Here is a 235,762-nt window from a genome sequence, read left to right on the forward strand (position 1 = left end):
GTTTTCCCATATTTTAGTACATTATGTCATAAAATTTCTGCTGTCACTGCGCTTATTTTTTTGTGAACCAACTTCATATGGTGACATTTGTTCTGTAATGACAAATGTGAGGTTGGTTCACATGAAAATAAGCCGCAGAGAATGAAGTACTATCAAAAAAATGTGGTGGTCAAAACCTGAAAACATGTACTTTCCCTATGGAAATCTCTAAAGGCCCGTGTAGCGTACAGTTGATAAAACAAGTAAAAACTTAACTATTTCGGTGAACTTCTAGCAGTCCCTTTCCATCCGAAACACAACGAACACATAGAAACTGTCTTTCCTGATCGCGACTGGTCTCAGCTTTGCAATGACACCAAACATGCCATTGAAGTGTAAATTTGAAACTCAGTTCCTCTACTCGAATAAGTCCGTGCACAGGAAAGATTTTATCAAAGACCCATGCCTGTTCAGTGTCATTGCAAAAGGGAAATGATGTTTGGAAACTAAAGCTCAAATGTAAAAGATTTTCGTAAATTTCTATTATATTTCTAGTACATTTACACTAATGTCAGCGATCTATTTTTTTGTGAACTAACTTCACTGCTATGACATTTCATGTATATTTATACCGAAGTGAAGTTATTTCACATGAAAATAGAGTGCAAAGAATGAAGTATTGAAAAAAATTGTGGCCAACCGACTTTTCCTATATTCAATCAAGCAATAAATCGTATTTTGTATGTAGGTAAATTCATTTGTCTTGTCATGTCACATCAACTGTTACGTCATATGACTTTTTATGTCATATGACTTGTTTCGTTGTTACTAGTTATTGTTTTGGATTCGGGCTACCTTCAAGCCGATAATATTTTACTGTTAATCTTTTACAAAGGACAACGACGTCACCGGTATATCATCTAATCTGTAACACACTGAGATGTTTCATATTTGAGCCTCGATTTGAGCGAGGTCTATCTTTCGGAGCTTAATTCTTAAAAATTTCATTAAGGATTTTTTTAGGAATTTCTAAGACTCTAAATTCCTAGATATTGGCCCCGATCACGTGATTCATTACGGATCAGGCATGAGCGCCGACGGAGAAACCTCGGCGGCGGCTAGCCGAAAAAAATTTCTCGGCGGCGGCGAAAAAGTCGGCTTGAGCCGGCTTAAAACGGCTCGGCTGGAGGTTCCTTTTAACTTTTTTTCAAAATAAAAACGCTTAGATAAATTCATGGAAAATGAACTAGTAAGCATGAAAATGAAATTGTACGGCAAGCGAAAATGTAGGTAGATTAGGTTGTTCAAAGTGCAAGTGGAACTGGTCTTGTTACAAGCAAGTCTCTAAGTCTAAGGTTCACTAACACGTCAAGTTTTATTGCCTCAAAACTTGAACTAAACTGCTCCAGTACACTCATTTAACTCATTAAGAACATGATTTTCGAGAAGAAATCGAAAGCTCACGAAAATCAAGTAAAAATTGAAAAGAAAAAAAATCGAGAAAATTCGCAAAGATCGATAAAGTTTTCTCAAATTTGTGAATTAACTGATTGTGCGCCTTCGGCTCGTTCCGCAAAGGTCATACTTGCCAAAACAACAAACTTAGAAGCGAGGACGTAATATACCATTCTGGAAAATTCATGAAAATTCAAGAAAATTTTCAAAATTTTCTTAATTTTGAAAAAAAAATATTCAAAATGTACTTGAGCTGCTTAGGATCAACAGGAATCTCGGTTTTCAAAATTATTTCACCCATTCACCTTTCGAAATCTGCGGCGCGGCTTGCTCAAAAATGGCCGGCGGCGGCTTCATCGGCGGCGGCTTCATCGGCGGCGGCTTCATCGGCGGCGGCTTCATCGGCGGCGGCTTCATCGGCGGCATGCCTGTTACGGATCTTGTAATTTTTCAGTCAATCTTAAAATCGGAATCGTAATCCCAATTAGAACTTTGTATGGAAAATTAGGAATCCGTAATAAACCTCCCTCTATGTTAGTCCGGTTGATCAAACAATTTTATGCTCGAAACCAAATCTATTACTTCATTAGACTTAAGATGGATTACATCACATCGACATCTTATCAATCTTTTAATAGACGTGCCTCATCGTCTATGCTGAGTTCGTTGCCGATAACTCAGATATAATTAGAAGTTTCGGCTTTATTCCATTTATTTGACCATTAATAATTAGGCTTAAACATTCTAACAGCCGTAACGTATATATACATGCACCTCATACCTCAAGCTGTTAGCAAAAGATATAATACACAAAACATTGACAAATCAATTTAAATGGTCCGAGAGGCTGTCACTTTTTTTTCGTCTTCTTCTTTATTCAACATACAAAATATCTATTCAGCAACCATCTACCAAAACAAGATAGTAATTTAAAACATCGTCTCCTTATTTCGGTACCAAACAACAACAACAAAAAACACAGAGAGAAGACAAGACAGAAACGAAGAAAAAGATTGGGGGCGTTCAGAGGTGATTATTAAAGGCAATGATTCTTTTTTTATTGTATCTACGGTGCGGTGTTCGTCTCTTCGAAAAATGATTTTTGTGTAATACGACCGATGATGACCACACACACCTGAAAATCTATGATGAGACCATTGAAGAAGGAAGAGAAAAAAAAAGTTGTTGATAAAAAGGCGGCATTGAAATAGTTATATTTAACCGAAAAAAAAATTTGACGAAGCGGAGAATTATATTTCTGGTTGTTGGTCCGTTTTTACCTATAATTCGGCTCGGCTTATTAAGATTGTTAAAACAAATATTTTCGCATCTTTCTCATTTTGTTTGATTATTTTTCTGACAGATAAGGTGGGCTGGGCGGCCAAACCGAGAACGACCGACGGCTATTAAACACATCATAAAAACAGCGCTGGGTATTTACCGAAATTATGTTTGTTCTTGCGGCAATTCGATTTTCGATGAAAATTACAGAGGGTTGTTTAAAGTGGGTGGAGAATTTATGCAATTCTCAGGCATTTTAATGATTCGGAAGATCTGAAGTCCTTTGCCATACGAGAATAATTTCGTTTCTACTTTTACAATGTCATTGCTTTCTCCGAACATATGAAGTAGTAGAGTAGGATCTATGCTATTAAATGTTTAGTGAAAAAGCACATAGTTGTTGAATATTGATTGCTTTCTATAACAGCATTCAACCACTTAATGAAAGAGGATTCAATTCCTTCGATGCACATAGAACCCATGAATCTTTTCACGAATGTGTTGGTGTTTTGCGTGAAAAAACATCCTAGATTCTGATATAGTCATTTACGTCACAAGGACATAGCATTTTCGTGTGACATATTGAGTTTTGAGACCCACGACCTGAGATTTTTGATACTTTTCCTTCCACAAACAAAATTAGTTCAGTTTTAAACGAATAAAATTCCTACAAAGCGGTCATTTGAAAGTGACCTGACTGGCAACACCGAAGTTGTACGAGGCCAAAAGTCGATAAATGGGATTTTGTAGTCCGGATTTCATTTCCGTAAGGTGGGGAGGACACGGGCGTGTATGGGTTCGTTCGAACTGCTAAATATGCCCATCGCTGTAAAGCTAAGGTCGTCCAAATTCATAATAAGTAATAATTTAATCAAATAAATGCATTAGTGAGGTCACAGCACTCATCAAAGTTCATCGAGGTTACATCGACTTTGAGAAATTTTCTGGAAGTCATATTTTCGGCCGTTTATCATCAAATTTTATGAAGGTAATATTTGCCCCAGGAGTACTCGACATCAGCTTTCGAACGAACACATACACGCCCGTGTCCTCCCCACCTTACGAAAATGAAATCCGGACTACAAAACCCCATTTTTCGACTTCTGGCCACTTACAACCAGCCAGGTATGGAAGATCAAAAATATCTGAGACTGGTTTTATAACTAGGCATATATAAAAAGGTCCCAGAATAAATAGTGCCGATTTCGGTCAGTCGAAATTCAAAAGAATCCCTCTAACCGATTGTGTTTGATGTTGCTTCTTCAGAAATTCCAACATTATGACGGAATCACTTCCCAAAAACAACAACATATTGTCTGACCATAAAGCAATAACAGTTTTGCACGAAAATTAACTAGCTAAATTATTGTACATTCGGTGCGAATATTTGAATGTATAAATTTGAGAGTTGCGTTGTTGTTGTTTTACTTGCGTGGGACCATTCAAAAGTTCGTATGATGTAATTTTGACCGTTTTAGGATTTTCATTAGTCTGCTATTGACAAAGTAGATATGAGTGTATACAAGGCAGCTCTGCCTTGGTGTATAAGGTCTAACGTTTGGGACTTTAAATTGGTGTGACCTTGATGTCTATTGTGAAATATTTATTTCGAAAAAAAAATGGTTGACACGAACACCATCTCCAGTCATGTTTTTACAATCCTTTGCAGTTAGGAATCTTAAATACACATTTCGGATAAATTCTTGGTTGCGTGACGAAATGAGCAAGACACCTGATGATTATCGTCTCGTAAAACCTACAGCCATAGAATAAGCAACATTTTGAACATTTTACATGTCGAACATCGTCTCAATAAATTCTTTAAATTTCTTTAAATTCCAAGCGCACTTAGTTGGTCCTGTTTCGGAAATACTGTTCTGAGATCACAAGATACATATTTCACACAAGAATTTCTGTGTAAATTTACCGGTAATAATATTGGGATTTACCGGTAAAGAATATTTGTTTTCAATCTTACTGAAGCAACATACCTGAAGCAAGCGAAAATTTTGCTTCGATAACTATCACAGTTCAATGACAAAGTTTTTCCTACAAAAGATGTCGGTTCGCTTCCCGTCGTATATTCCCCTGTTATCATCTAAACATTTTAATTACTGATTCCTGTTCGTTTCCCACTAATCTCGCTATGTTTACGATTTTATCGTTTTTCAACCAATTGTCCATCTCATTGAGAAAGGACAGATTTCTAGTTTTTTGGTGATTTCCCGATTTCTAGTCATTTCTGGAGTTCTGGTCATTTCAAAATTTTCGATTTCTGGGCACTTTCGAATATCTAGTTACTTTTTGGCTGTCAAGGAGTCCCTCTTATTCGTCAATTGAAACATGCCATCGACATAATTTTTCTCTGGCTTCTAACCACTCTGATTTGATGCAGTTGGACCATCCACATCCAGTAGTTCAACTTCAGTTTCGATTTTAGTTACATTCTCCTCATATGGGATTCCTTAACTAAATTTTCGTTGTTAGTTGAAACCTCACCTCAATGGGTACTTTTAAGTGTTCATCACTGTAGATGGAAGCGGAAGCGGAATGGGTAATTTATCACAATGTTCAACAGAAGTAACGTTCAATAAAAGTTAGAAGTTTGAAAAACATTTATTTAATGACAAACGAAAAATGGGAAACTTTAGAATTATCAATATTTTTACGTTGTAGAAAGAGCAGGGCAGTGTTTGTTGATATAATTAATTATTGGCTCCATTTGCACCAGCACATATTACCATATGTGTAGTGTTCATATCCATTATAGTGGGAACATCCTCCAAAAAGTGTAAGACATTTTTCAGCACAGTTACCAAGGCCAACATCTCCAACTGGGAGCAATTGAAAACGTTAATTTTTACGTACAGTTACCATAACAAATATGAATTATACGTACTTTTGATCCAGCAAAAACCTCCATCCATGCTTGTTCTTCCATCAATTCCAGAAATTGACTTGGCACACTGATCACACGTTTCTGATGATGTTGGATGTTCACAGTAACTGTTCCAACATTTGCACGAACATGCTCCGAATGTCTTAGTAGTACCTGAAATTTTAAGACAGGAAAATGAATTACTTCATCACTCACTGCCGATAGTATAGGGTTCGATCCAAAGAGAAACCGCTTAAAGTGGAAGTGACGCAAGTCTTTCCACTTATAAAATAATTCGTATCAGATAAAGATGACGCTCAAAGCGCTTTTACGCAAACGTTTAAGCTTCCACTAGGTTGGTTCCTAAATTTTGGGATGACAGATGATTCCTCTGTCACTTTCCACTTCCATCGGATTTTTTGTTGGATTTGAGTTGTTGTCGACATAGTAATGTCGAAATAGTTGAAATAGGGAAAAATATGTTCTAAATCATCTGCCACTTGTGTCGTAATTTTTTTTACTAAAATATTCTTTGTTAAATTTTTTAGGTCAATTTTTTGTAGATAGAACTTTTGCGTTGAGGCGTAGAATGCGTCACCCTCAGCGATATCAGTTATTTTGTAAGTAGAAACAAGGACAAATCGAAGAAACCATGAAAAAACTCTAAAATTCCTCAAACTACCTCAATTCTCGACCTCGGAAAATGGTGGACAATGAAGGAACGAACCTTTAGTTATCTGAAGAAGCGGCTCAGACGTTCAGAAGAGAAGCAAAAAACCTGATAAAACTACAGAAGATCCCGAAATTCTAGAGCTGAGCTCTTTCACATTTTCCGTGAGTGCAGCTTCTTGAAAGAAATCACAGAAAAAGAACCGGAATTGACTATTTCTGTCAGTGGCTCCTCAGGATGAACAAATTTTGAAAAAGCCTGAAACCCGTGTCCACTAAAACTCCAAAACTTTTCCTTGTAACCCAACTTTGTATCTACCATATATCTACTTTAATAATTGAATTTTTGCGATGTCATTTTTTCGGTTTTATCTACGAATAATATACTCTATAACCTCTTAGCAACTGAATCAACTGTGTTTGTTTGTTCAAAATACAAACATTAAGGGTATTCCAAGTCTCGAGTTTATATTCGAGCACATCCAGTATATCAACAATGGGTATGTTCCAAGGCTATACGAATTGTCAAATTTCATCCATATAGACATAAACTCTTCAATATTTATAAGTAAACCGACCTCTGTGGATGAAATCGTGTTCGTTCCAGTGAAAATTCGTCTTTAAATCTTATAAATGACGAGATAAATGACAAATGGCAGCAGAAAAATAAATAAATTTTGACTCGACGGAGATTAGTCAAACAAAAGGCGCACGATCTCAGAACTCTCCTAAAGTAATTAGTTTTTAATCGGACCAACTATATTCTGAGCAATAAGACTTCGGAAAAAAGTTTTTTTTACATGTCGCCCACTTCGTGTTTTCAAAGTCTTGTCACTCTGTAGATATTTAGTCCGATTGAAAAACTAAATATATTATCGGACTGATATCATACGCTACATAATGGCATTTTGTTTGACGAAAATCAGTCGAGTTCAAATTTATTTATTTTTCTGTTGACAATTGTCATGATTGTCATTTATACAAATTATACCCGATATACTGGATAGTCAATATTCTCGAACATAAACTCGGGATCTGGAATACCCTTATTGTCATATTATGTTTGACATGCGAAATAAAGTGAGACGCAAGAATTGCAATAATAAAACCTATCAATTTTGCCCAATTATTTGCAACGTTGAGTCATTAAAATAATATTTTTTTCATCTGGTCATGACGTATAGTAGCATTTAAATATGAAAAACAGAAATAAAACGAGCGGGTTTAATACGTATAAAACGTGGAATTTTGCATGGATCACGTACAATTTGCGGATGAGTCGTATAGTCGTTGATGAAGCAAAAATTAGACTATGATAGGGTAAAATAGACCAGTCAGGAGTCGTAACGAAAAATACTATTTATGTCTTACCTGAAGCAAATGCAACGAAAATGACTAGAACACACGCAATAAGAATAAATTTGGAATTCATGATAATGTTTTCTTCTAGCAACTCCTTACGCTCAGAATAAATTCGAATTATCGACTGTATTGATGGAGCCTTCAATCATGCCTTTTATCCTCTTAAGGAAATTGCATTTCGAAAAGAAAGTAAATATCTGATTGACACAGATTAATTAATTACGATTTGAACAAGTGTTGTTTCTTTTAAATAAGAACTAGGGTAGCATTTTCAGATCGTCCTACAATGTAGCTTAAGTGGAATGATCCCTTGGCTAATAGTCCGCTAGCATTGCTACTTTCGATTTTTTTTTGATATCGCATGTTGTTTGTGGTGAGAAAGTATAAAACTAATTTTTTTTCCGGAAAATGGAAAATCGATTTTCTGGCCGGAAAAACCATTTGTATGAAAAACTTCAAATTTAAGTATCTCCCTCCCGAAGGAGTGAATCATTTTCTACATTTTTAGGTCTTTTTTCTTTTAGAAAAAAACCCTATTGTAAACACTTCATCTGTCCGTCTGTCTGTCTGTCCGTCTGTCTGTCTGTCTGTCCGTCCATGTGTCTGTGTCACAAATAAAAAATGAGACGATAACAGCCTTGATTCAAAATTGCAATGCTACTATGAGCAAATCAACACCAGGCAAATAATAATTATTTGTTATCTGATAACCGATCGCTCATAGTTAGCATTGCAATTAGAAAATTTGGTAGTTGGTATCTGACAACCGAACGTAATTTTCGGCAGAGATGTTTACTATTCGAGAGCTGCGCACCGACTGACAGAATTATTCTGCCTGCTTGCCTATTTAAAGCTTGAATTTTTGGTAGTTGACTACCAAACTGGTAGTTGAATACCAAAATGGTTGTTGAATAGTTGAGTTTGGTAGTTGAATACAAAATTGGTAGTTGACTAGGAAACTGATAGAACGATGGTGGCGATGTTTACTGTTCAACAGCTGGATATCGACTGAAGAAACTATTCTTCCTGCTTGCCTATTTGTAACTCACGTATTTGGTAGTTGGTATTTCGAGAAGTGAGAAAATTGAGAGAAAGAAAAAAGACCTCACTAGGCTTAAAGCCGGTCTATTCTTGTTTTTTCTGTAGCGGGTGATCCAATACCGACATTTCGTGGAACAACTTTTTGGGTGAGTCGAAATGGCTTTGGATATTTTAATTGAAATTAAGGCAAAATTAAAGCGAAAAGACAAATTTTTTCGGAGCAAAAATTTACACGTTCATTCATTTTTACACAGCCTACTATAGTTGATCAAATTCAACTAATCAATTGTAAAGTGATTTGGAAAGGTAAAAGTAAACTCTGTCGAAATCTGCCCGGCGGAGCTTGCATCGCTTAGTGGTTTCCCAGATATGAACCAGAATTTCCACCTACCTCAAAAGTAAACTTTTCTTTAAATTTTTCATATTTCTCCTCGGTATTATTGAGAGAATTTAAAAAAATTTAAAGATCAATTACGTAGGCAAATATTCTCAAACCGCCAATTCATAACTATCTATCTCTCCCCTGTCCTAGATCCCGAAGATTTAACGAATTTTTCCTGACTTTTTAGCCCCGTACGAAGTACTGGGGGCTTATAAGATTAATATGCCGTTTGTAACACGTCGAATTGGAAGCAGACAGTAAGGGCAAAGCATTTGGTTATGTTCATAGATGACGAATCCGCAATAAAAAAAATGTCCGTCCGTCCGTCCGTCCGTCTGTGACCCCTCTAGCTTGAGCAAATCACAACCTTTTTTCAAAATTCTTTTTTTCCCCGATTGGTATCGACAAAAGTAAGGTCAAGTTCGAAAATGGGCATGGTAGGGTCGGCCCTTCCAGAGCTAGGGCCCTATAGGTGTTTTTCAGTCTTTCGACGATATCTACCGAAATACGCACGCAATAGCTGCTTGTGATATATCAAATGAAAGGTATTGACGAGTAGAACAAAGTTGCTGAACATTGTTTTTGGGTAAGATGCAACGAGGGCTTGTTGGGAGGGCTCAAAGGTCGTTACTCGGCCCTAAGTGTTTTTTGCACATAAATCGAGTAAATCTCATCCGATTTTGCTAGTTTTTGTTTCATTTGAGAGATAATTGAATGCCGAATAGAATGATGGCAAAAAAAGTTTCAAATTTGGGCCCTTGGACTAAGGCCGCTACTAGGCCCTAAGTGTTTTTTCCACATAAATCGAATAAATCTCATCCGATTTTGCTAGATTTAGTTTTTTATGGAAGGTAATTGAATACCGAAAAGAACGTGGCGAAAAATTTTTCAAATTTGGGCCCTTGGACTAAGGCCGCTACTCGGCCCTAAGTGTTTTTTGCACATAAATCGAGTAAATCTCATCCGATTTTGCTAGTTTTTGTTTCATTTGAGAGATAATTGAATGCCGAATAGAAAGTTGGCAAAAAATTTTGGGTTTCTAAAATAATATCGTAAATTGTTGGTTTTATTTGAGAGGTACTTCGTACGGGCTTTCGTAATTGCGCTATGCGCAATTTTAAAAATAAACACTTTTAGTAAATTTGACCATGCCCAACTTGACTTGCATTTTGGTAACAGACGCATTAGAAGGTTGTAGACGTATTAGGGTTACGGGCGTATTACGGCTACGGACGTATTATGGTTACGGACGAAATAGGATTACGGGTCGTACGGGGCTAAGTCGCAGCAAACGCTCCGACTGTTCTGATGCATTGTTTTATTTTCGTTTCATCTCATTAATTGATAGTTCATCTTCTCAGTTCCAGAAACTAGATAGAGAGAGAGGAGAATAATGGTGTATTATGGAACGCATTCGACAAATGTCTCGCTCCTCATGCCTAAATTATTTTTTTAAATACTAAAAAAATACGGGTCCAATAACGGAAAAACACTTATTTAGCCCACATGCCTCGGAATCGGGGATGGCCTACTATCCAAAGGACTCTTTCCTAACTTTTTAACAATTCTCATTCCGGTAATTCTCTCCATTTTGGCGATTTGCGTTGACTTCTTTCAATCGCCATAAAATCAGAAGATTCGTCAAAAAGCTTGACTCTTTTAAAATTTAGTTTTTATTGATTTCTTGTCGATTCTTCCCATTTTGGTGAAATTTTTATGGAAATTCTTCCAATTTTAACGAGCTGATGTTTTGGTTTTCGAATAAATTTGTGGAAAGAGGTATTTTATTCGTAGTTGTGTCGGTCCGAGTATACACTGTATATGGATAGCTCGTTGCCAAATTGCAACGTAAAAAATTTAACCTTCATGTGTATCTATTGGTCCGTTGCCAATTCGCAACGTTACAAATATCCTGTTCCCAATCGTCAAAGTGAGAAACACAAAAAAAAATTATCGCCAAAACGAGAAGAATCGCCAATATTTCTTTGGCGATACTTCTAGGGTATGAATTTTCTGTTGTGTCACTGTTATGATTAAGGAACAAGGAAATAACGATGTATAACTGATTCACAAAATTGACGCTATAGCAAAATACGGTTCAACCTGTGTCCTTTTTGTGTGAAAATGTTTTTTTTAGAGTTGAAATTTCATTGGAATTCCTTCGTAATGTTGAAAATATTTCCTAATTCTCACGTTTCGTAATTTATCTTTTTCCCGAAACTGAAGCTCTTTCTTGTTGTATTATATGACTGACTCCAAATATGTAGATATGTACACATCGCATAAATATTCCACTGAATGGTAGAATAGTGCAACAGAAAAAAAATTAAAAAATAAATTCTATTGTTACAGACACGTACGGATCCTGGTACGTACATATCCGTAATACCTACCTTGAAGCGTAAATTCAAGAAAGAAAAAATGTCAAAATTTCGTTAAATATATTTTCACAAATTTTGATCGAATTTTTAACAATTACACAGAGAAGAATATGTCACTTACGCTCGCAGGCTAGCCGCTTGTGCTAGGCATTATTTGAAAACAAAACTGAACCCAACTACCACACACGGTTTGATGCGCATTATCGATGGAGAACATTTTTAGTGTTTTCATTGTAGGACGACAACGAAAACCATTTTTTCCTCCTTTTTTTACATAAACCCGAGAAGAAGCCTTTCCAACGTCTGAATTTCATTTATTGTCCACAACAGCAGCAACAACAACAGAAAACTCTGTTATGACAAATATATAAAAATTGAGTTGCGTGCGTTCAATAAATAGATCGGTTTTGAATGGAAAGGTAACAGAACATTGTTCATAAAAGAAATGTTGCCGACAATGGGCAATTGACAATAGAAATTCCTATCTCTTTACCAATTTTTTTTCTTTCTATATCTCTCTCTCTGTTATTACAAATAAAAATCATGCACAGAACACAGCACCAAATGAATTGGGAAGAAAAGCATCGACAAATGTGCGTATCTGGATAAACAAAACGGTCAATGAAAATCTTTTTTTTTTAAATTTATTTATAGGGATGCAGTAGTGCATGTGGGGTGGTAGAGTGATTTCGATTCTTTTTTAACGTTGGTTGTAACAGGAAAAGGGACAGTAAAATAAATTCATCATGCAGGTACCGGCGCACTGATATTTTGAAGAATAATCAGTTCCGTACGGTGTGTTTGTACATTTTAGTGTATAGGACCTATTAAGGAAGTTGAATTCTCGGGCCACAAGATAGATATTTTTGCGCTTAAATTTCAGTTTTTCGACGGATTTTGAAAAGTTTGATTTTTGTTGTACCTCTCAGAGAGAGGTATTTGCAGCCAAGAAAGTACTTTCTCGGCCTCGGCTCTCTTCGACCGAAATAGGATTTTCATTTATATTTTTCCGGCCGCGATCAAGTGTGCATGTTTTGTGGTTTCGTCTCATTCAGTTTTCATGCGCAAAAATCGTCGTTTGTGACTCGTGATGAAAGCTGAATTTTTCGGTACACTTTGTAAGCTTGTCCTACTCGGCTCCGCCTCGTTAGGACGAGCTAGTTCCGAAAAAATCAACTTTTCAACACTCGTAACAAAATCTACCATTATGACAATGAGTTCAAAGGACTTTATTAGACTCTAGATGTGTGTACCGCAGGCCGTGTGTCATAACACATGGAGAGCCTAATGGGGCCATCCATAAAGGACGACCGCACTATGGGGGTGAGGGGGGTTCGCCAAAGTGTGACCGCCATACATTTGTGTAGTGGAAAAGTGCGGACAAGGGGGGAGGGGGGGGGGTCTAAAATTCCAGAAAAATCGCGGACGTCCTTTATGGACGGCCCCTAATAAAGTACTTTGGTCCGAGATTGAAATTACGATTTATGCATCAGCTGCATCTTAAGTTTGCTTTTGCATATTATGATGCTGAGTGGCATAAGGCTGCCAGCGGACTTACACAGTTTAGCTCTCCGTTTACGTTCTAACAACGGAAAGTGGTAGGAGCTTCAATTGTTCCCTCGTAAACGGAGTGCTAAACGACGTAAGTCCGCTGACAGCTTAAATATCTATTATCACATACGCGCGGTGTTCGGCTGTCAAAATTACTTAACTAGAAGTTTAATTCAAAAATTACACTTCAGTTCTATGTTGTTGTCTCGTTTTCGCTTATGTGATAAATTAGAGTACACACTTGTCACTATCAGTCTCGGCAAGCCTCGACTTCCTCGTGACAAGTGTGTAATATATATTACGTGCTGACTTCGTTCGGGCTACAACTCGCGAAATTGCCTAAAATCAATTGTCCAAAACAATAACTATTACCAAGGGCCCTATCAATAGAACATACTGACAAATCAAAATGAAAAATCATATATTTAAATGTATGTGTGACGGCTCCGTTTACAGACAGTTAAAAGGGACCTTTAATGTCAAAAGTAAAGGGACTCATAACGTCAAAAGCAAAGCAAAGTTGACGTTTACAGTTAGTGGTGTGTGTGATATAATTTTTCAATGAATTTCCTGTCATAATTCCTCTGGGTAGTCTACATCTATGACTATTACAGTCGACGCCAGTGAAATTTAAACATGAATTTTTGTTTCTATGACTAGACTAGACCAGCTGAAGCAAATTCAATGAAATGAACTTTGTGTCTTTGGCGCAATGAATTGTTACACAAATGTCTTTGGCAGTGACCATACCTTGTAAAGTTCTTCATTTCGTTCGATATAGTTCATTGCTGTCTTTATGGTACATTTTTTGCTGAGGCGTGACTTTCCCCATTCTTCTTTACACTCGACTCAGTCGAGTCGACTGCCATCAATGGCTAACTCCTAGGAAATGATTAATCATCTGATATCGACAATAGCTATGTAGCTTTAGACTATCGCTTAATTTCTTCTTTTTTTAATTTTACGAAATCTCTGTGCAGCTAACTCAACAGTTAAAAGAAATATTTGAAATATACGCGCGTGGTCTTCGTGCCTTTGTTTATTCCCCATTTCCATTTTCACCACTTTTCGCCATCTCAAAATATTTTCTCTCTTCCATTCATAACGAATTTCTCTCTCATAAGATTTCATTCATTCAGCAGTTGTCATTGTATTCCGCAGTTGATTGTTTGTGCGAAGAAGAAAATTTTGTTGTTTTCCTTTCTGGTGACTGCAATTTTGCTTTTCGGAATTGAAATGACTGACATAAGTCCAGCAAATAATGTTGCCGACAAATTGGCCAGTCTGCAGAAGGAGGCAGAATATCTAAAATCCAGATTGGAAGAGGAACGACAAAAACTGAACGACGTTACGCGTACGAGCCATTTCATTGATTTTTTGTTTTGTTTTTTCCTTTGCTTCCATTCATCAGTCTATTGATTCTTCTGTTTGCACTTTATTCATGATACCACTATTCGGTCAATTCATCATTTGAAAATAAGAAAAACAATTTTCCATTGACTGAAATGCACCGCCAATCAGCCTACCTTCCGAGGCGTTTCTTAACATTCAATGGAAAATGGATTTTTTTCAGTATTTCAATCAATAATTACTCAAGATGCCTCTATTCGTTACAGTCTCAGCAGCGGCTGATCGCATCGAAATGATTACATTCATTAACATCAAACCTCGACGTGTGCTAAAGGGACACACAGCCAAGGTTCTATGCTCCGACTGGTCTCCCGACAAACGGCACATCGTCTCGTCCAGTCAGGATGGCAAATTGATCATCTGGGATGCATTCACCACCAACAAAGAGCATACGGTTACAATGCCAACCACTTGGATAATGGCATGCAGCTATGCACCGTCGGGAAATTTGGTTGCTTGTGGTGGTCTGGACAACAAGGTTACTGTGTATCCGTCGATCTGTGCGGATGAAGAGATGGCGTTGAAGAAGAAAACGGTCGGCACGCACACTAGCTACATGTCGTGCTGTACGTTCCCGAATTCGGATCAACAAATTCTGACCGGAAGTGGTGACGCTACCTGTGCGCTGTGGGACGTTGAGTCCGGTCAATTGTTGCAAAGCTTTCACGGTCATGTCGGAGACGTGATGTCAATTGACCTGGCACCGAATGAAACGGGCAACACTTTTGTGTCTGGGGTAAGCCAACCGAACCGACTCGAAATCGATTTTCCGTTTTCTCACTTTTCGATTGGTCCATTTAGAGCTGCGATAAGATGGCATTCATTTGGGATATGCGTTCGGGCAATGTGGTTCAGTCGTTCGAGGGCAATCTTTCGGACGTGAACAGCGTTAAATTTCATCCGAGCGGTGATGCCATCGCAACTGGATCGGACGATAGCACAGTAATTTTCGTTGATCGGATTGGGTTGATACAAAAAAACATTTTTTTTTTGAACTTACAGTGCCGACTCTTTGATGTTCGGGCTGACAAAGAAGTGGCTGTTTATGCTAAGGACAGTATCATATTCGGTGTGAATTCGGTTGACTTTTCGGTCAGTGGACGATTACTATTCGCTGGCTACAATGACTATACGGTAAACATTTGGGATTCGTTGAAGCAGCAACGGATCTGTTTGTTGTACGGCCATGAGAACAAGGTGTCATGTGTTCAGGTTGGTTTCCTTGCTCCACTTTCGTCCACATTCGAACGATGTTGACGAATTGTTATTTCTCTGACAGGTCTCTCCTGATGGTACTGCTCTGTCTACCGGCAGTTGGGACTGCACTTTAAGAGTATGGGCTTAAAGCACATCACCATTCATCCCGTATGGAATTAGGATTTTAGGGAAAAATATTTGATCACCCAACAGACCGTTGTTGTTGGTGGTTTTAAATGAATTTATTTATTCGGGTGCGTGTAATTGAAAGGTAAACCAGACGAGGTGTAAGGAGATGCAGAATGAAAACCAAAGTTTTATCCAAACAATAATAATTTAGCTTGTAAACTGTTCGACAAATGAGAGAATTACCAAAGATTTTATTTAATTGTTGCCAGATAATATTTTATTGACGGGAGTGCACACACTCCCGTGTCTAGATCTATAAATCGATGTTTCCAAACCAATAAAACTACGAAAAAGTATTACTGAAATAAATGTCTAAATCACACTGAGATAAATGTTACAAATTTTCCCCTGGGGCCGCGTCGACCCTACAACGCATAAAAAAACTTAGTGCAAAAGAGATGAAAGTTTTTGAGGGGTGGAAGTATGAAATTGTCTCACACAATCGTGCATCTCTTTCGCACTAAGTTTTTTATGTGCTTTTTACTGCCGATGCACATATAATAGCAACGCTAGTTTGACGTAAAATTTCTTATGTTTGTGCGCCTTTTCCAAATGTTTCGAAACTTCAAACTTGCGAAATGAATCAATCATCAAAATTGCGTAGCTTTCGCAAGTTTGACATTTCAAAACAAATGGAAAAGGCCCACAAACAAAAGAAATTTTACGTCAAACTCGCGCTGCTATGTGTATATCTACAGTTAGAGTTAAAATTCTACCAACCCCATTTAGTGGTGCAAAAAGAGCATTCTTGTCGAGTTATTAGTGCATGTATTCTGATGACAGCATTGATAAAGTGTGGCGTCATTTTTGTACGACCCCTAAACAATGACGTGGCTCATTATCAATAGACTGTTTCGATGAGAGAGAAGGATATATAATAGTGAATCCTAAAGTGTGATTTCTACCCAGTCTATTCGTCGCAGTCTCAAATTCATCCTTCGGTTTTGCCAAACGGTCTGCGATCCAGCTTAAAGAGACGGTGCGAAACGTCAAATTTCTTACTAAGCCATCGATTATCTACATGACCGTCCTGCCTGATGTTTTCGAAGTCAAATAAAATTTCTAAAAGCTGACCTTTTGATCGTCAACCCCAATCCCTTTATTACACAAAGAAAACTCTGTTTGAGCCAATAAATAGCATAAGGACAAGTTCCTCGTTCCTGGACCTCAATTCTCATACAGTCGTAACTTGACAGTTCTTAATCGATTTTATACATGCAACTGTCAAGTTAGGAATATTTGGTGTTAGGAAAATACGAGAATCGTCCCCCTGGTATAGTAACTAAAGTGAATGGCGGCGGTGGTCTACGAAAAACTAGCATTTTTTAAAATTTCTGTATTTGCTGCCACTCGTGAACTGCCAAAGCTATCCACCCTCATCCATTCAAACATTGAATGAGTATGAACACGTATTACACGGTGCGCCTTAACCAACTTTAAATGAAAGTTCCGCATAACATTTTGTTTTTAATATAAATTGAAAAGAAGGAGGTCCACTGATTATAAAACCAGTAATATTATCGAAAACGGCTGGGAGAATTTTTAGTTGGTCGACATGAGTCGAGCTTCCTATGAGGGATTTTATAAACGCGAAATTGCAACTATTTTTGAACTTCCATATATTATTTTTTTCTTTAAATTTGTACTTTACATTAATACTTTACGTCATACATAAGCTGTAAAACGCCACCAAAAATATTTAAAATAAATCGAGCAAATTTAGGGTTGCAGCAATGATTTGGAGTTGATGTCACGCTACTCGAATATTCTGCGAAATCGAATTATTTGGGCTCTTCCAACACGAATTACTCTTAAAAAGCAATGTAAATTCATTTTTAAATATAATAGAATTTATTTCAGATGATCAAATTAACTTAAACAATTTTCCAATAACAGAAATAACAGAAGAAATCTTAAGCACTTATTCAAATATTAAATCTATATACAAAATATATAAATTCATATTTTATTGTTTAAACGTGGCTACTATTATAATCACAAACAGCTTTGAGTAACCTTTCAGGGTACTGGGGGTGACCCAAAGATACCTCATACTTTTTCCAAGTTTCATTAAAATAGTGATGAGCGGACTCTACCGATTGTTCGCTGAAGAAACCCAATCCTTTGGCTGATTTAGAACAAAAATGACAGATATGGAAGAACACGGTGTGTACACATAAACTTATTGTTATCTCGGAGCTATTAAAAATCCAGTGAAATAAAAGGACCAAAGTTTACAAACACAGACACATAAAAAGCATTGCTTTTTAATAATTCGATTTCGCAGAATATTCGAGTAGCGTGACATCAACTCCAAATCATTGCTGTAATCCTAAATTTGCTCGATTAATTTTAAATATTTTTGGTGGCGTTTTACAGCTTATGTATGACGTAAAGTATTAATGTAAAGTACAAATTTAAAGAAAAAAATAATATATGGAAGTTCAAAAATAGTTGCAATTTCGCGTTTATAAAATCCCTCATAGGAAAATTCGACTCATGTCGACCAACTAAAAATTCTCCCAGCCGTTTTCGATAGTATGACTGGTTTTATAATCAGTGGACCTCCTTCTTTTTAATTTATATTAAAAACAAAATGTTATGCGGAACTTTCATTTAAATTTGGTTAAGGCGCACCGTGTATTACCGTGTGTGACGTAAAAATGAAAAATTCGTCACGAGAAACAGTTATGTCAACACGAATATCACGTAAGAAAATCCTTGAAAAATGTTTTCATTTTTCTGTTAAAATTTACGTCATTCCATGTTGTCATTTTCAAGTTGATTTTAACCTGTTACACACGGCTGTCATCTGTTATCGACAACGACAGCAATAATAAACGACAAGCTCTGAATTATTAGGTCTTATATAGCAAAACGCATGTTCAAAACAAATGAAGTAAAAGATTTTTGAAATCAATCTCTGAAAATCTTTGATCAAATGAAGTAATAGATCAAATAGTAAAACTTGTAATAGATTGCCGTCTGTGATAGGTTAAGCCAGAGACGCCAGAGACTTACCTGAATTTGTGACGCGTATGAATCGTATGAATGCTAAAAATATTTACAAAAAAGAAGCTGGCACGAAATGTGAAGCTTTATTGTCCACACGTACTTTTCATACATAGAACAAAAGCATCAAAAGTTGTTACACATCATGACACGAATTGTGTTCCGTACTTACCAACACATACCGGAAAAAATGTTCTTATGCTCACTTCAGCAATCGATCACTACACACAAACGTGTCATAGCCTTCTTGTGCTTTCCGTTAAAATATAACGAAAAAGTTTCATTTCAAAAATTTAGTCGTCGATGCAATTTCAAACTCGAAACATACAACGGTCAACCAAAGCACAATATTGAATGGATGCGGGAAAAATAACGGAGTCCAAGACGAATTTAAAGCAATTTTCGGATATTTCGTGATTTTCAAAACCCAAATTTTGGCTCGCTCTCATCGAATAAGATAAAACTTTGGTAAAATGAACGGCGATAAAGTGGATGATGTGCCGGTTATAAAATTCAGTGGCGATAAGTTGAATGGAAATTCGAATGAGGATGGTGATAGTGATGTGATATCAACGTATATCGGGCATTACGGCTGGTGGCAATTTTTCTGGACCGCTCTGTTGGGATTGTGCCAGTGTCCGTCAACATTTCAAATTTATGCGTTCGTTTTCCAGGTGAGTCGTTTTCGAATTACATACAGATTGTTCCGAAGCTGCTGTGGAATTTTTGGGACAAAACGATGGAGATTTTGGAAATAAGAAGTGGAACCTTTGGAATTAAATTGGAATTATAGTGGACAATAAATGTTTCGGGGTGACTTGCTTGTCTTCAAAAAGAGTCCGTTTCCAGTTGAATTTCTTTTTGAAGAAAAATTTGAATTATTTGATTACTTATGCGGTTATGCCGGACTCGTAGTTGGAACGAAAGGTTTTCATTGGGGTTCTTTAACGTCAATTTCATTTCTGTAAGAAACGATTGCCTCTTCCGTTGCAAATATTTATTGGGAAAATGAAACTAATTTTTCTCTTCACGGTCAGTAAACCAAATTGAATAATTAAAAGTGAGTTTCAGCAATGCCGCCGACATTCAATTTGAATTTCATTTTTTCTGTAAAAATTGTGGCATTTTGTAAGAACAAACAGTTCGCTACATTTATTCACACCTGGCCACGGTGTAGAAATCTATGGTTTCACTTTTGTTGGTAGAGCAAAATTGTTCAAGTTTCTTCAATGATTTTGCAATGTTCGCTGTTTTATTACTACAATGTCCATGTTAGTCGGTAAGAGATTTGTTGTATTGAGAGAGATGTCCAAGACTAAAATCCGTTTCAAAACAATATTCGCATTCTTATTCGTAATTCACTTGACTGAAAGTGAAAGTCACTCGAAAATGTTCGTTTACTATAGTGGGCTTACCAGGGCTTACTATTCGAAATTTTTAAATTATGAAAATTCTTAAAAATTCTAAAAATTTCAGAAAGTTCCTAAAGATTCCTAAAACTTCTTAAAAATTTCCAATAATTCTTAAATTGATTTAAGGAATATTTAGGTACATTTCAGAAATCAAAGTTCACCGAGAGTAACTGTTGTTACAAAATCCGACTTTTCTCAAAATTCTGCCGCGCTTTCCATTTTCATTTTATGTGATTTTTAATCTGCCCTCTACTAAAATCAAAACGAAAATTTCATGAAACAAGTAGTATGCATAATGACTGAGATACACATTGTGCTCGTCCTCCTGGCTCTGAACAACAAAGTATGGTAGCACGGTGAGCTTGGACATAGTCATGACTACGACCGTGCTATCATACTTTGTTGTTCAGAGCCAGAGGAGGACGATGTATATCTCAGTCAGTTTATATAGCAGAAAAATCAATTTTGATGAGAAAATTTGATGGTCAATTAGGAAATAAATTTGAAAAAGAAAATCTGGGTGCAGTGTAGATGAGGTCGGAACCCGCATGCATATGAGAAACGGATACGTACGTTTACTCTGGTCCCATTAATGTTGGCAAAGAAAATGGTCCGGTCGAAACTTCAATTCAATCTACTTTGAGTAGAACGCAAAAACATTAAACAAATCTTAAGTTGAAGGTCGAAAGAGGTGTTGCATATCAAGTATTTCTCTGGAAATAACATAAAAACCCGAACTTATCAACCTTGCTTCTATTCGGGTGTCATATGCCAATAAATCAAAACAAATCATCATCAACGTATACGCCGATTAAAAAGAAACACCAAAAACCAGCAAAGAAAAAACTTCATTGCATTTTGGCAAGCAAGCACCAACACTTTTTTTTTCGCTGGCCATGTAATTAAACCCACTCATCGATCTCTAAACCAAACAATTTACCTATAAAATTTCGATCAACCATCACACGAAAGTTCAATGAAACTTGAATGAAACTTTGCTATGTTTTCAATCGATTACTCTACACATTTACCTAGTAAACCACTGATCTTTCGCTGCATGCATAATAACGTGAACGACTTGAATGGGGAGATATTAGCTTTTGTGTGGCTTTTGCTGTTGTTGTTCTTATTATTGTTTGTTATGATCAATGATCTTGACGAGGATCACGGTCAATCGAAAGCGTAATTATTTTAATTTTATGTAATTAAATCAATTTTTTTTTGTGTGGTATGTTAAGCAGGTAGCCGTTCATGTGTACGAGTACGAGAATTTGTCTTAATAAATTGAAACTTATATTCACATAAACTGTGCACGTAATTAATTACTTCAATAAATCCGATTACAATGCCACAATTACGACAATATTGTAACGTGGAAGTGATTTGTGGATATGAGGTAGCAATAACCGTCTAGAAAATTTCTATCCGCCAGTACTTTTTTGATCAGGGGCTCGGACGTAAAAAAAGAATTGCATTGGTTGATGTTAAGAGCACCGACCTTTTATTACCTTACAACGCATAAAAACCTGTCGAGAGAAGCGAATTTGTGAGAGAATTTCATATATCTTCTCTCACAAATGTCTCCTCTAAGGTTTCTATGCAGTGTACGGTAGTTTAGGACGAACTTATGGACTCTGTGGACCATGACGTAAATTCTCGTAGCATTCGTAACACTAAGAATTCGTAATTTGACAGTTGCATGTTTAAAATCCCATAAGAACTGTTAAGCTACTCATTCTCAGTGTTACAGAGCTTGCAGAGTAAATGTCGTAATGGTGAAGTTGGTTCACATGGAAACAAGCGGCATGACATTAGTAATTTTATGACAGAATGTACAGAGAAAACTCTATCACATTTTCCGTTAGTTTCCAAACATCAATTTCCTAATCAAATCTACTACTTCTTTTGTTTCGCCCATTTTCTACAAATTAATTTTGTACTTCATTTAACAAAGGTAGGCAAAAGAACAGTAGCCAGAGCTTACGGATATTTGTCGATATTTCGGCTGTTTTTGTTGTAAGCAAAATGAATTTTGTTAATTGGACGACGGAAGAGTAGAGTGACATCTGTCGTTATATGAAAAAGATAAGCAATGAGGGATGTGACCTACCCCTAACTAAAGGTGTTATCGTAAAGTTCCTCAAAAGTGATTGTTTTCGCACTAATTTATTTTACCGGAAACGTATACACATTTAAACTAAAGCGTTTCCGCTAAAACGTAATTTTTAAGATTACCGCCGACATTTTATTTCTACTGGGTCATCTCTTTTGATCTTCACATCACACCAAACGACAATATTGTTGTTTGTTTACATGATTGGTTAATGTAAATTTTTCGTAATTTCGGTGGTTTTGACGAATATTTTAAGTCAACCGTTGATTGCACTGTTAAAAAAACACAAGAAGCACATTTTCTCACAAAATCTGAATCACATCGAAATCACCGAAATTATTACAATTTTCACAGTCGTCACTAAATTTTTGTGTTGGTGGATTTGACGTTTCAAAATTAATACTCATGTTAAGAGTAACGACTTTGACGACGATTTTCTTCGTTAAGCCATATTTGACTAAGTTCAGAGTGGATGTGATTTGGGTGTGAAATTGAGTGGGAAGTGCTATTTTCATCGATTTTCTTTTTGTAAAATCTTTTAAATGAGACAATATTTTGAGAATGCCCGATGTACCAGTTTCTTATTTTTCGTGTTTCTACTGATATGTGACAAAAAATCGCGAAAAAAATCGATCCGTCCCTCCCTTATTGGTATCTTTTGCATTGAGACTCAGCTCTATGCTTTACATTACACTCATGCTTTTCCGAACTTATTTCCATTCCTTTGTTTGCATTACTTTCGCCGAAGAGAGTTTGGTTCAGCCAATTTTAACATTGAAAACATAGCAATACCATCGTGCCGGTTCCCCGTCAAGCCGTTACAATTCATTTCAACTTATTAAATCATTATTCTGTATATTGACTTTTGACTGTTTATTCGTAACGATGAACTTGATATTGATACTCAATTGTGAAGGTTATGCAATTTGTGAAGGCGATGTAAATAAGTAAATGAAAAAAATTCTGCTAATTTTGAATGCGAAAGAAGATTTTTATGGCGATAACTGTGTCATTTAGTCGTACGTTGTTTATGCTTAATAGCAGGAAATAAAAAAAATGAATTTTTCGGAGTAATTTTTTCAGTTTTTTTTTCAGACGTTTTTGTCTAAGAAATTAATCTACCGAAAAAGCGGTGTGATTGGGCAATAACCATTATATCTCAAGTGCAAACATTTAAATGCAATGTTGCTTCATTATACGAACGATTTAATCTTTACGTGTGAAGAGTCGTTCTAATTTACTTATTTCTGCAACGGCGAAAAGTGAACTTATTCATGCGCCGTTTGGGTCACGTATGAAGGGTCTTTTTATCGCTGATGCTTTTCGTCACTAGTGACAAAAAGTGAAAGCAGTAATGACAAAAGAAAATTCAAAACGTTTTGATGAATAAGATTTTTATAGAATTATATGTTAAGCAATGAAGCAATTATTGAAGTTGTTAATTGATGATAACTGATGGAATTGATTGAAAAATCACAATGCGAAAAAATGCAGCCACGTCTGCGGGAACATTAGCACCATTTTATGAATTTCGATACAACCGAACCGACATCCTAAATGGCACAAGCTGAAAAACGGCTACCATGTATTTGACTAATTAAATTGTTTGAAAAAAGATAAAAACTAATTGACAACGAAATTGTGTGAATTATCACAGTTCCGATGCAAAACTTAATTTTTCAATCGACATTGTGGCGGTTCTATTCATAGACTTCGAAAAAGCTTTCGATTCAGTGGAAACATGGTCGATATTGGACGCATTAGACGAATGTAGAGTAGACTCAAGGTACTCCAACACAATTCGATATGTGTACAAAAATGCTACTTCATGTATAAAACTTCATAAGAGCACGGAACAATTCAGAATTGGCCGAGGTGTAAGGCAGGGTGACACCATTTCACCGAAATTATTCACGGCGATTCTGCAGAGTATTTTTAGGAAGTTAAACTGGAGTAAAATGGGAATAAAGATAAATGGAGAGTACCTGAGCAATCTCCGCTTCGCTGATGACATTGTACCGATAGCAGCGAATCTAGGTCAGGCTCAGCTTATGCTACAACAGTTAAGTGAAGAGGCGAGCAAAGTTGGCCTCAAGATGAACTTATCGAAAACAAAAGTCATGACCAACATCGGGGACGATAGAGAAATCAAAATTGGTGACACTGTCATTGAACGAGTCGACAGCTATGTATATCTAGGACATAAACTGAAGTTAGGTCTGGACAACCAAACTGCAGAAATAAGACGTAGGATTGGTCTTGCATGGGCAGCGTTCGGAAAACTCAGACTAATTTTCAAAAGCAAAATGAATAATAGTCTAAAACGCAAAGTTTTCGACACTTGTGTCCTTCCAGTGCTCACTTATGGAGCGGAAACGTTAACTTTAACAAAAGCATCCGAAGATAAATTGAGAGTGACACAAAGAGCCATGGAACGGAGTATGCTTGGAATAACACTCAGAGACAGAATGACGAATCAATGGATTCGACAACAAACCAGGGTCGTTGATGTCATGGAAAGAATAGCATCTCTGAAATGGAGCTGGGCGGGACATATTGCAAGAAGGACAGACGAACGTTGGACCAAAAAGATCATGAACTGGCGACCATATAAAAGACGAGCTATAGGTAGACCACCAGAGAGATGGACAAACGGAATTAAGAATATTGCAGGTACAAACTGGCAGCAAATGGCAATGGATCGTACGAAATGGAAAGAAGTCGGAGAGGCCTACATCCAGCAGTGGATAGAAACAGGCTGAAAAAGAAGAAGAAGAAGATTGTGGCGGTGATTGGTTACTTGATTTCTTTTAGAGACGAAATTGATAGATCTGCGCTTACCACAACGATCAAAATTACGGTTAAAATTAAATCAATTTCTTGAAACTTTGAAACTTGTTGCATAAATAACTATTACTACCCGCCCCATGCGAAAGTTGACCATTACATAGCAATATACCCCCTGCTAAAATGATCCATTATATGTGGACCATTTTCAGTTCATCCTTTTTCATTTTCTTGCACTATAGCCGATAAAACATATGAAAACATATGTTAATGTTCAACATGAAAAAAAGCCCTGTAGAAACGGAGGCTGAAATGAAAATTACCGAAAATGTCATCAGGTAATGAATCATTTCCGTTATACCGTTACGTGGGGTGATGTGAGTGAAAGGAGCTATAACCGTGGAATCAAAAGAGTCCTTCACTCCAAGTTTATTCTACCGAATTCCACGCATCAGATCAGATCAGTATTTTAACGTCTATCACAACAAAATTCTCCGATTTCAGGGCTACAAACATGAATTCCATTGTGCCCGGCCCGTAGGCATGGGAAGCGTAAACATTACACTGTGGCAAAGCTTAACAAAACCATGCGAGCCGATAGATTTGAGAAGTATACTCGCGGCTACCGGACAAACATTCGACACAACGGAAGACTTCCATTCGTACGAGTGTGAAGCGTACGAATTCGATGGACACGAGAACGTAATCAGCGAATGGGATTTGGTATGCGATCGGGAATATTTGGTAAATGTTGTGGAAATGTGTTTCCTTGCCGGGGCTGCTGTTGGAAGTATTTGCAGCGGATGGGTGTCTGACCGTTACGGTCGGCGGCACACGTTAATGGTATTAATTTTAATGCAAGCCGTTTTCGGTAAGTTGAATGTGTAAATGGGTTCGTGTGAAACTTGGACATGATTCTTTGTTTGTCGTTCATATCGATTAAATCGCTAATCGCTTTTTGCGTGCTGAAATACAGGGACAATTTGACTCGGTTGGTAAACACACCTCGAATGAAATGAATGACTTTGGTCAACTTTGTTTGCTTTGAAGTGGAACTTAGATTGTTCCGCTCACTGATTAATAAATTCTGATCTACAAGCAGTGTCCTTGCAAGGACCTCATCCAAGTAGAAGAATTATTTCTCATTTTGCGCTCGATCCTTACCTCGAAACTTTAGACATCAGAGGTGTTCCATTCTAAGGTGAAAAATGTTGAGAATCGCTCACATACTTTTCTGACACAGAAAACTGTTGAACGAACAACTCGTTCATCCGTTGTTGTTATATTTGAAGCATTCAGCATGTCAACTAATTTTTTATCTTTCACCTCCAACTGACACTTTACAGTACGGAGTAAACGTTAGTTATTTACGTACCTGTATCGGACGATTAATTTTAGGTAGTTTTGCTTGTTGTAGACCGAGCGGAGCGAGTACTAAATGCAGAGAGAAACTCTTGCACACACTGAATTTTCTTACTTTCACTCGTTGTCGTGCAAATTACTGTTACAGTTCTAGCAGCATAAGTACCTCATACATCAGGATTGAAAACTAACGTTTCAACTTTCTGTCTCTTGTGCGTAAAAAACGTGTTTTTTTCTGTAGGCACTGCGGTTGCCTTCTCAACATCATTGTCCATGTTTATGGCACTACGAACAGTACTGGGCTTTGCATCGATGGGCGTCACCATGGTTAGTTTCGTGTTAGTCGTCGAACTGGTCAGTGGTAAATGGCGTACAATAATTGGAGTGTTGGACATATTACCGGTGGCTGTTTCGTACATTTTAATTGCTGGTATAGCGTATGTTGTCCCTCAGTGGAGAGAACTGCAATTGGTTATTACCGTACCGTGGATTGGCTTTTTATTTGCATGGTAAATACAGTTTTTATCGCTCGCAAATTCATGAGCTCCCGAGTGCAGCGAGAGAGTTTTACCTTTAATTTTTGTCCGAATGGGCTACGATCCATTCCTGCCTCTCACTCTATGTTTCTAATACTTAAAATCATTTCCGCAATCATTCAATTGCCCTCGCAGGTATCATATGCCAGAATCACCTCGTTGGCTGTTGGAGAACGGTAAAATCGACGAATTGGTCAAAGTGATTAACGTAGCGGCAAAGTGGAACAAAATGGAATTGCCGTCTGGATTCGAGAAAACACTACATCAACCGGAACGAACAGTGACCGCATCGTTCCTGCAGTTATTCAAGGGACAGTATTGTCGGACAACGCTTTTGATGATTGTAATTTGGTATTCGTTGGTTTTGATTTATTTCGGACTCACTTTGCATTTGGCGCATCTGGGCGGTGATATCTACGTTACAACGGTGAGTTATGTGGGTATATGCTAGGGATACCTTCTGCGTCTTTGGAAAACCAAGCGACTATTTACTAAAATTGACGATCTAATCACTTAACTATCCACAAACGCAGATAATGGCTGGTTTACTGGAAGCGGTGTCCATTTTACTTTGCATTTTTGTGGTACTAAAACTGGGACTCAAAACTAATTTGGTCGTTTACATGGTGGTCGCTGGTGCAGGCTGCCTGGCAGTTTATTTTCTTCCAGACGGAAATTATCTCGGTGTGATTACTTTTGCCATGATAGGTAAGTGTTTCGCCATCGTGAGTACTTTCGGTGTGCTACGACTACGACGTCCGTTTTTCGTTTTGTGTTTCAGTAAAATGTTCGATTGGGGCTACCAATGCACTCGTTCCGACATTTACAGCGGTTCTGTATCCGACCTCAATGCGTACCTTATCGGTTGGAATTGGAAATTTTGCCGCTGGTCTTGGCTTAATCACCGTGCCGTATCTATGGCTTCTGGTTTGTATTTGCATTTTCTAGGCACGGTAAAGGTTGTATTTTTGTGCGCGGGATCCTTCAATGATTTGTTAAGCGATTCTCAATGGCAACGACGAGTCTGACGACTCCTTTACGACAATTATACATCCTTCCACAAGTCCTTTTTTCCCAGCAGTTGTAATAAAATCCGATTTTCTCCACACACATTTTTACAAACAGGAGCATGTACAGAAAGATCTGCCCATGATATTGATGGGATGTTTCGGTTTAATAGGAGCTGGCGCATTAATTTTGACGAAAGACAATAAATTGATCTTACCGACCGAGGATGAAATAAAAAATGTGAAAGAGTGAGTGCAGGGGACTTCAAGAACAGTTGGACTAAGAATTGAAAATATTTTTTTTTTGTCAAAATAAAATAGGCACAACGTTAAGCCAGTGAACGAGATACCAGATGTTTAAAGAGGTTTGTGTGCAATGCATGCCCCCATCTTCGGAATTAAAAGATTCGAACTTGCAATCCGAAAGATCCTGATTCGATGAAGATTTATGTGATATTTTATATGTTCTACACCTACTCAACTATGACGAATTATATTTATTTTCAGTTTTATTTTTATACTTTATTTAAAACTTATTTAAGATAGATCGCATTATCATTTTAAGAAAATAAATTAGAATTCGACGGAAACACGATTTTGTTTTAATACGAAGGCTTGTTGTTATCAGTCAAAAACACTCAAAAGAGTAAAAGTGACGCAAGTCCTTCCAAAACAACTGATATCGCTGGAGGTGACGCATTCTGCGCTTGTACGCAAAAACTGTAACAGCAAAAATTTGACCAAAGAAATTCTAGAAACAAACTTTTACCAAAAAAATTTTGCGTCACAAAGTGGCAGATGGTTCGGACGTATTAGGACATATTCTTGCCTATTTTAAAAAATTTCTTAAAAGTACTTGTATACAACATATGCCACTTGTGACGCAAAATTTTTTTGGTAAAATTTTGTTTCTAGAATTTCTTTGGTCAAATTTTTGCTGTTACAGTTTTTGCGTACAAGCGCAGAATGCGTCACCTCCAGCGATATCAGTTGTTTTGGAAGTATGCACAGGGACTTGCGTCACTTTTACTCTTTTGAGTGTTTTTGACTGATATCAGTTCTTTTGAAAGAATTAGTAGATTGAAAAAATTTCAAAAATTTCAAAAATTTAAAAAATTTGAAAAATTTTTGAAAAATTTTTGAAAAATTTAAAAATTTTTGAAAAATTTCAAAAATTTAAAAATTTAAAAAATTTGAAAAATTTAAAAAATTTAAAAAATTTGAAAAATTTAAAAAATTTAAAAAATGTGAAAATTTTTCTAATTTAGGAAAAAAAATTGCGGCGAGCAGAGCTTACCAAATACCAAAAGCGAACAAATTTGTTCTACCATACCCATCCACACACACACACTTAAAGGTGTTCTTATATGGGGCCTATATGGAAACTTCGAGGAGCCCTAGCTCCGAAACGAGGACGGTTCCCCCCAAATTTTTTTTTCTGGAATGTCTTAGAATGACGACTAGAATCTACTCCCAAAATTTCAACAAAATCTTTAAGAAGACTTTAGAAGATAGGAAACACGGACGGACGGACGGACGGACTAACAAAGTAACGTAGGATTTTTTCATTTCGTTTAAAGTACTGAAATTGACCAAAATGTATGGAAATGGGGCTTCTTGGAAGATTTTTTGCGTGGCCAAATTTTAAGCTGCAAGAACGTGTGATAGCTCGTTGAACTCGTACGGACGCCTAGTTTTTTTTAATGGTAATTTGGAGTCATTTGTCTTTGAATTGTAGAACTTCAATATTTGCTGTATATATGGTTCTGCAGTCTACGACAAAAAAAAATTTTTTGAAATTTTTTCTAGTAATAGGACTTGCGTCACGGGCGCTATGCTAACGCGCGCCCATGATTCGTAACATTCGAAGGCGTAATCGCGTAATAGAAAACCAGGAAGTGATATGAAAAGTTGCTTTCGAGTCAGATTTGAAAGAACTAAGGAGTAGGGCTGAAGAAAATTGCTGGAGAATATCGCTTTTAGCTTCTAAACTTAGGAAGTAGCGACACACAAATAACAGATGAATATGAAGATCTCGTTCTCAAATAAATTGTCTTTGGTGAACCAAGTACACTTTCGCTAAAACCTCAAAATGAAACAGTTTACCTAACTAGTCTACCTACTGAACTTCGATGCAAGAAAATTTCACTAGACTGAGTTTCCTCCATTTTTTTAATATAAATTTTGTGCAATGGTTTCACTTAAAACAACTAATCCTGCAACTGACAATTTACCCGAACTCTATACATGCTTGTGAAGCGCCGTGGTAGCAAGTTGCTCACGTGTTAACTTAACCGAAACCATTGAAAGTTGCCTAAGCATTGGCCTATAAATACGGTGTATTTTACCGAAATAAAATCAGAACAAATACAGAGCTTGAACGGGCTACATGCCCTAAATAAGGTGTTTGTTTCTCAAAATAGTCCTACTGCCGCTTTCGAGCTTGGGAGAATATCCCACCAGTATAGTTATAGAATTAGTAGTATGACCAGAGCAGAATTTTTGCAATCGGCTGGTAGCCTTTTGCCTCTGGATTCAACAATGACATCAGTTCACTTACGTCGAAAACAACTCGAATTTTTTTAAGACGTATATAATGATTATGCTTAAATCTCTCCGCTTTATCTGCAATAGACCCTGCTTTCTTAGAGGATTCACTGATGTATGAAGGAGCCAAAGTATCACGTATTGTTACATCCCATAAAAGTGATTTTCCATGACTCCACGGAACTACTGTCATACCATCAGGTCTTTTACCGTCGTCTCTAGAAATACCAGGTGGTTGCAAAATATTGGGAAATCCTGCAGAGGAAAATGCATGACCAAAAATATTATTGACAGAATCGTGTTTAGCAATAATCCCTATCTTTAATTTGCACGATAAACCATGCAAACCGTCCTTCTTAACCACAGCACCACAATTACACTTGTACTCTTCACATAACTGGGATCCTAAACGAAGACCAACAGCAATTCTCGCTGCATTGTTATCTAATAGTAAACCTAGTTGACTCGATGGGACAACCTGCAGCCACTTTGAAGATTCTTTTGTAGATGACGCAAGTAGTCTAGCACGAGTAACAGGTTCACTAGAATCTAACATCTCGCTAAAACTGCTCCTAATCACCAGTAGGTCCCAGTTTCGTTGCACCTTTCTCATTTCATCATTATCTGGAATAAAATCGTTAGGAATGGTATCTACTATGCTTGAAATGTCATCATCAATTATTCGCAAATTAAATTTACTCAAAATTTCATTCGACAAATCAGATGATGAATACACAGATGACAGATAGGCAGGCATTGCCAAGTCTTCAACTTTCCGAATCCCCAATCCACCAAAAACTAAAGGAAGAGAAGCTTGATCCCAAGCAAAATCTGACAACCTAACATTCGTAATCGCCTCAAGCGTAGAACGGAAAATCTCGTCAACACTTTTCAAACGATCGCGCAGCGAAAAAGTCCTGCAAGTACGCAACAAATAACTAAACCTACAGCTCCCTAAAGACTTCCTAAAAATGCACAAAGCCGGATGAACATCCATTAATTTCAAACGGTCGCACATTATTCTCAACGATTCAACCTTGGAAGAAAAAACCCTCTCTAAACCTGACTCAAAAATCGGAGACCCTAATATCTCAAGAAAAGACTCATCAACTCTCCTGATACCTGGCAACAATGCTGATATATCAGCATACATCCTAGCTTCGTCTTCAGTCGAAGCATTAACAAAAAAAACCTCACATTTCTTTGTATTCAGCGGTAAACCAGACAAAACACAAAAATCTAAAACTCTCCTAATATCGGCAAGTATCACTGATAATTTATCAGCAATCGTTCCGTCATCTAAATACCAACCATTAAGCCTAGAAGAAAGAGAGTGCGTCATTCTCATAATACCAATACAAAAACCAGGGGGACCCATTGGATCACCTTGTTGGTATCCTCTTCTTGACAGCAAAACCTCATCAAGATAATAGAGATTAGAGAAATGACTATAAGCCTGCTGCAACAAAGGAAGCAATTCTGGGCACACATCCCTAACTTCACCTAACATAAACTTCCTAAACAACATATTAAAAGCATTCCCAAAATCAAACTTAACCAACGCCATAGGTTCTTCATGTTCAGCTGTACAGAAACTATGTACTGCATGAACCAGAGCCTCAGCACCCCCTTTTACACCAAACCCAAACTGAAAAGGCTTCAGTTTTTCAACTAAACTATCTCTAACATTAAAACACGCAACTTTACCTGTCAAACGCCTCCAAACGATTCCAACCGCTATAGGTCTCACATCGTCCTCGCCTTTCATAAGCGAAGCTCCAAAAAACACCTTAGTTATATCCCTCTGAACCTTACCATACTTAACAACATCAATCAATGAAGCTGTCGCCCTCAACAAACGGTTCGCAGAATCACCACAAGTAAAAGAAGTTAAATCTTTTAAATGTCGTGGTCGTAAACCACCTATCCCCCCTGAAGAACTCAACGGAAAGCTTCTAATAGCCTTCACGACATCCTCAACAGAAGTCGGAGTTAAAGAACTCCTCAAATCCGCTTCACCTACTTCCTCAAAAACCTCCCCATCACCATCAGGATGCTTATCCCTCAGTTTGGAAACTGTTTCCAATGTCTGAGGCGCAACTGAATCAGCCGAACACAGAACCCTAACCGCGCCCCTGATATCACCCTCACCAACCTTCCTAGTTGCAACCTTTATAGCGACACTATCATCACTAGAAGATTTACCTACAGTGAACGGAACACTTGCATCTCGCAACACGTTAGACAATGCCTCATTCACGTCAGTACAATTTCGAAAAACATTCAAATTAGACCTGATAACATTCATGCCACCTTTTCCTTTCGACTTACTATTCAAAACAACATAAGGAAATGCAAGCAATCTCATCCACGAACCCACATCATTCTTACCCAGCAAACACTCTATCTCTCTACAAAGTTCCTGACATACAGCAATCCTCACAGATTTCTGTATAATCCGAGTCAACGGAACCGAAACTCTACACATATTAAGAAGCAATCCGAAATCATTAAGCATTTCTGATACATCTTCTACTATAGCTGACCCACCACTAAGGCCACCCCCACTTTTAGGTGCTACATCATCTACTCTCCTATGTTTACGCTCATGAATACTCAACCCGTGTGCATTCTTAGCCAAAAAACCACACATACTACAAGTCACCCTCCCAAAACTAGCCTCACCTCCCAAACCGAAAGACTCTGAAGCAGATCGCACAGCCTTTTTTCCCTTACACTTCCTAACTAATCTCTCGCGAACATTACGCTCCCCACCGTCATTATTCCTATCCTTCAAAAGAGAAAATACCTTCTGGCACTTGAAAGCTGAGCAATACCAATCCTCTCCGTCGCTGCACCCACCATCACCAAACGAATGACATTTTTTATGATATCAATTTTCACATCCTTTACAAATAATCCAGTTTTCGACGTTATCATCTTCATCGTTGGCCACCAAACAAAAACAAATAAAGTCAGAACTGCGAGGTGAGCCATCAGACGCTTGACCCATAATTCAACTAAATTTCAATGGCCAGCACCAAAATTTCGTGGAAAATGCAGTTATTGCTTTATTCCTAAAAAAAATTCAAAGCGTAAAATAGCAAAAACTAGAACTATTGCGAAATTTCTTAGCGGAGCAAAAATTTGTTTGTCTTTTCAGTTGCACAGCCTCCTTATCGTATAGAGAGCATCAGGGGAGCCACGTTCCAAAGATTATCTGTTGCAGAAAATTTCTATTGCTATACAAAGAGGCAATGCGGCATGTATTCTTGGAACTTTAGGAAGTAATAGAGCGGATGATTTTTATTTATTGTAATATTTGTTGATTGAAAAGATCGTTTTTTTATTGACTGCGCCGTATGTGAGCAGTCTTTTTTTTCGCTTTGAATAAATAAATTATAGTATACGAAATACGTATACACTCGAATTTTGATGAGAGAAAATCCGGATAGAAGTTAAAAGATCCTAAAAAAATGAACAAGAATTCCAAAATCTTGGAACAGCCAAGGGACTTCATTATGTCTAAATTGTCAGCCTCTGAAATACCGCTATTTCAGCAAACTTTGGTCCAGTATGAAATTCAAACGTCGACAATTTTTATTCCTAATATAATTCTATCTGATAGCCCTACCCTTCCCCATTACAACGAGACCCCACACGATATATTTCGTAAAGAGTTGTCAGCTGCGGAATTTTCTTTGTTCCGAGGTGTCTTTCGGAAACATAATGTGGTGTCATAAGCAAGTCAGTGCTGATTTCTGAACGATAACGTAGTTTTAAGAGTTTAAGGGTACAAGGTCCGTTAAATCACGTACAAATCACGTTAAAAAACAATCTTATAAAAATGAGTGAATGAACTGTTGGAATATGCACTTGATATAATTCTATCTAGTGATAGACAAGCAGTCCAAACGGATCACAAGGTCTAAATAGCCCTGTTAAGAGCCAAATATTGTGAGTCACTTTTCAATAAACAACCGAAAGGAAAAGCCGTGTTTTATTAAAAGTCCAGATAAAGGTCTTATCCGAAATATCCTGCAGCTAGTTCTCCACTTCCAACAGGTTATGGGCCCAGGATGTACTGTTCGTACTAAAGTATTCGCGGTAACGGTAGTAGTATCAGTTACATTGGTTTCGCTGTAACGGCAGTCTCAGTTACATAAATGCACTGGTGTGTGCAAAGTGGTTTTCGCGGTAACGGCAGAATCAGTTACAATAGTGGATTCAAATGATGTTAATGGTCAAGCTGAAAGTCGGTAGGCAATCATTTGAATGGTCAAGTCGATAGTCGATAGACAATAGTTTCCACGGTCAAGCCAAAAATCGGTATACACTGTTCAATGGTAAAGTTAAGGTGGAAGACTGGTACAATTGCGGTGAAGAACGTGCCGATCCAGTCAGAGGGCATTGTGGTCGGTAGTTCAATAAATGCATTTGGTACAATGGTCCGAGAATGGTTTACTCGATGAACATGGCGGGAAAATCAATCGACGCGACGGTATGGTCGATGATTCATTCAACGGTTAAAATCGATTACTTACATTGGTCTGCTACATTCAATCAAAATTCAATCGTCAAAATGCAAACTTACAGAATTATATCAATTGAGTGGGAGTGTTGGAATATGCACTTGATATAATTCTATCTAGTGATAGATAAGCAGTCCAAATGGATCACAAGGTCAAAGTGGCCTTAGTTAAGAGCCAAATGTTGTGAGTTACTTTTCAATAAACAGCCGAAAGGCAAAGTCCTGTTTTAATAGAAGTCCGGATAAAAGTCTTATCCGAAATATCCTGCAGCCAGTCCTCCATTTCCAACATGAACGAACCATTTTAACGAAACTAGAGTGAGGTTATGTGTGGTACTGTATCTTGAAGATGACCTTCGCATACAAAGTTCTCAACAAAGGCTACGAAAGTTTTACTTTATGTGAACGAATTGAAGAATTTCTCATTTTTTTTGGTTTTCTGTCTTTATTTTTAATGTTTAAATAACATTACATACTTTTTATAATTACATAATGGCCACAAAAAAATAATATTATTAAACGAATATATATATTTTGTTGTTGTTGTTGTTTGAATTTCATTAATTTTACAGAATATTTTTGTTATCTTTAATTTTCTTGAATTTTATAATCATTTTTTTAGCGTTTTCATTGAATGTTTTCCATTGAAAATGTAATGAGATTTCATTTTGTTTGCTCATTTTGTTTTTTTAAATTTTTACCAGAAGCAAATTTTAACAAATAAAAATTCGCAGTTTTTTTTAAGGTTTTTAGTTTTATTGATTTTATATATTTTGGTAAAAATCGGCTGTCTAATTTACAATTTTTATTAATCTACTGTCTAAGCTTGTCATTTTTTTTGTCATTTTAAATAATTTTATTGTTTGGTTGTGTTCATTATTTTTTACTTGCTTTACCTTTTAGATTTAGTTTTTTATCTTAAATTTTTGTTGTTAAATGTGTTACCGCATGAAATATCTCGGGTTGGAAAATATAAGTCATTGTCATGATGTTCCATTTGTTTAATATTTTATTAGCAACAAACGTAAGAAAAAAGAAAACAAAAAATATTTGCAATTATATGTGGTGGTGGGGAGGAGTATAGGTGGTGAAAAAGGTGTCGTAAAAGTAAAATTAATTTGTAAACAAATTGATGATCATCTAGCTTCGTGTAGGCAAATACAATAAGAATAAATTTTTTTCATTTTTACCAAAAATATATCTCATTTTTGTTGTTTTTTTATTATTATTTTATTTTTCTTATATTTTCTTTTACTTTATTTTCATTTATTCTTTTTCTTTCGATTTCTTTTACTTTTATATTGGGTCTTTGCTTGATGCCTTGGGTTTTCTTTTTGTCGTATAATATATAGCAAACGTCTAAAATAGGGTTCTGTTTTCTCACTAAATGAGTGGATTAATTAAGTCGAAGTTATAACTTTGTTTCATTTATTGTTATTACAAACATCCAATCGCTAAAATATACTTTTTCGAGTTTTGACTTTTTTGAGTAAATATATTGTGTATATTGGCTGCTAAATATCTGATTTTTATCTAAACGAAAATTTGTTGCATTGATCGCAGATCCGGGCTGACTATATAAGAGGGCGCATCGGTCGTATTGTCTGAGTTTCTTTGAAATAACTTTTTTTTTTGGTATGGGGGCACCAGAGTAATTTTGCTTTGGATGCTAAATAAATCGTGAGACGTGTCAATCCGATCGCCAAGTCCGAATCTGCGATTATTTTTTTCTGTTATAAATATGACTTTCGCGATAATTTTCATTTTCTGTTCGTTTAAAATGGATTTGTTTTTCTTTTTAAATTCGGTATGAAACAAATGCTTTCGTATCTTTCTTATGACTAACAAAAATATATTATAGAGAGAGTGAAACAGCTGATGGAGTATTTATAAGCTGAAGCATTTTTTTTATTGTATTATAAAGAGTGTTCACATAGTTAATAGAGTTTTTTTTTTAAATATATTGTTCTTTCTTTCTATTCGACTTATTACATTTCGAGAAAAAATTTGATTAAAAATTAAAATACGCAACGCAAATAAGCAATCACTGTTTAGTAATACTGGGAATGGAGGACGACACTAAAAAAAAAAATTCCGAAAAAAAAGCTTCTTGAGTATTTGTTTCAATGAGTTCAAAAAATATCTCAAAAAAAAGTTCGGGCGATAAACGACATCGGGAGAATCCTAATTAATGCTGAGCTTCTATTTATACACAGAGAAAAGAATACGAGGCCGGTTACCATCGCTATAGACATTGAGACTATACTTTGTGGCCATATGAACACTTTGGGCAAATGACCGTGGCGCCGGGTCTACGAAAATCACGTTTTTGAGTCACCTAAGTCAAGAACATTTGGCGCCCAAAGTCAATGTTGCCCTCGGTACCAAGAAGTTAAAGACGGCTCTGCTTTGTTACAGTCGACAGTTTTATATGTCATTTGAAACGATCTATTGCCCACTACAAAAACTCATAGGACAATTATTTCTTGTTGTTTATCTACAAGAAATCTGTTACCATCCTTTTGCTAAATATAGTTGCTTGTTCGTTATGGACCGATTTAGAATGAGATTAACATTTAACATTGGGCTCCGATTCATCACGGAGCCCGTGGAAGTAGTCGCGGTGACGCCAGTCCGAAAATAGAAACGGACAAACATACTATAAAGTGAAATTTTGCAACTTTGCAAAGGATATGAGTATGCAAGGCTTATTATTCGAAAAAAAAAATGGAAATTTTTAAGACATTCTTTTTAGAATTTTTAAGCGACCATATGGCCTTAAGGAATTTAAAGAATGAAATTCTTAAAATTTTTGAAAATTTATAAATTTAACAATTTTTGCGGATTTTTAAGAAATTTTTCACAAATCTTTAGCAATTGTCATAAAGTTTGTTAATTTATAAGAATTTATGAGTTAATCCTTGATAGTTCTTAAAATTCCTAAAATTATCAATTTTTTTAAGAATCTAACAATTGTAATTCCCTGCTCCGATGTTAAGGGAGCAAAGAACATTTCCAGATAAAATCCTCAATTTTTTTTTCAGTGTTAAATTATCGCCAAGAATCTTCCCAATCTGTAAACGCCCCTTTGATAAAGTCAACCATGGTGTTGGGATACGATAAAGTGGATATTCTGTAAACAAGTTTCGGGCCAACAACAAAAAAAAAACGTTTTATTGAAAGCACATAAAAAGCTTGCACATCACTTCAAAACTTCTATTTTATATTATCTAGGAATTTCAATTGAAAAACAAATATTTTTTCTTCTTAAAAATATAAACACCGATCATATGTTTGATAATTTTATATGTTTTTTGCGTCCAATTTTTTATCATTTTTATGCTTAAACCTTATCTTACGATTTTCTTTTAATTTTAAATTTCCCATTTCCTCTTTTGTCAACTTGTTTTTGTTTCTATACTTGTTTTTAGCAAATGAATTTTTCTTTCTTGTTTAACTTGTTTAAAAATTTAATTTCTTTTTTGTTTGTTTTTAGAAAACACATCAAATTCTAATAATAATTCTATCAACTATCCATAACTGGTTGTGTTTACTTTTTTAGAGATGAAAAGAACTTGAAGAAGTTTTTTTTTTGCTTACGTTTATCGGTTGACTAAGTTTAATGTTACATTAAAAAACAAAACAAAAAATGGTTTATCGCTAAAAAATGTACACGGCGCTGCACTAAACGTGAGTGACTTGATTTCCACAATTTTCTTTTTATTTGCTCAAATTCATCTTGACTAATTCCTTAATTAATTTTCTTTTATTTCTCGATTTACAATAAATTCTAAAAGTTTTTTTACTTTTCTTTTTTTGTTAAATTTAAAGTGAATTTTTACTTAATTTTTCTTTCATAAATTTAAGTACAAAAAACGATTATGTTGTGCTCGTAAAAAAGTATTCATCTTCAACTTCTTCATTTTTCTTTTAAATATTTTTTTATGAAAAGGACGTATTTCTGGTTAACACACATTTTATAACATTTTTCTTGGTTTTTAATTAGCAAAAATTTCTAAATTGTTGTTTCCGATTCATCCCGAAAACTGAAATAAATTGATTGCAAAAATCAATGTTTCATCAATGCCAATGAATGAGCGGAAGCTACAGTTATTTTCTATCGAAAAATGAATTTTCTCGTCGAAATGTGAATTAGAAGACAGAGTTGCTGATGCGAAGCTGGTTGTACGAAATTGTCCTTACCACATTGTTTTTACTTTCAAATAATAATCGGATAGGCGGCGACTATATTGCACACCAGTGGTAAACTTGCAGCACAAAATGGAGTGTCTGTCCCGAAAAGACCTAAGTGATTACGCAGCACCTCCCCGAGTTTAGCTAGAATCGCAGTTACTCGGTTTTATTCTACGTGTTTTCGGAGCTGACTCGGACTGGCCCTGTGAGAATTCGGGTGATGTGGGAGATGCTTTTCAATTCTTTTTATGAACGATGGACATTTTATAAAATTTCGTTATTCAACGCCAGTCCCGGATCTGTCCCGGAGGAAACAGTCGCCATCTCTCAGTCCGCCTTTAAAGTACACTAAATATCAGAATAGGAGTCTAAAGCTGGTTAAACCAGGTTAAATAATCACTGTCATGGAACTCACTGGCCAATAACGCACAGTAATGACGTGGGTTGCAATGGTATATTTTGCAGATGCAGACTCAGCAGAAAATATGCATTTTCTTAAACGTCGCTAAATGTGCACATGTTGCGGGAGTGTGCGATTGACTTTTTTTAAATTTAATTTTAGTGTCGACGGACATCCAGACGTGCAACCAGACACAGGGAAGTTTTTCCCATTTTAGATATATTTTTTTAAGTGTTTTTGATAAAAAAAAGAACATGGAGCCACACACCCGAGTGTGCAAAGATTTTTTATATTTTTTTGTCGTCACGAAACTAAGTTTTGCGAGAGCCGAGAGCATTGGATATTTTATAGCAGATACGTATTCAATGTGTGCAAGAAATTAACTTTGAATGTTCGAAGTGTTTACAGTTTAAAAAAAAAATGGAACAAAAGCTCTACACTTTGAGTGAAATACTGAAACGTTAATTAAGTGAATAAGTGTGACCGTTTACGTATACAAAAAATAATAACCAAAAATACTGAAGACAACTTAAGTAAACGAACCGAAAATAAATTAATTCTTAATTGTACAAGAGAACTTAAGTTTTTGCCTTGTAATGTTACGACATTCAATTTTTTTTTTTTTTTAATTTCACCTTCTTTTTACTTTACTACCTAATTCAGGAGGAGGGAATTCCAGATATAAATGAAATTTTTTTTGAAAGAAATAAAAAAAATTTTGAATTCAAATTTATCTTTAAAAAAAGTTTTTTTTTGTTGATTTTTCTTTGTAATTTTATTATTTCTTCTCATCATCTACAGATAACCATTGACCAAATTTATAAGTTATGAACATGTACACAAATATGCTACAGGTTTTTTTTTGTTTGTGATTCAATTAGTTTTAGTTTGTCATTTTCTTAAAAACCAGCAATTCTTTCCATTTATTTGCAATTTTTGCACTTTTTGTTTAATGATTTTGCAGATTTTCTTTAAATATAAATCGAAATTCACAGCAAAGATTTCCTAACCTAAAAAATTATTTTGTGATTTAACTGTTCCTTTCTCTAAATTCAATAAAAGCAATAGTAGAATACTATACCAAGGAAGTTATTTGATATATCGTATCCAGATGAGTAAAAGTATCAGAGGGATTCAGCCCGAGGTACTTTTACTCATCGTGATACGAGACATCAAATTATTTCCCGTGTGCAGTATGCTACTTTACTTTACGAGCGAGGTAAAGGCTTTTCCCTAGGGAGGAAATGGCCCTGTTACCTTCATAGTAAAGTCAAAATTTTTAAACGTAAATACAGAGACAATGAAAATTTCTGTTATTAATCGAAAGAAAATTGTAATTCTAACCATAAGAGCGCAGTACAACCTTACAAGTCTAGAGAATAGTATGTCCTTTTAACGCACAATTTATTAATAGTTCTTTCATTATAAATGGTACGACCGCTTTATGTGACGTTTGCGCATTGTTTTTAAATTTTTGTGAAGACAACACACTCACCGTCAACTGATTGAATGGCAATACAAACGATACACAAGACATATAACACTGGGTACAACGGGAGAACGAGAGATGTCATAGATACTATTTCTATCTCTAGCCGCAACATAATGAACCGGATCAATCAGATGTTGTTAATGTGGACAAATCTAATTGAAGGAATCATATTGTTGAAGTTCGAACCTACGAACTGACAGCTCAATAATTCAATGCGAGTCATCGAGTCAACATACTACTATATTGAGTTTTATATGACGTTTTGCGTTACATATGACGTTTCGCAGTTCTTTCATTAAATGGTAGGCCAGCTTAATATGACGTTAGCACAATTTTTTTAAATTTTTGATTGACAATACAAGCGATGTATACATATAAATCTTAGTTCAACATGAGAACGATGTAACTTGTAGCTCATTGATTCAATGAGATGTTGTCACAGAATGAGATTCGAGGCAACGAAGTGGCAATGCGAGTCATCGGTCAACACATTATTGAGTTGTAGTGTTATATGACGTTTTGTGTTAAATTTGACGTTTTGCGCAATTAAATGTGACGTTTTGCAGAATATGATGTTTGCATGTTTGCGGCTTATGACATCAGTGTTGTAAAAATATTTGAATTATTTGCGCCCTTACGTCGTGAATTATCAATTGAAATTTGGTGTAAAATCGTAGAAATGATAAACTTTGACTGCGTTTTCGGTGAAATTTTCAAAATAATTAATTTTCCATTCAACTTATATATTCTCAAACCACACACTCGTCCGATTAATAAATTTATTTTTAAGAAATATATATATTTATACGTGGGTGTTTTATCAACAATACAAAGCTGCATTTAAGATTATTCATAAATTTTTTTCCTTTTTTTTAATTTTTTTTTCCGTTTTCCATCTTTCAAATTGCTGTCCGTCGAATGATCGAATAAATTGTTTGTTTTATTGTTTTCTCTGTAATACTAAGTTTTTTTATTTTCTTTATTATATCCTGGACTATATATAATAACTGTATCTCTGTCGTGTCTCGTCTTAACCCCACATCTCTTCCATTTGATTTAAACCTTACTTACCGCACATTCTCGTAACATTGGTTCTTATTCTTTGACCTCGAAGTATTTGTACGTCGGATTCTCGTAGCCATTAATTTGCATGTTGGCAACGTGTCGTTCTTCAGGTGTAACAGGTCCCGGGGCGCCAATGGTCTGAAAGGTATTTGATTTAAAGGCAAATTCGGAAAATCGGAAAATTTCGAAACAATGTTCAGTCAGGCACCGACAGCAGGAGAAGCCGTTTATCGGAGTCTATTGTCTGTACAAAACATTTTGTTTTCTCTACCAACCTGATCAACTTCAACGAAACCTTGGGCATGTGGATGCCTTGATGCTCGCCATTTAGAAACAGCTACACCAACAAATACTGCCGCCATCAACGCAATTCCAGCGAATGCTAATGTAAAGTAAACATTTCTGCCATCATGACCAGACGATCCGTAGACTTCCCGTCGGACTGAGTAACCCTAAAATTAGGTTTAAAAAGGAAAATTAGACGACAGCCATCGTCAGTACTCCAGTTATTTCCCACTTGGATCAAAATGCTTTCAAACCATTTCTCCAGTGACAAACACTCTTACCATTGATTCGTGTCCCAGATCATGTGCCATGACATGCTGTACTCGAGGTTCGGCTTCTTGATGGGCCACAGCAGCAGCCACTTCTTCCACTGCTCTCTGAACGGCTGCGTCATCTACAGTTGGCAATGCGGTTGGTGATGGGCGTGCAGATGTTTCCGATTCGAATTGTTCCTTGGTCGTTTCGACGTCTCGTTCGGTTTGCTTTTCGGTCTCTTCCTTAACCATGATTTCCACTTTCTTCGCTTCGAGTCGCAGTTTTTCTTCTCGTAATTTCTCCCGCTCTTGGGCTCGCTGTTCCTTTCGTTGCTTTTCGGCGATTCTTTGCCTTTCTTTCTCGCTCACTTTGCGCTCCACCTCAACGCGGTATTTATCCAAAATGGCTGCTTCAGCATCTTCAGTCATTCCGAGCATGGAACCAGGAGTATCGTCTTTCGAGCGCAGCGCTTGAATGTAGTCATCCATCAACTGAGAGAGTTTAGCTGAAAGTTCTGGGTAACGTTTAAGCATTGCCATCGACTGATTGACAGCGCGATCGATGTCCACTAAACGTTCCAATGTTCGTGGTCGTTCAGAAGCGGCTGCTTCTAGTCCACCAGATCCACCGGAACTCAATAAATGTCTGTAATGAGCAAGAGCATGTGCACGATCCTTATGTAGAGCACGTAGAAGTTTTTGCAGACACTTTTCCACCCGATGAGCCTGGACACAATTATCAGTCGTTGCAGTCAATGTTAATGAATCGTTCGATGGTAATCTGACGGGCGATGTACTTACATTTGGTGGTTGTTCAGTTAGAGCTTGGGTGTAGCACGTCATAGCTTCTCGTTTGCGTTGATTGATATGAGCCAAAACTCGTTGCTGATGCATGGCAGCCATTTGATGTTTCTCAGCGTTGCCTTCCTCCTCAAGTGCCTGTACAGAAGTCTAAAATATACATTTCATAAACAATGGGAAATCTGCAAAGTCATGTCATCTCTAAGAGCGTGCAAAATTGCTTTTTTCGTGTCTGTCTACAATATGACATGAGACTACCTACTTGGAAACGAGCAGTCATTCGCTGCTTAAAGGTTTGAGCTGATTTTGGGTCGGCCAAACGCATGTCTTGATACTTCTCCTCCAAGTCAGACCAGTCTTTCATCACTCGGGTAACTTTTTCCCGGTGTGTTTCTTCCAATCGCTGCTGAGCATCCTGTTCAAAAACAATCCATTTGTACAGCTCGGACAACTACACTCAGTTAAATTCTTACTTTTACCTTGTAGCTCTGATGCTCGGCTCGTGGATCAAAGTGAGTGAAATATGGGTCCGGTGAAGCACTGGATGATGAAGCCGGCATTTCAGTCACCTTCTGTGTGGTAATTGGTGCACCTGTAGTAGTTGTCGACTCTTTTGGAACTGATTTAGCTTGCGGTGTACTCAAACTGTCCCAACTATCGTCGTCGTCCTGGTCTCGGTCGTCCAAATCCTCGTCGGATTCATAATCGTCGTCATCATCGCTTTCAGCTGCTTCATCGGCCATCATATCCTCATCTTCGTCGTTATCGTCTTCATCATCTTCATCAACTTCGTCAGCTTCATCGTCAAGAGATGGCAAGATTTCCTGTTCCGATGGTATGACTGGCAGATCGGTCTTCTTTACTTTCATCGAATCTGCAAGATATTTGGGAGAAAATATTTTGTGAGTTGTTGTGACAAGGTAGCGCTTCGGTTTTTCAATTATTCTAAAATCTTCATCTTCTCCGAAAGGTCGTTAAACCTAGCTTCCCAAGGAATTACGATTATAAGGAAATCCCATTCTCTAGAAATTCCGATTCGCTAATAATTCCCATTTCACAGGGGTACGATTCCACAAGGATTACGAAAAAGGCATGAGCCCGAACAGTTCAGCACTGAATGCACGGAGCTGAGAGACTTTTTAATTTACGCAGAAATGTTTACCTCTTAATTTTCCGTGTTATTTGCTTAAATTTAGCCATCAAAAAAGGAAGCAGTAAACGTAATGAACTGGTGGTTGTTTTCCATTAAAAACGTAATTATCTTTTTTTTAGAGCCGTGTGGGCCCACCAAACATTTTTCAATTAAAATCGTTGGCAAGGAAAACGTTTCAATATAACAAAAATAAAATATGAACGGGGTATGGGGATTGTTAAATTTGCACAAACAAATTTGCAAATCATTGAAAATGAATGGTAAGAAACAGTGTATAAAGGCGAACGATTTTTTGCGAGATGTTTACCACTTTAAAAAATTTGGTTAATTTGTCTTAACCTCTGTCCTAACCCTAAGTTAAAAAATAAAATTAAAAAAAAAACTTTTGCAGAGACACCTTTGACCGACAGAATCAACAACAACAGTTTCATTGCTTCTACCATGTACCATGTGTAGTTATAACCCTGTTTACAATAAACTTACTGCAATATATCAGGCCGAGCTTCAAACAGAATAAATTTATTTTCTGTGTCGCAAAACATGCAATCACACTGTGGCAACATATTACACCTTATGTACCCCGCCCCCCTTTTTTTCAAACACGAACAAAACGAAAACAGTCCATTGAGTCCTTGATTGTTAAATACCGAACATATAAAATGTGGGAGTTAGCGGATGTGAGCTGGGTGAAAATGACTGGATGAGCACACAGTTTATATCTATCTAGTTTGTATGTAGCATAATCATCATTCCCGTGTTGTATATCCACCATACTCCGGCTCCAAAACAAGCTCGAAAATTTTCCAACCATATTTCCATTTCTGTGTGTGTCTGCCCGGTATCAGGAATGACACAAATCACAATGAATAAAGTGACAAAAACAGATAAAACCAGAACTCGCCACTCGAATAAATTTTCAAGTGCTTAGTTGTTCCATGGTCATTACGAATTCGTATTTTATATTTGAATTTAAGTGTTCGGGAGGGGAAAGGATGAGTGATTCATTATTATCAGAATAGTTTCAGCGTACATACGGATGGGAGAGAGAGAACGACCGTTCAAAATTGTTATTAAATATTGTCAGAATGAAGAGTCATTAAATGAGGCTTAACAATTTGAAAAGCTTTGCGGGAAAACTATTTGCAGACAAAATTATTTTAACGAGAAGTGGACAAGCAGATTTTCTCTATTCACGTCATTATTTGGATTTTTGGCTAATCCATGCGGACAACATAGATGCTCCATTGGTAATAGAGCATGGCCTCTGTTTATTACTTATAGTCACCATTTAAAGCAGCGCTGTCTCCGAGTCCGATCTGTTAAAGCATAAAATTCACAAGTTGACCGTTTGCGGGGTTTGTGGACCTGTTCAGGCCAAAAAATTGTGCATCGATCTAATCTAATCGATCTAAAATGATTACCGTTTGTTCTATATCACGGCAGAGTAAAAGTAAACCTGGCAGGAGCGGTTCATTATGGAAACGTCAAATGAGGGACCTAATCCTTTGTATGAAAATGAACTCAAATGAACACTGACATAAGTTGAAAAATTTAATTCGCAAAAAACATAGGCCTACTAGATTATTCAGGTCCCTAGTCAAACAAGCGCTCCTGCCTGGGTTACTTTTACTCTGCGGTGTCTGTATCGATTATAAATTGGTGTCAATCGTTCACCCGTGAGCGGCCGTTATGTCACGCTATCTTCTGATATTTCATTCGTAAACGAGGAGAGATATCGATCTACACTTAACAAAATTAACGAATTATCACATTTTCGTTTTCAACAGATTCTACGTAATTTCTAGATCCACAAATTGGACAGTCTTGATATTGAATGGTTTTTTGGTTTTTATCCCAGTAAACTCACATGCGACGAAAATTTCGACTGAGAAAAAAATTCGAAAAATTGCATTCAATATAACGGCTGTCAGAATCTGTGGGACTAGTAATATCAGATCCCACATAAAACAAAAGCGTTATTTTTCATAATTGTACTTCTAAATTATAGAAAAAAGTCAAAAGTTTTTGACATTTGAATCCAAAATGGCGGAAAGGAAAAGCCATGAAACCGATAGAAAGCTCGTAAATTCGAAAAACTTCCTTCAGAAGATAATTTTAGTAGGAGCTACATTTTAGTTATTAATTTACTTAAATCGGTGAGGTCGTTCTGGCGATATGTCAGTAATGTTAAGTCGACACATGTTCTTCCAATTTTCGTCATGTAATAATTCGTCGAATTTATTATTCGTTTAGAATACTTTATTAGTTCGAATAATTTTCATGACTTAAAGTTATCAAATTTCAGTAACTCAAGGCGTAGCAGAATTTAATAATTGCCCAAAAACATGGTCCCAGTTCTAGAACTGAAGGAGTTCTGAATTTTTTGGATCTTCTGGACTTATTGAATTACTGAGGTGGTAGTTAGGTCGGTTCCTAAAATTTTGTGACTGCACTACGCGTGGTTACCATGCTTCCAACTCTACAACTTAAGTGTTCTGGAGGATTAACGAACTTTTATTTGGTTCCGTTCTCTACTTTTGGGATTATTGAGTTGGTCAATTCCCAAAATTCAACCACCATGGCACACCATCTTCATATTTCTAGAACTATAGAATTTTAAAGGATTCTGTGGTGCTTCTGGACTTTCAGGATAATTGAGAGGTTATTAAGCTAGTTCCTAAAATTCCACCACTCCACATGATATACCATGCAGCAGGGCCAACGGAGGCCTTGGTGTAAAAGAATTCCTAACTTACTCTGAACTAATTCTTTTTCATTCTTTTTCGTTCAACCGAAGCGCATCATTGACCATTGCTACGAAGAGAAAGACACTTTTTGGAAACTGTGTGATAAGGACATTGCATCTTGCTGGCTTCGGATCACCTTCTCCTTGTTAGGCTCGTTTATTTTCCCCTTCTCGTTGGTTTGTTTCTCCAACACGCACTTTCTGAAGCTACTTTTCAAACAATTTTTCATTCCGATTTCTAAGATTATTCTGTTTATTGAATGAAAGCTCTTGGGATGATCACAGTTGAGATGGTTGACATGGTCAAGACTAATCTTAAATTTCCCCTTTTTCATTCGCAACGATGGCTGCTGATTCATGTAGCGAAATCTGAAACCTCTTTCAGAATTGGAAAAAAAGAGGGTAATTTGTACGGCTTAGCGTAATCCCCACATGGAATGTATGGAGACATTCAAATCGTAACAATGTTAAATGATATAACTAAATCAGTGTGCAGTGCATACGTTCGTTCGTATAATCTTTAATTACTCTCAAACGTAACCGACCACAAAATATTCCTTTTCGTACCATCAAAACGAAAATTTTCCATTCCACTTTCATAATGTAAGCCCGGAAAAACTGTAACAACTTCATTTGCATAACAATAACAATTATTCGTCTGTTACTGGACCAAGTGCCAAGTGAAATGCAGATTAAACATTTGGATCGTTTTATAAAATGGCAACGACTTTTTGTGGGTGTGGGAGTATGTGTGTAAAAACAACCGGTAATTTCTATTCTCACCACTGACTTACGATGATAAACATGTTAACAATTTAAGTGATGATGAAATCGGAGGACAACGGAAAGGTAAGATAGGGTGGATTATCATTTTATGGTTGATATGCTATCTATTTAGTCTAAGGTGACAACTGTGATGTTATGAATTCTTAAATTCACGAAAATCGGCACCCTGCTATGCGAAAAGTGAAGACAACCTGTCAGATTGTGTTTAGCTTTAGTAAGCTTTTGAAATCCTTTGAAAGCTCTTCAATTGGAAGATTTCATTGGAATGCAAAGCGCTCTAACGACAGTACTAAATGTAATGCGAACAGCTCTTCGAAAGCTCCAGTCGAAAGTCGACACATGCTCTACCATTCAAAAGTATTCGATCATTGAGTGTTTTCAGTGTAAATTGACAAACTTTGAGAGGGCGCCAAAAATCGAAATGGTACAGGATTTTCTCGAAAGATGGCGCATTCGATAGCTTAAATTGAAAATTCTCCAAATTCATTTGTCTGCCTCAAACTTTTCAAGTTTTACAAGTTAGATCCTCAACCAAACTCTGCTATCAAATTTAAGATCACACAGTCCTTGCGAGTACTTAAAACGCTTTCCTTTCAAACGACATTAACGAAAAACTTTCGCAAATATACGACAAGAGTTCCACTTGCGGATGGTATAATTCAATAAATGATGTACTGCACAGCACATGATGTCCTTCTACGGGTTTTTAACTACTATAGAAAGTACCTCACGGATAGAAAGAAACAAAAAAATTTCACCCAAAAATTCTTTGTACAAGTACAGTAAATTACGGAGCATTATAGCTGAATCTACACGAAAAATAATTTGGAAATGTGGGTTACGTACGATATCGGTGTAGCATATAGCTAACTTATAAGGAGTCTATATTTGTGCAAAATATAAAAGTTTGTCGTTAAAATTTTGTTGGAGAAACAAAAAAGACGGGAAAAAAATTGGAAGAAATGTATTTCAGTTGTAAGCACTTTTATAATCTTGTATAACTACCACAAATACAAGAAAAAAACGGGAATGGGTTTCAACCAAACCGGCCCACACACTTCTCGGGTACCCACTCACAAGTGCACACAAATGCTACTTTGTGTTGTCAAAAAATTTTACGAAAAGCACTTTGCAGTTTCGTCTGTAGTTTTTGCACAACTTTTTATGTTCAAATCTATAAAATGTGTAGCAATTGGTGAGAAACCATAAATTCGTCCACTGTTCCATTTGGATGTATAAAAAAAATAGTTTGTATGATTCAGACGAGAGTGATGTTGTAAGTTGAGACCAACTACGTTCATACTGTTCGCAAAATTAGTCTCATTTTTTGCATCTTCCTCGAGCAGTCTTTTTTTCGCTAAAACTAACCACTAACCAAGTTAGTGAAAGGGTCAAAGGTATCATCAAATGGGTTACGAGATATGTGTTTCTTGAGAAATTTTTTTCTTATTCGTTAAACACACAGGACAAATTTTCAAACGAGTCTTGCCCAAATTGCAATTTTCCGTACGACAAGATTGTTAACATCATTCATCTTTCATGCAGAATTCGAATGGAATTTAACAGACCTTAATTGACTTTGGATATTATTAATCAACTCGAAGCCCCGAGCAAGAAGTCACAAAAAATGTTAATTTTCAAATAAATTGCAGTGGGACCCATGGCATCCAAGGATGCAGAGAACGTGTTGAAATAGTGTCAATCGATAGAGGCGGCAATTTTGCCTGCAATAGAAACATTTGTGTCATGGGTGCAAGAGAAGTGGGGTGGGCATACACTGAAGTCGAAGTTTAAATGTTACGATTTTCGAAAAGTCGTATACACCAGAAGTCGAGCGAAAAACATTTTCGAATGAGTCGTACAGGTAGATTTCTGGTGTTAGGGAATCTCGCGCCGCGTCATTTACAATAACTCACAAAGTGACATCTTCCTTATACAAAATGTGTCAAAATGTGAATTATTTTGAATGACGCGGCGCGAGATTCCTAGCAACCAGATTTCTACGTCGGATACTAATAAAAAAAATATCAAAACCTTCCGCTCGAGCTCGTACAACGGTTCCAATAAGTACAACTACATTGTATAGAAATACAAATTAATGCTAAATCTGCTGTAACCTTTTAACCGTTGTACGAGATCGAGCTGAAGATTTTCAAAAATTTCTTTTCTTGTCATTAGTATGACCAATTAGAAAATTCTTTTCACGAACACCAGCCTTCCGAAAATTGTAATTTTTAATCTTCAAAGAGTGTCTGCCCTGTAAGGGAAGCGTTACAACCAATGGGATTTTATGTAAAATTCCTGCCTCTATCGATTAACACCCAATCACTTTTCCAGCAAACCCACTGCATCCTTGGATGCCAAGGGACCGGCTGCACCAAATGGTACGATTGAAAATTTAAAAAAAAATAATTCATGATCGGCGCTCTGAGCTGATTAAAAGTATCCAAAAATATCAAAAGTGCATTCCAAATTCAATTTAACTTCATTCAAAAGCACCGTAAAAATTGAACCGTTCGGTTACAGTTTCGCTAAGCGTGGCATTGGCTCGACAACGATTTTTATTTCCATTAAATCGGTTAAAATATTAACGCGAATTAAATTGACTTGCCTGGAAGAAAAACATCCCACCTTTCCAACGAAAAAGAATATTTTACTAATAGATTGGTGACAACGTCAAATAATAATCGTGTGGACTTAATGAGTTGTTTTTCTAATAAATGTACTTGGGAGTATGCTTCATTTTCAGAGCAGAAAAATGGCAATCTAAAATAATTTATGGAGGTTTCAGTACATTACTTGCCTTTATTACTCCATTATTATGCAAGCTCTTTGGGTACAGGAGAAGCTTGTTATTTCAATTTTTTTTTTGTTCTTCATTCATTTCGAAATAAATTTACAAAGTCAGAAACTGTTTAATTTGAAAAGCGAAAGACGACAAGGGAAAAAAAGCCGAAGAAACTAATTAGAATGGAATGGTATTGACTTTACGATGACAACAGAGAAAAGTGGAAAATTCAAATTTGAAGCAGTAGGTTCTTGTGTTTTTAACTTTCTATTTACCTTATTAGCAAAAACCCAAGTACAACTTTAATTACATTCAATTTATCAAGAGTGGGTTCGATAATGAAATTGTTTAGCTAGAAACGCAACGCGACAATTGCAAAATGTTAGCCGAATCGATAGCCGACTGTTCACGAAGCAAAAAATGGAATAACTATGCGGCCGCGTGTGCGAATAGTACATACTCCTAGGGTAAGTTCTATTCGCACATTGTGTGAATCGTCGCTTTATAATGACAAATAGCCAAAGTGACTATTTACAGTGGGAATAGCCAAAGTATTATAGAGAGCCTAGTCACACAATGTGCAAATAGTATTTTAGCAAGGTCGGACCAAACGCTTAGGGAGTGTTCATAAACCATGCTCACTTTTTCATTTTTAAATCTTTGATAACTCGAGAGCACGGATTTTTATGAAGTGAAATGTATGACTAACCAATAGACCCAATAGACCAATAAAATGGGAGTTGAACACACACTTCTGTGTTTTTCGAGAATTGATGGTTTAAATGTGCTGGCAGGGCCGAAAAAAGCGTACGTTGTTTATGGATAGTCCCTTGTCAAAATCTCAATAGGATCAAACCAAACACCTTACTAATGCAATTAGTATAATGATGAGTAAAGTAGTATCAACATCCACCTTCCCTACTTGAATAAGGATGATATCAATAGGATCATACCAAAGCCCTTTCTCACACAATTTAATGATACCTAAAATCAACCAATTTCTCCTACCGTGTGCGAATACATCATTTTCTTTATACGGTACCCGTCAACGTAACCCGACGTTTCATCTGTTATCGACAACGGCAGCAAGAATAAACGACGAGCTCTAACTCATTAGGTGCGAAAATTATGTTCAAAACAAACGAAGTAAAAGATTTCTGAAATCAATTTCTGAAAATCTTCGATCAAATGAAGTAGTGTATTTGAGGGTTGCAACACTTAAGAGGCACCGACACTTAGCTAAAATTGTAGCCTACATTTGCGAATTTCGTATGTCATTTTTGTTAATATCTTTTCATCAGAATCCTTTTTGAAAAATGTACAACCGCAATTCCAACCAAGAATCTGTTAGCTTTAAATAAAAATTAGTTTTGGTTGTAGTCGTTTGATCAGCTTTGAGAAAAGTGAGCAGTTTAATGAAATTTTCATAAACTGCTCATTGTTCTCAGAGCTGGTCAAATTGCTGCAACCAAATCTATTTTCTGTTGAAAGCTAACACATTCGTGGTCGGAATTGCGGTCGCACATTTTTGAAAAAGAATTCTGATGGAAAGATATCATCAAAAGTAAACTAAAATCCAGTATTTAAAAATCGCCCTAATGTATGCTTTTCGGCAAAGTACCGGTGCCTCTTAATGACTCGCATGACCTAGCCCAGATTCGATGAATTTGTGTTCATATGTCTAGCCTACATTTAGGAGAGATATCAATGAAGCACCTTACTTTCCTCAGACAGTATTTGCATACTTCGAGGCGTGGTTCGGAAGTTACGTTAAGCCGGTGGCCCAGTAAAACTGTTAATATGCTTGTCGTCTGTGACAGATTTACTTGTCATTAACCTCAATCAATTGTGTGCAAATCGCTCGATCAATTCATTTTACATATTCGACAGCTCGGATCGTGTCTGACGTTTACAAGGTAATGAAAATGATGTATAGCAAAGAGTGAATAGTCACTTAGTGCGAATGGACACATTGTGCGAATAGTCACAAAGTGATGTATTTTCTTTGTGTTATTCAAACCACATTTTTCATCTAGATCGATTTCTAAGCCACGTCTAACTCCTCTTGATGGTAAACCACTGATCAACACCATATTACAGAGACAACAAAAAATTTGGCTGGCCAGGATAGCGACGGTATTCTAAACATTGCAACTAGCGTCGTTGGTAGTAACGTTCTTAGCATAGCTGGCAGCGTTGTTCAAAGCTTAGTACTTATCCCAACAAAAAAAACATGTGGCAGATAAATTTTCTTGCTGGTCTGTTCCTGAACATTTGCCACTTTGCGACGCAGATTTTTTTGGTAAAATTTTGGTTGTTTCCAGTCAAATTTTTTTTGGTAAAAATTATTTGGCAGATGATGAGAAAAACTAAGCCAGCTTGTTTGAACTAATTGGGTGAAAAATTTAATTTTTGCGTAACGAAGCTGAAAGCGTCAACTCTAGCGATATCATTCATTTTAGAAATTGTACTTCAAAGACTGCGTCACACTTTTCTCGAAGAGATTTTTGTTGGGATATCAGTCGTTTTAGAACACTGCTTTTTATAACAGTTTATAACAGAAATTCGGAAATTTGGCGAAATTTGAAAATTTGACAAAAATCGAAAATTTGACGAAAATCGAAAATTTGACGAAATTCGAAAATTTGACGAAATTTGAAAATTTGACGAAATTCGAAAATTTTACGAAATTCGAAAAATGGACGAAATTCGAAAATTGGACGAAATTCGAAAATTTGTCGAAATTTAACAAAAATCGAAAATTTGCCGAAGAAAGTAATTCTCTATCTGCCACCATTCAAGAAATATCTCCAAAACCCCAATTGACCCACCCATTTCCAACTTTCGACATTTTTCACAAATGCCCTTCTTTTCTACTCGTAAAACTCTGAGACTTTGCCGAAGAAAGTAACTCTCTATCTCTCATAACCCAAAAAAATATTAGTCCTTTCATCCTACGCTCGAGTAGCTCAAAATTTGGTCACTCTAACCACTCTAGCTCAAACGAATCTGACCCGATTTTTTTGTTCGAATCGTGTTACGAATACCTTTCATTTGATGGGTCGCACGCCTCTGTAGGTTTCAATACAGCTAAGCTACAGCCGAAAACGCGTTCCCGACCCTCGAAAACCACACTCAGAAACCACTTCGAGGCCAATAAAACAAAATTCTGGTTTTTCCTGGGGTAATGGCGTATCACATTTTCATTTTTATGCCCACCCTGAGGTTCCTGCAAAATTTCATGGAGATTGGCTGACTAGTTTGCGAGATCGACCGTCGATAGATAGGCAGACAGATAAATAGATAGATACAGAGTAAGTTGAAAGGTTTTGATTGTTTGGAAAAAGTCAATTTGGTGCATTTTGTATGAAAAGTGACCAATTTCAAAACGATTTATCTCCGGTAATTTTAAACCTACATAGTCGAGTGATAGCTCGTTTTGCTCGTATTTGAAGCGCGAATAAGATAGAATAGGATTTGTGGTGATACAGGCCAAAGGAAAGAAACTTAAATTCTCGCCTATATATGTCTCAAAAAATTTTCTTCGTTCTTTTTTTGGAAGTTAGACTGCGTCAAGTCCTCCGCTAACGCTCCGGACATGATCTTAGTTGTTCTTTGGAACTTTGCAATTAATATTTAACGCGAAACAGATGAATCATTTTCCGAATATGTCTTTAGTTGGAAACCTTTCCTTAAAGTCGTTATTAAGACTACAGACTATGTTGCATCAACCATAATACCATTCCATGTGTAGTGTATTATAACGATGTTAATGCCATGGAGCTTATCTTCCGTTTTTTCCCCATTTTCGTGTATTATACACAAGACTCTATGAATAATGAATCGCTGCTGGTTAATTATACGTAGCGTTACAATCAACTAATCTATCATCCCTAAACACAGAAATCGGATCGTCGAAAATAATGTGGTGCGAGAAATGAGATTAATAAAGGCCTCCACTGGAATGACTGATGGCTTCGGGTATAATTTATATAGTTTGAATTTCTTCTTTTTTGCCACATTCGTTTCGGTGGAAACATCAGTTTCAGTCATTATCAGCCCCCAACCCCTCTTCTCGTTAAGATTTAGGAAAGTTTTCCTTTTAAAGAAAAATTACGTTTTAGATGTAATTAAGATGGACACACCACATCGTGCTGTTTAATTTCTTTTCTTTCATCCAGAATGAATCTAATTTTTTAATGCCGTTCCAAATGACGAATTCAATTTGATGGAGTCAATCAATTTTATGTATTATATATACGTTTCTACGACAGTCAATGTTACGATTGTTTTATTGATAAAACTTTTCATTTCTGTTTTACGTTGAACTTTGCAAATGTTTGTCTCCATGCAGAGCGGAGCCAATTTTCAGAAGATCGATTACAAAATGTAGACAGAATTTGATGACGTCAAGGGAAATTGAAATTCATTCCGAAAAGAGAAGGGTAAAAAATATTTCCATGTTACTGAATTGTGGCCCCGTGAACCTAGAATGTGATCAACCACAGTTCAAATTTGTTCTCTTTGAGTTCGAAATTGATTTGATTTGTTTAGATACCTTACTAAGAACTTTTTACGGTCAATAAGTCTGGACCACCGGCTTAACATGACTTCCGAACCACGCCTCGAAGTATGCAAATACTGTCTGAGGAAAGTAAGGATCTTCATTGATATCTCTCCTAAATGTAGGCTAGACATATGAACACAAATCCATCGAATCTGGGCTAGGTCATACGAGTCATTAAGTGTTGCAACCCCCAAACACGCTGCAACTGTGCTAATTATGAAGCTTGAGGGAACTCCAGAACGTTACCAATGTGGAGAAAATCATTTATTTACCAAAAAAACATTAAAATAGTTCCTGCTCTCATATTGAAGGTTGCTTTGTTACACAGCGTAACGATCTATCCCAAGACATTCTTCATGCTAACATCGCTAATAGCTAGAAAAATTCCATGTGGAATTGTATGACACGGGAATCGAACCCGAATCATTTTGGTGAAAGGCTTGTACACAACCACTGAGCTATCCCGTCCGAATTTGCGGTACTTTGTCATATGCGTGGTATTATCATGGCGATATGAAGCGATTGATTCGAAACTCCGCTTTATCTTGGTTACGAATCATTACAGCTGTAGGTCAAGATTTCCATGCAACTTTGTAATTGTTGTCGTTTGCAATTGTGACAGTTGGGATCAAAAGTCTGTCTATCACATCTGTCAAAGTGACGTTTTAAACGTCAAAACAAAAAATTTTAGCCAAATAATTACAAAATCGTTTATTATTGATAGTCAATTCGAAAGTTCAACGACTACGTTCATTGACTGATTAACTTATCAAAAAGACATTCTTTTATTTTACAACTCTATTCTCTAAATTGAGATAAGACAGAAGCCCAAATGCAAGCCCATTGAACGACTATAAAAATAGAAATAAAATCAAAAGCATGGGCTAAGAGATAAAACAAGAAAATCGGGCAAACATCCAAAAATAGACCCAAGAATCAAGGCCTAATCATATAAGTCTGTGAGTGAAGTTTGGAACAAAAATGCCTGTTGCAATCGGAATATTGTATTCGTCGTCGATTAAAACCAAAATCGGTTCAAAATTACTCAACTTATTGTGTCATCAAGCCCTACAGACATTTCTGTAATTTCTGTTTTTTGTTAACTTTTCACAAAATCGATCATAGTGAAGGTAAGACGTATTTTCTAACGTAAGACCATCGGTTTAACTGTCAAGGAACCTTACGATTTCCCGCAACTCTCAGTGTGCGCTAACACGAAACGTTAACAATCTGTTGTACTAATGCTTCTTATGGAAATCCGCAAAGAACATGACTTCTTGTCGAACAAAACCTCACTAATGTATTCAAAGTGGTATTCTAACTAACTGGCAACAAAACTAGCCAACTCAAACAGAACCGAATCAATTGGAAAATTTAATCATTTTTTTCGCTTTAAGAATCCACCTGAATATGGTTTTCAATCGACAAGAGTTGCATTTATCTATAATGCTTCCTGCCCTGCATACAAATCGACTTCTCGTCGATGATATGAGTATTCTTTCAAAATGTTTTCCATTTTTCGTTTCGAATATTCCGAATATAAAATTTAATTACATTTGCTGAATGTATCGTATGTATTCGGATAATATTTGCGGCACGGTGAATGAATGATATTTACATTTCAAAATTTTGCATAAATGCATCGTCTTCTAAAAGAATTTTTAATAAAATTATATCGAATCAACTATCGGAATGCAGTCTCTATATGCTAGCGCCATACTACATTAAAGGCATTAAAGGATGATGGAAATTTTGAACTTTGGAATTTAGCTCTTTTAAACCAAATAGTACTCAATACATTGTATCAAGTGGAAGACGTAGCAGACAGTGCGGATTTTAGTCCCTTCCGATATCGTGTATTCCTACTGCGTGATTGACCCTGTGGCTAATGGAAAATTTAACCTTTGGTAGATTTAACGACAAGGAGACTTAAATACCCAACTTGGCGATCGAATCTCTGTGGTAAAGACTTGTTCAAGCTGTGTTAAGTATGGTTTCCACTCAACAAAATGTACTTCGTGAGAGAGCAAGCTGTCAAAAAACAACGCAAAAATTGAAAAAAACGAGCCATCAGAACAGTCGGAGCGTTTGCTGCGACTGAGCCCCGTACAAACCCGTATATCTATTGCGTACGTGACCCTAGTGCGTCTGTCACCCTACTTTGACCGTAAGCCTATTGCGCCGGTTAATGTAGTTAAAGTAAAATTATTATGTATAATGTGTACATCTTACAAATTGCGCATAGCGCAATTACGAAGCCCCGTACGACGTTCCTTTCAAATTGAACAAAAATTTCAAATCGCCGTAAAAAATTTTTTTTTTTGAGTATAAATACACAAAGGGCCTAGTATCGGCCTCAGTCCGAGGATCCAATTTTTTTTTTCAACTACATTCTATTCGGCCTTTGATTACCTTCCAAATGAAACAAAAAATACGGAAAACGGATGAAATTTGCTCGAGTTATATGTAAAATACACATAGGGCCCTAGTAGCGGCCTCAGTCCAAGGACCCAAATTTAATTTTTTTTTCAACTACATTCTATTCGGCCTTTGATTACCTTCCAAATGAAACAAAAATTACGAAAGACGGATGAAATTTACTCGAGTTATATGTAAAATACACATAGGGCCCTAGTACCGGCCTTAGGCCAAGGACCCAAATTTATTTTTTTTTTTTCAACAACATTCTATTCGGTGTTCGATTATCTTTCAAATGAAACAAAAATTACGAAAAACGGATGAAATTTACTCGAGTTGTATGTAAAATACACATAGGGCCCTAGTACCGGCCTTAGGCCAAGGACCCAAATTTAATTTTTTTTCAACAACATTCTATTCAGCCCTCGATTACCTTCCAAATCAAACGAAAATTACGAACATAGCTAACGCCGACCCGTACGAAACACCTATTCGTATCAAAAGCCTTTACTGTGAAACTCTTCATTTCTTTTACTTCATTCTCTACTGAAAAGCTATTCGCCTTTTAAAATCACTTACATTATCTTTCTTTGCCTTGTTAGCATATACAAATAAATTGCCGGAGGCAATATAGACAGCCCCGTACGAGGTCAACTTTCATAAATTCCTATTTAAACAGCTATATACCGCTATATTTACCTATATTTTCCTATAAATAAACATTTCACAGATGAATATGCTATTATATAGCTCTATATGCCTGTATATAGCTCAATATAGCTGTATATAGGTATATATAGATGTCCATATATGGAATCCCTGAAACCCCTCACACTTAACACATTATTTCCATGTTAACAGAAACTCTCTAAGTACCATTTTTCCCGAGATATGTCATTTTTATTAAAATCCAATATGGCCACCGGCAGCCATTTTGTTAGGAGACCGGAAATTTTACCGACGCTTTACATTCGTTAATACCTTTCAAACAAAAAAAAATCATGAAATTCGGTCAAAATTTACTCGAGATATTGACAAAATACTCCACGTTCACTGTACGGCCGAGTAGCCAGATAAGAGCTCACTCCAAGAGACCTAGCTCACGCTCCGGAGAACATAATTTCAAAAACGCTTTTTTCCCTGATTGGTACGGTCAATACCTATCTAATAAAGCTAAAACAGACGAAATATGTTCAAATGCGGCCGACCTACAAGCAAAAACTGCTTGCCGCCCTGTGCCTGTTTCACACCAAGGGGTCTAACTCACGAGTCGGTCATCCGATTTCCATAAACTTTTTTTTTGTCGATCGGTATTGTAAATACCTTTTATTTGACGTATCAGTCACAAGTGTAACGGTTGAATGTCCGGAGATATCTTCAAAAAACCGTAAAGCACTTATTGGGCCACAGCTCGGGAGGGGTCGATCCAAAATCACTCATCTTCGAACTTAGCCTGTCTTTTGACATTACCAAACGGGAAAAAAAAGAATTTTCAAAATCGGATGCGTTTTACTCAAGTTATCGTGCAGACGGACATTTTTTTTCACTGATTTGGCATCTCTAGACAACCACAATAGGTTTCCCCTTACTCAGGGAGTCCAATTCGACGTGTTACGGATGTATGCGTAAACGCATAAGACCCCAGTACTTCGTACGGATCTAAAAAACGAATGAAATTTACTCGAGTTCTATGTAAAATACACATAGGGCCCTAGTAGCATTTCACTTCTAAGGCCCTAACTCACGGTCCACTCTTCTTTCTTCTTCTTTTTCAGCCTGTTTCTATCCACTGCTGGATGTAGGCCTCTCCAACTTCTTTCCATTTCGTACGATCCATTGCCATTTGCTGCCAGTTTGTACCTGCAATATTCTTAATTCCGTTTGTCCATCTCTCTGGTGGTCTACCTATAGCTCGTCTTTTATATGGTCGCCAGTTCATGATCTTTTTGGTCCAACGTTCGTCTGTCCTTCTTGCAATATGTCCCGCCCAGCTCCATTTCAGAGATGCTATTCTTTCCATGACATCAACGACCCTGGTTTGTTGTCGAATCCATTGATTCGTCATTCTGTCTCTGAGTGTTATTCCAAGCATACTCCGTTCCATGGCTCTTTGTGTCACTCTCAATTTATCTTCGGATGCTTTTGTTAAAGTTAACGTTTCCGCTCCATAAGTGAGCACTGGAAGGACACAAGTGTCGAAAACTTTGCGTTTCAGACTATTATTCATTTTGCTTTTGAAAATTAGTCTGAGTTTTCCGAACGCTGCCCATGCAAGACCAATCCTACGTCTTATTTCTGCAGTTTGGTTGTCCAGACCTAACTTCAGTTTATGTCCTAGATATACATAGCTGTCGACTCGTTCAATGACAGTGTCACCAATTTTGATTTCTCTATCGTCCCCGATGTTGGTCATGACATTTGTTTTCGATAAGTTCATCTTGAGGCCAACTTTGCTCGCCTCTTCACTTAACTGTTGTAGCATAAGCTGAGCCTGACCTAGATTCGCTGCTATCGGTACAATGTCATCAGCGAAGCGGAGATTGCTCAGGTACTCTCCATTTATCTTTAATCCCATTTTACTCCAGTTTAACTTCCTAAAAATACTCTGCAGAATCCACTCACCCGATTTTAAAATACTGGATTTCCTGGATTGGTATTGACAATACCTATCATTTGCCATGTCATTTACATTTCCATCGTTTGTTTTGCCATAAATATCACCAAAAGACCTTAAATCACTTAGGTGGCCCTAACTCACGAAGGGCCGACCCAAATATGCCCATCTTCGAACTTAGCCTCACTATTTCGACTATCTTTCAGGAAAAAAAAATTTTTGAAATCGGATTTGATTTACTCAAGATATCGACGTGACGGACAGACGGACAGACAAAAATTTTATTGCGGATTCGTCATCTATTTTGCCCTTACCGTCTGCTTCGAATTCCATCAATTACACACGGCATCGTAATCCTATAAGCCCCTTTGTACTTCGTACGGGGCTAAAAATAATTTTGTCTCTCACACGGAGTACCTTTTTGGTAAGTGGAAATCAAGAGTTGAGGCAAAATAACGTATCTCATTGGATGTATGTTTTGTAGAGCTTTCGCGAACTTCGAGCTTCTTTTGGAGATCATTGGAAAGTGTAAAATTTTTTTGGTGATTTCGGACAAAAGAAGCTTAAAGCTGGCGAAAGCTATTCAAAATAACTTCCATCTCATAATTTTGGCTGTAACAGTGTAACACTGAATGGCTCGTATGACGTAAACCCAAATACGATGAATTTGTGTTCATATATGTCTAGCCTACATTTAGGCGAGATATCAATTAAGTGCTTAGCTTTCCACAGAAAGTATTTACATACTTTCAGGCGTGGTTCACGTTAAACCAGTAGTCCAGGCGTTATTGGCCGTTGGAGGCTGTTAGTGATGTCCAAAATCAAGAATCTCCATTGAATCAAACATAAAAATTTGAGAAATTCGTCGGTCAGTTTTCGAAAAGATTCCTAATTAAAACAATCGAAGAAATCATTCGACATAATTGGTAAAGCTCACTAAATCCTTCGAGTGGCCTTCCTTGTTTTTTTTTTCCTTCTATCTATTGCCAAATATCCAGCACGCTTCCATTCCATTTACAAACACCAGAAAAAAGGTGATAAATAATGGAAATGACTTGTCAAATTTGCTTGTCAAAAGTAAAATCATATGAATAATGAATGCATGAGACACCACCCCGCCCAAATGGTGTTCCGTATTTCGATAGTATATTTCGTATGATTTAGACGGCGATAATTTTATACACAAAAATAGACAATGAACGGTTAAAAGAACCGAACAATGTCTGAACTTAAACTCTTGTCATTTTTGTTGTGTTATATACAACGCACTCCAACATCATTTTCGTTCGTCTGTATCAAACTCACAAAGAGATGAGGAAGAATAAAAAAAGTCCTTTGTGCTGACGGAGAATTCACACAATTTCGCTAGAACTTCGAAGAAAAAACGGCGAAAGTTATTTCACCGTACTTGGGGGTATTTTCATATCGCAAAACATTCCGATGGGAATATCACCATCAACCATGGGTGTTGCAGAAACAATTTTCCCTCATTCGCCACGTAGTACACACACACACACGACGACGCCTTTAATAATTTTGAGCAAATTGAATTTTCTGATGATTTGTTGGAATATTTTATGATAAAATTATTTTATTTATTTTAACTACATTTGAGGGAAAGCTATTTACATAATAAATTAATGCAGTACGGTAAGGAGAGGCTGGCGATGTAGGCAAGCTATTACGGGCTGTGTTGTGTCTATAGTAACTAGAATGGGAGGCAGAGAGCACAGAAAATGGATTGTACATCGTAAATAAAGTGGTTGAAGTTGTGCCTAAGTGGTACAATTTATTCAGTCGGTAGTGGAAGGAAATTTGATTAAACATCAAACGTGAAATTGTAATTAAATTTTCGATAAAAATCTCTCTCGAATGAAATTCATATTTTTCCGATTTTAATGGGAAATTGTGTTGAAGCAGATTCGATTGAAAACATAATAATAGAGCTTCGTGCAACTACTGCACCAATTGCTTATGGTAACCGATAAATGTATTATTTCCAGTGGGAGGGTGAAGAGCCAATTTTTCCAGAGGCCGAGTGTTAAAAATCAATTGCCAATACTGCGCCACTTGACAGCAGACTGCCTTCTTGGGCTTCACAAATTTTTAACGAAAGAACGCAGTCTGGTGACAAAAAATTAATTTCGCCGAAGTGGATCCTATAGCTAATACTTAACGTTACACTAACTTACAACTTGACACCAGTCTGCTGTTCTTACGTTTTTTAAGATATCTCTCAAAGGAGCAGACTGACGTTAAGTGAGAAACTATCTTCTACTGATTCGGAAGTGGCTATCCTGTTTGTACAATCACAGTGTCCCTCATTCGAACGAAATTTTTAATGATCTGACCGGATTCAGTTGACTGTGCTCAACCTCCTTGTGAATCCCTCATTTCATTTCTGTAATAATTTTGTCATTCAATAATATGTGCAGTCTGGACCACCGGCCTCAAAATATAGAAACACTGAATGTAATGCAAACTCTCAGCGAATCAGACAAATTACGGATCCCGACTTTTACGTGACTAATGTTGTTGCACCTGCTAAGTTTGTATGGATTCGAATTAATCTCACCGATAGCTGCAACTTGACGCAAACGAATTCAATATGGGTGTAACCAAGGTAATGAGGAGGTAATGCCATATATAACCGAATCAGATGTGCGGTGGCACGAAAGCTCGATACAAACGCCATCTCATCCCTTCCTTGAAAGCAAAAAAATGGAATAGAAAGTCTGGCCATCTGTTGTGAGATAGCGAAAATATTTTTGTGAAATACAAGTAAATCCTAGTCAACCATTTAAAAAAAAGTCATTGGCTTAGGTGCTAGGGCATTACCTCCTCACTATATTTACCTTGGGTGTAACATAACGAAACTAAATTCACCTGAAAGTAGGGATCCGTGCGTAACTAGGCATTTACATTACCTTCAGTGTTTTGCCTAAACTCACACAAATTCATCGTATTTGTGTTACGGCATACGAGTCATTTAGTATGTAATGGTCAGCTCTTTAACCCCAGGATGACTTTGAATTACCAGTTCTAGAAAAATGGGGAGCCGACTGGGCTCCAAGTTAGTAGTGGAAATTAATCTATTTACGCAACACTTTTACGTAAACTGATTTTTTACACTTGATGTAACTAACTAAAATGTCGCTGGTTGCAACTTGTGATCACAAGGACCATTTGTGAAACATTGACGTTGGCCCAATATTCCGACCAATCAGAAATGGACAAAAAAACAACGAAAAACGGATGAGGTGAGATCGAGTTTACATTTGCTACGTTTCTGCTTAGTAGTGGGGGGAAAAACGGAGAAACGGTTTTTTTTAAAGTATGATGCGTCACATTTAGACACTAGTGATAATAAGGGACTGTCAAACAACACGTCAATTAATGGTATTAGTAGTAAATAATAGTGGGGCTAATGTATTTGTACTTTCGTCTTTTATGGACGACGATCCACAAATACTACCCACATTGAAAAACGTTCTAAATCTGACGTCGGTGTATGACCATTACCCCGTTGAGTGATCCCTCACTTTTTCCAACCATAATTCCACATGAAAACAATTCTTTTATCGCGTTATCATGATAATTGTTCCCATTTAACAGAATTTAAATTCTAAAAAAAACGTAAAATTCTCCTTTAAATCGAATAAACTTTTCACATTTCCACACATATCTCGTGTATCTTGTGTTCCGCTAAATACTATTCATGTTCCCTTTCCACATCTCAGAGCAAAAAAAAACCCTGCCGAGCACATAACCTATAAATGTAATATGGCAACACAAGCGTGTAATGGAATAACGAATATTTATATCAAAGGAAGAGCAAAAAAAAGATGGGACTTGGCATACGGATATGTAGGGAAAACGAAAAGTGGAACACACAAAACATACAGACACAAAGCGAAGCGACGACGAGAAGAAAAGAGCTTTTTTTTGTAACGAATTCAATTTTTATGTATACGCGTACCGTACACACTATGGTCGTAGCATGTAAGGTAACTGATTGAAAGTTGACCCAGTGGAAAAGTGATCTTAAGTTGTCCGTGTAAATTTGTATGGAGAAAAAATTATCGGTCAACTCAACATTCAATAAATCGTGATATGTCCTATGACTTTTGTATAGATAGGACAACTCACGATTCAATGTGTTTAAATGTGAAATAGGACCACTCACGATTCATATAGGTCAACTCTGCATTTTTATTAATTCATTAACTTTGTTAGACGAAATCGGCAATAATTAATAAAAATTTATATTAATTAAGTAAACAAAAGATAAATCTTTAAAAGAAAAGTGGTTCCATGTAACATAGTTCCAAAATCGCTGAGAAATTCAAGTTCAAAGTTGAGATTTGTCAAATTAGGTCAACTTTCAATCAGTTACCTTACACGATAAAAATCCATATTTATTTACGTATAGCAGCCAGAAGAAGTAGAAAAAAAAGAGAAGATGAAAATGGAAAAGTTCAGCGAAAATGTATAAACCAAAAATTGGGCAATTTATATTTTGAATAAATCTTAAATTTTGGTGGTATTTTGTTGGTTTGGATGACAAAGACTTAATATAATAGCTTTGGTGGAGCGGTTACAATGCCTATCGGTCGATATATGACTAACAAAATCTTTCGTTGTGCGAAAAATGTTTATAAAAAAAAAAATAAAAAAAAACTTCTTCAACACCGCCGACGATGGGACCGTTTTACCTTTTAAATTCGCTTGTCATATTTTTTTATTAAATCCAAAATTTATGAATCATTTTCTTTATTGTCTTACTGCTGATGTGGCGAGCGAAAATGTGTGTAGGAGGGTGGAAAAGGTATTGTGCGACTCACCTTTAAAATGTTTCGGGCAACACACGAATTCAACGCCGGAAAATAGTGAAATGCCACATGGTAATAGCATGGCAAAGCTTCGCATTTGCATTCCACGATCTTGACAGGCGGCCGCTCCGGTCTGATTCCATCGAACAAATGGCCAGCATCGTGATGCATTGTGAATGTGATCGAATAGGCAGCCTTCCGGAACGAGTAAAGCGTCCGATTGGAATGTTCCTTCTGAAAAAAATGGAAGAATTTATCACTTTTCTAAGTATTGACTCTATGCCCACTGTTCCTAGCATGAACATAGAAAATATTCGGAAGTTGATGAAATCACAACGCAAGCAAATCTTAGGCGGTGGCTCTTATCACTAAAGCCTCCAAATTTGACACTGTACCATTAGGTGTTCATGCTAGGAGCAGTTCTGTGCTATGACTATTATGAGAAAGTGTTCAAGTCTTAACTTATGGCTCTGAGTTTATGAAGTTATTTCGACCGTTGAAGTTCGAATCTGAAGAATATTGTAGATTCTGGAAAACTCTTCCTAGTAGTGGAATTAGGGTCGGAACAGGTCAGGTTTATCTGAAACCTGTCGCTCAGATTATCTGAGTCTGACTAGAATTGAACCTGAATTTGACATTTTTACCTGACCAGAATTAGCCCAAAATCTGAATATCGAAACAGTGTCAGCTAAATCAGATTAGATTTCAGGAAATCTGAATTTTTTCAGACATACTTGAAATCTGATCGGATTAACCTTATTTCGATTCTCCGATTTTATGTAAATTCAAGTCAGTTCGGAATCTTCCGAGTATTAAGTGGACTTTGGAAGAGTTGTACTTTTGGAGAGCTGTGACTCTTGGAAAGCAATAACTTGTGTATAATTTTGGCCTCGGAGAGTTTTAGCTTATGGATTGACATTGGGCAACTAAATTTACGCTATTCAGATATATTTTTTCTCGAAGTGTCTAGAGGTGACTTTTGGAGAGTTTTGGCCTCTAGTGTATTCTATACTTTGGAGAGTTTTGGTTTTTTCGGAGAGTTTTGGTTTTTTCGGAGAGTTTTGATTTTTTCGGAGAGTTTTGGTTTTTTCGGAGAGTTTTGGTTTTTTCGGAGAGTATTGGTTTTTCGGAGAGTTTTGGTTTTTTTTGGATACTTTTGACTTGTAAAGCCTATTTTGAAGAACTCTGGTTTTTGGAGAGTTGTTCCATTTAAAAAGTTGCGACCCCGGTTGTGACTGCGATGTTTGGTTCATCAAGTCACGTGAACTATTTACTAAATACGAAGAAGTCATTTATTTCACCACTATCTTAACTTAGTTAATGAACTTTCATCGCAAATTGCATCCAATGAACGACGAAGGAAATTCGCGTCATGATCTATTTATCTGCATTTGTGTGTCGTTAATTCCCAAAAGTTTACTTATAATATCTACATCGCATCATCAATTGAAAACAGAATTTCAAGTTGCAAGTAAAGTTTGTTACGAAAATTGTGATATGGCTTGACGTTACATTTATATTATACACACAGCCGTGTATACATGCATGCATAGATAGGTAGCGAGCGGATGTTGTATTGCATTCGAAAATTCAATTTCAAGGAATAACCACAAGTTTTTGAATTAAATTACATTGCTGTGTACGTACACAGCTAAAGGTAATTTCATCTAATTCACTTACCAAGGCATCTAAAAGGTTTTATCCATCTCTGAGCGCCTTTACATTTAGCTGCATTCAATGCACCCTGACGGCACCATCCTCCAATTTTCTGATAATGCGAAGATTCGACGATGTTGGTTATATCACGTCCAGGATATACCTGAAATTGTGAAGGGAAAATAAATGTAATTTTGAGTGAAAAATGTGAGGATTTTTTTATGTGCAATTTTGTTTGGCTGCATTTTATCTTGTATTTTTTTGCCATAAAATGAATAATCCCCTCGGTTGGTTGGTAATATTTTTGTGTGGTTCGTGTGAAATAAATTTTGATCGTAAACAAGCCGATGGTAACGAACTAAGGGACATTGTTCCTTGATTCCGAAGTTTCGAAAATTGTCTGTCGACAAACAATAAATTGTACGGAAACGAGCCATTTTTTCGAATTTGACAAATGATTTAATGGAATGTGGAATGTAAATCCTGATTGCTTTCAACGATGTGGATTGCAAAATCAATGAGCTAGTAGCAGATAGTCATTTTTCTCGTCTTGATGGTTCTATAGCTTGTGTCAAAAACAAGTATTTTCTCAAAGCACTTCAAGCTAGAGTAGTACTCTAAATATAGTTCTGAAATGGGTTTTGAAATGGTTCAGGCACAGGAGAACAGAAACATTTGAATCAGATCTCCTTCCGCGCCGCTCATAGCCACCCTAAACATACACCACAGCGTTTTACATTTTTTTTTCATGCAAATAATTCTGTTGAAAAATCATTTATAATTTCGAATGTGAGAAATTCCTGACATTTAATCCAATCCTCAGTCTCTATTTTACAAACGCAAATTATTAAAATCCTTTGCACGTGATATTTATTTACTATGGATGGCACAAATTGGTAAATTGGATTGGATTGGATTGGTAAATATTTTAATTCTACTTTCGTGAGAACACGGAAAATCCGTATTCCGATATCATATTTCGAGCATTTCATATAAAGAATGAACGATTAAAGAGCAGCGAGAATATTTTCCAATTTGTGATGTTCTGGCGCAAATTGGAAAACTTTCTGACAGATTCAAATTTTGCGCCAAAATATCACAAACTGAGAATCCCTCCCTTCAGGAATAAGTGAACACAATAGTAGCGAGATCGCTACGATTTCACTACGAGTCATACAAAGAAAACCATTGAAATTGACTGTGAACATCGGTGACTTGTAAAACCCTGATAAATATGAAATTTTGTTTGCTTGAAGTGAACAAACTGCAGGTAGAAAAGCTATTAATTTGGGTAATTAGGCAATAAAAGTAGTCCATTGAAGAACATTGGTGCCAGAGAAATCATAGGTTGGTATGCCTGTGACAATTCTCTTCCTAAGGTGCCAGCTGCAGAGAAATGATAGGTGTCTACGCCTGTGGCCGGGAAGAAAGCGCGTGTAAATGACAGTTGGAGCTAATGGGAGAGAATGGACCCGATTCTGTATGAAATTCTCTTGCATTTTCTCCCATAGACGCCAACTGTCATTACCATACATATTCTACCCAGCCACAGGCGTACCAACTTATCATTTCTCAGGCAAGCTGTTATTCACAAATTCCCTCTATCTCGCTACAGGCGTACCAACCTTTCATTTCTCGGTTTAGTACGAAAAAGGTGGACTTGTAGAAGGATTCTGGAGAGATGCTAATATGACGCCTGGGTCGTTTCGACGGATAGAGGGAAAATGTGGAATATTTTATTCTTTCTAAAAAAACCAGCTGTCATTCGACATATTCCGTCTATCAGTCGAAACGACGTGCCAGTCGTCATATTAGCATCTTTCTGGGAATACCAAAAATTAAAATTTAAAGTTCCCGCTGGAGTACACATGGGGCAAAGTAAACAGGATACAGAATGGTTAGTACAGTTTATGACAAAAATATCCAAACCACACAAGAACACTATACAGATCGGCCATCCCCTATTCCCATCAATGATCGGCCATGGTGCTAAGCGCATCATATTATACCGTTGGTACATAGCGCAAAACCACATGAACTAAATTGACTCTGATATCTGAATTTAATATCAACGACATCAAAATGAAAAACTATTAGAAAATCATAAAATATTTTCAATTTTCCATACCTACTCGAATGATAGCCTTTCAATCATTACAGAAAAAAAAATCTAGCAACAACAAACCTTCACCATCTATTCAGGTCACTTAAGTTTGAATTGCTTCGTCATGGCTGTCGCTAAGCAAAGCGACTTTTTTCCATATTTTTTCACATCCGATTGTCGAAGAATTTTAAATGAAATTGAAGTACATTTTCCGGTTCATTAGCTTGAAATGAAATAGTTTTAACATTTCAACCGGTGCGGTGTATGTATAGGATGTAAACGTCACATCGATTAAAGTCTTGTACAAGGAAACATTTATTGGAAATCGTTGCACATATTTCTCGCTCAACTTTTTTTTATCGAGAAAATTGCTTCGATACACAGTTCTTTCTTGCATCGTGTAGACATCTGATATATATATCGAAGTGGAAGCGGTGATATGTGCTGAATTTCTAAGTTAAACATGAACGCAAATAAAAATTGACTATGTCATTGCGAAGGGTACACAATGTGTCAATTGTAGTTTATTGGAGATGTAAATCAGAACATTTTAAATAACACATGACTCCGCCGTTTGCAGTTGCTGGTAAAATCGTTTTAGAAGAAATATTTGTTGTCCACCAGAGCGGAGCGAGAGTCGCGATCTCTCGAGTTGAAACACAACGCTTTTCATATGTGCGAGGTGTAATTGACAATTTTTCTCCACGAAAAAAATACAATTTTTCAAAACCAAAACAAAGGTGACAGTTCCGGGTAGAAACTTTCTATTTTATACCCTGTCAAAACAAGAGGCGAGAAAATAGAGATCGAAAATAGACATCGGAAAGGCGTCAACAAAACGTCATTTTCTCACAACTTTTTGTTGTTAAAATAACAATTATAAACCCTGGTACTATGCAAAATTCAAGCAACTCCCCATTCGGAACGGAGGGTGAGACGCGCAAATAAATCTAAATCTAACAAGAAGCACGAACAGTAAGAATAGCAAAAAATCCGCGTATCATGACATATCCGACCTTCATGGTCACTGGAAGCGTCAACTGCCACTTCTCATCAACTAAAAATTTAAAGAATTCAATAATCTCACTATAAGATGAGCTGTTGAAATTGTTGAAATACGCACCTACTACAATTGATCCCTACTTTAAATATGTGAAACCATTCGAATGCATTCCTATAACAAACTATCCTTAAATGAGCCGAGCAGTCATTACATAATTACGTACATATAATGGCTGACCCAGGCCACTGGATTATAAGTTCGAAAAGCTGTGGAAATCACCACGTTTTACATTAAATAATTTGTCATGAACGATCCATTAACTTCAACAAACATATATCGTTCACTTCTTCTTCTTCTTCTTCTTCTTTTTCAGCCTGTTTCTATCCACTGCTGGATGTAGGCCTCTCCAACTTCTTTCCATTTCGTACGATCCATTGCCATTTGCTGCCAGTTTGTACCTGCAATATTCTTAATTCCGTTTGTCCATCTCTCTGGTGGTCTACCTATAGCTCGTCTTTTATATGGTCGCCAGTTCATGATCTTTTTGGTCCAACGTTCGTCTGTCCTTCTTGCAATATGTCCCGCCCAGCTCCATTTCAGAGATGCTATTCTTTCCATGACATCAACGACCCTGGTTTGTTGTCGAATCCATTGATTCGTCATTCTGTCTCTGAGTGTTATTCCAAGCATACTCCGTTCCATGGCTCTTTGTGTCACTCTCAATTTATCTTCGGATGCTTTTGTTAAAGTTAACGTTTCCGCTCCATAAGTGAGCACTGGAAGGACACAAGTGTCGAAAACTTTGCGTTTTAGACTATTATTCATTTTGCTTTTGAAAATTAGTCTGAGTTTTCCGAACGCTGCCCATGCAAGACCAATCCTACGTCTTATTTCTGCAGTTTGGTTGTCCAGACCTAACTTCAGTTTATGTCCTAGATATACATAGCTGTCGACTCGTTCAATGACAGTGTCACCAATTTTGATTTCTCTATCGTCCCCGATGTTGGTCATGACTTTTGTTTTCGATAAGTTCATCTTGAGGCCAACTTTGCTCGCCTCTTCACTTAACTGTTGTAGCATAAGCTGAGCCTGACCTAGATTCGCTGCTATCGGTACAATGTCATCAGCGAAGCGGAGATATCGTTCACGTTCCAGTTAAAATCAAATGACAAGAAGTATAATTAATGGATGGAAACGCCTTGCCGTGAATAATAAGTTAGTGTTATACGAACGATATTTTGGTTTTTTTGTTGTTTTTTTTTCTTCTAATTATAGTTGTGAATATGAAAAGACACATAAAGAACGATACATTAAGGGAGGCAGACTCGCAGAATCCAAAGTTTGATACCAGCGCCAACTTTGTAATTTGTTTCCCAAGCAAAATTCTTAAAATTCTCAAAAATATTTAAGAAAGAACCTTCCGAATAATAATCACTGTCAGACAGCTCAAAGATATCATTTCTCCATACCAATACACTATACCAATTTGCTCACGAACAGGTCTAGTGAATCATAGCTGAAATGAAATTTCAACTCATCACACCTAATTCTTGCTAATTCGTTGCCACCACACGCGGTTGAAGATTGTTGGCAGTGGTTGATTCCAATTTAATATTCTCGTATGGAAACGATAGTAAGGTCTGACTGACTTAAACCATTGGTCCATTGAAATTGAGATGTTTATTGCGAATAAAATCTACTATCACCCGCCTATATGACTAAATCTAAATCCAATGAATCATTGATCCCAACAAAGATCCAGCAACCTCCAATTCCGAAAATTCTCAAACTTTAAACATTCGAAATTTGCCTGTTTCACTAGTGGTTTTACCGTTGATGATACTCGAAATGCGTTGCTCGATCACCAGTCTAATTTATGTAAGTTCACAAAAATTACCTCCAGTTCCATAAATGCGTGTAATATTTTCTCCATACCGTTCGGAAAATAGATACCATAAAAGAGAAAGACATCAAAAAAGCCTTAAGTGCCGGAAGAAGAAAGTAGAATTAACCAACCCATCAAATTTAATTTACTTCCATTTTGTGTCATCAATCACGAATTCTCGCCTTTTGCGCATACTGGCAAACATAAAAATCAACTTTACAGCATAGAAACGACGATGACACAACAACAACAACGGCTCACTCATAACATACATAAAAATCCGACAACTTCTGTTAGAATTTTCGATTTCAGCATTCACAATGTGAATTTCACATCCACAAAACAATTTTCCTTTGCCAAATATTTTTTTCCCCTTTGCATTTTTATGGTTTTGCTATTTTCTAGTACGTGGTGGGACCCTTCACGTTTATATGGCCACTGTTGGGAAAATGTGTACACATTGTCAACGGCCATTTGAAATGGGAAATTATTATCACCTCTTACTACGTGAGTGTGCCACTTTCACCACACCACCACCGCTCCTTCAAATATCTAATTCGACGGAATGGTTAACGATTCGACGTAATAAATATAACATCGAAACACTCAGCCACAGGGGTGTAACTTAGAACAATTTTTGATTTTTGTACCAGCCCTGTTGAATGTCGTTCAAAAACATCGAATCGTTTTTTAATTTTCTGAATGTTTTCGGCAACAACGATTTTCTGTTATAGTAACTTTTAATTGTCTTCGGCAATTGCCTAAAATCGATGGCATTTTACGACAATTTTTATGGTAAAGTGGTACACCCTGTGCACTCAGCCGTACATAAATATGTTTAATGAGTTTTTTTTTCTCTCGTGCTCTCTGTGGGTAAAGCCCATATATATTATGAGAAGGTTATCAGAAACGGAACGGGCATAAATATCCGACGAAAAACATAACTATAAAGATCAAGTTGGAAAAATCAATTTTCTATTTAAGCTGTTCGGTTTTCAAATTGAACCATTTATTATTATGAGCTATTTTGGCAGGATTTACGGAAAATTTAGTTTTTCGTTATGTTTTTCATAGGTAGGCAAAGGCAACCGTCAGCAATAAATAATCGTCGAAAATGTAGGATCGATAGGGTTGGATAAATAGAACCGAGTCAAATAGTGACTGTGCGAAATAGCTATTTTCATAGCTAGGTAGTAAATGGGGATGTTTTGAACACCAGATGTGAGGTTGCCGATACGAGCCAAGCGAGCTCGGTGACTCGTCGAGAGCGTAAAGCCCGATTTACTACTGTCACTATGAAAATACAAATTGAAAAATTACTCAAACTCATCAACACGCCCATGACACAGTTATAGAGTGTTATGATCAGAGCGAGAGAACCGAAGACTAGTTAATTATAACTTGCCTTAGGGTACTTATCAAAATATTGCTTTCTCTTTCAACATGTTACGTTGAGAGCCAGAGGACAAAAGACCAGTCTATTTTAAGTTGTCTAGGGGTACTTGTCAAAATAATTCTTTCTCTTTCATCATAACACTCTATAGTCTGTACGTATGGTCCATGCTTGGGTTCATGACACATTTTAATTACCGAAAATACCGGTATCTGTGCAGAAAATACCGACCGGTATTGCAACGGTATTGCATTCACTTGTCACAGAGCTTTTTCCCAATAAGACAACCTAACTGTCATTGCGCAAATTCACAAATATCGAAATTTTCCGTGCGTAAATTGACAGTTCATAAATACCGCATTCTCACAAGATACTGAAAGATGGTAACCAATTATGAATATTTTGACATTACAGAAGAGAAATGAGCTATACCTTCCATTCTTCAGTGATAAAAGACGGTATAACATAGATATAGTTGTTTATATGGCTAAAGTTTTATGGCAGCACCAGCACTCAAACAAAATCATTTAATTATTATAAAGAGCACAATGTCCCGGCCATAAAAGGAATAAATAAAAGTAAATTGGAGATGGAAATCTTGTTTCATAACTCTCTAGAGCAAGAGCCACGGTCAAATCAATACCTCATTGATTTAACAACGCCATTGTTAGACCAGCTATGCCCAAGTGAACAGATGTTTGTCCGAAATTTTTGTTTTAGAGCGTTACAGGGGAAGTTAGTGAAATTCAGACATGATTTCTTCCTCCAAACTGGCTATCAAACGGCCATTCTGTAACACAGCTCATGAAATTGTTTTTTCAAATTTCAAAATTTTGACGACGTCCGATCTCCCAGTATGGCCAGTCCAGGCCTGATAGAACCAAATATTTCTCGTTATCGCTAGTTTGACAAAACAATTATTCCGTGTCCTTACGCGGGACTGATATGCACTTGGGGCTCTTGACCTATAAAATAAAATTTCCAACCAAATCGTAAATTGAAGATGGAAATTCGGTTTCATAAAGTCTAAGATGCGGTGACATTTCGACTAGGTATACGTTTGTTTTTGTTCGAAATGTAACGCTTGCGTTTCGTTATTCCCGAGGTGGTGATTTCTTATAAACGAATCTTTGAATTGAATGCGCGGTTGTGACCTTTGAAAATGTTTGTCATTTTACCTCGCATTTTATCACTGTTATGAATTGAGCATGGGATTTGACTTGGATCAAAATGTCAATGTTACGAAAACAATGAGCCAAATATTTTACGCAGCTAGAGCGTTGACTTGTCATACAGCACTACATTATGTATAAATCCTATAGACTGTTACTGTAGCTACACATAGCGACGCGAAGGAGACCTAATCCAAATTTACCATTTGTTCTTATATCAAGTTAAGATTTTGTCCTAAATTTTACACTTCACACAATTTGAACTTGCGGGAAGGAGGAAAAAGTGTTTTGACAGTTCTTGCAAGTTCATTGTTCAATGCAATTTCCCTTTCGAAACATTTCCCCATCATAACAATACATTCTATGTATTGGAGCTTTAGGTGTGTGCTGGCAAAGATACGTCAAAAATATATGAAAAAATGAGATGACAGCTCGTGATCTTTGCTGTTTCCGAGGCTGTTTCATCGAATGAAATAAACTATCGGGTAAGGTCTAATGTCACCGCAGGATATAACGATTTTGAAAATGGATTTAAACACACTCATTTTCTCAATATTTTGTCATGAATAATAAATGCATTCCAGATAAATCCACCGATTTTGAAGAATCGGCCATACCTGGTATTCATTGATCTACAGTGTATCGGTAGTGTCAATCCACAAAGAAAAATTTTAAATTTCTATTGGCCCTCTGTCGACTCAATAGCGCAGTGTGTAAGTCGTTAGCCTCACACTGAATTATTGTGCTGAAAGTTCGTAAGTTCGAAATCGCTGACACATTAATAAAAAAATTATTAATGCTATGTGATATACGAATCCAACGAGCGAATACATCAGACACCAATCGCCATCTATCAGCAAATGGTGGGAACAAAAAGCTCTTCAGTCAGCAGTCAGCAAGCGATTTAGTAAGGTGCTTGGCTACGTCGTAGAAGACATTCTCATAGAATTTCTGGTCGGTATTATCATGGGAAAAGCTCTTCAATCAGCAATCAAGCAAGCGATATAGTAAGGTGCTTGGCTATGTCGTTGAAGAGAATGTTCTCAAGGTCTGGGTTGCTGAAATACAGATGTCGCAGTGAACGATGCTACCATCATCAAAATGAGATCCAATCAATGGAATGGAAAAACTCACACACGTTCGGCTGGTTGTCTCTAACAGAGAGACAGTTGGTAACATTTGTCATCAATAGTAATAAATTAACATATAAGTTAAGATTGTACTATAGCATACCAATAAAGGTGTCAAAACATGGTTTCATGCCATGTTTTTTTAAAAAAAAAAAAAAAAAAAAAAAAAATTGGCCCTCTGCCTGTTCAATCAGCATTTCGTCACCTATCCCCATTTCTCTGCATGTAGCCATAATAACAGTCAAAGTATGTAAACACTAACGGTAATTCAAACCGGCACTATACAGGGCCTTACTTCTAAGGGATTTTATCATATAACTAATCCATATTCACAGCAAATACTGGTCTCATAAAGCCTGTAATCAACTGAGTGTTTGCTCTACCTGTACTGTGTACTTTGAAGAACAGTAGCTTAGAGAAAGAGCTTCATCATTTTGCATGCTATTGGGGACAAAGAGTACTTTGACGTAGTAACGAATACGGATACAAAGTTGTCTGTAATCAATTTCTCAATTTAACTTCTTGTCTTCGTATCCACCTCTGCCTTCGTCCGTATACGTCTCATGTTTGCAAATTTTAATTACCTTTCCTCAACTCTATCTCGGCTGGTCAAGCAAATTAATTACATTGAGGACATATTCGGAATTGCAAAAACACACGACATTCGGTTGTTGTATACCGGTCTGGTATAAAGACTTCTACGGCCGTAAACTTAATCCAATTAAATTGTGGATGTAGACCGTTCAACAGAATTTCGTAGTTGTTGTATTGTAAAAGAAAGCAAACGACGACGGTTTGGTGGCATGGGTAGAGTGTGTGTTGTGTGTGTATATACACAGAAGGAAGCTTACGCAATACCTACCAATTAGGCAACAAACAGAAAGTATCTTACGTAAGTTGACGAACATTTTATATATTTTCGAGGATTCATTTGCAATGGCTTTGTGCTTTGTCTAGTTATTTACTATCTGGCTGTGCACGAGCTTCAATTACTCTGCTAAACGACACATACATCGACATGTTACCAAGGTGGAAAACTATAATATTTGAAGCAGTGATGTCAAGACGGTGTACAAATAATGAGTAGAACAAGACTGATTGCAAAAGGTCGGGTCTTTGTGTTGAATGTGTAAGAGTTGAAAATTTCAAGCACAAAATAAAATCCGACAAACTAACAACGGCGGCATTGCGTGTTATATAACTGGGGGTTGCTATAATGATAACGAGGGAGAGAGTCAAGGTAGAATTTTAAAGAAGTCGCAAAATGAAAAACTACGCCACACTGCTATGTGTGTGTGTACGTACATGGTTGTTTGTGTATTGTATTGAATGTTAACGTGGGCTCAATAGCTTAAACCGTTGATTCGAAAACGGTATAAAATGCCTTGCATGTAAACAATGGATTCGGTCTACCATTTTGGATATAGAGTGTAGCAGAGAGGGTATGGTTGTTTACATTCACCTGTATTTGTATTCAACTCATAGATTGTATTTGTGCGCTCAAGGTAGTTTCTGTCGCATTTTCTATTTTTCGCAGGGCCTCCCATACAATTGGTGCATTTGGGGCAGCTGCCTGTAGTGTCTTATGTGGAATAGAACCATTTTAAATTTTCAATAGAGATAGAGAGAGAAGATATTCCAAGAATTGCGTTCTGTTGGGTGGCGTGGCATTTCTACATGGTTATATCGTCAGAAACGATATTATATCGTCCAAAAAACGATATCATCGTCCAAAAAACGATTTTTTTGAACGATAATATCGTTCCTGACGATATTGACTGTGTAGAAATGTCGCCTCTCCTTTCAATGTAAATTCGGAAAAACTGGTGTTCATCATTCCAAAGTTACATACGCATTCCGATTTGTATACGACCCATGTCTAATTTCAATATGCCCTCTTCGCCCAAAGGTCAAACACGACACTGACTTTAACCAACGAAAATAAACTAGCTATGTTACTACCGAAATACCCATTCGTATATTTAAACTACGGAGAAAATCGATTTTCCAAATGTTCTATAATATATTTGCGTTGTTTAATGTTCGGTTGAAAACGTATACAATAAAATGACACGGGGGGACAAGTTTGTTATCGTGTGTTTGGACTTCAAGTTTACAATATTAAGTTACCTCCAGTATGGGCAATAAATTGATATTGTTTACAGGTTCAACGAATATTGGATTATTTGTAGGTTGTGCATGGTGTGTATGCTGTGTATGTACTACACAGATACGGTTGATGAGACAAAAAAAGCTTTTTATTAAATTTGCAGTTTAAACTGATTTTGAGCGGAACAGTTTCCAGTTTTCGAAATGAAAATTGAATTAAAGGAGCAAAAGTTGTTGGCAGTTTTTCAATTTAATTTCATGTTTGTGAAATGCATTAATTTCCCGTATAACATGAGGAAGTGACGACACTAAAGCCGAGAAATGTCGTGACCTTTTATATTGTGAAGCAAATGGCTTGCGTGGAATTTTTAATCGAAATCGAAGTTCCACCCCTTGTCATTGGCCAATTTTTTTTTTCTGTATTTAAGGATTTATGTCTCGACTTGGATTGACGTAGCCATCAATTTTGAAAAACTTTAGGAAATAATTTTAAGCTGGCGCACGCGAAGAACCTTAATTACAGCTTATAAAATAATTGTTTTTCGCTATTACCTTTCAAAAAGTTACATAAACTGTCAAATGATTCACCAGAGTGAATGTTAAAGAACAATTGTGACAGTTGGGATCTAAAGTGAAGTTATAAACGTCAAAGGAAAATGAATATTCCAAGTTCTCACAAAATAGTTGATTATTCTTTAAAGTCATTTAAAAAGAGCACTCCGTTTGCGTGACAGTTCTTTTGTTCTATTTTACAACTGTCATATAGATCGAGGCTAAACGGAGTGCTCTTTTTAAGTGGAAACTATACTTAAATCGTCAAATAATAGACTCATTGGTATCAAAAGTAGGTCTATTTCTTCTGTCAAAGTGACGTTTTAAACGTCAAATATAAAATAATATGTAAAGTGGTCGCGAAATCTTTGATTTTTCTTAATTTAATTGTTAGTGAAAAAGCATTAAAAAAACAGCGAAATGACGACCACTTCGAAATTATTTTGTGTTTGACGTTTAAAACATCACTATGACAGATAGAATAGACCTACTTTTGATCCCAAAAGACTATATTTTATATGCTGCCTACCGCGGGACGAAAGTTGAAAAATGTAAGCCCAAGGGCCGAAAGTTCGCCCCTTTGGCTTACGCTTTTCTGTCACTTTCGCCCCTTGGGCTTACATTTTTCAACTTTCGTCCCGTAGTAGGCAGCATATAAAACTTAATACGTAACTCTTTCGGACTCCTCAATCGATACGTAAAAAAATATACTTTCGTTTGACGTTTAAAAGTGATTTTGACAGATACACTGACTTTTGACGCCATATAACACAACTTCTGTTGGCGCTTCAGTTGAAGAATCTCGTCAATTTTATGACAATGACTTGCAGAAACTGGAGAATCTTCATTGAATGTCATCATACAAACAGCAATCGTACTGAACTGACTTGATATTAACGAAAGAAAAGCCGACAAAATTGAAAGAAAATTTCCGTTTGATAAGCAGTAGACATAATGACGATGGTGATGGTAATGATGATGATTACGATGCCACTGACATAAATCGATTATTACCAGTACGCTCAATACATTTATGATGATTATACCAAAGTGGAAAATACGGGGGGTAGTTTGAAGATATAACTCGTTTAGGTTGTGGGTAGCATTTTGGTGCTACGGCACTACCACTTTGAAAAAAATGTTTCAAGTTCCTATTTAATTCTAAGAACAATACTACTTTTCCTAATGCGTTTTTAAGGGCCTTTTTACCTAATGAGAGAAACATGAAAGTAATGGAAGGCATAGACGATAATAGCGAAAAATCTGCAAAATCAGAATCATAAAAATAAGTTGGAACTTTCTGAGCCTGATCATGGCTAAAATTTATGACCTACATGATAAAAGATGTGCTCCATATAACATGTACCATGTACCATACACAGTAAGTTAAAATTAAAATGGTGAAAAGAATTCCAAACTTGTACGAGATTGTGAAGCCCGTATACTTCGGGAGTGATCCGACCATCTCCAACAACATAATCAAATACCAAAACATATACGAGACATCTGCACACGAACTAACATATATGGCATCCAGTTTGGAAGCAAAGAAAATGTGAAAAATGTTTTTCGACAAGAGAAAGTTTTATTCAAATTTTCCATTAAAGTTTTTAGTCCAAATATCGAACTAAACTTCTTCTCGTCTACTTTCCCAACAATGTTACAATGGAAAGTTTGGTTCGAGTGAAGATGTCACAGTGATTAGGTCATTAAGCTACTGAGAAGAGGAATTCTATGTGAAGTACGTACAGCATTTTGAATAGATCGGATAATTACAAAATGATTCAATTGACGGTTTTAATGTCGCATGCAATGTTGTGTCAACATGGTCCTTTCATCTGTTCTAAGTAAACTATTAATTTGATTAAGATACCATACCTGGTTCGCTATAGTGTGCAGAGATAGCTGACGCTTTCAAATTTATGTAGTATCTGAGAGTGCAACATACATCCAACACATGTTATAACGATCTTATACGAGCAGAGCTTAATATTCGGATTTTTTCGGAAATTCTTAAGAATTTTATGAATTTCTTGGAATTATTAGAGTGATTCTTTTGAAAAACAGCCTATCGGACGCATTTTCCAGTGGACTTTTCTATATGTGCCAAGAAAGGTATTCGACCATAGATGCCAAAACAACTTTCAAAAAAAACTTTGAAGCTTGTGTGGCTGGTGAAAGGTGATCAAAAACCGAAAACTTGTTTTTTTCTTACAAAAATTTCTCCAGTTACACGAGCCCTACAGTTTCGTGTGGGGTGTCATTAGAAAGGTAATCACATGTACTTCCGGGTTTTATGGGGTTTGGATATGCGATGAAATACGGGCACACAACCTGTCACAGACGGCAAGCATATCAACAGCTTTACTATCTGATCTATTACTTCATTTGGTCATAGATTTTCAGAGAATAATTTCAGAAATCTTTTACTTCATTTGTTTTGACCATGCTTTTTGCTATATAAGACTTTATCAGTCAGAGCTTGTCGATTGTTCTTGCTGTCGTTGTCGATAACAGATGACAGCCGTCTGTAACAGGTTAACAAATTCTAATTCATCGTAGATGCATCCAAATCACATAAGACCTTATTTGGGTCCAAAGTACATGAAGTTACCTTTCAAATGATGACCATGTAAGTTTTGTGTACCTCGAGAATTTTCTGTAAGAAGAGTGTGAGCCTTCAGTTGAAAGTGCAAGTTTCTGGTTTTTGATGACCTCTCACTAGCCACAATAATAATTCGAATAATTTTTTTGAAAGTAGTTTTGGTTTCTAGGGTAGATATCCTTTCTAGGCACATATAAAAAAGTCAACTGGAAAATGCGTCCGATTTCGGTAGGCTGCTTTTCAAAAGAATCCCTCACAACGATTTTAAGAATTAGATTCTTAAAATTCCCAAAAAATTTTAAAAATTCTCAAAGTTCAAAATTTTCATGAATTATTCTTAGGAATTTTTATGCATTTTTAGGAACTTCTAAGCTGCATAAGTCCCTATCCGCTCCAACAGATCTTAGTGTGGATGAGTTTTAAACCTAATAAAACCCTATTTGCCTCTTAAGTACATCAATGACATCAAACACGACTCTGTACGTTTCGTGCAATAGGACAAATTTCGAAAGAAAATTTCATATTTTCGGGTTTTGATCACTTCCTGTAACCTCACAAGCTTCAACGAACTTTTTTGAGAGTCGGTGTGGCTTCTAGGGTTGAATACCTTCTTAGGCAAGAAAAAATTCCACTGGCAAATGCGTCCGACTTCGGCAGGCTGTTTTTCAAAGGCAAATGGCTGGAAAATCTGACTCTTGTTAGCTGTATATTGAAATTCAATAACAGATACATGCCACTCGCCCGACCTATCTCGTATAGTTACGCAGAAGTATTATTGAAAAATTAGAGTTACGAACAGTGCAACAAAATTATTCTTTCATTTAAGTGGAAATAATGGAAAATGCAATTAATATAACAAAACAATGAAACACACGGGGCTGCTCTACCAGAATATAATTTCAATAATTCAAAATCATTACTTTCCATAAAATGAGATGCATTCAAATTGCATTGCAAATTTGTTCCGCCATCCAGAAAGTACTATACGTGTAGATATATATGCACGTTCAAGCCCGTTCAAAGTATGAACACAATGTGCACATTGTGTGGATTTTCATTCGTAGCCGACACAATAGTTTTCTTCTCATTTCTTATATCTATCCCCTCTGACGCGTTTCCTTTATCCAGAATTTTCATTTACTTTTCGTCGTCATCGAAGTTCCTTTTTTTTATTCTCTGTGCTGTTCAAAAAGATTCTTTTAATGCTACACATCCACAGTCCATCCAGACATCTAATACATATTAATACCATATCCTTTCAAATAACTGTCGTCCATTGCCTTTGGAAATTATGTTATGGATGCACCTTTGTCGCTTAATGAAAAATGTGTCATGATGGTAAGACATGAAATGACCCTCTCACAACAACGCTGCTTACAGCACGTTTAAGATCAAATTATCGTCAGCCATATTGGATGTTTTCTTCGGTGGAAATAATGTCGATGTCGGTACACATAATAACAGATGCTATGGGTAGTTTATGCGGAGCGTTGTGATTTTGTACGAAAGCAATTGGGTATATGTGCAAGTACTCTAAACAATCATTTTATGTGTCCCAAATGGTCGATTATAAAAATTGATCTTTCGTATATATGCTTTTGGTATACTTGACGCAAGAGGAAAATTTACGGGGATATTCTTCATGCAATTTTGTTAGCTTCTTGAATTGAGTATAAAGGGGGTTGTCAGCAGACAAAAGACAAATTTATGTAGAGAAGAAGGTGTGCTCACAGTTACCACAGGTCAAACGAAACGATTGCATCAATCGGATATAGGCAATTCACCTGCAGTTGGTGTGGCGGACAAATACGAATGAAATCAGTGGGACAAGCCAATTAAATTTTAGTAATTCTAGTGTAATCTTTGGAATGTATATGTGGAATTTGTGGGACATATTTAGTGGTTCAATATTAACTCTCTATGCTCTTCAACAAGGTACCGTTTATCTTTCATATATTGCACACGCAATGTCAATTATCTCGCTTACAATCTCGGTTTACCTAAAATACCCGCAGTGGGTTCTTCTGAGCTGAATATAGCTTAATTGCTGCATTTAAATCTCTATTCAGAGCGATTCAACGAACACACACATCAAGACATGTTCTTTGTTTTAATAGGAAGCCTAATCTTAATATTTCCATTCATATCTACCGTTATGTTTAAAGCAAATAGAACCGGCTCGTGCATACACACACACATCTGCAATTTAGGAAACTAAAACTTTAATAAAATCCTGTACAACATCTCGCATTGTGTTACAGTTTTGTTGGAAAATATTTACACAAAAGCTGAACAATATTCCTAACGACTTTCGAGTAGGAAGGAAATACATTTTCTCCATATTCTTGTTTACCATTCAATGTTCTTCAAAAATCTTTACCCACAGAGTAACGTTCCGGAGGGAATATTTTCTTGACGTTTCTATTGATAAATGTAGGGAATTTTGCATATATCGTCATATCACAATGCATCTCGTCAGTTAAGTAATTTCATCAAATTATATTAAAGGCAACCCACTATTGTCATACGGAGGGATAGACTAACTTGAACATTGCAAGTCACGAATACAGGAAAGGGCAATGAAATTCAGTCTAAGTATGTTTCAGCTGATTTTGAGATTGTTTGTTGAAAAAAATTTCTCGGCGGCGGCGAAAAAGTCGGCTTGAGCCGGCTTAAAACGGCTCGGCTGGAGGTTCCTTTTAACTTATTTTTAAAATAAAAACGTTTAGATAAATTCATGGAGAATGAACTAGTAAGCATGAAAATGAAATTGTACGGAAAGCGAAAATGTAGGTAGATTAGAGGTTGTTCAAAGTGCAAGTGGAACTGGTCTTGTTACAAGCAAGTCTCTAAGTCTAAGGTTCACTAACGCGTCAAGTTTTATTGCCTCAAAACTTGAACTAAATGGAAAATCATGCTCCGGTACACTCATTTAACTCATTAAGAAAATGGTTTTCGAGAAGAAATCGAAAGCTCACGAAAATCAAGTAAAAATTGAAAAGAAAAAAAATCGAGAAAATTCGCAAGGATTCGATAAAGTTTTCTCAAATTTGTGAATTAACTGATTGTGCGCCTTCGGCTCGTTCCGCAAAGGTCATACTTGCCAAAACAACAAACTTAGAAGCGAGGACGTAATATACCATTCTGGAAAATTCATGAAAATTCAAGAAAATTTTCAAAATTTTCTTAATTTTGAAAAAAAAAATCAAAAAGTACTTGAGCTGCTTAGGATCAACAGGAATCTCGGTTTTCAAAATTATTTCACCCATTCACCTTTCGAAATCTTTATTTCATTTTCCAGCCGTTTCAAGCCGGCTTGAGCCGTGTTTTTGGCACCGGCTCGGCTTGCTCAAAAATGGCCGGCGGCGGCTTGATTGGCGGCTTATTTTCGGCGGCGCTCATGCCTGATAAGATGGGCAGGAAAGCTGATGTTTTCCAACCAAGCACCTAAGTTGCAAATGGATCTGATGTACATACCCACATTTTAGAGAGACGTTGCAATTGTGAGTTGTAAATCGTATCATCGATCTATTAGAACATAGGTGTCGCTAATAGTTTTGTTATTTTAGAATCACGATTTTGCATTTTGTTCGTATGGGAACTGTGTACAGAATCTGGGTTTTTCTTATAGACGGTCGATAGAGCTGACGAGTGTTAACTAATAGAGAAGAGTCGAACCCGTGACATATAAGCTGTGAGTCCAGCGCTCTATCTATTAAGCTATTTGCCTGATATACAAACAAAACTAATTATAAGTGTTTATATGGACCTAATAGTACCTGCATGCGAGTGGACTTGGTACAACTGTATATAAACATGCAGTTTCGTTTGAACGAATGAATCAGCTCAAACTTTCGGCTGAAATTTGATTGCCCTTCACTGTAAAATTTTCGACGAACTGAGATTTATCAATTCAAAAATAGTGGAACCGTCCATCAATATGCGTTCATGTCAATAGTCTTACTTACACAAACCATTGAATCGTTTCATCGGAAATTATCTTTCAAAAATAATAATGGCAAAATCCCATTAGGTCAATCCAATATCATCATGCTGCACTGTGGCCTCGGTTACTATATGTGTATAAAATATGCAACTGCATTCACCTCGAAATGATAAACGTATAACCGCTTTCAAGTGATACGTATTTTATGGCATTCTAACCTGTGTCAACTGCTGCTAGTCCATCCCACCGAACCATCTACCAAACACTCGATATATATATATATATATTATGGGGTGAACTCAGGCACGATGATAAAATCATTTAATTTTTTATACGTGAAAACCGTAGTCGGGTTCGGATTTTAACGCTGATGCATAATGTAGCACCAGTCTCTGGACCCGGTGTATGTAACATTATCTCTATGTGTATATGTAGTGTACATGGGGCTAGGTGACGCGAATAACGATAGAACATTTTGTGAAAATGGAGTTTCTGTTCCGAGTGGCTGTATTATACAGAATGGTGTCAGAATGATAAATGTTTACTGTTTTTTTTGTGTGTGCTTTTTTGTTATGGACAGCGGGGACGACGGTTGTGCAGAAATGTCGGTGTGAGAAATGGCTCAAAATTAAATAATCGGTTTATTATGCGTTTTTAGTGAACCCAACCAGATGGTTGCCAGAATAATATTGCTGCGGGTGTTACCTCTGTTTTACCGACTTCGACAACAGACTCTCATATTACCCCCTTTGTGTTCGTTGTTGCCTTGGCAGATTAAAAACTTTTTAATTGCAACACAAAATTTATGTATCCAGAGAATTGGAAATTTCGTTGCATATTATTGGCATATTTTAAGTGTATCGTGTTGGAATTGATGGAGAGTTACACGGATGGGTGTGTAACCCTCCATAGTATAGCTGTTGAGAAATTAGTTTGGCAAAAGTTTAGCTGATGTGTGCGGTGTTGGATGAAAACGAATACCAAATTGATCATTTCAACAACAAATAATTTTGGTCTGGAAATGAGAATCTAGTTTTGTCACTTCAGCATGAAGTCTCGCCGCCAAACCATTTCAAATTAAAATGTACAGTGAATGTCAAACATGGTTTAAATGATCAGATCTGAATGTTACGATGGAAACAATTTAGGAAATGGGGTCAACTTGCTTCAACTGATTCGTATCCTCGAATTAGCATTCTTTTGTGAACGGTTGTACGAGTCATATGGAAGGTAGAGCAAAGATAAAAGTTGGTACGCCTGTGGTGAGATAGAATGAATGTGTGAATGGTACCTATGGGAGAGAATGCGAGCGAATTGAATAGAAAATTGGTTCCATTCTCTGATGAGACGACATAACTACACGGTCAATATCGTTAGGAACGCTAGGAACGTTAGGGCTCGCATTGCGGCCCTCCGCTTCGCTCCGGGGCAATGGGCTGGATCGCTCGGCGTGTTAAAACGCTTTTTATGTACAATCAAAGTTGGTATTCATTTCGTAAAAAGATGAATTATTTAGGGACGAACTAAACGCCTTTACGTTTCATTTCGTAAAAGTGTGAATTCCCTAGGAAGGAACGATCAAAACGTCTTTACGTTACATTTTGTAAAAGGATGAATCCCCTGGGATCAACGAGGTCGACTCGTGCGACTGTAACATGTAAAACTGCAGTTTTTAAACACTGATGTGTATGGACCAATGTATGTAGTGAGCACAACCGATTTTACGATGATTTACTTTCTATCAATAAATACTTTGTAAACTCTTCCTTTCACTTAATGTATCGAAACTATGCTTTCCCTGAAGGTTCTGCTAATTTTGAGGTAATCTTGAGATCTCAATCTCAACTCAACTTGAGATTCTGGTAATCTTGAGTTGAAATTAAGATCTCAAGAAAATCTTGAGTTGAGTTGAGATCTTAACTCAACTTAATCTCAAGATTGTCTTGAGTTGACCTAAGATATTCCACATTGAGGAAAGACGTTGACTTGATAAATAGCTGCAATAAAAAATATGATTTTTAATGGAGGAAGTTACCGACTTTGTGTGAGTTAATTGTCCTTCTTTTATTTTTTGGTAGGTGATTTCCTCTGACAATTGTTTTTCGATATTTTGGAAGAGAATTCGGTTCTTGCTGCACCTCTGAGTAAAATTGAGTCCTGGACAATATTACCACCCAAAACTAAACGATAATCTCGTCCTGGGCGATATTATAGTTTTTTTAAACGATAGTATCGTCCTGGACGATAATATCATTTAAGAAAGCGATAATGTCGCCCAGGACGATATTATCATTTTGGACGATATTATCGTACAGAAAACGAAAATATCCATTAGATTTTCTAGAACGGTAATATCGTCCAGAAAACGATACTATCGTTTTTAGAACGATAATATCGTCCAGAAAACGATACTATCGTCCAGACAATATTTTAGAATTTTTTCAATTTAGACGATATTATCGTCCTGGATGAAAATTTTTTGGGCGAAAATATCGTTTTTTTGGACGATACTATCGTCTAAAAAACGATATTGACGGTGTGGAAATGTCCCGCCACCCCATTCTCTCCCAGGTGTCAGTTGTCATTCACAGGTTCATTGTATCTCGCTACAGGCTAACCAACATATCAGTGCTCTGACGACAGAGCAAAATATTTAAACAATGAAGGTAATGCAAATATTTAGCGGTTCAGAGAAGTTACAGATGCCGACTTTCAGGTAAATTCATCTTTGTAATGTTGTCATCATCGCATTTTCTTGTGCCTAATGTTGTTCCACCTGCTACGTTTGTATGGAATCGAACTCACCACACCACTAACTACCAAGGTTCTGAAAGGACAGGTTAAGACACCCACGAAGGCGGGTGACACCGAAATCGATAAACGCACTCAGTACAGATTGTGTGTGAAATCAACTTGAAGAAAATGTGTTTTTAGGAAAATTCGGGATTTTGTTTTTGTTACGTTGCCTTTTTCATATAAAGAGTTGTCAGACAACTGGTTCTTTCAGAACCTTGCTAAATACAGCATGACGCAAACGAATTTAAGATATGAAACGATATCAACGAAATTAAAATACGAAACGCACAAAGGCTACAATTTCAACGAAGCATCGGTGACTTTTAACCGAGTTTGATGACTGCGTTTTAATTGTCGACGACAACTGGTAAAAACAGCTCAATTAAGTTTAAAACCGTACTCACCAGTGTTCGACTGTTATTATGATTATTGAATGAAACGAAATAAAAATTTAATCGATAAGCCAAAAAAATCAATTTAATAATTAAAAAATAATTCAGAAATAACTGCAAGGAGCCACAATATTGAATGCATCAACCGATAGAGCAGACAGTTTTTTGTTTTGTTATAAATTCCGTAAATTTTCATTCGCATCGAATTACATCAATTAAAAACGAAATTGGTTTTCTGATTGAGTCGATCAGTGTTAATGGACATGTGTTCGACAATGGAGCCGGATTTTAAATTATGCGTGGAATGGGCGAATGCTGGTGGTGTACACGTTCATAGAATGTAACCTCTATGGTTGCATTTATAATTGTTTAGCGTAAAATAAATGAATTTTTCGACCCTCTCGATTTGACCACTTTGTAAATATTATACGAAATTATTGGATGCCATATCGCGAATGCTTCATTACAATCAATGTGAGGTGTTCATATGTAAATTTGAAATTAAGCCGTTGCTTCAGTTATTTACGAAAACGAAAGTTTACGAAGACATATCAAAACATTTTACTCATTAAGCACCTGGGAAATGAGTCATTACTTCATTGGCATGAGCGGCAAAACGCATTTCCTGGTGGAGGACTTAGAGAGTAAAATAACCCACTTCTTTGTTTGGAACTTTGGACTGACGTTGTTTTTCGGATTTAAGGCAGTATACTATGCAAATATCCTTCCTGACTGCATGCAGAATTTTTGTGCCATAAGTGAACTTCGCTCTTGGAATTTCCTATTTTCTCCCTGAAGGTAAACATAGCGCTTTTCACAACGCAGGTAAGAAAATAGTCACCTTATCATCTCAGCTGAAACTTCGGGAGCTTTGTTGTGAAAAACGTTGTGTATTTCCTAGTGACAAAGCAGGAAACATCATTTTCTAACTCTTGTTTTGACAGGTAAGAAAATGAACCATTTCTACCCAGATCTGTCACCTTTTTTTCTCCCCTCAATGATCATGAGAAAATTGCAACACTTACTCTGCCGTGAAGAGAAAAAAGAACTTTTCTTACTTGAACTGTCACTTTCTTTATGTTTTCTAAAAATGGTATGGCGAGTCAATGTTTTTTGTTTCGAGGAGAAAAGCGGGACAAATGGGAAATTCCAACTCGGGCGAAATTGTTCTTCTTGAAATTTCTAATTTTCTCCTATTTTCCGTTTATTACGCCCCTAGCGCTAATGTTTCATAAGATTCGTACGCCTGTACGGAAGACGAATCGGATTAATTTTTCAAACGAGAAATTAACAATTTCACTTTGACTTGCATTCATGCATAACATGCATCTTGTATCCAAAATAGTCTGAAATCGTTTACCAATTTCAATATTGCATTTTATGTACGTTACCAGAGAAAATATGATCGAGTTCAGCTTTTAGTTGTCATATTGATTTTCTTATATCCTCCAACCAATGCTGGTATACGGTACAAAGTAAACGCTATGTGCGCCTTTGAGTGATTTGAATTTAAATTCGAATTGATTTATTTTGGATATATATGCAGTTCGCCATGGCTTATTGCCGATTTAATACCGTAGTTCGAGGGTGCTGGTTGTACACGAAATATGAATACAATTTCGATCGAAAAATCTATTTTTTTGCCAGAAACAAGCGATTATTTTCTGTTTTTGTGTCTAGTCACTTCTTCTCTTTTGGTTTTATTTCTGCGTTATTTTACCATTCGTTTTGAGTTTCTTTTTTCGTTTTTCTTTCATTTATACTCTTTACCGCTTTACCATTGCACTCAACCATAATTTTCAATTGAAATTTCTGTTGGCATTAACGAGATAGCAAAAAATAAAATTTTACACAAAGTGCACTTCATATCACAAAAGTTTATTCTCGATTTTGTTGTTGCATAAAAAACACACACACAACAACTTTCTATTAGATTTATACAGGGTCGATAAGATGGGCTGAATCAACCTGCTCGTTACGAATGAAACTCCAAAGCTCGAACGATTTCGAGTCCTCCGAGTGAACATTTTGAAGTAAGTGGTCAGATGCTGAAATAGACACTACCGCTCAGGGTTAGTGTTGCCATAAATGTTTAAAATCATTGATAACTCAATTAGTATGAATTTCTGAGGAGTATAATGTAGGACCGGCAACGGAAAAACCATCCATAAATGAGAGCATGAATTTAACGTCCAAAAATGCGAACTTATCGAGTTATAATTCTGTCTGTCAACACTGAATTACGAACGTCCTTTATGGATGTCCCCTAAAAATATGCTTAAAAAAATATTTTCCTAACTTGTTCCAACCTAAAAGGTTCTTTTATGGTAAATTCCAAGGTAAATATAGTGAGGAGGTAATGTCATTTAGACGTGCGGCCTAGCACATAAGTTCGATGCCAGTGACATCTTTTTTTTAAATGGTTGACTATGATTTTCTTGTATTTCACAAAAATATTTTCACTATCTCACAACAGATGGCCCGACTTTCTATTCCATTTTTTGCTTTCAACGAAGGGATGAGATGGCGTTTATATCGAACTTTCGTGCCACCGCACATCTGAGTTGAAAGATTTTGATTGTTTCGAGAATGCCATTTTTCATGTATTTGTACTGAAAATGACGACTTGGAAAACGCAATATCTCCGGTTCCCGAGTGGTTTGGTAGGCGTGTGATAGCTGCTTTTCTTTGTATTTCAAGTGAGAATATTTAAAAAATAAGTTACGATATTGGACATTTTAGCGAAAGCAGAATTCTTGGCTTTACATAGTTGCCGCGTCTCAAAAAATATTCTTCGTTCTTTGTTTGGGGATTAGACTGCGTCGAGTCCTCCGCTATCGCTCCGGACATGATGCCTGTGCCAAAATAGATCATTTTCCTTTTGCAACCCAATTTGAGGTCTTATTTCCAAAACAAAAATTACCACAATCCAGGGCTTATTTTGGAAATTTCAATTCTGAAACATTTTTCGGAATTTTTTTCTGGAAAATAAAATGTCTAAAAATAGGCCCTGCAACGAACTATCAACACTAAAACTATCAAATGGAGAGCAACAGAACATCACTTTCAAGAAAAAAAAAATACAAAAGCCCTGTACTGATCGTTACTGATTGCCTGACTGCCGCATCTATATTTATAGCTGCTCCCTGTATATATTGTGGACTATGCAACTATAATTATAGATCATGTGGCTGTAAGTTGAAGCATAAAACTATAAAGATCAATCGAGTACTTAATCTATACTCTTGAATCTAATTTGAAAATTTAATACAATTATTTCGAGTTCGCAGTCGTTTGTTGACAAAACAATATCAAAGTTAAGTTCTTCCTCCATCTATTCTTCCATAAACTTTTAAAATGTTCATATTTGAGCAGCGAAATTTCAATAAACGTTACTCTTGCATGACCATACCCGATACGAAATGGAATTGCAAAATTCGACAATTTTCTAATTATAAAACTTTGCATTAATAAGCGATGCATAGCGAGAATTCACATTGAACATAACCTATTGATCTTCCATATCAAGTAAATTGGCAAACTATTTCAAACATAAAAGTTATTCTAACGATAAAGTTTAGCAGAAAGCCTTCCTTCGACATAAATTTTGAGTTGGAATTCAATTTTGAGAAATTCAATAACAGTAACAGACAATTGAGACCGAAAATATTAAATTTGCTACAGTAGGTACGGAACAATTCAATAACGGAAACCATTTTCAGAGCGTTATGTCATCAATTATCGACGGATATGGCAAAACTAAGTGGTAAATTAACAATTTATTGTTAGGTTTTTATGCGGTTTTACCAACACCGAAATGTATGCCAAAACGAATGAAGTGAAAGATTTTGTATCGGATCTGTTGATGAATGTTTACACTACGTCAGAGGCTATAGGCCCTACTGAAAGAAATATTGAACCTCACAACATATTTACCAACGCGTGACTTAAGTTGCCCATGAATTGATGCTCAGTGCGGTATATCAACGTGCTACGTGACTTAAGTTCACCAAGAATTAATTCTTAGTGCGGTGTACTAAGCACTAGTTGTACTAAGAAATAGTTGTACTAAGCACTAATAGCTGTACAAAATATTTGATCAGATTAAATATTTTCCATTTAAATGTAAAATTTCTGTTGATGAACAATATTTGATCTACCACAATCAGTCCACACACACAAAAAAACGGAATGTGTGTAGCCATTGGTCTTTGACCTTTTCAGTGTATCAAAGGTAAATGGCGCACTATGTCAGTTTGCTATATTTGAAATTGTAATCGTAAACATACATATAATGGGTCTATAGGGCTGATATTACATTTTGAAGGTTTCGTTGGCGTAGAGAAGAAAAAAATTGAAAATATAAAATGAATGACAAAAGAAAACGAGCTTCAATTTAAAAGTCCAATTTTGAAAATGTCAAAGTTTAACAACATTTTCTGTATTCCAGACAACCAAGAAAAAATTATCGATTTTTTCCGGCTTATAAGAGGCTCGTACGTATGCAATGTAAAGATTGTAAGTGGTGTGAAATAGACGGTATGGCTAAGCTCGTATACCATACCGAATTCGAAAATGGTTACTTGTTTAACGAGCGGAGAAAATAAGAAATGCGAGTTGGAATTTCATTTTTCTACCCGATTATAACACATAATTGTGACTGGTGGTATCAATATTCGGTCTTTTCCGTCTGTCAAAGTGACGTGTTAAACGTCAAACAAAAGTATGTAGTTTATCTACTACTTCGTAAATTTACTTTCATTTGACGTTTAAAACGTCACTGTGACAGATGGAAAAAACTGTCTTAACTGTCACAATTTTTCATCCGTGTGTGATGTGAATAACTATTTTTGTCCAAGAAACAAAGTGATCATTGGATTAACAAGAGTTGAGAAATAAAAATTTTCTAATCTGAGCTGCCACCACCGCGAGCGTCAACAAAACGCTATCTTCTCGCAGCATTTGAGTTAAGAAAAAATAAGTTTATTCACGTCACACGGATGAAAATTCCTTTTAATGCGTGCGGTGTGATTTACCTTATTTCCTCCACTCAAAAGGCCGTAAGAAAATAACGTTCTGTTGACGTTTTGTCTAATGACAGTTCGGAAGTTCGATATTTTCTCTCCTATTATTTGAAAAATTAATGTACGCACAACTGTCCCTTCAATGAACCATCTTTATCAACGTATTTACGATTACCATTCACATAACAAATTGAACCATACATCAAACCTGGCAATAAATACTCCAAACCAGCCTCAACTAGATTCAACCACATATACATCTCCGTCTAAAAGTGATCTGAAAATAAACCAAACCGATACATCGTAATCCGTTGCCGTTCGACTTTCATTTTGCTGATGAAAATTCTCATCATCGATTTCACAGTGAAATTACTTCCGCATGGCCATCTCCTTTCAGTCTATTTAGTCTATTAAGTTATTCATTCGACATCCCATTATGTAGTCATAATTGCTTCGGAAATTAGGAAATTGCTCCCACCTACGAAATAAATTGCAATGGCCATCCAGTTATTTACTTATAACGTTTGGGTAATGACTCGTTGGTTGTTCCCATATGAGTTATACGGAATTGTTCAAATAAATGTCGAACTATAGAGCATATCATTCTATCTCCCTCTCCCTAGCCTCATTTCCTTAAATAAATTGTGTCCATATTTTCGAAGTGTGGAGGTAAACTCATTGTAACGTGTACGATGAGATAAAATTACGTGTCGTTTTTATATGTATAACACAGAATTTTGCACGTTGTTTATCAGAACCTATTTTGATGTTATTGTGTGTATAATATGTGGTATAAGGTGCATCGTCCCACATGTATACCATGAGACTGTATCTGGATGAAAACATACACCAAACTTTCATGGTAAAGTTCAGAACAATCACATAATATTTACCAGGGGTATGGTGGGTGCTGTGAAGGATTTTGATTTAACTTTATGTGTTACAAAACTTCGGGTATAATAAAGTCACAGGGTACACGTTTGGCACAAATTCCTGTGTTTTAATTAGTCTCTAAAGTCTCCAACCCTCGATCCAACCCCACCGGAAAGTCTTAAAACTAATGTCGGTTATATGTATCCGAAAACATCATGTACATTATGTAACACCCGAAGACGTCGCTCGAACGATATCTTAACATACTCCTAATGTCTGGTTTGGTTCCAGCAGATAGAGTGATTTTTGCCGTTGCTGATGAGTTTTGTTACATTGCGATGATGCACAATATACAACACAGCTTTACACTTATCATCATTACACAATTTGTGTGTCATTCATTCAAACATATAACATGATAGGACTGGTGTCTCTACATGTATGTGCGCAACATAAACGTTACATTGTAATGCGCTATGTGTGTCAGTTTAATCATGAATTTTACATATTCTATTGTCGGTGGTAATAAATTCGGAAAACATAAAACGTTTCAAGATAATTAGTTGAAATTTGATTTTAAATAATTTATGAACATTCGTTTAGGTGGAGGTTAAACAATTTCCCCGTAATTTACGGGGCAATTACTATTTGCAGTGAGAATATAATTGAGCTACGTATTGAGAATGGCGCACAGTACGGTAAATGTATGTCTTCAGCATGTTCAACAGTAATTCATAATCACTCTGGGGGTGAAAACCTCAAATGCTAAGAATTCGTGTGACTCATCAGAGGCCGACGGTTTTTCAAACACACGAAAACTGTAATCGTTTACATATCAAGGGACAAACAAATTGAAAATTAGAGTTTTCGTGCTGATCCGAGGCGAATCAGAGGTCAATAAACACACGAAAACGAGTTTTTAAATTTTTATCCCTAGGTCTGTAGCAGATAGCAGATTTATGCTCAAAACAGATGTCATTATTACACATCTGGGGCCTAATACTTTGTATTGGATGTCATGAATAACCATTACGTCACTAGGACAGAAAAGTTGAAAAATCGAGTTGTCGCGTGAATTTTGTTGATTTGAGGCGAAGCCAAGGTCCGAGTAACTTCACAAGAAAAGCTTTTCAGCTGAGGTGGGAAAATGTCTTTTATAGCTAATTTCATAATAAGGTAGTAAGTGGGAGTGTTTTGCGCATGCATTAGATGTGAGATACGAGCGAAGCGAGTTCGGCAACACATCGTGTGCGCAAAACCCCCCCATTTACTACCGTGTTACGAACAAGGTTTTATCTAATGTAATGTCATATAATAACAATTAAAAACTAATTTAAAAAATCGAACTGAAACATCACGCCATGACACTGTCAAATATTCATATTCCCAACAAACAAATCTCATATTTAGTACACCGTCAAGAATCTGCCAATTTTCAGTGAATAAATGTAAAATTATCCAATGACTGTACAAACCAGGTATGGTCTGTTCATACAAACCGGAGGACTCATGAGAGGTGAGTTTGTTTATGTGAAATCGCTATGTCCTCCGCTACATACAAAGTTTGACATTCGACCATACCTTGTGCTGACGTTCATTGAAATTATCGACGTTCGCCGTGAATAAATGAGAAATTATTATCGAAGTTAGCCGTGCGCAAATGAACCATTATTGAAATTTTCAGTTCATAAATTGACGTTCAAAGAATGACGTGTTTAAATCTAGCTCATTTTGATTCTAAAACTGTCACCAAATTGTGAATATTACAGTAGATAAACGTCTATTGTACTCAATGTTTGTGCGATTGTCTTGTCGATCTACTCGGTCAAATAGTATGGTCACATATTTTTCGTTTCTAACTTTTGTTTCGACTAAAGCCAAGTATACAACCAGCCGGTGAAATGAAATCTTGACACAAAATGTATGGGCCATCAGTCAAAATATTTAAAAAATGTATGAGAATTTCAGTTCACCGACTGTGTTCGAACATCGCACTCGTGCGTTCGAATATCAACGGCCTTTAATTTAAAACGAAACGTTTATTTGCTCACTCCGCTCCAATAACTCTAACACTAAAGTTCTGTCAACAATTTTCAGATCACAAAAGCGTCATTCCAACATTTATTTAATTTCTATGCATGCGCTTGTTAAAACCATATTTTGATTACATGTTTGCTGTTGACATAAAAACGGCCTTCCCAGTAAATAATGCAGTTTTTTTCCGTCATACTGCCATGGTATAATACACAGCCATATCCCCTTTGGTGAAGTTGACACTTTAATTACAAGTTTAAAAGGATGCTCAAAATGCGATGCTTTATTTTGTGTGTAATATAATAGACAATGCGGAGTATCATGTTAAAGCGTAGGAATTTCCAGCAATAAAAACAAAATTCTCTTTGCGAAATACTTTTTTCAAAGTTTTCTACTTAAGCGCCAACAAAACTTTAAAAGTCGATGATGTTTACTTATCATTACAAGAGGAAACAGAACACCGAAATGTAAGAAACACAGATGCCCTTAAGGGTCGACTGTGTTTCTTGTGGTAAACCTTGGATGAATCATTCAGAAAGAGGACGTATCGAATTATAAATATTTGAACGTCGCGCGGTATACTCATCGAAAACTATATACATGTGATTGATGGGAAGAAAAACTTGCCCTGTTCGTCTTTTAAGAATATCTTCTCGGTGGGAAGTTCTCACAGACAGTTGACGTTGATTGACTTGTGGTAAGATGTTTTAGGCTTTTATTGAAGGTTGAAATAAACCTTGCATTATGACGATCTTATTAGGTGGGAATCGATGACACCTTCGATAACATTTCATGAACAAAACTGAATGTAATGTGTGAGAGGCTAAAATCTACACGCATCACTGATAAAAATCGGACAGCCCGTGTAAACCTCACCCCTATCAAGTAATGTTATCCCATTTTCATTAGGTAGATGTTTCCTAAACAGATCCGGACTAAAAATCATTTACAAATATTCTTGTTGCATGAAATTGAATTACTGTCCCATAAAGAGAAAAGTTCGCAGAAAGGTAAGAAAAACAATTCGATTCCAAAATAAAAGAACAAGAAAAACAAATTGAATTATGAAATCAACAAAAATTAATGCCGTCGCGACATTAAAAAAAATCAAAGACTGCCGTCAAAAGTTCACAAAAACTTAACTAACTGAAAGGAATGTCAGTTCAATATAAATTCGCAAATTCAGCATCAGCGCGAACAACAGAAAAACCACCCCCAAAAAATCATCTCCCTTTCTCGCTAGAGACATCGATTCAATTGAATCCAATAAACGACAAATGGAGCTTTCTGCAAAAGAGCATTAATTTCATTGTCACCCTTTTATCATTTTCTTACTTTACTTTCTTTTTTGATGAATGGAATTATATATTTTCGGTGTCTGGGGCGTGAATTGAGAATCTGACAATTCATTTAATCGCAGCATCATTTTTCTTTGTAATCAATACCTACCACCCGTATTTATATGCCTAAAATGGCTTAAACTTCTCCGTTCCATCCATACGAAACAGTTCACCTACTTCGACAACATACTATATTAAATGATAGTTTTCAGTCGTGCCTAACCGGTAGTGTACACGTAGCCATCAGGGCCAATTATTTGTGAAATTTGCGAGAATTATGAAACTAGGTTTTCGCCAAATTTAGTTATATTCGATAACCAGGTGTCCAGGTAGAGCGATGGAATCACGCCCTATATGTCACGGGTTCGACTCCCGTGTCAGACATAGTTCATAGGGTTTTTCCTAATCGTAAATGATTAGTCTCTGCTGTTAGTTAGGCGTGAGGTAATTTGGCACACAGTGCTAAAACAACGCATTTTTCAACTACGTAAAAGGTGAACTCGCACACGATTTTTCGATACCAAAATTTTGTAAAATGAGTCATTAAGTCGATGACATAGCTAAAAAGCATTTGAAGCAATAAACTTGCAGGTGCGAGTTCACCTTTTACGTCAGTTAGTTAAAAAAGCGTTCTTTTGGCACCGTGCGCCAGATTCCACGATACCGTTAGTTATCGTAATAGGTCTCTAAGAAAACACAAAAAAAATGCTGAGCACAGTTCTTGTACGTCATGCGTAAGTCACAATCGTGATGCTAAAATGTCAACTACTAGAGACACCTATGTTCTAATAGATGAATCATACGATTTATAATTCACAACTGTAAAATCTCTCGAAAATATGGGTAATGCAACTCAGGCCTATCCCATCTTATCGATAAATTTCACAAAGTTTCGTTCAATTTCGTTAAATTTGGAAAGATGTCGTTATAATTAGCAACATTTCTCAAAATGCACAAAGTTTCGTTAAATTCGAAAAGCTTCGTTCAATTTAAAAGATTTCGTTAAATTTACAAAAGTTCGTTAAGCTTCGTTAAATGTTACAAATTACGTTAAATTTCACAAATTTCGACAAATTTCACAAAAAAATAAGACCCTGGTAGTCATACTAGTTGGCATACTCCACACATTACAATATATACGAAATTGGAGTTCGGTCGTTTTAAAAGAGATAAATTGTGTCTTCTATGTTTCCTGGATAAATGTGATTTGCTCTAATTTATGAGTTAACCGGAAAAAAAATAGGAAGAAATCGTTTGTGTTGCGCACAACGTTTGTTGCTACAATGTCGAGTGTTTGTATATATTCACCCCGAAATTTCATTATCATGTTGATAGGTTGGCAAAATATATGGTCGGTATTTTCCAGGCCTGCTCGCAATGCCTGTGTGTATAAATGATACTTTGGTTGATAATCCTAAATGCGTTTGTTCTGTTCGAATGTTGTATTTAAGAGGAAAATGTTTTGTTTTTTCTTCATACAAAACGAGTGGCAATGACACTGAGACAGAAGAGGGGTGGTATTTTTGTGTATAACTCATTGGTAATTAAGTCTAGCATTGAGAATTTATAAAACCATTTCTATCCATTCATTGAATTTATGTGAGAAACCTTTTTCGCAGAACAAATGGGATTGTCGACTGTTGAGTTGTTGTTTATTATTTGTATGCTTTCTGGCAAAAGTTTAAGATTTTTAGGCGGTGCTTTCATTGCCTTACAATTAATTATTTTCTGACGGCTTTATTACCCTTACAATTTGGTTTGGAAAAATGTATTTCTAACCCAAGTCGATCAGTTGACCTTCAATTGTCTTATATTTCGCTAGACTTTTTCATACAGACTACTTCATTATGTAGAAATTGACATATCGCATGAGTGAATTATAAGAAAAATGAAAATTGTAACAAAGTGCAGAAAAGGTAGGGTTGACGTCAGTGAACGTTGGGCAGGAATTTGATCTAACTGTTTTTCAGCTCGTACATCTTTGTACGGTTTCACCACTACAACGTGCGTGGACGCAACTATTTCACCCGTATAAAGACGAATGAGCAGTTTTGTATGTATGAGTCGACCAGCTGAAAAACAGCTTAATCGAATTACTGCCTAACTTTCACTGACGTCAACCCTACGTTTTTTGCACTTTGTTACAATTAACCTGCTGCGTCTGCCACGTCTGCATGATAATTTAAAACAAAAACTAACCAATGGCATTGCAAGGTGTTGAAATTGATTTTGCATTTAGTCAATTTGCATAATTTTGTAACGAAAAACAGAGCGAATGTTTTTGTGAAAAAAAGAGGGAAGCAAAATTATAATTTCCTGGTCCGTTGCTCAAACTTTCCCATATCTAAATTAAATTCAAAACTAAAAAAAAACGAAAACATTTTTCACCAACAACACAAGTGAAAAACAGAAGACATTCTTACGTAACGAAATATGAAATTTGTCGCAAAAAGTTTTGTCCCTTTTCGCCTGTGTGTAGCAAATCTTCCAGACACTAAAGTATTTTGTTGTATTTTAACTATTTATATGCCAAGCATTATGCACAATATAATATTGTTTACGAGTATACCATATTAAGACGAAGAATATCACAGTTTCGTAGCACAAATGAAACTGGAGATCTCTGCAGCAAACCGAGAGAAGTGTAACGAAAACATGTTTTTGAAATTTTCCAGATGCAAAATTATTGTATTTTATATCTCCAGCTACATTTACACTGAAATGTATACCGTACTTGAGCTTTAAAGCATACTGGAATATTATTATGATAAGTAAATATATGCGAGATAGGGAGGAGGATACATTATTTACCAGCGAAGGAACAAAGTTTTCAGTTTTGTGCATTAATTAATTGCCGAAAAAGGAAACTTTTTTCCATGAATAATTAGTTTAGAATTAAAGAAGATTTGTGCACATAGCACCATTCATCCAACGGAATGAATAAGAGCTTTTCGGAGTAAATCAGTATACCGTGTTGTTTGTGCAAAGCTACATAATATAATGAGATCGACGGCTGCTATTTCTGTTGAATTTCATTCGGACGTCACCATCTGATTCACCCTATTTATGCTAAGCCAGTTGTTGCCTTTTGCATTCCCAGTTCTGGGATTCAAACGAGAGGGATTCTTTTGAAATAGACGTATTTATCAGCGGATGTTTTGATCTTGTAAGGTCCTTAGGAGCCAAAACTACTATCAATCAAATTCGTTGATGCTTCCACTAGCCACGGGAGACGATCAAAAACCGAAGATATGCACTTTTCTTAGAGAGTTCTTACCAGATACATGAACGCTACGTGATCGTGCGGGGTGTCGTTGTAAAGGTAATTTAGAGGCAGATGGGCTTAAAATTCACCTACACTGAGATATGAGCAGTTGAAAGTTGTGGTAAGAAATTGACTAGTTCGGCGAACTTGTAATCGAAAAGCAACAGAAGCATTGTGGAGTAGAAGTGACCTATGACCACGTACCTGAGTCACAAGATGTACTTACTTAACGCTATAAACAGAATAGTATCTTGAACGGGAACTATACATCTTGCTGCCCTTGCAAGAGAAAAACAAAATGATAGGACCGCCGGCCGTCGGGAATTATACACAAAACAAAATCCGTAATATCCCCGATAAACTAGTAGTGCCACACAAGATAGGCGAATTTAAACAAATCCGAACGGACAATCATTTAACCCCTGGTAGATTGCTTAATGGCTGGGAAGATTTTCTTGACCGTGATGGAACATAGCATTAACATTACACACGAATAAATCTCTTCAGGCCATTCAGTATACATACGGTACGGCTACGCCACGTAAATACGCGTGGTTTAGATGTACAACAACAGCACTAAATCATTCATTATGTGCGGTGTGTGTCTCTGTATATAAACGGAGTACATAAATCCAATTCAATAATCTCATATAGCCATAAAACGATGAGACTACAGACTAGTTGTGTGTACACGGTAATCAATATAAACTTCCAAATCAGGCAATTGCTCTTCATAACAATTGTGCATTATAGACATAATTCCTCTCGTACACACAACGACATTTGCATGAAGTGTCCTGTTTCCGAAAGCATATGTTTGTCCATTAATGTCCTCCGATTAAATTATGGACATCAATTTCAATTGGGTTATTGAGAGCGATTATTAACGCACCAATATGTTTGCCTAAAATTTTGAAGTGTGCATTGCAGTGAGCAATTCGAAAATCGGATGAATTCCGATCGAATGTCGACAAGGGCTGATAAGCATTTTTTTAAATTTGAAATCCATTTAGTCAACGTCATTCGTAATAAGTTCGGAATGTGGATGAAAATGCCGGAAGTTAGAAGGGTAATTTCCCATGAAAATGGAGTTGTTGTAAGCCCACGAACTGAAATTTTATTGGTTATTGAAAAAAAACAGGCATGCCACAACGTAGAGGGTCATTAACGCCATTCGAAACTTAAGTGTCCATTCCACTCAACAAAAAGTACTCCGTGAGAGAGCCGTAAGAGAGCGAGCTGTCAAATAAACAAAGGAAAAATTGAAAAAATTCAATTTTGTCTCTCACACGGAGTACTTTTTTGGTAAGCATTATTACAACTGTTCGCCCACTAGTGGCTTATTATTCGAAATTTAAATTCTTAAAAATTCTGAAAATTCCTAAAAATTCCAAATAATGAACCCTGTGATACACTAATCCACCACACAGGACCTTGCAAAAGGTTATCAGCATGATTAGGTGTGTCACAGTGATAAGAAGTGTTTATTGTGACAAGGAATGTCAATTGTGACAAGGAGTGTCCATTGTGACAAAGAGTGACAATTATTGTGACAAGGAGTGTCAATTGTGGCAAGGAGTGACAATTGTGACAAGAGTGACAATTGTGGCAAGGAGTGACAATTGTGACAAGGAGTGGCAATTGTGGCAAGGAGTGACAATTGTGACAAGGAGTGTTAAAAATTGTGACAAGGAGTGACAATAATTGTGACAAGGAGTGTCAATTGTGACAAGGAGTATCAATTGTGACAAGGAGTGTCAATTGTGGCAAGGAGTGTCAATTGTGACAAGAAGTGTCAATTGTGACAAGAAGTGACAATAATTGTGACAAGCAGTGTCCATTGTGACAAGGAGTGACAATAATTGTGACAAGGAGTGACAATTGTGACAAGGAGTGTCCATTGTGACAAGGAGTGACAATTGTGACAAGGAGTGTACATTGTGACAAGGAGTGTCAATTGTGACAAGAAGTGTCAATTGTGACAAGAAGTGACAATAATTGTGACAAGGAGTGTCAATTGTGACAAGGAGTGTCAATTGTGACAAGGAGTGTCAATTGTGACAAGGAGTGTCAATTGTGACAAGGAGTGTCAATTGTGACAAGGAGTGTCAATTGTGACAAGGAGTGTCAAATACTTTTCAAAGATTCCAAGAACAATTCCACTTCGCTGATATGTTACACCGTGAATCAATACGTCAAAATGGAAAGAATTTTTTCCCATTCAATAGCACAAGATGAGCTGCGCAATATACAGCGATGTGTCCTCGGAAATAGCGCATTAGCATTTCTCTGCTACGCAGTTATTAACCACTATGGTCTATACAGTGGCCTAATAATGAATTCAAGGGTTTTCGGTGATTTCCATAATTTCTATGGGCGGGCGTGAGTTTTCTATTGTATAAATCCATGTAATAAAGAACCAGCACACGATCCGACTAGAATAGCAAAATTTCCGAATTCTAAAATTGAATTTTTTCTCATTTTTTTTTCAAATGTGAAATTGATCGTCGATTCACGAATACCAATCGTATTGCAAAACTTAAATAACGATAAAAAAGCTGAAACGTGAAACGAAATGCAGATATAACCCCCAGCCGTATCATATTCATATTTTATTTACTTTTGCTACCACAACGCGGCTCTAACCACACTGCACACTTAAATACTTTTTCTACTTCAGTAATAAAATATTCATCACCCCATGGCGCATAAACACACGTCAAACAATAAATTTTCCCATAAAAAAAAACTTTGTTTTAAAGCTTTTCACAACTTATGCATCGTACACATACAACACCCGATGAGTAAGAATGCGCCACCATCAATATTTTTTTAATACCATGAAAACAACACCTAGGAAAAATAATCCCAACTTATGAGCAATGATTTATTTTATGACTCAGAAGGAGATATTGTTTATGGGTCGTGAAATGGGGAAAAAAATAAATCCATTAGGGCGATGTGACGATAGCAGAAGTAAATTAAATATCCAGCCGATAATGCTGGTTATTATTGTTTGAGCTTTTTTCGAAGCTTTTTTTTATTGTTGATGGAATATTCGATTACAGTTGGGAATATCCACTGTGCTGTTTGTAAGTTTTGCATGTAAATGTATCATTCAGCACTATCAAGGGAAATTATTATGCGTCACATTAGCTACAGTTGCCGCGTACGGCTTTATTAAAAATGTAAGAATTTCCACCTGAGATCATGGAAAAGAATCGGCTTTAAAAACCCAGTGTAAATGATATCTTCAATTCGTCGAAATAAACAGTTTCACGCCTCAAAAGCAGGGCTTATTATTCGGAATTTATCCGGGAATGCTCAAGAATTTTTAGGAATTTGTTCTTCAAAATTTTAAAAATTGCTCAAAAGATTGTGTTTAAATTTCCAAGGTCAAACAATTCAAATCGCACACTGAAAATGTTTTTTGCGTTTCTTGATTGAAGTTCTTGGCCTCTCTCTTCTTTTGTTTGTATGAGTGAACCAGATAAAATTCAACGAAATTTTGTAAAACTTACCGAAATTAGGCATGGGCGATAATGATAATGATTATCGATAATTATCGATTATCAATAATCGATAATTATCGACTTTTTTTAGCGAAAATTATCAAAACAATATCGATAATCGATAATTATTGATATTTTGATAATTATCAAGATATCGATAATTCGATATATCGATATTTTGGTCCGAAATTCCGATATTTATCGGTATATTCCTATATATCGGTATATTATCATGAATTTTCAGATAAATATCAAAATATCGATATTTTATAATTATCGAATTTCGATATTTTGATAATTATCGATAATTATCAAATTATCGATAACGATATGATTAATCGATTATCGATAATTTCTTTCGATTGATATTATCGATAATTTTGAACGTCTCCCATCCCTAACCGAAATTTAACGAGACATTTTGAGACATTTTCCGAAGTTTGAGAAACTCTACGAAATTTCACGAAACTTAGGAAACCTAACGAAAATTTGTGAAACTCCGCGAAATTTGCGAAATTGTGCGAAAATTTACAAAATCCTACTGTCAACATTTTCGCAAAGAATAGCCCTTTGTGAAAACAACAGTTGTTTCTTTTGTGTCTCGCTGACAATCAAATACAAAAAAAAATACCAGAAAAATGACATGAGAATCTTTTACCATGATTCAAAAAGCAATCCAGCATGACAACTACAAGTACACCAATCGCCAGATTACTGGCTCGGTATACGAGTATATGCCTAAAGGAATCAAACACACAACTACCCTCTGGCTTTGCACAGAAAGAAAGAAAAAAACCTTAACAGAAGGGTAAATAATTTTATTGACCCTTTTTCTGAGACTTTGAACTCGCAACACTTATCACTCTGCCACGTTTTCTATTTTTCTATACCGTACCGTTCTACCATATAACCCCGAATCCAAATTTTCTTCATTACAAGAACTTGTTTTTTGTCGGTTTCGGTATATACATAAAGCAATTGAAAGGGATTTACAAGGTAAAATAAATGTTTCTTCTTCTTCTTTTTTTGCCCCTTTCGTCATTTCGAATATATAAACATCGTAACACGAAGAATGTACCAATGTCTATAGGGCATCTCGAATTGTACGAATTCGTGCACAAAATACACAACCATTCCCTCAGAAAACGTACACGTATGTACCACTCCGTGTGTGGTAGTGTATTCCATGTGACACACGAATAAATCCTTTCACAAGTTAAATCAAGAGTAACTACGGAAATCTACATACCTTTTTGCAATGTTCCAGTAAATCCATTTTATCCCTTAGGCACGTTGTGCCAGGTGTCTTTATGTTCAAATCCGTTGTCCATCGTCCCTCTTCGGATAAATGTTGTGGGTGATATGATTGGCCGGCTTCGCACAGTACAGCTATTTGTGGTTCCCATCGAGGAGACGCTGCCTGTTTGTCGAAAGAAAAATTGAGAGAAAATGTTTAGACGGGTTTACTGGAAAGGTTTATGGTAAGCTGTAAAGTTGTAGACAATTAAAAAAAAAAAAGAATAATTTTCGCTCATTTGATAGAGTGGAAGGAATGGTTCATTTGAATGGTTAATGAGTTTCGTCAGTTGGTTTTCAATTAATCAAAAAGTCGGACCAAACTTTCATATGAAACATGACAGGGTGTACAGACTTTACTCGCCCACACAATACTTACAGAAGAAAGGTCATTTTAAATCTACTTTGATGGTCCTAATCTCAACAATTTAATCCGAGAAAATGTTTAATAAGGGATAGAGAAGCAATTAGACAAAATGGTATTCTGATCAGAGTCGTGTTTATTTCCTTCGCAGTTCCTTGTTTGTAATTTGGTTTCAAACAGTCAGCTAAAGGTCTACATACACTTACGCCATTTAGTTCTTCACTTACGATCACGAAGCTCCTCCCACTTTCTATTGTTTTTAAGTAAGCGAAGTGGCTGCCATTGCAGCTTAAATATCAAAATCAGAGCCAATTATTTGTGATATTTTTGAAAATTTCGTTAAGTTTCGCAAAGTTTCGTTAAGTTTCACAAATGAAAGGCGCTAATTGAAATGAAACCCTTTTCGACACTAGTGCTCGTTTAGACATTTGTTTCCAAAACTTTAACCCAAATTTACTTGCGTTTCTAAGACGTTGAAGTCTAGTACTTTGGGGCCGTCACATTTCGTTGGTTGAAGGAAAAAGAATCAAATCAGATAAATGTTTTAGCCAGCTTTGTCGGCTGTTTACGACTTCCTCATCAAATTTTTCATTTATGTATGTGATAAAGACTCTGATTAATTCGTTCTTTACGTCCGATGTTCTTTGATTTTTTTTTTTTCAAACAAAAAACTTTCGATTCCAAAAATGAATGCATTATCTCTCGCAAAAGTTTCACTTAATTTTATCTGCGGCATTCACAAAAAAACATGAAATTTTTTTCGGAACAAGTTTTTTAAAACTCTGCAGATTCATTTCGAATATGGATAAAGTTTGCGAACAACACTTTTAGTTAAAAAAAGAACGATTTTCTACAAACTTTTGTACAGCGCTAGTTTCTCTCTGAAAGACTTTCAACAAGAGAATTATGAAAATCATCATCTGTTATCGACAACAACAACAGCAATGATTGCTTTATTTAAGTATAAAACATTGAAGATTTTGTATTAAATACAAGAAATTGTTTGAAACAAGTGATGCAATAGATTTAGTTCTTGAACTGGCGTTTTTAGAGCTTTTTGTTGGAAAGTGTGTTTTCAGGCGGTAGAAAACTCCATTCCGCTGCTAACCTGTCACATATGCCTGTTCATCTGTTATTGATAACGACGACAAAAATAATGACAAGCTCTGGGTAATATATCATCTTCAATTACTGTACTTTCAAACGTAACCTCACTTAAGTTTCGTTAAATGACATTTGTACGGATCGATCGTGTGCTGTTGTTCTCTTGAAAATCTTAAGTTTTTGTCAATTGCTCTCGTTTTTCATTATTCGAGTCATTTGTTTTGTGACTAAAGAGTCGATTTGCTGCCGATTTAAGTGGTGATTTGTCGTAGTTCATCGAATTTACGTGAAATTTGGTTTAAATTGCAATTTGAAAGAAGTCATTGTCTGCATTGACACAACGAAACGATATTCTATTGTACTGAACGTGACAAATTGAACAATATTGTAAGGATGGCGTCCAAGTGTAAGAGCTGTAACAACACTATATCGAATTGTGATTTCATAACTTGTGCCGGTGTTTGCGGCGAACATTTTCACATTAAGTGTGTTTCTGTCACGAAATCCATGCTGACTGCTGTGACGAACTCCCCAAACATCCATTGGTATTTCATCATTGTAATGATAGCAATAGAAACATTTCTGCTGTGGTAAATGGCATAAACGAGTCAATCGAACGTCTATCGAGCTCGCTGTCCAGTAACTTGCTCCAATTCTTGGATGGCTTCAGGATCCTGATGGGCAAACTTTTTGAAACCATCGGTACCGTAAACATTGCTCAAAATTTGTCTAACGCTGCTGATGTACATGAGCAAGATATAGAACATCGTAAAAAAAATTTCACTGAACATCGTCGTATGGAATGTGATCAGCTCGACGATATTGATCTTAAAGGAAACGAAACCGATCTTATAACTAACGAAAAGTGTCTCAACGGTTCAAATTTCGGTACGCCCGCTGCTACTTCTATCCATAATCGTACGAAAAGTGTGGTCATTTCGAATATCGGTAAAGGCATCTCAACTGATTACCTGGAAAATTACTTGGTGGACGAACTGAAAATCGATAGAAATAAGATCCGTGTCTCGCTATTATTGCCGGCCGGTAGAACTGTGAACGACATGATATTTCTACAGTTTAAAGTGACCGTTCCAGATGACATGTATGCGTCAATAATGGATTCAAATACGTGGCCTAGTAATGTATGCATTCGTGATTTTGTCGACAAGCCGAGACGAAGCGTAGGAGTGACGTTGGAAAATTTTATGAAAAAGACGGGATGTAAATCGATTAATTGTTAAACGATCGTCTTCTTATTTGTTCTCATGTTGTGTAAACTTTAGTTCTCTTCTTTGTCAGTTGATTTTGATTTGTGATCTCCCAAGCTGCGCTTGGCTTCGGTTTAAATTGGAATTTTGATCTTTAAATTGTTGAAATTGTTCTGTATGTTAATGAATCGTCGTTTTTGTAAATACGCCAGTAAGGTTTAACCCGTTGGTGGAAGAAAAATAAAAAAATAAATGTTTCGTTCATTCATTCATTTGTATGAGATTTTTTTAACGTTGATGGCATCTCTTGACGTGGATGGCATTTCAAACGGCCTTGAAGATGATCTATAGTAAAATGCATGTTAAAAAAATTGAAATGCATGATTTGAAATCAAGCGATTAAAGATTTGATCGAGGGAAGTAATAGACCCGATAATAATACTGGTCATATGCTCGCCGTATGTAACAGGCTAAAGCCTGCTAAATTTGATTATATATGTCACAGCCAATGGGATTATTCATTGCATTTTGTGTTAATGAACTAGTATAGCAGCTGAGTAGTATCTGGGAACCTACAACAAAACCGCCACCAATGCAATAAACAATTTGATTTCGTTTCATTGACGATTGGTCGAATGACATTTCTAGTGAGAAAAGTGCCGAACTTTCTCTACCGAGACGAGAAAATACAACTTTTCTCACTCGAACTGTCACTTTGTTTATGTCGAAAATGGTATAGTGAATGGATGAGTTTTGTTTCGTGGAGAAAAACGGTAAGTAACACCTCGCACACATGAAAAACGTTGTGCTTACCTCTGGGAGAAAAGGGAAATTTCAACTCGCTTCGCTCTGGTCGTAAATATCTTTATATAACTATTGAACAGAGGTGCAAATTAAGGATTGAATTACGATTAATCTCATAGATTTTTCCTGCTACCGGACGGAAATCACTTGAGACGATTGTTCATCTTTACATTGAACCACTTTCCAACAATAGCCAACAACTACATTACAATCAAGTATAATGTTGGACACTAAGACTAAGAGGACAATACAAAATTGGATAGAGTGTGCAAAAAAGGAAAGAAATTGTCCTTTACTTTATTGGATGCCAGAGAGAGAGAGATATATATAGAGCAGACCAGAGTATCTTATTCCAATTTTTAAGAACTTTATTATATTTTTCATTTCATGTTCAAGTATCACATAAAATGGGTAAATAAAAAGAGACGAAAATTGAAGATTTACCCATGAAAGTATCAAAATATGCAAAGAGATAGCTGGGTTGTTGGGAAAATAACAAGATAAAGTTTAAACAACGAAACTGTGTAGCATCATACTATCTGAGCCGTTATTATACATAGCGAAGATCATACATCGTCATCCAAATATTTAAGTATAACAATATTGCACAACATAGCAGAGAATAAGCATACAGAGTAGTATCATCACCATCATCATCATAGAGTAGGGTGGTTATTATTAGAAATTTGGATGCTAATGGCTGTCATTCATTGATAAATCCAGTTATTTTTCGACATTTGGTGCAACAGCTCAAGTCATTCACGTCAAAATTTTCAACTGCCCAATTCAGAGCGACTAGGAGTTTTGAGAGGATTCTTCCATTGAGCCTACTTCTATCAGGTAAATTTCACTGTTTTCGATAAGAAGTCGTTGAGAAGGTGGGAATCCTGAGATTAGCGTTAAGCAGACAATCCCTAAAGATATATACACGAATAGGTGCCATAGATGATAAGCTTGCGGTGGTTTGGGATCGCACCAACTACTCGCCGTATTTCCGATCTTGTAAATTTGAGGAGCTCATTACTACAAGACTTCGTCACAACTGATCGGAATAGCTCAATATGAATACCTCCTTGGTAGGAATTCCATAGTTGTTAATGCACTTGTTGCAGCCATTACGCAACCAAAGTTTTCCTAGCTTCCTGGTTTTGACTCTTATTCTATAAAACCACTGTCCGATACTAGATTGGCGAGTTTCATTCCCAAGAACCTTACTATGCCATGGTACCCAGACTACGTTCAAACGGTTACACTCGCCAAGTTCGCTCAGCATGTGTTTTTTCACAAAATTTTCGGAGTGACATTTCTCGGCTTGACAGATAGCTCATACATTTTCTGTCAACATTGTGCCTGCAAGCATTTTACATTTTTTCTAAAAGAAACATCGAAGAACATCGAAACGAATAATGCGATACTCGTATCACCCTATAACAATGTTGTGTACATATTCCGCAATAGTAAAACTCCGAAAGTAAGGGCGAACACATAAAATTGCAAATAGAAAAATAAATTTATTTTTCATATTTATTCGGAGCGCATCACTTACGATACAGTAATATTATACGTTATATCGTATACGTCGTATTATGCTGTATACACAATTTTTTGTAGAAATGTTTCTATGATATATATTCCACCCCCGAATACCAGGAAAAATCATAATTTTTACTGTCGCTTCTTATAAACCTGAATAAATATTACTTTCTTAGTCATATATTTGTACCTTGGCATTAGAAAATTTTTTCAACTGAATACCATCCCACACCGCTATTATACATACACACACCATCCGTATACATATTATATATGACAAATTCCAGGCGTTCAGACGAAATTTTCAACATTTTTTTACGGTACTAGCGAAAATACAATGCATCCTGTTCAAGGCTGTTTGAAACGTCAGACATCACGAAAGCTATCAAGCATGTTTGCTTTGAAAGAATAAATTTACTTGCAATTGAGTCTAAAAGATTGAGCTTAAACAGAACCTAACGAAAAATTATTTGAGGTTACGTTTGTACGTCCATGATGTATACTGTACAATAAAATTCAATAACGTCCTCAGGAACAAACGTAACCTCAACAGAAACTGATTTCCTGTTTTTCGTTTACGACAATTCTTAAAGTTAGGTTGACAATTGGCATGGTGATGTTTATCACTTCAAAATGATCTTGGCACAGATTTATCGAATGCAAATGAAACGGTTCCAAGGTCATTTTGAAATGGTGACCGTCATTTTTTCGTTAAAGTTTTCGGTAACTTTTAAAGTGAGGTTACGTCCAATTCTGTGGATGACGTTTGCCATTTCGAAATGATCCGGGAACACACCTACTTTGTGCACACATGTGGTTTTGATATTTGATATTTACGGTGAGGTCAGGTCCTATTTTTTAGGAATTTAATTTAATTTTAAAATTATGCCCTGGTTGCGGTTATGTTTACCCATACGGTGGATGACATCAGCAATTTTTGAATTTTTAAAGTTCGCTTTTGCTGTGCGATGGAATAGTTAGTACAACAATTTTATGTATAATCAATACACTTCGAGCAAAAGTGATCGTAGTGACAGCTGTATGAAATGGTATTTTATAGTGTTTTATGTATGACACACTGTCAAGATTCAGTACCATATGAAGAATACCACTCATGCTTGAAGTGCGTTAGTATAATAGATCATCTTCAAGGCCGTTTGAAATTCCATCCACGTCAAGAGATGCCATCCACGTTAAAAAAATCTCATACAAATGAATGAATGAACGAAACATTAAACGATGAGGTTACGTCTGAAAGTCTCGCATCTTGAAGATGATATATAAATCCGAATTCCCCTCATTCATGGACTCGGTCATATGTTTATTTGCCGTTACGGTAAGAAACGTTTAAAATATTTTGTTAGCATAAAAAAGTGCTTTACATGGATGGGCTTTGAGATACACACACACACACACACACCACAGCTCGCAGCAACTCTTCATGGTTTATGGTGGAAGCATCATTTTCGCAGAAATATTATAAGTTAAAAATGTGGAGTAAAGTCGAACTGTTGTAAAAGCTTGGCAGTTAAACACAGATTGTGGGCGACTGGTTCACCGCGACTGGTTAAGTAAAATTTTGTCTAACGTAATTGGTATGAAAAGTATTTCCGAGGGCATCTAATGTTATTCTTTTGTAAAATGATTGGTGCCAGGAGGTTTTGGATTTTTTTCTAATTAAAGTGAACTAAAAAAAAGATAAAGTTTCATTGAAAACACTCATGTGAGTTCATCAATTTGTATACATTCAGGATATTATTCAAGTTTACAGAAATTCTGATTTTCCGACACTACGACTCTGTACACTGGAGCTAATAATGCAAAAATGTCGATGGGTTTTGACAGAATACGTGTCATTTCTACAGTAGGATTATCGTCCCTTACGATATGTTATTATGATATTGACGAAAAAGCGATATTATCGCCGAGAAGATGATAATGTCGTCCACAAAATTGTGTGTGATAATATCACCCATTGTGGTATTACTATCCAGTGTAATAATTTCAGGGCAACATATCGCCTAGAGTGTGCTATTAGCTCTTTCTGTGAGATATTATAGTGTTCTATGCGAAAATGGCAGCTTTTTCGATCAATAATATACTCTCTGAGCGATAATATTGCACGGAATTGCAAAATTTCATCTCTGGGCGATATTATCGTCCGGGGAGATATTATCGTATGGGACGATAATCACACGGTAGAAATGAGATGTCACCTTTTTGACATTGCATTCTAAAATAATGGTACAAAAGGTTCATAGTCAAGCTAAGGGGCGAAGATAGTTCGAAATAAGTATTGTCTCCTTGCTAGGGAGTGTTACACACAAAAAGTTTAATTCAAATATTGAGACGCTTTTGAGACAGAATTGAAAAAAATTTGCAAAAACCGTTAAAACTCATCGAAACTCTCGGTAGAAAAAGAAAACTTTTCTTTAAGTGACTCGCTTCGCTCGTGATACAACACATCAAAATACAGAAAATCGACCGTCCAGCACACATGAAAATATTTAAAAATCCACATTTATACGTCTCTCGCAGCGACGTTATCTTAGAAGGCTCTTACAAGGCTGAACAAATCAATGAATTCGAATGCAATAATTTCAAATCGGAACGATTAACTGAATATGACAATTCATAGCATTATCCAGTTCAGTTCAAACTGTCATTACGACCTAGATAGTATCTGGTTGTTCACATTTTGTTTCTCTCCGTTTTTTTTAATCAATAATTTGCACCAAACATGAATTTCAAAATGAATATTTTCAAATCGATACTTATGCATGGAATGCATGGTATGGTATGTCCTTCTTCTTCTTCTTCTTCTTTTTCAGCCTGTTTCTATCCACTGCTGGATGTAGGCCTCTCCAACTTCTTTCCATTTCGTACGATCCATTGCCATTTGCTGCCAGTTTGTACCTGCAATATTCTTAATTCCGTTTGTCCATCTCTCTGGTGGTCTACCTATAGCTCGTCTTTTATATGGTCGCCAGTTCATGATCTTTTTGGTCCAACGTTCGTCTGTCCTTCTTGCAATATGTCCCGCCCAGCTCCATTTCAGAGATGCTATTCTTTCCATGACATCAACGACCCTGGTTTGTTGTCGAATCCATTGATTCGTCATTCTGTCTCTGAGTGTTATTCCAAGCATACTCCGTTCCATGGCTCTTTGTGTCACTCTCAATTTATCTTCGGATGCTTTTGTTAAAGTTAACGTTTCCGCTCCATAAGTGAGCACTGGAAGGACACAAGTGTCGAAAACTTTGCGTTTCAGACTATTATTCATTTTGCTTTTGAAAATTAGTCTGAGTTTTCCGAACGCTGCCCATGCAAGACCAATCCTACGTCTTATTTCTGCAGTTTGGTTGTCCAGACCTAACTTCAGTTTATGTCCTAGATATACATAGCTGTCGACTCGTTCAATGACAGTGTCACCAATTTTGATTTCTCTATCGTCCCCGATGTTGGTCATGACTTTTGTTTTCGATAAGTTCATCTTGAGGCCAACTTTGCTCGCCTCTTCACTTAACTGTTGTAGCATAAGCTGAGCCTGACCTAGATTCGCTGCTATCGGTACAATGTCATCAGCGAAGCGGAGATTGCTCAGGTACTCTCCATTTATCTTTAATCCCATTTTACTCCAGTTTAACTTCCTAAAAATACTCTGCAGAATCGCCGTGAATAATTTCGGTGAAATGGTGTCACCCTGCCTTACACCTCGGCCAATTCTGAATTTCTCCGTGCTCTTATGAAGTTTTATACATGAAGTAGCATTTTTGTACACATATCGAATTGTGTTGGAGTACCTTGAGTCTACTCTACATTCGTCTAATGCGTCCAATATCGACCATGTTTCCACTGAATCGAAAGCTTTTTCGAAGTCTATGAATAGCAAGACTATGTCGATGTTGTATTCACGACACTTCTCAATAAGCGTTCTCATCACCTGCAAATGGTCGTTTGTGCTGAAACCAGATCTGAAAGCAGCTTGTTCAACAGGTTGGTAGAAGTCGAACTTGTTAGTGTTCCTCTTCGTAATGATTTTCATAAACAACTTGTAGAGTGTTGACAATAGGCTTATGGGTCGGTAATTTTCCAGCTTTGTTATGTCTCCTTTTTTATGCAGCAATGTAATTACCGCATTTTCCCAGGCTTCTGGTACTTCTTCCCATTGGAGACATTGATTAAACAAAGCCGTGATTGCCTTTAATAATGAGTCTCCACCTAGTTTAATGGCTTCCACTGGAACACCATCTTCTCCGGGAGACTTTTTGTTTTTCATCTCGGCTACTGCAGCTTTGACTTCATCAACAGTTATGTCGGGCATATCCTCCGATCCCACGTTTCTTATTATTGGTCTATCTTCGGTTTCTTCCGTTGGGCTCTGTCTTGCTGAAGAAAACAAATTCTCATAAAATTCTGTTGCAATGTTTAATATCGCATTTCGATCCGTTTGGATCGTTCCTGTTTTGTCTCGTAATTTGAAGATTTCTTTTTTGGCGTTTGTCATTTTTCTTCGTAGGACTTTCATATTGCAGTTAGCTTCAATTATGTTTTGAGCCAATTGGACATTATATTTTCTTTCATCTGATCTCCTTGCTTTGTTGATACTTTTAGACAGGTTCCGGTATTCCACCGAATCTCGTCCTCCGTTTTTTACCAACTCTGCTCTGCTTGCGATCAGGTCTAATGTTTCTCTGCTGAGTTTTGATTCTTTCCCTTGGACGGATTTGCATTTGGATTTCATGAAACCCATTATTGTATCGACGATTTTGGTATTCAATTCGTCCAATGTTTCACATTGATTGTTGACGTTATCTAATTCGGCAGTCATTTTCGTAGCAAATTCTTCATTTTGTGTGTAAAGCCGTTGTACGTCAATCCTTTCACTTTTCTGAACTAGTTGTGATCTTTGAAATCTGGTATTTAACGTGACTCTTGCACGAACCATTCGGTGATCACTACCGGTTGAAAAATTGTTTAGGACCGTAACGTTCTTAACGGTTGACTTACAGCCAGTTATGATGTAATCGATCTCATTTTTCGTTACACCATCTGCACTAGCCCAAGTCCATTTCCGTTGAGGCTTTCCTGCAAAAAATGAATTCATTGCGTACAAATTGTGTTGCTGTAAGAAGTTGAGTAAAGTATTTCCACGCTCATTTCTTTGGTCGTTGCTAAAACTACCAACAGAAACTTCGGAGTCTTCTTCTCGTTTTCCCAGCTTCGCATTGAAATCACCGATTAGATATTGGTAATGTGAAGGGTTTTCGTCCAGAGCTTTCTCGACATCTTCATAGAATCTTTCTACTTCTTCGTCATCATGGGTGGACGTGGGTGCGTAAACCTGAATTAATTTGACACTGTATCTGTTATTTATCTTCAGGCTTACGTATATCACTCGATCGGATATGCTTTTCGTGTGAATTATGCGATCCGACCACCGCTTGTTTATGAACAATCCGACACCGTGCATCAGCATCTGACTGTCACTTCCTCGGTAGAAGAATGTATGCCCTGATTGTAATTTCAGGCATTCCTCTCCAGGTTTTCTCACTTCGCTCACTCCCACAACATCCCATTTTATCTTTTCTAGCTCTTCTTCCATTTCTTGCATTTTTTGTCTTGACGACAATGTTCTGGCATTATATGTGGCAATGTATAATTCGTTATGGCTTCGTTTGAAGGTTTTTAGCATTAAAACACCACGCTTGCTACTGCGGGTTGGTGAGTATGAAAGCTTTACTTTGCTCGCCCCCGGTAATCCTCGAGCTCTGACCCGCACATTTCTGCACGTTCCGGGACCACCGTGCCTATCAAAGTGCACAGTGCCCGACGGGGTAGTGTTACTCTTTTTGAACATTCTTTTCCATAAAGCTTTGCCCATTCTTTTGAACCTATCTGAGCAAAAGGTTATTCGTCCTTTAAAAGCTTAACCTAGTAGCTAATAAGAATTCTGGGATCGTTCTATCCTTTGGCTTCCTGATCGTGTTGTTTCACCTCAACGTTGGTCCCTTAACCCCAATTCTTTCGGCTTCCAGCTCACGATTCATTCAACCTTAAGATTGATCTATCTAATCCTATCTTATCTACTGCTACGTCCTCGTTAAACTTCATTCCCTCCACTCTTTTTCAAACTGGCTTGGGACAGTCTTTGGCGGTGTTTATGGTATGTCCAATCACATATAAATATTGTAAATACAACTTGCATTTGAATTATACCGAGCTCAATGTTGTGTATTCTGTTTGAGTGTCGCCTCTGTTATGTTTTAATGCGATTAATGGATTAACAGTTGCGAGTGTTATCTATTTACCAGTCTCCAATGAATTTCTATTTTATTATTCATTGGAAATGTTGAAAGATAAATTTATTATCGGAGAGGAGAACAGTCGAGAACCTGACACTAATGTGACATTGAAAGAAAAACGATTCCAAGGAAGAACACTCGGATCTAAATGCACTAATTGATTCGTATATCGAAACAACAACGATATAATGTTGTTATTTACAGTGCATCAGAGATGGAAACGATGTAATGACTGGAAAAAACACAACTGTGACGTCACTTTACAAAGATCATTTACAAAGAAGTGCAAATATTTTTGTCCATTTGCGTGTAAGAAAATTTAGATTTGGGAAAACTTGGACAAGCCTAATCAGTGCTTGTTATTAGAAAAAAAATCCGAATATTGGGAAATTAGTGAAATTTAGAGAAATTTAAGAGAAATCTACAAAATGTAGGGAAATTTAGGAAAATTGCGAAACATTTCCAAATATTGGGCACTGAAAATGATGTAGCGAATTATGTGTTCCAAACTACAGGCCTTGCTTCTGATTTATAGGAGTTTAATGACATTTTCGAAGTGTAATTTTAGGATTTTTAGGAATTTTAGAATATTTTGGAGTTTTAGGAGATTTTCGGAGAATATTCGAAATTTTGGGAGTTTTAGGAGGTTTTAAGATATGTGGGAGGCCTGAAATTATAGCACTCAGCTAAATTATCGAAAGCGAAGCTATCAAATAACCATGTCAGCGTCCACTAGTTCACCAGTCAGGCATGAGCGCCGACGGAGAAACCTCGGCGGCGGCTAGCCGAAAAAAATTTCTCGGCGGCGGCGAAAAAGTCGGCTTGAGCCGGCTTAAAACGGCTCGGCTGGAGGTTCCTTTTAACTTTTTTTTTAAAATAAAATCGTTTAGATAAATTCATGGAAAATGAACTAGTAAGCATGAAAATGAAATTGTACGGAAAGCGAAAATGTAAGTAGATTAGGTTGTTCAAAGTGCAAGTGGAACTGGTCTTGTTACAAGCAAGTCTCTAAGTCTAAGGTTCACTAACACGTCAAGTTTTATTGCCTCAAAACTTGAACTAAATGGAAAATCATGCTCCAGTACACTCATTTAACTCATTAAGAAAATGGTTTTCGAGAAGAAATCGAAAGCTCACGAAAATCAAGTAAAAATTGAAAAGAAAAAAAATCGAGAAAATTCGCAAAGATCGATAAAGTTTTCTCAAATTTGTGAATTAACTGATTGTGCGCCTTCGGCTCGTTCCGCAAAGGTCACACTTGCCAAAACAACAAACTTAGAAGCGAGGACGTAATATACCATTCTGGAAAATTCATGAAAATTCAAGAAAATTTTCAAAATTTTCTTAATTTTGAAAAAAAAATTCAAAAAGTACTTGAGCTGCTTAGGATCAACAGGAATCTCGGTTTTCAAAATTATTTCACCCATTCACCTTTCGAAATCTTTATTTCATTTTCCAGCCGTTTCAAGCCGGCTTGAGCCGTGTTTTTGGCACCGGCTCGGCTGCGGCGCGGCTTGCTCAAAAATGGCCGGCGGCGGCTTGATCTGCGGCTTATTTTCGGCGGCGCTCATGCCTGGCACCAGTGCAATGGGAAAAACTTTATTGTCAGAAAAATATGGCAGAAACATGCTTTCATTTTATAAATTGATAAAACAGCAAAAATGCAATCCAATTTTACCTCAATGGATGTCTAGACAAAATTTCTGAACTCGACATCAAAATCTTGACATGACCGTACAACCCATACCACTTAATGTAACACATAGCGAATTGTGTATGTACCAACCAACATCAATTTATAAAAATTTCGGAGTGTTGTATACCGTCTCACATGAGTGGCAACACTCCCATTTTTCATACATTAATTCAAGAATCGAAAATTAAAAATTTTGTAAATGAAATGTGTGCTGGTAAAGTTTTGTCTGTATCGGGTTTATGTAGCTCGGATTTGAATTCATTGCACATTTTGGTAGGTTCGATGGAAATCATCGATTTCAGCAATTAAAAATACAAAACACCAACTTCACTCCTCACTCGTATCAATCACGTGATTGCAATTTAAATCGAAATTCAATAAAATCGCAAAATAGATTTGGGCTTTCAAGCAACAATTTATTATTTCTGCTGAGTTCACTGGCGTCAAAGTGTCTCTGTAAAATTTTTAATTTCTCCCCATTGTTCACACAATGTCCTACAAAACGGCATTGTTTAACAGTTGTATGACAAATGATAATGCTCCAACCATTGTGCTTTATAGTGTATCATGATGATTCATTGGTGTAACCGATTTACATTGTTGGTGCGAGTTACATCCAAAGAAGTCAGCCTAGAGAGTGAATTTAAGATGGCCTTTAGTAGAGTTTGGATTGAATCCAATTTTCCTTCCACATCAAGTTCCACTCATCGAAAGCAGTAATGAAAACATGGGAATGTTACTAGAAAGACACTGCTCGTGGCTTGTCTTTGAATTGTTTACTATGCAGAGAGTGTGGGTACGTGAACTTACTGCTCAATCCTTTGGCAGATGTAAATTTTATCGATTTGTTATACGCACAGGCTCTGGCGAGTACCGCTGTCTAGATTTTTAAGCGTTGGCATAACAATTATTATTGACAAAATCCACACGAAAAGCGAAAATCAATTTGGAATTTATGCCATTTCATCGCAAAAATCAAACAATCTCCATCCTACCCGTTGTTACGATATGTACTGATGAAATGGTGGCAATGACAATGCTTAACGCAACCGAAATTTCATACGAATAAGAAGATGTTCAATGAGAAATCGTTAGCTGAAATTATAGCTTGCACCCACTCTGAACTTTTTCTCTTTTTTCGTTTCTTTTATAACAAAGATTCAAAAGTTTTAATTGAAGCCTAGCCAATAATTAGCCAAGAGGGATATTTTCTTACGAAGTACTGGCACTTGTTCATTACTTGCGCGATATGATAAAAAGAAGATTTTTCTCTTTGTTTAAGATAATTTTCCATACGACTGCATGTACTGCATTGCATAGATTCATGAAATTGTGGCAAACAAAATTAACTCGAAAGCCTATTTTAAATCAATCCAAAGGATTATTTAACTTATATTAGGCATTTAGAGAATGACAAATCTTGCGAAAATCAATTATTTCCAGTAGGAGACCACTCGTTGAAATAACTGCTAATAATCTTATCACAGGACAGTGGGTAGTCATACCTTTATGCATAGTAATATCTAGTGAATTATAAGTGGAATGAAAGTAGGAACAGATTCAATCAGACTGGATTGTGGCAGAATACATCATGTGACTGCATAACACTAATGCACCAACAAGTTTCTACATTCGGATCAGCCAACGAAACTACTGTCGCGTCGGCCAAGTCGAATTGATCAACAACCAGAGTAGGGTTTCGCAACTATTTGAATATTACTTCTCTTACCGCGCAACTCTTTTACGTCGTTTCCCGAATCTTTCATTTCAATAGATTGATTTTATCAAAAAAAGGTAATTAATTATTCGCTGTCGCAACTGACGGTACATCGAACCAATCAAAATATTTTTTTCAGCGGAACTAAGAGCTGGCACGTACCGACTTTGTATTCCAATTCGAATGAATTTTGGTTCTATCAAAAACAACCACCGAAATGAATATAAATGTTTACCGACTGCCCCATGCGAAAGTAAAACATTACACAGCAATTTGCCCCCTCCGAAAATGATCCATCACATGTGGCCTGTTTTCGCTTCATTTTACGTGAATTTTTATGTGAAATTCAACTTTTACATGAGGTAGTCGGTGCTACGTAATGGTGCTTCGCCATGTAATGAGTAACAGTTTTGAGATAGCTACTCGCAAACTCTGTCGTGTATTTTTGAACAACTTGATTCGGTAACGGTTTTTTGACAAGAGTAGTGGTCAGTGCCTATTTTTCGTGAAATTTTAATGAAATTTAATGAAATTTCGTGAAATTCATGAAATTTTGTGAAATTCATGAAATTTTGTGAAATTCGTGAAATAAATTTTCAAAACAGGCCCTGGTAGTGGTATAACTCTACACTCGCCAATAAAGCAGTTGCTGAAGCTTGTTGCTCAAAAACACACTTGGGAGTTGGGTTTTATCACAAAATTGTTAACTCACGTAATGAATTACTTTCGCAGCATCCAATGTAAACTACTGTTTCCAGTTGTACTTTCAGCTACACAGACGGAATCAGCCAAGTCAATATTGATTTTGGTTTATTTATGAAAACTTTTGTACCGAACTGTGTACCCGAGTAATGAACATGCAGTTGTTGAGCTGAACACGTAGTGTCGAATCCTTACGATGCCATTTCATATTTAACTTTTCTGTATATTGTCAATAAATAAGTGATTTTAATGGCGATGTCTCTTTCTGGAGGGACTATTTTCATCTCTGGCAAGTGCGATATCAATGACTTTTCAAAACATAGTGCAGTGACATTACCAGAATCTTTTTTTAGCCATCAAAGCTACTTAAGCAGATCGAAACAAACGACAAAGTTCCATTTCAAAATTCATGATTCAGTGTAGTATATGACCGAAAATCTAACCGACAAATCTTTCAACAGAAATGGAGAGAGAGTTAGAAGCAGGTCAACTATTCTATCTCAAGTATTTAAGTAATTTATTAAAAAGGAGAATGTGCCACGACATAACCAACTTACTTAAAACGATACTATCATTTCCATATCCTGGTCCCACACCATTTCAACTTGAACGAACGAACCGAAAAACTAAAGTCCATTAATCATCAACCAACCGGACTCAGTCACATTACATGTCCGCCATTTACATCCTTTTGTGTATATATAATATACGGAAAAATGTCATTTTATCACGTAGAGAGGAGCCTCCATTTACAATAATGTTACAGCCAACGATATGGATGTTTCACACACACACACACATAACGCTTTTAATGTCATAAAATGCGGAAGATATTTGCCTATCTCCGTGTCATTATAAACGAGCTTTTTGGCGTTGAATGTTTTCCGTTATTCGAGCACATATTTTTATGTTCAACTTTTGGTAAACTAAGAGCACCATTATGGTATGTGAGGTAATGCACCGAGAAAAATTTGGTGTCCGTTACGGGCTCTTTAATTAATGAGGAATGTAGTTGAGTTTAATAATCGAAAAACCTGAATTAGGTCCCTTTCGTGACTCTGTGTGTAGCTCCCGGTACTGTTGGCTCTTTCACATTGCTTTGTGTAGCTCGTGTAGCTACAGTTACTGTTGGTACAAATAGAGACGCGAAACAGACCTAATTCAAATTTTGTTCTCCTGTCAAGCTTGACAATAGCAACGCGTAAGAAGGCTAATAGGTTTCTTCTAAGGCCGTTCAAAATGTCAATTGTCATACACAGAGAAGCCAACACAACCTCACTTTGAAGTTTTAACGAACAAATTGGTTTAAGTTGCGGTTAGGTGTGCTTCTGTGGATGACGGTCAGTTGTTTTCGGCCTGTCAAAATTCGTGCTTACCGTACGATGTGAAATCTATTCATATTTGTCTTCTGTTCTCCTGTCAAGCTTGACAGTATATCGAGTCAAACTTGAATGAAGAACCCAAAAAAACAAGGCATCAGAACAGTCGGAGCGTTTGCTGTGACTTAGCCCCGTACGACCCGGGCTTTAGCCCAAGGGCCCAAATTTGAAACTTTTTTCGCCACGTTCTTTTCGGTATTCAATTACCTTCCATAAAAAACGAAAACTAACAAATTCGGATGAGATTTACTCGATTTATGTGCAAAAAACACTTTGGGCCGAGTAGCGGCCTTAGTCCAAGGGCCCAAATTTGAAACTTTTTTCGTCACGTTCTTTTCGGTATTCAATTACCTTCCATAAAAAACTAAATCTAGCAAAATCGGATGAGATTTACTCGATTTATGTGCAAAAAACACTTAGGGCCGAGTAGCGGCCTTAGTCCAAGGGCCCAAATTTGAAACTTTTTTTGCCATCATTCTATTCGGCATTCAGTTATCTCTCAAATGAAACAAAAACTAGCAAATTCGGATGAGATTTACTCGATTTATGTGCAAAAAACACTTAGGGCCGAGTAGCGGCCTTAGTCCAAGGGCCCAAATTTGAAACTTTTTTTGCCATCATTCTATTCGGCATTCAATTATCTCTCAAATGAAACAAAAACTAGCAAATTCGGATGAGATTTACTCGATTTATGTGCAAAAAACACTTAGGGCCGAGTAGCGGCCTTAGTCCAAGGGCCCAAATTTGAAACTTTTTTTGCCATCATTCTATTCGGCATTCAATTATCTCTCAAATGAAACAAAAACTAGCAAATTCGGATGAGATTTACTCGATTTATGTGCAAAAAACACTTAGGGCCGAGTAGCGGCCTTAGTCCAAGGGCCCTAATTTGAAACTTTTTTCGCCACGTTCTTTTCGGTATTCAATTACCTTCTCGATTTACTCGATTTATGTGCAAAAAACACTTAGGGCCGAGTAACAACCTTTGAGCCCTCCCAACAAGCCCGAGTTGCATCTTACCCAAAAACAATGTTCAGCAACTTTGTTCTACTCGTCAATACCTTTCATTTGATATATCACAAGCAGCTATTGTGTGCGTATTTCGGTAGATATCGTCGAAAGACTGAAAAACACCTATCGGGCCCTAGCTCTGGAAGGGCCGACCCTACCATGCCCATTTTCGAACTTGACCTTACTTTTGTCGATACCAATCGGCGAAAAAAAGAATTTTGAAAAAAGGTTGTGATTTACTCAAGCTAGAGGGGTCACAGACGGACGGACGGACGGACGGACATTTTTTTTATTGCGGATTCATCATCTATGAACATAACCAAATGCTTTGCCCTTACTGTCTGCTTCCAATTCCACGTGTTACAAACGTCATATTAATCTTATAAGCCCCCAGTACTTCGTACGGGGCTAAAAATTAATGAGGCCTCTTTCGCGTTGCTACCATCGTTATGTGTAGCTGTAGAAAGTTCCTACATTAATACATAAAGTATTAGAACCCAGGCCGATGTTTAGTTCTCTGTGTATGCGCCCTAGATTTCCCTCTGTGTAAATGTGCTAACATATAATACGGAAAAGACATAACAGTTTGAGTATGTTCAGTCAGATATCTGCTCAATTTTTATGAACAAGAAAGCACATCAGAAAACCCCTTCAACGTTAGAACCAAAAAGCCATCATATTCGAGGCAAAGTTTGATTATAATGTAGTGTCAAAGTCGTAATAAATGGCGGATATGAACGATGATGATTATATAACGTGAGCTCTGGCAAATGTACAAAATATGTATTCGTTCCAATGCTGAAAAGAGTTTTATTTCGCCATATGCACCATAAATGTTAAGTCAATAACATATCGTGAAATTCAGCCATAAAAGAAGAACAAAATTTGTTCCATTAAAGTGGCGACGAGGCAACTTACTTCAATTGGTTACTACGCGAACATTTTAATGTTTTGCACGAAGACAATGGGGCAAAACATTAAAACCGATTTTTTCATTTTCCTCATATTCCCGGACCCATGTCTCACTATTCCGTAATCACTATATCAGACATATCCGAAAATCGTCTCTGTTGTTCATATTTGAATTGGATTAACATTTAATTAAATGAATATTTGCTTTGTACCGACGACACAAGATGAATATTTTGCAGAACATAGCGAACCTTTGTGCAACTCATCTCTATCATTTCATTCTCATCCGTAGCAAATTTTAAAACCTTCGCGCATAATTTAGGGTTACTTGAAGTATGTCAATATATATCAGTATCTCATATAAATATTTATGACGTTCGTTGCTGCGATTTCTTTTTCTTTTTCTTGGGTTAACTAAAAGTCATTTATTATTCATAGCAAGCTCCTCGTCGCAGCCAATCAATTACACGCAATAAAATGGGTAAGTTTTTGCAAAACATTAAAACAATTGGTCGTTTTTTTCTGTCAACAAAAGTTTTTACAGAAATTATCGTTCAAATCTTTTCTTAAAAACACTCCAGAAATGTATTCGTTCGAAAATCTGAATGCGCTGAAACCAAGCGAAGTGTCTCAAATACTGATACAAAAGGGACTGAAGCCGTATGGCAGTAAATATACGCAAATACGGAGACTGCTCCATAAGATGGCTCCACCAAAGAAGCCACCAACGTTCCGGGAATTGCGGAGTATAATTATTGAACACGATTTGGAACGGGCCGCTACGAAAGAAGATATGCTCAGAATTGTCAGAAGGTAATGATGCTACGATAAAGTGTACACAAATTTATTCTCTTCTTTGAATATTTGAGCAGTTATGCCGAAGGTCGCAGCAAAGCATCAGCTGGTGTGCCTATAGTATCGCAATCGATATGGAACTTGAACGGCAATTAGCCAACGATCAGGGCATTGGACCACAAACGAGCATCAATCCGGAAATCGGACTGGATGCGTGCGACGATATGGAACTTGAACGGCAATTAGCCAACGATCAGGGCATTGGACCACAAACGAGCATCAATCCGGAAATCGGACTGGATGCGTGCGACGATATGGAACTTGAACGGCAATTAGCCAACGATCAGGGCATTGGACCACAAACGAGCATCAATCCGGAAATCGGACTGGATGCGTGCAACGATCCAAAAAGGAACAAAAAACGTCAAATTATCTACACAAGTAGTTCCTATTTGAAAAAATTCTATGAAGCACAAATTAGAGCTGGTGTACCTGTACGGTTCAAAGCGCGCAACGATATGGACACCGAAGAACAGTCGGTCAACGATCCGGACATTAGACTGCAAACACACAACGAGCCAAAAAGCAACAATTGTCCAATTCTATATCAACCAATTGCTCACTACGTTATGCCAGTGGGATCGTTTCGGTGCATCCAATACAATTCAAGAGACGGGCTGTGCAATGTCGTTACCATCTGCGATGAATCCGTTGACGTTCAAGCCAAAGACATTTTCCAAGTCGTATTCATTCCTTGGTACGATACAAACGGTGTTTTTGTAAATGTGTCGGTTGGGATTAGCTGTCAGTTGGACATCAGCGATTATGCCCGTAAAATTTGGAGCAAAGTCCAGCGATCTATCGAAAAAAAATCTGTATACTTGGAAGGATGTGGTAGTGCCATTGCTGCCGATTTATATTTATCCTGGCGAATGGAAAGCGACATGTCATTTGGAAGTGGCATTTATGCTCACCGGAAAGTTGTAGCGGAGAAAGCTAAGGGGCTGATAAGGGATGCACTTGACAGTTTGCGATTTTCAAGCCCATCCGATTTCGATACAATACTCGCTCCATGTCTATGTTTCATTAAGACTGCTCTACATAATTTAGCCCCCAAGTTGGCGGAACATAATCAATTAGCTTTAGACAAGCTATTAACAAGTGGAACAATAAATCGAAAACCGCGCTTCACATTCAATTTCGGTAGTGCGAATGAGCTATCAGATCTGCAATCAATAATGTAGGTGTAACCAGTAAAAGTGAAACGGAGCAATATGTACATATAACTTGTTATTGGATAAGTCGACCGAATTTTATGAAATATATTTACTTTGTTATCGGCGCTAAATTAATTTGTTTGCTCTGTTCAATGAAACGGATTCTAGACAAAAGAAATTGTTTTACATAAGACAAAAACTGAATCCTGTCACCAGCTTTCGATAATATTTACTTACAAATTTTCGGTAATGGAGGATTTAATACGACCCAAAAATTCAATTTTGATGACAGAAAAAAAACCGCAAAGATGTTTACCGTAATTTTTTTTTAATGTTTTGCACGAAGACAATGGTGCAAAACATTAAAATTAAAAAATCGGTTTTAATATTTAATATTTTGCCCCATTGTCTTCGTGCAAAACATTAAAATGTTCGCGTAGTAACCAAAACGATGACACATTTTACAATTTAATCAAAAAATGTCGCTGAGTGTGTGTGCGGAGCTTATTGTGAATTTTTGATGCTGTTATGTCACATAATTTAACGCTTTTCCATGCCCTCGTTTATGCTTTTTACGCGATAGACGGTAAATGGTTGACAATTTACAGTCATCGAGGCGGTACATAATCGTTATATAGAAGGTGCTTAACAAAGTATATTACAGAAGAATGGTAGTGTGTGTAATACCGTAACCGTACACCCAGTGTACGTTTTAACTTTGTCGGAAAATTGGATACAATGATGCCGAGTCTAATGATTTAATTTCGTCTAATTGCATTGACACCCTAAACTCCTCTCGGTATTTTTCTCTTCTTTTTTTCCAACGTAAATCCGGCTTCGGATCAATTTTCGCTTACATGGAAAATGTTGGTTGTCGTTGCGGTTGTGAGATAATAATAAAAAAAAGAAAAAACTCGGGATGGATATTACATCGCCGTTGTGTTATTATTTACGGAGATATGTGCCCAGGAGGTGTTTAGCATTCACTTGCCGCCATTTGACTAGCCGTGGCGTGCATTTATACGGATTATACGTAACCGCACAACGAGATTAAGTTTGGCTGGATACCGATTTTCGGTGTATGTGTGTGTGGGTGATGTGTAGGTGGAATTAACGGTTCGGTTTCGTTGCGAAATTTTCAAACGGTGAAATAATTAAAAAATAAAATTGTTAAACAAAAACAGAAGCCTGCGGGTGGATTACCGGAAAACAAAATATCTGAAGGGATAGGGCGGAACACGGAATAAGTAAATTTGAAATCATCTGTTCGGAACTGATGGTAAAATTTGTCTAATTTAATTCTTAAATGCACCACAAAGCGAACCGCAAAGCTTAAAGCGATTTTAATATTAGCTTTGTGCTAATACCTTTAGCTACAACACTGACGTCATTTGGAAACTTACAACAACGCCCTTCATACCATAAAGACATCATCTCCTCTGGTATTTTCTCTTCCTCCTTTTAAAGTTGAAGAAACATTTCTTTAATGCGGATTACGCGGTACACGAAATTTATGTGTACGTCTGATGTGTATTACGGCAGAAACGTGACTGAGGAGATTATAAACAAATTTTGATATGCAAATATTCGTCTTCACATCCGAAGACTTTGTTCTCCGACTTTATTATAATGGAAATGGTGAAATAATGACATTGATAGATGTTCCAATGGATGGATGAATGGAACGGGGTTATAGAGTTTTAACTGGAGCGTAAATTGATTGGCTGACAAACTGATGTTTAGGACATAATGGGGCTACGCATACCATTCCGGTGAAATTTGCCTGGGAAATAGAAAGTTCGCAGAAAATTCAATTTCAAAAATCACTAATTGAAATCGATTAGAATGTCGAAATTGTCCTATTTCGAGAGCGTACGCATTCTACTTGCTTTCCTTATATTAGGTCTAACCACGAGCTGTCTAATCAAAAATAAAATTGTCTAAAAGTCGACTGGAACTGTGCTGTAAAAGTTCTTTATGTAACAAGAACCGTTTGGTATGGAGGGCAACGTGATCACACTAAATCGCGAAGGTAAAGTGGAGGAGACAACAAGAGCGATAAAAGTTCTTTTCGCACTCTAAAGTTATGCCATGAACTTGGTTCACAAAAAATAGAGTGCTGACATAGAGTAGCCTTATAACGAAATGTAATAGAATTAAATAGGAAAATCTATTACATTCGAACTGTAGTTTCCAAACAGCATTTCCCTATACATAAGAAGACACTAGTTAATCGCTCATTTTTATCGTCAATAGATGACTCCACAGCTGTACAAGCTATACGTATTCGCACAGTGTTTAAGCTATTAGTTTATCTAAAGCATTTCATTTTCCCTTCGTGTTGCATTGCTATATCACATTCAACTACAGTCATTTAACGTCGGTGGTGGTGGTGGTGATGTTGATAACAACTGGATTTATGTAAATGTGTATTTATACCGACCACATTTTTAACTGCGTTTTTTTTGCCCCTGTTGTTGACTCAGAGCTCGTGGGGTTGAACGTAAAGCGTAGAAATACAATTCAATGGAATATTTGTATAAGAAAATGGTTGAATAAAAATGTATAACTTAATTACGTGCAAGGATAAAAACGAGCTGTATCGCACGTTGGCGTTGTTGGGTATAATAAATAACTTCAACACACGTCAAGTAATTCAAGCTATTAATTTATTCATTGGTAGAAATTGACTTAATTTTATTACGAAAATACCTGGAGCTTTTTTCCAAGTGTTACATTCAAACGAAACTTTTCGGCAATGAAATATCTTTTTACTTTACTAGTGAGGTAAAGTGGCTATTCCCTCACTAGTGAAAACCTTTTCCCTCGCTCGTAAAGTAAAACTATTTCATAACATTTGCTTAAATCGAAATTTTGTGTCGGCGAAACCGAGGCTAACAACACATCGTAAGCGCAAAATTTCAGTTTAGTCACAAGGTTTTATGAACAAGATTGGCATCCTCATTTTTAGAAATTTACACTTGATCGCACTGCTGTACACAATATTCAATTTTTCTACCAAGGTAGCATGCCAGTATTTTTCGCACTAGATGTCGTTTGTCAATTCTAGGCGAATCCGAGGATGACAAGACCGTGGTAGATATCACGTTTTTTGCCAATCGAATTACTGTTACTGGAATATTGGATAATGAATTACCATACGAGGTTAGGAAATGCCAAAATGTACGTCGCGACGTAACTGGATGTTAACGATCACTGTTTGAGCAGTGCGCATTTTTGGGAATTTTAATTCGGAAAATTCCTAAAACTTGCAAAATTCAAAAAACAAAAACATTTTCACAATTTTCTCAGGAATTTTTCGGAATTTTCAGAATTAAAATTCTCCAAAATAGGTCCATGTGTCAAACTCATCCTCGGCTCTTATTGGCAATGTCACATACAGTGCAAAACAAAAGCACCCTTATTCCATCACATGTACCGAAAGTAGCTATTTTTCTGTTTATTTACCGATTAGACTGAAACTTAAGAGGAATCACCACTTGGCTAAATTGTAGCCTACATTTCTGCGTTTTTTATTATTTGATCGGCGATATCTTTAAAAAGAAAAAGTTTTTCAAAAATGTGGAACCATTATTTTCTGTAAAAGTATGTTAGCTTTAAATGAAAAATATTTTTTTTAGCTATAGTTTTATGTGCTCCGAGAAAATCGTGCAGATTATGCAAATTTGGGTAATCTGCACGATTTTCTCGGTGCACATAAAACCTATGGCTAAAAAAATATTTTTCATTTAAAGCTAACATACTTTTACAGAAAATAATGGTTCCACATTTTTGAAAAACTTTTTCTTTTTAAAGATATCGCCGATCAAATAATAAAAAACGCAGAAATGTAGGCTACAATTTAGCCAAGTGGTGATTCCTCTTAAACATTTTATTTACCAACAAATGTTGTAATACAGAAAATATTGAACCTTAATGTAGACGTTCGAATGTGCTTTCCCTCGATCGTAATTGAACAAAAATATTAAAACAATAGTATAGAAAGTGGTAGAAATCACGCGATTTCATTTGTTCCGAAATGAAAAATCGAAATAAATGATGAAATGACGCTAAGCTTTTCTGGTTGGTGCGAACGGTCGCTAGTGAAAGAATATTCTAGGAAATCTCGATTGGCCTGAAGGGGCGCCACAGGTTTTTTTTTCAGTACTCCATTTTTTACGCTTTATTTTCAAGTGATATAGCTTCACTCCGACTGGTCATGGTACAGGGCCCAGCAAAGTCACTACACAAATACACGGTAAAGTCAAAGTCATTGACTCAGCTTGACTCTCATACAAAGTCCACCAAGTCATGGTACAGCATTTTTCGAAGTAGTTTCCCCCTAGCAATTTTATTGCAATGTGTACAAGAAATGTAATAGAATTCTGCATAAATCTATTACATTCGAGCTTTAGTTTCCAAACATCTCTACCCTTTTTTATGCGCCAAGAATATCAGGTCCAAAATGGATGAATTTATCCCTTCTGTTAATCAAAGTACTTCGAATGATACGAAATCTGAAATGGTTCTTGAATGAATTTAAGACCATTTTGGTTAGATCCAACAAAACTATCTAATCCACTCAACTGTGTTGGACTGTAAAGCCTCAATGTGTGTGTTGTTCCAAGTATAAATGAAAGATCTAGTACTTCAGTGTCTAACAAACATAGATAAAAGTAAGTGGAACTTGTTACAGCGACACGTTTTTCTCTCCCTCCCACCTAACACGACTCTCCCAATTACGCTCAGTTACTGCATGGTCACCAGTCAATGCAATCATCCAAAGTTTCTTCTGACATTTTAATTTTGTCCGTATTACTTACCTCGTAAAAAAAAAAGATGAATCGAGATTTATCTCAGTAAACCCTTTTGAAATACGTTCCGATTCCGATCAATAGACTTCTCAGAGATAAGCAAAAGTTTTTTTTTCCTTCCTCCCATCAAGAATTAAACCTTTTCATAACCATTGAATAACAAAATGTTTTTTTAAAAAAAATGTTTTCTTCTCTTGCCTTTCTTTTCTTTAACAAAAATGATATCTCCCAAGTTTATGATGTACCCAATACTGAACATTTTGATTCATGGAAAACTTTGTTCGCTTCCAGAAAGATATTTAATTCCACTTTTTGAGTGGTTTTCTGTACCAATCGAAAAGTTTTTTTTTATGTCGATTTTCAGAAGAGGGTAACTTTTCCTTGTATTAGCCGGGGTATTATTATATATGACTGTCTGTGTAATATAGAACGTCGTTGCTTCAAAGTCTATGTATCTACGTTTATACACGTCCATAAATATTTCGATTTTATGTGATATACGAAAAATGTCTAAGGTTTTTATTCGGGTATTAGGAAGGGTTTAACCAAGTTGATTATTGGAACTTTGCAGTATATTCCATTTTGTCGTTCGTTGCCTTCACTAAAAAACACTAACAATATAACACACAGAGAGGCCACGGCACAGGTACGTTATGTTTGTTTGGTTGTGTGTTTATTGATCGACCGCTTGAATTTTATCATTTCAATTGGTCCGATGCGCAAGGGGAAATTAATTATCAAAGGAATTTTCATATGAATTTCGGATATATGTTGTGAAGCATCTCGCTATACTCTTTGTGGCATCGTTAGATGTTAGACAAATAGAACGTGACGATTAGCAATGAATCGATAATTCACTCGAATGGTTAGGTGATTTTTTTTAGCGAAATTAATTCGAATCATTCATAATCAGCCATAAACAAGCCGTCAGTGATCCTAGTACGTCTGCAGCCCTAATGCGTCTACAACCAAATTACGTCCTTTTCCTTATTGCGTCCGTAATCCTAGGACATGCTAAACCCTATTAAGTCACATTTTTACACAAATTCTTTCAAATAGATGAAAAATTAACAAAAAAAATCACTTGGGGCTCTAAATTTAATATTGAATATTAGGAACGAGCCTACTATCACCACCATAATACCAGGAGGGAACCCTAAAAAATCTGAAAAATTCTTCAAAGTCCTGAAGATATCGAACTGGGAAGATGGTGGACCATGTGGAGTGGTGGAATCTTAGGAACCAACATACCTTAATGATACCTTAATATGCAGAAAAAAACTCCGAAATCTTTTAAAATCCTAAAGTTCTAGAACTGGGAAGATGGTGGACCATGTGGAGTGGTGGAATTATAGGAACTGACCTACTGCCTTAATGATTCTAAACGTCCAAAAAAAACTGAGATATTCTTCAAAATCCCTAAGTTTCAGAACTGGGAAGATGGTGGAGTGATGTAACTTTGTGAACCAAAATATTACCTCAATAATTCTAAAAGCTGAAAAATATTATGAAAATTGGTTCTTGCTTCAGTTACATGCAAAAACCGTGACCGTACTTCGAACGGGTCTAACAACAAACTCAAATTATCCAAGGAAAACCAGTCAAAAGTTCGGCTAATTTATTACATGATACTTCCCGAAATGTACTCTCTCTTCTGGTTTTCATCGTCTTGTTGTAACGAAGAAAAGAAATTGACATTAAGAGTAAATTTATCATCGGAACGTGATTGTGCAATGGCAGCATATGGGACCACGTTCAACCTTTATCCACCATTTGGAATATGTAAGTCCTTAGCGCAATGCAGTTTTTGTTCAGCAGAATATTGCTGACTAATTGAAATGAAAAAGGAATCGGCGATTTAATTCTGGAAAGTCACACATCCACACACTCACACAAAAATAAATGGTGTATCGGTACGTGGTGGCGGTAAAATAAGAAAAATCGCCATGTCATTTAGTGGACAAAATCTCATTTCATTCAACATCACGTTGGGATGGAACGGTGGTGGATAATAAATCAATATTGGATGACACAGAGCTCATTGACGACAATTTAATGAAACAAAAAAAAACGAAAAGTTTTACAATGTGAATGGCGTCAGGACAAGAACGCCCGTATTAATGTTAAACAAAGATTAGTTTTGCTCTCAGGCGGGCGAACACAGACATTAGATACGCCCGCTTAATCCTACACCATGCATATCATGCATGTCACCGTACGAAAAATTGGGTAAAGGCAAGACTCAGTTCATCAGTGGCCTAGTTTAATACAAAAGATATTGAGAAAGAGTGAATATGATTAGGGGTCATTTAAATAGTGCATACGATAAAAAAGACCATTTTTAGACTCCCCCTGCCTCCGTGGACGCTGAAATACAAAGGAAAAAAATTAAAAATTTACCTAGCACACGCTTATATTTGATCCATTGATCCATCTCTCAAAGACAGTATGTGCACTATTTGAAGCCTAAGTTGTTGACTATATAACAAATGATGGAAATTTGGTGGTAGAACGAACATTTAACTTCGTAAATGCATTTTTCCCGAGTTATTGATAATTTTAGTCTACTAGCACCACTGAAAAATACGGACGTCATTGCGGCATGACCCCTTAGAGCACCTGTAACTCTCGAGAATAGCGGTTTCTTCAGCCATGAAAGTTTGCAACTGCCGAAAAATTGTATCTATTTCTCACCTCCTCAAAGACCAGTAAATCCACGGTCGGTATAGCTCAGTGGTAATGTCCCTACAGTTCACTCAAGCTTCATAATTTAGGTAGTTGCAGTGTGTTTTGTGGCTGCAACGATGTACACTCTGAATGACTCGTATGACGTAACCCAAATACGATGAATTTTGTATATGTCAAGCCTACATTTAGGCGAGACATCAATTAGCATCTAACTTTCCTTAAATAGTATTTGCATACTTTGAGGTGTGGTGCGAAAGTCCAGATTGTTCTTGTTATTGGCCATGACTTTGTGACTTTGTATGAAACAGAGGGTCAACCTGAGCCTTTTGAAGAGATTTCGCGGGCTTTGAGCTTGTATTCCATGAAATTTTACTTTTTTCCAATGGAATCCAAAAAAAAGCTCAAAGCTTTCGAAAGCTCTACAAAGCTCTTCCAAATTCCAAATACGTTGTGTTGTCTCTCGTACGAAAGCATCGATAACAGTGCCGACTATCATCTGAGTTTTATAGCTCAGCAATTCGGTATTGTTTTACACATTCCTTCCAAGTTGCATCAAACATTTTCGAATCATATGCAAGGCAGTAAATATACATATAATCCATGTTGTGTGTGCACTGCACGTATACCTTCCGTATTATATCTATTATGCAGCTTAATGCAACTATATACCGAATACAGATCTTCTCTCATACAAAGGGAATCCTAATGCAAACTGTATAAAAGATGGTTCGTCTACATAATTTATGTTGAATTCAATGTCTCGCTTCTAACCCGTTGTTATCTGCCTCTTTTCTGCTTATATTATAATACACACCGGCTATATGTGGATGTGTAATAACATACACCATCCCATGTGTGTATCAAAACGTATAACAACTTTTTATCTCAGGTCTTTTTCGAGTGGCTGTATAGCATCTCGTATAGAATGTAGCCCAGTACGAGTTGTCGCTCATTTGATTTTCCATATAAAATGCTAAACCACAGCGCACATTTAGGTAATAAAGTATGGAGTACCAATGGGATACAAATAGGTCACTAATCCCATTATTATCGTCGGGGATGCCTGTGTCATATGAGAGTGTATAAAGAAGGGATAATTTCGCCAGAGGCTTTGTTTGTTTGCAATAAACTCTTTTTTTTTGTTCTTATTATTGCTTTTAGTGGACCTTGCATGAATTATGATCATATTGATAAAAGCGATTAAAATACGGTTGTGTCTGTTTCAATTCCAACAATATGTTGGGGGATAATGTGGCGTTTTATATTGCCATTCAGAAATGTTTTTTTTTTTTCAATTGGATTTACATTGAGTCAGGTCAAGTTTGCATAATTAATCCATTTTAAAGTGCCAAATGGTTTTGTTGTCCACGCGATGGAACATTGAAATAGTTATGGAAATGATGAGGGTATTCGGTAAAATATTCATCAAGTCAATCGGTTACCAGTGGTAACTTACCACCGTCGTCAAAGTGAGTTGATTTTTTTTTAGATTTGTGCCAATACGAAGACAGTCAAACTAATGACAAACACGCTTAAGTGTATTGATTGAACATTATATGAAGTAATAGAAGATTGATGTGAATCATCCAAAATGACGTCCGAAAAAACGCCTCGATGTATGCAAATACTTTCTGAGAGAAAGATAGGCGCTTAATTGATATCTCGCCTAAATGTAGACATTTTGCCATCCTTCTGTGTTTGTTCCCAGTGAAGATATTGATTGAATAATTTCGTTATTGTACAAAGTAATGCAGGCTAGACAGTATCCCAACAAAAATCTCTTCGAGAAAAGTGTGACGCAGTCTTTGAAATACAATTTCTAAAATGAATGATATCGCTAGAGTTGACGCTTTCAGCTTCGTTACGCAAAAATTAAATTTTACACCCAATTTTAGTTCAAACAAGCTGGCTTAGGTTTTCTCATCATCTGCCAAATAATTTTTACAAAAAAAATTTAGACTGGAAACAACCAAAATTTTACCAAAAAAATCTGCGTCGCAAAGTTTCAGATGTTCAGGAACAGACCAGCAAGAAAATTTATCTGCCACATGCGACGCACTTTTCTCGAAGAGATTTTTGTTGGGATATCAGTCGTTTTAGAAGTGTACTCAACACTGCTTTTTATAACAGTTTACAGTTTTAATACAAAAATTTTACGAAAATCGAAAATTTTACGAAATTTCAAAATTTGACGAAATTCGAAAATTTGACGAAATTTGACGAAATTCGAAAATTTGACGAAATTCGACGAAATTCGAAAATTTGACGAAATTTGACGAAATTCGAAAATTTGACAAAATTTGACGAAATTCTAAAATTGGTCTAAATTTGTCGAAATTCGAAAATTTGACGAAATTTGAAAATTTGACGAAATTCGAAAATTTGACGAAATTTGAAAATTTGATGAATATATAGTTGTCGCGTCTCAAAAAATTTTCTTCGTTCTTTTTTTGGAAGTTAGACTGCGTCAACACAAATTCATCATATTAGTTTACGTCAGATGATACATATGGGTCCGATCTACATATCAAATGTTAGGTCATATGCTTAAATTAAGCACCTCCCAGTGCAGTTGGCTTTACGTTCATAATTTCACCTTTATGTTTATCAATATCACAGTTTCGTAAGCTTTTGACATTTCTCTCATATATTTTATGTCAAAAGTCTACTCACCAACTTTACTACTTATAATGGTTTACCCCCATTCAGTGTGTGCATCGTTGCAGCCACCAAACATACTGCAACTACCCAATTTATGAAGGTTTAGTGAACCCTAACACGCTACCAATTGCGAGAATCGCTAGAAAAATTCCATGTGGGAATCGAACCCGGGTAATTTGAAAAGTCATCTACTATACTACGATTCGCAGATGATATTGTTTTGATAGCAATGGATCTGGACCAAGCACAAGTCATGTTACAACAGCTGAACGAAGAATCAAGCAAAGTCGGTCTCAAAATGAACAAACACACAAGTTAAGACTAGGTCTAGACAATCAGTCAGCAAAGGTCAAAAGAATAATTGGTCTTGGATGGGCAGCGTTCGGAAAACTAAGGATGATTTTTAAAAGCAAAATGAACAACAGACTGAAAAGAAAAGTGTTTGATTCGTGTGTCCTACCGGTGCTGACGTATGGAGCAGATACGTTAACACAAACGAAAGCATCCGAGAACAAGCTCAGAGTAGCACAAAGAGCAATGGATGCTTGGGATTTCGCTTAGAGATAAAATGACGAATCAGTGGATGCGGCAACAAACGAAAGTCGTAGACCTGATGGAAAGGATAGCATCACTGAAGTGAAATTGGGCAGGACACATTGCGAGAATGACAGACGAGCGTTGGACCATAATGAAACGTAAACGTAAAGCCATAATGAATTGGAGACCACCAATGACACGACCACCAGAAAGATGGACGAATTCGATCAAGCGAATGGTGGGGACAAACTGGCAGCAAATGGCAATGGATCATTCAGAATGGAAGACAAAAGGAGAGGCCTACATCCAGCAGTAGATATCAACGGGCTTATTAAGAAGAAGAAGAAGAAGATACTTCTGTAGAGTATATGGTTAGTCAGCTGTCAGCGAAAACGTTGAAAACAGTAGGCCATTAGTATGAAAATGATGGACAAACAAATGAAGTAAAAGATTTGTTGAAAATTCTTAAATTTAACAGATTGCTGTTCAAAAGTGCTACAACCAGAGAAATGATAATAGATGGTGCTGTGCCGGCTGTATGGAAGCAACGCCATCTGTTATCATTTCATTGACTACATCAGAGCTGGTACATTGGTGGATTTGGAAAGAGAATCTCAATAAATTTTAGGGATCTGCTCTACACTAAAGGTTAGAGACAACGGTCAATGTAAAAATCAAGACTAGTATGACTGCTTGTTCGGTCGTAGATTGTCTGCTCTGAACGACTAAATCAGTTTAACATAAATTATGCTGCCGATTAACATCCACCACCATATTACTCTCCAGCAAGGCAAACGTAAACAAAATAATATTTTCTCATTCATAATTCGGTGAAGTAATATATCCACTCAAGTCTTCTTCACCCAGCTAAAATAAACAACCGATTCGACTTTGAATATGTTGATTTAAAATCAAAAAGCAGCAAAGAAAGTATCAAATAAACATTTGACTTCGCAACGAGAGTGTGCGGTGTGTTGTGTGTGTATGTATTATTATGTCATGGAATTTGAATTTCGCCAGAGATTTGATACCACTGTTCGTAAAGAATTGAGTGTAGACCTCTCATCGGCTGGTATAATATTCCCGTACTTATAATAATATACAATTCATGCCGAACATGGTTGTAGTTGTTTACATGCATGGCATGGATATATCAATATAAATGTGGATTGTTAAAACAAAAGATTTTTGTCTTCATGCTGTGTGCTCTTAGCGTTAATTTTATCTATAGTTGGCAATCAATCCAATTTTAACCCTTAGGCTTGATGATATTTGTGTGGATGTGTGTGCGGATTAATCAGAACGCTTTATGAACATTTTGTCTTATCAAAGTTATCATTCTTCATCTGTTTGCCATTTTCTAATTGCCGGGGGCCCGTCATAAGTATAGTAATTTCGAATAAATTTTTGCGGGACGCAGTGCAAGTTAGACAATTAAAACTTGTGATCGGTTTCATCGTGAACTTATTTCTCCAATGAGAACACTACCCATTGGTTTTTGTGCTACTTGACTTAACGTGAGGAGTGACTGAGTTTAAGAGTGACTGAGTTTAGGAGTGACTGAGTTTAGTAGTGTCTGAGTTTAGGAGTGACTAAGTTTAAGAGTGACTGATTTTAAGATTAAGAGTGACTGAGTTTAGGAGTGACTGCCTTTAAGAGTGACTGAGTTTATGAGTGATTGAGTTTAGTAGTGACTGCGTTTAGAACTGACTGAGTTTAGGAATGACTGAGTTTAGGAGTGACTGAGTTTAGGAGTGATTGAGTTTAAGATTAATAGTGACTAAGTTTAGGAGTGACTTCTTTAAGAGTGACTGAGTTTAGGAGTGACTGAGTTTAGGAGTGATTGAGTTTAGGAGTGACTGCGTTTAGAGTTGATTGAATTTAGTGGTGACTTAACGTTAAGTGAATATATTCTGAATAGTCAAGAAGATTGATTTCTTTTCACTGACTGTACGACTTTAAGGCAAATTTTTTTCAGCTGATCCACTTATACAAACCGAGAAGTTTATACGCTTGTTTAAACGGCACAGGGTAGTGCTATGCTACAACCGTTTCAAGACGTAAAAAATACTTTTTATTGTATGAGTGGATCAGCTGGAAACAAACTCATGTCAAAGTCTTCGACTGTCTATCAGCAGGAAGAAAACAACAATTTAGTCCGCGCCGGTGCACAAAACTTGAGTTTTCTTTTAATGTCGCGAAAGTCAACTCAGGAAAGTAGAGTTTTCTTGGATGATTTGCAGCATTTTTGTTACACTCGTACCACAAAAGTCACTGTAAATAAGAAGAGAGATGGAGGCAGATACCCAACACTTTTAACTGGGAAAGAATTTCGTTAAACCGGATATTGCTATGGGCACTGGCAAGTGAATTGAATACTGATGATGATGATTCAATCTGACACCAACCATAGCTTTTAAGTAGCCTAGTAGAAGGTCTAACGAAGATTAGGGTTTCAGTTGACTAAAAGTTACAACGAGCACGGGATACTACGGCAGCTCTTAGTAGTTTTGAAAAACTTGCTAGAACTGACAAATCAATGCTCATTGAGACGAAATCATATTATGCTGAAGCTTCGTACTCATCAATGGAATGAATGGAGGGGTAAGCAAGTGAAGCAACGCGAATAAATCTTCATCCAACTAATCAGTTATCAATGACGGTGTTGGATTTCCTCGCATTGTTTCCCTTGAAAATTTCGAAAGGCTAACTTTTCGGTGGCAGCCAAACTGTACTTTTTTCGGCATTCCGATGGTAAGTGGATTTTGACGATAAAAACAACATGAGTGCCATATGGCTAGCGATGGCAAACTTTTGCAATTAGGACAACAACAGAAACATATTCCCGTCTCTCCTGAACGATATGCCGACCGCAAAAGTTATCCAATTTATGACACTAGATGGCCGTGCATTTGTAGAACAAAAAAAAGTCGACAAAAACCACGAAAAGAATCATAAAAATGAACAGAATTTTCTTGCTTTTTTAATGTTTTTTTTTACCGAACACAAAAGTCTTTCAAATCAAGTCAGACAATTTGCTTTACGTAAAACAAGGTCTCACCATTTAATGTCCTAAAGTCAGCAGTCACCAGCCAGTCAATACATTAATAAAAAGTGCGTATTGAGCATGGACGGAGCATATAAAATACAAAAGTGTACGTAACGACCAGATGTACGTAATGTATATAATACATACATACCTACAATACAACCCACATAAAGTCGGCAGAAAGAAAACAGAACACAGAAAAAGTAAAATACAAAAAAAAGAAGAAGAAGAGACTGCCGTCGCATAGTAAAATCAATAATCGTATTCGAGTCGACGGAAAAAGAGCTAAACGTCGAACAAAAGATGATTATGAAATAAAAGAAAAGACGAGCAAAAAAGGAACAATAAAAGAAACAAATTCGGTGGATACCGTCAGATCGTCTTGGCGTAATTTAAAATAAATCCAAAGATTATCGAAAATGAAGCGTAACGATTCTTGAGTTTGAATTGATTTTCGAGCGGATTGAATTTCATTCTTCTATAGCAAATAAACATCGAATTTTCCCGTGAGTGGTGGAACTTGAGAGTTTTCAATGCGAAATGTCCTAAATAATTGCTGTCTGTTCTGTTTCTGTGTAACTTTCCTGTTACGTTTTACGGAAAATTGGAGATGAATGGAAAAATTAGTCACTTACCTTCACCGGAGCCGCTGGAATCCAAAGGAAAATGGTAAAAACAAATATGCAAATCCACGATAACATTTCGATCGAATGTTTTCCGAACAGTTTCCACCAAGAATCCAATTGGATTTGTTTCTTAGAGAATATTATCAATGTTAACACACTTGACAATGTATCACACGCTGTACACAAAACACAATATAATTTGGCAGCAAGTTTTCGACAACAAAAAAACAAGTTTTCCGAATCGTTAAAACAAATAAAAATGCAGTTGGACGATATCTGCGGTAATATAAATTCACGCGCGCCCAAACGGGAAAAACAAGTTATTCACCACCCTCTCAATCGATTTCCAATATTTCAATAATTTGACGATATTTTAACTGTCAAAATGTATAGCAACACACCGCAACACACCAATTCCAAATTTGTTTAATCGAACATTTACAACATGGAATGTTAGACGAATATGCATGAACACATTACACTCAAAAAAACAACAACGAAACCTGGTTCAAACTTCCACCAGAGCATTCAAATATTTTTCTATTTTTCAATAAATATCCACCAGAACAGTTCGATATTTTGAAAGCTATGTAACGAGCGACACTGCTGAACACGAACTGATGATTCAACGAAGAGAGAATTTGTTCACTGGTTCGAGGGGGGCATATATTTTGAATGAAATTGCGCTCCAGAAACACTGTGTGTTGTAGCACATTTTAAAAACGGTGGTCCGAGTGGGTGTATCTGTGCGAGAGCGCGAGAACATTTTCACTTGGCAGTTTTGAGAATCTGATTGAACATAATAAGAGAGAAAAATTGATACCACACGAAAATGTATGGAGAATTCTTCACACAAAAATGTATGAAAAAAACCTTCACACAAAAATGTATGAACGATTCTTCACACAAAAATGTTGAAAGGTGCGATCACTCTCGGGACATTTTCTCTGCGATGTATACAAATTAACAGAATTGATAAAAGAAATTTTTTTCAATGAAATTATTCTCTTTATTCATCATAAAATCTAATCAAAGGAAAATTTCAACAAAAATTAAATGGAACTGAAAGCTTTATTCAATGACAATACGAAGGGAAATAATTTGGTTTTACGTCTATTGAAACTCTTGACAGGGTTCCTGACGTACTACATACAGGAGCATAATGCGCTTAAAATTTGTCATTGCAACCACCTATTGTATATTATTATGAAGATTGTGAAACATTAGGAAATTCCTTGGTGGCGTTCGTGGCCCACACAGCACATAGCAAGATGAATTTAAAGTTCATTGCTTTATTCATTGAATTTCGTTACAATAATCTACTTAATTACCGCCCAACCCTAATTGGTTAACAATATCCCTTTGATAAACATTTTACGCGTAAAGCTAATAATATCGAGCAATGTTAACGGGGACAGGGCTAATTTACCTTTAGAATTTAACGAAACCAAAATCAGATAAAAATGCACGTTAACGGTGATTTTGAAAGTGAATTCTTCAATTAGTGATAGAACAGATAGTATACATGTTGCAGAGCCGATAGGCAGGGCAAAACACAGATTGAATGCGAAATCTTTTTGTCAGGGTCGAAAAATGAAAAATCAAAAAATCGGGGCAAAATTAACAAAAATGAAACTTGTTTAGGGTTTGTTAGTCAGAGCTTATTTTGGTAGTCGCTGTTGAAAACGCTGATGATGTTCGTCTGCAAAAGATCACCATTCTTCGTAATTTCCGAAATATTTGTTACAATTTGAGTCGTCGCTGTCACATTGAAGATCCATAGACTGTGTTATGATCAGAGCGAGAAAACCGAAGACTAGTTATTATAACTTGCCTTGGGGTACTTGTCAAAATATCTCTTTCTCTTTCATCATAACACTCTATTAAGTTTGACCTGTTAGGGACGGCAGATCTTTAAAAAAAATGTTTCCAATCTTTGAAAAATGGCTGGTGTTTTGAACAGGTCTTGAAAAAATATCTCAGTCCCCTTGTAGATGACTCAGTAGTCGTTACAAATTGACACATGTGTTCTGATTGCCACCTGTAGCCGTTACCAAATAAATGTCCTGAATATGTCCTTAATGTCACGGCAGAGTAAAATAAACCAGGCAGTAGCGGTTCATTTTCGAAACGTCAAATGAGAGACCTAGACAGTATGAAAATGAACTCAAATTAACACTGACATAAATTGAAAAATTTTATTTGCAAAAGATATAGGACTACTAGATTATTCAGGTTCCTAGTCAAATAAGCGATCCCGCCTGGTTAACTTTACTCTGTCGTGTTAATGTCCGACCAAATTTTAGAATTTGTCTTGCCTTATTTCAGGCGCAGTAGACATCTACTAAATTGGGAAACGCTGCATTTTAGTAACTAGCTGAAGTTGTGTATTCGTGAATGTATTTATGCCAAACAAATGTCCTTCATTAATCCTATTTTTTAGACAATGAAAACTTAGTAGTATGACAGTTTAGTAGTACAAAGTCGAAATACTACTTTTTTGGTAACGACGTTGCAAATACTTATGAAATACTTTTGAAAGCTTTGAAAATTATAATTTTTAGTCAAAATGAAATGTCCTCGTATTTTTAATCTGTTCTTGTGCCTGTTGTGGAGTGCGGATCCGAATCAATGTTTTATGAATGTAATTTGTAGACCCGACATGCAGGAAGCTAACTTTGCCACGAAATTCACGTTAAAATGCAAATAAATTTTTTCTAGCTTCCTACCAATCCAGACAAAAAATATTGATCCGTTTCAATCGATTTGACGGCATGCAAATCGCTCATTCAATTCATTCGTCATCATTAGGGAATGCATTTACCGTCGATTTTGAAAAACCGGGAAAAGGGAAAAACGGTAAATGAGAAAAAATTTCCCGGGATATTTCCCGGGAAATGAATAGTACATTCTGTACTCGTTTAGACATTTTTTTGGATGAGTTGGGAGTTTGTAACTTGCACCGATGACAAATGCTTTTATCCTACCCCTACTAAGTGGCTTATTGTGCTCGCGAAGCCCTTCAGAAATGAGTTTACCGTTCCTTTATTTGCATTTTTCAGAATGATAAAGAATTTCATATCTAGTAGGGATGGGAGGCGTTCAAAATTATCGATAATATCAATCGAAAGAAATTATCGATAATCGATTAATCATATCGTTATCGATAATTATCAAAATATCGAAATTCGATAATTATCAAAATATCGATATTTTGATATTTATTTGAAACTTCATGATAATATACCGATATATCGGAATATATCGATAAATATCGGATTTTTGGACCGAAATATCGATATATCGAATTATCGATATCTTGATAATTATCAAAATATCAATAATTATCGATTTTCGATATTTTTTTTTGATAATTTTTGATAAAAAAAGTCGATAATTATCGATTATCGATAATTGATAATTATCGATAATCATTTTCATTATCGCCCATGCCTAATATCTACATATTTCAACAGAAATATCGGAAATCGATCGTGTGAACTAGTTTCAAAATTTCTGTTGGACAGTGTAAAGATTGAATTTTTTACTATGCTGAGCGAGATGCTGAGAAAGGAAATAAATGAAAGGTAAGCTCCTTATTGAACTGTTTTCATGAATTTTTGACGGACGTTGCTTCAATTGGTTTCTTAAAGATGTAGTAACACGATCTTCTAAACTTCGAATTCTGTAGACTTTCTAAAGAACATCAATTTCAGAGTTGCAAACTTAAGGCTAAGTACAAATGACACATTTTGCGTTGCTCAGATCGACAATTATGCTGCATTTTCTTTTGTTTGGACTGTGGTGAAACTTCAATTACAATAGAAATTACAGCATGATTGTCCAGCTCAGCAACGCAAATAAACTGATCCTTTTTTCTCAGTCTAGGGCTGATCTTGAGGTGCAATTTACGATGAAAATGTGATGAAAATGTTCACAACGAGTTCAAATCAGATGTAATGCTGTAATGCAACTAGAAGAATAATTCAATTCAAGGTATTATTGCAAAGGAAAAATGTAAATCTCATTCAATTTTTGAAGGTCGGTTAACCGGTAGATGAAAAAAAAAATTCCCGGGAAATGGTAAACCGGTTAACCGGTTTTTAATTTCCCGGTTACATTCCCTAGTCATCATCGATGTTTGTCGTTGAATATCGCTGTGAAAAGTGATAGTCAAGTGCGAGTTGTCCAAAAAAGCCGTTTCGCTCATATTGAATGTAAAAAGCGATTTTAAGGTTGATTATCGTAGATGGATCGACCAGTAACTCAAATCGCTATGTTGCCAAGCTGGGATCGGCCTGGTTCGGTCTAGGGAGCCGACGTTGCCTAACACTTCTTTTCGCTCTATGAAATTTTGATTTTTGATAGTTTATTTAAAAATATAAAATGAAATATTTTAGACATGGTTCCATGGGCGAAAATATTCCGAATGGTGTCTATTTTATGTTAAAAATAAAAAACATTAATTTCTTTAAAAAAAATCATTTACCGGATTTTCCATATTTGCACATTTTTTGTATTGATGAGCGCCATCTTGAATTACAGCGCCACCTGCATACTTTTTCAAGCACTTATATTTTTCTCGTATGGAGAAAGGTTCAAGGACCACAAGAATTTTTTCCCACTCAATTCGGATCAAAATTCAATTTTATAGAGCCGAAAGAAGTTTTAGCTGACGGCGGCTCCCTGGCCCAAACCAGGTCGATCCCAACTTGGCAACATTGCGATTCGAGTTCGTGGCCGACCCACTTACGATAATCAACCATAAAATCGCTTTTTACATTCAATATGAGCGAAAGGACAACTCGCACCAGACTATGATTAGATTTTTTCCAACTCAATGTCGTTTCTCACAAATAAGATCTACGAATTCCTTGAAGGTTTTAAAGCTTTTGCGTTTGGATTACGAAGCTCTCAGAACAAATCTACGTAATTATAGAAAGGAAGGCGCTCTAGAGCGGTTACTGTAAACTGGAAATGGCTTCGAACTCGATTTAGGCCCCAAAAAAGGAAATCTTCCTTTTCAGGAACAGGTTGCTGCGAGGGGGAAACCACTCTTTTTTATTGATGTGTTTAACATGATTAACCAGCATTTAACCAGGGGAATCGTCACAAAGCTACAATTAATCGCATTAAATGATGAAAGTTTCAAACAATCACTGCCATAAGAGGGCCAGAAATATTCGAAAAAATTTCCTGTTCATGGAAAACCCGTTCCCTGCAGTCGTTTCAAAAGCATTTTCTTTGTAGCGTTCACATTGCAAACGCGGTGTAGCAAGTAAAAAGTTATGTTCCTGCAATTTAATTAGTCGGCCGTAAAATGTATGAATAGCCAAAACGAGTGTAACACAAGGGAAAACTGAAACAACAACAAAAAATCCCGATTTTATGTCGCCATTGGAAAATTTAACCCATTTTTCGAATCCCCGTTGTATGCGGCAAAAGTAAATTTATTCTCACTCTGATATAGAACTGCATCAAGACTGTGTATCTCCGGTAATTCCATACCCCTGTTGATTACTCGTTACATATGAAATAAGCGACCTTGAACAATTTCACTCTGCAAGCAATACAACAAAACGTGTAGGCCACGTATATGACTCATCCGAGTCACAATCGTTGGAAAATCATCTTGACAATGCGAACCACTCACATCGGATGTATAGAGAATTGTATGTATACGATACCAGCATACAGCTAAATTAAAATGAATTTGTGCGCTAATGTAATGTCGTGAATCGGCACTTCTTCTCGTTTAACCGAAAATAACGTTCTTCACACAGTGTGGATACATCTCTCAATAGAAAATTTTTGTGCCATAAAAAAACAACACCAAGCATCCCCCTCATTTGATGATCCCCATCTGATTTATTGTTCGAACACTTTTGTGCATTTCAAAATAAAAAGTTTTCCATGGACGAGGGAGTGCCGAATCACCCCCCTATACAATGCGCATATGTAGTAAAAGCAAAAATGAAAACTGATAAATTGTCATGGAAGAGGCAAGAGAGAGCGAAAGCGCGAGAGAGAGAAATTAGCAAAAGTCCATTGAAAATTGCTTCGTTCTTTCTTCATATGAAATTTCAAACACAAATTTTCCAATAAAATCAATAAAAGGCAACTTTTTAATATCTATTTTTAAACAAAACATTATGCTTAGGTGTAACATTTTAGAGTCCATGTTCCCATCCAGGCTCACGATCTGCGTGCCATCTGCAAAAAGATATTTTTTCAAATTTAATCAAAGCGATAAATGGGGTGCGATGCATCTGAAAGCCAACTCAAACAGCTATACGGAATACAAACAAAGAAAACTTAATTGTTCTACATCGAGCCTAACCCCACCTCCAACGTAGAAAATCGGAATTCCTTATTTAGTACTACTACAAACTGGTGCATTAAAATAAAAAAATCCGATTCACAGCCGTTCAGAGAGTATTATCGTCTATAAATGGCAAAGAGATAGATAGAGAGAGAGAGGGTGTGAGAGAACTCACACGAATAAAATTTTGGTCGATCAATGTTGTTGCTTAGCGACCACCCCCCATTCCACCCAAAATACTCGGCACAATGCCATCGAATACATTTCTATACGAACCGAATAAAAAAAATATTTTCTGTTTTTCAGGGTAAGGAAAAGAGAACGTTACACAGGCGTAACTCAAAAGTGGCATGGCTTGAACCACGTATGTGTATTATATATGGAAATGTATAGCTTGGATCCCTCTGTGTGTAGATAAATGATAGGGCTATTCCCTTCATCTCTGTATATCTCGTATATCGAACATAATCGTATAAGTTTGACAACTGCCACCAGAAAGAAAATGATATTTTTTTACGCGACGGATTTTTATCGAACAAAATGCCAGTGTGTAGCGCAAGATCTCAGGAGTTCGGCAAGGTAATTACATTTTCAATCAGACCAATATCTGCTGAGAGATAAGACTTTGGAAATACGTTGTTTACAATGTGCAAAAATGGTTTTAGCCCCGTACGAAGTACAAAGGGGCTTATAGGATTACGATGCCGTGTGTAATTGATGGAATTCGAAGCAGACGGTAAGGGCAAAGTGTTTGCCTATGTTCATAGATGACGAATCCGCAATAAAAATTTGGGCCGTCTGTCCGTCTGTCTGTCACGTCGATATCTTGAGTAAATCAAATCCGATTTCAAAATTTTTTTTTTCCTGAAAGATAGTCAAAATAATGAGGCTAAGTTCGAGGATGGGCATATTCGGGTCGGCCCTTCGTGAGTTAGGGCCACCTAAGTGATTTAAGGTCTTTTGGTGATATTTATGGCAAAATAAACGATGGAAATGTAAATGACACGACAAATGATAGGTATTGTCAATACCAATCCAGGAAAAAAAAGTTTTTTAAAATCGGGTGAGTGGACCGTGAGTTAGGGCCTTAGAAGTGAAAAGCTGCTAGGGCCCTATGTGTATTTTACATAGAACTCAAGTAAATTTCATTCGTTTTTCGTAATTTTTGTTTCATTTGGAAGGTAATCGAACGCCGAATAGAATGTTGTGGAAAAAAAATTAAATTTGGGTCCTCGGACTAAGGCCGCTACTAGGGCCCTATGTGTATTTTACATTGAACTCGAGTAAATTTCATTCGTTTTTCGTAATTTTTGTGTCATTTGGAAGGTAATCAAAGGCCGAATAGAATGTTGTTGAAAAAAAAAATTTGGGGCCTCGGACTAAGGCCGCTACTAGGGCCCTATGCGTATTTTACATACAACTCGAGTAAATTTAATCCGTTTTTCGTAATTTTTGTTTCATTTGAAAGATAATCGAACACCGAATAGAATGTTGTTGAAAAAAAATTAAATTTGGGTCCTTGGCCTAAGGCCGCTACTAGGGCCCTATGTGTATTTCACATATAACACGAGTATATTTCATCCGTTTTTCCTAATTTTTGTTTCATTTGAAAGATAATCGAACACCGAATAGAATGTTGTTGAAAAAAAAATTAAATTTGGGTCCTTGGACTAAGGCCGCTACTAGGGCCCTATGTGTATTTTACATATAACTTGAGCAAATTTCCTCCGTTTTCCGTATTTTTTGTTTCATTTGGAAGGTAATCAAAGGCCGAATAGAATGTTGTTGAAAAAAAATTAAATTTGGGTCCTTGGACTAAGGCCGCTACTAGGGCCCTATGTGTATTTTACATATAACTTGAGCAAATTTCCTCCGTTTTCCGTATTTTTTGTTTCATTTGGAAGGTAATCAAAGGCCGAATAGAATGTTGTTGAAAAAAAATTAAATTTGGGTCCTCGGACTAAGGCCGCTACTAGGGCCCTATGTGTATTTTACATATAACTCGAGCAAATTTCATCCGTTTTTCGTAATTTTTGTTTCATTTGAAAGATAATCGAACACCGAATAGAATGTTGTTGAAAAAAAAAATTGGGTCCTTGGACTAAGGCCGCTACTAGGGCCCTATGTGTATTTTACATATAACTCGAGCAAATTTCATCCGTTTTTCGTAATTTTTGTTTCATTTGGAAGGTAATCAAAGGCCGAATAGAATGTTGTTGAAAAAAAATTAAATTTGGGTCCTTGGACTAAGGCCGCTACTAGGGCCCTATGTGTATTTTACATATAACTTGAGCAAATTTCCTCCGTTTTCCGTATTTTTGTTTCATTTGGAAGGTAATCAAAGGCCGAATAGAATGTTGTTGAAAAAAAATTAAATTTGGGTCCTCGGACTAAGGCCGCTACTAGGGCCCTATGTGTATTTTACATATAACTCGAGCAAATTTCATCCGTTTTTCGTAATTTTTGTTTCATTTGAAAGATAATCGAACACCGAATAGAATGTTGTTGAAAAAAAAAATTGGGTCCTTGGACTAAGGCCGCTACTAGGGCCCTATGTGTATTTTACATATAACTCGAGCAAATTTCATCCGTTTTTCGTAATTTTTGTTTCATTTGGATGGTAATCAAAGGCCGAATAGAATGTTGTTGAAAAAAAAAAAAATTGGGTCCTTGGACTAAGGCCGCTACTAGGGCCCTATGTGTATTTTACATATAACTCGAGCAAATTTCATCCGTTTTTCGTAATTTTTGTTTCATTTGGAAGGTAATCAAAGGCCGAATAGAATGTTGTTGAAAAAAAAAAAATTTGGGTCCTCGGACTAAGGCCGCTACTAGGGCCCTATGCGTATTTTACATACAACTCGAGTAAATTTAATCCGTTTTTCGTAATTTTTGTTTCATTTGAAAGATAATCGAACACCGAATAGAATGTTGTTGAAAAAAAAATTAAATTTGGGTCCTTGGACTAAGGCCGCTACTAGGGCCCTATGTGTATTTTACATATAACTCGAGCAAATTTCATCCGTTTTTCGTAATTTTTGTTTCATTTGGAAGGTAATCAAAGGCCGAATAGAATGTAGTTGAAAAAAAAAATTGGATCCTCGGACTGAGGCCGATACTAGGCCCTTCAAAAAAATAAAATTTTAGGGCGATTTGAAATTTTTGTTTTATTTGAAAGGAACGTCGTACGGGGCTTCGTAATTGCGCTATGCGCAATTTCTAAGATGTACACATTTCATAATAATTTTACTTTAACTACTTTAACCGGCGCATAGGCTTACGGTCAAAGTAGGGTGACAGACGCACTAGGGTCACGTACGCAATAGATATACGGGTTTGTACGGGGCTCGGTCGCAGCAAACGCTCCGACTGTTCTGATGGCTCGTTTTTTTCCAAATTCTTATCGCTCGGTAAATGTTGGTCCGATTGAATAGTATTTTACATAATTAGGGATAAAAACATGAAAAGTAGAGTGAAGCACACGAAAACGAGACCTTTCGTTTTTATCCCGAGTTACTCAATGGACTTTACGTGCTGAGAGCGTCGAAAGAAGTACTTGAAACATGAAAATTAAGATTTTCGACTCATGTAGCATGTTAAAACTAATTACCTTGCCGGTCTCCTGAGATCACGCGCCATACACTGGCATTTTGTTTGATCAAAATCCGTCGCGTAAAAAATATCGTTTTCTTTCAGGTGGCAGTTGTCAAACGTATACGATTATATTCGATATACGAGATGTACTGAAATATATACAGAAATGAAGGGAATAGCCCTATTATGGATTGTAGTATAGGCGAACGTGTATATAAAATGTTCACATTGCCTCTTCAATAATACAAAAATATCCTTGTGATGTGACACGGTAGAAAGTCACAATAAATATGGTACGAAGAGTATACGAGGAAAGTGGGTAAAAAATGCAAAAGGAAATTTATTATGTTAAATACGTCATATATACAAATAGGTGCTACGGATATATACACGGCTGTGACAGCGGTGTATTTAAATAAATCGAATCGACGAAACGATTACCTACAACTTTTCTTTCTTTCTTTTGAATTTATTGATTTTGGACGGGTATCCGTAGTACAGATTTCACCCACTTAAATGTCTTAGACAATGTCAGACGTAAAAATTCGACGGTAACGCAATTATACTTGTTAGAAAATTGCAACACGAGCCGAAAGAGGGTAGCAAAAATTTTGTTTTGATAAGAAGTGGATTAGAGCACTCTCGGTAATGCCTTTCAAAGATAAATCCCAACGGAAATAAAATTTGATTTTCATCCAAAACAAAGCGACGAGATATTGAGTTTGAAATTGTTGGAGTGCAAAAAATTGATTTTTTTTCTACTTCAAGAAGCTTATTCAAATTCCAATTGATCCGTTTACGGTAATCATAATTGACGACTGTGACCAGGTGTCATTCGAAAGAGGCACGCCAAAAATGCTCATTCCTCCGAGGGAATACATCGATTTTGTGGCAATAAATAGCCACACGTTTGTAATGAGAAATAATCATCTGCATGCTACATGTGTCGAAAATCGTACTTTTCACCATTCATGCAGGACTTCTTTTGACGTCCTTAACAAGTAATACATATTTATGTCACAAGGACGGAAGGGTTGACAATTCACGTAGTTATTGACCTCGGCTTCGCCTCGGATTAACAAACTCCACGCAAAAACGTGACTTTTCATTTTTCGTCTGAGTGACGTACAATATTGGAAATACATGTTAAGGGCACCTAGAAAATGCTTCATTCAGCTTCGCCGCAGATCAACAAAATTCACGCACGAAACCGAGACTTTCCCGTTTCAACGTATTATGTAAACGCAGATGCTATTTGCACCTGAGTCTAATGTAAGATTAAGTACAAGGAAAGATTAACTTTTGCGAGGCTGTATAGGTCCAAATATTGTATAGACTCTGGTGCAAATCATGAACGTAGCTGAATTCTTGACTCAATTCCTACTTACTAGAAAGAAGGAAGCGACCAGCGCCATGAACAAGAAAACCGTATTTTGGCGAACATTTCAACTTTTCCAAATTGACCCGATTCCAAGAAATTCATTTTTATAATGAAAATGCTTCAATACGAGCTCAACGAGCTATGGATCACTAAAAACGGTTCATTAGAATCGGAAAAAACTCGTTTACAATCCTAATCCTGCTGATTACCATACATTTTTCAACAAAAATTTTACCGAAAAAATCTGCGTCGAATGTGTCAGATAAATTTTCTTAGTCCAGGTACTTGTGTAATTCCGTGTGCCTAAAGTTCTTTAAGATTTTTCTTTGTTCCATGTTGTTTGCCACGAAAAGTTGTGGAACAATTTTTTTTTCCGGAAAATGGAAAATCGTTTTTCCGGCCGGAAAAGCCATTCATATGAAAACCTTCAAAGTCGAATATCTCCGAAAATACAATGTTTTTTTGAAAAATTTCTTCTGTTCTGGAAAGTATGGCTCATTAACGATATTTCATGGAAGAACTTTTTTTAGAGGAGTTGGAATGGAGTCGTTATTAGGGTTCACCTAAAAAGTGTCCCAGAAAATTCATCAACTTTGAAGCCATTTTCCCTGGCCATTTCGAATTTATTTTTCATAAAAGTGGTGTCATTCGAAAGCTACATTCAAGTACTTCTGATTTCAGCCGACCGGGAATGATCCATGTTCGGGAGCCTGAGATATGACCTGGGTAAGTTATGTATGTCCATATAAGGATTTTTCAAGATTTCTCTAGTTCAATAAAAGATAGGTAGCTATAATTTGGGATACTAATTCCAGTGTTTCTTATACATACAACTCGTCACTACTTCCCCTCTCCTTGATTTCGGTTCAAAGATTATGGGAAGTTCCATATTTGGGATGTTATTGATGGTTTTCCCTATTAAAATATTTATTTACTTTACGAAAGCATTTTCGTGTGACATAACTATTTTATTGGTCCCGTTCCAGGATGAAATAATTTTTGTGACTGTTTATGGAGTAACCCATCCAAAATAATGTCGAAACCTTACGTTTCTAGCTCTTCTTTGTTCTAGACACTAGACATTTCTCACGTTCACTAAAAATAAGTCACGTCTTCATGGTCCACTGTCTTCCCTACCCTAGAACTATAGAATTACATGGAATTCTTTCGGTTTTTCTGGTTTCTTCCTGATTTTTAGCCCCGTACGAAGTACTGGGGGCTTATAAGATTAATATGCCGTTTGTAACACGTCGAATTGGAAGCAGACAGTAAGGGCAAAGCATTTGGTTATGTTAATAGATGACGAATCCGCAATAAAAAAAATGTCCGTCCGTCCGTCCGTCCGTGACCCCTCTAGCTTGAGTAAATCACAACCTTTTTTGAAAATTCTTTTTTTCCCCGATTGGTATCGACAAAAGTAAGGTCAAGTTCGAAAATGGGCATGGTAGGGTCGGCCCTTCCAGAGCTAGGGCCCTATAGGTGTTTTTCAGTCTTTCGACGATATCTACCGAAATACGCACGCAATAGCTGCTTGTGATATATAAAATGAAAGGTATTGACGAGTAGAACAAAGTTGCTGAACATTGTTTTTGGGTAAGATGCAACGTGGGCTTGTTGGGAGGGCTCAAAGGTCGTTACACGGCCCTAAGTGTTTTTTGCACATAAATCGAATAAATCTCATCCGATTTTGCTAGTTTTTGTTTCATTTGAGAGATAATTGAATGGCGAATAGAATGATAGCAAAAAAAGTTTCAAATTTGGGCCCTTGGGCTAAGGCCGCTACTCGGCCCTAAGTGTTTTTTGCACATCAATCGAATAAATCTCATCTGATTTTGCTAGTTTTTGTTTCATTTGAGAGGTAATTGAATACCCAATGGAATGATGGCAAAAAAAGTTTCAAATTTGGGCCCTTGGACTAAGGCCGTTACTCGGCCCTAAGTGTTTTTTGCACATAAATCGAGTAAATCTCATCCGATTTTGCTAGATTTTGTTTTATTTGAAAGATAATTGAATGTCGAATAGAATGATGGCAAAAAAAGTTTCAAATTTGGGCCCTTGGGCTAAGGCCGCTACTCGGCCCTAAGTGTTTTTTGCACATCAATCGAATAAATCTCATCTGATTTTGCTAGTTTTTGTTTCATTTGAGAGATAATTGAATGCCAAATAGAATGATGGCAAAAAAGTTTTTAATTTGGGCCCTTGGACTAAGGCCGACACTCGGCCCTAAGTGTTTTTTGCACATAAATCGAATAAATCTCATCCGATTTTGCTAGATTTTGTTTCATTTGAGTGATAATTGAATGCCGAATAGAATGATGGCAAAAAAGTTTCAAAATTGGGCCCTTGGACTAAGGCCGCTACTCGGCCCTAAGTGCTTTTTGCACATAAATCGAGTAAATCTCAACCAATTTTGTTAGTTTTTGTTTCATTTGAGAGGTAATTGAATACCCAATGGAAAGTTGGCAAAAAATTTTGGGTTTCTAAAATAATATCGTAAATTGTTGGTTTTATTTGAAAGGTACTTCGTACGGGCTTTCGTAATTGTGCTCTGCGCAATTTTAAAAATGAACACTTTCAGTAAATTTGACCATGCCCAACTTGACTTGCATTTTGGTAACAGACGCATTAGAGGGTTGTAGACGTATTAGGGTTCCGGGCGTATTACGGCTACGGACGTATTATGGTTACGGACGAAATAGGATTACGGGTCGTACGGGGCTAAGTCGCAGCAAACGCTCCGACTGTTCTGATGCCTTGTTTTTATGAACTGGCCTGTTGTTACCTTAACCATCGACAGACTTCAGAAAGGAACCAAAAAAATCTTCAGAATTCCCTGTTTTACGACACAAAGTTTTGGGCAAAGTTTTTGTTTATAAATTTTTCAGTCAAATTTTTCTTGATATTTTTTGCGTACTCTCGCAGAATGGGCTAACAAGAGCGAAATCAGATGTTTCAGAAGTTGGAAAAGATCGGAACATGCGTCATTTATTCCTCTTTAGAGGTTTTTGTGGGTTATTGTTTTTTTAAGACTAATAGCACCCGGGTGCGATTAGTCACTTTGTTATGTAAATTACTGTTACAGAACTACGACAAGAACTTTATTAGCGCTCGGCGAAGCCAATAAACACACGAAAACTAGACTTTTCAACTTTTCGTCCCTCCTAGAAGTTCTGTCAAAATTGGTTTTGCTTTGTTCAGTGGGATTTATTTTGGGCGAAGGTGTAACATCATATTTCTGTCATAGACACGTAATCTACCATAATGTATAATGCCAGTCAGCAGTTAGGCGTGAGTGAACAGTGTTTACTGTTTTGACGAAATTTAATCTCGAGTGAAAATTAGGAGGTACTTGTTGCTCAGGACAACAATTTGTCGGCATCTGTTAATACACAACAGTTCGGAAAGGGAATAATTCTCTAATCTACAACACGTACCGTCACACGCATCTAATTATTCAAGAGAAATGAGCATTCCATTTAAAATTCATCCGGTTCCCATTATAATATCCAGTGAACATCGAATTTGATGTTCAAGAAATGTTTCATTTAAAGTCTAAAATGCGTTCCAACTTCACTTGTATTCCCGTTTATTATATAAATACATAAATTCATAACCTAGGTAACCTCCAACCATATACACACACTACACACCAATGGCAAAACGTGAAACTTTAGCAAAGTTTATAATTTATATATTTTCCAGGTCGTTAGGCTGGCAAATATTTATCATTTCTGGCAATTTTAAACGATTTAAGTTTATTGTGTGTATGTGAAGGGAACACAAGACGATACAGGACGAATCAATAGGAAATATTTTAAGCAAAACGTTACTATGCGGCGGCAATTTATAATTCTAAAATAGAATATATGCCAAGAGCACACATGCACATCAGTCTCTCATTCATAACTACGGCTCGATGCCAATCTGTCAAATTTTTAACCTGTCCCGGACGGGAGTTTTTCAGAATTTGTTTTGTCTTTATTTTTCGTCTCTAAGATAACACCCTTAGTACAGTACGTACAGTAGCACATTGATTTTGACACCAGTTTGTTATCTCAACCATTATGTCATGTTATGTAGCTTTATCTCCAAAATCAAATCGATAAAATAAAGACGAATCGCCAATAAATAATCCCCAAAACATGAAGAATCGCCAGAAAAATCGTCAAAAAGAATCAATGAAGTCGGTAATATTTTCGGCGATTTTTTTATCATTTTGAAGATTTAACTTCGGCGCTTTTTTAAATTGACTGATGTTTCTTAGCGATTCTTCTCATTTTAGGTATATTGCTTGACGAATCGTCAATGACGATTCTTTCAAACTTGTCTAAGGCTCGGAACGGGTCGGGTTCGGTCAGACCGGAACCCGAACCTGATCTTGACCCGAACCGGAACTAAGACTTCGGGTTCAACCCGAACTTGACCCGAACCTAAATTTTCGATTTCGGGTTCCAACCGAACCCGACCCGAACCCGAAGTTATTCAACCCGTACTTGACCCGAACCCGAATTTCCATTTCGGGTTTGACCCGAACCTGACCTGAACCCGAGATCTTCAAATAAATCAGGTCCGGTTCGGGTTAACCCGAAATTTTTGTCATTTTTTAGTGTAAAATTTTCGGGTCACCCGAACCGGACCTGATCTATTTGAAAATTTCGGGTTCAGATCAGGTTCGGGTCAAACCCGAAATGGAAATTCGGGTTCGGGTCAAGTACGGGTTGAATAACTTCGGGTTCGGGTCGGGTTCGGTTGGAACCCGAAATCGAAAATTCTGGTTCGGGTCAAGTTCGGGTTGAACCCAAAGTCTTAGTTCCGGTTCGGGTCTAAGACCGGTTCGGGTCATAACCTGAACTGATCAGGTCAACCCGAACCCGTTCCGAGCCTTAAACTTGTCGATATCTCCAAAATGCGAGGAATCGCCAAAATGTAAAGAATCTACAACATTTTTTGTTTGTTTGCTGTATTGTTACGGGTATCAACCTTACGAGGCACCGATATCCATGTGGGCTTCCGGTCTATTATACTGTTCACCCTTATGTATGTTGGAAATCTTTTTTGTTTTGTTTTTATTTTGTTTTCAGCCTCCCGCAACATACTTTTCCTTACGTTCGAAACTAAAAATGTGAACGCAAAGTTTACTACATAGCGGAATTAGGTTCATTTCCCCCAGCGACCTGGGCTGCTAAAATTTATATGTTAGGCTGATCAGTTACAGAACAACAACAACAACAACAACAACAAAACCTGGAATTCCTAATGTACCCTTTTTTCTAGTTGTATGGGTAAAAGTTTGTCAAGAAAAAAAAAAATTTGTTTTCCGTTTTGTTATATGGCAAAATATGATTCGTTCGAAATTTGCATAATCCTCAAAATATTCTTTGCATCGTCTTTCACCATTCGTTTCGGTATGCGGTGGGCGAGTGGGAGACGGGGAGGGACGGAGGATATATAAATAAATATACAAAAAGAGATTTACCTTTAAATTATGTTTCATTTCGGAATATCAAAGAGTCCACATTCCCTGTTGGCTGGCACAGCTTTATCTGTAAAGAAATGTTCGTGTCTTAGTTTGTTTTATAATCTGACTATTCGAATTTTTCGTTTCATGTTTTACCGATACGAGCCTGCTAGCTGAGGTAGGTAGAGATCAAAAAACCGTTTTAAGTGTTCAACGTTATAATTAAAATGCTACAGCAACGAAAACATGGGTTTGGTTTTTCTTATTAATTAACATTTCAGTCAAGCAATTCAAGGAAGGATCAATATTCTTCAGCACAAAATTACTGAAGGCGTTTTAACGTTTAACATTTAGGATAATATGGCTTTGGTAGGCTTCCTCTTGAGAAGCAGACACACTCTTCTAAAGATCCTTTGTTAAATACTCCACAATCAGGGAAATTTTTTCAGTTGTCAATAAGACATCGGTAAAGCGCTTTCCATCTTTAAGTTCATAATACCAGGGATTATTCGAATTTTTTTCGGGAATTCTTAAGAATTTTAGGGATTTTTTTCTTCAAATTCATAAAATTTAGAAATTCAATAATTTTTAAGAATTTAAGAATTGAAATTCAGAATAATATGCCTGAGGTGATCTGAGGCCGGTGTGTCCACCAGACTCATATGACAATAAACGAAATTAGCACTCGAAATTGTGATAAAAACTCATTTTGCTCTACGTCATTCTGCAGATTTTTTAGTCAACAGGATCGGGCGAAAAAAACCAGATTAAAGGCAGTTCCTTAACATTACTTAAACTGAACTTCAGGAACCATTGAAATCTTTCCCGATTTTTGGACCAGTTGCTGTGTGCAAAACAACATTTACACACGCGGAATTCTGAAAACCGACATATTTTCTGTTTTTGTGTTTTATGCGAGTTCTTGATTTCTCCCTTTAAAAATACATGCAAAAATCACAAAAAACTGAAAAAACACAAAACTGAAAATGTGTCGGTTTTCAGAATTCCGCGAGTGTAAGAACTCTCTAAAGTGATGGTGACGGAGGGCCTAACATTAGTCAACTTTATTGCGGAATTATTAAATTTAGTGAAATTTGGTAAAATCTGGTGAAATTTAGGGAAATTTGGGGAAATTTAGTGAAATTTAGGGAAATTTTGCTAAATTTAGTGAAATTAGTGAAATATGACTAAATTTGTGATATCATAATTTGTAAAATTCGATGAAATTTAGGGAAATTTTGGGAAATTTAGTGAAAATTACGGAAATTCACAAAACACTGAAAAAACACAAAACTGAAAATGTGTCGGTTTTCAGAATTCCGCGAGTGTAAGAACTCTCTAAAGTGATGGTGACAGAGGGCCTAATATTAGTCAACTTTATTGCAGAATTACTAAAATTTAGTGAAATTTGGTAAAATCTGGTGAAATTTAGGGAAATTTGGGGAAATTTAGTGAAATATAGGGAAATTTTGCTAAATTTAGTGAAATATGACTAAATTTGTGATATCAGTGAAATTTTGTAAAATTCAATGAAATTTAGGGAAATTTTGGGAAATTTAGTGAAAATTACGGAAATTCGCGTAATTTGTGAAATTTTTTTCCAAATATTAGGCTCTGATGTGGAGTGAAGATGTCTGGCTAACCGTCAAAGTTTAAAATTTTCGATAGCATAGATAGCTTAAATGCATTGTTCTTTTGACAAGAAAGCTCGAGCGAAAAACCTTAGAACACCCCCCCAGTGTACGTTCACAGATAATGTAAGATTCATACAGCTCAAAATATGCATATAACACCATGCACCAAAAACACCCAGCCCAAGATATGCAAATGTGCTCTGCTTCGACGACAAAGAATTACAGCCAAGTTTATTGCAGCACAACAATCAGACACATAATATTTATGTAGTCAACGGTCACATATGAAATGAAAGCCTGTGCCGTTGTCAAACATATGGAGATTTAATGTGGAAACATTTCCATTATGCACACACAGAGAGAATTGTTGTTGTCGTCGTCGTCATCATGCTTGTAGGCATAATAGTTATGATGTTAGCTAAAAAGCATTTTCGGTTAATGCAACACAACAGGGTAACATTACTTTTACTGCCACTGGCTGTATCTAAGTTGAGGCAGCTTCTCTTTTTGTGAGCGAATTTATCGATTTACAAATGCTACGAGCAGATACTTACACCGTGATTAGCAACATTTTTGAAACAGACTTGATCAACTGAAGCGATTAAAAAAAAACCGTTTCGACGGACAGTCAATTCATAAATGTTATTATGTGCATGCACGACCCCTAAATACAATCCACGCAAACTTATAATGGTAAATATGGAATCACCCGCTGAGCATATATTTTGCGTGTGCCACGGGACGATTTTTTAGTTTGCAATTTGATTGGGAAAACTGCACTTATCGTAAGACATGTGTAATTCCGAGCACCTTAAGTTCTATAGTTCTTGGAAAGGGGAGGCAGTGGACCATGATTCATGCCTCTTCTTTTTAGGAACAGGAACTGACCTCTGGTGGCTTGAATTTTATTGAAAGTCCAAATGATACCCGAAAAAATGGTACAAAAACTTAAGTAATTTCTAGTGTCTAGAACCAGTAAAAGTAGTAGGAACGTCAAGATTAGATATTTAGGATGGATGAGTTACGCCTTAAACAGTCACAAAAATAATTTCATCGAGGAACGGGACCACTAAAATCGTTATGTCACACGATAAAGGTTTCGTAAAATTAAATTGCCATTTTTGTAGGGAAAATCGTCAAAAAATATCGCAAAAAAATGGAACTTTCCATAGTTCTTGATCAGAAACGACCGGCTGAAATCAGAGGTTGTTGAATGTTACTTTCGAATGACACCTTATTTACGAAAAATGGATTGGTAATGGCCAGGGACAATGATTTCAAAGGTGATGGATTTTCCAGGATGTTCCAGAGAGGGATTCTTATGAAAAACAGCCTACCGAAATCGGACGCATTTTACGGTAAACTTTTTAATTTGTGCTTAGAAAGGTATTCGATCCTAGAAGCCAAAACCACTTTCAAAAAAATTCTTCGAAGCTTGTGAAGCTGGTGAGGCTGGTGATCAAAAACAGAAAACTTGCACTTTTCATACATGAGTTACTCCAGCCGTTAAGGGTCGTGTGGGGTGTCATTAGAAAGGTAATCAACTTCACTATTGAGCCGCACATACAACAAATTCCATTAGAAAATGCATCCGATTTCGGTAGGCTGTTTTTCAAAAGAAATCCTCAAAACATTCCATGGCAAGCAACATGAAACAAAGAAAAATCCTAAAGAACAATGACTATGAAGCGCATCGAGTACACCTTCAAGATTCTTTAAACTGGATAACCAAATCAGAATTCAAGGTATAACTAACGGATAGTTAACGCACTCACTTCGCTCGTATTGGAAATCTTAAATCTACCAGTGAGTTACACGACCTGCAGGCTGCAGCATAAATAGCTAACACGACGCTTCGAAAAAGACATGCGATATTCAAAGCATAGAATAATATTGCCGACGACAACATATATAACATGCAGCAATAGCGTCGAGACGTTTTGCACTCAACACGATAAATAAATTTAACAAAACAGAAAAAAAAATTGTTTCTTACTTCAACCAGTTTCTGGGTGTACGATTTTTTTTTACCCGCAAACGTTCAGTGTAATGCTCATACGACCATAAGAGTGTCGAAGAAGCAAAACTATGTATAACTCAGCAGCACATTGTACCCCGAAACAATAACGAAGCGAGAAACCAGAAAAAAATGGTAGACAAAATAAAGGATAAGACACAACTGGTTTTACGCTGCTTAGGCGGAAAATATTTTATTTATGACAAATTTAGGCGAAGATGGCAAACGTATACGGGAAAAAGCAGCATCAAGCATATAATTGGATTTAGCTGTGTTCCTTTGTGTCTTAAGTCGCAGAACAAAAGAAAGGGTGGGGGGGCTTTCCGGTATTCGAAAAAAAAATGTTTAGGAAGAGCACAATAATCGCTGCATAAAATACAGTGATAAATATCTCTCGAACGAAAGTGTGGTGTGGATAGGCGAGTATTTCATTTTATTATTTATAAATTTTCCATTGGGATTGAAGGGTGAAGAGAGTGCGTCTTTCAGGCTTCCCACGCGGAAATCCATTGACAGTATTCACGCCGTAATTGCGCCTTCTATTGCAAAACATACAGCGTTACAATGCATTACAAGAAACCATTTTTTTTTAACGGCCAAAAAGCATCTTTTTTGGTCCCCGCAGTGGTATTATACAAACATAAAAAACTTAATTTATATGAAAAATCTGTTCTTTTGCCTGTTTTGGAGTGGGTTGACAGTTATTATAATACGTCAGCGTTATTTCTTCCAACTGTTAGGTGTCAATATTTAAATTTTTGGCGCACTTATTCCGTAAATTTGAGAAAATGTCTGAGCTTTTACTTAAATAAGTGTAAACGAGGAAGACCGATCGTTGGATGTACTTGGTTCTTATTGACGTCGCCTTAGTCAAGGGTTAGACTATTTACAGTCTCACTTCTCGGTGTGAAGTAAAAATCCACTAAGATCCTAAGTAAAGCACTTCATTTGTTTCTACACTAATGGATCACTGTGCTTACTATTCGCCAAATTGCGCAGAAGCAGTACAAACTGCTACACCAACCAAAAATTTAGAATTTCTAGTTTCGTATGAATCGAGCCTTAAGACTAGCTCTTCGTATTGATGCAATTTGCTTTGCAATGTCAAGCAATGATAGTAACGGTTTATACAAAACAAAGATTTCAACTCACCAATAAATTTTGGCGGTGGCAAATTTAGGTTCTCCATAATTGTGACGAACGTGTCAATGTCTTTGCTGAGCCTCGGATTGTATTGCTTCTCTTCAGCGACGGTTGTTTCAAGTTGTCCTCTGAAAACGAAATTTATCGAATGTGAGGATAACCAAGAGATTGAATCAAGCAAAGATCAAACAAAGATTAACCGAAGATTAACCGAAGATTAACCGAAGATTAACCGAAGATTAACCGAAGACTAACCGAAGACCAACTAATAATCAAACAAAAATTAACTGAATATTAACCGAAGATTAACCGAAGATTAACCGAAGATTAACCGAAGATAAACCGAAGATTAACCGAAGATTAACCGAAGATTAACCGAAGATTAACCGAAGATAAACCGAAGATTAACCGAAGATTAACCGAAGATTAACCGAAGATAAACCGAAGATTAACCGAAGATTAACCGAAGATTAACCGAAGATTAACCGAAGATTAACCGAAGATTAACCGAAGATTAACCGAAGATTAACCGAAGATTAACCGAAGATTAACCGAAGATAAAAGATTAACCGAAGATTAACCGAAGATTAACCGAAGATTAACAATTAACCGAAGATTAACCGAAGATTAACCGAAGGATTAACCGAAGATTAACCGAAGATTAACCGGAAAGATTAACCGAAGATTAACCGAAGATTAACCGAAGATTAAACCGAAGATTAACCGAAGATTTAACCGAAGATTAACCGAAGATTAACCGAAGATTAACCGAAGATTAACCGAAGATTAACCGAAGATTAACCGAAGATTAACTAATAATCAAACAAAAATTAACTGAATATTAACCGAAGATTAACCAAAGATTAACCAAAGATTAACCGAAGATTAACTAATAATCAAACAAAAATTAACTGAATATTAACCGAAGATTAACCGAAGATTAACCGAAGATTAACCGAAGATTAACCGAAGATTAACCGAAGATTAACCGAAGATTAACCGAAGATTAACCGAAGATTAACCGAAGATTAACCGAAGATTAACCGAAGATTAACCGAAGATTAACCGAAGATTAACCGAAGATTAACCGAAGATAAACGAAGATTAACCGAAGATTAACCGAAAGATTAACCGAAGATTAACCGAAGATTAACCGAAGATAAACCGAAGATTAACCGAAAGATTAACCGAAGATTAACCGAAGATTAACCGAAGATTAACCGAAGATTAACCGAAGATTAACCGAAGATTAACCGAAGATTAACCGAAGATTAACCGAAGATTAACCGAAGATTAACCGAAGATTAACCGAAGATTAACCGAAGATTAAACCGAAGATTAACCGAAGATTAACCGAAGATTAACCGAAGATTAACCGAAGATTAACCGAAGATTAACCGAAGATTAACCGAAGATTAACCGAAGATTAACCGAAGATTAACCGAAGATTAACCGAAGATTAACCGAAGATTAAACCGAAGATTAACCGAAGATTAACCGAAGATTAACCGAAGATTAACCGAAGATTAACCGAAGATTAACCGAAGATTAACCGAAGATTAACCGAAGATTAACCGAAGATTAACCGGAAGATTAACCGAAGATTAACCGAAGATTAACCGAAGATTAACCGAAGATTAACCGAAGATTAACCGAAGATTAACCGAAGATTAACCGAAGATTAACCGAAGATTAACCGAAGATTAACCGAAGATTAACCGAAGATTAACCGAAGATTAACCGAAGATTAACCGAAGATTAACCGAAGATTAACCGAAGATTAACCGAAGATTAACCGAAGATTAACCGAAGATTAAACCGAAGATTAACCGAAGATTAACCGAAGATTAACCGAAGATTAACCGAAGATTAACCGAAGATTAACCGAAGATTAACCGAAGATTAACCGAAGATAACCGAAGATTAACCGAAGATTAACCGAAGATTAACCGAAGATTAACCGAAGATTAACCGAAGATTAACCGAAGATTAACCGAAGATTAACCGAAGATTAACCGAAGATTAACCGAAGATTAACCGAAGATTAACCGAAGATTAACCGAAGATTAACCGAAGATTAACCGAAGATTAACCGAAGATTAACCGAAGATTAACCGAAGATTAACCGAAGATTAACCGAAAGATTAACCGAAGATTAACCGAAGATTAACCGAAGATTAACCGGAAGATTAACCGAAGATTAACCGAAGATTAAACCGAAGATTAACCGAAGATTAACCGAAGATTAACCGAGATTAACCGAAGATTAACCGAAGATTAACCGAAGATTAACCGAAGATTAACCGAAGATTAACCGAAGATTAACCGAAGATTAACCAAACGAAGATTAACCGAAGATTAACCGAAGATTAACCGAAGATTAACCCGAAGATTAACCGAAGATTAACCGAAAGATTAACCGAAGATTAACCGAAGATTAACCGAAGATTAACCGAAGATTAACCGAAGATTAACCGAAGATTAACTCGAAGATTAACCGAAGATTAACCGAAGATTAACCGAAGATTAACCGAAGATTAACCGAAGATTAACCGAAGATTAACCGAAGATAAGATTAACCGAAGATTAACCGAAGATTAACCGAAGATTAACCGAGATTAAACCGAAGATTAACCGAAGATTAACGAAGATTAACCAAAAAAGAAATTAACCGAAATTAACCGAAGATTAACCGAAGATTAACCGAAAGATAAACCGAAGATTAACCGAAGATAACAAAACGAAGATTAACCGAAGATTAACCGAAGATTAACCGAAGATTAAAAACCGAAGATTAAACCGAAGATTAACCGAAGATTAAACCGAAGATTAACGAAGATTAACCGAAGATTAACCGAAGATAACGAAGATAATTAACCGAAAAAAAAAAAAAAAAAATTAACACGAAGATTAACCGAAGATTAACCGGAAGATTAACCGAAGATTAACCGAAGATTAACCGAAGATTAACCGAAAGATTAACCGAAGATTAACCGAAGAAGGATTAACCGAAGATTAACCGAAGAAAAAATTAACCGAAGATTAACCGAAGATTAACCGAAGATTAACCGAAAGATTAACCGAAGATTACAATTAACCGAAGATTAACCGAAGATTAACCGAAGAATTAACCGAAGATTAACCGAAGATTAACCGAAGATTAACCTGAAGATTAACACGAAGATTAACGAAGATTAACCGAAATTAAAACGAAGATAAACCGGAAGATTAACCGAAGATTAACCGAAGATTTAACCGAAGATTAACCGAAGATTAACCGAAGAATTAACCGAAGATTAACCGAAGATAGAGATTAACCGAAGATTAACTGAAGATTAACCGAAGATTAACCGAAGATTAACCGAAGATTAACCGAAGATTAACACGAAGATTAACCGAAGATTAACCGAAGATAAACCGAAGATTAACCGAAGATTAACCGAAGATTAACCGGAAGATTAACCGAAGATTAACCGAAGATTAACCGAAGATTAACCGAAGATTAACCGGAATAAACCGAGATTAACCGAAGATTAACCGAAGATTAACCGAAGATTAACCGAAGATTAACCGAAGATTAACCGAAGATTAACCGAAGATTAACCGAAGATTAACCGAAGATTAAACCGAAGATTAACCGAAGATTAACCGAAGATTAACCGAAAGATTAACCGAAGATTACCGAAATTAACCGAAAGATTAACCCGAAGATTAACCGAAGATTAACCGAAATAACCGAAGATTAACCGAAGATTAACGAAGATTAACCGAAGATTTAACCGAAGATTAACCGAAGATTAACCGAAGATTAACCGAAGATTAAACCGAAGAATTAACCGAAGATTAACCGGAAGATTAACCGAAGTTAACCGAAGATTAACCGAAAGATTAAACCGAAGATTAACCGAAGATTAACCGAAAACGAAGATTAAACCGAAGATTAACCGAAAAAACAAGATTAACCGAAGATTGGTAACCGAAGATTAAACCGAAGATTAACCGAAGATTAACCGAAGATTAACCGAAGATTAACCGGAAGAAGATTAACCGGACCGAAGATTAACCGGAAGATTAACCGAAGATTAACGAAGATTAACCGAAGATTAACCGGAAGATTATAACCGAAGATTAACCGAAGATTAACCGAAGATTAACCGAAGATTAACCGGTCGAAGAAATAACCAAAGATTAACCGAAGATTAACCGAAGATTAACCGAAGATTAACCGGAAGAATTAACCGAAGATTAACCGAAGATGATTAACCGAAGATAACCGAAGATTAAACCGAAGATATAACTCGAAGATTAACCGAAAAGAAATTAACCGAAGATTAACCGAAGATTAACCGAAGATTAACCGAAGATTAACCGAAGATTAACCGAAGATTAACCGAAGATAAACCGAAGATTAACCGAAGATTAACCGAAGATTAACCGAAGATTAACCGAAGATTAACCGTTGAAGATTAACCGGATAAGATAACCGAAGATTAACCGAAGATAACCGAAGATTAACAAGAACCGAAGATTAACCGAAGATTAACCGAAGATTAACCGGAGAGATTAACCGAAGATTAACCCGAAATAAGAGATTAACCGAAGATTAACCGAAGATTAACCGAAAGATTAACCGAAGATTAACCGAAGATTAACCGAAGATTAACCGAAGATTAACCGAAGATTATAACCGAAGATTAACCGAAGATTAACCGAAGATTAACCGAAGATTAACCGAAGATTAACCGAAGATTAACCGAAGATTAACCGAAGATTAACCGAAGATTAACCGAAGATTAACCGAAGATTAACCGAAGATTAACCGAAGATTAACCGAAGATTAACCGAAGATTAACCGAAGATTAACCGGAAGATTAACCGAAAGATTAACCGAAGATTAACCGAAGATTAACCGAAGATTAACCGAAGATTAACCGAAGATTAACCGAAGATTAACCGAAGATTAACCGAAGATTAACCGAAATTAACCGAAGATTAACCGAAGATTAACCCGAAGATTAACCGGAAGATTAACCGAAGATTAAACGGAAGATTAACCGAAGATTAACCGAAGATTAACCGAAGATTAACCGAAGATTAAACCGAAGATTAACCGAAGATTAACCGAAGATTAACCGAAGATTAACGCGAAGATTAACCGAAGATTAACCGAAGATTAACCGGAAGATTAACCGAAGATTAACCGAAGATTAACCGAAGATTAACCGAAAGATTAACCGGAACGAATTAACCGAATAGGATTAACCGAAGATAACCGAAGATTAACCGAAGATTAACCGAAGATTAACCGAGAAGAAATTAACCGGAGAAGATTAACCGAAGATTAACCGAAAGATTAACCGAAGATTAACCGGAAGATTAATAACCACGAAGATTAACCGAAGATTAACCGAAGATTAACCGGAAGATAACGAAGATAACCGAAGATTAACCGAAGATTAACCGAAGATTAAACCGGAAGATTAACGAAGATTAACCGAAGATTAACCGAAGATTAACCGAAGATTAACCGAAGATTAAACCGAAAGATTAACCGAAGATTAACCGAAGATTAACCGAAGATTAAACCGAAGATTAACCGAATAAGATTAACCGAAGATTAACCGAAGATTAACCGAAAGATTAACCGAAGATTAACCGAAGATTAACCGAAGATTAACCGAAGATTAACCGAAGATTAACCGGTAAGATTAACCGAAGATTAACCGAAGATTAACCGAAGATTAACCGAAGATTAACCGAAGATTAACCGAAGATTAACACGAAGATTAACCGAAGATTAACCGAAGATTAACCGAAGATTAAACCGAAGATTAACCGAATGATTAACCCGAAGATTAACCGAAGATTAACCGGAAAGAATTAACCGAAGATTAACCGAAGATTAACCGAAGATTAACCCGAAGATTAACCGAAGATTAAGCCGAAGATTAACCGAAGATTAACCGGAAAGATTAACCGAAGATTAAACCGGAAGATTAACCGAAGATTAACCGAAGATTTAACTCGAAGATTAACCGAAGATTAACCGAAGATTAACCGAAATGAGATTAACCGAAGATTAACCGAAGATTAACCGAAGATTAAAGACCGAAGATTAACCGAAGTAAAGATTAACCGGTCCGAAGATTAACCGAAGATTAAACCGAAGATTAACCGAAGAATAACCGAAGATTAACCGAAGATTAACCGAAGATTAACCGAAGAATTAACCGAAGATTAACCGAAGATTAACCGAAGATTAACCGAAAGATTAACCGAAGATTAGAAACGCGAAGATTAACCGAAGATTAACCGAAGATTAACCGAAGATTAACCGAAGATTAACCGAAGATTAACCGGAAGATTAACCGAAGATTAACCGAAGATTAACCGAAGATTAACCGAAGATTAACCGAGAGATTAACCGAAGATTAACCGAAGATTAACCGAAGATTAACCGAAGATTAACCGAAGATTAACCGAAGATTAACCGAAGATTAACCGAAGATTAACCGAAGATTAAACCGAAGATAACCGAAGATTAACCGAAGATTAACCGAAGATTACCGAAGATTAACCGGAAGATTAACACGAAGATTAACCGAAGATTAACCGAAGAATATAACCGAAGATTAACCGGAAAGATTAACCGAAGATTAACCGAAGATTAACCGAAGATTAACGAAGATTAACCGAAGATTAACCGAAGATTAACCGAAGATTAACCGAAGATTAACCGAAGATTAACCGAAGATTAACCGAAGATTAACCGAAGATTAACCGAAAGATTAACCGAAGATTAACCGAAGATTTAACCGAAGATTAACCGAAGATTAACCGACAGATTAACCGAAGATTAACCGAAGATTAACCGAAGATTAACCGGAAGATTAACCGAAGATTAACCGGAAGAATTAACCGAAGATTAACCGGAAGATTAACCGAAGATTAACTGAAGATTAACCGAAGATTAACCGAAGATTAACCGAAGATTAACCGAAGATTAACCGAAGATTAACCGAAGATTAACCGAAGATAAACCGAAGATTAACCGAAGATTAACCGAAGATTAACCGAAGATTAACCGAAGATTAACCGAAGATTAACCGAAGATTAACCGAAGATTAACCGAAGATTAACCGAAGATTAACCGAAGATTAATCCGAAGATTAACCGAAGATTAACCGAAGATTAACCGAAGATTAACCGAAGATTAACCGAAGATTAAACCCGAAGATTAACCGAAGATTAACCGAAAGATTAACCGAAGATAAACCGAAGATTAACCGAAGATTAACCGAAGATTAACCGAAGATTAACCGGAAGATTAACCGAAGATTAACCGAAGATTAACCAGATTAAAACCGAAGATTAACGAAGATTAACCGAAGATTAACCGAAAGATTAACCGAAGATTAACCGAAGATTAACCGAAAATTAACCGAAGATTAACCGAAGATTCGAAATAACCGAAGATTAACCGAAGATTAACCGAAGATTAACCGAAGATTAACCGAAGATTAACCGAAGATTAACCGAAGATTAACCGAAGATTAACCGAAGATTAACAAAAAACGAAGATTAACCGAAGATTAAACCGAAGAATTAGATTAACCGAAGATTAACCGAAGATTAACCGAAGATTAAACCGAAGATTAACCGAAAAGATTAACCGAAAAAAAAAAAAGATTAACCGAAGATTAACCGAAGATTAACCGAAGATTAACCGAAGATTAACCGAAGATTAACGAAGATAACCGAAGATTAACCGAAGATTAACCGAAGATTAAACCGAAGATTAACCGAAGATTAACCGAAGATTAACCGAAGATTAACCGAAGATTAACCGAAGATTAACCGAAGATTAACCGAAGATTAACCGAAGATTAACCGAAGATACGAAGTTAACCGAAGATTAACCGAAGATTAAACCGAAGATTAACCGAAGATTAACCGAAGATTAACCGAAGATTAACCGAAGATTAACCGAAGATTAACCGGATACCGAGATTAAAGATTAACCGAAGATTAACCGAAGATTAACCGAAGATTAACCGAAGATTAACCGAAGATTAACCGAAGATTACCAAGATTACCGAAGATTAACCGAAGATTAACCGAAGATTAACCAAATAACCGAAGATTAACCGAAGATTAACCGAAGATTAACCGAAGATTAACCGAAGATTAACCGAAGATTAACGAAGATTAAGAAGATTAACGAAGATTAACCGAAAAACCGAAGATTAACCGAAGATTAACCGAAGATTAACCGAAGATTAACCGAAGATTAACCGAAGATTAACCGAAGATTAACCGAAGATTAACCGAAGATTAACCGAAGATTAACCGAAGATTAACCGAAGATTAACCGAAGATTAACCGAAGATTAACCGAAGATTAACCGAAGATTAACCGAAGATTAACCGAAGATTAACCGAAGATTAACCGAAGATTAACCGAAGATTAACCGGAAGATTAACCGAAGATTAACCGAAGATTAACCGAAGATTAACCGAAGATTAACCGAAGATTAACCGAAGATTAACCGAAGATTAACCGAAGATTAACCGAAGATTAACCGAAGATAAAAAGATTAACGAAGAAACAAGAAAACCGAAGATTAACCGAAGATTAACCGAAGATTAACCGAAGATTAACCGAAGATTAACCGAAGATTAACCGAAGATTAACCGAAGATTAACCGAAGATTAACCGAAGATTAACCGAAGATTAACCGAAGATTAACCGAAGATTAACCGAAGATTAACCGAAGATTAACCGAAGATTAACCCGAAGATTAACGAAATAAACGAAGATTAACCGAAGATTAACCGAAGATTAACCGAAGATTAACCGAAGATTAACCGAAGATTAACGAGATAACCGAAGATTAACCGAAGATTAACCGAAGATTAACCGAAGATTAACCGAAGATTAACCGAAGATTAACCGGAAGAATTAACCGAAGATTAACCGAAGATTAACCGAAGATTAACCGAAGATTAACCGAAGATTAACCGAAGATTAACCGAAGATTAACCGGAAGATTAACCGAAGATTAACCGAAGATTAACCGAAGATTAACCGAAGATTACCGAAGATTAACCGAAGATTAACGAAAGATTAACCGAAGATTAACCGAAGATTAACCGAATTAACCGAAGATTAACGAATTAACCGAAGATTAACGAAGATAAACGAAAGATTAACGAAATTAACCGAAGATTAACCGAAGATTAACCGAAGATTAACCGAAGATTAACCCGAAGATTAACCGAAGATTAAACCGAAGATTACCGAAGATTAAACACGAAGATTAACCGAAGATTAACGAAGAATTAACCGAAGATTAACCGAAGATAAACGAAGATTAACCGAAGATTAACCGAAGATTAACCGAAGATTAACCGAAGATTAACCGAAGATTAACGAAGATTAACCGAAGATTAACGAAGATTAACCGAAGATTAACCGAAGATTAACCGAAGATTAACGAAAACCGAAGATTAACCGAAGAATTAAACGAAGATTAACCGAATTAACAAGATTAAACCGAAGATTAACGAAGGATTAACCCGAAGAATATAACCGAAGATTAACCGAAGATTAAACCGAAGATTAACCGAAGATTAACCGAAGATTAAACCGAAGATTAACCGAAGATTAACCGAAGATTAACCGAAGATTAACCGAAGATTAACGAAGATTAACCGAAGATATTAACGAACGATTAACCGAAGATTAACCGGAAGATTAACCGAAGATTAACCGAAGATTAACCGAAGATTAACCGAAGATAAAAATAACCGAGATTAACCGAAGATTAACGAAGATTAACCGAAGATTAACGAAGATTAACCGAGATAAACCGAAGATTAACCGAAAGAATTAACCGAAGATTAACCGAAGATAACCGAAGATTAACCGAAGATTAACGAAGATTAACGAAGATTAACCGAATAACGAATTAACCGAAGATTAACCGAAGATTAACCGAAGATTAACCGAAGATTAACCGAAGATTAACCGAAGATTAACGAAGATTAACAATAACGAAGATAACGAAGATAAACCGAAGATTAACCGAAGATTAACCGAAGATTAACGAAGATTAACCGAAGATTAACTAATAATCAAACAAAAATTAACGAATATTAACCGAAGATTAACCGAAGATTAACCGAAGATTTAACCGAAGATTAACAAGATTAACAAAAAACGAAGATTAACCGAAGATTAACCGAAGATTAACCGGAAGATTAACGAAGATTAACAAAATAAACAAAAATAACGAAATTAACCGAAGATTAACCGAAGATTAACCGAAGATTAACCGAAGATTAACCGAAGATTAACGAAAAACAAAAAAACGAATTAACGAAGAAATTAACCGAAGATTAACGAGATTAACCGAAGATTAACCGAAGATTAACGAATAACCGAAGATTAACCGAAGATTAAACCGAAGATTAACCAAGATAACCGAAGATTAAACCGAAGATTAACCGAAGATAAACCGAAGATTAACCGAAGATTAACGAAAAACGAAGATTAACCGAAGATTAACCGAAGATTAACCGTAAAGATTAACCGAAAGATTAACCGAATGATTAACCGAAGATTAACGAAGATAAACAAGATTAACGAAGATTAACGAAATAAACGAAATTAACCGAAGATTAAACCGAAGATTAACCGAAGATTAACCGAAGATTAACCGAAGATTAACCGAAGATTAACCGAAGATTAACCGAAGATTAACCGAAGATTAACCGAAGATTAACAAAAACGAAGATTAACCGAAGATTAAACAAAACGAAATTAACCGAAGATTAACCGAAGATTAACCGAAGATTAACCGAAGATTAACCGAAGCAATTAACCGAAGATTAACCGAAGATTAACCGAAGATTAACCGGAAAGATTAACAAACCGAAGATTAACCGAAGATTAACCGAAGATTAACCGAAGATTAACCGAAAGATTAACCGAAGATTAACCGAAGATTAACCGAAGATTAACCGAAGATTAACCGAAGATTAACCGAAGATTAACCGAAGATAACCGAAGATTAACCGAAGATAACACCAAAAATTAACGAAATAACCGAAGATTAACCGAAACGGATTAACGAAGATAAACCGAAGATTAACCGAAGATTAACCGAAGATTAACCGAAGATTAACCGAAGATTAACCGAAGATTAACCGAAGATTAACCGAAGATTAACCGAAGATTAACCGAAGATTAACCGAAGATTAACCGAAGATTAAACCGAATAACGAAGATTAACCGAAGATTAACCGAAGATTAACCGAAGATAAACCGAAGATTAACCGAAGATTAACCGAAGATTAACCGAAGATTAACCGAAGATTAAACCGAAGATTAACCGAAGATTAACCGAAGATTAACGAAGATTAACCGAAGATTAACCGAAGATTAACCGAAGATTAACCGAAGATTAACCGAAGATTAACCGAAGATTAACCGAAGATTAACCGAAGATTAACCGAAGATACGAATTAACCGAAGATTAACCGAAGATTAACCGAAGATTAACCGAAGATTAACCGAAGATTAACCGAAGATTAACGAAGATTAACCGAAAGAATTAACGAAGATATAACCGAAGATTAACCGAAGATTAACCGAAGAACGAAATTAACCGAAGATTAACCGAAGATTAACCGGATAGAGATTAACCGAAGATTAAACCGAAGAATTAACGAAGATTAACCGAAGATTAACGAAGATTAACCGAAGATAACCGAAGATTAAAACCGAAGATTAACGAAGATTAACCGAAGATTAAACCGAAGATAAACCGAAGATTAACCGAAGATAACGAAGATTAAACCGAAAGATTAACCGAAGATTAAACCGAAGATTAACCGAGATTAACCGAAGATTAACCGAGATAACCGAAGATTAACCGAAGATTAACCGAAGATTAACGAAGATTAACCGAAGATTAACGAAGATTAACCGAAGATTAACCGAAGATTAACCGAAGATTAAACGAGATATTAACCGAAGATTAACCGAAAGATTAACCAGAAGAATTAACGAAAACCGAAGATTAACGAATAATCAAATTAACCGAAGATTAACCGAAGATTAACCGAAGATTAACCGAAGATTAACCGAAGATTAACCGAAGATTAACCGAAGATTAACCGAAGATTAACCGAAGATTAACCGAAGATTAACCGATAAGAATTAACCGAAGATTAACCGAAGATTAACCGAAGATTAACCGAAGATTAATACCAATTAACGAATATAACCGAAGATTAACCGAAGATTAAACCGAAGATTAACCGAAGATTAAACCGAAGATTAACCGAAGATAAACGAAGATTAACCGAAGATTAACCGAAGATAACGAAGATTAACCGAAGATTAACCGAAGATTAACAAATAACCGAAGATTAACCGAAGATTAACCGAAGATAAACCGAAGATTAAACCGAAGATTAACCGAAGATTAACCGAAGATTAACCGAAGATTAACCGAAGATTAACCGAAGATTAACCGAAAATAACCGAAATTAACCGAAGATTAACACGGAAGATTAACCGAAGATTAACCGAAGATTAACCGAAGATTAACCGAAAGATTAACCGAAGATTAACCTGAAGATTAACCGAAGATTAACCGAAGATTAACCTGAAGATTAACCGGAAGGATTAACCGAAGATTAACCGAAGATTAACCGAAGATTAACCGAAGATTAACCGAAGATTAACCGAAGATTAACCGAAGATTAACCGAAGATTAACCGAAGATTAACCGAAGATTAACCGAAGATTACGAAACCGAAGATTAACCGAAGATTAACCGAAGATTAACCGAAGATTAACCGAAGATTAACCGAAGATTAACCGAAGATTAACCGAAGATTAACCGAAAACGAAGATTAACCGAAGATTAACCGAAGATTAACCGAAGATTAACCGAAGATTAACCGAAGATTAACCGAAGATTAACCGAAGATTAACCGAAGATTAACCGAAGATTAACCGAAAGATTAACCGAAGATTAACCGAAGATTAACCGAAGATAAACCGAAGATTAACCGAAGAATTAACCGAAGATTAACCGTAAGATTAACCGAAGATTAACGAAGATTAACCGAAGATTAACGAAGAAACTTAACCGAAGATTAACCGAAGATTAACCGAAGACTTAACCGAAAAGAAATAACTAATAATCAAACAAAAATTAACTGAATATTAACCGGAAAGAAATTAACCGGAACGAGATTAACCGAAGATTAACCGAGATTAACCGAAGATTAACTCGAAGATTAACCAGAAGATTAACTGAAGATTAACCGAAGATTAATTACCGAAGATTAACCGAAGATTAACCGAAGATTAACCGAAGATTAACCGAAGATTAACCGAAGATTAACCGGAAGATTAACCGAAGATTAAACCGAAGAGATTAACCGAAGATTAACCGAAGATTAACCGAAGATTAACCGAAGATTAAACCGAGATAACCGAAGATTAACCGAAGATTAAACCGAAGATTAACCGAAGATTAACCGAAGATTAACCGAAGATTAACCGAAGATTAACAAGATAAACAAAATAAACGAAGATTAACGAAGATTAACCGAAGATTAACCGAAGATTAACCGAAGATTAACCGAAGATTAACTAATAATCAAACAAAAATTAACTGAATATTAACCGAAGATTAACCGAAGATAAACCGAAGATTAACGAAGATTAACCTAACCGAAGATTAACCGAAGATTAACCGAAATAACCGAAGATTAACCGAAGATAAAAACGAAGATTAACGAAGATTAACCGAAGATTAAAAAACCGAAGATTAACCGAAGATAACGAGATTAACGAAGATTAACCGAAGATTAACCGAAGATTAACCGAAGATTAACCGAAGATTAACCGAAGATTAACCGAAGATTAACCGAAGATTAACAATAATAAAACAAAAAAATTAACGAATATTAACGAAGATTAACCGAAGATAAACCGAAGATTAACCGAAGATTAACCGAAGATTAACCGAAGATTAACCGAAGATTAACCGAAGATTAACCGAAGATTAACCGAAGATTAACCGGAAGATTAACCGAAGATTAAACCGAAGATACGAGATTAACCGAAGATAACGAAGATTAACGACGAAGATTAACCGAAGATTAACCGAAGATTAACCGAAGATTAACCGAAGATTAACCGAAGATTAACCGAAGATTAAACCGAAGATTAACCGAAGATTAACCGAAGATTAACCGAAGATTAACCGAAGATTAACGAAGAATTAACCGAAGATTAACCGAAGATTAACGAAGATAACCGAAGATTAACCGGAAGAATTAACCGAAGATTAACCGAAGATTAACCGAAGATTAACCGAAGATACAAAATTAACCCTGAATAGATTAACCGAAGATTAACCGAAGATTAACCGAAGATTAACGCCGAAAGATTAACCGAAGATTAACCGAAGATTAACCGAAGATATTAAAACCGAAGATTAAAACACCGAAGATAACCGAGATTAACCGAAGATTAACCGAAGATCTAACCGAAGATTAACTCGAAGATTAACCGAAGATTAACCGAAGATTAACCGAAGATTACTAACCGAAGATTAACCGAAGATTAAACCGAAGATTAACCGAAGATTAACCGAAGATTAACCGAAGATTAACCGAAGGATTAACCGAAGATTAACCGAAGATTAACCGAAGATTAACCGAAGATTAACCGAAGATTAACCGAAGATTAACCGAAGATTAGAAAACCGAAGATTAACCGAAGATTAACCGAATAAGAGATTAACCGAAGATTAACCGAAGATTAACCGAAGATTAACCGAAGATTAACACAAAACGAAGATTAACCGAAAGATTAACCGAAGATTTAACCGAAGATTAACTAATAATCAAACAAAAATTAACTGAATATTAACCGAAGATTAACCGAAGATTAAACCGAAAAGATTAACCGAAAGAAATTAACCGAAGATTAACCAAATTAACCGAAGATTAACCGAAATTAACGAAGATTAACCGAGATTAACCGAAGATTAACCGAAGATAACCGAAGATTAACGAAGATTAACCGAAGATTAACGAAGAATTAACCGAAGATTAACCGAAGATATAACCGAAGATTAACCGAAGATTAACCGAAGAATTTAACGAAGATTAACCGAAGATTAACGAAGATTAACCGAAGATTAACCGAAGATTAACCGAAAGATTAACCGAAAGATTAACCGAAGATTAACCGAAGATTAACCGAAGATAAACGAAGATTAACCGAAGATTAACCGAAGATTAACCGAAGATTAACCGGATACAGATTAACCGAAGATTAACGAAGATTAACCGAAATAAAAACGAAGATTAAAAAACGAAGATTAACGAAGATTAACCGAAGATTAACCGAAGATTAACCGAAGATTAACCGAAGATTAACCGAAGATTAACCGAAGATTAACCGAAGATTAACCGAAGATTAACCGAAGATTAACCGAAGATTACGAAGAAACCGAAGATTAACCGAAGATTAACCGAAGATTAACCGAAGATTAACCGAAGAATTAACCGAAGATATTAACCGAAAGAATTAACCGAAGATTAAACCGAAGATTAACCGAAGATTAACCGAAGATTAACGAAGATTAACCGAAGATTAACCGAAGATTAACCGAAGATTAACCCGAAGATTAACCGAAGATTAACCGAAGATTAACCGAAGATTAACCGAAGATTAACCGAAGATTAACCGAAGATTAACCGAAGATTAACCGAAGATTAACCGAAGATTAACCGAAGATTAACCGAAGATTAACCGAAGATTAACCGAAGATTAAAACCGAAGATAACCGAAGATTAACCGAAGATTAACCGAAGATTAACCGAAGATTAACCGAAGATTAACCGGAAGATTAACCGAAGATTAACCGGAAGATTAACCGAAGATTAACCGGAAGATTAACCGAAGATTAACCGAAGATTAACCGAAGATTAACCGAAGATTAACCGAAAGATTAACCGAAGATTAACCGAAGATTAACCGAAGATTAACCGAAGATTAACCGAAGATTAACCGAAGATTAACCGAAGATTAAACCGAAGAAAGAATTAACCGAAGATTAACGAAGATAACAGATTAACCGAAGATTAACCGAAGATTAACGAAGATTAACCGAAGATTAACCGAAGATTAACCGAAGATTAACCGAAGATTAACCGAAGATTAACCGAAGAAATTAACCGAAGATTAACCGAAGATTAACCGAAGATTAAACCGAAAGATTAACCGAAGATTAACCGAAGATTAACCGAAGATTAACGAAGATTAAACCGAAGATTAACCGAAGATTAACCGAAGATTAACCGAAGATTAACCGAAGATTAACCGAAGATTAACCGAAGATTAACCGAAGATTAACGAAGATTAACCGAAGATTAACCGAAGATTAACCGAAGATTAACCGAAGATTAACCGAAGATTAAGAATAACCGAAGATTAACCGGAAGATTAACCGAAGATTAACCGAAGATTAAACCGAAGATTAACCGAAGATTAACCGAAGATTAACCGAAGATTAACCGAAGATTAACCGAAGATAACGAAGATTAACCGAAGATTAACAAAATAACAAATTAACCGAAGATTAAACCGAAAGATTAACCGAAGATTAACCGAAGATTAACCGAAGATTAACCGAAGAATTAACGAAGATATAAACCGAAGATTAACGAAGATTAACCGAAGATTAACCGGAAGGATTAACGAAGATTAACCGAAGATTAAACCGAAGATTAACCGAAGATTAACCGAAGATTAACCGAAGATTAACCGAAGATTAACCGAAGATTAACCGAAGATTAACGAAGATAAACGAAAAAACGAAGATTAACCGAAGATTAACCGAAGGATTAACCGAAGATTAACCGAAGATTAACCGAAGATTAAAAAAACCGGAAAGAATTAACCGAAGATTAACCGAAGATTAACCGAAGATTAACCGAAGATTAACCGAAGATTAACCGAAGATTAACCGAAGATTAACCGAAGATTAACCGAAGATTAACCGAAGATTAACCGAAGATTAACCGAAGATTAACTAATAATCAAACAAAAATTAACTGAATATTAACCGAAGATTAACCAAAGATTAACCAAAGATTAACCAAAGATTAACCAAAGATTCACCAAAGATTCACCAAAGATTCACCAAAGATTCACCAAAGATTCACCAAAGATTCACCAAAGATTCACCAAAGATTCACCAAAGATTCACCAATGATCAACCAATGATCAACCAATGATCAACCAATGATCAACCAATGATCAACCGAAGATTAACCAATGACTAACCACAGATTAGCCAATGATTAACCATCGGTCATTAATCAGAGTGATAACCCTCTCGCCGTCTTTAAATTTTTACGAACGGAGCGTTTCGCCACATAATTCTTCTACTTCGTTCGTTTTGAGGATCTCTTATTGTTATATACCAGATCTTGTACTTCATTAGTTTTACTCTATAACAGAGCCCTAGTTTCATATCATCATTCATTGTTTACGACGTTGTCAATAACAAATAAGTTCAATAAATTGATATGAGTCAAGCACGTACTTCAACTCCAATTGCATTGTAAAAGTACATACAATAACATAGTATTACATTGCACCAAATACAATTCCCCATGAAATGTATAAAAAAAATAATTGGAAAACAACAAAACGAAACCTTACTTGTAGTCATGTGCTGGAAACAATCGAAAATTGTCGGGCAATGTGAAAATTTTTTCATGCACCGATTTGTACAGTGTACGCGAATCACCTTCTTGAAAATCCGTCCGACCACAGCCCCGAATCAAGAGCGTGTCCCCGGTGAATGCAATACCCTACAAAATGCAGTTTTTTTTTTGGTTTTAAAATAAAAGAAAAATTTTGTTTTGAAAATGAATTGAAAATGGAAATGGGAAGATAAAAGTTGGATTTTTGAAGTAAATAAAATGTGGCACTGGATGAGGTGGGTTTGATTGGGGAATAGAAATTTTTAGATAAAATGAGGTTGAACATTTGGGAACAGAATTTAACCCTTTGATTCTATGATATTTTATCGTTTACGTACAAAGGAGAGTATTTCACCAGAAGCAAAAATTTCGATTCACCTGCTCAAAATTGATGTAGCTCATACATCCATTTGTGTGACCTGGAGTTGCGGTTGCTTTAATTTCATGTCGACCGAATCGTATAACATCACCGTCGCTTATGTGCTTATCCGCTTTAGCACCACTCTTACTGGATATTACACTTTGCACATTCGGTAACAGTTTCTTCAAATATCCAGTGCCAGTGATATGATCAGCATGCATGTGAGTGTTCACTGAATAGAGAAATTTCCGTTATCATGTCGTGTTCATCGCAAGTTCTCCAAAAACTTTAATTTAATTCGAAGCCACGCAAACACGAGTACAGCCGTACAACATCGTTATCTTGTAAAATCGATTCTTAACAAATAGAAATTTGATTTACTTGCGAATTTTAGTTGTAGACCAAGTTCGTTTATTAGTTGCGAATCACGTTGGGCCAGTTCCAGAACCGGATCAATGATAATTGCTTCCTTGGTTGTCAAATCGGCCAGTAAGTAGGTGTACGTACTGCTTACTGAGTCGAAAAGCTGGCGATAAGGAAATTGAAATTTGGCTGAATTACGAAAGTTTTCACTATTAGCATCGTCAATGAGAAGGAATTTTGTGAGTCTGTTCATTAACTCTCTGGCTCTGGACAGTCAAAAGAGTCAATCAAAGAGTTCGGTTAGAAATATTTATTTATCTGTTGTCGACAGCAACGATAAAAATGAACGATAACCTATGCGTAATATGGTTTTGTATAACAAAATGAATGTTAAAACAAACGAAGTAAAAGATTTTGTATCGAACATTGAGGTGGTAGTTCAAACAAAAGAAGTAGTAGATTTATTGATTATATAGCGACAAGTTTGCTGTTTGTAAAAGTGTGTCACAAGACCAAAAAGGTTGGTATCTTTCACCGCTACCTTTTTAGTATGAAACATTTTGAAATTGAGAGGGATTCTTTTGAAAAGCAGCCTACCGAAATCGGACGCATTTTCCAGTGGACTTTTTTATATGTGCCTAGAAAGGACTTCGACCCTAGAACCCAAAACCACTTTCAAAAAAATTCTTCGAAGCTTTTGTGACTGGTGAAAGGTGATCAAAAACCGAAAACTTGCACTTTTCTTACCAAAATTTCTCCGGGTACACGAGCCGTACAGGGTCGTGTGGGGTGTCATTAGAAAGGTAATCACATGTACTATTGAGCCGAATAGAGACTCATTGGTTTTAAAATTAATCCACACTGAAATATGTGCAGTTGAAGTTTTCAACAGAAAACTTGCACTTTTCTTACCAATATTTCTCCAGTTACAGGAGCCGTACATGGTGGTGTGGGGTATCATTTGAAAGGTAATTTTATGTGCTTTTGGGCCAAATAGGGTTTGAAAGCATCTACGATGAAATATGAGAAGTTGAAATGTTTAAGTGCCCATTTTTCATCGCATATACCCTTCTAGGGTCGAAGTCCTTTCTAGGTACCTACAAAAAGTTCCACTAGAAAACACGCCCGATTTCGGTAGGCTGTTTTTCAAAAGAATCCCTCTGAATGGTGAATTTTACGAACCTTTGTTAGTTGGTTACGTTGAACCTTTTGAACTACTCGGTTGATTTAGATGAAATTATTAGGGTAGGTCAAAGACGTGGCTGCAAGAAATCATTATGAAAGTCAATAATTTCGGAGCTATGAGCGTTTTAAGCTATTCAGCTATAAGAAGCACGTCTCCGAAAATATGCCACGCAGAAAAGTCGTTTCAAATGCAGATTAAAAGAGCTTTCGATTCTAGTCGACACATCGAAACGTTACATAGTTTTGGATTCATGCCACTCATTAGTGAGCTATGAGTCGTAACTTTCGGCGGAGCTTAAGAGGTGCACTCAATCGTAAGGGATCTGCGTAGCCAGAGAAAATTCCATTGAAAAGCTGATGCAATATTTACAAAAGAACAAATGGCAGATGATCAGGAAAGTGTAAACAACTGGCTGAAAATTGGTTATTTAAAACCACAGATGGCCGTGCGCGTTGCCAAAATCTTTGAAGCCAAAATCATCTGTCATTTGTGGTGCATTTCTTGTCGTGTGTCGAATCTGTAAGCGTTAACCCACACTGATATCAGTTCTTTCGTAAGTGGGTAGTAGGACTAGCATCACACTTCCACTTTAAGTGGCTTTTAAGCGATTAGAAATGGCTGAATATATCATGGCCCTACGTTAGTGAAGGGCCGTGACGCAAGTCCGTTCACACTGAAAAATTTGACAAAAAAAAATTTCCGCAGGTCTGAGGATCATGGCCCTACGTTAGTGAAGGGCCGTGACACAAGTCCGTTCACACTGAAAAATTTGACAAAAATTTTTTTCCGCAGGACTGAGGATCATGGCCCTACGTTAGTGAAGGGCCGTGACGCAAGTCCGTTCACACTGAAAAATTTGACAAAAAAATTTTCCGCAGGTCTGAGGATCATGGCCCTACGTTAGTGAAGGGCCGTGACGCAAGTCCGTTCACACTGAAAAATCTGACAAAAAAAAATTTCCGCAGGACTGAGGATCATGGCCCTACGTTAGTGAAGGGCCGTGACGCAAGTCCGTTCACACTGAAAAATTTGACAAAAATTTTTTTCCGCGGGACTGAGGAACATATATACACGAACTTTTTGACTTTTCCCCCTTTGCTCCTACTACCCCCAAAGTATTTTATTCGTAATCTGGGCGTCCATACGAGTTCAACGAGCTATCACACGCCTCATAAGGTTAAGATTTGGCCGATATATTAAATTTCAAAACTTGGAAATTTGCAGAAATTTCTATGAAGAAATTCATTTTCATACATTTTGAAATTGATGAATTTTACCAACCTTTCTCACTCTGTCACTTTGTCACTCTGTTAACCGAAACTTTTGAATTTACCGGCGGATTTGGCTGAAATTTTCAGGGTATGTTAAGGACGTAATTCTAAGAAACGAATTTGAAGGAATTTTTATAAAAGCTTATAATTTCGGAGTTATGAGCGTGTTAAGCTATTGAGCTATGGAACCTATAGACCTGATCGCAAGCAGAGCAGAGTTGGTAAAAAACGGAGGACGAGATTCGGTGGAATACCGGAACCTGTCTAAAAGTATCAACAAAGCAAGGAGATCAGATGAAAGAAAATATAATGTCCAATTGGCTCAAAACATAATTGAAGCTAACTGCAATATGAAAGTCCTACGGAGAAAAATGACAAACGCCAAAAAAGAAATCTTCAAATTACGAGACAAAACAGGAACGATCCAAACGGATCGAAATGCGATATTAAACATTGCAACAGAATTTTATGAGAATTTGTTTTCTTCAGCAAGACAGAGCCCAACGGAAGAAACCGAAGATAGACCAATAATAAGAAACGTGGGATCGGAGGATATGCCCGACATAACTGTGGATGAAGTCAAAGCTGCAGTAGCCGAGATGAAAAACAAAAAGTCTCCCGGAGAAGATGGTGTTCCAGTGGAAGCCATTAAACTGGGTGGAGACTCCTTGTTAAAGGCAATCACGGCTTTGTTTAATCAATGTCTCCAATGGGAAGAAGTACCAGAAGCCTGGGAAAATGCGGTAATTACATTGCTGCATAAAAAAGGAGACATAACAAAGCTGGAAAATTACCGACCCATAAGCCTATTGTCAACACTCTACAAGTTGTTTATGAAAATCATTACGAAGAGGAACACTAACAAGTTCGACTTCTACCAACCCGTTGAACAAGCTGCTTTCAGATCTGGTTTCAGCACAAACGACCATTTGCAGGTGATGAGAACGCTTATTGAGAAGTGTCGTGAATACAACATCGACATAGTCTTGCTATTCATAGACTTCGAAAAAGCTTTCGATTCAGTGGAAACATGGTCGATATTGGACGCATTAGACGAATGTAGAGTAGACTCAAGGTACTCCAACACAATTCGATATGTGTACAAAAATGCTACTTCATGTATAAAACTTCATAAGAGCACGGAAAAATTCAGAATTGGCCGAGGTGTAAGGCAGGGTGACACCATTTCACCGAAATTATTCACGGCGATTCTGCAGAGTATTTTTAGGAAGTTAAACTGGAGTAAAATGGGAATAAAGATAAATGGAGAGTACCTGAGCAATCTCCGCTTCGCTGATGACATTGTACCGATAGCAGCGAATCTAGGTCAGGCTCAGCTTATGCTACAACAGTTAAGTGAAGAGGCGAGCAAAGTTGGCCTCAAGATGAACTTATCGAAAACAAAAGTCATGACCAACATCGGGGACGATAGAGAAATCAAAATTGGTGACACTGTCATTGAACGAGTCGACAGCTACGTATATCTAGGACATAAGCTGAAGTTAGGTCTGGACAACCAAACTGCAGAAATAAGACGTAGGATTGGTCTTGCATGGGCAGCGTTCGGAAAACTCAGACTAATTTTCAAAAGCAGAATGAACAATAGTCTGAAACGCAAAGTTTTCGACACTTGTGTCCTTCCGGTGCTCACTTATGGAGCGGAAACGTTAACTTTAACGAAAGCATCCGAAGATAAATTGAGAGTGACACAAAGAGCCATGGAACGGAGTATGCTTGGAATAACACTCAGAGACAGAATGACGAATCAATGGATTCGACAACAAACCAGGGTCGTTGATGTCATGGAAAGAATAGCATCTCTGAAATGGAGCTGGGCGGGACATATTGCAAGAAGGACAGACGAACGTTGGACCAAAAAGATCATGAACTGGCGACCATATAAAAGACGAGCTATAGGTAGACCACCAGAGAGATGGACAAACGGAATTAAGAATATTGCAGGTACAAACTGGCAGCAAATGGCAATGGATCGTACGAAATGGAAAGAAGTTGGAGAGGCCTACATCCAGCAGTGGATAGAAACAGGCTGAAAAAGAAGAAGAAGAAGAAGATGTCATCCATAACTCGGAAAATACGGCAGGTGGAAAGTTCGTGTAAAAGACAAAGTTATAGAGTTTTAGATTCTAGTCGATACGTGTTTCATGGTTTTCCTAAAAAGTCTTCTATTTGGAAGCTATGAGCGTTTTAAGTGCGAGCTATGTCAGCCATAACTCGGAAAATACAGCAGATGGAAACTTCGTGTAAAAGACAAAGTTATAGAGTTTTAGAGAATCTGCCACTTTTTGACGCAAACTTTTTTATTATAATTTTCTTTCTAAAATTTTTCTGGTAAGATTTTTGTTGATAAAACTTTCTCGTACCTTGCTCATCAGCTGCCATTTGTGACGCATATCTTTTTGCGTGTAGAATCTGTAAGCGTCACCTACACCGATATCAGTTCTTTTGTAAGTGGATAACAGGACTTGCGTCACACCTCCACTGCAAGTGGTTTTGGGCGATTTTCATTCCACTAATTAGTAAAAACCTCAACAAATATTCCACCTTTTCAATGGCTGTAATTGCTCAACTTATCAGATATGTCTTTACAAACGACACAACCAAAATAAACAAAATAAACCGACGACGATGCAGATACTGAACAATTCCGAATTAGGCATAAAATCTGAATAATTCGCAGCTCACTTCCTCGACAAACGACATTATACCGCTAATACACAGAGATCCTGTCTATCCGACGCTCATTATTTGCAAAATCTCATAATCTCAACTGTTTCCATTCAAAATCATTTTAAAAAGGAAAATAAACAAAAGAAGAAGAAAAAAACCAAACGAAAGAAGTTTAAATATCCGAAGAAACGAAAAACCGTAGAAAGAATCCACTCCACTTTGAAAAACTCATTTCGTTTTAAATTCCATAAGTCGAAAAGTTAATCTTTTTCATTAAAAATCCAATAATTTCATCTTCAATATATGCATGCGGCGGGTATAGAACAGAGAGTAGAGAAGAATAGCATTTCTATTGTCTTTAAAAACTCAATGCGATATCCCGATGATGTTGCGATGATGTGCTTTAAATTTTCTAGCAAATTTTTCCGTTTGTTAAAGTCATTTCTCTCCCAACCCATCATCCACCCACCACTCGGCAGTTGTATATGTGTTCATAAAATACATTCTACGCTTATTACACACGGTTTGATAAACTTAAAATTCATTTTCTTTCTGTTATAAATGGCATGTCCCATATTGTATATGCTTCTAAAATACATTGTTGCTTTTGTTACAGTAAAGCGCTCACTCTGTATAGCATTAAAGTCTAAAGAGCCCATAGCTCTCGTTACTGTTAGAACAGACATGAAAAGCATATATGGATGTACATGTATATACGATACAGCGTGTGTGCAGAGAATTGGTATCAGTCTTGGTGTTTTCAACATCGTGAAAAGCACACTTGAAAATTTATTGACGAAAATACCTGCAAGTTTCTTTATCTTCCTCATATACTCGAAACGGACCCCTGCCCGCAAAACAATATCACACAGATTGTGGGTGTTGGCCGGTGACTAATAATGCTCTGCGTGCGAATGTCGAACAGGCAATCAATAGGACATCGTTTCATTTACACCAATGTTTAAAACACACATTTCGAAATCAAAGTATAAAATAGCAATTTTACAAACTAGTTAGACAATAGGGGCCGGTCAATTTACGCACTGATATGTATAGCATCCATGCTTTCAAAACTCATCTTTGCCATTCTTCCTTCTCTTTCTGTCGCACGGCTTGAGATGTATGCGAGAAAGACATGGAAGATGCCGAAGATGAGTTTTGAAAGCAATCGTCACTATGTAACATCAATTAACAATGAATCTGTCAGATCAAATTTCGGTTATTTTGACATTACAATAGATAAAGTCTTTTCAAACACATACCGAATGGATCAGGAAATTGGACTTTTAGTTGTGATCCCAACAAAAATCTCTTCGAGAAAAGTGTGACGCAGTCTTTGAAATACAATTTCTAAAATGAATGATATCGCTAGAGTTGACGCTTTCAGCTGCCACATGCGACGCAGATTTTTTTTGGTAAAATTTTGGTTGCTTCCAATCAAATTTTTTTTTTGGTAAAAATTATTTGGCAGATGATGAGAAAAACTAAGCCAGCTTGTTTGAACTAATTGGGTGTAAAATTTAATTTTTGCGTAACGAAGCTGAAAGCGTCAACTCTAGCGATATCATTCATTTTAGAAATTGTACTTCAAAGACTGCGTCACACTTTTCTCGAAGAGATTTTTGTTGGGATATCAGTCGTTTTAGAAGTGTAGTCAACGCTGTGTTTTATAACAGTTTATAACAGAAATTCGAAAATTTGGCGAAATTTGAAAATTTGACGAAATTTGAAAATTTGACGAAAATCGAAAATTTGACGAAAATCGAAAATTTGACGAAATTTGAAAATTTGACGAAATTTGAAAATTTGACGAAATTTGAAAATTTGACGAAATTCGAAAATTTGACGAAATTCGAAAATTTAACGAAATTCGAAAATTTGGCGAAATTTGAAAATTTGACGAAAATTGAAAATTTGACGAAAATTGAAAATTTGACGAAAATTGAAAATTTGACGAAATTCGAAAATTTGGCGAAAATTGAAAATTTGACGAAAATTGAAAATTTGACGAAATTCGAAAATTTGACGAAATCCGAAAATTTGACGAAATTCGAAAATTTGGCGAAATTTGAAAATTTGGCGAAATTTGAAAATTTGACGAAATTTGAAAATTTGACGAAAATTGAAAATTTGACGAAAATTGAAAATTTGGCAAAATTTGAAAATTTGACGAAAATTGAAAATTTGACGAAAATTGAAAATTTGACGAAAATCGAAAATTTTACGAAGAAAGCAACTCTCCAACTGCAACAATTCAAGAAATAGCTCTAAAACCCTAATTGACCCACCCATTTCCAATTTTTGACATTTTTTGCATATGCAACTCTCTATCTTTCATAACCCAAAAAAATATTAGTCCTTTCATCCTACGCTCGAGTAGCTCAAAATTTGGTCACTCTAATCACTCTAGCTCAAACGAATCTGCCCCGATTTTTTTAATTATTTTTTTGTTCGAATCGTATTACGAATACCTTTCATTTGATGGGTCGCACGCCTCTGTAGGTTTCAATACAGCTAAGCTACAGCCGAAAACGCGTTCCCGACCCTCGAAAACCACACTCAGAAACCACGTCGATGCCAATAAAACAAAACTCTGGTTTTTCCTGGGGTAATGGCGTATCACATTTTCATTTTTATGCCCACCCTGAGGTTCCTGCAAAATTTCATGGAGATTGGCTGACCAGTTTCCGAGATCGACCGTCGATAGATAGATAGACAGATAGATAGACAGATAGATAGAAACATACAGAGTAAGTTGAAAGATTTTGATTGTTTGGAAAAAGTCAATTTGGTGCATTTTGTATGAAAAGTGACCAATTTCAAAACGATGTATCTCCGGCAATTTTAAAGCTACATAGTCGAGTGATAGCTCGTTTTGCTCGTATTTGAAGCGAGAATATGATAGAATGTTTTGTGGTGATATAAACCAAAGGGTAGAAACTGAAATGTTCGGCTATATATAGTTGCCGCGTCTCAAAAAAAATTTCTTCGTTCTTTTTTTGGAAGTTAGACTGCTTCAAGTCCTCCGCTATCGCTCCGGACATGATGTGATCAAGTAAATGTTAACACAAAACGACGACGTAGAATAAGTTAACTGTAATATGTGTGACTGTGTACGAGAGTTTCTTTTTATATTTGTAGTCTCAAGTACTTCCCGTGTTTATCGATGCTAGTTACTGTAATCGGAATCAGAATTAAACTCATCGATACCGTGTTTCTACTAAGCACATGGTATGCCCCCTCACATATTGAGAGTAATGTCACTTGTTTTATCTACTTCATAGAATGCTATCCATGATGATTTCGACTCGACAGTTTTGAATGTTTTTATGAATCATCTGAAAAACAGCTGAAGCAAATTCTTGCTGAAATTTCACTGCATCGAACTGTAACTCTTAGTCGCGATCTTTAGACTCTTTTTCGATTGCCATGATTAACAATTGGACAGAGAAATGATATCTCGCCAAAATGTAAAATTTAACCATTTTTGTTACAAACGACCTTCAACCCACAACCTACTTCACCGATAGAAATTTAACATAGGCTAAACGGTATTAAAAAAAGGAATCGCCGATTATGTTTCCGAGTTTCCGAAATGAACGATTCCGCAATGATACAAATAATGACAACTTGTGCACGTCTTCGGTTAGAGATAAATAGAAGAAGATCAGAAGACCAGAAAATCCCAATTATATGTGCAAGGGATTACAGAATGTAGTTGGAATGAAATGGCTCGGGCTGCGTTCGCAGTATCGTAGCATAATAGTGAGCTTTCATCACTAAGGACAACCTCAGTTTATTTGAACATGTTAAATGGAGCATAAAGTAGAAAACGTTGGTCTGTTTTATGACTTTCATCTATTCGAATTAATGGGAAATTCAAACAACTTATGGGTGGGTCAGGTCCCTTGATCAAGTTATCCAAAGACAATGAAATATTTTGTTTTTTTAACTTCAAAACTCTATTCTCTAGATTAGAACGACACATCAGCCCTAACGCGCTGGAATTAGATAAAAACTACAGAAACAATATATTCGAAGGCATAGATTAGGAGATAGTACAAAATCTTATAAATTTGATTATTTAATGAAGGAAACAAAAATATCGCAGATAGGTTCAGAACTACCCAAGTTATTGTCCGATCGAATAAAAAAAACGACAAAAATCCTTTTTCGAATAACTCCGACATCATCAGGCCATCCTTCTATGAACTTGGCTCTCAAGATGTTTTTTCTCTTCTAAAATCGGTTCAGGATTGCTTCAGGACGTATTTTCTGACGTAAGACCCTTGACTTACCAGTCCAGGGAATAAGCAATTCATCTGGCCGACATTATTCAAACTTTTACCTTAATTGCCTAGTGTATGGGCTTTGGCTATTCGTATATCGCTACAAATGGCATCATCATGAGTGTCCTCTGGCTATTCGTACCGTGGTACGATTAGCATCGACACTGAAGTAACTTTACGGGCACAGCGAATGATAATATACACCGAACAAGAACTGCTGATTAAAATATAATAAATTTTTCAGCATTTTATAGAAAAAGGTTAAATGAGTTATACATTACGTTCGCCCAACAACGTCTAGTCAAGCCCCAAAGAGGTTCGGTGAAAACTCCATTAATAAACCGAACAACGGCAGCGGGATCCTTAGTGAAACTTATTTTTCTTTCCTTTTTGTGCTTTTGTGCTAAAACCGCACAATTTGACCTCAGGTAGGTGGATGTACGTATATACGTACATACAACCGCCTGTGTATAGTTCGAATCAAAGCTATTTTTGTGCTTATAATACACACACCGTACACCTTTTCGTTTTACACAAAAAAAGATGTTGTGGGATTAGTAGAAAGTTTGCATAGGCAACACAAAAACTTAGAACGTAGAATGTGCTTCGGCTTCAAATATAGCCGCTGTTCTAATAATTTATCGAGATATTAGCATATTATACAAAACGGAATGTGTATATATATATAGCCCGCCATCATCATAACCTAACCGTCGTATACAAGTACAATAACGCTACGAAAAGGAAAAGTTTTCCCCTTTCTGGTTTTGTCTACTTTTAGGTATGGAAATTTATTGTTCTTTTTCGTTATCGTTTTAGTGTTTCAAGTAAGTTTAATACGCAATCATAAATTGGAGTTTTTTTCATTTCATTTCATATTTAATTGGGTGAGTAATGAGATAAGCGTTCGGTTTTTTGCGTTTATTTTTCTGGCGATCGCTGGGGAAAACGTTTATCGTTTTGGATTTGTAGCTTTTGTACGCCACTGAGAAGAAAAATCTGTGTCTGTAGGCAAACGGTAAGGTTGGCCTTGCTAGTGAATTTTCTTTTGGCTGTTGCTATTCGCACACGAGTGCGAATAGTAAATTGTGAGACTATTTGCACACGAATTTTTAGACCCGTACGAAGTACTGGGGTCTTATAGGTTTACGCATACGTTTGTAACACGTCGAATTGGACTCCCTGAGTAAGGGGAAACCTATTGTGGTTGTCTAGAGATGCCAAATCCGCGAAAAAAAAATGTCCGTCTGTCCGTCTGTCTGTCCGTCTGTCCGTCTGTCTGTCTGCACGATAACTTGAGTAAAACGCATCCGATTTTGAAAATTCTTTTTTTTCCCGTTTGGTAATGTCAAAAGACAGGCTAAGTTCGAAGATGAGTGATTTTGGATCGACCCCTCCCGAGCTATGGCCCAATAAGTGCTTTACGGTTTTTCGAAGATATCTCCGGACATTTAAACGTTAAACTTGTAAGTGATACGTCAAATAAAAGGTATTTACAATACCGATCGACAAAAAAAAAGTTTATGGAAATCGGATGACCGACTCGTGAGTTAGACCCTTTGGTGTGGAACAGGCACAGGGCGGCAAGCAGTTTTTGCTTGTAGGTCGGCCACATTTGAAAATATTTCGTCTGTTTTAGCTTTATTAGATAGGTATTGACCGTACCAATCAGGGAAAAAAAAATTATTTTCTCCGGAGCGTGAGCTAGGTCTCTTGGAGTGAGCTCTTATCTGGCTACTCGGAAGTACAGTGAACGTGGTGTATTTTGACAATATCTCGAGTAAATTTTGACCGAATTTCATGAATTTTTTTTTGTTTGAAAGGTATTAACGAATGTAAAGCGTCGGTACTATTTCCGGTCTCCTAACAAAATGGCTGCCGGCGGCCATATTGGATTTTAGTAAAAGTGATATAAAGTGGGAAAAATGATGCTTAGAGAGTTTCTGTTAACATGGAAATAATGTGTTAAGTGTGAGGGGTTTCAGGGATTCCATATACGGACATCTATATATACCTATATACAACTATATTGAGCTATATACAGGCATATAGAGCTATATAATAGCATATTCCTCTGTGAAATGTTTATTTACAGTGAAATATAGGTAAATATAGCGGTATATAGCTGTTTAAATAGGAATTTAAGAAATTTGACTTCGTACGGGGCTGTCTATATTGCCTCCGGCAATTTAATTGTATATGAAAACAAGGCAAAGAGTGGATAATGTAAGTGATTTAAAAGGGAGAATAGTTTTTCAGCAGAGAAGAAAATGAAGTAAGAGAAATGAAGAGTTTCACATTAAAGGCTTTTGATACGAATAGGTGTTTCGTACGGGTCGGCGTTAGCTATGTTTTTTTTTTCATTTCATATTTAATTGGGTGAGTAATGAGATAAGCGTTCGCGTTTTTACGTTTATTTTTCTGGAGATCGCTGGGGAAAACGTTTATCGTTTTGGATTTGTAGCTTTTGAACGCCACTGAGAAGAAAAATCTGTGTCTGTAGGCAAACGGTAAGGTTGGCCTTGCTAGATAATTCTCTTTTGGCTGTTGCTATTCGCACACGAGTGCGAATAGTAAATTGTGAGACTATTTGCACACGAACTTTTACCTTCTTTATTTGTTACAGTTGTAATTGTGAGCAAATGTTAAAATGAGACATCAGTTCACTTAAGAACGTTTAAAGCTAAAGTAAAACTGAAAATTATGAGTGATAGTGACAAATTTCGTGCAATTTCGCCCTACTATTTTATAAACTGATTATGCTGTGATATTATCTTCTTTCTGTTATTTTTCATATGTTGATGCTTGTTTTTGTTTATTACTCTTCAAGAGACTGAATTTTTTTTAAATCTTTTTTATTGTAGAAGAGTCACTTAACATTTTATTTAAGTATTTTAACCTATTTATTGAGACTGCCTAGCCCTATTTATTAGACAAATATCAATCTAAAGATTTATGCTAAATTATGCCAAATGAAACCAATTAATCATTATCCAAACTATTATGCTAATTAATTAACGAGATCCAAACTGAATCAATAAAAAATGAAACAATATTGTAAGACGACAAAGCCTAAATTGTATTCCACTCGGCACTTTAATTGGAATGATAATAAATACGACTTTTCAAAAAAAAAAAAAAGTTCCAGATTTTTAACTCTAGGAGTAACTCTATAAGAGTTTGAAAGCGGCTCTTTGTGAACCATCTGCATCGCCATAAAATGTATTTTGTTTTCAAAAGCTTCTTAAGTTACATGTTGTACAAGTAAGCATAAGTTTCTTAAGTCCTATATTGTAAGAAGGAGCATAAGTTACTTATGTTCCATTTTTAGCCCCGTACGAAGTACGAAGGGGCTTATAGGATGCCGTGTGTAATTGATGGAATTCGAAGCAGACGGTAAGGGCAAAGTGTTTTCCTATGTTCATAGATGACGAATCTGCAATAAAAATTTTGTCTGTCCGTCTGTACGTCTGTACATCTGTCCGTCTGTCCGTCACGTCGATATCTTGAGTAAATCAAATCCGATTTCAAATTTTTTTTTCCCTGAAAGATAGTCGAAATAGTGAGGCTAAGTTCGAAGATGGGTATATTCGGGTCGGCCCTTCGTGAGTTAGGGCCGCCTAAGTGCTTTAAGGTCTTTTGGAGATATTTACGGCAAAAAAAACGATGGAAATGTAAATGACACGGCAAATGATAGGTATTGTGATAGGTATAGTGAATGGACCGTGAGTTAGGGCCTTAGAAGTGAAATGCTACTAGGGCCCTATGTGTATTTTACATAGAACTCGAGTAAGTTTCATTCGTTTTTCGTAATTTTTGTTTGATTTGGAAGGCCGAATAGAATGTTGTTGAAAAAAAATTAAATTTGGGTCCTTGGCCCTAAGGCCGCTACTAGGGCCCTATGCGTATTTTACATACAACTCGAGTAAATTTCATCCGTTTTTCGTAATTTTTGTTTCATTTGGAAGGTAATCGAACGCCGAATAGAAAGTTGTTGAAAAAAAAATTAAATTTGGGTCCTTGGACTAAGGCCACTACTAGGGCCCTATGTGTACATATAACTCGAGCAAATTTCATCCGTTTTTCGTAATTTTTGTTTCATTTGGAAGGTAATCAAAGGCCGAATAGAATGTAGTTGAAAAAATTTAAAATTTGGGTCCTCGGACTGAGGCCGATACTAGGCCCTTCAAAAAAATAAAATTTTAGGGAGATTTGAAATTTTTGTTTCATTTGAAAGGAACGTCGAACGGGGCTTCGTAATTGCGCTATGCGCAATTTCTAAGATGTACGCATTACATAATAATTTTACTTTAACTACATTAACCGGCGCAATAGGCTTACGGTCAAAGTAGGATGACAGACGCACTAGGGTCACGTACGCAATAGATATACGGGTTTGTACGGGGCTCAGTCGCAGCAAGCGCTCCGACTGTTCTGATGGCTCGTTTAAATGGGATGTACCATAAGCTTCCTTGTAAAAGTAAGAATCAGCAGCTTATGTTCCATGTTGCAAAAGGAAGCATAAGTCCCTTATGTTCCATTTTGTTAAAAGGAAGCATAAGCACGAGTGCGAATAGTCCCACAATTGGCTATTCGCACACGAGGGCTGCAATCACACGCAGAATACGTTCCAAATAAAGACGTCTACGTTATTTTACTCATTCATTCATTCATTCATTCATTTATTTACACTTAATTCAAGTGGATTTACATAAATCAGTTAAATAAAACAAGGGCAAAATAATTTCAAATAATTCAAAAACTCAGTGCAAGAGCAGAGTTGTCACAAAAGGGTAGAGTTTCATCAGGACAATCGATAATCGAAAGGAGTTGACTCGTCAAAAACACATATTAGCCCCTGGAACGAGTTTTAACATTCATGTCTCATTTCCCTGAGGTGTGGTGCAGCCATACCACACAAATGCTACTATTTCAGAAATGCCGGACATACCGCTTTCGATTTTGTGCTATTTTGCTCGTGGAGGCTTCCACTATCCGACTTTGAAATTCAACTCGTTTGTGACTCACAGATTTTACCTTTTCGCTGTAGCAAAAGCACAGTTTTTGAACGATTTTTCGAATCAATAACTCCGATTAAATTACCTAAAATTAACGAGCCCACAGTCTGGAATCCGAAAATAGAATCTTCAAACGATCTAACTAACCTCGGTTCACTTTTATGGACAAAAGAAAATAGTCTGCAGATTCACATGCTGTTTTGTCTTGTGGATTTTTCAGGAATATAAAACACTAGCGCTGTCACCCGAGCTTCGCCCATACAATCCTAACCACACTGACACTTTTCTAATCACGCTTTTTTTCCTTCTTATTTAATTTTAGTAGTCTCGAAGTAATTGCAGATCCTAGGGTATCGTAATTCCTAAGCAATTCTAATTCCAAAAGAAATTTAAATTCCTAAAAAATCAAAATATCTAGGGAATCGGAATTTTTGTGGAATTGGAATTCCTGTGTAATCGCAATTTCTATTCCGAGTGAAGCTAGGTGAATATCCAAGTGAAACTAGGTGAACCTTTGTAATACTAGAGATGTGAAGTGAAGTTGGGTATATTTTTTTGAATTGGTACTTTAGAGCCTCGGCCTGTCTCCGCTTTCAAAATTTTTTCTCCGTCAATAACGGATTTGTTGCACAGTTTTTTTGGCTCCTTCCATCCCCGAAAGTTTTGGTTGTCCTCTTACTCAGCGGTTCTTCTTCTTCTTCTTTAGCCTGTTTGTATCCACTGCTGGATGTAGGCCTCCCCTAAATTTTTCCATGTTGTACGATCCATTGCCACTTGTTGCCAGTTCGTGTGTCCATATGTACCTTTGATGTATTTCTTTATTCCGTTTGTCCATCTCTCTGGTGGTCTTCCGACAGGTCTTGTTGTGGGGGGTCTCCAGTCCATGATGGCTTTGGTCCAACGGTCATCTGTCCTTCTTGCAATATGTCCTGCCCAACTCCACTTTAGAGACGCAATTCTTTCCACGACATCAACGACTTTTGTTTGTTGGCGATACCATTGGTTTGTCATTTTGTCTCTGAGTGTAATTCCAAGCAGACTTCGTTCCATGGCTCTTTGTGCCACTCTCAACTTATTTTCAGATGCTTTGGTTAATGTTAACGTTTCTGCTCCATATGTCAACACTGGAAGGACACACCTATCGAAAACTTTCCGTTTTAGACTATTATTCATTTTGCTTTTGAAAATCAGGCTGAGTTTCCCGAAAGCTGCCCATCCAAGACCAATTCTACGCTTGATTTCTGCAGTTTGGTTGTCTAGACCTAATTTCAGTTTGTGACCAAGGTATACATGGCTGTCGACTCATTCAATAACTGTATCTCCAATTTTTATTTGTCTGTCGTCGTCAATGTTTGTCATGATTTTCGTTTTAGATAAGTTCATCTTGAGACCAACTTTGTTAGCCTCTTCATTTAACTCTTCTAACATGACTTGTGCTTGGTATAGATTTAGTGCGACTAGGACAATGTCATCTGCGAAACGGAGATGACTAAGGAATTCTCCTTTTATGTCAATTCCCTTTTTGCTCCAGTCTAATTTCTTGAAAACACTCTCCAGGACTGATGTGAACAGTTTCGGTGAGATGGTGTCACCCTGTCTTACACCTCGACCTAGCCTGAATTTTGTCGTGTTCTCATGAAGTTTAATACATGACGTAGCATTTTCGTACACATATTGGAGCACCTTGGAGTACCTTGAGTCCACTCTACATTCGTCCAATGAGTCCCATATCGACCATGTTTCAACTGAATCAAAAGCTTTTTCGAAGTCAATGAATATCAAGACTATGCTAATCTTGTATTCTTTGCATTTTTCAATCAACGTTCTCATCACTTGTAAATGAACGTTCGTGCTGAAACCTGATCTAAATCCACCTTGTTCGACTGGTTGGTAGAAGTCGAACTTTTTCGTGTTCCTTGTTGTGATGATTTTCATGAATAGCTTGTACAGTGTTGATAAAAGACTTATGGGCCGGTAATTTTCTAGCTTTGTTATGTCCCCTTTTTTGTGCAGTAATGTGATCTCTGCATTTTCCCATGCTTCCGGGATTTTTTCCCATTGGAGGCACTGATTGAACAAGGCCGTTATTGCACTTAATAAGGAGTCTCCACCTAGTTTAATGGCTTCGATGGGAACACCATCTTCACCAGGTGACTTTTCATTTCGTTGACTGCAGCCTTTACTTCTTCAACAAGTATGTCAGGCAGATCTTCTGATCCTACGTTCCTAACGACTGGTCTGTCTTCTTCTGTCGTAGAATTCGGGTTGGGACGTTTCGATGAAAACAAATCTTCGTAATATTCTTTGGCGATATCTAATATCGTATTTCGGTCCGATTGAATCGTTCCTGTTTTGTCTCGTAATTTGAAGATTTCTTTCTTCACATTCATCAGTTTGGATCGTAAGACTTTCATGTTGCAATTCGCTTGAATCGTATTTTGAGCCAGTTGGACGTTATATTTCCTTAGATCTGATTTCATTGCCTTGTTGATAGTTTTTGTTAAGTTTCGGTATTCTACTGAATCTCTCTTTCCGTTTTTTATCAACTCTACTCGGCTAGCTATTAAATCCAGCGTTTCTTTACTCAGTTTCGATTCATTTAAATGAATAGATTTGCATTTGATCTCCATATAACCCTTGATTGATTCGACGATTTTGTTGTTCAATTCGTCTAATGTCTCGTATTGGTTGTCTATGTCGACCAATTCAGCACTCATCTGTGTTGCAAACTCTTCACTTTGTTCGTACAGTCGTTGAACGTCAATCCTTTCGCGTTTTTTCACTAGTTTTGATCTTTGGAATCGGCTATTTAACGTGACTCTTGCACGAACCATCCGGTGATCACTACCAGTTGTAAATTTGTTCAGGACCGCGGTTCGCTGATGGTAAATTGTCAGAATATGTAAAATTGTCTATCAGCGGACGCCTGAGTTTCTATGGTGGGCGAATAAAACTTACTGGAGACGATAGAGCGTGAAAACCTATGGAAAAATCCGTTATTGGCGGAGAAAAGATTTTGATAGCGGGGATCGCCGTAGAATATGGTTTTGAAAATGCAGACCTCCGCCATTTACAACAGTTTTGTATGACCAGTTACCTCAGCCTTTGAGTCTTAAAAATTGTGACTCAACAGACCGTTATTGGCAGAATCTGCCCTTAAGTGTAACGACGCAACGATCGACGGTTATAATATGTATAAGAAAGTCGGTGTAGGACAAGACTTGTTTTAAAAAATTTAATTTTCGAAAATTTCGAAATTTCGAATTTTTCTTCGGAATTTTATCAGAGATTAAATCCCCAAAAACTGAAGCTGGTAGCGGCTGCGTAGAGTATCACCATATCACCTACATGTCGAATGAATTGAAACAAAATTTTGGTTACACTAACCTGTCGGAAAAAGAAATCCGAAGTAAATGGAATCCTAGTTGACATCATCGCACACATCGCCGTAAAGACACTTGACGGTAAATGGGAAGAAAGATTTATGGTTTTGTGAGCAAATTGCATGATTTTAATTGTTGAGGGTTTACCAATTCGCAATTGATAGTCCAAGCTGTTGACACTGTCGATATGGATTTAGATTCGTTAAAAATATCTATTCTTGCACTGGCAAATAACAAATTCACGCATTACCTTTGCTAGATATTCTAATGTCTGTCGTTCGATGACTGGTGAACTCTGTAATCTTAGTTTACGGTTGATTTTGACGAAAAATCGAATTTTGTTATCAAAAAATGACGCAAGATAAAATTTGTTATTTACTAATCATACGGCATCAACAGAGTTGTTGTTGCTATCGGTTGTATTTTGTGACCAGTGTTGTCATCCAACTTAACGTCAAAATGAACAGCTGCTTTTTCAGCTTTATCTTCCCGAAACTTGAACTTCAAACGTATTATGCTTAAAAATTTACATTTAAAATCATAGATGCACCTGCTTATACAGACATTAAAAACGCGTTACTTCCCCAATTACATCAGCGTTGGATAAAAGTTCCAGCCAATAGAAATAGTCAGCAGATTGGAAAAAAGGAAAAGTGCGCTTAAACTTTATCACTCCGTTTAGTCCTAGATAGAGTAGCCCAACGTGTGACTTAAGAACCAAATGCATCTGTTCACGTTTGTCCTTTGTCACTTTTCATTTAGAGTTTTCAGCCAGCTTGCAGCGTCAATATACTTCTAAATCCCAATTTTTTTCAATTTATAAGAAGATGAGTACAAAGTTCGTTAAAAAGGTTTTGAAAAATGGTTTAAAAATGCCCCCGATGCATGCCAGAGAAATGATAAGTTGGTTCTGCACGCCTGTTATATAAGGGGGAGAGAATGCGAGAGAATAGATTGTGGAAATTTTTATCGTCACTACTGCAAACATCCAAGGCTGTAAACATTGGGACACCAAAGTCAAATAGATCTGCTCCAAGTACAGGTGCAAAGTGCAGTTTACTGTCAAACGTCATTCAGAGTGCTATAACCTCAACGCGTTTCCATACATTTAGTCAACACTCTGTTTGGTTATGTTGTCTGTGGATGACGTTTGACATTTCGATGTTGCACTTGGAATGAATTAAGCATTTACATAACTGGGGTGGAAAGTGATTTTTTTTGGCGAGTGTATACTACATGTATACTGGACGAATTGAATACCAAAATCGTCGATACAATAATGGGTTTCATGAAATCCAAATGCAAATCCGTCCAAGGGAAAGAATCAAAACTCAGCAGAGAAACATTAGACCTGATCGCAAGCAGAGCAGAGTTGGTAAAAAACGGAGGGCGAGATTCGGTGGAATACCGGAACTTGTCTAAAAGTATCAACAAAGCAAGGAGATCAGATGAAAGAAAATATAATGTCCAATTGGCTCAAAACATAATTGAAGCTAACTGCAATATGAAGGTCCTACGGTCAAAAATGACGAACGCAAAGAAAGAAATCTTCAAATTACGAGACAAAACAGGAACGATCCAAACGGATCGAAATGCGATATTAAACATTGCAACAGAATTTTATGAGAATTGGTTTTCTTCAGCAAGACAGAGTCCAACGGAAGAAACCGAAGATAGACCAATAATAAGAAACGTGGGATCGGAGGATATGCCCGACATAACTGTTGATGAAGTCAAGGCCGCAGTAGCCGAGATGAAAAACAAAAAGTCTCCCGGAGAAGATGGTGTTCCAGTGGAAGCCATTAAACTGGGTGGAGAATCCTTATTAAAGGCAATCACGGCTTTGTTTAATCAATGTCTCCAATGGGAAGAAGTACCAGAAGCCTGGGAAAATGCGGTAATTACATTGCTGCATAAAAAAGGAGACATAACAAAGCTGGAAAATTACCGACCCATAAGCCTATTGTCAACACTCTACAAGTTGTTTATGAAAATCATTACGAAGAGGAACACTAACAAGTTTGACTTCTACCAACCTGTTGAACAAGCTGCTTTCAGATCTGGTTTCAGCACAAACGACCATTTGCAGGTGATGAGAACGCTTATTGAGAAGTGTCGTGAATACAACATCGACATAGTCTTGCTATTCATAGACTTCGAACTTATCGAAAACAAAAGTCATGACCAACATCGGGGACGATAGAGAGATCAAAATTGGTGACACTGTCATTGAACGAGTCGACAGCTATGTATATCTAGGACATAAACTGAAGTTAGGTCTGGACAACCAGACTGCAGAAATAAGACGTAGGATTGGTCTTGCATGGGCAGCGTTCGGAAAACTCATACTAATTTTCAAAAGCAAAATGAACAATACAATCGCTAAACCGAACTGGTGTGCATACGTTATTTTGCACCAGCTGGTCCCATTTGGAATTGTATGTGACCAGCTGGTGCAAAATAACGTATGCACACCAGTTCGGTTTAGCGATTGTAGTCTGAAACGCAAAGTTTTCGACACTTGTGTCCTTCCAGTGCTCACTTATGGAGCGGAAACGTTAACTTTAACGAAAGCATCCGAAGATAAATTGAGAGTGACACAAAGAGCCATGGAACGGAGTATGCTTGGAATAACACTCAGAGACAGAATGACGAATCAATGGATTCGACAACAAACCAGGGTTCGTTGATGTCATGGAAAGAATAGCATCTCTGAAATGGAGCTGGGCGGGACATATTGCAAGAAGGACAGACGAACGTTGGACCAAAAAGATCATGAACTGGCGACCATATAAAAGACGAGCTATAGGTAGACCACCAGAGAGATGGACAAACGGAATTAAGAATATTGCAGGTACAAACTGGCAGCAAATGGCAATGGATCGTACGAAATGGAAAGAAGTTGGAGAGGCCTACATCCAGCAGTGGATAGAAACAGGCTGAAAAAGAAGAAGATACTCGCAAAAAAAACACTTTACCCGAGCTTTGTACATACCAAGACTGTATACTTTGTGGAGGTCACGCAGATGCAGATACGCGGGTGACACACCACGTTTCATACACAAAATTCACCACGCCATACAAATTCAATTTTGGTGAATTTGTTTGTATGGAAAAGGTGTGTTCCCGCGTATCTAATAAAATGGCGATCTGCGTGACCTCACCAAAGTATACAGCCTTGGTACATACGTAGTGCCTTTATACGTATACGAAACTTTGCAATGCAATTTGCATGGTATCACGAACTGTGTATGCGTCACTAGCAAAGTATATAAACACTGAAGGTAGCGCAGTCCCTCAGGGAATAGCAAGAAATACGGATCCCGACTTTAAGGTGAATTTCGTATGACGCCAATACATATATTTACAGCATGTTGTACGCATGTGTATTGATATACAATAAATTCACCTAGTAGGGATTCGCATATTTTTGAGGATCTGCGCTACTTTCAGTGTTTATATACTTTGGTCACTAGCCCTATCTTGTTAACATCATTTACTTAAAACATTTGTCATTGATCTACCTGTTTCGAACAGACACTGTCAAGACAGTGCTATGGTAAAGTACACGGTTTCAGTTGAGGGTATTACGAAATCTTTCACATGTCAAAAATGTCAATGCCCAAACTGTCAGTTCGAAACATAAGTTTCAAATCAAAACGTCATTCTAGCCCAGCGAGCCATTTTACAGATGTTGTGTCAACACTGGCAAACCAGATGTTTTTTTTTTGTAAACATGTCAAACATCCTCCACACCCGGTGTGCATTATATTTACTTTTCATTGCATCATTAGAACATCGAAATCATGAATAAATTGTCGAAGATTTTTCAACCGGTTATATCCACTCCGACAGAAGCGATAGGGAAAAATCGTGAAATTTCATCGAAAAGTCAAAAGGTAGGGAAAACGAGCCGAACAATGTGATTCACTTCAACTACCAAAACTTTCACTCGAATTCGAAATCTATTGACCGCCAGTTAATGATCGAGTTGGGCCTGATCAGACCGGCAAACAATGGATTCTTCACCATTCTACCACTAGCCCAGCGTTCCATCGAAAAGTGTACCGGAATTGTGGATCATTACATGAAGAAAATCGGCGCCCAGAAGATCTCCATTCCCCATCTGACATCCATCGACTTATGGCAACAGTCTGGTAATTAGCCTGGCAATTAAATTGTTGGCATTTCAGTTGGATTTTAACACCAATTTCGAATGTAGGCCGCTACGGAACAACAAAATCAGAACTGTTGACCACCACAGATCGGCACGGTAAAATTTACGTTCTTGGACCGGTATTGAAATCCAGTGAACGTCGAGAGGAGTGAATTAACTGAAAAAGAATCTGATTTTTGTCTAGACATACGAGGAAGCGATCACATCATTGATGGCGAACATTGGACAACCAATCAGTTATCGACAACTTCCATTGAAAGTCTATCAGGTAAATGAACGGAACAGGTTGGCACATTTGATTCCTTGTCCTCGATTCCCTTCACAGTCTCGCCCTATTCAGTCATTTTTAGAGGGAACGATTGATACCAAATTGACATCCAATTACAGATCGGAAACAAGTTTCGCGAAGAGCAGAGACCTAAATTCGGACTGATACGCGCCAAGGAATTTCTGATGAAAGACAGTTACTCGTTCGACATTGATCGTTCGAGTGCGATCCGAACATACGAAGAATATGTCCAAACCTACACGGATCTCTTCCGAACGATCGGAACACCGACGAAAATTGGTAAGAGTTTGCGCAACCAATGAGACACACTCACATTAATCCAACCTCTCATTGAATCAGTTCAGGCCGATGCCGGGAATATCGGCGGCTCACTATCACACGAATTTCATGTTCCATCCGAAATCGGTGATGATACCCTCATGCAATGCACAGCATGCAGTTGGTCAACGAATCTTGAAGTGGCCGGTGATGTTTCAACTTGTCCGCAGTGTCAGGCAACGGTTAAGCGATGCAAAGGCATTGAAGTGGCACACACGTTTCTCTTGGACGACAAGTATTCAAAGCCATTGGGTGCAAGGTTCCTACATGCGAATGGTAAACCGACAACATTGACGATGGGATGCTATGGGATCGGTATCAGTAGGCTGATAGCTGCTTCGATTGAAAACCTATCGACAGAACGGGAAATTCGTTGGCCGTTCGTTTTGGCACCGTTTTCGGTTTGCATTATCCCACCCAAGCGAGGCAGTCGAGAAATGGAATCCGTGGCCCATTTAACGGACTTGGTTTATGGTGAACTGACCAAGACACAGGAACTTAGCGATGATGTTGTCGTTGATGACAGGACTGGATTAACGATAGGGAAACGGATGTTAGAAGCGAAAAGGTTGGACCATTTTGTGATTCGTGGCGCAGGTTTCCTTAACTTTCTCATCTGTCTATTCAACAGATTGGGCTATCCGCTGATTGTAGTAATTGGTAAAGACGCTGCTGGTGTCGATGGTAAATACGAGCTGCATTTCACCAACACAGAAACTGTAAAACGTCTGAGTTTCGACGAACTTCTTGGCGAAATTAGGAATGAAGTCAGTTCACATCGCTATCGGTAGTTGTTGTCAGCAGTGCCGAGGCACACTGTGTAGTCGCCAGAAGTCGAATAAATTTTGTTTTTATTGATCAAACCATGACAACATTTCTCAGTCTATCCGTCAGGTCAATCATTACGACATGTTTGACTATGACCGTCAGCAGCGCCTTAACGGCCGAACTTTTCCGCGAACATTCCGTTAGCACCGACAAAACGTGCGTCAACGATAGAAAGTAGTAACCGTTGACCAGCACCAGCCGCAACGATGCTGAATTCGTTTCGTTCCGGCTCCAGATCACTATCGGAATCATAAAGAATTTGGCTATTTTCGCCAGCGTCATCGCTTTGACCAGATGCACGGTGCCCAATCCTTTGGCTGTTCGATTCGGTACATTTGTCCACAGTTGAAAAATTAGCACGAGAAGCACATAGTCTGTGTGTGGAAAGAGGAGTTCTCATTGAATTTGGCTGAATTATTTGAAGTTATTTCACTTACCGATGGCGGTCAGGAGGAAGGAGAAATAGAATTCCTTCTCTGACGCGTACTCTACTTTGTTCAGCGGTTTGGGCACATCGATCCAAATTATGTACGACTCGAATAGCAGTTGAACTACCAGGACTTTAGCGTAGATCTGAAAATATTACAATTATGATTGAGATGGCGTGTCGATTCCTTACCAGGTCCAGGTCATTGTGTCGAGAGAAAACAGGGCTCTCGGCGCCTAAAGTTCTTAAAGACTTTTCTTGGTTCCCTGTTGTTTGACATGAACATTTCTTTGGTTCTGGAAAGTATCACTCATAACCGATACAGATCATCTTCAAGTTAAGCTATACGCTACTTTCAGACGTAGCCTCACTTAAGTTTCGTTTGTATGAAATTTTTTGGACGTGGTATGCACTCCTTAAGGTGGATGGCATTTCAAATGTCCTTGCAGATGATCTATTTCATGGAAGAACTTTTGATGTAGTCGGAATGAAGTAGGTATAAGAGTTTCCCCAAGAAGTGTCCCTGAAAATTCATCTACTTTTAAGGCGGCCATGATCCGTGTGTCCAGGAGCCTGAGATATTGCCAACGAAACTCATGTGTGCCCAAAAAGGGATTTTTTAAAAAGTTTTTTCTAGATCAATGAAAGATACGTTGGCTATAATTTGGGATACTAGTGCTGGTGTTTCTTGCACAGACATTTCATCACTACTTCCCCTCCTTCCATTTCTGTTCAAGGATTATGGAAAGTTCCACTTTTGGGACCATTTTTCCTATTAAAATTGTAATTTACTTTTACGGAACCTTTTTCGCTTCTGGCCCCGTTCCTCGATGAAATTACTTTTTAGCCCCGTACGAAGTACTGGGGGCTTATAAGATTAATATGCCGTTTGTAACACGTCGAATTGGAAGCAGACAGTAAGGGCAAAGCATTTGGTTATGTTCATAGATGACGAATCCGCAATAAAAAAAATGTCCGTCCGTCCGTCCGTCCGTCCGTCCGTCCGTCCGTGATAGAGGGGGGCTAGAGTAAATCACAACCTTTTTTCAAAATTCTTTTTTTCCCCGATTGGTATCGACAAAAGTAAGGTCAAGTTCGAAAATGGGCATGGTAGGGTCGGCCCTTCCAGAGCTAGGGCCCTATAGGTGTTTTTCAGTCTTTCGACGATATCTACCGAAATACGCACGCAATAGCTGCTTGTGATATATCAAATGAAAGGTATTGACGAGTAGAACAAAGTTGCTGAACATTGTTTTTGGGTAAGATGCAACGTGGGCTTGTTGGGAGGGCTCAAAGGTCGTTACTCGGCCCTAAGTGTTTTTTGCACATAAATCGAGTAAATCTCATCCGATTTTGCTAGTTTTTGTTTCATTTGAGAGATAATTGAATACCGAAAAGAACGTGACGAAAAAAGTTTCAAATTAGGGCCCTTGGACTAAGGCCGCTACTCGGCCCTAAGTGTTTTTTGCACATAAATCGAGTAAATCTCATCCGATTTTGCTAGATTTAGTTTTTTATGGAGTCTAATTGAATACCGAAAAGAACGTGACGAAAAAAGTTTCAAATTTGGGCCCTTGGACTAAGGCCGCTACTCGGCCCTAAGTGTTTTTTGCACATAAATCGAGTAAATCTCATCCGATTTTGCTAGTTTTTGTTTCATTTGAGAGATAATTGAATACCGAAAAGAACGTGACGAAAAAAGTTTCAAATTAGGGCCCTTGGACTAAGGCCGCTACTCGGCCCTAAGTGTTTTTTGCACATAAATCGAGTAAATCTCATCCGATTTTGCTAGATTTAGTTTTTTATGGAAGGTAATTGAATACCGAAAAGAACGTGGCGAAAAAAGTTTCAAATTTGGGCCCTTGGACTAAGGCCGCTACTCGGCCCTAAGTGTTTTTTGCACATAAATCGAGTAAATCTCATCCGATTTTGCTAGTTTTTGTTTCATTTGAGAGGTAATTGAATACCCAATGGAAAGTTGGCAAAAAATTTTGGGTTTCTAAAATAATGTCGTAAATTGTTGGTTTTATTTGAAAGGTACTTCGTACGGGCTTTCGTAATTGCGCTATGCGCAATTTTAAAAATGAACAGCTTCAGTAAATTTGACAATGCGCAACTTGACTTGCATTTTGGTAACATACGCATTAGAGGGTTGTAGACGTATTAGGGTTCCGGGCTTATTAGGGCTACGGACGTATAATGGTTGCGGACGAAGTTGGATTACGGGTTGTACGGGGCTAGGTCGCAGCAAACGCTCCGACTGTTCTGATGCCTTGTTTGACTCTGTTTATGGTATAACCTCAATGTCTAATCCTGACATTCCTACTACTTCATTGTTTTAGACACTGGTCATTTTTGCCATTTGTTGTCACTTTTTAAGCTAACAAGTTTTTTTAAGAAGTTTGAAGTCACCAGAGGTCAGTTACTAAAAATAAGTGACGTCTTCATATGACCCACTGTCTTTCCTATTGTAGAACTATAGAACTGCATTTCAGACAATTTCTACCCTCTGAATTCTATATTGCCGTGAAGAATCGCCAAAGTCGAATCGCCAAAAAAAAAATGTTGGCGTTTCTTCACATTTTGTCGTTTCTTCACACTTTGGCGATTTTTCTTGGTAGTTCTTCACACTTTGACGATTTTTTTTTGGCGACTACAAAAATTCTCAAAAATTGACAAATCGCGAAAAAAAATCACTAAAGTGGGAAAAAAAGACAAAATGAAAAAAATCTTTAAAATTTAAATTCATTCTTCAGGAAAATATTAGAGTTTGCATTATATATCTATCTTTGGATTTTTTTTTGTTATGATCATGATTTCAAAGTCTTGAAAGACATCGAGTACAAAGTGATTTATCGGGCCTTAGATGAGTAATTGTGACTCTAGGCGTAGGCCTAGTGCACAATACACACAGTAAGCCTTCTTATAAAGCACTTTGCATCGAGATTCGTAGAACCTTTTATGCAACAGAGGCATCTAAAGTCCGCAGATTTCGAAAATTATGATGCTGAGCTGAGTTGCATAAAACTAGCGCCAGGATCCTGAGATCGCGCGCTACACACCGGCAGTTTGTTTTAGTAAGATCCGACTAGTTGAAATTTAGTTATTTATTACATTGAGTGCGAAGTACTCTAGATGTGTCTAGACGAGGGCGATGCACCTGTTCATTCGGAAGCGATCTCAATAAACGGTAGATAAAAAATTGAAAAACGGAGATAAAAAAGGATGGTAATAAACGACCGATAATTTAACTCAATACTACCGATAAAAAATAATAAACTACCAATAGAAATGAGATACATGTCCACCATTTAAGGCGGAGTATTTCTCTGTCTGAAATTTATTTAGCGTGTTATTTTGTAAAAGGACTAATTATGAGACGGTGCGAGAGCAAAAAAAATAACTCCTAAGTTACCGACACCGTTCCGGCGCCCGGCTCGCATTGCGGCCCTTCGCTTCGCTCCGGGGCAATGGGCCGGATCGCTCGGCGTGTTAAAACACTTTTTATGTACAATGAAAATTGGTATTCATTTCGGAAAATGAATTCTGTAGGGATGAACTAAACTACTGCACGTTACATTTCGTAAAAGGATGAATTCCCTAGGAACCAACAACACGCTTTTATGGCGAGAAGAAAGTTAGGAATTGAGTTAAGTTGGATCTCAACTCAAACCTGCAAGGTTTTTTATGATTCAATTCTGCGATTTTTATCTGCAAATTTTGTGTATTTGTTTTCGCAGTTTGAAAGGGCGATTTTTTTCGCGGGTTCAAACCTACGAAATTTTTATTTGGCAGTTTCTATGCTGCGAATTTTTTGTAATTCCAAAAATCACTAAAAAGTGATATAAAATGATCGTCATAACTACTTGACTATAATGTAGAATCCACAGGTTCAAGTTCGCCTGTACTTCACATACATACCTTGGCAATGGTACAACAGAATCGCCAAGAAAAATCGACAAGGTGTGAAGAAACGACAAAAGAAAAAAGTCAAATAATTGGCGTTTCTTCACACTTTGGCGATTTTTCTTGGTGGTTCTTCACACTTTGGCGATTTTTTTTGGCGATTTGACTTTGGCGATACTTCACAGGAATGAATTCTATCGATAGCTAAGGTAACAGCATGTAAGTTTAGAATGGATGCACATTTAGTATAACTAATTGTGCATCAACTTAGAGACATCTACAATTATTCTAGCAAATTGTGCATCATCTTAAATGGATGCACATTTAGTTTAACTAGACTTGCTAGACTAATGGTAGGTGCTTCTAAGTTGATGCACAATTTGCTAGACTAATTGTAGGTGCTTCTAAGTTGATGCACAATTAGTTACCCTAAATGTTTCATTCAATCGATTGTGCATTGTCTTAGGTGAATCGATTGAATCAAATGTGCAATCCCCTAAGACGATGCACAATCGATTAGGTCGAATGAGATTAACACAAGACGGTGCACAATTGATTAGATCAGACGTAAATTCGCATTAAAGTTTACACACTGAGGAAGTTATCTTTCTCTACTATAGATAATGTTTTACCAAATTAATAGGAGTAAAAGATGTGTATATCGAAAATGTGATAAATCTTTTAACATAGTTGAAAAGTTACTGCTGACTCGGTAATACTTTGAACACAAATTTCTGGGCGATAATTCCTCAATTTCAGATAGCTGGGTGATAATTCCAAATTCACTGGGCAATAATTCCTCAATTTAAAATAGCTGGGTGATAATTCTAAATTTACTGGGCCGCAATTCCTCAGCTTTAACTAGCTGGGGAATAATTACCAGATAGCTGGGTGATAATTCCTGGGCGATAATTCCCCGGGTGAAAGTTCCCAGTTAGTCTGGGTGATAATTCCTGGGTGATAGTTCCCTGGGTGATAATTCCTGGGCGAAAATTCCCCGGGTGATAATTCCCATCGAGCTGGGTGATAGTTCCTGGGCGATAATTCCCCGGGTGATAATACCAATTAATTTTTGAAAAAATCTGTCTGGGCGATAATTCCCTGGGCGATAATACCCGTCACCAACCCTAATACTGGTTCCATTCCGACTCCTCGAAAAAAAACTTCTTCCGTGAAATATCGGTAATGAGCCACACTATCCAGAACAGAAGAAGTTTTTCAAAAATATCTTGCAGCTTCAGCGATATTCGGACTTTAAAGAGGTTTCCATATGAATGGTTTTGACGGCTTGGAAAACAATTTTCCATTTTCCAGAAAAATTTTTTTGTTCCACAACTTTTCGTGGCGAACAAAGATCTTAAAAAAAAATTGGACGCACGTAATTACACAAGTACGGGGTAGGGTAATCTCGCACACCACACAAATTCATGGAGTGCGAGATTCACATCTAAGTGGTGAATCTCGCACAGTCATGACTTTTCGTTACATGTCGTAAAAGGACGCATACTATGATCGCGTGTGCGAGATTCCCCGACACCACAAGTACCTAACACTGACCAAGACTTGGAAACTGAAATGTTGATTAAATTAATTGACTAACTTAAAATTTCGAGGGGGAACAACAACAATAGGAACAACAATCCTCATATTTTCCCACCATTCGCTCTTGTTGTTTCCCGCTCATAAAATTGCCACACAAACGAACCACCGAAAGTAACTTTGTAGGCTTGGCATTTATCGAAAATTCAACACCGAAGTCTTCAACGTATTTCTCTACCTGACATGACACTACGACTGTCTACTCTACACGCTTAGGCACTGCACAAATTAACTCGATGTTACATTAGCTAATGAATCGATGTTGAAACCCGATTGAACTTAGGTAAATTGGGCGTCCGTACTCACCTTAAACGTTGTATTGTACATCACATGTCTAAACGCTGACTGTGACAACAGCACCAAATCAATCAGTATGATAATCGGTTCGAATTCAATGTATTTGTCAGCGATCTGCTTGCATGCCACCTGGGAAAGGAAAGAACTTCGGCTGTTACTACCATCTCGTTTACTTAAACACAAGACGGGCGACATACACAGCTCATAATTTTCAGCACCGATGAACTGTACTTCTTATGCAACTCTTTGACTGGTGCTCCACAATTGATGCAAACATAATTGAGTCGGTGATCGATGTCCATGATTGGGGTGGGTTATTAGGTTCACAGTCCGCACTGAATCCACCGTCTTTTGTTGTTGTTTGCAAAGAGAAATTTTTCTTCTTTTTCGGTTTGTCACACAAAGAAGTCTGGGTTTTATCAGCACTTTTTTGTCGCGAGATAAGAGAGTCACGGGACGGGTAGCATGGAAGTCATTGTTCGATGGATATAATGTCACGTTTCAAGCGGAATGCGAAGAGTAGAGAAATCAATTCCTTTTCAAGTTTAAATAGATCGTTTTATTCAGAGGTAAATATACATCTTAGCATGACTGAACTGTACAACAATAAGAAGAAGAACTAAAAATAATAGAAATACAGCGCAGGGTGTCGCTATACGGACAAAACGAAACTTTTTTTCTCAAACCAAACAAGTTAGACGATTCCAAGAGTAAACATAAAACTAATAGAAAATTAAGAAAACAAAAATTGTTTCCGGATGCAATGCCACAGTATCCGTTGCGCACATACAAATACTGGATTCCTCTCCCTCATCGTAAATATTTAAACTTTTTCCTCCAACAAATCCCACTGTGCAGCATTGCATTTCCCTTCAATTTCCTAACAACATCTCGCCGAAGAACATCATTAGTGTTCTGCGGGCGGTTCAAAGCCAGCCAAATCGATAGGATTGCCCCATTCTCTAGCCATGATAAGAATGGTATTTGCGTGCATTCTGGGACCGATCAATGGATTCATTTGGGCCATGTAGCAGCACAGCCAACTGTTTTTCGATGCGAGAAAAAAAAAATTGGGCAACATCAGTCATATGAGACGTTATGGATTGACCTTCGACAATACTTACAAGAGCCAGCATGTTGCTGCCGTCAGCATTAGTACGCATTGGACAATTCTGAATGGAAAAGAAGGAAAATTTGATAGGTCAATTTGCCAGTTTTGTTGCGGAGAGCGGAGCAGCTGTTTTTCTTTTCTCTCATCTTTTGTTCTGTTGGAAAACTTTTCAACAAAAACAAAAATGACTCACCCGCGATTTGGTCCTTTTGGAGCTAGGAATGGCAAAACGATGCCAACAACGCCCCATAATGCGGTAAAGATGATGACTGGTACAACGCCCATTGTTTCAGATTACAGCGTCCGCGAAGATCAAGACGAAAAACTTGTGTTTTTCTGAAGCAGAAGTGATACGGAAAAATCGATTGGATAGTCCAATGGTAAAACGTCAATCACGGGATTTTGACAGTTTACTCGTGAGAGGGTCTTTTTTTGTGTGAACGTCATTCATTTTATCGATGTCGATCATGTCGACATTTTTAGAGAAATTGGGGACTGTTCACTTCGGTGAACATTAATTGGTTATATGGTTGTTTATCAAGGATAGAAGATGCAAGGTTCTGAAAGAACAGGTTAGGACACTTACGAAGGCGGGTGAAACACAAATCTTGACAATTTAGACATGCATATTGTTCGAAAAGTCAACTTGAAAATATTTTTAGACCCGTACGAAGTACTGGGGTCTTATAGGTTTACGCATACGTTTGTACCACGTCGAATTGGACTCCCTGAGTAAGGGGAAACCTATTGTGGTTGTCTAGAGATGCCAAATCCGCGAGAAAAAAAATGTCCGTCTGTCCGTCTGTCTGTCTGCACGATAACTTGAGTAAAACGCATCCGATTTTGAATCGACCCCTCCCGAGCTGTGGCCCAATAAGTGCTTTACGGTTTTTCGAAGATATCTCCGGACATTTAAACGTTAAACTTGTAAGTGATACGTCAAATAAAAGGTATTTACAATATTGATCGACAAAAAAAAAGTTTATGGAAATCGGATGACCGACTCGTGAGTTAGACCCCTTGGTGTGGAACAGGCACAGGGCGGCAAGCAGTTTTTGCTTGTAGGTCGGCCACATTTGAACATATGTCGTCTGTTTTAGCTTTATTAGATAGGTATTGACCGTACCAATCAGGGAAATTTTTTTTTATGAAATTATGTTCTCCGGAGCGTGAGCTAGGTCTCTTGGAGTGAGCTCTTATCTGGCTACTCGGAAGTACAGTGAACGTGGTGTATTTTGACAATATCTCGAGTAAATTTTGACCAAATTTCATGAATTTTTTTTTTGTTTGAAAGGTATTAACGAATGTAAAGCGTCGGTACTATTTCCGGTCTCCTAACAAAATGGCTGCCGGCGGCCATATTGGATTTTATTAAAAGTGATATCAAGTGGGAAAAATGATGCTTAGAGAGTTTCTGTTAACATGGAAATAATGTGTTAAGTGTGAGGGGTTTCAGGGATTCCATATATGGACATCTATATATACCTATATACAGCTATATTGAGCTATATACAGGCATATAGAGCTATATAATAGCATATTCCTCTGTGAAATGTTTATTTACAGTGAAATATAGGTAAATATAGCGGTATATAGCTGTTTAAATAGGAATTTATGAAATTTGTCTTCGTACGGGGCTGTCTATATTGCCTCCGGCAATTTAGTTGTATATGATAACAAGGCAAAGAGTGGATAATGTAACTGATTTTAAAGGGAGAATAGTTTTTCAGCAGAGAAGAAAATGAAGTAAGAGAAATGAAGAGTTTCACATTAAAGGCTTTTGATACGAATAGGTGTTTCGTACGGGTCGGCGTTAGCTATGTTTTTTTGTTAAGTTGAAATCGTCATATAAAATTTTCCACGCCTAGTTGGCGCTACAGGAAAATTTTGATTTCACCGCCTTCGTGATCAACTCGGAAGTGTCTTAACCTGTTCTTTCAGAACCTTGAGAAGATGTAGGAAATTCCAACTCGCTCCAGTTGGAATCTCCTATTTCTCCCAGTGGTGAAGTCTGTGCGCAGCGTGAATAGCTGTTTTTCTCCACGAAATTAACTCTTCAGAACAAAAACAAAGTGACAGTTGCAAAAAGGCCCATGAGACAGTAGAACGAGAATTGAGAAACAGTTATTTATGCAACCTAGTGATAAATGCTTTTTAGGCACAAGATGTGTAGATTGTCACTCGAGGTCGCAGACCGAAACGTGGGGAAAATAAGGTTACTTTCACCGCACGGATGAAAAATACTTTATGGGCAAGGATAGCACTTTTTGATCAGACGAATACAACTGGTCCCGAGGTTATACGTCAAAATGAAAGAAATTGCATAGAAATTAAAGCAGGAGTTGCTTTGAATTTTAAGTGAAAACATTTTTGATTTTTTGACAGTTGACCACGAGATTAGTTAAATTTACCTGATTTGAGTTTTGCATTAACATAGTGTTCACGGAGAGCGAAAACCATCAGTTAAATTTAACTGATCTCTGTGGGGCAGCTGTCAAAAATTCACGAGTGAATAAAACCATTGACAGTAAGTTCATCAGTTTCAATTTCTATGCTGATTCTCGCATTTTGCTTATCAGATAGTAAAAATTACCTGTTTTATACACAAAAAAAACTCTTTGCCGGAGATTTGGTATCATTTAGTATAAATGTATTCTTATGGTTTTGTAAGCCATATCCCAGGAACTTAAAAATTGCAGATTTTAAACCGAATAGAAATCTTAATTTCAGAGTACACTGAACACTAAAGGCCAATGACTTTCCTCGTTACAATAGCATGGACTTGATATTCAAATTGACTGTAGGAAAGGTTCGAGGTTGTGTACTGGTGAGAAGTTAACAGCGTCATCGTCGATCACTATATCATTAGACACCCGACTTTTCATACTAAATAATTCCTTCTAAAGTATATTCAAATTGAATCTCTCACTACATCTCGTATACACCACCAGATGCTACAGACTGACATTGCTCTCGTTCCTCTTTCAGTCATAACTGTGTCAGTCAATGTAAATGCGAAACATTCAAAAAATGAGAAGTGAACAGAATTGATCGATGTTACAATGACAGACGCAGATTAAAATGAGAAGTGAAACCAACTTCATACTGAAAAGTCATTCACGTACATTATACTCTTTTAAAACCTTGCTGTGGTTCCTGACTGAAACCGTGTCGAGATGTGAGTTAAAAATTAAATATTTTTTGTGAAAAAGACGCCCAGAATCCGCTTAAATCTGTGTTCAATTATGACATAAGTGTCATATGATTACAGCTATGAACGAATGTAGTTCGTTAACACTCAATTTTTCCAAGAAATTGGATTATGTAATCGCACTTGGCAATATAATCGATTCACGCTGTTCACCAGTGTACACTATTATACGGCCAACCTTGAATTCAATTTTTTTTATCTTGCAGTACTGTCACAAAGCCGCGGAAAGCTCTGTTCTAAATTCATTTTGTGTTATGAAATCACTTTTTTCTTAAAAAAAAAAATTTTCTGCGTTTCCATTGCAGATTTTTGACCATTTATCGTGATCGACCTGTGTAAAATCCCAAAAAAAAATCCCGAAAAAATGTTGTTCTCATCGCTAATCGAATCAGCACGTCAGTCACCCTTTAAGGGTCCATTTTCACGTGCCGAATGCGAATCATCGTCTACCAGCAATCAACTAGTCCCCGGACGAAATATTGCCGCCGCGGCAACTGCTTCTGGCGACTCATGTGAATTTGGTTCCACAAAATATTTCTTGCTCTGTGGTCTTGGCGGTATTATCTCTTGTGGTAAGATCCTTTGCTGAAAAACCATCACGGGCTTATGCACGCCCATGATTGCTGCTCGATTATGTTGTTAAACGACTGTTTCGTTTTTGTGTCTAGGCTCTACACACACACTGTTGACGCCACTCGATTTGGTCAAATGTCGTCTGCAAGTCGACCAAGCGAAATACAAGAATTTAATTCATGGCTTCAAAGTGACATTGGCTGAAGATGGTTCTCGTGGTTTGGCTAAGGGCTGGGCCCCAACCGCATTCGGATACTCGGCGCAGGTAATTTTGTTTCTTCTTAATCTGGAAAATTTCGTCCTAAGTTACGTAATTGAAACGGATTATGCGGTCGGTAAAAACGGTTCCGATTGTAGTCGCTGATTTGATCGTGACCAAATGCAATTATCGTATCAATGCAAACTATGAAACCGATATGACGTGTAGGTGTGAGTAGAGATAGATATACTGTAAAGGTCACGTGACAAAACGTAGATAAACTTTGATTTAGACAATGATTCGCTCAAATTGCGTCGATTTCGCAATGTATCTTCAACGTCTCTGTTTAGCCGAGAAGACCATAAGATCTTTAAAGATAAAAGAGCCCATGTCCGTACAAGCCACTGTTAGATATTTTGCCAAAATTGTTAGTCACAGGGACGACGTTTACTGTGTCACGCTTGTTTTTCAGCGTCAGGAGGCTAAACCTCTAGTATCTGTCTCTTGTGTTAACATAAAGGCTTTAGTGTCACTTGAAGAATGAAAAATTTAATTTTGGTTCCATGTCCTGTCACGGTTGATTAGTTGAAAATTTGATTAGTCTGCAAGACTCGCATCATGTTCGGGTTGACCTGATTCAATTTTGACCCGAAGCTGATTTCGATCCGAGCCGGAACTGAACCTGAATTGGTTCGACTGACACCTGATCCGAACCTGAACCTTGACTTTCGGATTTGTCCCGAACCTGATCTGAACCTGAAGTCTACATTTAACCCGAACAGGATCCGCACCTGAATCAGGATGGTTCGGGTGTACCCATATTTTCAGACAAGGAATCGCAAATTTGCACGAAAAATTTTGGGTTATCTGAACCCGACTTGATTGATTCTGCAAATTTCAGGCTCGGGTCAGATTCGGATCGAACCAATTCGGTTGAAGTTCGGCTTGAATATGAAATCTTAGTTCCGGTTGAAATTAGGTTCGGGTTCCGGTAAGCATTACTAGTTTGGCATAACCGATCTTCCAATAGAAATTTAATTCAAACCAATCGAACCTATGACAAGTATGAAACAGACTGAAAAAATCTTCCTTCATTTCAATATCGACTACTCAACTGCACTACCACCACTGGTGGAAAAAATTAGATTTTTTTTTTTAAATCGATTCGAATGGACTTTTCCATCAGCGATCGCCGCTTACGAAAACATATGAAGTTGTCCAATCAGTTCCCTTGCCAATTACCGCACAATCAGCTTAACTAAATGTCAACACCTTTCCAGGGTCTCTTCAAATTCGGCCTGTACGAATACTTCAAAGTCTACTACGGCAATGTCATTGGCGACGAAAATGCGTTCCTTTACCGCACCACTTTGTATTTGGCTGCATCGGCATCGGCCGAATTCTTCGCCGACATTGCATTGGCTCCATTCGAAGCAGCCAAGGTCAAGATTCAAACCACTGCTGGCTTTGCCAACACTTTACGCGAAGCTGCACCAAAGATGTATGCCGATGAGGGAGTGACTGCTTTCTACAAGGGCTTGGTACCGTTGTGGATGCGACAGATTCCATACACCATGATGAAGTTTGCCTGTTTCGAACGTACCGTCGAATTGTTGTACAAGTAAGTGTGCGTCCGCTTCGAAATGCGGATATTGTTTGCACAGTCGCAAAACGACGGAACGATCTCTAACTGCCATTTTCGTTACCCACAGACATGTCGTACCGAAACCTCGTGCCGACTGCAGCAAAGGCGAACAATTGGTGGTTACATTTGCCGCTGGTTACATTGCCGGTGTTTTCTGTGCTATCGTTTCGCATCCAGCTGACGTTGTCGTATCTAAGTTGAACCAGGCTAAGGGAGCGTCCGCCTTCACGGTGGCAAAGAATTTGGGCTTCTTCGGTATGTGGAACGGTTTGGTTCCGCGTATCATTATGATCGGTACACTGACCGCACTGCAGTGGTTCATCTATGACGGTGTTAAGGTCGGTTTCGGTATTCCACGTCCACCACCACCAGAGATGCCAGCATCACTCAAAGCGAAATTGGAAGCCGGCAATTAAAGTTGGATGGAGAAGAAACAACGTTGCGATGATGTGAGGCGGGAAAGTGACTGTTAGAGCAATTTCAACTTATTACACAACACACTACAGACACACGTTTATTTATTGAAAAACCAAAAGAAAGAGAAAATTCATCAGACAAAATCAATTGAAAAGTTCGGCAAACCGTTAACGGAAATTTAACTAATTTAGGTCGCGCAGGCTTACGTAACTAGAAGAATCGAAAGATTGAAAGAGAAGGATGGAGAGGGAGAGGGAGCATTTAATTTAATTTCACAAAGCAAACGAAAAACTTTCTTAGGTTCGTCGTAGCAATTTACCGTTTAATTTAATGTCTAGCCAAATTACACTCAACTTCAGTCTATTCCGTAAAATACGAAACAAAAAAAAAATTATTTTATTTTTCTTTGCTTGTAACATTCTGTAACATTCTGTCAAAATATGAGAAGCATTTCTTTCTATTTATTTTATGATTTTTATTACAAACGCAAACAGGTCAATTGTATTATTTTGTTGATGAGAAAATATAGAAAAGAGAAATAAGCGAAAATAAACTCAGATCATAATTTAAACGAAATCGGCATTTTTACTTTGGACGTTTCGTCCATTTTCCAAAAAGAGAATTTTCGACACAACGACGGAAGAGCATCGCTTTTATCACTCTTCGATCGACTGGTCGATAAATGAATAATCAGTCAAAAACCCCTTAAAGGGTAAATGTGACGCAAGTCCTTTATCTTACTCAGGCCCGTAGCTACGGCTGGGGTGGGCACGTCTGAGCCCACCCTGGCGAATGAGAAAAATAATAAAGTTGGGAAAAATTTAAAAGAAGTTAACAGTCTTAGTACAGAATGTGGATTTTATCATTGTTGCTTTCGTAACCTCAGCAGCTAAAATCCTTTAGTATAGTACAAAAGTACTCATAAAATACCTCCAAGACTCAAGACCAAAAACTTACCTGAATTCAATAACTAATAATGATGGAAATTTAGTCTTGACGAGTGTACGATACTAAAGTTTTGAACAAATATGATGAAGTCGCCTAAAAAAGTAGAATACTCAAAATAGCAATCACTGCTAAAATGTATGATTTAACAATGTTGAATCAACATTTCAAAAAGCGAAGAATTGATACTCCATTAGTTTAAGTTTAGTACACAAAATTTAGTTTAGGATTCCTAGATGTTTGCAAAAATTATCATTAACGAAAAATTTGGAAATGATTTTTACCACGGCAGAGTAAAATTAACCAGGCAGGAGCGGTTCATTTTTGAAACGTCTAATAAGGAACCTAATACACTGTTTGAAAATTAACTCAAATGAAAACTGACATAAATTGAAAAATTTTATTCGCCAAACACAAAGATAATACAGGTCTCTAGTCAAATCAAGCGCTCGTGCCTGGTTTACTTTACTCTGCCGTGTTTTTACGAGACAGGGAATTTTCTTTAATATAAGGTATTTGACCGATAGTTGGGAGTATCGAAATATTTTCAATTTCGAAGAGCAAATATCACTTTTACAGTAATTAATTAATTTTAAATAGATTTTTGCTTGCATTCAATGTTGTCAGTACATTGAGACTTACGTTATGGTGTCTATGGCTTGTGGTATTTCATATAAAATCGACAGACCAATAGTTGGAAACGTCATAGTACAAATTACGGGCTTCGTGGACCGTCATTGGGATAATTTTTTCAACATGTAAATTTCCTTAAGCATCTCACGATAGCACTCGCAACTCTCGGTTAAATACCTATATCACCTTGCACTAAAACTTCATCAAAATTCATTTAATGACATTTTGAGTAGGTCGACTTACCCACATATTTAAGATCGTAAAGAATATAAGCCAGATAGCGAATAGGACAAGTTTGATATTTTTGGAATATCTATGAGATATAGTAGCAATTGTAGCAATTGAAACTATAACCAATGATAGGTAGACATGGCTAGGAATCTTCCCGATGGTGATAAAATGAACAAGGTCAAGATGTTAAAATAAGTGCTAATTGTTGCATATAATTGTTCGCCAGATCAGAGGCCACCAGTACGTAGATTAATTAATTTAACTTTCAATTAAACTTTCCATACATTTTCTTTAAAAAAATCTCTGGAACGTGGGCACCCAAAAGAACTTTTTTTTTAATTTTTCGAAAAAACTGGAAAAACTACATCGCAGTGTTTTGATATGTTAATTTAGTAGCGCAGGCCTTCATTTTATTTAAGCCAATAAAATGAAAAATCGTAGGGTGATCATTGACAAAACACTAAATTTGTACTTTGATGCCTCATCCTGACTCACAGTTACAACCTTTACGAACAGACGATATTTTTATTAGAAACGTATATCAATTAGGTTCCAAACAAAGTTTTTTATTTTTCTTCGATGCAGAACATTATTATAAGATACTTTGCCTCGTATTATATGCCAAAAAAATGTTTACTTTTTTTTATAAGCCATTTTGAAAACCCAAAAAATAACGAAAAAAACGAATTGACGAAACGAAATACACTCCGGAGTGTATTCCGATTCGAATTTTCATGATTTTTTGCGTGTTCAAAGTGTTCTATAAAAAAAATTAAACATTTTTTTGGCATATAATACGAAGCAAAGTATCTTATAATAATGTTCTGCACCAAAGAAAAAAAAAATTGTTTGGAACCTAATTCTCTACAAACTACCAGTAGATCAAAATCGACCTGGTCACTTAATTCTGGTGTATTATTTTTTTTTAATTCATGATTTTGAAATTTCCAAATTTTCCGAGGGTCGGCCCGAGCCCTCTTGTTTAAAGGAAAAATTCTTTTACGAAGTGACCACCTCCGATTCAAAAAAAATTTTCACCTGGAGGATAGACGTCTGAAAAAAATTGTATCTACCGTGGTTTTATTAAGTAGTTTCCAAAAAAATCGCCTGCGGCGCACTTCACATTATAAGTATTTTTAATTACAAACAAAGAAAAATTGTATCGGGCTTGAGCCCACCCTGAGATTTCGCTCTAGCTACGGGCCTGATCTTACTTACAAAACAACTGATATCGCTGAGGGTGACGCATTGTGCGCCGTACGCAAAAGTCTTATCCACAAAAAGTTTTACAAAAAGAAATTTGCGTCACAAGTGGCAGATGTTGAGGAAATTATTGTTAGAAAAATGGTTGAAAAATGTACTGAAAGAATTTACACGGAAGAAAGCCGTCACATTTACCCTTTAAGGGGTTTTTGACTGATATCAATACTTTTGTAAGTTTTAAGGTTAAAGCGCCAGTTATTTTTTAAGTTTTTTTTAAAGACGAAGAAAGCATTTTTATATGTCCCGTAACACAAAAGATAATACCAAAACCACATTTGAAACAGGAAAATCCACCTACCCGACAATTTCATATATGCCACTGTTTTCTGCTTCTAAAACACTGAGACTTTGTCGAAGACACCGATTCTCCATCTGCCAAACATTTCAAAAAAAAGTCTAAAAACATAAAATTGAAACACTTTTCCAGTTTTGGTCATTTCGTCCGTATTCTACTCCCAAAACTCTGAGATTTTGCCGAAGACACCAATCCTCCATCTACCTGGCCAACAGATAGCTCTAAAAACCTAATTGAAACAGAAAATTCCAACTTCGCGACATTTCTCTCCAATACCGTCCAATTCTACTCCCAAAACTCTGAGACTTTGCCGAAGAAACCAACCTTCCATCAAATACAGTTCCCGAGATAAATCTAAAAACTGATAATGGCCAAATTTTTCCAGTTTTTGTACATACTGCCCTATTCTACTCCCAAAACTCTAAGACCTTTCCGAAGCAACCAACCCTCCATCTGCCACAGTTCCCTAGATACGTCTAAATACTGATAGTGACCAAATTTTCACAGTTTTTGTACATACTGCCCTATTCTACTCCCAAAACTCTAAGACTTTGCCGAAGAAACCAACCTTCCATCTGCCACAGTTCCCGAGATAAGTCTAAAAACTGAAAGTGACCAAATTTTTCCCGCTGCCCAACATACACCGAAAATGACTAAACTTTTTCCAGCTGCCCAACCATACCACGATTTTAGAAACCAACCTAGTGGAAGTTAATAATACTCGACAGGCTAATGCTAGTAAAACTGCTTAGTAGATCCTATTTCCTTGATTTATGTACTTAGTTGTACTGAATCTATGGGAATTTAATCTGAAGTATTTGGTTCAGCTTTGGACGTTGAATTCATTTATTTATCATTTTTCCACACCATTTCCAACAAGAAACATCCCAAAACAACACCCATGACCATCCATTTCATGCACCAAAATATACAACACATACACATGCAAAATGGCTTTTATATGTATGTAGACTTTGGGGAGCTCCAGCTCCCAAGATATGAGTTTTTTCCAACTTTTGAAAATTCCATTCTTATTTTTGGGCCAATATTAGCCTTTTAGCAAAAATTTCAGGAAAATCTATAGAAACGTTTAGGAGTTCCTGGATCCACTTTTCCATGGGAACTAACTAACTAACTAACGTAGGCGATTTGCATTATCTGAAAAAACGAAATTTTGCTTATTTTCATACAAAAAACATAGCTAACGCCGACCCGTACGAAACACCTATTCGTATCAAAAGCCTTTAATGTGAAACTCTTCATTTCTTTTACTTCATTCTCTACTGAAAAGCTATTCTCCCTTTAAAATCAGTTACATTATCCACTCTTTGCCTTGTTATCATATACAACTAAATTGCCGGAGGCAATATAGACAGCCCCGTACGAAGACAAATTTCATAAATTCCTATTTAAACAGCTATATACCGCTATATTTACCTATATTTCACTATAAATAAACATTTCACAGAGGAATATGCTATTATATAGCTCTATATAGCTGTATATAGGTATATATAGATGTCCATATATGGAATGCCTGAAGCACCCGACACACATAACAAATTATTTCCATGTTAACAGAAACTCTCTAAGTACCATTTTTCCCAAGATATATCACTTTTAATAAAATCCAATATGGCCGCCGGCAGCCATTTTGTTAGGAGACCGGAAATAGTACCGACGCTTTACATTAGTTAATACCTTTCAAACAAAAAAAAATTCATGAAATTCGGTCAAAATTTACTCGAGATATTGTCAAAATACACCACGTTCACTGTACTTCCGAGTAGCCAGATAAGAGCTCACTCCAAGAGACCTAGCTCACGCTCCGGAGAACATAATTTCATAAAACTTTTTTTCCCTGATTGGTACGGTCAATACCTATCTAATAAAGCTAAAACAGACGAAATATGTTCAAATGTGGCCGACCTACAAGCAAAAACTGCTTGCCGCCCTGTGCCTGTTCCACACCAAGGGGTCTAACTCACGAGTCGGTCATCCGATTTCCATAAACTTTTTTTTTGTCGATCGGTATTGTAAATACCTTTTATTTGACGTATCACTTACAAGTTTAACGTTTAAATGTCCGGAGATATCTTCGAAAAACCGTAAAGCACTTATTGGGCCACAGCACGGGAGGGGTCGATCCAAAATCACTCATCTTCGAACTTAGCCTGTCTTTTGACATTACCAAACGGGAAAAAAAAAAATTTCAAAATCGGATGCGTTTTACTCAAGTTATCGTGCAGACAGACAGACAGACAGACGGAGAGACGGACATTTTTTTTTTCGCGGATTTGGCATCTCTAGACAACCACAATAGGTTTCCCCTTACTCAGGGAGTCCAATTCGACGTGTTACAAACGTATGCGTAAACCTATAAGACCCCAGTACTTCGTACGGGTCTAATCAATATTTCGAAGTTCAATATCTCGGCCAATTTTGAAGCTGCAGTAACGTGTGATAGCTCGTTGAACTCGTATGGATTCCTAGATACCCTAGTTTAGGCCATTGAAGCCAAGGGGAGAAGTCAAAAAGTTGCTGTAAATATGCTCAATATCCCCAAAAAAAAATTTTTTAAAACTTTTTTGGTAGTTGCGTCACGCCCGCTTACTAACGTGCGGGCATGATCTTCCAGTCGACGATTTGTTTATCAAGGGAGGTGCGGTAAAAAATTAGCGAAATAAGCAGTCTTGCTTGCTTTCTCGCCAACATAACTACTGATCGACAAACCTGATTTTACTAAAATTTCCCGATGTTTTCCGATTGTAAATACGCCGACTGTTTTGAGACCGAACATAAAAAAATGTGAGTTGCGTTGTTTACCTCTGTGCTTACCTAACTTACTACGGGAAATGCTCCAAAACAACGACAGAAGTTGGGAGTCAAGTTTCCGGAACAGTGTTTTTGTTTTGTCGGTTTTTCACTGGTTCACAAGTATATCCCTGGATAGTTTTACTCAAAAATGGTAAGCAATGAAAGGCATTGATGAGACGAACAAAATACCTTATTTTTAGAAAAGCAGGTTTGTACATACAACAATAGCCTATTGGCAAGAAAGCAAGCAAAACTGCACACTTTTTCTGTTTTCCCGCACCTTCAATATTCCGAAGGTACAAAACTTTATTTTACCTGGAAAACATATTAATTCCAGGGGTGGCGTTATCTAACATGCAATAATTCGTCAAGTGATATAAAACAATAAAACAAACAAAGCGGAACAGCTTTTCCCGTACCCAATGGTCGCGTTAAGCGAATAAGGAGACTATAGATTTCTGCTTCGACCTCAAGCACTAACAGCGATCACAGACTAGGAGAAAATAGGAAATTCCAACAAGAGCGACAATTGGCAACCGGAGCGAAGCGAGAACTGCAATTAGAATTTTCCATTTCTTCCCGAGGTGAACGAACACACAATTTTTAATCCGTCGCACATATCAATTTGTTTCACCATTTTGGTCGAAACCATATCCCATCAGGAAAGCCAAAAACACTTGGCGAAGCTGGTTGCTAAAAAAATCCCTGATGAGGTTGCGTTTATCACAAAATTGTTTCCGATTCAATTTAGAACATAGCAGCATCCGATGCGTTCATTTCATTTTCATTTAAAGTCGACTTAATACAAGTGGATATATCACATAGAGTTACAACAGTAATCACTAATTTTAATACTCCCTCTGCAAATATACCGAAAATGGTCTACATGTTCCGGAATAATGTCACTCTCTTTCTCTCTCTTTTTTTAATCCAATGCAATGCATACATAAGACAATTATGAAACGATGAAATATTTCCGATGCTTGATGGGCTCAGTGTACAAAATTCCCCACAAATAAAAACACTTCCTAAAACATTTACAGATATTCGTGTCAGCACATTCCTTAACCTGTTATAGACGGTAAGTATATTAACAGTTTTCAGGGCGGCATGTGATTTTTCTTCAGAAAATAGTGAAAAAGTGATCAAATTTTCCGAAAATAGTTGGTATTCTCACTATCGATTGATTTATAAAAAGTGACCGAATAGTGAACAAAAACCAGCTCTAAAACGTAAATTTCAAACACACACTTTTGCTTTCTACTAAGAAAGAGTAAAGTACACTTTAGCACTTGTTAGCAGCAGGCGGGAGGTTTAAAAATCTTGAAAAAGAAGCACGAAATTCGATTATGATTTATTGGTTACTTTATTGAGACAAAGCCTTTTTCTTTATCACAAAGTGTGATTGGGAGATCAGAAAATATTAATAAACTTAGTTTTGACGATTTGACTAAGAACTTATTATCTGATTACTTGTATTTGTCCCTTAAACTGACATGACTCACAAAATGCAACTTTATTTTTACAAACGTTTTTTTAGAGCAAATATATCTACGAGACGATGAGTTATCAAAATAACTCCATAATACTTAAAACTCAACGGCACATGTTTAAACAGACACTTTTATTAAATCGATAATATCTGAATGTACCATAAAGGACAGTAAAGGAAGGTGATCAAAAATTTAGAATTGTTTATGGGAAAAATAAAATATCGAAGTTATTTCTCGCTTACCTCATCAAACTGAAAGATTGCTAAAAACAAGAGTGACCAGTCCTTTAAAATTGTTTACCTTCGCTTGATTCAAATAGTACATTACTTACCAATGGAACAAATGCTGGAAATGGCACTGCTTGTGCGGATTTTGGCGATCGAATCGTAGCCGAGGCTGGTAAACACACAAGAATTGCCATTTACACCATTTATTCCATTGCCAACTTGGCAATGCCAAGTAAGGTATTTTACTCAAAAACTTGATTTAAAATTTAAATATAATTTTACCTCACGTTCCTTTTTTGAACATGATTCCTCGATAGATTAGGTTTTTCAATTGTTATACGTACATCGGTTTTCCACATTTAGTTTAGTTATCCGTAGATACACTTTTTTAGTCGAAGCCGAGGTCGAAGCTTGTGCGGGTAAAAGCAAAATAAAATCTGGTTTTTGACAGTTGAAATTCAATTGTCAAAAACTAGACTCGATCATTTTATTTTGCTTTAATTTTATTCCGAAAACGTACGAGTAGAGCCGTAGCTGACACAGCAGAACATAGCTCATTTGAGAGGTATTTCAATTCATTATAAAGTAATAGAAGCATTGGAAGCAGAAACTAAGTTTTGTATTGTCAAGGTCCAAAAATAGAACGAACCTTTGAGCATTTTTAAGGATAAAAAAATCCCTCCCAAAAGCTGATTTTCACTGTTCCTCTATTTTGAATGTGTTTTTTGTTAAATACAATTGAATTTATGTCAAAAAATCGCATCAGCTGGAGGTTTTCCAGGAGATGATTTTCTCCATTCATGTATAGTCACCCTATTTTTGAACCTTGTCAACACAAAAACTTAAAATGTTTTAAATTTCTGCTTCTTAATATATTTTTGTTTGAATGTCGTATGGGGATGGGGACATCTAGATTGCGTTCACAATAAAACCTTTGCAGAAGCATCTGTAGGATACTGGTCGTCTTACCAGTCCCAGAATACAGCTACCTTAGGCTACTTTCTGTTCAACAAAAAAAAATTCTCAGCGAATTTTATTTTCACATGGGATAAGTGGGCTACGACTAAAAAACAGAAAAACTGAGTTGCCCTAATACGTAGGAAAATCGGAAAATTTTCATATAAGGTAACTGACTGAAAGTTGACCTAATTTGACAAATCTCAAACACATTGAATCGTGAGTTGTCCTATCTATACAAAAGTCATAGGACATATCACGGTTTATTGAATGTTGAGTTGACCGATAATTTTTTCTTCATACAAATTTACACGGAAAACTTAAGATCACTTTTCCACTAGGTCAACTTTCAGTCAGTTACCTTTCTACGTACATCTTTGCGCCGCAGGCAAATTTTGTGATGTCTTTGTGTAATAAATATTTAGTTGGAACAAGAAATGGTTCCGATTTTCAATACTTCTTTAAAAAAAAGTCAGAATTAGTGAGAAAAGTAAGTCACATGCCGCCCTGAGTTTTACTATCTGATGAAGTAATAGTCATTTGATCGAAGATATTCAGTGATTGATTTCAGAAATCTTTTTACTTCATTTGTTTTGAACATGCTTTTTGCTACATAAGACCTGATTAGTCAGAGCTTTTCGTTTATCATTGTTGTCATTGTCGAGAACAGATCACAGCCGCCTGTAACAGGTTAAATCGAAAAGGTCCATTGTGTTCAAACATAAAATCAAGCAAAATGAAAATCTCTGAGTAATATGTGGTCTTTTATAGTAAAATTCATGTAAAAAAAATGAAGTACTAGATTTGAAATCATCCGATTAAAAATACTTTGATCGATGGAAGTAATAGACCCGATTATAGATCACTAAAATGACCGCTGGCGTGACGATCGACGGTTCGGTTTTGTGTGCAAACTAATGACAACCAACTTTGCTTCTAAGGGAATTCCCCGTATTTAGTTCATTTGCATTCATTTCAAAGAATTGGACGCACTCACTTATTCATTACTATGTGAAATTGTGAAGTTGGTTTCGATTAGTTTGCACACTTTTCCCCACCATTTCTCACGTTTCCGTCATCAGTTTCACCAAACGAAGAGATCTATGATACTAGTCATATGTTTGCCGTCTGTAACAGATTAATGAAATTCTAGTTAGTTTGATCTCTAATTTCGCGACGGCTGAAGCAGAAATCATTTCGCAGTTTAATTGTAACAACTCGTAAACGTTTTGAAGCAGAGACTATGGCAAACGTTTCTCTTTATTCTGGACAATATTGGCAAAATTGTGACCACCTGTGGGCTGGATAGAGCAAAGCATTCGTTGCAGAAATGTCTAGCCATTAATTCAGTCGTACGATTGCACTGTGTTGACACTATCAATGCCTTGTAGAATATATGCAAGGATGCCGACAACAGAACTTCGAGAATATACAGGTATAGTGTAGGTCGATATGTAATTCCATGCGATTCACGTTGTTAAGAAATTTTCTTTGTCTCATCCTGTTTGCCATAAAAAGTTGTTAATTTTTTTTCTTCCGGAAAATGGAAAATCGTTTTTACCGGGCGGATAAGCCATTCATATGAAAAGCTTTAAAGTCGAATATCTCTGAAAATGCAATGTATTTTTGAAAAATTTCTTCTGTTCTGGTAAGTATGGCTCATTACTGATATTTCATGGAAGAACTTTTCTTTGAGGAGTCGGTATTAGGGTTCTGCCAAATAGTGTCCTGGAATTTCATCAACCTCACTGTCCCCATGAAAATTTCAATTTACTTTTACGAAAGCTTCTTCGTTTGACATAACTATTTTATTGGTCCCCTACCAGCATCAAATTATCTTTGTGTGTTTATGGAGTCACCCATCCAAAATAATGTCGAATCCTGATGTTTCTAGCCCTTCTTTGTTCTAGACACTAGACATTTCTTATGTTTTTGGCCATTTTTTCGCTAACATTAGGACTTTTAACAAGTTTGAAGTCACCAGAGGTCACTTCCTAAAAATAAGTCACGTCTTCATGGTCCACTGTCTTCCCTATCCTAGAACTATATATAGTTCTATAGAACTGCATGGAGTTCAGACGATTTTTCTTCAGACGATTGCATCTTTGACCATTATGAAATTGATCACGACGGATATGTTCAATAAAGTGGCCACACTGGGTAAATTTCACTGGAGTGCAGAATTTGCAACAGCTGATCCTTTACCAGCTGGTGCTTATGCTATTCATATCTCGATTCATATGTGAATAATGTGTTTGTCAGTTTACTTACTTACACGTGTGTGGGTGGAATGATTCGGCTAATACACTACTCCATAGAAATTTACCCAGTGTATGTTTCTAACAAGGAATGGGTGACTTTACATGCAAGGTGTGAATATATGGGGAAATAATAAAGAACAATTTTTCTAATTTTTCGACCCTACTCGACCGATGTCCTGTATTATTTGTTTCTTTTCGTAGAGCTCATACCGACAGAATTAGCTTCTTAATATTTGTCATCGCCGTTGCATGTTTAATTGGTATTACGTCGGAGCATTTGCCGCGCGATTCGTTCGCTTTAATATTCACAAAGTGATTTTTCGTCGAAGCAACACTTCGACTCTTCTTGGTTTGCATGCTCATGAGGTTCTCGAGTCTCCAATCACTAACACATTCCGCAATGCTTCCCACCCCAAACAGTGGAGACGTTGAGCTACGTAAGTCACCTGTACTGGCCGCTGTTTGTAAAAATTCCGTCACTTTGTCCCTTAAAAATTGATCCAAAAAATTCGTTTCGCATGCAACATCAGGATTAACTTGCTTATCTAACTCTAGTATCCAGGAACGGTCCGTCGACACGAGCGTGTCCAGATCTTCCTCCATGGTCACTTCACGCATTGACTCCTCAGATACGGTCGATTTCATTGTCTTAATTGATCTGGGACTTCCTCTGGGCATTGCACTGGGACTGGGCTTGGAATGGTCGACAGTTTGTTCGCTCAATTTCTTAATACGACTCGTTGCGAATAGATCTTGGACATGGACAGTTTGCTTTTGCTCGAATTGGAAACATTTTGCGAGACTTTTTTGATATTCAGAGAGAAATACTTGTAATCCTTTGGAGCTGATGATTGCCTGCTTGTTATTTTCCATGTGGAGTATGTTACATCGCATGTTGTAGTAATTGCCGTATTCTTGTGAGAGAGACTTGTTGGAATTACTTTTAGATTTACTCTGAGCGACAGGCTCATCATCCGAATGACTAGCTAAATGCTTGCTTTTCACTTGTATCAGCGTATGTATGTCACACATTTCTCTTGCCTTTGCTAGACGTTTCTTTGTTGTGGCTGCTAGATGCTCTATTCCAGCGTGTTTTCGACCGTTTCTTAAAAGTTTGTTCAATTTTTCCAACTTCCCTTCCAGCTCTTTAACTTTTTCGAAGCGGATCGTGTTCAAAGCGATTTCAGCCGATTCTTCTTCCGATTTTTTCTTTGGTGGACTTCTCGATTTGTTGCGTTGGTGTTCCGTTTCAGAGAGTCGATTCGACATTGTGTCTCACGAGTGAATTTTGATAAATTTTTTTCTGTCAATTTCTTATATTTTCAAAACATTTAAACGAACCAAAAATCGCAATTTACAAAGAAAATTGAAAAGTGAATGGACTCTTGGATGAATAATGAAAAACGCAAAGGTCACAATCTACTACTTCCTTCGTTAGATATATTCTTTTCCAGCGACAATCATAAATCCATCTTTGATAATATGGTACCTATAGGTAAATGCTGTTTGCGCTCAAATTTAATATATTTTTTGTAGAATTTTATTAAATTTCTAGTACATTTCGTCCCAAATTACTAATGTCAACCCTCTATTGTTTTGTGAACCAACTTCACAGCAGCGCTCGCGATAATTTTCATTTTCGTAGGGCTTCCGGCTTCGCAAGTTATAGTAGATTACATGCTACATGCGTCGAAAACCGTGCTTTTCATGTTATAAGCACTCATTTTTGTGTGTTTAGACCCGTACGAAGTACTGGGGTCTTATGCGTTTACGCATACATCCGTAACACGTCGAATTGGACTCCCTGAGTAAGGGGAACAGAGGCGCCGACTTCTTTTTTCGTATAGTGTTGCCCAAAAAAGTCGCTTTTTTGTATGATCGAAAATTGATGTTTTATTAATTGATACTTTTGTAAAATTTAATTATCGATAAACAGCCGTGTCCTGGGCACTTTTGAACATTGGGCGAAACTTCTTTATAAGAACCATAAGCTTTGTAAAGAATAAAAGATAATTGCGAGCGTAGCGAGCGATTTTTTTCTTAATTGTGCTGCCAGTGTAAATTCGGATGAAGATAAAGTTCGTTTCAATACGGTCCCTCAAAAACTTTGCTAACGCTCTTGTTTCATAAACATTCACACTTGAATACATATACTCACACACACATTCAAATTTGTCATGTAATGACTCACTTACTTTCCTAATGTTGTAACATACTCTTACAAAACTAGAACAGCGATAAAAAGATGCTAGTCGAGTTATCGTGTGGAACCGAAGGATTTCTTTTAAATTATGTAGAATTCCGAGAAAGTAGTGAAGCTAACGTTGGAATTGTTCTTAAAGTGAAATGCCACGCAGCGAGAATTTTTGACTTACATGCTCGTTTTCTTCTACAGTTTAAATGATTTTTGATGTAAAAATGATATTTATTGTATCATCGAGTCATAGTGTTGCTCAGCCTCGACTAATTTGGTCATAGTGTTGCCCGAGCCTCGCGGCAAGACCGTAGTCGGCGCCTCAGAAGGGGAAACCTATTGTGGTTGTCTAGAGATGCCAAATCAGTGGAAAAAAAAATGTCCGTCTGTCCGTCTGCACGATAACTTGAGTAAAACGCATCCGATTTTAAAAATTCTTTTTTTTCCCGTTTGGTAATGTCAAAAGACAGGCTAAGTTCGAAGATGAGTGATTTTGGATCGACCCTTCCCGAGCTGTGGCCCAATAAGTGCTTTACGGTTTTTCGAAGATATCTCCGGACATTTAAACGTTAAACTTGTAAGTGATACGTCAAATAAAAGGTATTTACAATACCGATCGACGAAAAAAAAAGTTTATGGAAATCGGATGACCGACTCGTGAGTTAGACCCCTTGGTTTGAAACAGGCACAGGGCGGCAAGCAGTTTTTGCTTGTAGGTCGGCCACATTTCAACATATTTCGTCTGTTTTAGCTTTATTAGATAGGTATTGACCATACCAATCAGGGGAAAAAAAGTTTTTGAAATTATGTTCTCCGGAGCGTGAGCTAGGTCTCTTGGAGTGAGCTCTTATCTGGCTACTCGGCCGTACAGTGAACGTGGAGTATTTTGTCAATATCTCGAGTAAATTTTGACCGAATTTCATGAATTTTTTTTTTGTTTGAAAGGTATTAACGAATGTAAAGCGTCGGTAAAATTTCCGGTCTCCTAGCAAAATGGCTGCCGGCGGCCATATTGGATTTTAATAAAAGTGATATATCTTGGGAAAAATGGTACTTAGAGTGTTTCTGTTAACAGAGAAGTAATTGGGTATGTGTGGGGGGTTTAGGGATCCCATATGTGGACTTCTATATATACCTATATACAGCTATATTGAGCTATATACAGGCATATAGAGCTATATAATAGCATATTCATCTGTGAAATGTTTATTTATAAGAAAATATAGGTAAATATAGCGGTATTTAGCTGTTTAAATAGGAATTTGTGAAACTTGACTTCGTACGGGGCTGTCTATATTGCCTCCGGCAATTTATTTGTATATGCTAACAAGGCAAAGACAGATAATGTAAGTGATTTTAAAGGGCGAATAGGTTTGTTCCAAGGCCATATGAATTGTCAAATTTCATCCATATAACCATAACCTCAATAATATCTCTGTGTAAATCGCGTAGGCGACGTTGCTCGATTTGTATGAAATATCACGTAAGCGACGTTGCTATGGATGAAATTGTCGTTGTTCGGGTTGTCAAAGTTCGTGTTTACAGTTACTTGGAACAAACCTATAGCTTTTCAGTAGAGAATGAAGTAAAAGAAATGAAGAGTTTCACAGTAAAGGCTTTTGATACGAATAGGTGTTTCGTACGGGTCGGCGTTAGCTATGTTTATTAACCTCGGCTACGCATCGGATCAACAAAACTCTACTTTTCACCTTTTTATCCCTAGTCACGCACGATCCTATAGATTCATTTCAGTATCTTAATTCAATTTATTCCGAAGTAACATTTCTAAATGAAACCTTAAAAATTGTTTTTTAATGAAAACAGTCCTCGACACTAACAAAACTTTAAACTAAATTTAGAACAACACGTGATTTTCACGTGCTCTAAATTTAACATATAAAATGATGAAAAATATGAATTAGGGTCCGCGAGGTTCTACAAGAAAAATGTTTTCGTCTTTTGAATTGTAAATGTTTGACTTCGTTAATATTTCGCATAAGAAATTCCGAGGTTAAATTATCACACTGGGAATTATTGTTGCTGATTCGGTGACGATTTTGAACATTTTTGATTTTAACAGAAGACCTACAGAAAATAAGCGACTTAAAAAGACGAAATTATGCAAATATGAATCGAATGTGTTGCACAGAGATTGAGTTTGATTGGCTTACAATTTTTTTTAATTATTTTGCAATCAGGTTTTTTGTTGACATGAAAAAAAACTTTCAAATTAAGAAAGTTGGGTTGAATTTATGTTAACAATTTGTTTGGGATTGGGACACAATTTTATTTAATATTTTTGGAGACGAAAATAAACCGTCTGACTGTGCTAAGCCGTATGGTCCGAGAACTTATGCTTAGGACATTATTTTTATCGACCGTTTAACACTGGGTTCGATGCCACCTGGGGTACGTTTCTGACATACAGGACATAGCCTCATCAATATTTTTATATGAAAACCGATCTCTGTGGATCAAATCGTGTTCGTTCTAGTGTTTGTGAGAATATCAATGTTATACCAATCTTCGAAATTTCAAGTTATACGACCGCTCTAAAACTTTTTAGCCCCGTACGAAGTACGAAGGGGCTTATAGGATTACGATGCCGTGTGTAATTGATGGAATTCGAAGCAGACGGTAAGGGCAAAGTGTTTGCCTATGTTCATAGATAACGAATCCGCAATAAAAATTTTGTCTGTCCGTCTGTCCGTCTGTCCGTCTGTCACGTCGATATCTTGAGTAAATCAAATCCGATTTCAAAATTTTTTTTTTCCCTGAAAGGTAGTTGAAATAGTGAGGCTAAGTTCGAAGATGGGCGATTTTGGGTCGACCCCTCCAGAGCTGGGGCCCCATAAGTGCTTTAACGTTTTCCAAAGATTTCTCTGGCCATTTAAAGGCTACACTTGTAAGTGATACATCAAATAAAAGGTATTTACAATACCGATCGACAAAAAAAAAGTTTATGGAAATCGGATGACCGACTCGTGAGTTAGACCCCTTGGTGTGAACTAGGTACAGGGCGGCAATCCGTTTTTGCTTGTAGGTTAGTCAAATTTGAACGGATTTAGATGGATTTTGATTTATTAGATAGGTATTGACCGTACCAATCAGGGAAAAAAAAGTTTATGAAATTCGGTTTACCGGAGCGTGAGCTAGGTCTCTTGGAGTGAGCTTATATGTGGCTACTTGTTAATATCTCGAGTAAAATTTAAGAGGGATTCTTTTGAAAAACAGCCTACCGAAATCGGACGCATTTTCTATTGGAATTTTTTATATGTGCCTAGAAAGGACTTCGACCCTAGAAGCCAAAACCACTTTCAAAAAAATTCTTCGAAGTTTGTGTGGCTGGTCAAAGGTGAGCAAAAACCGAAAAATTGCAATTTTCTTACAAAAATTGCTCCAGTTACACGAGCCGTACAGGGTCGTGTGGGGTGTCATTAGAAAGGTAATCACATGTACTATTGAGCCGAATAGGGTCTTATTGGGTTTAGAATTCATCCACACTGAAATTTGTGCAGTTGAAGTTTTCAACCGAAGACCTACACTGTTCTTACTGAAATTTCTCGAGGTACACAAAATGTACATGGTCGTGTGGGGTATCATTTGAAAGGTATATTTATGTGCTTTTGAGCCAAATAGAGACTAATGTGGTTTGGATGCATCTATGATGAAATATGGACACTTAAACATTTCAACTTCTTTTTCATCGCATATGTATCCAAACCACATTAGTCTCTATTTGGCTCAAAAGCACATAAAATTACCTTTCAAATGATACCCCACACGACCATGTACATTTTGTGTACCTCGAGAAATTTCAGTAAGAACAGTGTACGTCTTCGGTTAAAAACTTCAACTGCACATATTTCAGTGTCCATGAATTCTAAACCCAATAAGACCCCATTCGGCTCAATAGTACATGTGATTCCCTTTCTAATGACACCCACACGACCCTGTACGGCTCGTGTAACTGGAGCAATTTTTGTAAGAAAATTGCAATTTTTCGGTTTTTGCTCACCTTTGACCAGCCACACAAACTTCGAAGAATTTTTTTGAAAGTGGTTTTGGCTTCTAGGGTCGAAGTCCTTTCTAGGCACATATAAAAAATTCCAATAGAAAATGCGTCCGATTTCGGTAGGCTGTTTTTCAAAAGAATCCCTCTAACCGAATTTCATGAATTTTTTTTGTTTGAAAGGTACTAACGAATGTAAAGCAGCCGTTGTACTTTCCACCTCCTAACAAAATGGCCGTCGGCCGCCATTTTGGATTTTTGTAAAATCAATATAAATAGGTGAAAATGATAATTCCAAAATCACTGATCAGTGGGAAGTGTAGTTTGTGTTACTTTTGAAAGGAACGTCGTACGGGGCTTCGTAATTGCGCTATGCGCAATTTTTAAGACGTACACATTGCATAAGAATTTTACGACGTTTACGGGCGCAATAGGCTTACAGTAAGAGTAGGGCGACGGACGAAGTAGGGTCACGTGCGCAATAAATGTACGGGTTTGTACGGGGCTCAGTCGCAGCAAACGCTCCGACTGTTCTGACGGCTCGTTTCGTTGCACCATGGTAAAAAAACCATTGAAATAAAAAGCCCCGTTAAATTTTTGAATTTTTGACTCCTTCTTGAAAATTGCGTCAGTTAGAACGGTCCCGGAAATGCAAACGAAAATCGAACTTTCCAAAAGAGACAAAGTCGCTTAATCTCTTATGTTATTTCAATAAGTACAGGGAAGCCAGGACCTTTTTTAGGGAGTTTTAATTCTGAAAATTCCTAAAAATTCGGAAATAGTTCCGAAAGACTCCGAAAAAAAATCTGAAATTCCTAAAAGTTCATTAGAAT

General features: G+C 36.8%; 8 protein-coding genes and 1 long non-coding RNA gene across 14 annotated transcripts; 4 read left to right on the top strand and 5 right to left on the bottom strand.

The window, feature by feature from the left end:
* Positions 1-5,318: 5,318 nt before the first annotated feature.
* LOC119074383 lies at positions 5,319-7,739 on the bottom strand. Its single transcript, XR_005087186.1, has 3 exons — positions 7,634-7,739; positions 5,615-5,767; positions 5,319-5,549 (listed from the first exon to the last, which is right to left on the bottom strand). It is a non-coding gene; the product is annotated as an uncharacterized LOC119074383 (long non-coding RNA).
* Positions 7,740-14,114: 6,375 nt separating this feature from the next.
* On the top strand, positions 14,115-16,097 carry LOC119074384 (guanine nucleotide-binding protein subunit beta-5). Its single transcript, XM_037180499.1, has 5 exons — positions 14,115-14,333; positions 14,596-15,125; positions 15,191-15,331; positions 15,392-15,601; positions 15,669-16,097. The coding sequence occupies exons 1-5, from the start codon at positions 14,216-14,218 to the stop codon at positions 15,732-15,734; spliced, it is 1,065 nt and encodes a 354-aa protein (XP_037036394.1). The 5' UTR covers positions 14,115-14,215; the 3' UTR covers positions 15,735-16,097.
* A 2,899-nt stretch (positions 16,098-18,996) lies between these two features.
* LOC119074386 (organic cation transporter protein-like) lies at positions 18,997-28,596 on the top strand. Of its 2 annotated transcripts, none has more exons than XM_037180504.1 (8): positions 18,997-19,461; positions 25,604-25,970; positions 26,703-26,970; positions 27,133-27,424; positions 27,531-27,705; positions 27,779-27,924; positions 28,123-28,253; positions 28,326-28,596. In XM_037180504.1, exons 1-8 carry the CDS (start codon positions 19,261-19,263, stop codon positions 28,363-28,365), a joined length of 1,620 nt encoding a protein of 539 aa, XP_037036399.1. In that variant the 5' UTR covers positions 18,997-19,260; the 3' UTR covers positions 28,366-28,596. The 2 variants fall into 2 exon arrangements, with proteins under 2 accessions (XP_037036399.1, XP_037036400.1); XM_037180505.1 differs by lacking the exon at positions 18,997-19,461 and adding an exon at positions 23,203-23,331 and having other exon boundaries at positions 28,326-28,588.
* A 7,750-nt stretch (positions 28,597-36,346) lies between these two features.
* Positions 36,347-141,315, bottom strand: LOC119074385 (amyloid-beta-like protein). 4 transcript variants are annotated; one of them, XM_037180501.1, is made up of 10 exons: positions 140,696-141,315; positions 105,518-105,688; positions 67,158-67,296; positions 65,490-65,711; positions 44,053-44,447; positions 43,836-43,988; positions 43,574-43,723; positions 42,800-43,498; positions 42,509-42,685; positions 36,347-42,371 (listed from the first exon to the last, which is right to left on the bottom strand). In XM_037180501.1, the coding sequence occupies exons 1-10, from the start codon at positions 140,759-140,761 to the stop codon at positions 42,264-42,266; spliced, it is 2,280 nt and encodes a 759-aa protein (XP_037036396.1). In that variant the 5' UTR covers positions 140,762-141,315; the 3' UTR covers positions 36,347-42,263. The 4 variants fall into 4 exon arrangements, with proteins under 4 accessions (XP_037036396.1, XP_037036397.1, XP_037036395.1 ...); XM_037180502.1 differs by having other exon boundaries at positions 43,574-43,711; positions 44,047-44,447; XM_037180500.1 differs by having other exon boundaries at positions 44,047-44,447.
* A 5,465-nt stretch (positions 141,316-146,780) lies between these two features.
* On the bottom strand, positions 146,781-198,981 carry LOC119074387 (persulfide dioxygenase ETHE1, mitochondrial). 2 transcript variants are annotated; one of them, XM_037180507.1, is made up of 9 exons: positions 198,855-198,981; positions 198,752-198,783; positions 198,609-198,678; positions 180,788-180,932; positions 180,424-180,638; positions 180,002-180,153; positions 162,245-162,363; positions 157,460-157,526; positions 146,781-146,899 (listed from the first exon to the last, which is right to left on the bottom strand). In XM_037180507.1, the coding sequence occupies exons 3-8, from the start codon at positions 198,663-198,665 to the stop codon at positions 157,474-157,476; spliced, it is 741 nt and encodes a 246-aa protein (XP_037036402.1). In that variant the 5' UTR covers positions 198,666-198,678; positions 198,752-198,783; positions 198,855-198,981; the 3' UTR covers positions 146,781-146,899; positions 157,460-157,473. The 2 variants fall into 2 exon arrangements, with proteins under 2 accessions (XP_037036402.1, XP_037036401.1); XM_037180506.1 differs by having other exon boundaries at positions 198,609-198,783; positions 198,855-198,975.
* A 3,374-nt stretch (positions 198,982-202,355) lies between these two features.
* LOC119074389 (probable proline--tRNA ligase, mitochondrial) lies at positions 202,356-204,254 on the top strand. The gene is made up of 7 exons (XM_037180508.1): positions 202,356-202,503; positions 202,584-202,761; positions 202,827-202,900; positions 202,966-203,049; positions 203,169-203,349; positions 203,410-203,956; positions 204,020-204,254. The coding sequence occupies exons 1-7, from the start codon at positions 202,411-202,413 to the stop codon at positions 204,177-204,179; spliced, it is 1,317 nt and encodes a 438-aa protein (XP_037036403.1). The 5' UTR covers positions 202,356-202,410; the 3' UTR covers positions 204,180-204,254.
* Positions 204,223-210,860, bottom strand: LOC119074390 (protein ARV1). Its single transcript, XM_037180509.1, has 4 exons — positions 210,643-210,860; positions 210,455-210,574; positions 204,654-204,789; positions 204,223-204,590 (listed from the first exon to the last, which is right to left on the bottom strand). The coding sequence occupies exons 1-4, from the start codon at positions 210,745-210,747 to the stop codon at positions 204,247-204,249; spliced, it is 705 nt and encodes a 234-aa protein (XP_037036404.1). The 5' UTR covers positions 210,748-210,860; the 3' UTR covers positions 204,223-204,246.
* A 121-nt stretch (positions 210,861-210,981) lies between these two features.
* LOC119074391 (V-type proton ATPase subunit e 2-like) lies at positions 210,982-211,968 on the bottom strand. Its single transcript, XM_037180510.1, has 3 exons — positions 211,750-211,968; positions 211,570-211,617; positions 210,982-211,488 (listed from the first exon to the last, which is right to left on the bottom strand). Exons 1-3 carry the CDS (start codon positions 211,839-211,841, stop codon positions 211,353-211,355), a joined length of 276 nt encoding a protein of 91 aa, XP_037036405.1. The 5' UTR covers positions 211,842-211,968; the 3' UTR covers positions 210,982-211,352.
* A 2,651-nt stretch (positions 211,969-214,619) lies between these two features.
* Positions 214,620-218,177, top strand: LOC119074392 (phosphate carrier protein, mitochondrial-like). The gene is made up of 5 exons (XM_037180512.1): positions 214,620-214,734; positions 215,073-215,339; positions 215,436-215,605; positions 216,820-217,160; positions 217,252-218,177. Exons 2-5 carry the CDS (start codon positions 215,132-215,134, stop codon positions 217,598-217,600), a joined length of 1,068 nt encoding a protein of 355 aa, XP_037036407.1. The 5' UTR covers positions 214,620-214,734; positions 215,073-215,131; the 3' UTR covers positions 217,601-218,177.
* The last annotated feature ends 17,585 nt before the right edge of the window (positions 218,178-235,762 follow it).

This window comes from Bradysia coprophila, unplaced genomic scaffold (assembly GCF_014529535.1).
Source record: "Bradysia coprophila strain Holo2 unplaced genomic scaffold, BU_Bcop_v1 contig_151, whole genome shotgun sequence".
NCBI lineage: Eukaryota > Metazoa > Arthropoda > Insecta > Diptera > Sciaridae > Bradysia > Bradysia coprophila.

What these genes read in the sequence shown, in the direction of transcription:
- LOC119074391 (XM_037180510.1), bottom strand. Translation starts at nt 211,841, where the DNA reads ATGGGCGTTGTACCAGTCATCATCTTTACCGCATTATGGGGCGTTGTT. An exon ending in CCAAAAGGACCAAATCGCGG is followed by an intron (nt 211,618 to 211,749) that starts GTGAGTCATTTT and finishes TTTTCCATTCAG; the next exon opens with AATTGTCCAATGCGTACTAA. An exon ending in GCAGCAACATGCTGGCTCTT is followed by an intron (nt 211,489 to 211,569) that starts GTAAGTATTGTC and finishes ATCGAAAAACAG; the next exon opens with TTGGCTGTGCTGCTACATGG.
- LOC119074392 (XM_037180512.1), top strand. Translation starts at nt 215,132, where the DNA reads ATGTTGTTCTCATCGCTAATCGAATCAGCACGTCAGTCACCCTTTAAG. An exon ending in TGGCGGTATTATCTCTTGTG is followed by an intron (nt 215,340 to 215,435) that starts GTAAGATCCTTT and finishes TTTTGTGTCTAG; the next exon opens with GCTCTACACACACACTGTTG. An exon ending in CATTCGGATACTCGGCGCAG is followed by an intron (nt 215,606 to 216,819) that starts GTAATTTTGTTT and finishes ACACCTTTCCAG; the next exon opens with GGTCTCTTCAAATTCGGCCT.
- LOC119074389 (XM_037180508.1), top strand. Translation starts at nt 202,411, where the DNA reads ATGAATAAATTGTCGAAGATTTTTCAACCGGTTATATCCACTCCGACA. An exon ending in TTCCATTGAAAGTCTATCAG is followed by an intron (nt 203,050 to 203,168) that starts GTAAATGAACGG and finishes ATCCAATTACAG; the next exon opens with ATCGGAAACAAGTTTCGCGA. An exon ending in CGGAACACCGACGAAAATTG is followed by an intron (nt 203,350 to 203,409) that starts GTAAGAGTTTGC and finishes TCATTGAATCAG; the next exon opens with TTCAGGCCGATGCCGGGAAT.
- LOC119074386 (XM_037180504.1), top strand. Translation starts at nt 19,261, where the DNA reads ATGAACGGCGATAAAGTGGATGATGTGCCGGTTATAAAATTCAGTGGC. An exon ending in TGCCGTATCTATGGCTTCTG is followed by an intron (nt 27,925 to 28,122) that starts GTTTGTATTTGC and finishes TTTTACAAACAG; the next exon opens with GAGCATGTACAGAAAGATCT. An exon ending in GAAATAAAAAATGTGAAAGA is followed by an intron (nt 28,254 to 28,325) that starts GTGAGTGCAGGG and finishes AAAATAAAATAG; the next exon opens with GCACAACGTTAAGCCAGTGA.
- LOC119074384 (XM_037180499.1), top strand. Translation starts at nt 14,216, where the DNA reads ATGACTGACATAAGTCCAGCAAATAATGTTGCCGACAAATTGGCCAGT. An exon ending in AAAACTGAACGACGTTACGC is followed by an intron (nt 14,334 to 14,595) that starts GTACGAGCCATT and finishes TATTCGTTACAG; the next exon opens with TCTCAGCAGCGGCTGATCGC. An exon ending in CTGGATCGGACGATAGCACA is followed by an intron (nt 15,332 to 15,391) that starts GTAATTTTCGTT and finishes TTGAACTTACAG; the next exon opens with TGCCGACTCTTTGATGTTCG.
- LOC119074387 (XM_037180506.1), bottom strand. Translation starts at nt 198,728, where the DNA reads ATGCAATTTGCTCACAAAACCATAAATCTTTCTTCCCATTTACCGTCA. An exon ending in GCTACATCAATTTTGAGCAG is followed by an intron (nt 180,154 to 180,423) that starts GTGAATCGAAAT and finishes TGCATTTTGTAG; the next exon opens with GGTATTGCATTCACCGGGGA. An exon ending in TTTCCAGCACATGACTACAA is followed by an intron (nt 162,364 to 180,001) that starts GTAAGGTTTCGT and finishes TTTCGTTTTCAG; the next exon opens with AGGACAACTTGAAACAACCG.
- LOC119074385 (XM_037180500.1), bottom strand. Translation starts at nt 140,761, where the DNA reads ATGTTATCGTGGATTTGCATATTTGTTTTTACCATTTTCCTTTGGATT. An exon ending in TACTGGAACATTGCAAAAAG is followed by an intron (nt 67,297 to 105,517) that starts GTATGTAGATTT and finishes TCACAATTTCAG; the next exon opens with GTATATCCTGGACGTGATAT. An exon ending in TTGCCCGAAACATTTTAAAG is followed by an intron (nt 44,448 to 65,489) that starts GTGAGTCGCACA and finishes AATATCTTGCAG; the next exon opens with ATTCGATGAAAGTAAAGAAG.
- LOC119074390 (XM_037180509.1), bottom strand. Translation starts at nt 210,747, where the DNA reads ATGGACATCGATCACCGACTCAATTATGTTTGCATCAATTGTGGAGCA. An exon ending in TGTACAATACAACGTTTAAG is followed by an intron (nt 204,790 to 210,454) that starts GTGAGTACGGAC and finishes TAATATTTTCAG; the next exon opens with ATCTACGCTAAAGTCCTGGT. An exon ending in CTTCCTCCTGACCGCCATCG is followed by an intron (nt 204,591 to 204,653) that starts GTAAGTGAAATA and finishes TTCCACACACAG; the next exon opens with ACTATGTGCTTCTCGTGCTA.